We start from the raw sequence: 288,358 nt of genomic DNA, 5'->3' as shown, positions 1-288,358 counted from the left end.
GCAGCTTTCAGACCAAAGCGACACACAACACATGTCGCTTCGGAACTAGTCAATCAATATCAACGTTTCACACCTTAGCGGTAGCCCCAGAAGACTGAGTTCGACTGGTGAGATTCTCAAGCACCACATGTCTCTTCAATGTGAAATCTCTCAATGAGAGAAGAGCCCAGTTCGAGAGACATGTAAAAGCTCACTAAAGCAACACATACACCGCGCACAAGTGAACAGACCAAGTCAATTCGATGCACGGCCCGAGCGACATGGTGATTTCACACCCAAGCGACAAGCGACACGCAAAAGATTCATTGCGTATGCGGGAACAACAGAAACAGGTGACACTAGCACCGTATTGAGAACATAGTCCAGTCCAAGCTACAAATGCAGCTTGTGTCGCTTCAGTTCAAAATTTTGGTTTTCAAGAAGCACGTTACAGGGGGATTTCACACTGAAACGACACGACACACATGATTTTGATAAAGGTTTCGATTTCCTGTGGGGCATAGCACCTTGCACTGGCGTACGCAGGGGGGAGCTGATGGGGCTACTGCCCTCCAGAAATTTTAAGAAAATCCAAATTTTTAGATGAAAATTTGTTAAGAACTCAAAGAAAGGAAAGATGTAAACGCAAACCTCCCTTAAAGTTAAAATGACACCCGATAACCATTTCTGTCTTCGAGTACAATTTTAAGAGTGAAAAGTTCAAAATGTACGATAGCCTATATATTTTATTCGGTATCCCACAATTCTAGAACAAAGCTATATACTATACACCTTTACAATTTCAGCCCCTCCAGAACAAAAATCCTGCTTACGCCAGTGGCACCGTGAGAACAATTGGAGCAGACTATGATATCGAAAACCAGAAAACTACAGCGACTCAATTGTATTTAACTTAGTATATGGCACATGTTTTCCCTCTTCTCGAGTGGCAGCAACGAATCGTCCCCTACGTATGGTCAGTGCATCGCCCACTGGCATATACATGAGTGAGGGATGAAAGACAGGCCTGTGGCAAGGAGTAGCAAGTCTCCATTTTGACTTCACAGCCTAACAAAGAAAACTAAAGGTGGCCAGGAGGGAAATTTCCTTTGGGCTCAGGATCGTGGTGTGTGTTGCAAGGCGTGCTGTCGACAGTGGCGGCGATTGGGTTCCAAAACTGGGTTGGGCAAAGGAACTTTACTTTTCCTTTATAGATAAGCTTTAGCATAGTATCGGATCAAAAGTGGCTAAAAGTGGGGGGGGGGGGTAACTGCCGCCCTACGCTCCCTCAGTCAGTAATGATTATTCGACTGTGAAATCAGTTGAAATATTGGAATCAGATTCTTTTCTCATTCATCCATACACATTCTATTTCATTTCGCTTTGTAATAAAAATAAGCACTTGATAAATTTTAAAAAATATATATTTTTAAAATTGTTTTTAAAATCAACGAAATTAGACAGAAATATGACTGACACATTTTAAGAAAGAAGTTACAGTCCGTGAATTACTTTTTCACAGTGTTCAATAATTTTATTAAGAAGCGCTTTTCTGCCATTTTATTTAACCGCAACGGTGCGGATGTGTGGTGTTTAGAAGAAATTTAGGAAGGGACACGTCATGCCCAGGCCGGGATTCAAACCCGGAAACCCTGGCGTCGTATTACACTGAACTAACCTCTCCCCCAGATTTTGGGGGACAGAAAGTAAGTTATTAATATAATATACAAGATGTAATATATTATATATTACATATTATATAATATAATATTCGAACCAGTGTATAAAGCCTCCCCGATGGCGCAGTCGTTGCCTTGTAATCAAGGGGTCCCGGGTTCGATACCCGGTGGAGGCACATAGTGGTTCGGATCCCACTTTAAACTGTAGGTCCAGTCCCGATTAGCCTTACTGTGCATAAAGTGGACTTAAAACACCAAATCAAACCAAACCAGTGTATAGTGCACCTCCACTGCATATCGCCAGTTTACAAGGCGATTCTCATATTCTCTATACCCTGTACTATTCACAGTTATAATACAAGTGTTAACCCATTGAGAAACCTAGGTTTGCCATTTTGGAATCTCTCTCTCCAGGAAGTAGTGTAATCAAGGGGTCCAGAGTTCGTTACCCGGTTGACGCAATTGCATGGACGTCCGCAGGATTTTTTCCAGGGAGGGGCAAGGAAGGTATTTTTTTCCAGGGGGGGCAAACGAAGGCAAATTTTCCCCAAAAATTGTGTTGTTCCCTAAAAAACATTGCTTTAATTTGAATTTATGGTGTTCATACAATAATTAACACATATTATTGCGGCTAAAATGAAATTATATGTGTGAAATACATATTTTTAGTTGACTTTCATTTTCCAGGGGGGGCCACGGCCCTCCCTTGCCCCCCCCCTTCCGGACGCCCATGGGCAATTGTGGTTCCGATCCCACTTTAAACTGTAGGTTCAATCCCGATTACCCTTTCTAGGCATAAAGTGTACTTAAAAACAATCTTACATTGAACTCGATTGAAATTACATTTTTGCTTGCAAGTTTGAATATGTATATTAATATTAATAATATTAACAATAATTACTTTAATTAATAGAGTACGTAATGAAGTACGAAAACATTGAGATCTGATCAAATTGTCCTTTGCTTATAGAGATGTTACTGACGCAAGTATTGATGGAATGAACTGCAATGAGTTATTTGCTACCCTTGAAAAAAAAACGAACCAAACGAAAACGCCTCCCCCTCCCTGTCCTGTTTAAGGGGAGAGAGTGGTCAGACGTTCAGACCAGACGCTTGGCAACTCTGAACTACCCTTTCTTTGTCAGTGCCGGGGTTGGGGGTGCGAAGAAGTGTTTGCGCACCTTTTAATTTTCTTCCGCACACATTTTTCAACCAATAACACCAACTCTTAAGAGTGCCATCTCCGGTGGAGGCACACTTTAAACTGTAGCTCCAGTCCCGATTAGCGTTACTGTGCATAAAGTGGACTTAAAATACCAACTCAACAAGAACAACTCTTAGAGTGCCATGCTATCTCATGTCATATTCACCGCCGAATGTTACGTTCTAAAGTGAGACCGCTGTTATTGTTTACAACAGGTAAACACCGATCGCCGATTTCTTTCCTGTACTGTCGGCAGTTTATAAAGGCAAGCCGCCATTTTCTTTCTTTTGTCAGCATTGTTGTTAAGAATTGTTTCTTCTTATGTTTCACGTAGTCTGTGTTTGTCGATAAGTGCCTATAGCTCAGTGTCAGGTGCTTTGTGTTATCCTTTGCGTTGTTGATACACCGTTTTTGTTGTCTGCCTACTGTCGGATCAAAAATTATGTATACTCGAGTTTTGGACTCCAATTAAAAATTAATCAGTAGACCTACATAAAAACGAGTTACATCAAAATTTGACTGTTTCAATTCTGTATTAAGCTATAGTAACCAATTCTTTTTCGAGTATGATTCGATTTTTAGTCGTCTTGAGAATAAAAAAAAGTGCCTTTTTTGCGTTTTCCAAACAAGAAATCCAAAAAATTTAAAAAATCGTCCGATCGTGATCGGATTTAAATATGCAGGTAGAAAGGTTGTAAATAGAATTCTTAATTTTCAATTTTTTTTATTGGTTAAAAAGTCAAATGTGTCTTATCAATTTTCTGAAACATATTCCCTCCCATCCCGTGGGAAAATACCTTGCTTGCATTTCCTTGGGAAAAATCTTCCAATTTTTCATGTATGTCATTGGCCTCCCTTCAACAAGCTGTTCTTTTCAAATTTTTGGCCTCTCCGATGGCGCAGTGGTAGCATCGTCGCCTTGTAATGAAGGGGTTCCGGGTTCGATTCCCGGTGGAGGCATATAGTGGTTTGAATCCCACTTTAAACTGTAGATTCAGTCCCGATTAGCCTCACTGTGCACAAAGTGTACTTAAACACCAACTCAATCAATCAATCAATCAAATTTTTAAACATGTCTTGTACTAAAACCGAGCAAGAGTGAAGCAGTTGGAGTTTTAAAATCCACATTATGCACAGTAAGTCTGGACCTATAGTTTAAAGTGGGATCCGAACCACTGTGTGCCTCCATTGGGTATCGAACCCGGGACACCTTTCGCTAGTTTTATCCACTTTCATTGGCATATTATTGGAATTTCAATTAGTGGCTAAAACATGCATGCATGTTTCATGTTTTCTTTATTTTCAACACCGCGCCCCTTAAATTTCATTCCACACCCTCTCAGCACTTCTACAGAGCATTCATTCCCCGACATTCGCTACGATACTCGGCGGCTAGCGGCCCGCCGTCAGCGCTTGTCTTTCCCAGTGAACGGGTCCGCGACAGTCGCACGCTAGTCTGTTTTTTTCGCTCTCCCTGCCTTCGCTCTCTTTCCCTTTCTGTTGACGTTGCAGACTGACGCCAGTATAATCCTCCCTCGGAAGTTGTGTTGTGTCGTGTCCGTGTGTTGAAGATTGTGGCTTAATATGGCACAACAAAAGTTCACATTGCAACAAAGAATTTACGTTGTCGAGTGTTACTTCGGAAAGAGGAATTGTGGAGAAGTGCGACGACGTTTTGCAACGAAATTTCCTGGTGTTCCCGTTCCACATAGAACCACTATATTAAACCTCGTAAAAAAGTTTAGAGTAACAGGGTCAGTTACCCGGTTGAGGCAATTGCATGGACGTCCGCAGGATTTTTTCCAGGGAGGGGCAAGGAAGGTATTTTTTTCCAGGGGGGGCAAACGAAGGCAAATTTTCCCCAAAAATTGTGTTGTTCCCTAAAAAACATCAGTTCTGAATAAAAGTGGAAAGAAAAATGGGGAAATCTAAAAAATAAAGTATACAAAGACAATCCGCACACCATCAGTGAGTTAAAAGAGAGTATTGTACGAGAAATCGGGACAATTACAGTAGACGAACTTGCACGTGTAAATGCCAATTACCTTCGGAGATGCCAGGAATGTGTTGCACCAGAGGGACATCATTTTCAACACCTCTGTACTCAAGGTTAGTACACAATATGAAAACTGTAATTTTAATAGCCGATTCTAGCGACTCTCGCGGACCCCGTTCACAGGGAAAGACGAGCGCTGCTACCGGGCCGCTTGCCGCCGAGTCTCGTAGCGAATGTAAGGGAATGCTCTGTATATAATTAGTTCTGGCAACGCACCAAGATTTACTGTTGTGGTTTTCTCTCCGTTGGGGACAACGAGGACGTTTATGTAAGCAAATAAATAAAATAATAATAATAAACAGTTGTGTTTATATACGTATGTATACGTATATAATTTATATCCCCTCCTCCACATTCACCTGAAAGTGGCAACAGTTGTGATTCGTGGGACCGTCTGCTCAGTTGATATCTATGTTTTGGCTTTTTGAGTGTGTGCAGAATTCCCCAAGGCCCTCTTCTCTTGTTTTTGCTGTGCAGAAACACAATAATCCTGAAATCGCTTGTATAGCTAGGAATTAAGTACAATGTAAGTGACAGCGTTGAAGAGATTAGAGGGAAGAAATGGTATAGCAATGAGCGAAGTTGCCAAACGAAGAATGTGTGTATGAGAAATTACTATTGTTTTTGCATGCTTAGTTCGTCATTAATTTCTTTCCTTTTGTTGCAACATATGATTTTTACTTCGAGACTTATAATAGGTCTGTGTGGGCCTCCCTGATGGCTCAGTGGCAGCGTCGTCACCTTGTAATCGGGGGTCCATGGTTCGATACCCTGTGAAAACACATAGTTGTTCGGATTCCACTTTAAAATGTAGTTCCAGTCCCGATTAGTCTTTCTGTGCATAAAGTCGACTTAAAACAACAATTCAATTCAATTATAATGAATGCTTTCATTATACTTTAATAATCCTAATTATTATGCATTGAAATATATATTGATACAATCAACTCCATAAAATGCTGAAAATTGATATTGGAAATATTAATAGATTGAAGAAACAGGTGTATATAACTTTACTCTTCTTGTTTAAAGTAATCGAATTTTGAAGGAAAATGTAACTCACTTCCCCTTTTGTTATTTAGTGTCTAGTGGAGTGACCTACTAATTCTGACAGCAAATTCAATGAGTCATGATATTCATCCTGGTCAGGCAGGGTGTGGCTGCCTTTAGATTGTGTTTCATTTATCACATATTTAATAGTTCATCCTCATGCCGCAATTAACCTGGATACATATAATTTTGACCATAAATAGCAAAATGCAAGTAAAAACTTCTTGAAATTTACGATTTTCTTCGCATCAAAATTGTGGACATACGCCTAGTAGGCTCCTGTTGTCTGCAAGAAAAAATCTGGAATTTTATGAAATTTCTTGCCGCGTCTCATCGGGCTTGAAATGTATTACTTCACAAGAAAATTTTGAACAACTGTACTATCTTGCATTACGAGTTATAAAAGTAAGTAAATTCATCAAAAACTTTCACAAATCGTGTTTTAATACTGTCATAAACAGAATAGTGAATTGAAAGTGTCTGGGTATGGTTTGTGGAGGAGGTTTGTGTCTTTTTAAAGGTATCATTATCGTAAAATCTGATAATAGTCATTTAAATGTTTTTAGTGAAAGAATAGCCTCACAGTTTCCATACGTCTGAATTACTGGCTCTACAATGGCTTTTGTGATAGTTCAACGGTTTGAGAGCTTTGATAAGTATTGATTGTGCCAAGCTCGCACTGCCGTACCCATGTAGTTGATGGGAGTTATGGCCCCGTATTTGACCCAGGTTAAAACAAAATAGAAGTCGAATAAATGAGAAGATGGCAAAATTTTAGACTGTGTGCTAAGAAGAATAAGCCATAACCAGTGGCGTAAATGACACCCCCGCAACCCCATCGTGCGGGGGAAGGGGGCCGAGCTTCGGGGGTGCATTAATTTTTGTTGATTTGGAGTTTTTTTAAGTCCACTTTATGCACAGTAAGGCTAATCGGGACTGGACCTACAGTTTAAAGTGGAATCCGAACCACTATGTGCCTCCACCGGGTATCGAACCCCGAACCCCTTGATTACAAGGCGACGACGCTACCACTGCGCCATCGGGGAGGCCCTGGGGGCGCATTACGAATGACTGATAGTTCACAAGTTTTCTTTTTGGCGTTAAAATATATTTTCAACCAAACATGTATTTTTATGCACCTGCAACTGCAAACATAAAATGTTAATCACTAGAAAAGTAGAAAGCGAATTACCAGATTAGAAGAAAACCCTTCATTAGCTGTATATTTCAACCTCCGATTATTATACCCTAGTACTTAAACCGGACAGAAACGTCGTCGCCTTGTAATCAAGGGGTTCCGGGTTCGATACCCGGTGGAGGCACATAGTGGTTCGGATCCCACTTTAAACTGTAGGTCCAGTCCCGATTAGCCTTACTGTGCATAAAGTGGACTTAACACACCAAATCAATGAATTAAACCGGACAGAAAAGAGAGATTTTGGTTATGCTACTCCTCTATTTTAGACGCTGTTTATTGTGTTGGTTGGTTTCTTGTGTTTATTAGTTGTTTGCCAATAGGTTCGATAAACACTTTAATGGTGCATGGTGTAAAGGTAAAATTAATGATTGGATAGGTTTAAGTAAAAAAAGAAATCAAAGAACACCAAACCGATATCACATGATATATTTGATGTTGCGATATTTTTGCAACTATTAGTTACAAGTACGAAATTTGGTGATTTGAATTAACTGTGAATTATCAAGTTGATACAATATGATATGCCTATTCTAGATCAGCCTGTCTGTTTGCCTGTTTTACTCGGCCCAACAATCGAACCCAATCTGAACGTAGCTGTCACGATCTACGTAACTCAGTTCTGCGTAATTCGGTTTTATACGTAAATTACTGTAGGTCTCGGGAAAATATAATTTTAAAACGTGTTAATTAACCTTTACTTGTACGTAATGCATTTATAGGTAATTCTGTGTTATACCTATAACATCCACTTTAAACTGTAGGTCCAGTCCCGGTTAGCCTTACTGTGCATAAAGTGGACTTTAAACAACAAATCAATCAATCAATCAACCTATAACATAAAATACAGTTGATTTGTACGTAACCAAGCTACAACAATGTCACACAAAAACACAAATACGCAACAGGATAGGTGGATATGGCGGCGGTCGGTCTGGAATTGCGAGAAAGGGTAGTGCGGCGCGGCGGTGTCACAGAGAAGACAACAAACAGAGGCGGCTCGCGGCATGAAATCAGAGGAGATTTGACGCAGTTGTTGAGAACAAGATACGAATTTTTTTTGTACGTACACTAGGTTGGCCACGTTTTCTTAACAGAAAATTAGGACATTCATGGATGCTAACAGGGGGGGGGGGGTTGTAGCTATAACTAAAAGAGCACAGGGTCCAGTACACCCTGCCCCCCTCTTTGGCAAAGAAAATGTCATGCTGCTTATGTGTTTCCTGAAACATTACATAATTCTCTTTAATCTATTTTCCTCTTGATTTTATTTGATTTTTGTTATTTAACACGTCTTATTGTCACTTTTGGCTAATTGCAACAATGAATATGAGTTTAAATTCATGAGAGAGGAAAAGTTACCTGCTTGGTCAGAAAGTAAATTGTATACGGGAAGTCAACGCTAATCCACATAAAACTATTCAAGTGACAAATGTAATGCATTTAAGAATTAAACTTTTAACTTGTAAATTCGTTAATTTAGCACTTTATTACAGAAATGACCTGTATTATACTGTATGTTGTAACTCAAAATAGATGCAGTTATTTTAATAATGGCGTGTTAAGTAAATCTGATTTCTAAGTAATTCTCAGTTATACGTATTATTTTCTCTTCACCTTGACATACGTATAACTCAGGTTCAACTGCATAGCCATTGTGTTTTTCAACTCCCGTCAATAGTAGCATCATGTATCTGTTGGGATCAGATTCAATGGTAAACCATATTGCTCGAGGAGTGATGCCCAAAATAATCAATACCACCCTCTGTGAGGCAAAGGGTCATAAGATGGAGGGGGGCGCTAGTTGTCGTGGTGGATTCATTCTTGTGTAATATTCGCTTATTTCCAATTTCCAAAAAGTAACCTCAAGAAAGGTACCAAACTGGAATGTGTGATCTCACGTTTGGAAAGATGGCATTTCTTGCTTACAATTTAACTGTTCATTTTATTATAATTTTTACACTATAAGGCAGAAGTGTTTGAAATTTGCAACGGGAAGGTGAAGATTAGACTATGTACTTAAGTAAATAGTGGAGATGGGTCAGTGCTTCGAAGTAATTCGTTACTTATAATGCCGCCGTTTGCAACTAATACTTAAATTCATCGAGTACCTAACTGTAACGCAGTTACCTTCCAAAGGGAATAACTGCAACTCTGTTACTTTTTAGGTAAATGTAACAGGTTTTTTTAGTTACTTCTAAAGTTACTTTTCCCGGTAATTATATGCTAACTTTGCGAACAATAGGACGAAAGAGAAAACATGACAACTCTCTTTATGATTGCTTGTGTCTCCGGGAATCTGGAGTAACCAGATATCGACGAAAATACGATACAGTCAGTACCTTTTCATTTCTATGCTCAATTTAGAAGCATGACGTACGAGTATCGTAAGTAGTAATGTAGTATATAGATAATACAACAAAAATTGTGACATGCTTAATTATCTACATCTGAATCTAGAACTGTAGATTCGGATCTTGTATGAAAATAAAAATCGGGTATCCGGAACCGAAAATCAGAACCGGATATCAGGATCCAGTATCACCCGAGTTCCAGATCTAGCCATCCCAAACGCTAGTTCCTCTCCTTGCGATAGATCCAGCCTCAGGGTTGGCTGCGCCCTGTTCGAGGAAACAAGCTGGCGCCCACCTCTTCATTTTCAAGGATTATCTTGTGAATTACATGGGAGTACATTTTCGCTAAATTCATTCCTCTGATTCAGTGTCACGAAATCTGTTTTTGTGTCTTGAGAATATAAAGAAAAATGCATGTCTCATTTCAAAAACATGTAAGTTCATTTTGTAGGAATATTCATTCCTTTTTGAGGAAACCTAAACTTGAAGGAAAGTCTTAGCTAAATATATCTACATCCCGGCAGGGATGCCCATTCCCCAAGGCCTTTGACGCACTCCTTCCCCCATAAAGATATAATATTTCCCCCACCCCCATCTTTATACCGAATTATTTACTGAAATTATTTTGGTCACAAAAAATTTGCGGAACAATACAATATAAACAAATGTAAGCACTACATGTTTACTTTAGGTATTGTTTTCAATATATACATTTATATGTTTATTATATGTTACTTTGACATTGATTGGGGGTCCCGGGTTCGAATCCTGGCCTGGGAATGGATGTTTGTTAGTGTTCATTCATCAATTTCATCATGATCCCATCTTCACAAATTAGCCAAAAGTGGCACAAAATGCGAAGTAAGATAAAGCAAATCAATCAATCTATTTGACGTTGAGTGAAATAACAATTAGATAAATTATAATAACTTCTGACGTTACAAAGTTGTTGCAGCAAAACTATCGATAATTTCCTCATTTTGTACCACTTTGAAATATCGGACACACAGGATGGAATTATGGTAGACTTTAACCACTCATCAGCAATTCACGAACGTAGTCTGCTTTTAATGATTCTTATGACACTCCTTGTGCATTTTGCAGAGCAACTTGTCACTGGTATGGTGATCAGAATTTTATACAATACCTGCACATTTGGAAAGGTCGAAAACTGGACAACAACAACGTATGGTCTAAAAAAGCGATTCTTAAGGGTTAATGCATTTCTGCTGATCGTACATAATCTTCAGAACCCTTCATGTCGCCTGTGCCTGAACTGAACTTTCACTCTCTTTTAAGGAGTTGTGCATAGAGACAATGTTTGCCACTGGTCGAGATGCCAGCAATCGAAAGGCGCATGGCATTCGAAACCTTTCATTGCAGTTGAAATTAAAAGACACAAGATAGAAAAGGCACGGCTCACTTTCATGTTTGCTAATATAAAACGTACAAAACTGCTGAGTCTCACTGCCATTGTTAGTGTACTGAACCTTATTATTATCAGTTTGTTTGCTTGACTAACCTTGTATTAATGAGAACAGCATGTCCCCCACCCATCCAAACCGATTCTAAAGGCATGAGAGGGGGTGTTTCATTTCTATCCCATCGCCGTGATCAACCACAGGTAGGTAGATAAACTGTACATAATAACAATCATAACTAAAAATCAATAACAAGTGAATCAAACGAAACGATCCCCACATTTTTGTGTGAAGATATGTATAATTGGTAGCTAAACTATAAACTGTTGTCCCCCCTAAATATTCCCATGACTCAGGCACGCCATGAATCCCCCTTGTGAGCACTCCTGGGTCCCGATCAAGAAAAGAATTCGGCGCCACACATCAATTTTAGGAAGAAAAATCTTTTAGTTCTGTCGGAATTAGTTTTAAGAGAAGAAATATTTGATTGATTTATTGAGTTGGTGTTTTAAGTCCACTTTATGCCAATATGGCTAATCGGGACTGGACCTACAGCTTAAAGTGGGATTCGGGCCATTTTGCGCCTCCACCGCGTATCAAACACGAGACCCAAGGCAGAAACATTTGATGATGCCTAAAATGTTTTAGAGTGCGAGCAAGATTTTTTTTGGCAAATATGTTTATTTGCAAACCAAAAACAACATTAGTTTGATAATGCACCAATATTTTTAAAGTAATAGGCCTAAGTATAAACTTGGTATGACCCTTTTCAAAACATTTGTATTGCGAGTGTAGTGAGCAAAAAAAAAAAAAAATGATCTCTCAAACATTTCACACATTTTTATTTTTCGTTCATGGATTTGGGGATGCTGTAATCCCATCAGCCCCTTGCATCTGTCTCTTACAAATATGACATGCGAAATTAGGAAGTATTCCGTCATATCGCGAAATATATCAGAAAGGGTGGTTTTAGTGCAGAGGCAACACAACAATCAAATTAATCTTAACTGACGCGCCACCACAGCTATAGCGCCTTGATGCGGTGGCACCGTTTGCATCGCCCTAAAGCCGGCCCTGCCTTGCGATCTAGCTCAAATCGTATATCATAAGGAGAAAAAGTGTGCGAAGTTCAGCAGTCTGCCAGTGACGTAACCGATAATATGGCCCATTGATTTAGTTCGTTAGTTAGCAGGATCTTAGAAACTGCCTGGATAAATTTAACCCAACGCGTGCTCACACGTTTCAGTTTGGTGTTTCAACATGTTATTTTTTTCTCGTTTTTATCAATTGTGTGATTCCATTCAAATGTTCGAAATTAATAAAATTAAATTAATCAATAAAGGTATTACTAAGTACAAGCTTTAAAACAATTAAAATTACACAGCGTGCGTCCTGCCGGGTTAACAATTGCAAGAAAACAACTTGCAAGCAGAACAAATACGTCTCGATTCTCCATAGAGGCACACAGTGATTGGGATAGCACTTTAAACTGTAACCCCATCTCGAATAACCTATTTGAGCATATAGCGGACTCAAATATTGACGTGGAGATCGCCCACCTTGCAAATCAAATCCGTGTTCGCCGCGTGGCAGCGTAACACACTCCCGATAGATCCACCACGGGTACATAAGATTAAGCTATGATTTAAATACGCAATCATTATTTTTCCATAATTCACTCGTTTCATAACATGCAAATCGCATATAAATGGTACTGCGAATTTATTTTTATGAAGACACGTCAACTTTTCCAATAGTAGATTTACCGCTTCTGGTGGAGAAGTATTTTCAGTAATCAACTCACGACCTATTACACAGGAGTCTAGTACTAATTCCGGCATGCCTCATCATAAATTCCATCCAATCATCGCTATTAAACTAAAAAAGGGAAAATAGCAACTCAGAAGAATACAAATTACAACAATCAAGCATAGACCACCCAGCAATATACGTGTTTCTGTCTGAATATAAATAACTTCACTTTGGAATCGGATGTACATGTATCTCGATAACCCCCCCCCCCCAATTTTCTTTAAAGCAATTCACGGGTTTGCTTGTCCAAATTTTTCTGTACCCCATACAGTGGTATGTCAAGGATTTTCATAAGGGAGGCTGATGCCTTCACTTTAAAGGAATGCTGTGGCAAAGGGATGAGGGGTATGGCCCAACCAACACCTGCTTTGGCACTCTACTGACACTAGAAGATTAAAAGCATGCTTTCTTGTAGATGGGATTGGAAATAATATGTAAATGAGAAGATGAAGAGCATTGATCCGTGCAGTGCTTTTGTAAGGGGTCTGTGAGAGAAGCTACCTCTGGATAGGTGACCCCAGTGTCTTTGAAGTAACTACCCGTTAAATATGATATGAAATGATAGATGAAAAAAAAAGTTTTTATATTTTCCAGGACTTTTTACTACATTACCATGAATTTTGAGTAGCTGATTTTATTTCCTTTGAACGTACGTGTATGAAAATTCGTTTTGTACTGGAGTGTTCCACGTACATAAGAACATGAAATAGGTGAAAAATCTTCAACGGAATTGCCCAGGTACGATTTATCTCAGTGGCGCCAACTGTGGAGCTCAAGACCATTCAGCAATTTGTCTCTTATTGTTATTATATTTTAGAAATAAAGTCCCAGCATTTAACAAAACAAAAATTTTCATAATTACAGCATACCCTTAAAGAATTCTCACAACTTAATTACTGCTCATAATCATCCGTTAGATTTTCAGTTTGATACTTGTCAGTGTTCTATATTATTAACACTGTTCGTGGTCATATCGTCATCATGCAAATAAGGGAGAACAAGAGCTTAGGGCACGTATTATGTGTAGGGCCCAGGACTTTATGTCCTATAAAACTGTAAAATATGTGTTATTATGTCATAAAAGTTGAAAAATATGTCACACGAAATTAGAAATATGTCATAAAAAATGTAAAATGTCAGAAAATGCAGAAATATTCCCTGTAAAACTAAATATATGCACAACAGTACTTTCAAATTTCTCATTATTCGGGGAAGATGGATTAAGGTGGGGTATTAAATAAAGACAGAATTCCTTTAACCGAAGAATGTGCTGGAAAATATAGGAAATGTCGTGAGGTTCACTGCAATTATTCTAAGGAGGGACAGAGTATACACACTGGCTCCAACGACAAGATATCTTGAAACTCCTGTACTCGATTGCCGATAGAGTAGGGGCTGTAATGTACAGAATGCTATTTTTGCTTTTGACTGATTATTGTGAGAAGCGAAAAAGGTAAACAAACGAGAACAGTTGACACTTGTTTACTGTGAGTCTTGTGCATGCACAACAATGACAGAGTACATTCTTTCCTCAATAATGTTCGCACAGCTATCAACTGTTGCGGGATAAAAAAAATCGGGGGGATATTATTGTTCTGCATTAGTTGGTAAGAAAAGACGGCATCTTCTTTTAATTTCTTTGTCCTTAATTTAATTATACTGCCATCGATAATATAAACTATCCGTTGCGTTAAAGGTACGAAGAATAAATTATAAAATAGTGATGGGTCGTTCGTGAACGAACCGTTCCTTGTTCCAGGAGTCGTGAGCTTTGCGTGTATGTTCTCTGGTTTTCTTGTGGGAAGTCGAGTAGTATACCTGCCGCAAAATTAGTTTGGTATTGACGCTTGGGAAGCACGTGTTGAAATCGGGTCTACGGCACTGCGGGAGGGTGGGTTGCTGGCATGCGAGCCAATCAAAATCTTCCCAGTGCTTCACCCAGTGTTTTAGTTGTTATTTTTTGTACATAATTTTCTGTGTTCTTGAGTGTGTCGTGAGCTTGTGTGAAGAATGTCAAGCACAGGAGGCAATACTCGAGAAGACAATGTACCAAAGAGGCCATGCACTAAAAGAAAAAGGAATTCTTCTCAAAGGACAAACGCGGGAGATGGTTTGTTCTGAGCGCAAATAATTTGAGCAAGAGAAAAACAATGGGGCTCCAATCATTTCTGTAAATAAAGTTCTGAACAGGACTGCTGCTGCTTTCGGCGTGTCTAAGAACACTATTGTTACTATAGGGAAAGAAAAATATAATGTGGTAGAAATAAATAAATAAATGCGAGGCTTCAAAATTGGAAACCCCAGGAAAGAAGAGGAATATCAATAAACGCGTGACATATTTAGATACCTTTCAGCAAGATGCTATTCGTCGCCATATTTACTCTTATTATAGGAGGAAAGATTATCCCACTGTTGGGAAACTGCGAGTTTCGTTGAAAGATTCGGCATTTTTTCAAGGTGGGGAAACATCTTTAAGGACAGTCATAAAATATCTGGGATTCTCATACAAAAAAAAAATAATGGACGCAAAATAAAGTAAAGTATGTAGGCATATGGGGATGTGGAGGTAAAGCTCCACACATTCTCGACCTCGACCTAGGCCATATTATGGAGGTGATGTGGTTCACCAACCGCCTTTACCGCAGGTTTGCCCCAGGTACTCACTTGGGCTCAGTCGACCCCGGAGCCGCTCGGGATATTTGAAAAAGTTCCACAAACCACCGCGGGTCTCACACGTGAAAGTCAGACGCCCCACCAACTCAGTTGTGGTATAATTGAAAGATGGGCAGACTTTAACGGGGACTTCGGAAAGAAATGATTATTGAAAGTGTATATACAGAATGGATTGAAAAGGTAACCTGTAAACAATGCTCGTTTCGTTAATTCGTTCATGTTGTAAGGGAGATGGAAATGAAGAGAGAAAACAATAACACATTCATCATTGTTGTCATCATTGTTATTCCGTTTTCCTCGAAAAACAATAACACATTTCATCATTGTTCCTTTTCATAACACGTTTTCCTCGACACAGCGTCAGACGGCTGCACTGCGTACCGTACCGTACCGCATGATATGGCAACACCGTGACGCGTGTTCCTTCAGCTCTCAATACCAAACTAATTTTGCGGCAGGTTTAGTAAGCGCAGTTCCCTCTCCCCTAATCCTTTTCACTCAAGCTAACTCCAGAAAGTCCTCCCCCACCCCCTTCACTTCAGCTGCACGAAACCAACATCGGGAGGAGTTGGTCCTTCGTTCCTTTGAATGGCTGCTTGAGTGAGCGAGCTCCGGTGAAGTGCTTCCCGAAAAGGAACTGCCATGACCCGTGGTAGTTCCTCAGAAGTCGTGAGCTTTGCTTGTATGTTGCCAACGCTCCTATTGGATGACTCACTCCTACGAACCTGAGAGAGAGAGAGAGAGAGAGAGAGCGAGGTCCATTCTTTTGTTGCTGATTGTTGATAGTGGCGGTTTTCCGCGTAGCTATGCGTTCAACTCTGTTTACAGTAATGCTGCAGAAGCTCAACAATGAGGGAGGGATGGGCAACTAATTCACCTTTAATCCTTTTTGTGGCATGTTTTCGCAAGTCGCATTGCAAGGAACTTGATAGATATAAGATCATCATATCAAATGTTCCGTTTCCGTGCTCTTCCATTTTCTCAAAGTAAAAGTGGGGCCGGGAGGCGGAGAGAGCTTGAAAAATACGAATGCATTCTTCGTAGTCAAAGATTTAGCGTCCTCTCTTCCATTCTCTTACGGGTGTTTGTTTGACCGTGTATTCATTTAATTGCATGAAAGTCTGAAATGGTGGGGAGGGGCGACGGCCACCCTAGAAAATAAATTTCAACCTACAATTTGTACATATTACACATACGTATAATTTCATTTCAATCTCAATTTGTTAATTATTAGAAGGGCGTTACAGGTTCATGCTAACTTCAAACAGAACTCTTTTTTTAGGAGATTATACTATTTTGGAAGAAATTATGCCTCGTTTGACACCTTGGAAAAATACATTGTTTGCCCTTCCCTGGAGAAAATACAGCGGACGTCCATGTTTAAAATATTTACAATTATTTTTCCTAATCTATCACCAGGCGCTGTAATGCACTGCGACAACAAGGGGTAGGAATTCATTTTTGGAAAGGAAGAGAACTTGTCCAACTTTTCCTTTCCGATGAGGACTTTTTGTCTGCTAAAGTTCAATTATCCATTAAAATGTATTTTCATTCACCCCACCCTGAAAGCAGCTCCCGAACCTCGGTCGGTCAGTCGATACATTGTTTCCTATAGCTGTTTAATATGTGCACGAATACGGATTCCTCCCCTCTAATTCTTTTCACCCACTCCAGAAGCAGTCTCCCACATCCCCTCCTCCGCCCACGAAATCAACTTCGAGCTGTGTTGGTATGGCTGTGAACGACTCCTTCAACGAGCAAGTTCCAGTGAACTGCCTATCTAAAAGGAACTGCCTCGTCCGAGAGCATGCTCCGTGGCTTCGTAGTTCCTTTGAATGACTTCCGGTGAACGCTTCCTTTCGGTGAGCGAGCTCCGGTGAACTGCTTCCCGAAATGGAACTGCCATGACCCATCACTATTATAAAATAACCGATTATGTGCAAGACAATTACGAAATTATACAGAAATATGTCTTATTATGAGAACATTGAAGAAATACGTTGTATAGACGCGAAATTGGTAAAATATGTTAAAATATGCCTTGTCAAGTTTGTCTATTTCGGCTGATTTTCATCAGTTAAGTGTAGATAAGTATTCGATTCGATGCCAAATGAAAAACATGTTATAACAATAAAGGCCCTGGCCGTAGTTACGTGTTGTATAAATTTGTAAAACAAATCTCAAGAGTACAGCCCACCATAGGCGTGGGCAAGGGGGGCAGTTGTCCCTTAATACTGCCGATTAGAAATTTAGTGTAGAGGAATATTATCGACAATATTATACTACTAAAGAAAAATGAAATATCTTCATGTCAATGAGAGTTCCAAGCAATTACGTAGGGGATACATTATTTACTATGTAATTGGACTTTCCCACTTTATAATCTAACAAATTTATTGTCATTAACATTCCAGAAAATTTCTTGTTTTTAACACTCCCTCATACTTAGGTGGTTGAATGATTCTGATACTACGTCAAATGCGACATGTACATTTTTTTCTAAAATTCTGTCCACCTTAAATTATATGTATTTCACACAATTTCATTCAGACACACTAATTTTTGTTAATTATTATTAGGGCATTGAAGGAACATGATAATTTCAGACCAGGGGCGCCGACTTGTCAAAATTATTGGAGGGGGCTCTGATCACTGAAATAAATTAATGAATGACTCGCTCTCCCTTTTTTAAGTTTTGGCTTCATTGTTCGGAATCTCATAAAAGCCCATGAATTTCTAATAAATGTCAAAATTTTTATTCACAGTTCGAATGCAGAATATTAATTGTCCACGGATGTATATGGCACAAGTTTCGTCAACCATAATAGCAAAATATTCCCGACTTTTAATATCTGCTACCACGGAGCGCAAAACAGATCTCTCTAATATATCAATGATCTCGTTCTGAATGTCATGTGAGAGCCATTTGTAGCCCGAACTACCCTAGTTCATGCATATCGTCTTTTGAAACTCTTTTTAGTAAAAAAAATTAACAATACTCATAATTACATACTTAGTATATAGTAATAAGTCATGTGTTTTGCTGTCTCTGGTCATAGCCCCCTCAAAGTTGATGATTTTGCGGTCTCAGCCCCCCCCCCCCAAGTTGATGGTCTATAACATTTCAAATGTGTATTTAAAGTTCAGTTCATGTGGCACAATTCAGAGTAAACTTTACAAGAGAAGCAAAATAATACATTAGATCCTCTTAAGCAAAATTATTTGGAGGGCTCTGCCCCACATCTTTAACATTGGGGGGCTCGAGCCCCCCAAGCCCCATGGAGTCGGCGCCTATGTTTCAGACTGAAGCAGTGTTTTTGAGGGGTATCACTATTTTGGGGAAATATATGCCTCCTTTGCCCCCCCCCCGCTGGAAAAATTACCTTGCTCCTCCCTGCGGACGTCCATGACCGCCACTGCTGAAGATACTTTGTTTTTCCTGTGACAAAGTTGTTCGTGTGAATGGGTGTTCTCTAAGATGGTGCAATATCAGATACCCGTTTAAACAGCTTAAATTATCTGTTGTTGCCTTATGTTAAGCAACATTTTGTCGCACAGGATTGTGTCAGTGACATTGGAGGCGTTTGAAACTTCTACCAACTGTAAGAAGACTAACGTTGTAGTATAAGATATTCTCCTAAGACGGCAAAAGTTCATTCTAATCTTGGACGATCAGTGTTTACGTTATCCAATATTTGTAAATATATATGTAAAAATATGAGCCTTTAATTTGCAAACGTGTGCGTAGTGAAAGGTTTAGTTAAAGAAGGGTCGGGAATTTTGTTCAGATTCGGCCAGTCGTCTCCATCAGTGTCCCGACTTTCATTTTAACTGCAATGGTGCTGCGAAAATGCAAAAATGTTCTATTGGTTAACTCAGAAATAGACATTTTTTTACTAGAAGAATCATTGCTAATGCGCATCATTTAATTTATAAATATATTATTATCTAAACCTAGAATTATCATGGTTGTTCAATGGTGCTGGTGTAAGAAAATTAATGGAAAATTGAAAACACAATTTGCGGAGGAAAGTACTATTAGAATACTTCTGAGAATTGAGTGCAAAAATAATCACTCAGTTGTACGCTGTGTGACAGACTTTGTATGTGAGCGACTGTGCTGTTTATTGCCAGGTTTATTGTTATTTTTCTCGTTACTTTGGACCATAATTTCAACTCTACAATTATATATCTCCTTGCAATACCACCATAGCATTGATGGTGACATCTAATACTCCAACAGCATTTCGCCTAAAACCGTAGCAGAGTGGCTAGTGTATCACGCTCTGACGCCAGGTTGGAATCTCGGTCTGGACATGGGTGTTCTTTGTAAGTGTTTTTCATCAATTTCATCATATCATCACTCATCCGCATCGTCACGATTAGCCAAAAGTGACAGAAAAGTGACGTAAAGTAATTTAACTCAACTAATCCAACTGCATTTTCGGCCCTTCTCTTTGTTCCACATTTTAGGATCTCCCCCGCCCTAAAAAAATCTGGGTATGCGCCTTTGATATGGAATGAGGTTTTAATTTCCCGACAGGATTTTCATCAAGGCTTTTGCCCCCTCCCCCTAATCAGAGTGTCTGCGCACTCCTATGCAGCCCACAGACGAAGTACTCGTAACGAAAAACAAACACCGCTTCAAATTCCCTGGCTGTAGCTTGAGCAGATAAAAGAAGGGAGGGAGACTTTCAGGCGGCAAGGCTTTGATGAAAGGTGAGAAGCCGCGATGGAAACAACCAGCCAAACTCTCCAATAACACTAAAGGTGGGAGGTTATGTTACGATTGTTGTGTGGCAGCTAATGTCTCCGAGAAATTTAGTTACAAAGGAAGCCTGCCGATATACTTTGTCAGTAATCCATAAATCATTGTCACTGTAGTGCGGTGCATATGTTTGCGTCTTTCATTTCATTAAATATCTCAAAATCCAGAGTATTTGAGTAGTGCAAAAGGTGTGACGAAGTTTAGCATTAATATGGCTGTTAATTAATTAACGAGAGGACGTGTCACGTAAAAAGGCCTTGCGACGCCAAGGAGTTCACATTTCAGCTGATTTTATTCATCTGTTGGGAAGGGGGGGGGGGCTACTGTTGCATTCATAACTCTTACGAGTTTCACTCCATGAGTACATATAATTTGTTCACTTAATTTTCCTTCGATATTGTTTCTTTGTTTAAGTTTGATTTTAAGCCCACTTTATACACCGAAGCCCAGTAAAAACTATTGAATTATCAAGAAATTCATGTATCTTCACCAAAAGTGATTCTGATATTCACAAATTACTTATGTGCATTATTGTATATTTATTTTATTTTAAAAGAACACTGATTTTTGTTAATCACACAATTTAAATCAAACTGATTTAAACAACCTCGAAATTTTGTAAGCATATCATGCAATTTGTCATGTAAAGGCTTGCTCAAAATTGTAAATGACTATTTACGTTAATGGTTTTTATATTTTTCTTCACGAGTAACTTGGAGAGAGAAAAGGAAACATTGGGAACTTCTCTGTACTTACATTTAAATTTCGCACATAGGCATGAACATGAAAACTTGAAAGAGAGAATGTTTTCTTTACCAAGGAATCTTTCGATTTTTAAGCCAAGACCTCTCCCCGATGGCGCAGTGGTAATGTCATCGCCTTGTAATCAAGGGGTTCTGAGTTCGATACATGGTGTTTCGGATACCACTTTAAACTGTAAGACTAGACCTGATTAGACTTTCTGTGCATAAAGTGGACTCAAAACAAAAACTCAAACTCATTTTCAGCTGATAACCGCGATAATGGGAACACGAGCACTCAGATTTCATTCTTCCATTATTAATCACGGAACTCCGTAAATTGTTACTTAGAAAACAAACAACTGTTGCAAAAAGTGGAAAGTATAATTTTCCTTTGCATTATGAAAAATTTCCATTAATCCAAGGAAAAACTAAAACACGATCACAAAACTTTATCAAGAAAATACGGTTTTACCAAGTAAGAAGTTTGAAATATGTAATTATGAAAAACGGATAATTCATGCCTCCATCCAGCTTGATTTTAATATGCAACGACTGTATCTTCAAATATCTCTGCAGTTTCGATCTCTTTTCACCAACAGCGGCGCCAGAATTATTCATCTACGGGTGCTGAGGGGTTGCGGAAAGAAAGTTAGGGGGTGCGATATGTATTACAAGAAAGTGGTCATTCCATGCAGTGTAAACATTCAGATACACGTTGCAGTCTTATTGAACTATGTAGTGAAATACAAAATAAAACCATCCTGCCCTTAAAAAGACAATTTTTGAACCTTCTCAACGTAACCAATGAAGGCACCGTCTGCCACAAGACAAAACGTGAAGAGTACAGGAACTGTGTCATCTTTAAAATCCCTTCTGCCGCACTATCCCCAACAACGAACTGTAAAATTTCTTCGTGAACATTGGGCATCTTCCTAACAGTCTTGGAAAAAGTTTGAAATGGTACGTTTACTGGACATTAAACGTGGAACAAATATATAGAACGTATTAAGAAGAACAGTACCCTTCATGTTACAACTCGCATTAAATAATTTCCAGAGCACGACCTGATGAGGTGATACCTTAAAAGTGCCTGAATTTTTTGCTCCAGTGTAAGGAAGAACAAGTAGACGGAAAACAAACTGTTTATGAACAATGCAAGAAAGAAAAAAACATAACTCACAGTAATCTATAGCCAATTATCAAAAACCACGAACAGACCACTTGAAGAAACAAAAGAAGAAAAAATTGATAACGACAATGCTGACGAAAGAAGAAAAACGGCCGCTGATCTTTACAGAGGCTGCCGCAAGTACAGAAAAGTATTGGTACCTCTTTCAGTGCTTGCCTGTTGCATACAATAATAACCTATCATTCGGCCCTCAATATGACATGACATAATATTACATATTAATGTTTTCAGTTGAACGTAGGGTGTTCTGAAGGGATGCGGAAGAAAATTAAAGGGCGCGCAAGCACTCACTCACGCACCCCTGGCGCCGCCACTGCTTTTCGCCTAAAATTTTGTCTCAATTCTCCTGCCCTGAGGGAAGTTTACCTTCGCATAGCAACACTAAACTGCAACCATGATTTATACCAGTAGGATGGGTGAAAAAAAAACGAACATTGCTTGCCTGCTCATCTCTTTCCTGGCGACAGGAACGTACGTTTAAACGTGAAAGCTTAAACCCCCTCGCCGCACTGTAATGGACGAATCCTGAAAGGCTGGCCTTCGTGGTGGATGGTTAGCACAGCACGCTACGTCGCCAGGGGTCTCGGCGTTCGAATCCCGCGGCCTCGTCATGGGTGTGTGAGGAGTGTTCCTTCATCAATTTCATTGTATCGCCACTCATCCTCATCTTCGCGATTAGCCAAAAGTGGCACAAGAGCGAAGGGAAAGAAACAATATCACGAATCCTGAAAGTTCGAATTGCTTTGTAATTTTTGCGTGCATACTTCTTTCCAACGGTAAGGGACTCAGGGTATAAAATATATAGGATCACAGTTAATCCAGTGGCTAGTGAGAAAACTCTAGGAAGGAATCTCTTCACGACGACAACAGCAGTTCCAGCATATCATGACAGGTCGGACAACCCTAAGCCTGCGTTCGATTGGTTTTATATTTACAAAACAAGTGTTTTCAATGTTCAATGCATATTTTACAAGTATGTAAAAAAACAATTTAATCAGCGATCAGCAAAAACAAGGTAATGCACACAATTAACAGTATTGGTCTTTTTAGGTTGCACCGCGTCCTCAACGATTGTATAGGTCGAAACTTCTCGACACTCACTCTCTTTTTCTTCAGTTATTTTCGTTGTTTTTTATCTCTTGCGGTGACGATGAGAATGCATTTACGAGTGTACAATGGGACAAACACAACTATACACTCTCATGTCTCGCACAAAATAAAAAATAAAATTAAAAGGGATTCTTCTTTCGCGCCTTGATAGCTTTGTAACGACTGGGGCAGCCAAAGAGACTAACTTTCCATTTAAACTTACAGACCGTCAATTTAGGTTTTAATCTTGCAAAAATTGTGTGAATCTGAAAATTTGCACATCTGTTCTATTTGATGTCAAAACAACATATCAACAGCCCTTTCCGCATCCTGAAATTCCAGGCGGTGGTAAACTTTGAATGCTGGAGAAGTGCAAGTTATCACTGGAATGAATGTTACGTGCAAGCAGCTAAACCCACGGATTTGAAATAGGGCTCCACCGAAAGAGGAATAAGCGGGCTTTAACTATGACTACACATATTGTCTTCCAGGACCGCACAAAAGGAACAAAAACTACCAAAGTCGATTTTTTTTCTATTTATCATTCTTGACGCTTCCTTTAAACTTTCCGTTGACATCCTTGTAGACCATGTGCAGAACTGTTACGCCACGGAATTTATTAAGCTCGTGTATTATTCTGAAAAAAAAAAAATCATGAGGCTTCTTCTCTGATATAGCCTAAGCAGCAACAAAGCTAGTGAAATAAAAATCAAGTGCAGAGAAACAAGAGGGAATATTCTTTTCTGGATATTACGTCGCATTAAAACAGTGAAATTCATTTAATTAACATTTTTGTCGTGCCGATTTATGGCGAAGAGTTTTTGACAGCAGGGGATCTAAATTGTGAACACTTTTCATGCAAAATACAAATGGATTGTCAATAATTCAGACATTTATATACATCGATAATACAGCCTGTAAGTGTAATTTTTGTTTACAAAGAAAGTTACTTCATCATTCTTTGAACAATTAATTTTTAAGGTATTCATGAATTCTAAATTAATGATATTACATTTTACTAAAGCTGACGCCAAGCAGTGTTTTCAACTCTAGCGAGAAGTCGCTAAATCTGGCGGATCTGGCTAGCTGGCGACAAAAGACGTGAAAAAGTGACGAGCGACTTTTCTGGCTACTTCGTGTGCTCTTTAGCGACTAATTTGGAGAATTCACTAAAAATCTGCGTAGGTACGTCTAAATGCTTAAAAATGTCCGTTTTATAGTTATTAAATAAGGAAATACCCTCGTAATTCACTTCTGATGCACAAAGAGAAACTGAAGCAAAGCGTACCCCCTTTTCCAGTATGGTTTGTGATGTTTGTAAACATCACCCTTCGCAGCTCATTGTTATCAGACACTCCTCCTGGCGCCATTGCGGCTGCCTTATTATAAAACAGAACGTTCGACTTCGCGGTCGCGTCGTGCGTGGGTTCAGATTGGAGTTTTTTGGGTAGTGTGTGGTGACAAAGGAAGTGCTTGTAAATTATAAAGTTCGTGCGTGTTTGCGCGCAGGTCAGCCCAGGGCAGGGCAGTGTCCAGTGTGGGGAAAACCGCAATACAAGAAACATTATCGGAAGGAGTGGGAAAACTACAAATGGTTAACCCCTGTCGATAGTGACACGGCGAAAGCGTATTGTAAGTACTGCAAAGTAGAACTATCTGTATGCCCAAACTACCGATCTGAAAAAAACTTTCGAAACACAGAAACATAAAGTCAGATCTGGTTACTTCTGTTCTGCAAAACAGAAGAAAAACAGTTCAAACCGGAAAATTTAAATACTTCTAGTGCTGAAGCTATTTTAGCTTTATTCATTGCCGAACACTGTTCTTTGCTAACCGTGAATCACTTGTCCTAATTATGTATGAAAAGGTTTGGTGACTGACAGCTGCAGTGCACCATGCATTCGCCTGCATAAAACCAAGTGCACAGAAATAATAAACAACGTTCTTGCAGTGCATTTTCTCGATGATTTAGTATCTGACATCGTAATCAGTGTGAAGTGCAGTGTTCAGAGGAAGAGGAAAGTAACGAGGAAATGTAGCTTTTATAGGCAAGTACTCGATTTTTTCCACCTTTTTGCTATTTTTTAGAAGTACATTTGATGTAGCGACTTTTTCTAGAGCCTTTACATTTCATTTAGCGACATTCTAGCGGATTTTCTAAGGACTTTTCACGACGTTTACGTTCAAGTTATTGGCAATACTGACGCCAAGTATACTCCAGTCAAGGTCACTCGCTTTCGGAGTTTCCCCTTGCCTCCTCCACACCCCTGGCCCTCTAGGGTTGCCTCGCTTGTTCTAAGCTGTTAAGTTGACACTTTGCACGTTGTACAGTCAGGGACACTTCTGGATTATAACAATACCATTGACTTTCAATTAAATCATTACAACCGACAAGTGTCCGCGACCGTACGTTTGCGGTTGATTTAGTTTTCGATGTTGTTTTGTGAAAGGGCTATTTGGTTACGATTAGGAAGGAGGCGAGGGGGGCATTTGCCTCCACTTCTCGCCACTTTTGCCCTCACACTATGCTAAATCTTATCTACAAAGGGAAATATACTGTCTTTGCCCCCCCCACCCAGATTTGGTACCTTGACCCCTAGTTTTGGAACCCAATCGCCACCACTGAGTATCGAGGATTGAGGAGCAGCGTCCTACGTGTGGAACATTTGCCGGTGAAAGTGAAGCGAGTGCCTCCCGAAAGGACACTAGAAAGCAAAATTTATTTTACTTCGCTTCTTGTGCCACTTTTGGCTAATTTGCGAAGATGGGGATGAGTGATGATATGATGAAATTGATGAATAGACATCACAAACGTTCATGCCCAAGCCAGGATTCGAACCCGGGACCCCTGGCGTTGCAGCGCGATGTGCTAACCACTCCGCAACGGGGGCCGACCATCTTCTAGTTCAAAAGTGATGGTACACATATTTTATGTTAAATAAATAAATATAAGTAAATATCAACATGACTTAACGGCGTTCTAATGGAAGTTAAGAAAAAACAGTTTTATCTAGACATCCCAACTGACAATACTAACAGCGATCAGCCTCCAACGCATCACAATATCCATCGAAATAATATTATCTGATGCCATGCAATGGTGGTAGTAGATGCACATTGCACGGTGGTTTGGTTTCCACTTTAAACTGTAGGTCCAGTCCCGATTAGCTTTTCTGTGCATAAAGCGGTGTTAAGAACTAACCCAAACAAGTAACAATTCCATGTGATGAAAATTCAAATATATTCTTTTTATAAGAATAATTGTTCATTCTACCACAATTTAGTCTATCTCCCCATTTATGTCCTTTCACCTTACGTCGACTAATTCCGCGAGGTAGAAAATGGCCACCGTACGTACGTTCCTCGCCTGTCGTACCGCTTGCACCGTTACTAAGCCATCCGAAACCAGCTTGTTCCACCCCTTTTGGCGCGGAGACGCTCTCGCACATTGTTGCAACATTTATTCCCATATGATTTGGTATGGAGGGCGGTGCTTGGGTTGCCGCGTGATCGACGGCAGATTGCTGACAGGTAGCGCAGCCAATGGGGGCCGAGTTAGGAACGTCAAACAACAGCGCGCGCTTCGAATCACCCGTCACTCATCATAACGTGACACGTAGTTCCTCTCTATTCACGTTTTACGGACACTATTGTGTTTAGTTGGTTCCTCGCTTCGGGGTTTGGTGCTTGTGGCTTCCTCTTACATAACGTTTCGTCAACGCAGTGTGTGACCTAAGAAATAACAAATGAATAACGATTCCTCGCAATACTCTTAAGTTTGCACCTTCCTCTCTTGGGGGTGCTGTGCTTGTCCGCCCATTCATTGTCAATATCTCAACTTCCGTGGAGTGTATAGCAGCCACACCCAGATTCCCGCTATCCTCGGGAGTACCTCTATTACGTATAAAAATCTCAGTCCAATCAGAGCACTTTTAAAACTTCCTCGCTTTGGCGTGAAAAGTCCAGCTTCCTCTTAATGGAGGGTGGGAAAACAGGGGTGTGTGTGTGTGTGTGTGTGTGTGTGTGTGTGTGTGTGTGTTGTATATATATATGTATGTATGTATTTATATGTGTGTGTGTGGGGCGGGGGGAGGGGTGTGTATATATAAACACACCCATTAATGCAATAAAATTTAAACAAGTGAGATGAAATTACGTTATTCTTTTTCGGCCTGAAATATAATGAAGGCTATCCCCCACTAATCAGAGGGTCTGCGCACGCCTATGACGGGGACTGACACTTTACGTAGGTGTAGACACGCTTCGTACAATTTGATGATATCGCGATTACGTAATGGATGTGCAGCCACTTAACTGAAGCCCCCAAAATTCACATATTATTACTAAATTCTAAATTAGCATAACATCACATAGTTTACCTATTCATAATATGCGCCGCTTTGGTGCACTTTGTGGATTGTGCATTAATCAACATCAGTTTAATCATGGCAGGCAAAGTGGAGGGAAAATGACAATGAAGCACAACGAGGGGGCCCTTGGTTCCCGATTAATGAAACTTTGTCTACATGCAACTGAGTCGCTGCGTGAAATCGCTGAAAATGTCATTTATTAATTTCTTAATTTTGCTTATTTTATATTGCTTTTCTAGCACTAGGCGTCAACAAAGGCGATGAGGATGATTAATGAAGTTATGGAATGGATGATAGGACATGATGTTCCATGTCTTACACAAAATTCTAAGTTGGGACTAATGAATATCGATTCGTCTTATCATTTGTCAAGTAGTTGTTTTTAACTCCAATCTTTTTCATGGACTTCTGGGTTGACAGCATGTGTGTTGCGCGATGATGATTCGACGAAAACCACCATTTCAGTTAACTTTCTTGACAATGACTCTAATATCAGTAAAGAGAACATTTTCTTACGAATAGCTGTTGTTAAGAAACCAATTCCTGAAACTTTTTCTGGTGGTCTCACGGCACCCAGCTGTTGTTTGTTATGGCTGGGCCTGGGGGTATGACTCACGCTGCTGTCAATACTCAATCATTCCCGAGAATCCAGGTCCGCCAGGCAAACCCAAGCGACAATTTTGTTATTTGGGTTGCATAGACAACAGGATTTAAGATGTTACGATATCGTAGGTCTCGTGGCCCAAGAACTATTTTCCATGACTGTACACACATACACATCCTGGGCTTGCTTAAAAATTCAAGATCATCAGTATATTGTAGAGACTAAATAAATATAGGAGAAAATTACAATGTGTTTGTTTCTAAAATTAATTATTTTTAAATTAATGGAGATCTTGAGGAATATTCTCATAATACACTAACGCACCAGCACAGTAAATTCTTACAACACGCACTCTGAATGCAGAATAAGATTCGAAAGTCTAACTCGAGTCTCCTTTCAAGGTTGTATCACACATGCCAGGTCAAAATACCGATAATCTCAAAATACAATGTGCATGTAAACGACTGGACCATTTTCCAAAGAATATGCATCCCTTCGACTCCTGTTTTCCTTATATGGAAGAGCTTACTCAGCCAAACAGGCTGCTCTCATTTGACAGAGGCCCGAACAGTTTTCTTGTAATTACAAACTGCTTCATAACAGAATCATGCACTGTCATTTTAATATTAAATTCATAAACTGGCCGCATAAAACCTGTTTGCTCCTAAAATATGCCGTTCTTGAATACCCTACAGATAACACAGCTCAAGTTGCCGAACAAGCTTGGTATGTGTGGGCAATGTTTAATTTTATTTCGCGGATGTGCCTTAAAATTAGGTTATTTTCAAGATTTCCATGTTGGGGTTTCGAAGCTTTCGAGAAAATAATTCTTAAATCTGTGTTTTGAAGTCTCAGTAGCTACTATAAAAGTACTACATTTTTTTATTTTTTAAACACGTGTTTTTTTTATACAATTAAAAATGTACATATAGACAATTTGAATATCACTATACTTATAATTATCTCTTTGAATTATTGTGGATTTGTATCAGATGGAATTGAATTATGCGATTGTAAATGTTTCTCTAGATTATTTGTGTGTACCACTAAGGTTCTGGTAGAATAATATATCTGTTTATTGTCATTAATTCACAGAATGAGTACAATTTCTCATTTACGATTCATTTCCTGAAAATTTTGTTACAGCGTTTGAACTGTATATTTCGCAAAAGAAAAATACATAAAAATCTGAATGACAAATTACTTTCACATTCCTCTCTGGTAAATCTTATAAACAAGATGACCAATAAAAAATATAGTACACCAATGTCTGATATCAAAATGTAATACAATTTATTATTACTTTAAAAGATGAGAAACATGTCATAGTTTTAAAACTGTTATATTTTCTTGACTAGCTTTTTTTCTACAAAAGTATCTCAGTTCCACAGTCGGTTTTAGATGCTAAAGTTAAAGGATGAACAACATTATCAAAATAACGCCATGTTTGAATGCACCACCAACACTTGCTCAATAGTTATCCGGAAAACGAAAGTTGCAAGAACCACCTGACTCTTTCGTTTAATGTCTCATCTTAGTCATTTCCTGAGGTAGCTGATAAGAAACAATTATAGTCCCCACGAGTACAAAAGCTTCAATCGCTCATGGAACTCAACCTATAATTGATCAGACCGCATCTAACGTTCAAATACGGTGTATCAACACTGGTACAATTGGAGTGCACGTGAAGGAGAATACCCACTGTAGCTATTGCCAACTTTCGAAATTTATTGATCTTATTAAGCCTATCTCAGCTCATTAAAGTTCCCACTTTGCTTGAAAGTGTTTCTCTTGTAGTCAATCAACTACACCGTCATCACATCAACCCTTCACATAAATAACACATCTTAAAATGCATTTTCTTTTCTTGATATCCATCGAGATTGAGTTTTGCGTTAAGTCCACATTATGCACAGATAAGCTAATCGAGCCTGGACTTAACAGTTTAAAGTGGGATCCAAACCACTATGTGCCTCCATCGGATATTCAACCCGAGACCTCTTTATTACAACACGACAAGATTTCAAATGTAAGATCATATATGCATAAATATTGCCAAGCAAACTGTCCAGTCCATAGCCGTGCCCATTCACTTTCTTGTACGCAATGCAATGTTCAGGAATTGAAACAAAACGCTTACGAAACAGTTGACAACTTCTGCACCAGAGTGAATACCATTCAAATCCTTTAAAACGCACAGAATCCTATAAAACAATTTGAAATGTATTATTTTCTTTCCTACCACACTTCATTACGAGCGCAATTTTTAACTTTTGCAAGTCTTCACAAGTTCGTACAGATATGAATACTATATAGTCAAAGGAGGATATATTTTTCCTGACAAGGATGAAAATTAATCTTTCTTTGTCAAAGATACTTTTTGTGGTGGAGTGGTTAGTACAGCTCGCTGCGACGCCAGAGATCACGGGTTTGAATCCCGGCCTGGACATGGATGTTATTTGTGAGTGTTCCGTCATCAATTTAATCATATCATCACTCATCCTCATCTTCGCGATTAGCCAAAAGTGAAAGAAAAGCGAAGTAAAATGAACGAAATCAATCAATCAAAGATACTTTTTCTCGCGTATGAGTGGTGGCAGTCCTGACTAATAGTATATATTTTAATATCGGAATATATATGTTAAAATATGTTTCTTCATTCAACAAATACTCAGAGAGTAAAAAAGAGGAGTTTAAAATATCGTAATAAAAATTCACACGTAGCTTCAGTGGGTGGTCACGAAAGACTGAGCTTCTGCTAGTCATTTGACCATTGAAACATTCCATCCATCGTGTTCGTTCAGATATTTGAAGGCAATTTGCAGAACAGAGTCCGAAGTCAAGAAAAACATGACGGAAGTTCTCATTCGTGAAGCACGAAACCCTTATGTTTATCATAAGAAAGAGGGCCAATGGGACGGGATTTTAAATTCGCCGATTTTCTCCTAAACGCAAGAAACTATCGAGCTGTTCTTGCTCTAGGCTCCATACCAGCGCAAATGACCACAATGTCCATAGCACGCGTACCTTAAAGTGGCCAATTTGTGGCTCGAACCCAAAAATCAACTTCGAAAAGTGTCACCAATTCGTTTGGTATGTATGAAGCGACACGTATAGATATTTTTACTTTTTCAAATTTGCCGTCGCTTCTCTACCTCTTTATCTTAAGCGCGACGATGAGAATTCGATGATTAAATTAAATAAATGCAAGGACAAAGACAATGAAGCACCGAACTCTGTCCCTGGATTCCTGTAATTTTTAGATGGGAAATGGGGAGTCGAACACTTGACCTTTTCGGTGTGTTACCTGTCAAATCGATGTGAAATCTCTCTAACTGCAGAATTCGGACGGACCTCTATCGGAAAACATGAATCCTAACTACAGTACTGGGATTGACTGATTCTATCAGGAAATAGACGATTTTTAACTATACAATGTATGTAAAGAGGATGAACATTTATCTCAACCTACAACAACTTTTTATGCCAATTTGGCTTGCGAGGAATACGTTCTTGCACTATAAATAGTATTCGATCGTGACTTTTGTCCTCCGCTATACAGTAACCGGCAATAAAAATTGAACACTGACTTACAGGGAAGGGAATATTTCAAGACTTAGGATTCTAATTTTTAATTGCCGAGTAGTGCACGTCAAGTTAATTATGACAGCGAGACAGAATGCAATAAGATGGAACGAATGCCTTCCGCGAGGTTCGAACACATAGCCATCGGCATCTGAGGACTAAAAGTGGTAAACGTTGTAAGTGCCAGAAGCGAAAATGTTGGGAAATCGCATCGTTCCGCACATCAGCCCGTAAGAACATGCACACTAGTGACCTCTTTACACGCCCTTTGAACTACTTAGAGGGCTACCAGCCACATTTCACGTTTACCACATTATAAAGCATGGCACATTTCACAGTTTAACGTGGAAAACGGTGTTTGAATTATTGTGGCACTTACAGCATTTACCAATTTTAGTCTTCATCTACTTCCGCGGTCTAGCAGCTGCGTCGCTTGTCGCTTCGGTGTGAAACCCTCGTGTCCCGTCTGTCACTTGTCGTTTGTCACCAATCGCTTCAGACTGAAACCTGCTCTAGAGGTATACAAATGTCATAAGGTAAATAACATTTCAGAAAACACACACACGCTTGACACTATGCTTACCAGTTGGCGATACAACACGAGCATGAAAATGAAAAAAATCCTGAGTGCATTTGAAATTTTGGAGACATTTACAGCGAAGTTAATCAAAGCTTTATTCGTACGACGATTAAAGAGAGTAAAACCGACGAGTATGGAGAATATGCGTCGTTTCTCTCTACAATGCCCCTCAATGACTCACTGAGCACTGCTGTAAGCAGTGTGCGTTAACGGAGGGGGCGTGCCGGGGATTCCCCTCACACATAGCATTTGGTTCCCGGCAAAAGTAAATTATTTTTATCCCTGCCAGGGATGTTTTTATCCCCCTCAAAGAAAATGGAATTGAAAACATACAAACAACTGATAAATCATTCATGTTCATTAATTGTCTAGTCATCAAAGATTCCCATGCCGAAAAGTATCTTGTGGATTGAAGGAGGGCCATTCTGCAACTGACCAACCCTCACCGAATATGTATTCATGTGTTCACAAGAAACTTGTAGGTGGTTAAATTTACATTAAGTTTGAGCCTGGGAATGGGAATTTAGATTTCGGTTTTACTACTTCGATAGCTCTTTTTGTCTACTATTTTGGGTTTTCTTAGAATGTAAATACACTGTTTCTAAATTACGTCAGTAAGATTTAATAACCTAGGTTAGAACCAATGTTCCAAGGAACTTAGAACCTCAAGGTAATAGTTTAGTTTAATAACTGGTAATATACTGTACATACAAATTAATTCGCATACCCCCTAAAAAACTACTTCCAAAAATGAAATCTCAAATACGCCACTGAGTGGGTAAACGCCAGCAACAAGGGGAGGTGGGCATTTCCCCCTCCCCGAGATATCTGGAAAAAGTTCATGTAATTCGAATGGTGAAATTGTAGGAATATTTTATTACAAATAATATTTTTTCTGCGATTTACAGGCTGTCAGTTACAGCAATTAACTGCCACGTCCAACAAAATAATGAGAGAACGTTTTCACAAGAGAAATTAGAAACATGTTGAATGCCGTAACTAGGGGTCTGCAGGATGGAAAAATTTTGGTCGGGATGGGATTGGGAAAGAAATATTAATAATTCTGACTTTCGGGACTGAAAAGCTTCTCCATTTCCCGACCAGTTCGGGAAATTTTCGAAATTTCCCGATGCGGTGAATATCTCGAATTGTATACACACTATTTTCCCTTCAAGTTATTGTTTTTGTACTTATGGAATATAAACTGTTAATTTCAAGAAATTTCAGACACTTATAGTGCAGAAAATATCAAGAATTATCCTCTTTTAAATAAGATCCTTTGGAATTTCTCGGCTGTTCGGGATTACGAACAGTCGGGATCTGACTTTGTCTTTACAGTATCATTCCGCATGTAAAAAGATGGATCAGAGGTAGCATGAAGGACAGTAGATTAAGACAAAGTGACAAAGTGTTTATGGAAAGGAAGTAAGGAATTCAGTTTCTATCTAGATAGCAGACTGGAGTCTGAACTTGTATACAGCGCCAAAGTATTTAATATTCAATTTGAATTTTATGATTTCTAAAGTACAAGTAGTAGTAGTAGTAATAATAATAATAATAATAATAATAATAATAATGTAATAGTAATAGTAATAATAGCAAAAAGAACGACAATACAACTTTCTATGACTGAAGGGCAAGATAATCTTACTCCCCCCCGAGAAAAAATCCTGCGGGTGGCCTTAGAGTGGGCATCCCCCCCCCCCCAAAGCAAAACGTTTAATTCGCACAGTGATTGAAACCACCAGAAAGGCTTAGTTTATAGTGCAAAAATCCCAATACGCAACCCTCCAACTCATATTACATGTGTTACACTGCATGAGGTAATCTTGTTCGAAAGACTTCCAATAAAAAGACTACAATAAATAGCATATCAAACTCAATGGGTGCGTTCCGAAAGTCTTAACGAAACGAACGCATTCAACGAAAATAACTGGGCTCGTGAATCTGGTGAAACCAGTTATTTTACAGACTTACGGAACACTCTAGGCGAAAGCGCAGGCGCAGCGTTTTGTTTAGAGAAAGTTTCCACGTGGCGTCCAGCGGAAGGAATGTCCTTATGGCAAAAATAAACTCTACTGTGGGCGCGACTCATTTTAATCACATTGTAAGAACTGTTATAGACACACTCATCTTGTGCATGTTGCTTCATATCGCTATCTGTTAAAATTATAATACATTTTCCGAACTAGTACAGTTTGAATCCATCAGCACGTGCTTTGTCTGCAAGGAGCAGACGATTTTCACGGAACAAACCAGCCTCCTGGCCCGTGCGTTTGGTGAATCTCGTTGTTGCACGAAACGCACGGAATGCGACTTTTGGGACAGGATAATGAAACTCACGAAACGCACGGAAGCACTTATGGAACGGCCAGTTACCATAACTCGTTTAACGCGTTAAACTCGTGCGACTTTCGGAACGGGCCCATTGTTAATGCTGGAAAGACCGGTTAGGTGTTTATATGTGTGACACTGCGTGAATGTGGTGTGATCTGCACAATAGTTATTAGATGGGAGGGTAAGTATTCCTTCAAAACAGGTACCAGAACGTACATTTTCTACAAGGAAATTAAATTTTAACTAAAAAATATAATTTGGTGTAGAAAATACTGGAATCTAATATCATGTATTAAAACTAACATTTTTTAATTAATTAAATATTCGGACAACTCTAGTAAGAATTTTAGTTTCAATACATATTATTTCTATAAAAAACAATGGAGACGTTTTGATTTAAAAGAACGTTTAAGAAATTTAAATTTCGTTCCAGTCGCCTTCCTGACGTCAATGTAGCAGATGTAGTACATATTCAATTTATTTTTTAAAATCATTCTTTCCTGCAAAATGAAGAATAAAAATGAAAAATTACTATGTGATCATTAATTACTTAAAAATTTAATTGAAAATTAGGAACTCTATTAAGGAATCGAAGGTACATTGTGTCTTTATAATATACCCTATAATAATGAACATGAAAATAATTCAATGACGAAAACATCTTACAGTGCTATTTCAGTAAAAATTAGCATCATTAGTATCAATTTCACTCTCAAACTGGATTCTCAAAATATATTTCTGGGTTATTATAGAAGTCCAACCTCCCCCTCTACCACAGTTTCACTTCTGTGTTTTACCTAATATTTAACACATGGTATTGAATATTCACATTGAAGGGTTACACGACTTGAAACTACATAGTTTTTGCTTGATTACTTATTTATTTTTCATAATGTAGCTTTACTTTCCACCTAGATGAATAGCGCCCATTGATTGCCCAGGACTAGAACCTAATGTTTACTTAGAGAAACCAAGTGTGGATAATCGGAGACATTTCTCAGGTTGCATAGTAGCACATGAAACTGCGCCGGAACGTGGTAATGAGTGCACCCCATCCATCAGTACCAAGTTGGTGCCCTCTTAAACTTCACCTTTTACATGTTACGGTTGCCTAAGCCAAATTTTGGGTAAATATACGTTTTCTTTTCGTAAAATCCCCCATAAGACCTCACAAAGCAATCGTTCATGCGTAGAAAAATTCGAAAATTGTAGTAAAATGGTGTCCCTTGTGATATATTACATTTGCTATTAGGATGACTTCCCGGATATTGTAGGTTTTCAGGTTAGTTATTCATGGATAGAGGCACTACTTGGTTAAAATACCTATTTGTATCCTATGTGTTCATGCATACTCGTATATGCAGTGACATGAGAACTTTGATAGAATCACAAAGTCAAATACCTTTGTTCCAGTTCGCCTCCCCCATGGCGCAGTGGTAGCGTCATTGCCTTGTAATCAAGGGGTCCCGGGCATGGCATGCTTCTGTAGTAGTCCAGCTTGAGGCTGATAAACTCAGAATGACAATGACAAATTTATAAAATCATACGTGTGAATACATATCTATTATTTCATCTTAATATCGATTTAGCGTATTCTAAACATGAGAAGATAAGAAAATTAATGTTAAAAATAATTTGGAAGGGGATGTTATAATTAATAAATCAAACATGTCTACTGCGCATCAGCCGAGCCAAGCCAAGTTCGGTAAATTTTGAAACCTTGAAACTTGTCGACCGATTTCGTGCAAATCCAATACCAGACCAAAACTCCAGAGTGCCTAGCTTTTTCAAAAAATCAGATCAATGTTTATAAATTTACAGCAGTTATCTTAGTCAAAATGTTCTCGACTTTCTTCTTAATTCCCTTCTAAAATGCGAACCACATTTTAAAAGCTCTTGCTGAAGAGTTGTAGTCCAGAAAAATGTAAAACTTCTGTAAGTTTGCTGGGTTTGCTGGGTAGAATTGTTAATATGACCCATTTTGAACTAGGGTATGTCGTAAACAAACCCCAGCAGGCTGTTTCAAGCTCCGCCACTACGTTGCACGGTAAAATGGAAGTAAACATCATTGAGAATTTTTGTCTTCAATTCTACAGAAGAAAGTCGAAAAATAACCTCGGGAAGTGAATCACAACAAAGAAATGGATCCGGCATTTTCCATAATTACGACGGGTACGGAAAAAACTTGTCGCAATTCTTCTAGTACGTACTGAAAACAACTTGCGTTCGAAGTCAGTGCGAGGGAATATCCGTATTTTGACACGAACATGCTAAACGGAAACTTAGCTGATGCAGTTGCTTTGACGTCATCACACGCCATAAGCAATCTGCAAATAAAGTGTGTACCTTGCAGGTAAATAACATCCAGGCGTCAAACCGAGTCAGAAAGTGAACACTCATGCGGCTCTACGCCGGCTGATTATGGCGGAGGAAACAAAAAATTATATATTTTCCCTTTCATTTTTCAATACCTCCTTACAACATTCTTTAAGCTGAGTATATATCTTGTTTTGTTTCTTAATTCCTTTTTATTCACGGATAGGGCCTCCCTACCCGATGGTTTATTTATAAATCCGTCGCCTTGTAATCAAAAGTTCCGGGTTCGATCCCGGTGGTGACAATTGTTCAGATCCAACTTTGACCCGATTAGCCTATCTGAACATAAAGTGGACTTAAAACAAATTTTGACAGACTAGTTATTCACGGTGTATGTGTTTACATATTACTAACCGAACACTGGCGTACGGAGGATTATTTTTTTCGGGAGGGGCTGTAATTGTAAAGATGGATCGTCCTACGGTGGCGGGATACACAATCAAATATTTCGTATATTTGGAGCTTTTCTCTCCATTAAAATTGTACTCGGTTATTTTAAAGGAGGTTTGTATTTACACATGTCGTTTTTTCGAGTTGTTAACGGATTTTAATTTTAATTCTTTTTATTTAAAAATAAATTGGGAGGGGCTGTAGCTCCACCAGCCTCTCCCCCGAGTACGCCTGGTTGTCTTGGTTTGAACAGTGTACAAGTATTGGATAAAATAGCCTAAACAAAGTTCTACCACTATGATCGAAATCTCTAAATGAACCGAGTATGGACATACGATTAAGGCCGTACTAAAGGCAATTTTGTGGTAATTTTTCGATAACAGATAGCAGCATCGTTTGCCATGGCAACCGAGGGCCATGTTGCCAGATCTACGCATTATAATCTAAGTAGCTACATACAGGTTGGTCAATAAACGATAATGAAGCAACATTTACTGTCAATAAATGACGTCACGTTTGCGTTTTTATTTCTTAAGTTAAGAGAACTGAAACGAGGGATATTGGAAGAAAACAATGTGTTAAATATTTGATTGCAGTCGTCTTAATACATCCTAAACAGAAGAGTTATTTATTTCACCGTTGTAAAATGACATTGAAATATTAAATATATGTATGTAATATAATAATATTTGGAGTTGATGAAGTTGCAGTAATTTGCAACATACATTAAATTTGCAATTGATGCGTCAAAGCAAATATTTGAGATTTTCCTGACAGTGTTGCCTGTATTTGTTCGAAAGCAAATATAAAGCACATATTAAATTGTTCGTTCTCACGAAATTTTGCAACAAGCAATTATGGAAAAGACGGAACAAAATGCAATGGATTACAGAGAAAATAATAGTGAAATGACTCTAATGATTATACATGTGATGATCGCAATATTTGTGGCACATAGAAACGAAGAACGTAACTGTACCAAAAAACAGCCTCAAATATTGCGTTAGTCAATTGTAGTCAATGCATGAATCCATGTACAAAGTCATTTTGTACTGCTTTATTGCTTGAAAACAGAACAAAACAGATTGTGAGGTTTTAGTACCATCCGTGTAAATACGTAGGTTGTAGTACCTTATAGTGGGTTCCAAAAGTACGTACTCACACAATTTCTCAGATATACTTATCAGGCAGGCATGTATATTTACTGCGGCAAATTGCTGACTTGAGTAGCGTCGTCTTTACAGTTTCCAAGTTACAGAAAGCATTGGTGTTGTTTAGTAACGTTATGACGATTTGACATTGGCAAGTGTTGTATAAAACAGCAATGGTTTTACACAAAGGTTTGAAAAATATCTTCTATATGTGAACAAACAACTAATAAAATAAGATTTCCCAGCTTCCCAAGTCTGGATTTCAATTCTGGTGGGAATTTAAAGGCGATAAATCTGCTGCACAATGAATATTGAATCATAAAGCCATAGTTTCGGCAAGGAAATTTGACTTTCTGCTCTAATTGGGTCCTTTAAAAAATATACTCGTATGGAATTACATTTTAATAACTACGTTTAGAATGCAGTATCAAAAAGTAATTATCAAAATACATGTGAGATTATTAAGTGGCATGAATCATAAATAGGTGTAAAATTATTTAAATATGGCCCAAAAATTAATCATTAATTTCAACTTTTTCTAAGATGCCTGAAATCAAGAATAAATCAGAATGTTTTACAGAACGTAAGAAATATTTAGCAATCAAAATACAATATATGAGATATAGTAAAGAAATCCTTCTTATATGAACTGTAACAAACGAACATCGTAACATGTAATACACACACACACACACACACTCACGCACACCCCCCCACACACACAAATTCTCAGCAGGTACCGTCAAAGAAACAAGAATAATGAATACATGGGCAAGCAAATCGGAGCCTTATAAGCATATAGGCCTACATGATAGATATGAATAAATGCACTAAACGATTATTACATTTGAGTTGCTGTTTTAAGTCCACTTTATGCACAGTAAGGCTAACTGGGACTGGACCTACAGTTTAAAGTGGGATCCGAACCACTTGTGCCTCCACCGGGTCCCCTTGATTACAAGGCAATGACGCTACCACTGCGCCATGGGGGAGGCCGATTATTACATTTGTATGTCATAAACAAAACATGCTAAATATACTCAGATCGCTAGAAAAAATAAACTTGAATATATTTAACCTAAAAAAAAATAAAGCCTAACATGATAGTCTTGTCCATTAAAATTTTAACTAACTAAAAATCCACATACTCGGTACATACATAACTTTTTACAGCACAGCACTACCAAAATTATATATTTAATTTATGATACTCGAAGTTTTTGTAATTGAAAAGCCTATTTTACATTTTTCTCTTATCTTCTATAGCCTTTAACACATGATCAGGTTCTCTAAGGGGCATACCCCTTACTGCTCGTGAATCCACCAGTTCAGGTAGCACTGACTCGTAATAGAAATTGTAGAGTTTGGGATAAAGATTTTCCCAAAATGGCTTATTCCGAAGAATTGTTATTGTCTGGGTATCGTTCGGGGACCATACAAACAAATCACACCAGTCTCTGTCTGTTATTTCCAACTGAACTTGTATTTGATAATAATAGCGGTGTTCTTTTCTAAGGTACAACTTGCCGTTTTCGTTTACTTTAAACCCGATATTGCTACTTCTCGCAACGTCAACAAGTCTTATACATTCTCGGGCATTGTATGGACATTTTATCTCCAATAAGCCGTCACTGTTCACCAAACCATCTGGACTAGTACATAAAAAGGGGTGCATTTTATGTACAAATAATCCACATTGCTGTACATTATAATTTGGGTGGAAACTTGCATATTGCCTACGAGCTTCTGGTTCATTATCCCTTCCATAAACTAGTGACAGGGCACAGCTGCTATTTTCATGGAGATTCGTTATTCTTTTTACCAAACAAGAGTTCGTGTTGTTGGTCTTCGTGAAGCAACGTCTTTGAACAAAGAAGATGGTATTGTTTTACTTCTTTCTTCACGCCATCTCTCGCTATTGGCTTGGCCACGTGTTAGAACTTTAAGCTGATCTGCCGTTGATACACTCAATCTTTTTACATATCTTTCAGCTAGATCGTCAAATATTTCTTTTGAAAGATCTGGAACTCTTGGGTTAATTCCATAATGATTATCGCCGCCAGCAGGAATTTGTTTACTAAACTTGCGTTGTTCTGAAACTTGACCAAATTGTGTTCTATGGAATCTTCTTTTCTCGCTGCGTAGTTCCCGCCTCCTAATAAATGACGTTACAGAAGAAGGAGGACTGACACCTGAGAGTTCTCTGTGTACAGCATCATGCCACCCTTGACCTCGAGTTTGGTATGCCAATGAAGCTACACAAGCTCTACGTTGAATACTTCCAGCTCTAGAAAAATCCACCCTTTTATCTCCTACAGCTTTCGCAAACTGACTCATGTAGCTTACGGCCGGATTGTTGGTAGCATTCCACAATAATGTATTTGCAATGGCTATTATCGTCCTGTCAAATTCTTGCTCAACTGTTCCTAAAACACCACTCTCTTTCATTTGAATGTAACAGTCACCATCAGGATAAAATTCCTTTCTCTTGCAAAATTCCCCATACTTTTGATGACGGCCAAACACATGACAAATGACATTCCTCAATTGTTTTCTGAAATTCTGAAGTCTAGTCTCTGTAATTTCTTTTATGTTCTTTATTACACTGAATTTAATCACTGCCCGAACTCCAACAGCAAGTCGTGATGATCGTTTTTTCAAAGATTTCCTCGATTTGACACCTAAAGGGCCTGGAAAACGTTTCCTAGCAGAAGAAATTTTGTCCAGAGCACGACTAAATCTTCTGACGGCATGATTGGCACATTCAATTTTTAGTATACGCGAACCATACGATACACATTCACGCACTTTGGTCATCGTGCTTTCATCACCGTCACCAATCAGTCTTGTGCAGCGCAAGCGGTGCACTTCTTCAATATAATTTAGGCCATCCTCAATGATGTCTGCTTCCATGGCAGTAGATGGCCCTTGTCAGTTTTTTAAAAAATATGTGGATTCTTGGTTTCATTTTTTCTTCATCAATAGCGCGACATATCAGACACACTTTATTTCTCACGCCAACAAACAGCAAGCACTGTGTTTCGGCTCCAATAATAACTGCCTGAAATAGAAAATCAAATTCATAATTAGCAAATCGTCAACAACAAATTTCAACAACTACCTTTTTACATCAATTTTATGACATAGACAAAATTCTAAAGCACAACCATTAATTTGGTCAGTGAGACGCAATGCCCTTGGTAATTTTCTAACAGTTGTGATGTTTGCGTGCGCGTGTGTTTTTGGATGGGTGGATCTGTAAGTTGTTACGTGAATGTTGTTACTCAACTAGTAACTTATCTTCATTGAAATTTATCATAATCCTCGATATTAGTGCCCCTTTATGGCCAATTGCTTTACGTTTCGGCTGAAGTTTTTCTATTCTAGCTCTGGTACGCATTCTTTCTCTTTCTCCCACTCCCCTCTTTTTCTCGCCCTCTTTCTCAGTGTTTGAAACTTGTACGGAATCTGCTGTATTCTGAGAATGAGAATTATTACACTGAACAGTGCAACTTTAGATGTTCTCTGCACTGTAGTCATCACAAATAAAGCTAGTTATTTGTTACATTATTATTTTTACGAATATAAGTTGCTGTAACCCTACAGAATAGTTAAATATTTTCTTCTTCAGAAAAGCAAATTGCATTTTAGGCAGCTTACATCCCATTTTGCAGACGCCACTTTTTTAATGATCCAATAGTGTATAGAACATTGGCAGATCTTGTGAATCAGATATGAATTCTAGTCAGGAGGAAGGAATGATGTTTTTATTTCTATAATTCTTCCTCTTCACTTTCATCAGTGGCAGCGAATATGAGGGACGGGCCATTCTATTTCATTTTTTCACTAGAAAGAACACAAACACCTACTTCTCACCATTAGGTGTATCCACCTGATTTGGATATGTGCTGCACTTGCACAATGAGGATAAATGATCAACTTAAAATCACTAAACGAGCTAGACTAAATTTGAGTAGTTTGATTTGAGTTTACTTTATGCACAAAAAGGCTAATCGGTACTGGACCCACAGTTCCAAGTGGAATTCGAACCACTATGTTCCTCCACCGGGTACCGAACCCGGCACTCCTTGATTACAACGCGATGACGTTAACAATCGATTAACGAAATTGCTATTGAAACTATTAGTTTAGACACTTACTACCGGTAGAGCCGCTGTGGTCTAGTAGATGGGGCGTCTTGACTGTCACGCGGAAGTCCCGTGTTCGATTCCGGGGGTGGGTCATCTAAGTTGGAATTTTTCCGCCTTGTTCCCCGCATAAAGCGACTCTGGGGCTCACCCCAGCTCAAATCAATGGGTACCTGGGGGCTATCCTGGGGGATAAATGGGTCGTGAATGTGGAAGGCCTTACCTCCACACCCCCATTTGCTTTCATGGTACGGTGCAATGCTCATGGGATAGCTTTACCTTCTATATTTACCATATCTTCACTTACCACTCCTGACGATGCATTGTACCCATGACCGTAGCTTCTTTTGCACCAGCCGCCATCAACAATAGCTGTAATGTTATGGAAGTTTTCTGAATCGATGTCACCTCTGTTTTCTGCTAACTTCTTCTCTTCGGTAATTGCTTCATTTAATGCTTCATTTGTACACTTCTTTAATATGTCGCCAGAGATTTCTCATGATGAATAAACGTTGGTTGGCTCATATATTTAATATTCATGGACGAGAATTTCTCTTCTTCAAGAGAGTATGAACTGCCAGCTGATAGGGCTCCTAGAACGGTAACAATGTTTATAGAAATTGGATTATCCCCTGAAATGCTTGTAATTATATGCCTATGAGAACATCCACTTTTGTTACACTCATAGAAGCACTTACTCTCCAGTCCATTCTGTGATGTTTTAACTAGAATCATGGAGCCCCCAAAATTGCATTTATACGAATGCGCCTCCAGTAATCGTGCCTGTTCAATTACGTGACCCATGTCACATATGGTAAAATTGTCTCCATAATGCATTCCCTTTTTAAGTCTCTCAAATGTGGTTGTGATTGGCGATAATGAACTTGAGGAACTATCTTCACATGTATCGCTTTTACATGCATTGAGTGGAGGTGTTTCTTGTAGTGCGCGTAGATAAGAGGACAATGTAGTCCCTCTCACAGGCGAAGAATTCTGTGTAGAGGGTACACATTCTGACATCGAAGATGAATTATCACTATCATTCACATCCGAGTCCAAAACTGCGGTGTGCTCCTCATTGTTGTGCGATAAGGGTGCATTTGGATTGTCTACTGCATACCTGCGAAAGAAAGGCATGATTGAAATCAGGTATAGGACTTCAGACTTACAACACAAGACAAAATAATGCTCACGTGATTCTTTAAGAAACATAAGAAAAGCAAATAAATGCCAAATATGAATTGTGATTTTTACATTATTATAAGTAGCTATAAAAATAAGAGCAGCGTGTAATTGTGACGAAGCTCGACATTATCAAATCAGAGCTATTGGCACATGTTGTCACAAACATCTGATAAGCAAACAATGTCTGAAAAAGGTAAAGCCATAGACGACTTTACGTTTAATTTATTGGCATATTTGGAGAATATGCTATGGAATATCAAGATTATATGATTGATTTGCTTTATTTTACTTCGCCTTTTGTGCCACGTTCGGGTAATTTGCGAATATGGGGATGAATGATGATGTGATAAAATTGATGAATGGACACTCACAAACAACCATGCCGAGGCCTGGATTCGAACCCTAAGTGCTCGAACTCGAGTGCTAACCACTCCGCCACGGGGGCCAGCTCAAGTTTATATGTCCGTACCCTCTGCATACTGTGTGTGCGTGTATGTGTGTTTTTGCATATTAATTGGGAACATATTAGCTTGATTGGTTGATTGATTTGGTGTTCTAAGTCCACTTTATGCACAGTAAGGCTAATCAGGACTGGGCCTACAGTTTAAAGTGGGATTCGAACTACTATGTGCCTCCACCGGGTATCGAACCCGGGACCCCTTGATTACAAGGCGACGACGCTACCACTGCGCCATCGGGGAGGACGGAACATATTAGCTATTTTTATGATTAATTTGGGATATTTAAAATTATTTGTTGTAATTTTCTCTCTTCATGAAAAGCCTACAATTTGGAGCATATTCAAAACATTAAATACATGTAGCCTAACCTTTCTATAGTAGAAATATGCTGTGAAATGCTTAGACTTTAGAAGGATATCCTACATACGTACATGTTCATAGTTTTGCTATCCTACAGTTTAGCATATATATAAAATAATACAATGAAAAATAAATGATTTAGGTTCACAAAATGAGAAAAATGTAAATTGGAAGGTACGCCATTTAGGGTAATTTCACAACCTCCCTCAAGTATACAATATGTGTTTATGTAACAGTTAGTAGACCTATAACATACTCCCTCTGCCCCATAATTATTGTCCGGTACACTTTAGTTAGTTGTCACAAAATACTTGTCCGATATTCAAACTGTGACACTTGTGTATACAGAAGAAGAAAATGAAACACGGGAATGAGTCATACAATGTTATTACTCAAGGATCAGTATAAATTGGCCGATGAAGTATCGTAAAGAACATAAATAAAAGTTGGCATACCGGACTATATTTATGGGACAGAGGGAGTATCATTTTTGCATGTTGGCAGAGAAATGTATCATCCTCACAGCTATTTATTATTTGTATTGATCTTCAGACCTTGTTTTGTGAATCATTACAATATGATTCACACAATTATATCTCATATATCAATAAATCCTTTCAGTTTGGAACAAAGCAATTATGAATTGTACGAGTTATACAAAACAAATATAACTAAATTTGTAACGTGATCGTGCCTCTTATTCTTGACTAATTACTGCTGTAGTATGCATTTTATTTAACACAAAACATTTTTTTCTTCACAAACGAAGAAAACATTTGTACATGAGAGAGATATATTTATTGTAAATTCTATCCTGTCTACTGTTGAATTGCCCTTGCACATAACGCAGAACGCTTAAAATCTGGTTACTGTTATGCACAGTATCAGCCATGTAAGCTATTGACATCAAAGTTTCTTGGTTTCAGTCGAATTTTACAAATTTATTTATGTTAAATATATAAAGTATTACCGTTAGGAGGAAATGGGCCAGAGGAGAGGAGGTTGGAGTTAAAAGCGTTACAGGAATACTGTTTTTGTGCTAATTCGAAGCTCGAAGTAAACTGTAATATGTAGGGCGTTGTGGAGAAGTTACTCAATCTGACCAGTGCTAACCTAACCAGCTTATTTTAGCCAAATCTACCGTAATGTAATAGTGGATCATGAGCAACCTAACCAATAAATGATAACTTGTTCAAAGAATTACTATATCACATTGTATGGACAAAACAATAATCGATTTATTATTAGTCACAAATAATGGAACTCCGGAATTGAAGATGGTGCAAGGGCAAAGTGAATTCGTAATGTGACTGGCTACTAAGAGTTTGCAAGCAGATATCCGTGTACCTCAAATAATCAACAATTGTCCTTGACCTCGCGTTCTGTTTGTACGAAATAAGCGAACAGAAATCGTATGAATTGTGAATTTCAAAACTTCACTCACAAGGAAAACTGTAAACGTTTTTTTCTTGTGTATGTATCTTTTACACCTCGCATGCAGACAATACGTTCACTTTGATTGAAAAAAATGTGTAAAGAAACATAATAACAAATATGTATACTGTGTGAGAAATGTCCATCTGTATTATGCATACCGAATTTGTAGCACACTTGATATCTGGAACAGATACGAGCAAGCAATTAAATATAAACAAGACTTACCTTTTAGTTCTTTCTTGCTTTTCACGTTCACGACGTATTCTTTGGGACAGTGCTTTTCTAGAGCGAAATGGGTGTCTTTTACTTCCATAATTTTGTCTCACTTTCCCCATTTTCCACACACAATCATTCAAACATGACAATCAACGTATTGTAATAACATACGGAATGTAAACTTGGCAACAGCGTTTGATATAAATATCTTGAGGATGAAACGCCACTTAAAAAATTATTAATATAAGAACTAGTTTATGGACGCACAAACTGAGTTTAAATTTACACACAGTGCTCCTAATACTTGAGACAAGAAACATGTGAAGATCGTTTCGTAAAAATCATCCTTAATAGACTGGCAACTTTAAAAAAATGCACCGGTATTAACAAAACTACCACTTCAGCGCCATCTGTATGCAGCAGTTTGAACATGACGGAGACCTTTTATTTTCTGTTATTTATTTAAATCCCTTCAATCGTAACAAAATTATAAGGTTCACATGTTCTAGTGAATAAAACAATCTTTTATGTCGGAAAATTTCTTCCTTACCGAATCTATATTAGTTGTATGGCTATCATTAGAAATTTGGGTCTATGCTTTAACATGGCTTTAGAACCCCCTTAAGATTCAGCTTTTTCCCGATTTCTAGCGATCAGTCGCCTTACACACGGCCACGTTAGGCATATTCCAAATTACTGACAAAAATATTATTTCGGTTTTGGGTGTTCTCACAACTCCCCCCTCCCCCCCACTTCAATTCTCCGCATGTTAATTTCGTGTCTTTATCCATCAAGCACTCCTCGCTTCGCCTAAGGTAATAATGATAAGAAAATGCAGGGCTAATTTCATTTTATAATTCTTATGATACATTGACGTAGATTTTTCTCAAAGATAAGGTTCTTGGGTATGCGCAATAACAATTTAATTGCATTATGACTTGTACTTCAAGGTCAATAGGATGCTGCTTAATTATACAACATTCTTTCGTTTGCATTTGACGTTACCATACCATAGAACACACAAAATAAAATACCTACTATATGCAGAGAAAAAAGTAAATGGGCGTTTGGTTATGAGAAATTTACTAAGATTGGAACTTGCACTTTTATGTACGTACATTAATTTTCATGTAATCACTTATAATGAAAATAAATTAATAACATAATAATGCCTACGATGCTACAGGCTATTATTCTGCCAGTTTAATATAAAATAAGCACTGGACTTATTGCATGAGAAACAAACACATACACTTTGGCAACATACGCACATGCAAGAAAGAGAGGATTGAGTTTTTATTTCTCACCAATAATATTCTCTCTCCCTCTCTCTCTCTCTCTCTCTCTCTGTCTCTCTCTCTGTCTCTCTATCTCTCTCTCTCTCTAACACACACATATATTAAATGCATATGAGCATTTAATATGCACTAATGAATACACAAATTAATATACAATATTTCATATTTTACATTTCGCCAATGCCTGATTCTTTTAGAAGTACATCTATGATAACAATAGAAACATAAATTGAAATATAAACCTAGAAGAGAACGGAAATATAACTCACCATATTGATGAGTATGGCCCTTCGGAGATAGTCCTTTCAGCTTCACATTTTTAATTAAAAATTTGCCGCTAAAAAGTCGACCCTCTTTTCATCTGCTGAAGCCACTGCCAGGTCATTTAAACCGGTGTTCGTTATCCCCTGTTACGGAGTCTTTTGTAGCTGTGCAATTCTGTTAAAGGTTTTCGAGACATTTGATGAACGTACGTACTAGAATACTCCATGGGACCACTTTCGCTCGCTCGTAATCCCACCCTCAAGCGTTCTGCGCTGGAGAGTATACAATCAAATATTTTAATCTGACAATAATAATATATGTAAAATATCTGTCCTGGTAATATTAGCCCACAGACATTTCGTTTTCATATAACACTGTATTGGTAACATAGTTGATTAATTGAGTTGATGTTTTAAGTCCACTTTATGCACAGTAAGGCTAATCGGGACTGGGTCTACAGTTTAAACTGGGATCCGAACCACAGATATGCCTCCACTGGGTATCGAACCCGAGACCCCTTGATTACAAGGCGACGACGCAACCACTGCGCCATCGGGGAGGCCCTGTATTGGTAAGCTAGACTTAATTACATCTTAGCATGGAGATGATGACTATATTCACATAAGTTTCAATTTCACTGCGTATTTCACCTCGTGATCCATTATTTTAGCGCCCAATACCGCAGGCAAATGACGATTATACGTGTACTCGTTTTGCGTGGTCGAGCGTCATTCGCTTCCGGCGTCATGGCGAGCGAGATCTCAATTCCATACACTATCTAGCGTCGTCCGTGAGAACTATTGGGCGCTCGAGCGAAAAGCTCTTGCTGCAGCATCTATTATGTACTTTGGGTTGTAATAATAGCATTAACTTTCAATGGAATTGTTTGATTTGACTTGATTTGCTTTGTTTTACTTCGCTTTTTGTGCCACTTTCGACTAATTTGCGAAGATGGGGAAGGTTGAGTTGAGTTGAGTTGGTGTTTTAAGTCCACTTTATGCACAGTAAGGCTAATCGGGACTGGACCTACAGTTTAAAGTGGGATCCGAACCACTTGTGCCTCCACCGGGTATCGAACCCGGGACCCCTTGATTACAAGGCGGCGACGCTACCACTGCGCCATCGGGGAGGCCCTACAAAGATGGGGAAGGGTGATGACATGGTGAAACTGATAAATGGACACTCACAAACATCCATGCCCAGGCCGGGATTCGATCGAACCCGCGACCCCTGACGTCGTAGCGAGATGTGATAACCACTCCGCCACGGGGGCAATACTATTTCATAAATATAGCACAAACAAATAAAAGCGGCTACTTAGAATCCATAGGAATTTTGTAAAATATGCTGGGAAAATTTGATTTAATCGTATTCTCCATTTGCACTTTATTTTTTTTTCTATTATCGGGCGAAGAGTGCGGGTCCGATAGTTACGCCACTGAAGCTAAGCAATTATACTAAGCTAGTCTTAATTACTTATAAATGCGTAGGAAAGCTCGATGACGTAACCCAAATTCATATGCGGAAAGTGATAACACGTGGGACCTTTAACAGATGAAATGAATTAAGATATAAGCTAATCCTCCTTCGTATTTTAAATGTAATGTTCCCCGTGTTCAATCTCATTCCACAACGTCGTGATTAACCCAAGGAGTAGAAAAGCGACGTACAATAACCGAAATGGAAATAAAGGAAAAGTGATATAAAATCAGCTATATTAGCCACACTATGAGAAATGTAAACAAATAAAACGTTAGGGTAATAAGTAAATATTTTGCATGATTAGGATGAAAAATGAACTCGACATGCACAGAGACGATACAAGTTGGTAGAGAAAAGGGCAAGAGTTTCGTGGCTGTAATTCCAATGCCTTGTTAACCTGCAACGTTTGTTACTGTCTCCAAGATGTATTGCGATATAATGCGTTGAGAATGCCTTCAGAAGCGAAAGTTACTTCCTCATATTCCTATTGCAAGGTCACTGTAATTTACCATGTTTTGTGAGAGTTTCTCTTCAAATTTTCACAAATTCACAATAGTTAATGCTTTCTTGAGAAAAATGTATATAAATAAATCTTTGTGTGTTTTCCATAAACTTCATATCACCATGATTCAACCCATCATTGCAATTAGCAATCAGTAGCAGAAAAACGGCGGAAATTAAGAAAAGTTTAATAGATTATATTGGCTCCATGGATCTTGCGCCGGTGTAACATCCGCCGACAAGATAAACCGTGATGAATGGGGAAGTTGCGCCGAAGACGCATTGTTGCCAACCTGAAATCAAATACCCCAAATCATTGAAGATAATAAATAGACACATACCAATGCGGAATCATACTTGATGCTTATATTTCCAAGTTACATACATTAGAAATCATAATTGTTAACATAATTTCGTTACATAACATTGATCATTGGTCATTCTACAATTACAGAAAGTACATTACATTCTACATTCTACAGATAGTACATTATGAAAGACATGACAAACATTATCCAAGTCTTTGAACATACCCCATCTCCTCAAGTCCCCTGATTTTTCATAATCCTGTAGAATGTTCCTTATCCTTTGATCCAAACTAACGGCACACTTTCGTCGCTTTCCACGAACTCCTTCTAACTCAATGTCCTTCAGTACAGTCGTCTGATGGCATGCATCTTCTTTCAACTTACCGAGGAAAAGAAAGAAGTTAGTCTGTCTCCTACCAGTGGAAGAATTAACTTTCGATGCCATCCCTCAACACTGTTGTTAGTTCTGTGGCGTTGGTTGAGGCAATTCCACAGAGGAATTTTGTTTGTCAAGCCATGCTTCAACTAAATAATCGTTTGAATGTGTAATATTGTCGCTTTGCGGCGAATCATCCATGATTGCAAGGAACCCAGCTTCGACATCAGTAACTGGGAGATGTGCCAATGCAGCGCACATCTTGACATGTCGTCTAATATCTTCGTTCTCGGTGTACTCTTCACTTAGACCCACCCTCTGAACTGCCCTCCACAGCGCTTGGTTGAAGTGGAAATTACATCCCTTTATATGCACTTCAGGCCAAGCATCCTGTGCTGCGGAAAATGCTGCTGATTCGAAGTCCGTCGTTATGGTATTGGGATTAAACCCCGAACACCACCCTTTGACTAGATTAAAAAGTCGTAGATAAGTGCAACGTTTCTTATCTGGAAAAAGAGCGTACACTGCTGGTATAACACAAGTCACCTAATCAGTAGGGCCTTCCAGATGGCGTAGTGGTACCGTCGTCGCCTTGTAATCAAAGGGTTCCGAGAAAGAGATTATTATTACAATTTTTAAAGAAACTTACCCATAGCACTGATCCCTTGTTTCTCCTCTTGAGGCGAAATTGATGCCCTTGGCGAATGAGCAGTGGCTTCTTCCCCTTTGTAGTTTCCGTTACTTCGAACTCTATTTCTCACACGATACAAGTATTGAAGTACTTACTTACAGGTCTGGTCTTTATATATATTATTCTGTTCGTATTTCTATTCGTAGGAAAAGTGAATGGTGTATTTCTATTCGTATGGAAAAGTGACAGGTGTTTTTTTTATTCGCAGGGAAAGTGAAAGGTGTAGTTCTATTCTATTCATATGGAAAAGTGACAGGTGTTTTTCTATTGGCTTACCCTATTCTATTCGTAGAAAAAATGAGTAGAACAGGTAAAGGAGTGTAAGTGGGGTTGGCAACACTTAACGCAAAATCCATCCCGGCGCAAATTCTACGCGGTGCAAATTCTACACGGTGCAAATTCTACGCGGTGCAAATTCTACGCGGCGCAAATTCCACCGGCGCAAAAGCCCCGCACCCGATTATGGCTTATATATTATTTGATTTCAGTTATTGATTATTACTTATTCATCTCTATATTAGTTTTGCCGGACACTGTGGCCGAGTGGTTATCACATCGCGCTGCGACGCCAAGGGTTCCGGGTTCGAATCCCGCTCGGGCTTGGTTGTTTGTGAATGTCCTTCATCAATTTTATCATTTCATCACTTATCCCCATCTTCGCAAATTAGCCAAGAGGCACAAAACGCGAAGTAAAATAAACTAAATCAATCAATCAAATCTATATTAGTTTTGAATGAATGAATGAATTTCAAGAGAGTTTTCTTATGTGACGCCACACATTATGTGATTGGTACATATAGCCAATGTACTAATACTATTACAACAAACCAATAATTATCGTAATGAAGTATGAAACGGGGGACATTGGAGACAGTTGAAAATGGCCTTGCAGATTTTTCAAGTGCATCTTCCTGTGCCTGTTTCTAATTTCCTAGAACTCGGCCTGTCACGTGATAATTTTTTCCTCGCACGGGCAGACAAACGAACCGACCACACAACATTTTATATTTCCAGGTATGATATGTCCCGTGACTAAGAAAGAATTTTTGAACGGATAAAGTTACAAACAGCCGGAGCAAGACAGGGAAGAACGGACGAAAACATACAACATCAACCTTGTTGCTCTAAATAATTGTCGATTTTTTAATCATTGGTTGGATTGATTGATTGAGTTAGTTTATTTTACTTCCCTTTTGTGCCACTTTTGACTAATCGGGAAGATGAGGATGAATGGAGTGGTGATAAGATGAGATGGATGAAGGGACAATCACAAACACATATGGACAGTATAAAATACAAGGATTATACTGGCCATGAACTTGATCCAGACGGCAGAGCCTCGTTAGTCTGCAAAATGCAGTCCAGGGTGTACTACGTGGATGTGAGGTTGACATTTGGGTGTCTCGAAAAAGGGTCACCTCTTTAATCATTGGTTACTGTAGTCAACAATGATAACTTGTTAGTAATTATGCTCTATGTTGCCTGTTGACTTACTGTAATAGCAGAGGGAACAATCTTGTTGTATTTGCAAGTAGTTACTGAATGTGTGAACGTAATTAATAACTCACACACTCGTTCGCCGTACCTCTCTTCACAAAACTTTTTTTCCTCTTTTTGGCAGACCTACCATTTTATAAGCAGAAGCCCTATAAACTTCTGTGGAAAAGAAAAGTGAGCTTTGTAGTCCGAGACTGCGCAGACAACAATTGAATTCTAATTACCATCATCTTCAATAAGAAACGCTGTGAAATTACATTACTGTCTCACGAAGTTGACGGGCTATGATGCTTGCCTGAGAACTCATATATTTGCCGTCACGACTTCTTTTATAGCGTAGGTGGCGGTACAAGTCTTGAAACTCGCTCCTCTGTTTAACCCTCAGGCTACTTTGATTCTGTGTATGACAGGATGTTAGAAAAGCAGCCTGTTACCAAGGAAGAAGAAATTATATTGAAAATATTTTATGCTCAAGAAGATTTGCAGTTGCGAAGACATTATGCCAATGTGCTGGAAGAGGGTTCCAGGACCACCACGTTGTTCAATGCTGTGCTATGCTGCAGCTTCCTGTGCCATCATGGTTATATTTTACAGCAACTGAAAGTTAGGGATTCACAAAGTCAGCGAACAGGAGTTGTCAGCATAGACGCCAGAGGTCCCGGGCTAGAATCTCGGCCTGGGCATGGATGCTGATTGATTGATTGAATTTTAAATGTTGGTCCGTCAGCACTTAGGCTATTTTGCACCCATCACATTATGCGGGGTTCAGTCCCTTACAATAACTAAAACTAATATGACATAAATGTAATGTCGATGGACTAAAATATTCTTACTTCGGTTACAAGCTGAGGCTGTAAAGATGCACTCAGCACACATAAGGATAAATCACAGGACAACACACACATAGCCCTAGAGCTGATTATAGAATAGAATACAGTAGAAGAATAGAACAGTATTTTTATTTTCTACTGAGCGAGGTTCAGCCTAGGGTTGCTCTACCACCTAACTCAGGACTAGGTATTACATAGTAGGATTACATGTGAAAATCATTAAACAAAATGGTTTGGGGGTTTAGCCATATGAGGAGTGACTTAATCGTTGTTTTTTTCAGTAAGTATGGTATGATCATTTCTTTGAAGTGTTTGATTGAGGTAGCAGACGAAATATCACCCGGTAAGGCATTCCAAACAGTAGCGGACCAGAGAGAGAAAGAGCAATCTGACGTCTGGCCATAGGTCCAGACGCCAGAATATCGATAGTCTACAAAATGCATCATCGTCGGATTAGCCAAAAGTGGTAGAAAAGGGACGCAAAATAACCAAATCTAATCAATCAATCAATCAAAGTCCCCAAAAGTGTCCAGCAACTCATCGCCATCTACGGAGTCGGAAAGATTGTTACTGGAAAGTTTGCTTTGAAAGTGAGCAGAAGTATACCTGTGCAGCCGTAGTTTCCAGAGTGGAATCTCCCTTCCAGCGTTTACACCCGGCTAGTCTGGATCCAATACATATGCAGGGTGTTTCGTAAGTTCGTTTACAACGCTTCGGAGGTGATTGTACGAGTCAAAATAAGGTGGAAAGTTCATGTAGCGAAATTCCGGAAACGGCTTTGTTGCCGAGTTATTGACGTTTGAAAACGTGGGAAAATGATTTTCCGAAGTGAATAATGGCAAAACGGGTGGAGAGAAGTCGTCGGTGTTGGGCGGTCATCTAAGAAATTGGGTACGCTCTTGTCAAAAAATCACGCGGCAATGTTGTGCAATGTCGGCGCAAGGGATTCCCCATAGGACGCGAACGAAGATGTTGATGGGAGTGGGGTGGGTGTGCGTTCTGCGTGAGCTGGTATCGACGAAAATTGGCATGTTGTGAATGGCACCAAAAAACAGAAAATTTCCTGAGCGAAGGGCACCATGACGTAAAAACGAAAAAAAATGAACTGTCATAGGTTGCATACCCTGAAGGGCAGATGGGTTTCCGTGTGATCTGATTTTAAGTACCACATTTCCCGCTAGGGGCGCGCCAAAAGTGTAGGTTTCCTCATGAAGGAGCGCACGTGTCTGTGCCATTCGTGCTTCAGGTGCTGTGCCAGCAGCAGTTTGTTAAACATTCACGGTTGAATGGAAAGACGTGAGGTTCTTGGACAGTAGTGTTGGGCAAACATTTGACCTAGCAGTGTTACGTGTTAATTCTTAGCCACAGCCCATCGTGTTTTGTGAAGTGTGCCAGTGTTAACGGCCATAAACACTTGTAGCCCAGTGTAAGGGATGGCTGCATACACGTCCCAAGAGCTGGCGGAGATGCATCTGATTTATGGGGAGGCTGGACGTAATAGCCGTGCTGCTAGGCGTCTGTATGGGGCACGTTTTCCAAATAGGGTGTTACCATCGCACACCTTATTTCAAACTGTAGACACTCGACTTCGGGAAACAGGATCAGTGTTGCCACCTCGTCGAGAAGTTGGACGACCGCGAAGTGTGCGAACACGGCGGTTTGTGGAAGATGTGCTAACTGCAGTGATGGATCATCCAGGCACCAGTACGCGCGCACTAGTCCACGAACGAAACACCTCCCATGTGAATGTGTGGCGAGTCCTGGCAGAAGAGGCGATGCACCCGTACAAATTGAAGAAAGTGCAAGATCTTTTACCTCGGGACTTTGGCCCACGTGACGACTTTTGCCAATGGTTTGTTCATCAAATTGAAACTATCTCCAATTTTCAGAATACGGTACTATGGACTGATGAGGCTATCTTCACGAAAACTGGTGTGTTCAATAGTAAAAACAGTCATGTGTGGGAACATGAAAATCCACATGCACTGCTAGTGGCACATCATCAGCACAGATTTGCAGTGAATATGTGGTGCGGGATACTGCATGACCATTTGATTGGACCGTACATTCTCCCTGTTCGCCTATGTGGACGCACTTATCAAGCATTTCTCAGTGAGGTTTTGCCTGAACTACTAGAGGACGTGCCCTTGGCACTGAGACAAAGACTGTGGTTTCAACATGACGGTACACCCCCAAATTTCGATCGTAATGCGCGCCATTTCCTCAATACCGTATTCCACAACCAGTGCATTGGCAGGGGAGGGCCTGTGCCATGGCCACCTCGATCGCCTGATATTAGCCCCTGGATTTCTTCCTCTGGGGGGAGATATGAAGCGCCTCGTTTACGAAACACCTGTCGTGTCAGCCGAGGACCTCGTTGCCCGTATAAATGTAACTGCAGCATCGATAGCAAAAACGCCGGGGTTGTTGGGTCGCACTAGACAATCCTTGATTCGCCGTTGTCGCCTCTGCTTGGAAGTACATGGTGGACACTTTGAAAACCGTCTGTGATGAGGTTCCCTTCACATCTCCATTAAGCATACTGTGTGCCCTTCAGGGTATGCAACCTATGACAGTTCATTTTTTTCGTTTTTACGTCATGGTGCCCTTCGCTCAGGAAATTTTCTTTGTTTTTTGGTGCCATTCAACACATACCAATTTTCGTCCATACCAGCTCACGCAGAACGCACACCCACCCCACTCCCGTCAACATCTTCGTTCGCGTCCTTTGGGGAATCCCTTGCCCTGATATTGCACAACATTGCCGCGTGATTTTTTGACAAGAGCGTACCCAATTTCTTAGATGACCGCCCAACACCGACGACTTCTCTCCACCCGTTTTGCCATTATTCACTTCGGAAAATCATTTTCCCACGTTTTCAAACGTCAATAACTCGGCAACAAAGCCGTTTCCGGAATTTCGTTACATGAACTTTCCACCTTATTTTGACTCGTACAATCACCTCCCAAGCGTTGTAAACGAACTTACGAAACACCCTGTATACACGAACCATCATCAGAACCATAGTATGAACCAGCTTCGCAATATCAGGATCACTGTCGATATATCATATATGGCTCAAGAACACGTATTTCATGAATGGTGATCCTATGATATTGTGGAGCTGGTCCAGACCATAGTTATGATCAGCGGCGGCCATGAGGGGGGCGCGTGGGGCAGTTGCTCCCACTTTTCGCCCCCGCACTCTGTCCTCTTAATACTAAGCCTTGTCTACCAAGAAAAAGTAAACTGTCCTCCCCCTCCCTCCAAGCAGGTCAGTATCAGTGTTGCATCCCAAGCAAGTGTTTTCTGTCTTCGTCAATTATTTTCTCAACATTATTTTGTATTTGACACATGGAGGAAAAAATATCTTGCGTTTTATGCAAAGTGAGAATTCAATGTTTATTTTTTATTAATTTTGAGACTTACATTAATACAAGCTTAAAAGTTCACATTTCTGTGTTGAATTACTTCACAAATCCGACCCTGTAGAATGTATATACGACCTATATGAATACATGTAAAAATGAGACATGGTTGATGCAATTAATACAAAAGTTAAATTTCTGAGTTGAAACAACGCCATTGCTTTCAATTGGATCATTACAACCCTTCAAGATACGCTAACCCTGACTTTGATCGCTCATAACAAAACAACATGAAGAGATGCTTACACAGGGTTCCCTGAATTTTGAAACCTCATCTCTTCAGTTATTTTAATACTTTTAATTGACAGTTCATCCCACGGAGGAAATTCTAGAAATTAATGGCTCAAATCGAAGTGAAATTTGAATCATCATTCGCAGTTATGTCATTGCGCCGTGTTGTTCTGTGGTTTACACATCATAGTGGTCACATTCTACACTTTCTGAGCTGTTTTCGATGGTTCCGCACTTTCATTTACAGTATTTCCGACACCTCTTCCTTTGGCGTAGAAAATAAAATTTATAGAGTAGTGCAATGTATGTATTAAACTCACGCAGTTGGTATTTGTAGAGGGAGATGGGGGATTTCCCCCCTCTGGGTACTTGTGTCCTCCTCTTTGCTTGATGGGCCTCCCCGATGGCGCAGTGGTAGCGTCGTCGCCTTGTAATCAAGGGGTCCCGGGTTCGATACCCGGTGGAGGCACAAGTGGTTCGGATCCCACTTTAAACTGTAGGTCCAGTCCCAATTAGCCTTACTGTGCATAAAGTGGACTTAAAACAACAAATCAACCAACCAATCTTTGCTTGATAAATTTTATCCATGGGGGAAAATGTTATATGGCATAAAATCATTATTTCATGCTGTCCCTAGACAGTCAGTAGAATCCCCCCACCCACTGGAAATTTCTTAAATACCACACTGCACTCACGGCAACATTTTTACAACAATGCCTTTTTTGGACTGGCTCACTTTACTTCCTGTGCATTATTTTACTATGATCACTACTTTTATAAGTATACATATACATTTGAATTCAGTAACAATAGTAGCTGTTGTGCAAAATATTTCCGTTTATTAATTTAAGTCCATTTTCAATTCAGTAAATTAAAAAGAAAACTACAATGCCTTTATCTTTTGTCAACGGGACCCTTGCACCCGGACTGACAAATATGTACATACTACCTTTATGATGCAATACAGTGGAGGTATAGATTTTATAATATGTTTACAAGTCATCAATATTATGGTTGCCACGAAAAAATATTTTATCTAAAAATTTTAATTTTAATCAGACTTGATAAATTGCGTAGGTTATTTAATTATTCAATCTAGGATAGACTCTGATTTCTGGAAAGATTAATAACACCAAGTGGTAGTGTTCGAAAGCTTTTTATATTATAATTATTGATCTGCTTGACCATTTGACTTCAGGTTCCCCCAACAGACTTGTTGTTTTCTATGCATAGTGTATACTCGACATAAGCTACCTAGTAAACTTTAAGAAGTGATGACCTAAATTCACTGTAGAAACTTGCTGAATGTTACCTCTTGGTAACAAATACGTTTAGTCAGTTGTTTATTTTTCTACTCTTCTCTGTGAAGATTAAGCAACATGTAGTAATGTACCTATGCTTAAACCGTTAAAACCTTTCAACGGTGTTACTGCATGCTGAGGCATGCCGTTCCTTTCAAAACAAATGCATAAAACATCACGCAAGTCGTGAACTGATTTCAGATTTCAACTTGACTTGTTGCACCAACATATCGGTGGCGTATTGATGATCACGTACACTAGATGCAAACATGTCGGTCTCTATGTTTAAAACAGAAGGTCTACGGTCAAAAATTGCATCACTGTTCTTTTGCACAATTAATCCATCTAAGAAATGAAAAAAGCATAATAACCATCTAATTCATATCAAAATTATTGTTTGGATTACAGAAACTCATTTATGAAATAGTTTGTAATATATAATTGTAATACATTTATGGAACCATGTTGCATTATCGCAGTATCACATAACAACAATGGTGAACCCCGTCTTCCAAAGAACGGTGGATCCCGATGAAGTAGTGCCGGACCCTGTGGCCGAGTCAAGGGTCCCGGGTTCGAATCCCGATCGGGCTTAGTTGTTTGTGAATGTCCATTCATCAATTTCATCATTTCATCACTCATCCCCATCTTCGCAAATTAGCCAAGAGGCACAAAACGCGAAGTAAAATAAACTAAATCAATCAATCAATCAAACCCGATGGAGTAGTGATGAATTTGATTGATTTTTATAGTATGGTAAGATAGATATGGCATATAGGTTATTTTTTCCCGTCACGCAATACGGGGACAAGCCCTTAACTATAACAAAATTGAGGACAGACTCCTAGCAAGAAAAGAAAATATGTCTGTTAAAAAATTCCTTATTGAATTTTTAAAACTATTTTATTCATTTATTAATAAAACTGTGCTATCTCTGAGGATTAATATCTCCTTACCTAGTTAAAAGCTGAGCCTCTAAAGGGGCACTCAACACATAGGACAACACAACCTCTGTGGGCACAAGCGCCAGAGCCTCGTTGGCCTGCAAAAAGCAGTTACCGTGTTGTACTACTTTTCATAGTGCCTTACCAGAAGCTCGCCCCTCATACCCCCGATAGCGTAGTGGCAACGTCGCCGCCTTGTAATCAAGGAGTCCAGGGTTCGATACCCGGTGGAGGCACGTAGGGTAGTGGTTCGGATTCCACTTTAAACTGTACGTCCAGTTCCAATTAGTATATCTGTGCACAACGTGGAGTTTTCAACAAGAAATAAAAATAAGGACGGTGGATGGAGGCTAGAATTCACCCAGTCACCTACTCATCTTTCAAGTGTGAATAAACTGCGTCCCAGGAGTCTGTGGGGCAAGCAAACGAAAACAAGTCTTCTGCGCAAGTAGTGACTCGACAGTAGCGACTTTTGGCTAATTGCCAAGATGAGGATGAGTGGTGATATGATGAAATTGGTAAAGGGACACTCACGAAGAACACCCATACCCAGGCCAGGATTCAAACTCAGGACCCCTGGCGTCGTAGCGCCCTGTTCTAACCACTCCGAGATGGGTCTTTTTGGAACATAAGTCTAAATTATCTCTGAACGCCTATTAAAGATTTGCTGTCTGCGTGCAACACCACGCCTGCCCTTTCTCTTACACTAACTATTTGAGTTTTTAAAGTCTTGACCTACTGTTTAAAGTGGGATTCTAATCACTATATGCCTCCACCAGATATCGAACCTGGGATCCCTTGATTACAAGGCGACGACGTCACCACCATCGAAGAGGTCCACATGTTTAACTATTTGTATTGTATTTTTGATATTTTGCTTCTTTTTCTTCCACTTTTGGCTAATCGCGACCATGAGGACGAATGATGATTTGATGAAATTGAGACACACAAAGAACATCCATGTTCAGGTTGGGGCTCGAACACTGGAACTGCAGGGGTACGTATCTAGAACTATATTTAAGAAGGGGTAATAATAATAATAATTGTTATTATTACATAAACACGTAAAAAAATTACGTAAGAATAGAGATATAACAGCTCGTACTCATTACGTAGCTTATGTCTAGTTACGATCACTAAATTTGGTATAAGAACAGAGGTCTTAGCAAAGGAAAAAAAGAAAGATTATTTATTGAATACCAAAAAGGTTGTTAGGATCCGCTGATGAAAAGTAAATCCCCTGATTATTGATAGTGGTACGGATAAATTATAGTAGGCACTGTCAACGCAAAGCAGTATAATCACAATATTCTGCTTACCTTTGAGTTCTGTGGAAATAAATCAACTTCATATTATGCATTTTTTTTAAATTTTGGATTTGATAAGTGTTTCGTGGGGCGGGTCCGGACCCCCTGGACCCCTCTAATACGTCCTTGGGTGAGATCGAAAGCCGAGCACTTAATACGCTGGACCGCCGAGTCCACGCCATGTTTAATTACACCAGTACCAATAAGTAAGAACGAGTACAGGAAATGAAATTACTGATGAAACCTGACCATTTCGTTCCTACTAGAATACCACATCTGCAACAACTAGTAACGCTGTCGACTTGTTATCAACGGGTTCGATTTCCGTTATAAGTACAATGCATGTGGAATAAGACAGGGTTGTTCAAGGTGCAGGAACCCATAAATTCTAATGAGTTCTATTGGGTTCGCTTCAAAACCAGAACTTTTTTTCTCGCACAATTTAAATTCGGTCCAAGTTGCGTATTGTTTAATTGAAAAACGGTTCCTGGACCGTATTTAAATTGATCCGGAGAAAAGGTTCCTGGACCGAATTGAAATACTTTATAGGTAAAAAGGTTCTTTACGGTCCAGAACCCATTTAAGCTTGCTCATTTTCTCTCCTGGATCGCAATTGAATTTATTTAAAATTCCTGGATCTTTAACAACCCTGGAAAAAGATAAAGTGTAGAATATTCCTGTGGTGCAACTAGTACAGACAAGCTTATTTTGCGAGACAAGATAGATTAAAGGAATCCACGGATATTCGTGAAAGCTTCTTTGCAATATTCCACGTTCCGTTCGACCTTTGTTTGTTTCTTAGATGAAACTAGCAATCCATCGAATGAATAGAAGAGCGGGTAACGTGACCCTTATTTGTCGATTTAAAAGTGACAGAACAGCTCGAACATCAGCCGTTACCTATATCGTTTCTTACTACTCACCTCTTAAAGTCTACCTTTTACTTACCGACAAACGGGGTCGAATTTTGGAGCAATGTTTATGAAATGTGTCTTTGAGCATGTTTCGAAACGCAACTATTTTCGTAAGTTAAGTGGAAATTTAGCATTATTTCATACATTACCATTGATTCGTAATGGAAGTTATTGACACGGAACTCAATGATAATCCTTGAATTATATGCCTAACAACCATCATAAAATGGACGAATTGGCTGGTCTTCAAAACTACCCTCGCCTTTTTCAGAAAGCTCAGAGTCAAAACGTCAATATTTTATTTCCAATTTCAGGTGAGGGGACAAATATCGCACGGAGCGAGGTCAGGGCTGTACAAAGGGTGGGACACACATTCGATATTTTTCTTGGCCAAATATTTGGAAACGTGTGGTCTGGCGTTGTCATTATGGAGACGCCATCAAGATGGGCACAACTCTAGGCGTTTTTGGCGGATGTGTAACATTTCCGCCGGATTGTCAACTGTTTCACGGCGGTTCATTCATGTCCATACTATTCGCGCTCACACTATTTAATAGTGAGTACTGAGTTCATTCTTATTCTATGTTGACAGACCTCGTAAATATTTATTTTTGGAAGGAGTATGAAAACACTTGCAAGGGGGTTCACAGGAGACTAAAACCCCTGTTTGCACCAACCTCTCTAATAGAAAAGAACATGAAATTGTTTTGAAGAACCTTATGGTAGTCGAAATACTTTTCACATCTTCCGCGGACACTCGAAATACCGAGGTAATTGCTCCCTATAAAAATATTCTAATCAAAAAGCGAGCAAGTAGAAGTGCACTAATAGCAAGAAACTAATCGTGGCTACCGTACATACATAAATAACCACACAAAAAAATTACAACAGAGAAATTATCAAATTTGAGACGCAAATAATCCTCAACATGATATAATATGATAAACAAGAGACAAAATTATACTAGCATGCACCTACTTTTATCTGCTCACAAGACGGTTGCTCTCACTTCAACCCTCCTGCTCAAACGTTGTTTTTCCAAAGTGATTTGAAAGCTTCCAGTCTGTCAGCTGAAAAGGTAGATGCAGAAAGCAGTTAGTCTCGGTATATTCTGATTTACCACACCCTTAATTTTCTGGAAAGAAAAAGGCTCATTGATCTGGCAAAATTTGTCTTAAGTCCACTTTGTAAGCGAGTGAAATCTTCTTCTGTTTGTACCCTCACCTGGAAACGAAACCGGGACATCGTTAGCCACGGTGCTATCGGCAAGGCCCACTTATTGACTAAATCTATGAAAAACTATATATTGACAGTATAATTCTGCATCTCATCCAAACAACATTCCTAACAGAAAAAAAGGAGTCTGACAAGTAAAATATCAAAATGGTCCACTCACACTTTTGCAGTAACTCGTAGCGGTTTTTTTAGTTGCTACAAAAAATGCGTGGTGTTCTACTTAGTTGAAGATTTGTTCTTTGTGACATTTTTTAATTACTTTTGGGTCCATCATAAGGCAGGTATGCTACTTTTCTTCGCCTTTACTTGCGATGAGCGTGCACTCTTTGTCCCGTTGACGGGAGAGGAGGGGGAGGATGCTGCAATTAACTACTGTCACTAGTAATGATCTCGTGCAACTTTCATCAGCGCTATCGGACTTGAAGCACCTCTGAATCCTCGGAGCCAAAAAAAAGCCCACTGGAAACTCTTTCAAAAATATTCTATTAACTCGAAAAATAACGTTCAAGCAGCTCAAGGTTTCTCCATGTAGGAATCTGAAAATCATTTCTGAAGTACCTGCTGCATAAATTTAATTATGTGTGTGCGAAATGGGTGAACATTTTTTTTTCAAGGTTCCAAATTTTGGAATTTTGGGCTTCTTTAACTTTAATTTTGAAATAAATAGGTCTATCAATCTTTTTAATGCCTCCTTATATCGTCTCAGATTCCAATAATAAATAACTTTTGTGTTATTACCACAACACTTTTAAGCAATCTGACTGGTTGTGATGTCATGCATGGGTGGTCACAAAAAACTAATAGATTCGATCCCTCTCTCAAAATGAATGTCTTATTTCTTCTGTTGCTATATGTGAGATGGTGGTCAGCCTAAGCATCTCGTTGGATAGAAGAAATGATATAGCGACAGCAATCAAAACAATAAAAAAATGTCGTGCTGTGTTATAAATTCTCCGGTTCATTTTTGCATATGGTCCTAATGAAATAACATCCCGTAGTTTAGTTCTAATGTATTCTCTGATGTCTCGTTTTAAGTTTATTATAATGGCATCGTTGTGTGTGTGTGAGTGTGAAATGGTATGGGCTTATTCTCCTGTCCAGCAATGAATTTAAAAGAAAATATGTAGAAGAAGCATTTCGTTAACCCTTTTAATCCGTGGCTCGACAGCCCTGGAAGAGCCTTCCCGACTGCCAGTCTCCCTCCCACAATCCTACCTAAAGATGGTGGAGTTCTTCAACCGGTAATGGGGTGATGTGGGGTCAGCACGTCGAATCCTCAGCCGTTATAGGAGATTTCCGAGACCGGATTACGCTACTCACTGGTAGCTCCCCAATGTCCTCAACGATGGTGGATTGCTGCCGTTCCTATACACAGGTCGAGAACCCAGAGACTGAACCCAATGTATGTATGTATGTATGTATACATATACAGGGTGACTGGTAATTAGATGCATTTCCTGAAAGGGGTTAAAGTATAGACAATTTGCAATAAATTTGACCATATGATACCCCGTCCGAAAATTAGTAGTTTTCGAGATAATCGAATTTCTTTTGTTTCTTTAAAAAATGACAATTTTCCACATAAAAAGATGAATTGAGAAAAAAACTGCTCATTGTATGGAACTTATTTCAGCATTTTCTGATAGCTAATAAATAATAGGTTCGTTGAAAAAAAAAGTTTTTCCCAAATAACAATCACATGTAAGTACCGGGTGGGTCTAAACTTACAAGTGATGATTAAAAAAATGCACTCTTAGTTTACTTGGCAACGTATTAATAACAAAAATGGTATGACACGAAGCGTACAAATTACTTAAATTACTTCCTTGTGTCATCTGCTATCCAACAAGGTACAAATGTTGCTAACATTCACATTTGTGTACAAGAAATAATACTTCATTCATCTTCATGTGAATGGAATCATTGAACAATACAATTAAAGAACATTACACATCTTGCTCAAAGTGGGCACATCCATTACGAATGCAGGCACGCAGGTTTTTACGGACATTTGGTCTCTTAACTCATGTGATGGTGTCCTTGACGTGTTGACCAGCTGTTAAGATCCTCTCCATGAGCTCTTTTTTTCAACGAACCTATTATTTGTTAGCTATCAGAAAATGCTGAAATAAGTTCCATACAATGAGCAGTTTTTTTCTCAATTCATCTTTTTATGTGGAAAATTGTCATTTTTTAAAGAAACAAAAGAAATTCGATTATCTCGAAAACTACTAATTTTCGGACGGGGTATCATATGGTCAAATTAATTGCAAATTGTCTATACTTTAACCCCTTTCAGGACTTACTTGACTTGACTTAATTCCTTTTGCTCCATCAGGAGCATAGGGCTTCAGTGAAACGCCTCCATTTGGCTCTGTGACGTGCCAACTCCTTGAACTCTCTCCATGTTTTTCCTTTCTCGGCTGCTTCTTCTTCTACTGTTCTCTTCCATGTCTTCTTCGGACGTCCTATTTTCCGGGCTCCTTGGGGGTTCCAGTCTAAGGCTGCTTTCTCTATTGCTCCAGCTGGTTTTCTTAAGGTGTGTCCTAACCAACTCCATTTTCTTCTATTTATTTGGGTTGCAATTGGCTGTTGTTTAGTTTCTCTCCATAATTCTTCATTTGATATTATTTCTGGCCATTTTATATTGAGGATACGCCTGAGACAGCGATTAATAAATGATTGTATCCTTTTCGTGTTAGCTTGTGTGGTTTTCCATGTTTCACAAGCATACAGTAAAACTGACTTTACATTTGTATTGAAAATCCTTATTTTTGTCTTTCTAGAAACATTGCAGGTTTTCCAAATGGGATACAGTTGTATAAATGCCACATTGGCTTTCTTGATTCTATTTTGTATGTCTTCATCTGAACCTCCTTCTTTTGTTATGACACTTCCTAAGTATGTGAATGACTCTACTTGTTCAACCAGCTCATGACAAACATTCAATTTTTCTTTTCCTCTTGTATTGACTCTCATTTCTTTAGTCTTGTTCACATTAATAGTGAGTCCTGCCATCTTTGCTTCTTCCTGTAGTCTTTTTAGTTTCTCCTTCATGTCGCCAAGTCTTTGAGATAATAAGCAGATGTCATCCGCAAAATCTAGATCTTCTAGTCTATCTTTGAGTCCCCATTGTATTCCTCTTTTCCTGCAACCCATCGTTTTCTTCATAACTGCATCTAGTACTAACAGAAATGTTGTCGGAGATAGAATGCAGCCCTGTCTCACTCCATTTGTAACATCTATGTATTCTGTAAGCTGCCCTTCATGTAGGATTTTGCACCTGAAACCTTCGTACATATCTTTCATTAGGTTTAATATCTTCGTTGGAATGCCATATTCTGCTAGTGTCTGCCACATGACTCTTCTATTTAGTGAGTCAAAAGCCTTTTCAAAATCGATGAACGTAAGATATAAGGTGGCTTGCCATTCATTGTTTTGTTCCAGAATTATTCTTAGAGTATTTATTAAATCGACACAACTACGTTGTCTGAGGAAACCAGCTTGTTCTTTCCTCAATCTTGATTCTACAACATCCTTCACTCTATTTAAGATTATTCTCGATAGTATCTTGCTTGGTATACTTAGCAAAGTAATTCCCCTCCAGTTTTTACAGTTAGTTGTATCTCCCTTTTTTGGCAGCTTTACTATTAAACCTTCTCTCCATTCTAATGGAACTTTTTCTTCATTCCATATTTTCACTAACATAGATTGTAAGAGATCAATGGAAATTTCCACATTAGCTTTAATTAGTTCCGGATTTATGTTATCCATTCCAGGAGCCTTGCCATTCTTCATTTGCTTTATTGCTAGCCTAACTTCTGCTCTAGTTGGGGGCCCTAATTTAATTTTGGCATCTTTTCTATTTCCTTCTGTTCTTGTTCGATTACAGGTTTCTTCTTCTCTTTTCCCATCTCTATTCAATATGTCTGAAAAATATTCTCTCCATCTTTCCATTTGTTGTTCTTGGGTTAGCAATAGATTACCATTTCTATCTCTCACCGGTTTACTCTTCCTGAATGTTTTTCTGGATAATTTCTTAGTTATGTCATACAACTGTTTTAAGTCACCTCTCTTTTCTGCCTCTTCTGCATTTTGTGCTAAGTCCTCTACCCATTTCCTCTTATCTCTCCTCACACATTTCTTCACCTTTTTATCTATTTCCGAGTACTCTGTTTGGGCTGCTGCTTTCTGTAGTCTTGTTCTGCTTTGGTTTATTTTTTGTTTTGCTTCTTTCCTATTTCTTATTACTTCCCAAGTGTCTTCAGACATCCAGTCTTTTTGTAGTTGATTTCTAATTCCAAGTACCTTCTCTCCAGTTTCTAAGTAGATTCTCTTCACATTTTCCCAATTTGTTTCAATATCTGGTTCATGCTGTGTACTTTCCGAGAGAGCTTGGAATCTATTATTTATTTCTAATTTAAATTCCTTTTGTTTTTCTTTCTCTGTCAATCTTTGAACATTAATTTTCTTTTTTCTACCTTCAAACTTCTTGGATGTTGACATTATTTTTAGCTTAAATTTGGCTACCACAAGATGATGGTCGCTGGCTACATCTGCTCCTCTTTTATTTATTACATCCATTAGCGATCTCCTAAACTTCCTGCTTATTGTTATATGGTCTATTTGGTTTTCTGTAATGCTATCTGGTGAAACCCAAGTTACTTTGTGACAGTTTTTATGAGGGAAGATTGTTCCTCCAATGCCCAATTCGTGATATGCACATAGGTTTACCAATCTTTCTCCATTATCGTTTATGTCTCCCAAACCATGTTTCCCCATTATATGTTCCAATCCTTCATTTTGCGAACCTACCTTGGTATTCATGTCACCCATGAGGATCAAAATATCTCTCTTCCTCACATTTTTTATTGTGTCATTTAGTTGTTGGTAAAATTCATCTTTCCTCTCAATTTCTGTCGTCTCTGTGGGAGCATAACATTGTATTATAGTTACATTTCTAAAGCGGGTTCTAAACCTAGCTGTAATAATTCTGTCGGAGATAGGTTTCCATTCTATTAGGCTCTTCTTTGCCAGTCTGTTTAGGAGTATCCCTACGCCATTCCTGTGTTCTGCATTATCTCCTATTTGTCCTGAATACAACATTGTATTTCCTTCTTGCGTTGTTATTTCACCAAAGTCTACCCATCTCACCTCACTCAACCCAAGAATTTCTAGTTTGTATTTTTCATTTCTCTTTCCACTTGTTTTAGTTTTGAAGTTTCTTTCAGAGTTCTGGTATTCCAACATCCTATATTCGTTTTCCTTTTAACATCAAAGGTTGTCGTCAAAGCATCCGTCCGGTTTCGTTTCACTTTAGTTTCTTTAATAAAGCAATTTAAGGTGTGCAGGGAATACATCTAATTACCAGTCACCCTGTATATCCGGGAACTTTTCTAACGTTGGAATCAGCCCCGGCGCCCACCCAGCGTCGAATGACATGGGTACCTGGGGGAAACCCTGGGGGGTAAAGGCGGTCAGGGGCGTGGTGCTGATCACATCACCCTCACTCACGACCGGATGAAGAAAGTGTGGGGCGTTACCCCCACAGCCACTATACGCCTTCATGGCGTGGTGCTACGCACAGGGGAACACTTTACCTTTTTTTACCTTTTTATATATATATATATATATATATATATATATGTGTGTGTGGGGGGTGTATGTGTGTGTGTGTGAGTGTGTTTATGTGTGTGGGGGGTGTATAGGAGAGGGTGGATAGAGACATTTGCTCATTTTGTTACGAAATGTTGAAGAACAGCATTTTCTAACCTATATGTATGCAACCACGAGACAAATATTTGCAGTTGACACTGACATTTGTTTCTGTCAAAGAGCAAAAAAAGATTGTATGATATGGGTAGACTACATGTGTGCATAATGCAAACAATTCAAATAGCCTGCCTACGAAAAGCAACATATGTATGTCGGGTTGATAGATGAGGGTTCACACCAACGTTGCAAAGTCCCTGACTTTTCCAGGTATTTTACATAACTGTCTAATGATTTAACATTCTAGAAAATAAGAGTTACACGACAACTTTGTAAGTTAATAAAATGAATCACGTTTGTTGAACATTTTTGAAAATAAATGAAAAATAAAATGAAAGATCCTTTTTATAAGCAATATTACCCAAAAAAGAATATTGTTGGGAAGATAAAACGAGACGGTTACAAATTCTGCCAAGCAAAAATCATTTAATTCCCCTGACTTTTCCAGGTTTTGAAAGTTTTTTTAAAAATTATTTGTTTTCAGTGACCTCAGTCCTAGCCTTGTTTTCCTGATTCCTCCAGTTGTCCAGGATTTTGTAGTCAGTGCGAACCCTGTAAATAAATTATATGAAGGGAACGGCAGTGTGTCTGCTGGCGTAATATTGTTTCTATGGTGTATTTTCGCTTTTAGGATTTTATTCGACAGTAAAAATAAATGCCAGTGGCAACCAAGAAGCTATTAAATGGGGATCCATACATGTTGGATAGAAAATGCCATTATCAACGGCTCGTAGCATCAAAATTTTTGGCCTTGATATCATCTGCACACCGTGAAAGTTGTCTGTTGTACGGTCACACCACTGTGTATTTATGTTCAAGACAATTACAAGTAGAAAAGAAGAAAAGTTACAGTATAACATATTCCGATTGCAATGTCTGTAGTGCCGCAAGAGTCTTTCTTTCCTTAGGCCTATAGCAAGTAGTGTCCGAGCCGAGACGAAAAAGTCGGGCCATGGATTAAAAGGAATGGACTGTTCCGACTAAATAGGACCGTCTGATAGCCTTGCATCAATGGTTATAGAAATAAAATAGCCTAATATTGCAGACTGTAGACTTCTAGAGCCTGCCTCTGTCCAGAAACAACCTATTCATTTGTGCAAGGACAAAATCGAAATTCATGCAAAATTTGAAAAACCATCAACGTAATTTTTGTGTTTTTATACGTTCAAATTAAAAATTTTCATGGCTCGAGAACCCCCCCCCCTGGCCCCCCCCCCTTGGGTACGGGTCTGGCCTACTTCATGCATGTAGATGAAAAAGTTAATTTAGAACTATGAAATCCAGGATAATTATTTAATGAGTTAAATTTCTATAAAATACTAAATGTGTAAAAATGCCCGACAACCGAATGGAAGAGCTGAAGAGAATTTGAGTCTTAAGGCAGAAGTGGCCATAAGCAGAATATTTTATGAGCATTATTTTTAGTAACCTCTAGTAATTTTTTTCCTTTACGGGAAAACAGACACGTAGAGGGAACATGTGTGAGAGAAGATACCTATTCTCAACAACAGGTTGTGCTCCTTATTCGGAAACTTGCAGGAAAGGTCTTCGAGTGCATCGCCTAAGGTCAATGTCGAGATGTAGCCTAAATCAGAAAGAATGTGACTTCTTCTTTTCTACATGTATTTTCAATGCCATTCTCAATGACAATCGGAATAACGGGAGATTCAAAAGGTTCTTCGTTTGCAGGGGTTCACACAGGGAGGGTGTTATGGAGCAGACTGCTCCATCGAATTTTTTTGGGGCGGTTCTTCGTAATAATATATAAAATTCACATTTATATATTTTTCAAAAATATACGTAAGAAATTTTCCACCTTAAATGAACGTTATTAAATGCATTAGATGAAGAAAGTAAAGTATTTTGAGGAAGGGGTGCCCACAGACGGATTTGTGGACACAGGCTGCATCCACCAAATTTTGAGGTGGAATTTTTTGTGATGGAAATTTGACTGAGTTAACAGTACAGCATTGGACACAAGTTGAATTATGTTATCAATTAACCATCGCTGCTATAAAAATAGCAATTTGCAGACTTTCAAGGGAATTGCAACGGGTAATATTTAGTATTATCGGGAGGGGAGGCAATATCCAACTCTTAAATATTAGGTTTTAAATTGACACGTTAACTTTGGTGGGGGATTGAGAATTAAACGTTGGAGGAACAATATCCAACTCTTGAATATCAGTATTAAGTCTTAGACTATGAAAAGAACTGGATTGTAATGATCCCATTGAAAGTCAATGGGTTTCTTACAATCCAGAAATGCCCGTGACTGTACAAGAAGTAACCAAGTCAGCTGAATAAATGTAAAAATCAGAAATATATGTTTGTGATCCATGTAGTAAAAAAATATAATAGTTTGGCAATGAAAAACACACACAAGATGCAATGGGAAAGTTGCAGATATTCTTGGCATTATTTTTACATGGTCTACTGCATTGCTCACGGATAATTCTGGGTTGTTCTTCTCGTGGTTATCGCCTCTGAAAATCAATGGGACCTTTCAATCCAGAAGTGTTTTCTTAAGAAAGGGCATACAATTGAATGTAACAACTATATACAACAACGACTGGAGGTTAGTCGTGCTGACCACACGTCACCCCGTAACTGGTTGATCGCCCACCTTTGCTGAGGCATGTGGGATAGACCGACAGTCGGTAGGCCTTGGCCCTTAAGGGCTATTACTATTAACAACTATATCCTTGGTAAAAATACATTTAAAAGTAACCTCCAAAATATTTTCCGAAGATTAGAACATTAAGCTGGGAGATTATATGCTGTTTTCATCGATAGCAGCTACATGTCATATTTCCACAATGTTATGTTTGCTAGAGAAAAGCTACTACTTCATTATTAGTAGAGGTGGACATTTGCATGTTTATTTTCCTGGGGAAAATTCATATGCTTTTCACGGATTCGTTCATTAAACTTGATTGAGAATACTCTGGCACAGTGCATATTTGAGCTTAATGTGCAGATTATTGCATTCATTGGAAGCAATTTTCATGCAATAGTTTATTTCAAGTTGTCCTCTTCCATTTTTTGTCCTTTGTGTCAAGATTAACCTATATCCTCTAGTTGGCTCTAATTTGGTCAAGGACATCCAGGCACGGAAACTACTGCATTTTCGAAGATCAAGAAAAACACCCTCTCACCAACCAACGACATCAAAAAGAAATGAATCACATTCCAAGCGCCAGTGACATCAGCAGGGTGGCATTATTTCTTGATTAGCTGTTGATACGTTAGCTTCGTAAATCTCTGTGTGTGCCTATATCTGAATGGGGTAAGGATGTCGAATCGACCCTTCCTAATACAAATATGTATGATACATCGTTGGAAAGGGTATGAATCAAGGATTCCAGAAATGTAGAATTTATGGTGATGATCAATTGGAAGTGGAAATTGATTGATTGATTGATTTGGTGTTTTAAGTCCACTTTATGCACAGTAAGGCTAATCGGAACTGGACCTACAGTTTAAAGTGGGATCCGAACCACTATGTGCCTCAGAGGCAGGCTATCTACGAAGCCCAGACTCAGTGAATGTGCATACAATTGTTCATTTCAATAAGAAGATGAACCTGATTTCTTAGGAGTTGGAAACATTGCCCGCTTTCTTTGAATTCGCGAGGCGGCTGGCCAGCGCCGGCGGGCAACTCCACGGGGGTGATGGGCAAGTGTGACAGGGCTACCACAAAGATCACCCGATCAATGTTGCAAACCAATATTTCCCAGCATGTAATTTCCCCAGGATAGGGGAATTGTGGAGCCAAACTGTTACAGGAGAGGGAACAGGGTTGCATATGACAGGGGAAAAACCCTCTGAACTTCCTCAACAGTCTGGGTCAATGTTGCAAACCAATTTTTCCCAGCATGTAATTTTCCCAGGAACGGGGAATTTTGAAGCCAAATTATCGCAGGCAAGGGGAAAGTGTGGCATATAGCAGGGACAAGAATATCACTGAACGCTTGCAGAGGAGTTGAAAAGGAGGTAGTTGACCTTCAAACAACTAGAGATACAGTGGGGAGTAGAAAATTGTTGGCTGACCGGGAATGGTTTATGAGTGCATCTAAAAATTACGGAAATGACAAGGACCAGTTCTAGTCTAGATAAGCTCCAAATGGTTGTAGATTTTTCTTGTATGTCCACTTTATGAACAGATAAGCTAATGGCGATCGGACCTACAGTTAAAGTGGTATCTAATCCACCCTGTATCGAACCCGGGACCCCTTGGTTTCAAGACAACGACGTTACCACCGCGCCAAAAAGCAGTACCCGAACGCCAAATAGTGAAAATAGGTAGGTTGAAATGTTATATTTATTCTCGTATATAGGCCTACCTAATATTTCACAATATGGGCCTGTTATTTATGCAAATAAGAATGAAATTCTTGAAATCCTTTCCTTACTGACAGTGTACATTTCCATGTTTTATTTATGAGGTATATATTTTTAATCAGAGTCACATCATTTCAACCAGCCACCCCAAATTAGTTAGGAAACAAAAACACCCCACCAGCAAATTTTTGTCCATTCGAACACTATGATATGGTGCGATAGCCCAGGTTTTTAACCCAGTATACGCCACTGATGTGCCTCCACCGGGTTCGAACCCGAGGACCCCTTGATTACAAGGCCATGACGCTACCACTGCGCCATCGGGGAGGGCCCTATTGGAAGTGGAAAAAAACGTAGTATTAAGTTTGAGAAACCTCCATTATAAATGAAACATAGAGCCTAATTTACTTGCAGATGTAAGACTAAATTCCTAATGTGTTATGTTAGGCGTGCTGGGTTTAGTTTATGTTAAGAGAACCAAACCTAACAAACCTAACCTAACAAGGTAGGCATTCCCAAAATGACGTCACTCACAAGGCAAGGTTGTCCTAGCGTTGTGCGATAAGGGAGACCTGTGAAGTCAAACTCGCCAAGAAACAAGAGAACACCAAAAGTATAATTAGCAGACACACAACAGAAGCGGCAATATAACGAACACCCATATATTTTCCATGCAAATTGAAGAAAGACAACTTAAATTAACGAAAATAAATTGCAGTTATGAAGAATAGAAACCTCAATATCCAAAAGTAAATTGATTGATTGAGTTGCTGTTTTAAAGTCCAATTTATGCACGGTAAGGCTAATCGGTATTGAACCTACAGTTTAAAGTGGGATCCGAACCACTATGTGCCTTCACCGGGTATCGAATCTGGGACCCCTTGATTACAATGCGACGACGCTAGCACTTCGCCATCGGGGAGGCCTGAAAAAAATTAAATGGATGAAAACACGAAGTAATTGAATCCTAGAGGAAATTCGCATATATATCCACGTTGAAAACCTGGCAATTCTGTGTGTTTACAACATGGAGTTCGAGAAAAGAAAGCAGCTATGGCAAGTAATGTAGTAAAGTTTTTATTATTTCATAGAAATGGAACTTCTAATCGAAAAATGCACAGTGGCAAGTCGAAGTGTGAATTAAGTACTATGAGTGAACATATATTTATTTTACTTCGAAACGGTAAAACACAAGGCTCGTTTCTGCAGTATAGCCCTGAATGGTACTTGTTTAGGGATAACCTATCAGTAAAAAGCAACTTTCGAACCATTACAGGCAAGCCGACAATACACTGATGAACTCAGTGAAGATAAAAATATGTTGCAATAATTCAATATTAACAGATGTCTCCGGTAAAGATACACTATGATATCAAAAACCCTACAAAAACGTGTCGGTGTTCACACACACACACGTGTGTGTGTTTAGGATCCCTGATCATATAAAACGAGCCTCAAACCGGGATTAAGCCAAGAAGAACCTCTGGCAATCGAAGTGTTAAATTCGAAGTTGTCTTCTTTCTATGTAGGTAATTTTGCGTCCCTTTTCTACCTCTTGGGTAATCGTGACGATGAATGATAATGATACACCCAGTGTGCGAATTAACGGGTGGATGCCGAGGATTTACCCCAACAAGAAATTTTATCCCCGGCAAAAGAAAATTATTTTTATCCCTTGCAGGGATGCTTTACCCCCCTCAAAGAAAATGGATTTGAAAGCATGTAGTATACCATTTATTAACTATGGAACAAACACAATTGAAAAATCGTTCGTGTCTATTAATGATCCAGTCATCAAAGATTTCCCTGCAGAAAAGTATGCAGCCTTGTGAATTAAAGGACACCATTTTTCAACTGACCAACCTCACCGAGCCGAGACAACACCAGGCTGTTTTGCACTTAATTTTCCATGGTATAGTGTTGATATTTTACATGCATTAAAATTGTTTACAAGAAACTTGTAGGTAGGTTAGATGGACGTTAAGTTTGAAATTCGCAATTGAAATTTCGTCAAGTTTTTGTTGTTAATAGTTATAATAATAATAATAATATATCTCAATTGAGCGGGCAAGGTTCAGCGTACGCTGTTCTCCCACCTAACCTTTGTCAGAATACAGTCTACACTTACAAGCAGTATATATATATCCATTAAGAAAAAAAGAAAACAAAACAAAATAATAATAATAATAATAATAATAATATGGATACCGATAGTTCTTTTGGTATACGAGGTTGGGTTTTCTTACAATGTAAATATAGTAAGTGTTTCTAAATCACATATAAATGTTATAAGATGTAATGACCTAGGTTAAACCAACGTTCTAAGGTACTTAGAACCACAAAGCAATAGTTTAGTTTATTTATCTGTAAATACAAATTTGTATTAAAAAAAACTCCCTCCCAAAATGAAGTCACAAATACGCCACTGAGTTAAGAAAAAAGCTTAATTAGCACAGTGGATATACCCATGATTTAATCACGGTTCAAACATGGGACCTTTACCTTTGTAGCATCTATGCTTACCACCCTGCCACAGAAGCCGGTTCTAACGGTCGAGCGAAGGTGAACAGTCGGAGCCCACATTAAATAGGCCACGTGTTCAGAGAACGTGTAAAGTTGAATAAATTTAAGGGGCTGGTCTAAAATATTGTTCACAGAGAAGTCAGTTCTCATTTTGCCGTTTTTCTTGCCTTTGACGTTCTTTTTTTAGGAATTCTGGCCCAAAGGGGATGGTTATGACCTCAAACCAACCCCCCCCCCCAATCCTTGGGCACGCCACTGCGCTGATACCACACAGCAGAGTTGTGCAATTGCACTTGTGAAGACTCACGGGGGCCGCAAGCTTCGCTTTCTCCCTCTGCTCCTTTCTGACTCCTTGCAACGCTAGACGCTGCTCACTCTCAGTTCCACGCGTGCACACGACAGTGCTCTTTCACAAATCAGACCAGTTACCCATCCCTGCCTTACAGAAAGAACATGTGAGAGAGGAAAATATTTGGATCATTGTTTATTGATTTGGTTTATTTTACTCCGCTTTTCTTCCACGTTTGGCTAATCGCGAAGATGAGGATGCGCGATGATTTGATGAAGGGACACTCACCAAGAATACCCATGCCCAGCCGGGATTCGAACCAGGGACCTCTAGTAGGATCAGTACTGGCGAATTGCGAAGAGCAGAATCGAACAAAAACTGTTCAAAAAGTGTAATAAAGCCAGATGTGAAGATAGAAAATAAAATAAAGCATATACAATTAATTGATCATCTCATGAAGAAGGAGAAATGGAGCTTTCGCTTAAACAGAGAAGAAATGTACCAGGTTGCTAGACGATGCAGAGTGAAGTTCTGCAAAAGAGAACTTTATTCGTAAGTCATATCGCCCAATAAAAACAGGTTTCGTCTCATTATTTACAACTAATTTTACAGATTTGCTATAGTGTTAACAGCATGTTAACTTTTTGTTGTTAAATAAATTTGCCGATATAATAAGAAAAGATACATAGGAATATTCACTAAAAACACTGATTGGAAAACGATTTTATGCACATTTTTAAAGAATATATGATAATCACAAAATTATGTAATGATTGTATCGATAAAATCATGAGAGTTATCAATGTATCATTTTATGTCAATAGTGAACAAGAAAACAGATAACGATGAAGAATCTTTAAATGCAAATTTCCCGATAGCGTAGTGGCAACGTTGTCACCTTGTAATTACGGGGTCCCGAGTTTGATACTCTGCTATTTCACAATGGTTCGGATCCCGCTTTGACTGTAGGTCCAGTCCCGATTAGCCTATCTCAGCATAAAGTTGACTTAAACTTTGCTCAATTTTAAATACAAGCATTGTTAGTTCTCCTTTATTTTTAAGGTTTTCGATGGCTTGAACTTGGCAACTTCTGCAACACACGAGAACCCAGTGTGAAATCGTCCTCACTGACCCATTTTGAGATGAGGAGAGCCAGGTGATGGTGTCGTGATGCGCGTTATTATCGCTCCTCTGCGACCTCCTTTGGAGTTAGAACGTGAGCAGGTGCTTTAAGCAAGCAGATTCCAATCGACCTTCGACGAGGCACGAAGTCACAGACAGGCAATTTATCGCTTCTATCCTGGAACTTCCAACAAACGTTGGCTGTTGAATATACGGAAAAGGTTACAAAGCAAAATGAAGCAAACATTAGAGATTAAACGGATGCAATGCGGAAAGAAAATGTCGTCTGCATCTTAATTTCGAATTTTAATCTACACTGTTATTATTCCACTTAGGTTAATCGCAACGGGTCGGGACTCGAACCAGTGGCGACTCGTGTCTTTTTTGGGGTGTAGGAAGAAGTTATGGTAAACCGAGGAAGGTTTGAAAAATGTGTTCAATTACAGTCACATGTATCGCTTGTACAGTGGGCTATTAACGTGCAAATTGTCCATCACCATCTTCGTGCACTTTATTTGACCGAATAAGAGCTTCAACGGCTCAAAACAAACCGTTGACAACTTCTGCACCAGCATACATAAAAATCCCATAGCTTAAAAACACATAGGATGTAAGAGAAAAATTAATGAAAATCGTCATGGACAATTTGCACGGGCAAGGGGCCCTTGCTCCCCTTGATTTATGAAATATTTTAATGTGAAGCTGTAAAAACATACGAAAATAGCATTGACGATATTTTAGATTTTGCAAGAATTTCGATTTTGTCCTCCCTCCACTCTGTCGTTGTGTGGATTGAGGATAATAAAAAGTGCTGCTTAACTCTGAAATTATGCAAAATGCTTCTAAATTGTGCTAGGATTTATTATTAATTATTTTTTCCCGATAACGTAGTTTATATTCAATTATGCATCTACTTTTGGAATTTTGAACTTGCGTTACTTATTAGTCAATACAGTTATGTAATATTGTTAATTTTTCCACAAAATTGTGAACAATGGCTCAACAAACGAAATGGATTCAGTATAGAACTAGATAATGTTTGAGAAAATTGTTTGTTTACCCCCCCCCCCAATCTTCTACCGATTTCCTGACATAAAATTTCCTCACGAACAAAATCGGGCAGGATAAAGAAAAGAGGATGGATCGTGGCATGGTTGTAAAAATCTTGTCGCTGTGTACGCATACTCCCCTTTTGTTTGAAGCATTTCCTCTGGTGAAGTAGAAATAAGGTTTGGGCATAATTTTATTTTTATTTCATGAAAACATATTCCCTTGAATTAGATACCCCTGTCCCAGAGGCTGTGGGATTTGTGTTGTGTCGTTCATATGTGTTTGTGTCCATTCACTTCATATTATCGCTATCCATCTCCATCGTCGCGATTAGTCCAAAGTGGACGAAATTCAACGTTAACCAATCAATCAATCAAACTATGCTATGGAGGCGGGGCAGAACTTTGTTTCAAAGTCCACTTTGTGCTCAGATAGGTCAATCTGGACTGGACCTACAGTTCAAAGTGTGATGAGGACCGCTGTTCAAGGAACCTCCCAGAGGCGGCGCGAACCTAGTAATTACCTTTCCATTGCTCCCCGATGGCCAAGTGGTAACGCCGTCGGCTTGTAATCAAGATATACCGGGTTCGATACCCTGTGCCATTGGCGGGTTTAGCTGGAGGGGCACGTGCCCCTCCCAAAAGGAAAGACTAAATATTATTCAGTTACGATATCGTTACATCCAAACAAACAAAAATTGTTCGAACAACATATGACAGAATCCTTCAATAACGCTCTTCGGTTATATCCTTTTCCAGACAACCAAAGAATAAAACAAAGTTTAGCACAAACCAGCTAATCGAAATTGGATTTGCTGGATACTGGAAATCTCATCGAAGACGTCTTGATTACATAGAGATCACCTTAATACTGCGCCATTTTAGAGGCCCTCAAAGAATAAAGTATGGAAAGAGGTGATACGTAAATTGTCACTAATGGAGATAAAACAGACGTATCTAGAAGACAGCCCCTCTCCCCCCAACCCCTCTCTCTCTCACACATAGACAAAGGTCTTTCCGATATTTGTCACACTTTTGCCCTAGTACGTGAATTCTCAACCTTCATTCTTCGTTTCTAAAATCATTATTAAAACTACTTCACAAAACTGCTAACGCTGTTGCCGTAATCAAGATATCCCAGATTCGATTTCCAGTGAAGGTACAGTCACCAGCAATAAAAACGGGACACCTAGATCCTGAAACACACGCTTCTCTGCAAGGCGTTATGTGTGTTGCCGAACTCTACAGCGCTGGTAGAAGTTGCCATTGACAATTAGCTATTAAGATCCACTTATCGCCGTAGAGCTAGGCAACACACACAACGCCTTGCAGGTGCCCCATTTTTATTGCCGGTGACTGTACTGGAATGGATCCCACTCTAAACTGTAGGCCCAGTCTCGATTAGCTTACTTGGACTCAACGTGAACCTAAAAAAAAAACGTCGCGAAACTTTTTTTACACACACACAAAAACTCACGATAAAGCATTGTATGGCTGCATTTAATATACGAAAAATGCTGAACATTGCCCATTTTCAAATTCACATCCTACTACATACTTATTCTGAGATTATGCATAATCTGTGCCCCTTCCCAAAAATAATTCTGGATCCGCTTGTGCCCTGTGGAGACATGATTACATGACTGTGCCATCCAGGAAGCCCAATCCCACACAGCACACAAATGTCCAAAAGCTATCCACTGAATATATTTTGGATATTTGTGTCGGAAGTTCTGGATATCCAATAGATATCCAGGAATGTCCAAAAGACATCCAGTGGATATCTGTTGGATATCCATTTGACCGCATACGTGATATCCAGGAGACATCCAGAAATGGATATGTTTGGACATTTTGGATCACTTTTGGACATTATTTGGACATGAAGTGGGACGTAATCTGGACATTATGCTTTGATTTAGAGATTTTTTGTACATACTTTGGATATTGTATGGACACGAAAAGTACAATTTTTGGACTACATAGTACATTTCGATCTCATCTGGATTTTATTTCGATATGAAAGGGTACATGGAACAGTCAACCACCAATGTTTGTTGTTAATTTTCTTGTTATCCCTTAAAATAGGCACTAGTCAAATCGGATAGTTCAATGAACTAACCGATCCGTAATTACGCACTGGTAATGAACAATGAACTAACCGATCTCTGAGTAAGTGTGTCAGTTTTTTCTTCACAGCACATAGCTCCTGATTAATAGTCATGAATCAGAAGGGTTGGTCATGGGAGATTCACTTTTATTCACTGCATTAAATCTTCTTCTCATACTTGTAGCTTAATGTTCACACATCTTTCGAAGCGTGTTAAAACAATTTTTGATTATATTTGTAATCAAATATACCATTATTTGTGTTACGAAAACTTTAGTTTCTTTTATACATTTTGCCAGTGCCATCTAGCGACTGCAGCCTACACAGCACACAAATGTCCTAAAGACATCCATTGGATATCCCTTGGATATTTGGGTCGGAGTTCTGGATATCCAATATACATCCATTGGACGTCCCTTGGATATCCATTTGCCCGCATACGTGATATTCAGAAATGGATATGTTTTGGACATTTCCGGATCACTTCCAAAATAAAGTATGAGGAAGTATACACAACGGGAATACTATGACCATTTTCTAATATTCGAAACACATCTTATTTATGTCGATTGTTGGATAACAAGTTCTGGATCAGTTCTAGACATGTATTAGATATCCAGAATTGGATGTATTTTGTATATCCAGTTTTGGACAAGATCTGGATATGTTTTGGATATCCAGAATTGGATGTGTTTTGGATATCCAGTTTTGGAAGAGATCTGGCGACGTATCGGATATTCAGAATTGGACAAAGTTTCTGATAGCCAGATCCACACACGTTTAGGCTGTGTATTAGATATCAAGAATTTGTCGAGTTTTAGATGTCCAGTTCTGGATATCCTATAGACGTCCAATGGATAACCAGAATTGAATATCCAGAAATGGATATCTAATGGACATCTAATGGATATCCATAATATCCATGGATCTGATCTGGACATTGTGGATATCCAATGGATATCCCTGAGAGATTTGTGCTGTATGGGATAGTAGTAATACTACTACAACTAATAATAATATTAACAACAAGAATGATGATAATGCACGTAAGAAAATGAAAAAGAAAAGCAAAAGAAAATGAAATATAAATTCAGACGACGCAAACTTGCAAAGCGAACATTGCACACATTGATTGTGATGTGTCACTTTAGCTAGCAAAGGCGAAAAGCTGATGGTGTAGGAACTCGAGGAACATCCACCTACGTGGGAGTGGAACGACTTGCCTCACCTTAGATACGTCACCAATTCCAACTCGGTTACGTCACTAATTCCAGTCAGGCAATGATACTGCTGCATTGTTATAGTTAACGTAATGTTCAAAGCATTCTCTGTTCGTGTTCGGCGAGACACATACTAACTCCTGAGAGGAAATACGTCACCACTTCCGGCTTAAGACAGTCTTCAATTGCATAGCTGGAAGGGCTGCTTTGGAACCCAAGAGTGATGTAATTCGCTCAATTACTCTTGCCAGGTGAAAAAGGGAAGGTTCACGAGTTTTCCAATGGCGTTCAGCCCTTGAAGTGGAAAATTCTTGGATGGGGGCGGAGGTGATGTTTGGTCAAGCTGCGGGAATAGCTGCTGGGGATGCTCCTATGATGACAATGAGCCAGGCAAAGATGTTTTGTGCGTAAATAATTCTAGCTGAGGGATAACATTCCTCTTCATTTCGAGCACTGATGGCAACATATATTCTTGCGAACGATTCTTGAACAAAATTCGAAAAAAAAAATGATTGGACAGTACGATATTATTTAGCAGTGCCTCGTCTATATTTGTTTCGGTTTGTTTTTAAGTCTACTTTATGCACAATAAGGCTAATCGGGACCGGACCTACAGTTTAAAGTGAGATCTGAACCACTATGTGCCTCCACCGGGTATCAAACCCGGGAACCCTTATTATTTATAAGGCGACGGCGTTATCATTACGCCATCGGGGAGGCCCTCTCACCTAAATTTAAACGCCACGAAAATACATAATTTTATTTTTAAGAAGGACCGTAGGAAAGAAGTTGATTAATATTGAGAACTTCCCACCAGTGATACCCGCATCAACTTGGAACTTAGGCTAAAATTTTATAGGGGCTTTATATTATAAAGAGCATATTATTTCGATATAGTTATTAATCTACCTATCTGTATATACGTATAATTATATTATATATTAATGTACATAGTGCTCGAAGTGGGAGGAACACGGGGATGATACAACCTAGTTAAGTCATATCCCAGCTAGAATAATTTGGTTCAGCATCCACCACCTGCTTCATTGTCTCTATGTTAAACCACACAAACATCCCCCACCTAAGGATTTCAACTTGGTGCACTGTATTATGTATCTGTATGTATATAAACTATACCTGTGACCAGGCACGTATCTAGAAATATATTTCGGGGTTTCCGAACCAAGTGTCTCAAAATAATAATAATGATAATGTTTAAATTAAAATAATTACATTAAATTAATTCAAAATAATTATAATTAACAATATTTAAATTAATTAATATTATATTTTTATTGCACGAATAAGTAAAAAGATGGTATAAGGATAGTGATATAACAGCACGTATTCATTACCTAGCTTACATATAGTTAAGGTCGGCAAAATTTGTAAAAAAAAAAGCAACTGATCTGGCAAGGAAATTAATGTCAAATAAATAAAGAATTGAATATTTATTGAATATTAGAAAAATATATGTTAGAACCAGTTGACGAAAAGTTAAGTACTTAATAATATTTTATACATATTATTGTAAGCAGTAATAAATGTTGCATAAATCTTCTTTAGTATTGTCATTCGTCATTCATCCACTAAGTTCGGCGGAATGAAGCCGGCTCCGGGGCGGAATGGTTAGCACATCGCCCTACGACGCCAGGGGTCCTGGGTTCGAATCCCGGTCTTTGTGAGTGTCTATTAATCAATTTCATCATATTATCACTCATCCCCATCTTCGCAAATTAGCCAAAAGTGGCACAAAAAGCGAAGTAAAATAAAGCAAATCAATCGGAGGAAATAAATAATCCTCGATTAAACAAATATTCTTTTTTCATTAATTAATTTCAGTTCTTTTAGTATTTTATTATTTAATTTTAGTACTTAGTAAGTATTTCAGGGGGGGTCCGGACCGCCCCTAAATACGTCCTTACCTGTAACATAGACCCTTTCTCTTACACTTACCGTGTCGATTTCCGTGGTCTATCGCTTGCGTGGAGTAAAATATATTATGAAGAATTTGGGATGGTTTATTTGCAGCAATGATTAACCTTTTCTTTCGAGAAGGAAACCACGTTCTCAAGGAAGACTAAGCAAGCCCAACTGTCCATCCTCTGGAAAGAACAAGGAAAGAGATATTCCTTAAGCCCTTTTTCCTGTTCCTCACCAGTTATTTAAGCGGGGAAAGGAAATCAAAGGAAGCTACGCGACTAAGGGTTTTGTCAGTCAAGGAAATAATTTATCATATATTCCCTATTCAGACGTTCTTTTCTTTCTTAGAAAAGCTGGACCAAAGGAGGTGGTTTTAACAGCTGGAAATTGGATGGTTGGTTGATTTGATTTGTTTTACTTAACTTTACTGCCACTTTTGGTTAATTGCGAAGATGAGGACGAATGACGAAATTGATGAAGGGACACTCACAAAAAACACACATGTCCATTGCCTGGATTCGAAAAAAATATACTTGGGGCCGTATCGCGCTGTGCTAACCACTCTGCCACGAAGCGGTCGATTAATTGATTTGTTTTTTTTTTACTTCGATTCTCTGCCACTTTTGGCGAATCGCGAAGATGAGAATGAGTGGTGATATGATGACATTGATGAAGGGACACACCAAAGATCATACCTGTACAGGCAGGGATTCGAACCCGGGGTCCCTGGCTTAAAGCTCGGATTTGTTGGAGTGTTCATAACTAAACAGTGTTTATGTAACAAATAAACGTAATAACTACAGCACAGAACGAGTAAGAGATATATAATGAGCAATTGATGATTGGAAACAAATCAAATCTTAAGCGGCTGCATCGAAAAGGAGCCACTTTCTTGAAAATTAAAAAAAAGAAAAAAACATTGATTGATTGAGTTGGTGTTTTAAGTCCACTTTACACAGTAAGGTTAATCGGGACTGGACCTACAGTTTAAAATGGAATCCGAATCACTATGTGCCTCCACCGGATATCGAACGAGGGACCCCTCGATTACAAGGCGACAACGCTACCACTGTACCATCGGGGAGGCGCAAAAAAAAAGGAAAAAATCTATTGCAAAAGTTGCGCAATGGTACACTTTTGTTCACAAACAGTGGCACACTCGTTTGAGTTGAAGTCCAGCTTCGTAGGCGATCGTGTCTGGCAGTACAGCCAAAGAAAGTGTTCGGAAAGCAGCAGTGTTGATTACTATCATGGGCGTCCGGAAGGAGGGGGGGGGGGGCGTGGATCCCCCTGAAAAATTAAAGTCAACCAAACATTATATATTTCACACATATACATAACTTCATTTCAGCCACAATAATACGTGTTCGTTATTGCAGAAACATGGCAAATTCAAATTTAAGCAATGTTTTTTTGAGGGAACAACACTATCATTAGGGATAATGTACTTTGTTTGCCCCCCGGCAAAAAATAACTTCCTTGCCCCTCCCTGGAAAAAATCCTGCAGACGTCCATGCTTACTTCAAACATTTTAACAACATACAGGGAATTTTGAGTAATTCTATTTGTTTCTAATAATGACATCTACAATCTGGGCACGTCTTGACTAATTTGGACAAGGCTTTTTCCTTCCCATCTCAAAATTACTCTTATAGTGCGAGCGTTCATCAAGCGGGTGGGTCACTCACTATCTATACGTATATAAAACGAGGAGAGTGGCACGTGAATGACGGAGCACATTAAAATACATCTGCTGATGTTACTCACAACTTACACATTTCATTTCAGTGGTTTTCTCCTTGAGAATATTAAGAAAATTAACGGCGGTGTGATTTATCACCCTACAATTTTCAATTCTTGCACTTGTAAATATCGAGGCTTAGCAGCAACTAAAGGAATCTAAATTCCAAGTTGTCTCTAATAATAGTTTCAATACATATTTCCATATTGTCACGCGAACAATAACAAAGTTTCAGGCTGCAATTGGTGTGACGACAATAAATTACATTATGTAGTACCCAATTGGTAAGAAAAAAAATTGGCGGAAAATCGCACCTAGGATTTTAAATTTATTTTTAAAGGAAAGCCCCCTAAGCGGAAGCTTCCTCCATCACACTTCATTTACTCATATTTCTATTTCAGGACTTTCAGACAGACAATCACAAACATCCATGTCCAAGTCGGGATTCGAACCCGATCGAATCCCGCGCGTTACTCCGCCACGGGGGTCGACACTTGGGCACAAGCAGCGGTGCGGTAAACTTGTTTCTCGAGTAGTTTGTCTTTAAGGTTTCATCTTTAGCTGTTCACCTGCAAACTTATAAAGTCTCTTTTCACCCATTATATTCATTTGCAGCCAATATGCTTCATCACATGACTTCTCTTTCATGTGCATGTTTTTATTTGCATGAAATTTGAAGTTGTGAGCGATAATTGCCCCCTGCAGGTACACTTGGCCGTCAATGTTTGCCCACCTAGAACTTATTTCCGTCCAAAGTTGGGTTGGGGGGGGGGGCAATGCCCCCTGTGGTTGCGCCACTGCTGAAACGTACATCGAGGAAGTCAAGGAAGAGGCAAAGTGTTTGTACTTTGAATTCTTCCCTTTTTTATTTAAACTGGACTTAATTTTTGTTGCGTATCATTTATTTGGAGTAACTATTTTCTTTTGACTTGAGGAATTTCTATATCCAAGTCATTACATATTTCAACAGTGTTTGTCATGGGCGTATATATAGTTCACGTAAAGGGGGGGGGGGGGGTCGGCTTTTGGTATGATTAGGGTTGCTAAATTTCCATAAGTGATAATCCGGAACACTGCTGCCCGGAAGCTTGTTAGGGAGCGGAGGGGGTGCTGGACTCGACAAAGTTGTGTATATACATATCCATTATCATATTCTTTACATTTCTTTTAAAATAACAACAGAAATCCACTTCGAAGTAAGTATATCATTAATGGGGCTGAGCCGATACCGATACCGATGCCGACACTCTCACCGATGCCGATACCGATACTTGTATAATTCCAATTTAAAATAGCAAAGAGGCTATTATATATATATATATATATCTGTGTGTGTGCTCTGTTGCAACGATGCATCTCAAGTTTGCAGTCTGTTTGAGATCTGTGACAATCGATCAGATGTTTCAAATATGAGAGAAATATTATAAGAAGCTAAGAGCAAGATAATCGTCTCGTCGTCGTCCCCACCCCCAATGTTGAAAAATGAGATCATGTCTCTTCAACCTCCTCTAAAACTAAGGGATCAATCTTCCCAAACTAACCATGGTCCCGTTCCGAAAGTCGCACGAGTTTAACGCGTTAAACGAGTTATGGTAACTGGCTGTCCCATAAGTGCTTCCGTGCGTTTCATTATGCTGTCCCAAAAGTCGCATTCCGTGCGTTTCGTGCAACAACGAGATTCACCAAACGTACGGGCGAGGAGGCTGGTTTGTTACGTGAGAATCGTCTGCTGCTTTCAGACAACGCGCGTGCTGATGGATTCAAACTGCACTAGTTCGGAAAATGTATTATAATTTTAACAGATAGCGATATGAAGCAACATGCACAAGATGAGTGTGTCTATAACAGTTCTTACAATGTGATTAAAATGAGTCGCGCCCACAGTAGAGTTTATTTTTGCCATAAGGACATTCCTTCCGCTGGACGCCACGTGGAAACTTTCTCTAAACAAAACGCTGCGCCTGCGCTTTCGCCTAGAGTGTTCCCTAAGTCTGTAAAATAACTGGTTTCACCAGATTCACGAGCCCAGTTATTTTCGTTGAATGCGTTCGTTTCGTTAAGACTTTCGGAACGCACCCATTAAATCATCCGTGAACACAAGAATAATTGGCGATTTACCAGCCCCAACCGGACACGATAACTAACCAGTCTCTTGCTTCTATATCAGGCGTTTGACTTCAGTACAGTGATATTCCGACGTGACTTTGCTTTCGACATATATACTTTCGGCGAATGATTTCTATGAAAAAAAAAAAAAAAATTTGCTTGCAAAAAAATTTCAATGTATATCGATGGTCTCTGTGGGTATTTACTGAATTGATAAAAGAACGATACTTTTTTACACATTACAGATGATTTACGTGGTTAATTATGGTATATTCATTAAAAAAAAGTATGTTTTTTTTTAAATTACAAGGCATACTGGAAACATTGGACATGTCTGAGGGCAGTATCAGCAGGTGTGTGTGATGACTGTCTATGTTATTCAATCACTGTCCAAATGAAAGAAAATATTTGAAATGTATTGTATGAAAAACTGTTTTTACGATAAATTTCAAATCTTTTCTCTCATCTGGACACTGACTGAATAACATAACCAGATGTCAGGGACAGCCTCTCTGACAGAACCAATGTTGCCAGTACACCTTGTAAAAAAAATTTAAACAAACTTCTCTATGAATATCCCATAATTAACTCCATAACTTGTCTGTAATACTTAAAAATGTATCGCTTTTTTATCAATTAGGGAAATACCCACAAAGACTATCGATACACACTGAAAACTTTTTCAATCGACTCCACAGCTGTCTCTTATACATGTTTGTTTTAACTCCATACAAAAACTATTTTTTTTTTCCCACTAGAGTACTGCATGAGATCGCTTTTGATCACTGATACTCGTTCGAGTCTCCCACATTTGAGCATGCTACACTCAAGTGTATAGAATCAAATATCACATCAATATGACAATAATAGTAGAAAAATACATGTAAAAATATGCCCCGTTAGTTTCAACCCATAATCATCTATTTCATTATCATATTGGATTATCACTATGGATTAGTAAAGAGCCACAGTAGCTCAGTCATTAGGGCATCTGACTACCATGCGATAGACCCAGGTTCGATCTTTGGTGGTGGAGAACCAGGATTCTTTCTTCTTCAAGCAGCTCTGGGGGATAAAGGAAGCCAGGTGTGTGGTGCTGATCACATCACCCCCACATTCGGCCGTGATCAAGAAAGTGTGAAGCTCTAACTCCACAGCCTCTGTACGCCTTCATGGCATGGTGCAAAGCACAGTGGAGCACTTTCCTTTTTTTTTATTGGTAAGAAAGACTAAACTACAGAGTGTTTCACTTGCTCACCGCCCCTGATTTTCCCTTATAATAATCAAACTATTGATCATAATGTAATGAAATTTGTTACGGACATACCTTGGTATATGAGAAGCATGAAGATGGTGCCAAAGTGTGTCTAGTTGATTCTGCCATTAAATGCCAATCGTTGGATGTGTCATTTTTGTCCGAGTTCTTGGTCATGCTGCTGCAAAGCACCTGATAGTGGTTCGTGATTACAGTAGAGTAACAAAGCAGTACAGTTATGAGTCGGTACTCAGTGGAACAGTGTGTGTTTATTGTTCACATGTATTGGAAAATTGAATCCATAAAGGCATGCTAGCGACAATTTATTGCACAGCTTGGGGTCCGGAAACTGCCTACAAAGTCTTCCATTCAATATCTGCTGAAGAAACTGGAATCAATATGTGCACACATGCACACACTCGCTGTGATGCCACCATGCTTCTCATGCACCAAAGTATGTCCGTAGCAAATTTCATTACATTATGGCCAATAGTTTGATTTTTATAAGCGAAAATCAAGGGCAGAGAGTGAGTGAAAAATGGAGATGAAGATGGCTTTCACTTCACAATCCATATTTGTGGGCTCAATACCACAGACAAATTAAAGTTACGAGAGAAGTTCAAAAAGTTTCCATATTCACCTAGTTCAAAATGTCGGAGAAAATTGAAACTGGGCAGAAAGATCATGTCTTTTCTACATAGTCACCACCCAAAGTTACACATTTTCCCCACCATTGCAAACACTTGTGAATAACATCTTTGTAAAATGCTGGAGATTGGGCATTTAGCCATGCCTCTGTCGTGGATATGACATCATTGTCATCTTGAAAATGCTTGCCCTGCAAAAACTTCTTCATATTAGGGAAGAGGAAAAAATCTGAAGGTGCAATATCTGGGGAATATGGAGGATAAGGCAAAATATCATAGCCACACTCACGTGCTTTGATGAGAGCATGATGGGATGCATCGGCAGCTGCATTGTCATGCAGGATGAGCACACCTTTAGACAGCATTCCTTGCCTGCAAATTTTAATTTTCTCACGTAATTTGGCCAGAAGGTTTGCATAATAGTCCCCAGTTATTCTGTGGCCTTTCAGAAGGTAATCCACGAGGATAACACCACGTTCATCCCAAGAAAAAACAGATAACATCACCTTCTTGGCAGACACTTCGACCTTTGCCTTTTTAGGAGGGGGGAATCACAATGCTTTCATTGTTTTGAACTTTCTTTGCTTTCAGAAACATAACTATAGGATGGACATTCTGCACCATATACAGCAAACATTTCCTCATGGATTTGTCTGGGAGCTTTGCCTTGCCTGTTATCTTGTAATAGATGAGTACCATGTTTGATCCTCAGTGGAGACATGTTGCATAAAGATTTGGATTCCATTTTAAAACTGTAGGCCCAATCCTGTTTAGACTATATGACCATAAAATAAACTTAAAAAGAAATTTTCACTTTCGCAAACTTGTGCCGTTGATGTCACAAAAATGAAGCAAATGTTAATATTAAACAATTATGTTTCAAGGCAATTTAAAACTTTACCATTCATAGTATGTATGCAGAACTACATGCACATATAGTCCCCATTTAATATTTAGATCAGTATGCTACTACAAGGGTGATTTAGATCCCAAAGTAACTTACAAATTTGAATACTGTTGGAAAAAATGACCAGTCAGATATAAAAGAATGAACCTCCCGTATTGCATAAAATAATGATGTCCAAGGTTTCCAAGTTCAATCCTTAATGGAGGCACAGTGATTCAGGTCCCATTTTAAGCTGTAAGTCCAATCCCAATTAGCATATCTGAGCATAAAATGGACTTAAACAAAATTTTACTGAGAGAGTCAATTTTTTTTCCCCATTTGTGCCCAATCTATTTTAGTTTCTGCCTCATTTCTTTCTTTCTTTCTTCATTTTATTGCTTCATGTGCATGTTCACATGTCAAATTCAAACAATGAAAATTATCACACTTTTAGATTCTATTTACAAAATATGTACAAAAGTACTCTAGTTGTGTGTGTGTGTGTGTTTTCATTCTACATAGATATATTTAATAAGCCTACTGAAATATGAAGTTAACACTTGGGGAAAAACCACCCATTCAAAAAAGCCAGTATTTTTTGCAACTACTGCTTGTGTCTAGTTATGAATTCCATATCAAAAGTTGTTTTTTTCAATTTAGACATGTCATTTTACAGTCGAGAGATAAATGATAGCTATGAAACAAGAAAAATGCACCCAAGTAACATATTTTCATTGATTTGAACCACTTTGGGAAAAAAAAGGCCAACCAAAAAAGCCACAGAAAAAACCTGTCCCCCCCCCCCCAATGCAATTTTTTTCAACCACTTCCAACTCTACACCCAACAGACTAGAACATGGCAGTGACATGTTGGCCACCAAGAAGTCCAGATCTAACACCTTGTGATTTTTCTTCTGCTGTTATATCAAAGACTCAGCTGTTGTTCCTCCACTTCCCGTAAGTGTAAATGATCTAAAACAATGCATCACAACAGCTGCTGTGAATGCTAACAAGGGCATGCTCAGGTGTGTTTGGAACGATTTGAATAATCATGATATCTTCCATGTGACAAAGGGCTTGCACTTAGAACATCTCTAAGCTAGTCATATAAACTTAAAGACATGTACTATAAATTCTTGTATATTGACTAACATTGACAGTGTCTATTTCTTTCATAACAACCCTGTATATTTAATTTACATTTTGATTTGATATAATGCTGGTTTATATTTTCTAACTCGATGGAATGTGAGAGAGTGAAAATCTTTCAGTGCAGTGGTAAACTTGACCAGTGATACTAACCACCCACAAATCATATCTATTATATTGACAACATAATGTTATCTTTATAACAAATGCAATAGGGAGTATATGAATTTATAATGAAGTAAACATTCCACTAGAAATTTAACACTCAAATTTCAATGTGGACGGTGACAGGCTACTGAAATTATTAAAACAATGAAAAATTTCTTACACAAAATCATGTTCACCTGGATGAACAAGCACACCAAGTGCTGTACTCACTGTCTCACCACTGACAGTCGTAGGTTTGATTCCTGGTATGGGCATGTAAGTGCTCCTTTGTGAACCTCTCTGTCAATTTCATCTAATCAAAATACACCACAATATAATACAAGGAAGAAACTAACTAACTCTCTAGCCTTCTTAAACCCGAAGGTTCATGGCTGCAGCAACACAGGTCTTCCATCTGTCCCTATCTTGAGCAAGATCTATATACTCTTTCCCATCCCTACCGATTTCCTTTAGGTCTATCTCAACGTTGTCCCTCCATCTTCTACAAGGAAGCTATGAAAGAATAATAAATTCAACAGAATGGGTAGATGAACTGATATTATTTTTGGCAAATACTGATAAAGTACAAATACAAAACTGCAAATGCTCCATGATAAATGTTAACTCAATTTTGTTAAGTAATTGTATGGAACAGAACATACCTTTCTATTCGTAAAAATAAAAACAGATTACAAAATCTTTCTTTTGGACACACGTGCTATGTGCCACTGGAGTGAGTAAGAATGCATTTAGAATTTCCATTGGATCCTGTACAGTCGTGCTGGAGGTGGTGAAAACAATACAATATGGCGACTCCCCAGGGCTCCCGACATCACCCCCTGCAATTTTTATCTATGAGGGTACATAAAAGACACTGTTTGCATCGCACCTCTACCTGCAAATCTCAATGAGCTGAAGCATCTAATTGTTGTGACTCTGGAGTCCATAGTAGACCAGTTGAAGCATGAGTGGAATGAAATTGTTTCAATGCTTGTCACATCACCCAGGGTACCCATATTGAATGTATAAAACACTGATTCTTACTCTCTGTGGTGACACAGAGCACATGTTTGTATCTTGTACCCTATGTTCACAATAAAGATTTGTAAACTGCTCCTTAGTTTGGAATAGTATTAACAAGTCAACTATGACACAAATAATTGCAAAGAATCTTTGACAACTAAAGCAATACAAAGAACTAAACACTACAAAGAGATCCATTCTTCTGTGAATAAAATTTAACATTAAAAATTTATGAAGCAATTAGGTACATAAAAATTAAATTATTACAATGGTAACAGTACAAACTAAAAAAATCGTAAATTTTATACAATGAATGTGACACACTACAGTGGAATCACAAGCAAAAAAACCTGCGCAGAAGCACATCGCATCGGCGGGTTTGGGAAAGGGCAGGGGGAAGGAACGTTCAGAGCGGCTCTCGTCAGTGTTGCCAGAACTATTGATTTCTAGGGAGTATTCTTTAATAAACTATTGCTATGGAACCTCCAACGCCTGCTCAAAAACACATTTCCTGCTCATCTTACTTGAACATGGAGGGGAGAAGTAGAGTGGAACTCTACTCAGCTGTGAAAAGTGCTGTTTGAACTGTGAAATTATGCCAAACACTACTCAATTGTGCTAGGACAATCTGTATTTTATCCCACCCCAAAATCTATTTATATTTTAGTTATTTTATGTCGCTTTTGTGCCTCTACAGGCGAGTATGACAACAAGGATAAATGAACAACTGATGAAATGGATGAAGTGACACAAACACAGTAAAACTTCCATGCCTTACTAGGTAGAATCTCTGACTTCGTAGCATGGGCAAATTATTTTATACGTGTATATGTGTGTGTGAGGGGGGGGGGTGTATTTCTAGCAGATGGGGAGGATAGGTAGCATAAGCGTTGTTATCTTCAATTATATAGGAAGACATGGTGTATAATTCACCAATATATTTCACATACGTAATTCATTTTCTCATTATGGTGCAGGTCGCGTGCCAACCCCTAATGATACCTGTACACCAAACACCAGCAGAAGGCAAATTAATTTGTTATTGTTAGCATTCGACTTGAAAGCATTGAAAGATTGTGGAAAATTGCCGACAACGAAAGGCGGCACGTTAGCTTCATTTGTGAACACAACTTTCTACGATTTACTGTCATAAACATTCGTTGTGAAAATAGAGGCATGGCAGACCCTTTGTGTTGGTGTTGGAAAAGGGCAAACTTGAGGGTGTTTTCCATGCACCCTCTTAGATTTTACCATCCGAAGATGCGGAAGAGATGAAAGACGTTGGGCGGGTTCCTCGGACGGTTTACTTTCTTTTGTTTGAAACATGTCCACTCCTGAAATGGAGATGTTCAGTTTATTTTTGCCAAACACAGGGTGCTGGGTTTAGCACCATTGTTACAAAAGTATTTGTGACATTTACACCATAAACAAAGCGCCACTGCAGCAGGGGGCTTTTATTGTAACCCCTTGCTTGGCAACTATAGGTTATTCACAACCTATCTCATTCCCTTCCCTTCTGGAAAATGAATGTTGACATAAAAGTACCTATTATTTCAGACATATGAGTTGATTTCAGTCATCCATTATTATAATAGGAACGTGATAATTTCAAACTCAAGTAATGTTTTCTGAGAGGGCAACGCTATTACGGGTAAATATGCCTAGTTTACCCACCTGATAAAAAATACATTGTTTCCACCCTTGCTGGAAAAAAGATCTGCGGACGTCTCCATGTCCCCCAGTGCGCATGCCTATGCCACCCCCCTTAAAAAAACATCCTTCATCCGCTATTATTAGATCATTGTATTTTGTAGCAGATCTTCTGGTTTCCCAAGGAACAATCTCCCGATTTTTTCAAGTCTGACCTGGCAGGGAAGATGCGCGAACGCTTTTGATGGAAGGTTTTTTTCCTTGTGGTCGAACTATACAAAGAATCTTTGACACTGAGTGCATAAAACATTGATTCTTACTCTCTCTAGTGATGCACAGCATGTATTTGTACTTTGTTCCATGTGTTCACAGTAAACATTTGTAAACTGTTCCTTATTTTGGAACAGCCCTGTATTAATAAGTTGACTATGACACATACAATTGCAAATAATCTTCGACAACTAAGCAATACAAAGAACTAAAAACTACAAAGAGATCCATACTTCTGTGAATAAAATTTAACATTAAAAATTTATGAAGCAATTAGGTACATACAAATTAAATTATTACAATGGTAACAGTACAAACTAAAATAAATCGTAATTTTATACAATAAATGTGACACACTACAAAATCTTTGATAAACTTTACATAAAACTTTGATTCCTACTCTCTCTGGTGATGTACAGCAACTATTTGTATCTTGTGCCATGTGCTCACAATAAAGATTTATAAACAGTTTCCTTATTTTGGAATAACCCTGTATTAATAAATCGACACAAACAATTGCAAATAATCTTTGACAACTAAGCTATACAAAGAACTAAAAACTACAAAGAGATCCATACTTCTGTAAAGTAAATTTAACATATTATAATTTACAATGCAATTAGGTACATAATTATTACAATGGGAAGAGTAAAAATTAAAAAAAATCATAGATATTAATATGATAAATGTGACACATTACAAAGAATCTTTGACTAGCAAACAATCCATTATTATGCACAATATATCACAAAGACATTACACAAAATCATTCTTATTAATTAAATATAGGAAACTATACCAAACGGTAATATAAAAATATTTATCAATGGGATATGTATATATATATATATATATAAAAATTTTCTTTTAGTTTTAACCATCCCTGAGGTTTTCCTTATCACAAACAATGAGATAATACAGGGCATTTCATAATGTTCATTGGGGTTAAAGAGTATTGTACTTATGGCAAAGAAACCAGCTCCAGTCAAAACAGTAACCAAGTTTTTTCCACTCATGCTACAGTTTGCATGCCTGCTGCTGCATGCGTTAAGAGATCATTTTGCATGTTGAAATTCCATGCAAGGTGTATTTCATTTGAAATTTGGTAAGGACCAACCTAGTGACAATTCAATTTGTGCATGGTGTAAACAGTTTAGTGAAACAGGTTGCTTGGTCATTCATCTACTACCTCAGAAGAAGACATGGAATGCATTTTCACAAGTTTTCTGTGTAGTCCAAAGAAATCAGTCACACCTGCAGCTACAGAACAGGATATGTCACAAATAACCATGTGGAGGTTTCTTTCTAAACTTTTGTGCTTCAAACCATACTTCAACTGCTGCAACAGCTGTTCGAAGATGATCACAGGTGCAGTTTGACTTTTGTTGCGAGTTCTTGGAAAAGATGGACATGATAATTTTTAGTGATGATACCAGTGGCAAAGTAAACCACCACAATGTACACATATGGGGAAGTGAAAACCCATGTGCATTTGTGAAACGTGTGTGATTCAACAAAAGTGAATATGTTTTGGGCCATCTCCTGTGAATGTGTGTATAGGCCAGTCTGTTTTGCGGAAAGAATAGTAACAGGATTGACATATCTGGGTATGTTACAATTGTGGCCCATGCTTCATATTTCATAGGATTGCAGTTCTTCCCACTTCCACCACAAAGTCTGTTATTACCTGAACAAAAAGCTACCAGGATGTTGGATAGGATGTAGGCAGAACATGACTAACATGTGCTGTGGCCCACCACTCATCTTGTCACTTCTTTTTGTTGGATTATGTAAAAGACAAAGTGTCCAGCTCACTGTTGCCATGCGGTATCAACGAGTTAAAAGGGCACATCCGTACAATGGTAAACACTATCGACAGGCCCATGTTGAAAAGAGTGTGGCATGAACTGGAATATCATGTCAACATCTGCAGTTTCGCACAGGGTGCACATATTGAACATTTGTAGGTGAGAATGTAAACTGTTTAAGTTCCTGTTGTGACTGGTGCTGGTTGTCACTCTTCTCTAATAAATTATCCTAACTCCAAAGAACATCATTTTCTATACTATTTGATAAATCCTCTATTTCTTAAGAATGATACATGATTATTTACAAAAGTGTTGTATGATTCTACTTTAACAATATTTCCATTGGCCATTTTGGAATTATTGACTTGCTTGGAAGGCCTATTAATAACCAAACGAAACAAGAACCATAGGTATGGTGGTTTTTGTATAACCTTAAACTGTGTTTTCTACAAACATCATGAATAATTAGCCTTTTAAATGTAAATATGTGTATTAGATACAGAACATATTTATTTCATTACAAAAAAGCATTCAGGTATCTTAAAAATTGACATTTATAAATACATGCATACAATGAAACAGATACACTTTTCCAAATATTACTTGTGTGCAAAGTTGTAACACAGCTGAAATAATCCTACAGTAAGTATACAACTTAAAGATGGACACTTGTACTAGATGAAACACACTCAGATGAACAAATGCATTTGTGTATATATGTAAACATTATGCAATAATTTTGGAATTCAAGTAATTTCTTAACATATTGGGGTCTCACGATGGGCATAGCCCGCAGTGCACTTAAAGTCAATGTGGATGAACGACGGGGCATAGGCCATCCTGCGGTATGCAATCGCTTTGCCGATTGAACGACGGCTATGCTCGTACTTCGTCTCATGTGCGTGTTCATTCAAGCCCCTCTGTTGAAATTCCGACCGCTAGGTGACTTATGTGCTATTTTTATCTTGCACCTGCGACTGTTTGTTGTCAAAATAAATAACAGCACATGACAATTCACCATCCCCACTATTTCAATCTTCACGCCCGAACCTCCTGAAAAGAAAAAAACACCATCGTAATTTCCCTGGTATCCGAACATACAAGAAATGTACATAAAGGTTAGTCTCTATCTTGACATTATTGGTGATTGGACTGAACATTAAAGAAATCTACATATATCACAGAGACTAAGATTAATAACAATAAGAATTGGAACAAACGGAATGGTCATTAAGAAAACAAAACAGTCAAATTTGTACAAAGGGGAACGACGTGTCATACACATCATCACTTACTTCACAATAGGCAGGCTTCTCGATTTTCTGGTTCACCTTGACTGCCCACAGAAACATGCACACAGTTACAACCTCAATGCAACTTGCACGAAAGCTTACGAACAAATGATGTATGCTAAGTGAACTGGAATGCTGCCTGCATATCTTTCCGCAGCAGAACAGGATGACCTTGGGTGTGTCTACAAAACCCTGTCTTCAAACAATTGTTCCTACAATGCCAGAAAACATGTGGCAACGAATTATTGATGCTTGTGCCTCTATCACTCCTGACATTTTGGGATGAACAGTGTGGAGCTTCAGACACCATGTTTTGATGCAATGAAGAGAACAGTCATCATTTTGAACATTTATTTGTGTACCTCAAATGATAACTAATTTGTAGAAACATACTTAATTTTGTTGATCATATGTAATTGTTCCTTGAAACCAAAGAGTTGGAACAAATTAATATTATTTATTGTTACACAAAAACATAAATTGCAAACAAATTTCTTTTGCCGAATTCTTTGCACACATTTTTTGAATAAAATTTGTTTTTGCAATGTTCTCAAGGGAAACCAAAACTGTTATTACATAAAGGGAACAAAATGAAACTAAAGCTACCAAATGTTTATAAATGTTCGAAGGTTGCAATTTTTTTACAAAATTTTTCACACAAAAAATACTTCTTTTTCAACATGGAATCCAAATATGTAAAACGAATGGGGGTGTTCCATTTGAAATTTCACATTCACCCCCTGCCCCTCCCATAAGGGGTGGGTGGCAGTGACAAAATTTTTGGGGAATTGACTTACCCCTTCAATAGTATCAAACTTTTCTTCTGTGCAATTTTTCAATTGGATGCCTTCTGCATGCGATATTCCATACTATCATTATAAATGGACCACCCAGTATGTAAGGGAAGAGAGAATAAATTAAACATGGATGACGGGAATATTGACGAGATGTGGGGGAAGATGTTCAAGAAATGGGATGGGAAGGAATACATAAAATAGAATTTAACGTAACCCCGGAAGTAGTACGCAAAGCTCAAACGGAAGAGGAATTCACGCTGGACTTGGCGTGAACGGGAACATAGGAGGAGGAGAAGGGGAAAAAATGGAGGAGAAATAGAGGAGAAAGGGAGGGGAAGCACTTGACCTCACACTCTATGAGGAAACATTGGAGTATTGCAGCACACGTGGACTGTGGCTACTCACAGTTTTAAAGTTTTAACATTCCAAGGAGCAGTTTCTAATTGGGAAAACTGCATGGTACCTATAATGGGTTTTAGAATTTTACTGTTTTTTAACCATACACCTTTTACCAATCCTATATCCTGAACCTATGGAGAGTTCGACGTGGTTATGATTTGTACATAACCTAAACGTGAGCAGTCTGAGGAAGGGAGCAGTTGTGCCCGAAACGTCACAGGAGTTACCTCGATACTCGCAAAACGTAAGTTAATATTATATATACAAGAAACAGTCATATCACAAATTGCAACTGAGCAGCACCAAACTGTACATGACCCATCACAACTGAAATGAAAAAAGAAATAAGTTAATTACTGCATCAGAACAATTAATAACATTAAATTCAAACTATAATGTTCTTGAATGAGGCTGAGCTGGCACTGATGCACGTGTCAGTATCGGCTCGAATTTAATCACAATATCAACAAATACTTTTTTGGAGTTTGGGAATCTCGTAGTCTGCAAAAAATGCTATTAAACTAATTGCTAACATGATGGGTGCAGTGAATGACCTGATAGAGTTTATCAATGCTAACACTGCACAAAAGTATTGCAATGGGCAGACATCGACATGAAAGCTACTATTTTCCAGGAGCAAAATGAGTGGTCAGTTTATTTACACTCCACACAAATCACTGCACATTGTTTCATGAGAAAAAATAGTAACTCGCTTATGTCTAATTATTATGAAAGTTTTGTAATATTTCATTCATCTGCAACTTGATGGGAAAAAATTCTAGTCTAGCATTAAGGAATCCAGTGTGAGGGATGATATGGAAATATTCCGTTTTATATCAAGTTTAATCAGTGTTAAATCAAAAACTAAAACACTTGAACATGGTGAGTACAAGTATTGTAATAGTTTGTTGTCCATAATTAAGGTTTAGCACTCGATGTATCACATGAATCTTAATCTAGCCATGATATTTTGCCACATGTTCCCTTGTCAACACATCGTAGCATGGAGAAATATGGCAAGTTCAGTATAACAAAAATAAATTGTGGAGCTTTGGAGGAAGATGGAAGTTAAAATAAATTACATTTTTCTGCAATTAATACTTAAATAATAAAAATTGATATACAAAATATTTATTTATAAATGCATTAATTTAATTTAGAGTATAATGTGCATTTTATTGTAAAAAAATCACAAATTCATATAAAATAATTAAAATGCATTCACCACAGCTGAAGTACTGACAACAGACAATAAAAGGGAAGAAATGAGAAGGAAGAACTTCATTCCACCAAAACTAAAATGGGAGAAGGTTCTTCAGAAAAGGGAAGTGTAATCATCCTTCTCGTTCACTTCAGTTCAGAACAGCAGTTCCCAAAGTGTGCTCATCTTCTAGTGCTCCTTGAAGAAATTGGAAGAATAAAGAAATAACCAAGTCTTAAAATTTTGAATTTTGTGCGGCCATGAGTCGTGTGTCGGTAAAAATAGAGTAGAAATAATTGAGATGCATATTTGACCTTCCTTAGGTAACAATGGAAGTCGGACGTTGCCGCAAGATGATAAAGCCATTCGGTGTCTTCTTTTGTTGTGAACCTTTGCCCGCCGACAACTTCTCGGAACCGTCATAATCACAAAGCATATAAACAGCATGCGGCGAAATCAGATACAAAGACACAAATGGCACGCGTGAAGTTTCACTTCATGTTACTTCGGCCCTCCAATCAGTTGCAGTTCAGTCAGAATTCAGTCGAGAATCGAAACAAATCAGCGTTGTTTATTTATGAGTGCTTTTAGTGCGTCACTTTCAATTTAATATCATCGAGTTTCGTGCAATGGACCGGTGGCTGAAGACTGTGTCCTAAAGTTCACCTACTAAGTTTGCTTGATAGTTTCAAGTTATTTTCAGGAAGAACTCCATGAAAAAACGAAAGAAAACTTTTGAGTTGTAAACCCATTCTCTGCTGTGTCAGAAAAACCAGCCCTTCTGACAACACAGCAATATGAATGCTTGATTGATTTGACATCAGATTCTATGATAAAATATATTTTTTCAAATAAGAAGTCACTATCTGAATTCTGGTGTCAGTTAAAAGATGAATTTAAAGTTTTGTCTGATAAAGCTAAAATCATCCTTTTGCCCTTGGCAACCACTTATTTATGTGAATCTGGATTCTCTGCTTATGCAGGTACTAAAACAAAACACAGATCTAGTCTCGATGCGGAGCCAGGTATTCAGCCCTAGCTGTCCCAAATTCAACCAGATATAGCTAAGTTATGTATATCAATTCAGTCTCATCCCTCTGATTAGAATGGTCCGAAGTAGCTTTTTTTGTTTTGCAACATTAAAAATGGTTTTATGTACCAGATCTATGAGGATATAATTTACAATATTTGCTTTTAGTTCATTTTAAAATGTGTTGCCTTAATATGTTTTTTTTTTTTGTTGTTTTGTTTTGTAATGTATGTAGTGGAATTAGAGTTCAAATTATTATTATTATTATTATTATTTTGGTGTGTGTAATGAAATCAAAACCATGTTTCATGTGTCTAAAGCTCTAAATTAGGAATGCATACCTTATGTCCTCAAATAGTATGGTCATACAAGTGCTAGGTGAAAATTAGTGCTCCGTGATGAACTTTTCTACTGAAAAGTGCTCCATGACCTAAAAAATTTGGGAACCACTGGTTCAGAATATTGTGACAGACAGTAGTGATGACAATTACATTGAAGCAAATAATGACTTTGTGCTGAATGCAATACATTCGTGACCAAAATGTAATTGGATTCAATGCATTAAATGTAAGAAATGGTTACACGAAATTTGCAGCAAGAAAAATTCATATTCTAAAAAAAATGTTAAATGAGAGCATATTGTTTTCTTCAGTGCTCCATATCTTGCTATATGTTTGATTTACATTGTATAATGTATTTTATACATTGCAATACCAAGTGTATAATTTAATTTGATTTATTTGTAATATTGCAAACTTCATATGTTCATCTTGCGCTGTGTTAACTCCAATCTTCCCCTTGTGATGCAAGGGGAAGATTGAGTTTTGATGCATTTAGTTTAATTTTTTTACCTTTTCTATACAATTATTTATTACTTTTCCACTTGACAATTAACTAAACAAAGAATAAAACAATATATTGAGATAATTTTTATATCTGCATTTCACATTTTCATGTTAAACAAACATAACTCTTAATTGTAACATCTTCCCGTGAGTTATCTTAAGCATCTTGAAACGTCTTATTTTAGTCTCATTCTGGGGAAAAATTGGATTACTGATTAGTCTATTTCTATTTTGGTTATCTCATTACATTGCTTTGCTACCTCTTGGGTTAATCGTGACCATAAGGATGAATAACGAACTAACAAAATGGATGATGGGACAAACACAATGTGTAATCAAGGAGTTCCGGTGGAGGTACAAAGTGGTTTGGATCCTACTTTAAACTGTAGGTTCAGTCTTAATTAGCCTGGACTATGCCTGTGCATAAAGTGGACTTAATTCTTAAACACTGGATGTGACATGTGTGTTACATTTTGGTGAGGTCCCTAGAAGGGGGGAGGGATTTTTAAATGTCACACCAAAAACAAGCACATTTTTTACGTGAGTTAAGTCATAAGTCATGGCAACTATTTGTTTTCTTCCGAACAGGGCATAACACGAAAAATCTAAAAAAATATGTTTGAAAGTGTATGGAATGTATTTTCAAAAGAAGCCACCAGCTGGTGTATGTGAACAACGGTGGGGTAGTAAACATGCACACAAGCTCAGTAGGTGAGGGAGAGCATTCGAAAATGGAGGTCATGAAGCAGGAGCAACGTTCGTATGTTAAAAAGAAGTTCTCCGCAGCAGAAATGCATGGGAATGCTATACAGAGCTACGGGAAGCACTGGGTGTGCATGCCATGCCCTATGAAACAGTGGTGAGGTGGGTGGAGGCCTTCAAACGAGGCAGAGTGTCAACTGCCGATCTGCCTCGCAGTGGGCATCCTGTGTCCAAGGACAAAGATGTACGGGTGATGGCAATTGAACAGTGTTTATGTGAGGACAGGTGCCATGCCTTAATAAAACACAAGTGGATAACCTGGGTGAATACTTTGAAGGTTGTTAAACAGTGTAGTCTTGTGTACTTGTTGTTCATACCATAATAAAACACCTTTGTCCAATGTCCTGTGTTCTGCCTCTTCCCTACGAGAGTCTCCTGCATCCAGACTTCATCTGCTGGCTTCATTCGAAGGCATATTCCATACACTTTCAAATGTATATCTTAGATTTTTCGTGTTGTCCCCTGTTTGTGAGAAAAAAAAAATAGTTGCCATGACCTTTTTCGGTATCAATAGCAAGTGTGCAATCTTCCCATGAGAATGGAATACATATCAGACAATATGCAGGTACTGTTTTGAACCCTCATGTCCTGGTGTTGACTATGTAGGGGGCTGCTGAAGTTCAAACTTTATAATAAAATAAAGAAATAAAAATTTTTAAAAAAACTTTCTTCTTCTTCTTGAAGGAAAGCCATTTTTTTTACCATAAGCTTATAGTTATAGGCTATAATCGGTACTGAACAAAATGGCCTAAAATTTGTAACTATAGTATTCATATTCCCAGAGATATATTTTTTTATTTAAAACCTTGCAGAATTTTAAATTTCCAACTGAAAACAAGCCTGGTATTGGTGCCTACACATGGAAAATCAGCGCCAGCATTTAAGGGTTAAAACAAAAACCTTAAACATCCATGCCTTGTTCAGGGTTCGAACCTGGAACCTCTAGCTTTGTAGCACATTCTATGTCAAAGCATCCTAGTCCCCTACCCAACTCTCTCCAATAAATCAAAAATTTTCATACATAGGTTCACCATAATGAGTGTAATACAGATACCAAATTTTAGTTTCAAAATGCTCTAAGTTTGGGAATTATGGAGGGGAAAGTGTACTTTTTGGCCAGCACATTGTGAACTTCAAATAGTCATAACTCAGATACTATTGCAGTTAGAGATGTTATTTGTGGTTCATTGGAAAGCATTTAAAACAACCTTTAAAATTATATATAACATGTGTATTGTTAAGGTCAATGTCCTTGAATATTTGAAAAAGTTGTTGTTTTTTTAAATTTGAAAAAATGTATTTTGTGCATGTAAGAGTACTGTAATGTTATGCCAAGTTTCATTTTTGGACTGTCATTGGATCAAGATATGTGACTCTTCAAACATCACTGGCATTGTGCATTTTTACATACTATTATAGCTCTTGTCTAATCTTACGGTGGGTGGCCCTCATGCTGGCAAGGGAAGTGGGGAGCAGGGAAGCAACCAATCCAGCATGATGAGAATCGCAGCAGCCTGTAGAACAAGGTGAATGTAGCACTTCATCCCATGATGTCACCGCTGTTATCTGGTTGGTCTGCTGTGCATTCCCTACTGGCAAGCATGATGAGGGCTACCTGCCGTAAGACTAGATAAGAGCTATAGTGGTGTGTATTAAGAACACCATATCAGTAATTAGCACATGTCAGTATAGGAACACGAGGAAAAAATTAATGACCGAGTTGTGATTAGAAATATAAATTCTCAGTATACCTTACATACTTGAGAGACCTACATAATCAGAAATAGTCATGCAGAAAACCAAGAGTCCCTACATAGCAACTAAGTGCATAATCAGTTGTTTGCCAAGTTGGTTTCAGCATCAGTAAGCGTGTATATTCTGCCAGTTGTTGTAGATGGTGAAACATTTGTTAAGATGCTCACTCAAGGCACCTGCAGATGATTTGGTTGGGACAGATAGACAAATGAAGGTGATGTAAAAAACTCAATCTGACTTTGTTAGAAGCTTCGTCTAAAGGAAGAGCACATCCCAGCCACCAGGGGGTATCATAAACACACATAAACGTAAGCAGCAATCAGGATACAGGTTTTCTTGACTTGAAGAATATTAAAGAATTTTTGATGTGTATTTATACCTTGGAGTAAAGCACAACAAAAAACTTTGAGGATATGTAACCCCTGTCAACCATTTTTTTTTAAAGTCTTAATTTTCAGGAAATTTAAAATTGGGCCTTTGCTCCTGGACCCCAAATTGTTGGACATTGTTAGTGTTATTTGTTACATGTAAAAGTGAAATATATCAGAAAAAATGGGTGGTTGAGGAATTATAGCTCATTTTATAAAATCTATCCCACAATACTCCTGCTTGTTAACAATATATTACCTACATGAAGTTGTGTGTTTCCACAGTGCACAATTGGATAGTTTTTCCGATTAACTTCAAAGGCTCGCTGACTTCATTCACTAAGGGTATGGCATCTGGAGCAGAGATAGTAGTGCATCACTTAGTGAATGAAGGCAGTGAGCCTTTGAAATTAATTGGAAAAAACTATCCAATTGTGCAACGTAGAAATACGAAATCTCACATAGGTAATACCTAAACCAAGTTTACAGCATCCATTATGAATAGACATAGCTTTGTAATTCAAGTATGTCATACCTTCATGTGTACACTTATGAACAAAAAAAGACAGAACTGAAATATCCACAATGGGTGGATATATATATATATATATATATATATATATATATATATATATATATCTCCCAGCTGTCCACTAAAGGTTAAAGGGACTTTATGAATATAATTCGAAATTAAGCAATTGCCATTATTCCAATTTATCCTCACTGAAATACACTGACAATTCTCAAAGAAATAAACAAATCTTAATCGAATTCCTGTACAATTATCATCCACAGTTATCTCCCTCACCTAAGAAATATTCAATGTCTTCCAAGATTTAATGTTCATATTTGTTATTCAGCTAAAAATAGGGATGTGACGAAGCTGAAAATTTACCGATGCCGATGTAGTCACCGATAATTTTTGGAACCGATGCTGATATTTAACCGATTCCGATACATAAGATTAATCAACAGAAATTGGATGTTATTTTCAGCATGACAAAAATAAATTTGCTATGTACATTTCTATTGCATATCATATGTATATACGTATATATTCTCAAGACATGCAAATGCACATTTGCATCTACAAAAAGTGGTTATGTGAACCTTTAAGAAGAACATAGATTCTCAAGAGATTTAACATTAGGACACAAGCTGTTCTTTGAAATGCAAAATGAATTCCTGTTCTTAATGTTGAATATTTAATGTTGGCAGATTCAACTTCAGAAACAAGAATTTTAGAAGCACTTCTTGAAGTAACCTACTTCTTCTCTTATTGCAAATCTGTCCAGCAACACTGAATACTGATGCAGCAGGTATGCCCAAGTATTTTCTCACCACTTGCTTCAGGTTTGGATACTGACTTTTGAATTTCCAATACAACAGCGGATCCTGGTCACATGGAATAGTCAGTTCAGCAATGTACTGTTTTATTTCTGATTCTGAGGTAGGTTGAACCTCTGAATGAGAGTGCAATAATTTTATTACAAAAACTCTACAATGATGAAGGATCGTAACCTAATTTTCAATAAATTCTACAAAAAATATAAAACTTATAATAGGTAAAACTCTAGTATTATCTGTACCAGCTTAAATATTGGATTTTTGTCAATGTCAATATGTCAATTTCTGCCAATTTTCATACATCTGTAATCAGCTTCCGCACATCCCTAGCTAAAAACATAAGACCAGAATTTCACTGTACATTCAAAATAACTTACCTGATTTCTATGTTCATAACACACAAAAATGAAGGTAATCTTGTCTGGTGTTGCATGGATCTTACCGAAAGAATTGAGGCAGTAGTGGCATTGACACTGATGGTTGACTACCATAACACTGATGTAAGTTACACAGAAACTTGCCTGGAAATAGAGAAGTCAAAACATACACACATGGAGAACAAAATCTGTGAAAGATGATGATCATATAGGGGTTCACAAATCAAATTAAATATGGTGTACAAAAATTTAATTTAATTTAATAATAAACTCTAAAAAGTTACATGAACATCAGAATTATATTTTAGAAGAGTGCTTCTTGTACTTGATGAAATTATAACGCACAAAAAATGTTTTAAGCCAGTTTCCTAAATTTATATATTTTGATGTGCTTGCTAATAATTTTTTGAACCAATTACAATTCTGACAATACTGATATGCATGATTATTTAAGCAATGCATCTTTCAGCATGGTAAATGCTGTAAAAATTGTTTATGTATCATACATATCTTGTACTTTTTGCATTTTCTTTACTTCACTTCACTTTTCTGCTTCTTTAGGCTAATTGCAATGATGAAGATGAATGACAATCATGTGAAATTGATGAAGAGACAAACACAGAAAAAGGCACTCTAACATGCTAGGAACTTTTGTTAACAGAATTGGGAGTTGACCATTCAATGTGCTCGGCAGTTATTATGAATATCAATTAGATATTTTATAGTGGTACATAATCATATATCACATATTGAGAAAAAGGGATAAAGTAATGAATTTGAAACCATTAAATAAAAACAGACCCTCAAGACCACATTGATATTTTTTCTTGCAGAGGAACAGTAAACAGTATTGTATTAAACTGTAAAAGCTATATAAATATCTCCACTATGATCAAAATGTCAAAAGTGAGAGAGTGAATATCAGAATCAAATTAAATATAAGCATTTTACAAATTCTGGTATAGTGAAACCACACGCAAAAGAACCTGTGCAGACCAGCAAGTCCTGGGCATCATACTCCTGTGTGGAGGGGATGGATAGAGTGGAGCAGGTATTTTTTATGGCCAGAGTTAAATGGATGAAGCAGAAGGTGCATGAAGGATTTTGGCTGAAGGTTCTTTGTTTGTGGTCCCACTATACTGGTTCTGATTTGCCCCTTTTGGCTGATATTCATAAATCTTAAATCACCTTTGTCACATCCCTAATGTGACAGCTAAGGAGCCACGGTGGTCTAGTCGGTAGGATGCCCGACTGCCACATGGGAGACCCAGGTTCAATTCTCAGGGTGTGGAATAGGTCAGAATTTTTCAGGTCTTGTACCCTGCATGAAGCAGCTCTGGGCACACCCAGCCTCATATCAATGGGTACCTGGGGGGGGGGGTAAAGGCAGCTGATCACATCACCTCCAAAATGGCTGAGACTGACACATTCCTTAAATGAGCCTTCATGGCACGATGCAAAATGCACAGGAAACTTTACCTTTTATAACCTTTACCTAAAGTGATTCACACTCATTACTTAGGAAAGACGATGGAATAACAGGGTTCACAAATTTATTACTCACAGTGAGGCATAAGGACTTCAATAAAATATAGGGCATAAATTTTACAGGCAGGAAACAACAAAGTACAAAGATTATGAAGCACATACGGTTCACACTACAGGTTGAAAGTACCTGGCAACAGACTTGGATCATCTGAGTATTGAAACAAGTGTTCTCGGGTTACCAGCCAGGTTAAGTCAATGTTGGCTTCCAATGTTTTGAGTGCATACATTGCTCTCATCATCAGGGAATATGGAAATGGAGACCAGTGTAGGGTTATATATATATGAATATTATGGGGCGGCCTTTAGACTCTGTCTTCTTCTTGGCTCACTCTGGATCCTGATGTTCTTATTGGCTGGAGCTTTGTTTTTACAGAGGAGTGGGTTCCAGGTGTGACTGAGCTGGAGTCCCACGTCCCTGTTGAGATGCCTCTTTCCCGTGATGTGGCTATGGCTTCTTTTACTCGTTGATCCCAGTAACTGGCACATTTGGCTATTATTTTGATGTCAGCAAAGAAAATACTGTGTCCCTCTGTGATGTTGTGTTCTGCAAGTCCTGACATATCTGGTTGGAATAATCTGATGATGTGCTGATGTTCAGAATGTTCTGTTCAATGGTGCATCCTGTTTGGCCTTCTGACCTTATTACCCACCCTGGAAGAACCTGGGCCTCCCCTCACACGTGGCAGTCAGGCACCCTACTACTAGACCACCGCAGCTCCTTTCATCACCATTTCACACTATGTATGTAACAACTAACATTTAGATATGTGCATGCAAGTGAGGAACTAGAACTGAATATCAATATCAGAAAGGTATTGATTTGAATTTAATGATTCATACCAGTCAATTCTTTTCCAAAGCCTGGGAATTGCAGTCTGCAAAATGCTGTCCAACACTTTCAAATAGTCTTCATATCATGGATAGCATGCAAAATTCAAAATTCACATTAAATTTGCACCAACATTGTGTGGGAAAATACATTCTGTGTTCAAATGTAATTTTTTTAAATATCATGATTCTAATATTATGATTATTTCATATGATAACTGATGAATAATTTAAAGTAAAAATTCTGAAACATTGATATCGTTTAGGTTCTCTTGTTTTCATTTTAAGTTTACTTTATGCACAGATAGACTAATCGCAGCTGGACCTACAGTTTAAAAAGGGATCCAACCCTCTATGTGCCTCCACAGGGTATCGAACATGGGACCCCTTTGATTACAACCTACATATTTTGATTTAGAAAATAATCTGAACAACTGTAAATTGTTACAAATATCCAAATATTGATATCATTGGGAATTGGTAAGAGTACAAGAAACAGTTCTGATACTGGTTCAAAGTGCTAGTACAAAAATAGTCACGTGGAGGAATTCAAAATCACCTGAAAGAGAATATTATAGCCACTAGAGCAAGACAGATTCAGTCAATGTCAACTACCAATTGATTGTTTGTAAATCTACAAATGGTACTTACAATGAGATTAGTTAAAGCAAAAAAACTAAAGTGGCGATTTTCTCTGGTTTTTACCAAAAAACAGTTACTCTTTCCACTGAGTCAAAACTTATTTGACCAAAAAACCTGGACATCATTCTCAGTGATGCTTTGTAATTTTAATCTTCTTCATCCAAAGGAGAGCAGGGATGGTAATTTCAAATCAAATAGGTATTTATTGCTAGTAAATTATGACTAAATAGATACATAAGGCTCATCTTACGTGCATCTTTTCTATTCTGCTTCTGGCAGCGTAAATGAAATTTCCTGTCACACAAGTTTACTTTGCAGGAAACTAATTTGCCACCTTCATCACACTGGTAACAACTCTCATGAGATGCTTTTGGAATCCTTTTCTTATTATTATTGCAGTTGCTCTTATCTTTCAGAATCTGAAAGTACTACAAGTACAAATAAAGTTAAAAGCTGTAAGCTGATTTAATTCTACAGTGCAAAGAAGTAACATTTCATCAAAAATATTTGCTTAAACACACTGGTATTTTTTTACTATACACACTCCTCACAAAAAGTTTGGAATATTGTTATATTAGGCACAACAAGTTTGGAATATTGTAATATTATGCAATAGCTGATAGGTATGGTAGCATATGTCAGTGAAAAAATGAGAACATCTACCAGACAGATACCATGTGTGGTTGCATTCCAAGGCTGTGTGTATCACCTATTGTCTAACATGACAATATACTAAAATTTTTGGGAGGAGTGTATTAGGGATGTGATAGATTTACTGAAACTTTATCAGTATCAGCTGATGTAGGCATTTTTGTATAGATAAAATTACCAGTAATTTTACTGATCTTACTAAATAGCCTGTAAAATTCTGTCATTTTATAGTTATTTTTGTAAATATAAATATAATTCATGTGTTGCAGTTTTGTAAAGTAAATGTATAAATTCACAAGTTATTTTACAAAGCAGCATCTATTGCAGTAAAATAGTTACATACTTTATTAGTATTGGCAAAACATTATGTACAAATTCCTCCACCCTACCCCTTCTATATATTTAAAGAAATGTTAAATAATAAAAATAAAAATAAAATAAAAAACTTGTGCACTGAGTAAAATAGCACCACAAAATTTAACAAAAATTATTTTTAACCATGTGTGTGTAATGTCATTACAGTGGAACCCTGATTTTATGTTCCTACATTTTACATTTTCCCACTTTATACATTCAGCCAGCCAGGTCCCTGCAAAAACCAACGTTTCAAGGGTGTTTACCTCGAGGCTACGTTTGCAGTAATTCCAGTTTCCCATTTTATATGTTTTCCAAAGCTGTGTCAGCATCATAAAATTTGCAAGGACATTGTCCTGTCAGCTGTTCAATTTCTCCTTTTCTTTTCCCTCCCACTTTCAGCACACTTTTGCTGAAAACCCAGATGAAATATTTCATTTAGCTTGTTATTGCTGTATTCTTGAGTCTCTTGATGTCATGGAAGCACCGAATAGGTATTATGGGGTCAGAAACCCACTTTGAACTTCATTTCACTATAGAAAATAGAGCAGCAAAATAATTTCACTCCAATTTTCTATTCATAATTGAGCTCAAAAGGAATTTTCAGCACTTGCAAACCTCCTCAAAAATTCTGTGGGTGCACATATGATTGACGTATCCAACTTTACTTTCATGGTATAACTCCATTCAAACCAACTCATTTGCAAACCCAGGACGAGACACCCACCACAACGTTCACTTTCGTGTGAGTGAAAATAATAACAAATGTCTTCTCTCAAATACCCAAGGCCATACACATTTTACTACAACTGCTCTCTGTAAGAGCCAATATAACACAACAGCTGCACATCCTTGCTTCCCACACAATACCAATGGTGTACAGTGTTGCAAACTTTTGGTATACCGTCAAACGGGGTTACTTTGCACCTTCAGGGGTTACTTTGCACCAAAGTTTAAAAGAGTTGCAGAGTCCTCTGGCAGGGAAAGCATGAACATAAAGCAGAAAGTTTCAACTGCTACCGCTAGATGGGACATGTAACTGTACTTTGATAATGATGTTGGTGTTTGAAATCAGTTCTAGTTTCCCGCCAGGGTGTTGTTGGTGTGGATGTGTGGAAAGCAGCTGCTGTGAAGGTCCGAAAATTTGGAAGATATCATGTACATGAATTTCTAGCAAAGGTAAGTCAGTTCCGTAAAATACATGTTTGCATTATGGAACTTGGAAGCAACATTGGAAATTGAAGTGTGAAACTTTGTAAAGTCATAGGAAAAATAAAATGAGGAGACCGTGGTTTCAGCCTGAAATCAGGGTTACTTTGCACCATAGAAAATTGGTACCTCCTGCCTTCTAATTTTTGAAAATAAATTACGAAAATAAGCATACTGGTACATGATTGAATCCTATTGACATGGCATTTATATATATATACCGGTGTATATCAAGATTATTGATTTTCCGTTTGTTTTCTTCTTTCAGATGCCGAGATACTACAAGAGGCCTCCAGGAGCAAGACGCTATGCTGATTATACAGAAGGTGCCTTACGTGAGTGTTTGGAAGCTGTATCAGCTGGGACACTGACGCAACGGCAGGCTGCAAGTAAGTACAATATTTCGCGGTGAACAATCAACTATAAATTGAAAAAGAAGCACATGTTGCGTCCCGGCAAACAACCAGTTTTTTCAAAAGAAGAGGAATCACAGTTCTTGCAGTGCCTACTTGACACATGCAATTTTGGTTTTCCCTTAGATGAGAGTGATTTAAAGCACATTGTTCAAGATTATCTCTTGAAAACGGGAAGGGTTGTCAAGAACTTCAAGAATGGGAACTTTCCAGGGACCGACTGGGTAAAAGGTTTCCTGAAGCGCAATCCAGCTTTGACTGTCAGATTTGTTGCCAATATGAAGAAAAGTCGTGCCGATGTTACCGAAACTGTGCTTAAGGAATACATACAAAATCTCTCTGAAGAAATTAAAGATGTTCCTCCTGACAACATATGGAACTTTGACGAAACTAATCTGACAGACGACCCTGGATATAAAAAGTGTCTTGTGAAAAGGGGATGCAAATATCCAAGTAAGATTTGTAATACATCGAAGACAAGCATCTCTGTCATGCTTGCAGGAAATGCAGGTGGCAAATTATTGCCACCTTTCGTGGTGTATAAATCTAATAAAATGTGGTCGACATGGTGCGAGGGTGGTCCCACCGGAGCACGTTATACAAACACAACAAGTGGTTGGTTTGATGGGTTAGCATTTGAAGAGTGGTTCTGTTCTCTGATGCTTCCTTGTCTCAAGAAAATGCAAGGAACCAAAGTCATCATTGGGGACAATTTGTCTTCACATCTGTCGTCTAAGGTGTTGCAATTGTGCGAGCAAAATGGAATTCGGTTCATCTGTTTACCACCGAACAGCACGCATCTCACGCAGCCTCTTGATGTAACATTCTTTCATCCCATGAAGGTTGCATGGAGAAAGATTTTGCGTGCATACAAGGAGACACCGCGTGGTACGCATTCTGGAGTTCTGCAGAAGCAACATTTTCCTGCCCTACTGAAAGAATTGATGCAAGCAATTGAACCACATCAGGAAGCGAACTTGAAAGCAGGATTCAAGAAGTGCAGAATATGCCCAACAAGTGTTGATGAACTCCTGAAGAGTTTTAACGGAAGGAGATCATCAAGTGGTAGTGATACGTCAGTAGTAGAGGCAAGTTTTAAAGACTTTTTGGAAAAAAATGAGGAATGAAGTCATAGGAGAAAAGGCCCCAATCAAGAGAAGAAAGAAGATGAATGTGCCTCCTGGAAAGAGCATTGCATCCATAGATCTTGCCACTGGCCAATGCGAACAGATTGCCTCGTCATCTGCTACCGGTAGCCATCCTGGTACATCAAGGAAAACCAGTATCGATTCAGAATCCAGTAATGGTGATGAAGTTCTTCCTTCTTGTGATTTCTCGTCCACAGAAATGCAGTTCAGTGACCATGAACTTCCCATTGGAGAAAATAACATCACTGTGAACCGTGAACTGAATGGGCATGAACCACCACCAGAATGGGATACTGTGAACCGAGAAGTGGGTGAATATGTTATTTTCAGATATAAGAATGAACTTTTCCCAGGGAAAATTGTAGCAGTCACACAGGATGGAGCAGTTGTTCAATCAATGCAGAGGAGTGGACGATATTGGAAGTGGCCACATAAAGTCGATGAACTGGAGTACAGTTGGGATGATATTCTTGGACATATAGAGCAGCCAAACCAAATCAGTTCAAGGGAGATATTTTCTGTTTCTGAGTTGGCATTTTTGTGGGATAGTATGTGCTAAACTATCAGCAAGTGGTTCCTGTGACAGTACCAGCATTTTATACAACATTTTCTATAAAAGTATCAGTGATTCATACTAAGTACCGGTACTGGTACCTTAATTCTAATATCAGTATTTGCAAACGACATACAGCTTTCTGTGTCGTTATGCAGGAAGTGCAATTTATACATGCTGGTGGGTTAACATTGCACAGAAGCATTATTTTCGTGTGTTGAACCTACTTTTTTGTATCTGGTGCAAAGTATCCTCACCCTATGAGGATACTTTGCACCAAATTTCATTTTTCAATAACCATTGTCATACTCCTCGATTACTAATGCACTTGTAGGAATGTTTTCTTTATGTATTCAGCTATTATATGTTTAAAATACAATGTTTTCCATCTTTGCGTTTGTAAAATACATGCAGTTTTCTTTGACATTCCTTAACTCTGGTGCAAAGTAACCCCGTTTGACGGTACTTTATTCGTGGCCATACTGTACTTTTGATTTCCAAGACGATGTGACAATGCCATAAAAAAATTACAACAAATAAATAAAATAGATACCAAATATTTAAGAAATTAAATTATTAATTAAATTGTATTATTGCTATTGCAATTATAGTCATCCCTTTTACCAAGAACATCTCCCTCAGAAATTGGTAGCTCAGAAATAACATTGTGATAATGGGAGAGACAAAAAAAAGTGAATTATTAATTATGTCAAACATTATTCCATGGGTAGACTAACAGTGTCTTAAGGTAATGATAATTCTTCTCCATTCGTTTGAAATGCTGAATTTGTATTAGAGCTGTGTTTTGAAGAATTAAGCATTAAAACTTTGATCTACATCTCCGGATTCAGAATTTGAACCAGATATCCAGATCAATGACACTGAAATTCTGATCTGGAGCCTTGTATTCGGAACTTCAGGGTCCAGATTCATTTGACCACCCCATTTGGCCCTGTTCTTTTGTCACAACTAACTAACTAACTCTCTAGCCTTCCTAAACCCGAAGGTTCATGGCTGCAGCAACACAGGCCTTCCATCTTTCCCTATCTTGAGCAAGATCTATATACTCTTTTCCATCCCTACCGATTTCCCTTAGGTCCATCTCAATGTTGTCCCTCCATCTTCATCTTGGCCTTCCTACAGGTCTCTTACCATCAGGTTTCCCAACAAGAATTCTGTAAACTCCTCTTTCCTCTCCCATTCGTGCCACATGGCCTGCCCACCTAAGTCTTCTTGATTTAATTATTCTAATAATATCTGGACATGAATACAAATTATGTAGTTCTAAATTATGTAACCTTCTCCACTCACCTGTCTCCTCATCCCTTTTAGGTCCAAATATTTTCCTAAGGATCTTATTTTCAAATACTCTCACTTTATGTTCCTCTTTCAATGTAAGGGACCAAGTTTCACACCCATATAATACTACAGGCAAAATTACGGTTTTGTATATTTTAACTGTTAGTTTCTTAGATATTAAACGAGAAGATAAAAGTTTATGAAGAGAGAAGTAACATGCATTTCCTGAATTAAGCCTACTTTTTATTTCCTCTTTAATATAATTTTCATTTGTTAATATTACTCCTAAGTATTTGAATTTGGAAACTGGTTCAAACGAGTTGTTATCAATAAATAGATTTTGATTATTACCTAACACTTGGTTTCGGCCTGTAAGCATATATTTAGTTTTCTCTTTGTTAACTTCCAAACCTATCTCTTTAGCAGTTTTGAAAAATATTTTAGCATTATTCTTAATTGTATTCACATCATCCCCCAATAAGTCTACATCATCTGCATATGCTAACAACTGAGTTACACCATTTAATTTTAGTCCTTCTTTAGTTTCTTTTACCTTCCTAACAGCATATTCTAAGGCAAAATTAAAGAGCAATGGAGATAATGCATCTCCTTGTTTTAACCCATCATGAATTGTAAATTTGTCAGACCCGAACGAATTTTACTTTCTGTTTCACTGGTGCATATTTTTATCATACTAACAAGCTTCTTAGGTATTCCAAACTCTACTAATATATTATATAATTTATCTCTTTTGACCGAATCATATGCTTTTTTGAAATCAATGAATAGCTGATGGACATTTTGATTATATTCCCACTTTTTTTCAAGGGTCTGTCTGATGTGAAAAATTTGATCTGTAGTTGATCTGTTACGTTTAAATCCACATTGATAATCACCTATAATTTCATTAGCATATGGGGTTAGTCTTGTTAAAATAATGTTAGACAATATTTTGTATGTTGTTGAGAGTAGAGAAATTCCACGGTAATTATTGCAGTTCGTTTCATCACCTTTTTTAAACACAGGAACAATTATGGATTCTTTCCACTGTTGAGGGATTTCTTCTTTATTCCATATTAAACAAATTAATTTATTCAAATTTATGAATTTCCACCATATTTAATTAACTCAGCTGGTATTAAATCAATGCCAAGTGCTTTGTTATTCCTTAGCCTTTTAATAGTATCTTTAACTTCAGTCAAGTTAGGTTTTGGAACCAAAGGTTCTGCTGTGTGCACTTCATTTACTTCTGATTTATCTCCTACATGGACATTTAAAAGGTCATTAAAGTAGTTCTTCCATCTATTTACAATATCGCTTGGGTCAGCTAGAAAATCACCGTCTTTATCTTTTATCAAGTTTACTTTAGGTTGCCACCCCTTTCTAAACTCATTTACACCTTTATATAAATCTCTGATATTTTTATTTTTGCTTTTGTCACAAATTGAAGAGAATAGTAAAAAAAAGAAGAATATTCATGTATCATCAGAATGAAGCTAAAAGTGTTCACACAAAGTAGTTTTCTTTCTTTCTACATGTTCCTGTAATTAGAAATCACTTCGTTTTTGACAAAAACACAAAATGTGAAAAAACACATTGTAACATTAATTTTTCATGTTTTTGAAAGGTGTGAGGTGCATTTTGATACCATATTTTGTCACGAAATGATGCGAATTAACTGCAAAATGAGAAATAAACTTTCAAACATGAAATTTAGAGTTTATTTACCAACACGACACTTTCTGTGATCTGAATTATCCTGCGAGTTATGCAAATCACGGAAAATTTATTAATTCTGCTGTAAATATTTGAGAAACAAAAAAATTTGACTCCTTTACATAGGAATAAACTTGGTAATCTGATAACTATATAAATGTGCTATTAGAAGTGAAATGTTAATTTTGTGTAATAAGTAAAGTCTTAATATCAAATTTAGGTTTTTATTCACCATTTTACGAGGGTCACTATTTATATTTTGAGCCTAACAATGAAAAAACAGGAATTTGGCATTGAAAACTGATTTATTGTTTTTCGAAGTATTCTCCTTTATGGTCAATACACTTTTGCATTCGTTCGAACCATTTGTCAAAGCAGTTTTTCCAATCTTCTTGAGACACCTCCATAATATGGTTTTTGAACGCATCAACGGCGTCTTCCGCCGACGAAAATCGTTGTCCACGCAATTTATTCTTGACATTCGGGAACAAGAAGAAGTCATTGGGTGCCAAATCAGGACTGTACGGCGGATGACCCATCAATTCGATTTTTTGACTGTTCATAAAGTCGGTTGTTAGACGAGATGTGTGACAGCTGGCATTGTCTTGATGAAGAATGATCCGACGGTGTTTGTTTGTTTTCCGTATTTGACCGAAGACCTCTGGCAAACAAATAAACAAATTGTTGTGTACCATTCAGAGTTGACCATTCTACGTTCCTCTAAAGGCACAGTTGCCACAGGACCAGTTTTCCCGAAAAAACAGGCGACCATTTGTTTCGATGTGCTTCGAGCACGAACAACTTTTGTTGGATTGGGTTCATCTTGAAACACCCATACAGTCGACTGCTGTTTACATTCCGGCTCATATGCATATATCCATGATTCGTCACCTGTTACAATCTTATATACATCTTTTGAAGCACCACGATTGTATTTATTGAGCATTTGTTTGCACCAATTGACGCGAGCGTCTTTTTGAGTTTTTGCCAAATTGTGTGGGATCCAACGAGAACATACTTTTCTCACAGCTAAATGATCATGTAATATTTTATATATGCTGGTGGAACTAATGCCTATGGTTGCCTCAATCTCACAGTATATCACATGACGATCTTGCAGTATTAGGTTTTGCACAGCATCAATGTTTTCTTGAACAACAACTGATTTTGGACGACCTTCACGAATCTCGTCGGTGAGCGAATGGCGGCCATGATTAAATTCGTTATACCAGCGTTTCACAGTGGCAAAGGATGGGGCTTCATTGCCAAATGTGGAAGTAAGTTGATCGATGCACTCTTGTCTTGATAATCCACGTCGAAAATCGTAAAAAAACATCGCACGAAAATGTTCACGAATTAATTCCATTTTATTGTTGTCGCGCAATCTCCAAGGCAACATAAACCACACAAATGAAGCTATTGACAAAAGATTTGAAGTACGTTATGGTCAATAATGCCAGACGATTCTGTGCAAACGTCAAATTGCGCCTAACTTCAATCAGTGTTGCCAAGGCTCAAAATATAAATAGTAGCCCTCGTAACACTGAAATGCCATTTTATATACTGCTTTTGATTCCAAAATAAGCCCACTTTTGTGTCGATATTGTGATCTTTTATTTACCATAAATATGTGGCTCTAGAAATCACAAAAATTGAATAGCAGTACTCTGCCCATAGACTGATTACTCACTGCATAGTGATCTTGAACATGGATGTAAGGTCGCATGAGCATTTTACTGTGCAGATCATGTGACTCATTGTTATTGTATCATTCATTACTAAAGATTGCTGAGTGTTTTCATTCATCTCATTAAAAGAGAAGGTAATCGCCCCTTCCCCTCCTTTCTTTAGAGGTCCAATTTTATGCAATCACTCATTTTGAGGACGGTTAAAACTAACTAATCTTAAAATCACATAATGGATGACAATTAAAAAGGAAAGTCTTCTATCTTCCCCCATGATATCTTGTTAATCCACCACTGGTGTGTAATCATGGCAAGATGTTAAGAGACCTGCATTTCTATTTGCATCCCGAGCATCTCGATCGAGATCCTACATGTAACTGCTTTCATCCAGAGAGTCTCGATCGAGATCCTCTAGCATGCTTGTAGTTTTTACATTATAATGTCGCTATTTTTGGCTGGATTTGCGATTTTCTTCTTTTACATTATTGTTAACACATCTTGTTCTTCCATAAAAAGGGGAGGAAATGGTGGGAAAATGGCAGCTTCCTTTGAAACTGAGTCAGTGGTGCATAGACATGTCGTTTGGGGGGTACAAGTCGTGTTCTATTGCTCGTATGATAATAGTGAAATTATTTTCTTGTTTCAGACATGCCAGCTGTATGTGTATTTTGACAATGTCCTGTACTTTGTTATCGAGGGGCGAAGGGCAGCAGCCTCTTCAGTACTGGCCTAGAGTCGATGAGGACATCAGTCCAAAAGAGTCTAGAACCAGACAATCACAGGCAGAGTTGGAGCAACAGAATGGCTGTGACACTGCGAGGGAGTAAACCCTCCAAACTGGCAGGCTGGAAAGCCATAAGAAGGCAGCCCCTTCATTCGGCTAGACTCACCATGTGGTTAATAACCTACGTGGCATCGAAATTCATTTTATTCAGAGAAGATATAAGGTAGATGCCAGACAGATCAAATGGAAATGACAAGGCAAGAAAAGGAAACTGATTATTGGAACATAGAATATAACCTCTCTGACAGGAAAAGAATGTGAGATAATAGAAGAAATGGAAAAGTACAAGATTAAAATCTTAGGCATAAGTGAGACTAAAAGGAAAGGATCAGGAGAGATGCTGATGAATAAGGGATATACCTTAATACTCTCAGGAGTAGATAAGAAAGCAAGAGCAAAAGAAGGTGTAGGTATAATATTTGAAGAAGAATGTATGAAGAAAATAGTAAATTGGGAACACATTACATCAAGAATATTAAGAGTAGATATGGAAATGGAGGAGAAGATATCACTTATTCACATCAGAGGATGCAAATGAATGTGAAAAATATGTTTTCTATGTCAACCTACAGGATACTATGAATAAGGTTAAAGACTTTGCGAGACATGTGATCATCATGGGAGACTGGAATGCCAGAATTGGAAATGAACCAGAAAAGGGGAACGAGTGTATGGGAAAGCATACAGCAGAAACAGTGAAAAATAGCAACGGAGTAAGAATGATTGAATATTGTATAGACAATAATTTACTTATAGGAAATACATTTTTTCCACATAAAACAATACATAAAATAACATCTATAGCAGAAAAGAGAAGAGCAAGAAGTGCAACAGATTATTTCACTTACACAGAAAATACAAGGTATGCAATACAAGATGTCAGAGTGCAGAACTAAGCACTGAGCATAAATTACTAATAATGAAAACAAGATTTCAGGAACCTAAACAAATACAAAAAGTAAAGTACACAAAAATTAAAATAGGAGAACTAAGAACAGAATGCAAGCAAGAGGAATTAAAAAGGCAAGTGAAGAGAACAAGAGAGAGAGAGAGAGAGAGCTAAGTATCCAGAACCAAGATAAAGAAGAATTAGAAGAAAGATGGAATATTCTAAAAAGAGTATTGATTAAGACAGCTACAGAAGTTTGTGGCTTAACAACCGTAGATCAAAAGAAAAGATCAAGTTGGTGGAATAACTTGGTTAAAGAAATAGTTAAAAGGAAGAAACAAGCATGGAAGAGGTACATGGAAAATCAGATAGAGGAGAAATGGAATGAGTATGTTCAGAGGAGAAATGAAGCAAAAGAAGCAAAGAAAGAATCATGGGAAGAGTTTGGGTTAGAAATAGAGAAAAAGTATCAAGGGAATAGTTGAAAGTTCTGGCAGACAGTAAAAGCAATGAAAGGAAAACATGGGAAGAGAATAAGAAACATAGAAGATGAATCAGGAAAGATCCAAACAGAAACTGATGATATATTGAAGACCTGGACGAAAACACATTTAGAGATGAAAATGGGAAGATGAATGAAGAAGATGCAATTTACTTTACTTACTTATTCCGATCCTCTTCTACCGATTGGTGTTGAGGTTTTGTAGAGAGCTCGCCATCTGTCACGATCTTCTGCCAACTTCCTTCCTTCACTCCACAAGACGTTCCTCCTGCTCAGGATATCCTTCATTCCCTCATTCCATGTCCTGCATGGTCTACCTTTTGGTCTCTTTGCACCCAATCCTCCCATTCTTGCTTCCCATACCTCTTTAGGTATTCGATGTTCAGGCATTCTGCTGATGTGTCCAAACCATCTGAGTTGTGCTAGCTCAACATCCTGACATATTGGTTTTGTGTTTAATGTTATTCTGATTGTTTAATTTCTGATTTTGTTCCTTCTGGTCTTTCCCACTGTTCTCCTCAAATGTTTTATTTCTACTGTTTGTAAGTTTTGTTTTTCATTAATTATCCAGGATTTACTTCCATATATCAATGTTGGTACATAAGTTGATTTGTACACAATCATTTTTGTTTTTTGGCTTATTTCCTTTTTCCCTAAAAATCCTTTGTTTATGGCATAATATAATCTGTTTGTATTCTTTATTCGAGTGTTTAATTCTTCATCTATTTTTCCATTACTATTGATTGTCACACCTAGATACTTAAAACTTTGTACTTGTTTTGGCTCTGAATCTTCAAGGCTTATTATGCAGGGTTTTTCTATTCTCCCTATCCTTAACACAGTTGTTTTATCTTTGTTTATTTTCATATATTTCTTTGACATATTACCATTTATTATTTCTAAATTCCTTTGTAGGTTTGCTTGTGAATTTGCAAACAATACAATATCATCTGTATATAAAAGTTCACATACAGTTACAGTTTTCAGTTTCCAATTTCCTACTTTGAATTTTCTCATCTTTGGTTTTATTTCTTTCAGAACATCATCCATTAGAATGATAAACAAGTATGGGGATAAAATATCACCTTGTTTTACTTTTGTTGATGTTATGAATTCCTCTGATCTGTTATTGCCAGTTCTGACATAGCATCTATTTGTTCTGTAGAAACTTTGTATTGCTTCTACTAATTGTTTGTTTACTTTGTTTTTCTTTAGAGTTTTCCATAGCTCTTGCCATGGCACCCTATTGAAAGCCTTTTTCAAATCTATAAAGCATAGGTATAATTCTCTATTGTATTCTATAACTTTCTCTATTATTTGCCTTATTGTAAATATGTGATCTTGGACACCTCTACCTGGTCTGAATCCACTTTGTGTCTCCTCTAATATATTCTCGATTTCTTGTCTTAGTCTAGTTTCCAAAATTCTTGAATAGACTTTGCCAGGCACACTGAGTAGTGAAATACCTCTGTGATTTCCGCATTCCCTGATATCTCCTTTCTTATAATTGGTATTAGTATTGATATTTCCCAATCCTTCACTATCTTCTTTTCCTTCCATGCCACATTTATTATTCTGAGCAACAGATCTTCTCCTTCCTTTAACATATACTTGATCATTTCTGGTGCAATGCCATCATGACCAGCTGTTTTTCCTAGTTTCATTCTACTAATAGCTTTCTTTAACTCTTCCCATGTAATTACTTCTTGTTCTACATCTAGTATATCTGGTTCTTCAGGCCTTCTCTCCTCCTCCTCCTCCTCTTCATTTGGTACATTTCTTTTGTTTTCACTTAATAATTTTTGGAAGTAGTTTTTCCATCTTTTCATTATTTCTTCAGAATTTGTTAATAATTTCTTATTTTCATCATATATAAATTTTAAAGGGCAATCTTTTTGTTTCCTCATTTTCTTCAAAACTTTGTAAAAAAGTTTTTGATTTTCCTTACGATTTTGCTCCATATTTCTTCCAAATTGCTCCCACATTTCTTTCTTTGCCTCTTGAACCACTTTCTTCACTTTATACCTCTGCTTTCTATATTCTTCAAATGCCTCCAGAGTACCCACTGACAGGTATTTATTCCATTTTTCTTTCCTATCTTTTACCTCTGCTTCTATTTCTGGATTCCACCAATTTGTTATCTTCTTCTTGCTTCCTACTCTAGATGTTCCACATACTTGTTCAGCTGCAGATATTATTGCCCCTTTCAATTTACTCCAGAGTTTTTCTAAGTCCTCTTCTCTTTCTTCTACTTGCTCATTCGCTAGTTCTTCTTTCACTTTGTTTCTAAATTCTTCTTGAACATTTTTCTCTTTCAACTTGTATACCTTTATATTCTCTCTTATGTTGTAATTTATCGTTTTCTTCCTTCTATTCATCCTTGATGTCTTACTTTTAACCCCTATGGTCATATCTAATATGAGAAGTTTATGATCAGTGTTTAGTTCTGGCCCTCTTTTAGCTCTTGCATCTCTTATGAACTTTTTCATATCTCTCCACACAATGATGTAATATATTATAGATTTTTCATTTCTACTTGGTTCTTCTCTAGTATATTTGTGTATGTCTTTATGTATATACATAGTGTAGAGTTCCAATAGTCTCTCTCCATTGTTATTTTAACTTCTTCTCCATACTTTCCTATTACTTTTCCCCATCGATCAGGTTTATTTCCCACTTTGGCATTCATATCTCCTAGGACAATAACTTCTTTATCTATGTCTGCAATAGTTCTTTGTAGTATTTCATAAAACTGATCTTTGTTGTTTGAAGTTTCATTCTCGTTAGGGGCATATACAATCACTAGAGTTAATTCTTTCTGCTCTAAAATGTCTACTGTCATTATTCTCTCATTTATAAATTTCCATCCCTTGATATTTTCCTTTCTATCTTTATGTATCATACATGCCACTCCTGATCTTGCTCTTTCTTGTTTTGGTACTCCACTGTAGAATAGAAGAAAGTTTTCATCAAGTTCTTTAATTCCATTATCTTTCTTCCTTGTTTCTGTAACTGCAAGGTATTTCACTTTTGTTTCCTTTATCTCTCTTAATAATTCACATTCTTTCCCATTTAGACCCCTTACATTCCATGTTCCAACATTCACTGAGCCATATCCTCACCAAATTCGTAATCGTCGTGATCTGTCCGACTTGCTCTCTTGTTCTTCTTTTAATCATTGTAGGTTCAAATGTGCAGGGGATTGGCCTACAGCATTTTAGCCCAGTGGAGGGGCTGCCTCCTTTCTGCGTCTGGGCTTGCAGTGAGCATAGCTTAGCTGTTCTGCTCTACGTTTTACGGGTAGAGTTAAAGTCTCTCACTCCAACCCCCAACCTGGAGGACCAGGATTTTCTTTCGTGGTTTACTCCCTTAGCCTTTGAAGTTGAGTTGAGTTGAAGTTGAGGTCTTCACCGTAACCCTGGCAAGGGGCCCTTACAAGGTGCTACCATCCGGAGCCAGATGGACCAAGGTTTTTTATAGAGGTATTACTCCTCTAGGTTCCTCCGCCTCCTCAGCCGTTGAGATGACCATCCATCTTCTTCCGCCTTTGGAGCCGTTGACCGTTAGGTTGCTTCTTAGTCTGGCTCTTTACTCGCTAGCCTGCCTGGCATGGGAGACCCTGCCAGTAGCTATGCTACCGCCGGTATAGCCTAGGGGATCATCAGAACACGCAAGCCCCACCACCAACTACAAGGTCCTGCAACCACTAGGTGGGGAAGAAGATGCAATGGAGAGTGCAAATGTAGAAGAGGATGGAAGAGATGAAATAAAAATGCAAGAAGTGGAGGATGCAATAAAGAGAGTGAAATTAGGAAAAGCAACAGGAGCAGACGGAGTATACCCAGAAATAATAAAAAAGAAAGTTGTACAATGGTTGTGGAAGATTTGTAATGAAGCATGAACAGAATTAAAATACCCAACAATTGGGAAAGAAACATGATCATACCAATCCACAAAAAGGGTAGCACTGTAAAATGTGAAAATTATAGAGCAATCTGTCTATCTTCAGTAGCTCTAAAAATATACACAAGAATCTTAGAAAGAAGGCTAAAAGATGAAGTAGAGGAGGAGTTAGAACAAGCAGCTTTCAGAAGAGGAAGGCAAACGCAAGATCACATTTTCACGCTACGACAAGTCATAGATACATCTCTTAGCAGAGAAAAAAAAAAACCTTTTTGGACTTAAAGGCAGCTTTTGATACAGTACCACAACAACAACTATGGTCAGCGTTACAGAAAATAGGAGCCTCAGAAAAACTAGTAAGAAGAATACAAAGTGTCTGCAAGACAGTTAAAGGAATAGTGAGAATAGGAGGTGAGAAATCAAAAGAATTTAACATGAACAAAGGAGTTAAACAAGGAGATAGCGTCAGCCCCTTACTATTTATAATACTAAAGGATCAAATACATAAACAATGTAGAAGAACAACTCGAAAATGTAAGGTTGGAAATAGGAAACTAAAACCAGTTTATGTACAGTCACTTCTGTATGTTGATGACATAGCATTAATAACATCAACTAAACAGGAACTACAAAATACAGTAACAGAAAGGGCCAGCTCAATACAAGATAGAGAAATGATAGTGAACCCAAAGAAGAGTAAAGTAATGCATATATCAAAGCATGGAAATGAAGAGAGATTGGAAATAAAATGGCAAGGAGAACAGCTAGAACAAGTGAATAGATATGAATATTTGGGAAAAATAATAACAGCCGATGGAAAAGTAGAAGACGAAATAAATAGCAGGGTTCAAAACACAAATAAAATATATTACCAAATAAGTAATACAATAGTAGGAAAAAAGGAGGTACAAGAAAATACTAAATTAAGGATTTATAAAACCATAATTTTACCAACAATGCTCTATGGCATAGAAAGCTTAATACCCCAAAATAAGCATAAAAGTAGATTAAGAGCAACAGAGATGAACTACCTCAGAAGAGTCGTAGGAAAAACCAGACGAGATAGAATCAGGAACACTAAAATCAGGGAACAGCTACAAGTAGAATCCATTGAAGAGATAATAGAGAGAAGAACACTGGGCTGGTATGGCCATGTCATGAGAATGGGAGAAAAAAGAAAACCGAAACAAGTAATGGAAGCGAGACCAGAAGGAAGGAGAGGAAGACCTCGGATAGAATGGGAAAATACCTGTCAGAGATGATTACTAAAAGAGGGAAGACACTAATGGAAGTTAAGAGAATAGCACAAGATAGGAAGAGTTTTAGCAGATGGCTGAAGGACCCCGACACCTAACAGCACCAAGGGGAAGAAGAAGTAAGTAAGAATATGTTGATTTGTGGGGTTTCGGTCTGACCTCACACCTTCCGACCTCTTCTTGTGAGGCTATGTGAAAGATAAAGTGTACGTACCACCGCTACCTGCCAGACTTGAGAAACAGGATTGTTGCAGCTGTTCAATCTATCACTCCAGACATGCTGACCTGTGTCTGGGAAGAATTGGACTACCGAATGGATGTGTGTCGTGTCACTAAAGGTGCTCACATTGAACATTCATATGGTACACTACGTAAACTTGTTCAGTTCTTGTTTACTTCCATATAAGCTTTGTCCTTGTACATGATTGATTGATTGAGTTGGTGTTTTAAGTCCACTTTATGCACAATAAGGCTAACTGGTACTGGACCTAAAGTTTAAACTGGGATCCGAACCACTATGTGCCTCCACCAGAAATCGAACCCGGGAGCCCCTTGATTACAAGGCTACGACGCTACCACTGCGTCATAGGAGAGGTCCTTGTCCTTGTACAGTGGGATGAATACATATTACGGAATAAATTGTCCATCACCATGTTCATGCAAATTGTTTTACTGAATGAGAACCTCAAGAATTGAAACAAAATGCTGAACAATGCTGCTCTGCTCCAGTATAAGTAAAAATTCATTGCTTAGAAACATGTAGGATGTAAGAGGTAAACTTATAAAAATAGTCATGGATAATTTGCCAAGCAATACTTGTGCATCCCACTGTACCCCACATATAAGGGAAATTAAAAGACTATGAAACTCCGAGAATCATTTTAGGACACACTGATAAACAAAATATTCATCATTTGTATTTATCCGCCCTTCTGGCACCTTTTCTGATCCTATTCCTGTGTTTTTTTTCCTATTTGGATATGAACCCTTTTGTGTACACCTCACGCCAACTCTCCCGACTCCGGTCACTCATTATTTCCTTCAACGAATCTGTTTGTCACACACGTTTCTTACATTCATGCCTGGTATTAGGCCTAGCTCCTAAAAGCTTGATGCCCAAACTCCCTTTCTCGGCCATGCCCTCCAAACATCCAACCTAATATTCGCCCCCTAGCGAGAAATTTTGCTGCCGAACTAACCCTAACCATGTACAAATCACAGCTCCACCGGGCTCGAGAACTCTTGATTTCCATCCAGTCCCTCACTAAAATCCTCCTACTGACCCCAGGCAACAACAACAACAACCAAATAAACATACTCTGGAACCTTTCCCAGTCCATTGCCCACAACCTCCACCAGAAACACCTGCAAGAACTTTCCATTATCTGCCGACAAGCCCTGAATGCAGGATGCACCCTTCCCCTCCTTCCACAACACCAACACAAAACTACTTGTCCCTTACCTCCAGACCCACCCTTGCTGCTACCCACTCCACCCCAACCTACCATGTCCTACTGTGCCCCTCCCTCCCACCACACCACAGAAGAGCACCAGTCCTCAGACAAAAGATGCCCCCAGCATATTGACATTCCTCACACCCAACCACACCACACCCAACCACCTCTGACTGCACCTCCCTCTTGAACCTCTCCAATCACAACCTCACAACCACCGAAAATTGACGTTCTTTCCAAAAGTCTCACCTTCTCCCCAGCCTCCACCCCTAACAATTTCCGGCTACTATTTGACATACAAACTTTTGCCTGCACACTCAGGTGGATATATTTTTGGGCCTAGAATCCCCCCTCCAATGCTAATCCCTCAGACATACACCCCAGTCTCCTTCAATTCTGCCCCCCTCCCCCCATGATCAACCCTCCCTTCCCAACAACCACCCCCTCGAAAGATACATCACCTCTGTTGTCAACAATGTTTCCGACAGTACATACCTCCAAAACTCCTCTTCGCACCACAATCTAACCCCAGCCCAGCACCAAGCCCTCCGCAACAAACCGGACATCAAAATCCTCCCCACCGATAAAGGATCCACCACAGTAGTCATGAACTCCTCCGACTATGTGGCGGAAACCTCCCGCCAACTCTCTGATTCATCGACCTACAAGCCCACCACGGTTGATTCATCTACCACACACCTAGATAAAATTCGGGATTTTGTCCTCTCCCGAGGACCCCCTGAAGGCCTATCCAATTCCACCAGCTCCTCACTCATACCTGACAACCCCTGCACCCCCACTTTCTACCTCATCCCAACAATTCACAAACCGAACAACCCCGGGAGACCCATTGTGTCCAGCTACAATTCACACACTGAACGCATATCAGCCTTTCTAGACTCTCACCTCCAACCCCTCGTCCAAGCCCTGCCCTCCTACCTCTGTGACACCAATCACTTCCTTAACATCATCCAAAACTTACCATCCCTACCATCAAACACCATCCTCACAACAGTTGATGTCACATCCCTCTAAACCAATATTCCCTAACATTCCTTAACAGCCGACCCAAACCCCACAATCCCAGCACTCACTTCTTGATACTATAACCAACCAAAAGTTGGCTATACATCCCCAATACATAGTACAAGCACCACTCCACTCCAACAAAAGTACAAGGCTATTTCACTCCATGTAAAATTAACAGGAGTAGCCATTTCCCTACATACTAAAATTAGCAGGAATTAGGCCTAAGTGGTAAAATCATGCTAAAACACCAAAATATCAAGTAAATAATAGGTCCCTGACCCAAAATCATTGGTTATCAAAATGCTAACATTTTGTAAGTAGGCCTAATCCCATGAGCACATGTTGCATTTCAAGCAAATTTTTTATTAGTAAATAGATTTTCAGGATAACATTTGTGCAGGCACAAAATAACTTGCCTTCCCTGAGAATAACCCCAATTCACATTTATTAGCACAAATAAACCCCACATACAAAAATAAAAAATCGATGTTTTTGACAAAAAACAATCGATATCACAGCACCAGTGCCACCTGTTGAGAGCAAGTGGAACTAGCCCTGCCTAGACTGCCACCTTGTGGATTTTTTGAGGTACTTGGTTGAAGCAAGACAACCAAAGGTGCTGTGGACCAATCAGATGGCCTCCTGGGCATGGCCTCCAGACAGGAGAGCTGAAATGATACATATCATGAGAGGACGCCATCTTGATCCCACTTGTTGTTAGGTTTTGAACCAGTAAACATCGCTCCAGCAGTTTGGGCCATAGTAGGCCATTGGAGAGGGAAATGATGGTGCGGCCATTGTTTCTAAAGTGCGGAAAACCCATAATGTGCATAGAACTAAGCTAATAGTGCATGAAAGGGACAAAGTAACTGTTTTGAAGTGTCCTACAGTGTAAGGAACCTGAAACCAGGAAAAAACGGAACAATTGCAAACCACATGGTATGGACAAAGGGCCTTCAAAAGACCAATGTGGTATGCATCCAAAGGCATCCAAGTTTACTCAGCACATCCTTTGTTATATACCTCCATGGAACAATGCATTCTTATTTTAAGAACCATCTACCTTATGACCCAGTTATATTTCAAGTGTAGATTCTCTGAAATCCCCCCGTTTAAAGTTGGAGTGGTAGTGCGAAAGTGCCAAGTGCCCAGATATGATGAAGTGGAACCGGACTATGTAAGTACCATGCTCTTGTTTACCTATTTGTTGGTTACCTATGTAAAAACACCCCTGTAAGTTTGTTCAGTGCTTGTTTTTATTTAAATGTGAGAGACCCAAGAAAATTAAATGTGTCATTCCAACGTCTTGGTTTTTAATTCATATTTGGGCGGATAAGGCCAGGGATTCTCCTCTCGTTCTGACTTAGATAGGCTAAAAGTCCCTATGATAAACCAGCAATCATTCCTAGGAATGGATGCTGGTCAGCTGGGGACATCCTCCATGCATATGGTCATAGGAGGACAGCGTAAAGCTGCAAGGGGATAAGTACGTCCAGGTTGCGTAGCCAGGTACACTTGCAAATTCAGTCAAGCCCAAAGTTGGTGAGTAGGTTAGGTTCACCTATCCTAAAGGCAACGTAACCTGGAGCCACGAATCCCCGGACCATCTCGTTAAAATACAACTAGCCAACCTTGTACTTACCTGCAACAACTTCTGCTTCGGTGACCAACATTACCTGCAGATACGTGGCACAGCTATGGGTACCTGCATGGGCCCCTCTTATGCCAACCTGTTCATGGGCAGGCTGAAACAGGAATTCTTTGACTCCCAGCAACTGAAACCACTCCTCTGGCTAAGATTCTTAGATGACATTTTCCTCCTCTGGACACATGGCGAACCCTCCCTCACTACATTCCTAAACCAACTGAGTGACATCACTACCCTCAAATTCACCTGGTTCCACTCCAAAGACCAAGTGACCTTCCTAGATGTGGACATCCTCATTGCGGGAGACCACTTGGAAACTTCCATACACATCAAACCGACCAACCACCTCCAGTATCTCCACTACTCCAGCTCACACCCCTACCACACCAAAAAAGCCATCCCATTTTCCCTTGCTCTCAGAGGCCAGCGCCTCAACTCATCCCCCTCATCCCGCCAAAACTACAACCTACGCCTGCACCAAGCCCTAACCAACCGTGGCTACCCATCCACCCTCATCAACAAACAAATCACTAGAGCCACCTCCCACAACCGCACCAAACAACCCAAAACCAACCCTCCAGCTCTGATCACCCAATACCACCCCCACATTACGAAAATCAGACATACCCTCCACACCCTCCTACCCATCCTGCACAGTGATCCTGACACCAGGGACATCTTTCGGGATAAACTGAGGGTCGTCTTCCGTCTCACCCCCCCAACCTCCAAAACATCTTGGTCCGAAACACTCCCACCCCTTCCACACCACTCCCCCCAGCTCACAGGTGCAACAAACCCAGATGCAAGACCTGCCCCATACTTATCACCTCCCCCAGCCTCCTGATCCCCACAGCAGTAGGTGAGTTCACCCTTCACCCTAAGGGCACCTGCGATTCATCCAACCTGATTTACACCCTTAACTGTCAAATCTGCAGCAACTTCTACTTAGGCGATACCTCCACCCCCTTGAACCTAAGGATCAATAATCACCGTTCCTCCACCCAAAACTCAGATTTCACAGTTGCCATCCACACCAACAGCCATAACACCACCTTCAATAACTCTTTCCGTGTTGCCATCATCCATCTTTTACCACCCCACTCTGACACATCTTTCCGCAGGCGATGAAAAAGGGCCTATATAGCAGGCATGCACGTCACTATACCCCCCGGACTCAACTAGCCAACCAGTAACACTTTCCTCTCCTCCCGAAACTACCCGCCCACCTTACAGTAAACACTGGTTAAAGTACTTTTGGTTCTCTATCAACTGTTTCTGGAAACACTGACCATAGAGACGCTACGGTCAGTATTCTGTGCCTCTACTCTACATGCCACCGATCTATCTATCTTCTACTTTGAAAATGCGATATATATTATTGCGAAATATAGAACTATTTCTCTTCGTGTGGTAAGTGTTTACTGTCTCCTCCATCATTTGTATATATATATACAGGGTGACTGGTAATTAGATGTATTCCCTAAAAGGGGTTAAAGTAGAGACAATTTGCAATAAATTTGACCATATGATACCCCGTCCGAAAATTAGTAGTTTTCGAGATAATCGAATTTCTTTTGTTTCTTTAAAAAATGAAAATTTTCCACATAAAAAGATGAATTGAGAAAAAACTACTCATTGTATGGAACTTATTTCAGCGTTTTCTGATAGCTAACAAGTAAGTGGTTCGTTAAAAAAAAAAGTTTTTCCCAAATAACAATCACATGTAAGTAACGGGTGGGTCTAAACTTACAAGTGATGATAAAAAAATGCACTCTTAGTTTACTTGGCAACGTATTAATAACAAAAATGGTATGACACGAAGCGTACAAATTACTTAAATTACTTCCTTGTGTCATCTGCTATCCAACAAGGTACAAATGTTGCTAACATTCACATTTGTGTACAAGAAATAAAACTTCATTCATCTTCATGTGAATGGAATCAATGAACAATACAATTAATGAACATTACACGTCTTGCTCAAAGTGGGCAAATCCATTACGAATGCAGGCACGCAGGTTTTTACGGACATTTGGTCTCTTAACTCGTGATGTGATGGTGTCCTTGATGTGTTGGTCAGCTGTTAAGATCCTCTCCCTGAGCTCTTCTTGCGAGTTTACCGGTGTCTTGTCATGTGGCTCCAAATGTAAAAGTCGCAAGGCGAAAAATCGGGGGATCGAGCCGGCCAGGGAATCGGGCCACCTCGGCCAATCCATTTCTTTGGGTAATTTTCATCCAGCCACTGCCGCACGCCCAGGCAGAAGTATGGATGGGCGTAATCAACAATCATTTGATCGAGCCATTTTTCCTGCCCCAAATCTTAAATGGCATCACTTATGAACATTTTTTGAGGAACGGGATGGCAATGTTGTTGGAGGATGTGCCTCTAGCTACAAGACGTGACATGATTTATCAGCATGATGACTGCCCAGCTCGATTCCCCGATCGATTTGACGCCTTGCGACTTTTATATTTGGAGCCACATGAAAAAATTAGTTTACAAGACACTGGTAAACTCGCAAGAAGAGCTCAGGGAGAGGATCTTAACAGCTGGTCAACACATCAAGGACACCATCACATCACGAGTTAAGAGACCAAATGTCTGTAAAAACCTGCGTGCCTGCATTCGTAACGGAGGTGCCCACTTTGAGCAAGACGTGTAATGTTCATTAATTGTATTGTTCATTGATTCCATTCACATGAAGATGAATGAAGTTTTATTTCTTGTACACAAATGTGAATGTTAGCAACATTTGTACCTTGTTGGATAGCAGATGTCACAAGGAAGTAATTTAAGTAATTTGTACGCTTCGTGTCATACCATTTTTGTTATTAATACATTGCCAAGTAAACTAAGAGTGCATTTTTTTATCATCACTTGTAAGTTTAGACCCACCCGTTACTTACATGTGATTGTTACTTGGGGAAAACTTTTTTTTCAACGAACCACTTACTTGTTAGCTATCAGAAAACGCTGAAATAAGTTCCATACAATGAGCAGTTTTTTCTCAATTCATCTTTTTATGTGGAAAATTGTCATTTTTTAAAGAAACAAAAGATATTCGATTATCTCAAAAACTACTAATTTTCGGACGGGGTATCATATGGTCAAATTTATTGCAAATTGTCTCTACTTTAACCCCTTTTAGGGAATACATCTAATTACCAGTCACCCTGTATATATATAAAAATCAAAGAAGGTAAAAGGAAACACTCACCGGACAGTAGAAAAATTCAAAATTTTCGCTAATTTCATAGCATCATCGGTGTGAGGAGAAATAGATGGATAAAAGGAAGGAGGGCCACAAGGGCTAAATAAAAAGTGAAAGAGGAGAGAGGAAACACTCACCGGACAAAGAAAAAAAATCAAATTTTCGTGATTGTATGTCACATCGTCAGGAGTAGAGAGACGTTGTAGAACTAAGTGTTTCCTCTCTCCTCTTTCACTTTATATATATATATATATATATATATATATATATATATATATATATATATATAAATGGATAAAAGCAAGGAGGGCCAAAAGGGCTAAGTAAAAATCAAATAAGGTAAAAGGAAACGCTCACCGGACAGTAGGAAAATTCAAAATTTTCGCTAATTTATAGCATCATCGGTGTGAGAAGAAACAGAAGACGGAACCGGAAGAACTTCCGGTTCCGTCTTCTGTTTCTTCTCACACCGATGATGCTATAAATTAGCGAAAATTTTGAATTTTCCTACTGTCCGGTGAGTGTTTCCTTTTACCTTATTTGATTTATATATATATACACACACACACACATTAATGTTTTTCTTGTTTTTATGTCTTTTTAATTATTATTATTGTGATTATGAAATGATTATGAGAGGTGCGCTGGTGCTGCTTACTTATATTACTGTTGTTCGAGCCTTAGCAAGCGCGAATTCTTCGATTGGCTGAGATCTGCTTCGTTTGCAGCTCCTTCTTCAGGCATTCAGTTTCGCTTGCAGCCTCGATGCTGCTCATCTTTGCATTTGCCATGTTGAACCTTTTCGGTCGCCATCTGCTCATACAAGTCAAATCTATCCTGTGCAAACTGAACCGTGTCGACCAGTGAAACCATCAAGCCAATTGCCGAATTCATTCTGACTGTAGGATCTTGGAGGCTAATGCTTGTACTGTTGAGACTGCCAAGGATATCGTTCCAGGCAGTCACCATAACTGGTGTCTCAAGTTTATAGGATGCTGGTGCTTTCAATTAAGTAACTAATCTGATATAGCCTGCATGCGTGTATTATTTTGACATACTTAAATATATCCAAAATTACTGAAATCATAAACATATAGGCTATTGTTTGCTTACTTATAGAATGAAATAAGATATGAAAATATTATTTTATGGAAGCAATGCAAATTCACTACAGTGTCAAAATTCAATGAAAAGTAAAGAAAACAATTATGTTATTGGATATGATTAAATATTGCTACTTTTTAGTTAAAGTAAAAACATGATATTAAACATTCCCGTTTTTGCAATTAAATATAATGAACATCAGATTGATTGATTTTATGTTGTAAGTCCACTTTATGCCCAGAGAGGCTAATCAATACTGAACCTACAGTGGATCTGAACGACTGTGCCATGTTCCTCCACCTGGTAACGATGTACATCAGAATGAAAACTAAATGAAAATGTAATAATGTTTACATTATGATTTTGTAGGACACCTGTACTTCAGACTAAGGAAGAAAAATTGAAATATATATAGTACGTCCCGCGAATATTTTATGCCCCAGGCCCTGTAATGCAAGATCATGCACTGCCAAATACTTAATGACATATAGGCCTAGTATTCTTCATTTCAAGGCCTCATGCTAATGCTGCTTTTCCTGTGAAATTCACAGTCCCTGTTGCTCATCAATAGTTATGTTTTTCTGCAGTCTAAATTCACATTCGGTTAATTTCTTAATGCATTGAATTTGACTTTCTGATATTTCATGGTTTTGTAGTCGATAGCTTAAATGCCTCCAGGGCCGGATTAAGACGAAATTGGGCCTGATGGTGCATACTGTCGATTTTTTTGTATACAACTAACTTTCAAGTTAAAAATTTTTACTACCTGTGTCTAGGCGTCCGAAATTGGGGCTCCAAATTTCATTCTAAGATTTATTTTCAGGTTAATATAGCAAAAGAAAACTGTTCAGCTTTCGGAAAATTCTCATCTGTTTTCATCTGGGCCTAATGATACAGCATCAATAGCACCCACCTTAATCCGACCCTATATGCAATAATATTAAATCACAAGGTCCAGCTACTTCACTTCTTTGTCCTCAAGTTACTGCACTATAGGTACAGCCAATAAGTTCAATCATGTCATTCGGACAGTCTAAATAGCATACTAACGTCATCTGTTGAATTAACCTTGTGACTACTTGGAAACAATAAATAGGTTGACCATATTGGGTATTAGGTCATTTTGGGTTCAGGTACCTTAATATAAATTGTACAATTCAGGACTATTCATTTTCATTGGTTAAAAAAAAATTGTATGCTACAATGTATTTAAGAAAATAGTCTGAATTTACCTTTGTTTTGGCACCAATAAAGCCACTGCAATTAGCAGCTCCACACAAACAGGGCTTCTTACTATTTCCAAGGTTGATTAGGTTGTAATTTATTGTAACCTCCATTCCTTTAGGGATATCCTGAATACAAAACAATCCAATGCGGGTCTCATTATTTACTGTCCATTTCCTAGTTTCACAGTTAGGATCACAGGAATGATTTACAAATCTGTAATAAAATACAAAATTATGTCAAAGTTGAAGTACTTTTAATTTAAGAAATTGAATTCAGTTTATCACTGTGATCAGAGTTGGCATGGTGCAGCTGGTGGCAACTATATTAGTAGGCAAATTGTCAATTGCTATTTTCATTCCTTCTGTTTCATATCCTGCACTTCTGAGAGAAGTTATCGTATTGATTAAAGTTGAGCTTATGACACACTGAACAGAAACTGATACTGATGCTTGAGCTCTTACCAATTTCTAGTGATACCACCAACCTTAGTGGCAGAGTGGTTACACCCAATGCTACAACACCAGGGGTGTCAGGTTTCGAATCCTAGCCTGGGCATGGCTGTTCTTTGTAAGTGTCCCTTCATCAATTTCACCATCTCATCACTCATCCTCATCTTTGCGACACTCACAAAAACACCCATGCCAGAATTCGAACTGGGACCTGAGTCATCATAACATACTTTGCTAACCACTAGCTGTGTGAAGACACCAGTGGGAAGAACGGAATGGTTCAGTATAAGCAGAGTGGAATAATCAGCCATTAAAATTAATCAATGTTTTGAACAAATTTTAATTGTTACAATTTTCAAGTATCAGTATCAGGATTGGTGGGAATCAATATGAGTATCAGTCAGCCCTACAAATTACTGTGTGTTCAAATAATGAAGCTTGAACTGTACAATTTGATCCTGTATATTTCAGCATCATCAGCTAGTTCACAGGATTTTTGAAACAATTTCATAGCTACACATCATTCATAATTTTAAGGTATGATTCATTTCTTCTTTTACTGATATTTCTACCAATAATACAACTTCACAAACTTGTTTATATTTTTCCCCCAACATTTTTCTGTTGCTTCTATCTGGCACTTGAGGAGAATATTATTACATATATGCTACATATACTTGATACTTCAAGAGAATCTATTGGAATCTCCCACACACATTTTTCTTTTCATATCAAGTGCATATTTTTGATTGATTGATTGAATTGCTTTATTTTACTTCGCTTTTTGTGCCACTTTTGGCTAATTTGCGAAGATGGTGATGAGTGATGATGTGATGAATAGACACCCACAAACATTCATGCCGGGATTCAAACCTGGGACCCCTGGCATCGTAGCGCAATGTGCTAACCACTTCGTCATGGGGGCCGGCGCATACTTTTGAGAATTTGACAGAATTCTTAATTATTTTAGCCAAATATAAGAGTTTCACACTGGAATCTAGTTTGTGTAACTATTCAAATACATGTCTCTGTAATTTATCTGTAGCAACTAACCACCATGCAGATGATATCACAGTTATGGAGTCATCTTTGCTGTACATGATGAGTCAGAAAAAGCAATGTATCTTGATGAATGATGCAACATGGTTGGAACTCTTTTTATTTATCGATTCTGTTATTAAGTAGTGGTGTTCCCAGATGACTAAAGAGAAGTGTCTTGTAGTTCAAATATGCATGGGTTGGAGATTTAATAGTGGCAACTATTTATTTACAAATGATCATGGCCGTAGGCAGGAAAAGATTTTGGGGTGGTGGGGGTTCACTCATAATTGTTCCCATGCGCATCGCAAGAAATTTGAATAATAGAAATAATAACAATAATCATTATTAATTAATAATAATTAAAATTTCATTATAAATAACTAATTGATACAAACGTATTATTATTATTATTATTATTATTATTATTATTATTATTATTATTGCTGTCCTTGTATCCTTGAGGAGACTTTTGTACTCTATCCATCCGAAGTGTGAATATGCAGCACAACGGTTTTTATTTATTTATTTTGCGTTTCATGCAGTGTATTCCGAAATGCACAGTTATTATATTTTGTTATTAAGTTTTAGGTACCTCAAGAAAAAGCTTTAAAAGTAAGAGAAATTTTAGTCATAAAGTTTATGTTGTTTGACCATTCACATAAAACTTAATTTTTGGATTTTTGAAAACTGTGGAACCAGTTATTCTTTGGATTAAATGGTAAAACATAACATGGTGCCTGTATTGTAACCTCAATTTTTCGATCTAACGTCATTTTTCTTTGGTTATTCTGTTCGAGTACTAACTGGACATTATTTTCGTTATTAACAATAAAACTAACAAACGTTCTGCTATTTTGTAACTTGCAATAAACGATGTCAATTCGGGGTGAGGGGGTTCTATGGACCAGTTCGATCCCACTTTCCGACGCTCATATTGTTCCTATATTTACCAAACAACATTATATACAACCACTACACACTATACAAGTATGTCCTTTATAGGACCGCATATAGGTTAAATGTATGTACTATATCGACTGCTGGGTGAAGAGTAGTGAATGTAATGCGCTACGAAGCTGGATATCCTAGGTTTGAACTCTTATAAAGGGGTTTTTAAACCCTTATCGAACAGGGAATTTAAAAGTTGGAACGGGAATTTTGGGACAATCACAAGGGAACTTTCAGTCTGATATAGGAACAGCACTGGAAAGAGGACAACAGAAGTGAAAATGAAGGGGTCGCGGGTGGGCTGCGATTCTGAGAATTAAACCCGTTTCGCTCAAATTGAAGAATTCAAAATGTTTGCAAATTCTAGCTCGATTTTTTCAGAATTGTCTCGCTGTTGTATTTTTGTGAAACTGCAAATAATTTTTTGAAAATGTGTCAAATTTTGGTTTCTAAGCTTCCATTAATCCAATATGCCAGAAGTTTCGGGGGGGGGGGGGGGTTGAACCCTAAAAAAAAACCCTCTAAATACGGCCATGCAAATGATACAAAAAGAGATAACACTGTGAAACGTTTACAGCCCTTCGACGAAGTCAGCAGCATTGTGTACAACCTGTTACCAGTGATGTGGAAGTCATAGTGTACCAGTAGCAGTGCCTGTTCTGTTGATGGTTCAAATGGAGCAGTCTATTGCCTGAAAAATTTCTGGAGCAGTTTGGAAGCAAATGCCCTTCATCAAATCAAAGTCACAGGGGATTCAGTCGGGGAAGCACGGAGGATGGTAGAGCACCTGCCAGCCCCATTGAGCTAACAAATCAGCCAGCGGTTGCACTACATGCATCCGAGCATTGTCCTGCAAAATGATGGGAGGTATCAGCAGTGTGTCACCTCCTATTTTACAATGCAGGTCACAGGCAACGCAGATTCCCCTCGTGCCTCACGAAGACCGCACTGTTGTGCTGTGGGCGCATTCAATCTTTATCCAACTCCACTGTTCCTACTTTAAAACACTGTTGTGACTACATAACTTTAGACTGCCAACTCCAATGATACTCTATTCTTCTCATCACTATGCATGTGCCTAGTGTTGGAAGGAAGAGTCAATTTACTGGGAGAAGCATTGGCTCTGTTTCATGGCCTATATGCAGCAGTGTTGTCACTATTACATCTCCAACCCACGTATTAAAGTGTATCTACTGCAAGTAAGGACTCCAGAATAATATGCAAGCAGAGAATGGGGTGGGCACAAGAATATTTTGTGAGGACAATCCCATTTAAGAAAAATTACTAAATATTTTGCATCAGCATGGTTTCTTTTAAAAAATTAATACATTTTGCTACACTGCTGGACAAAAAAAAACCGGACACTTGCATTTTTTGTGATTCGAAGGCTAACTAAATGTTGCAGAAATTATTGGAAATAAGAAAACCTGAATATATTCAACAGAAAGCAAATTAAAATTTATTGTTAATAAGTTAAATTAGAACATAAACAAAAGTTACAGAAAACTACCAAAAAAAATAATAAAAAAAAATCTTAGCAATATTTTTTTTAAATATTGTTAACTGGTACTGGTGGGGTATATACGCTGTCTAGTTGCGGGTGTTACCTCCCCTGCCATCAATTACAGCTTGTAATTGCCGTGGCATACTTCGAATAAGGTTGGCAATCACTTCTTGGTCCAATTGCTCCCATTCTTCTTGAATAGCACGTCTTAGCTCTTCAATTGTTTCTGGAACTATTGCGCAGTTTCTGATATGTTGTTTCAGTTGATCCCAGACGTGCTCTATTGGATTTAGGTTCGGACTTTGTGGTGGCCATTCTAATCGCGTAATCCCAACTTCGTCCAGGTACTTCGTGACAATATTTGCAATGTGAGGATATGCATTGTCATGCATAAAAACAAAATCTGGGCTTATGAATGGTGCATATGGTACTACATGATCTGCCAAACATTCTGTAATATACCTGCGAGCTGTCATTGCCCCATCCTCTACAAGAACCAACTCTGTACGTCCTTGTAAAGAAATACCTCCCCAGACCATGACACCACTGCCTCCAAAGGGTGTTATTTCAACGAAACAACATTGTGCCTAATGCTCATTAGGTCTTCTATACACATGTTCACGCCCGTCTGATGAACGTAGGTTGAATTTTGACTCTTCGGAGAATAAAACCTACATCCAAATAAGTAAATACGAGTAAATAAGTAAATAAATAGATAAATAATAAATGGAAAAACTATGGAAAATGTTCAATAATGAATGTTCAATTGTTCAATACTTAATTGAGAGCGTAATTCATAAGTAATTGCAATTCAGATGTAAAATATTAAGGTGTCCGTTTTTTTTTTGTCCAGCAGTATAGTTTCTAGTGCATGTAAATCCTGTCTAATAATTACATATGCTGTACATACTTCACTACTAAAGGGTGTTCCAGTTAAAAGTAGCCCAGTTCTGATCAATAGTTACATGAAAAGAAATTAAGATTGTATACTGATGACCTTGAATAAATACCATGGTTCACATTACAATAGGCTATTCCATTTTACTGGTGGATATAGCAGTCATTTGCACCATAGACAAATGTCGTTGAGCCATGCAACTTTTAACTGGGACACCCAGTATAATATGTTTTATCTCAACTAAAACCTTTCAGTCACATCTGGAACTAACATTTTGTTGGGACCAAGTGTATTGTGAGGGAATACGTGCAAATATCAGATTGAGTCACCCCGGATATTTTATAATTGCAAATCAAAATTTGAGCTGAACATCCTCCCCTTAAAATTTCTTCCAGTCTGAAAAAAGCTGCTTGTTCAAAAACCAGTAAAAATGTACTAAAAACTTACCGTGCTAAATTGCCCTTGTGTTCTGAATCCAAGGTATAGCCCTTTGAAATGGTGAGAAAATAGTAATTCTCCTCTTTCAACAGCTGCTTTTTCTCCATTCTTCTATGAAATTCTTTATCATCTATCAACTCTCCCACATATTCAATTACAAAATCATCTGTAATGAAATATTTGACAGTAAGAGAAAACAAAAAATAATGTCTTACAAACTTGGCTCCTACTCTAGACAATTAACACTTAGTGAACTGACCTAAAAATATTGTCTTTTTCCATGTAAACTGGGCTTTCTGATGTTTTTGAAAAATCATAGAAAACATATTGCTAAGTTGTTGTTATTAACCAAACATTTCTGAAAACTGCAAAATGTCCTCTTTCCTCAGATATATAATGTGTTACAATACATATATATGCATATTTCCTCAAATTTATAAATGTTTCTGTAAAATTTTTGGGAAGAATAAATACGACACTGTAATAAAAGTTACTGAAAACATATTTTCAATATGTAACATAATAACATCAATGAAACATAACCACTGACTACACCATTTCTTCTTCAGAATAGAAATACAAAGTGGAATCCTCAACAACAATGTATCTAAATTGCTTAATGCCCTACTCAAGAGCATATGAGCATACCCAAAAGAAACTGGAATTTTCTAATAAAAAAAGTGTATTTATTTTTAGGTGTTACAGATTTAATCTCCTTCAAAGCACTGTCCATTTGATGGAATGCACCCATATAAACAAGTTTTCCACATTTTGAAGCAGTCCTGAAACTCTTGCAACAAAGATGTCTTTTAATGCCTCCGTGGTCTCTTACTTCACCTCTTCCACATCTGCAAAACGTTTTTCTTTGAGGGAAAATAAGTTGCACGGAGAGATGGCAGGTGAATAAGCTGGTTCATGCTGTTTTGTTTAAAAAGTGCGACAATCAGTGCATTGTGCACTGGTAAGTTGTCCTGGTGAAGCCACCCCTCCCCACTGCGCTATAACTCGGGGAGTTTACATCTCATCATGTCAAGCAAACATTTCAGAACTTGCAGGTAAAACGCCCGATTAACAGTTTGACTGTTAGGAACGAATTCTGTGTGAACAATGCCATTTGCATTAAAAAAAAAAATCAACATCTTGACATGTCACCCTGAGCAAAGTTGATCTGCAAGTGACAATTCACCATTCCTGAAGTGGGAAAACCACTCGTAAACTTGTGTCCTTCCCAGAGAAGCTTCCTTGAAAGGTGTTTCAAGCATTACAACTGTTCCCCCTGCCCTTTTCCCCAACAGAAAACAGAATTTCACAGCCGCACATTGTGCAAACTTTTCAGACATCACAAAAATCAACGAACAAGCGAGAGGCACTTAACAAAAAAATGTACATGGCACCATGACTTCACTCGATGATGACAGTCGACAGACTGATGCAGAAGGGTCTCCGCAAAAGAAATCTAGTGGTAGATGCATGTACTACAATTGGCCTGCAAACCAGAGAATGATTCCGGTTTCTTTTGGGTCCCCTCACGTAAACAAAAGCTCAAAGTAATTAGACATGATAACAAGTAGAATTCCTAGCAGTTGGAATTCGGAAATTTCTGGGAAATTTCTCCTCTCTCGTACTGAAACGACACCGGCGTGCCCCTCTTGGTGCAGGCCTCCCCCCCCTACAGGCACCTGTCTTCATGGCGGAGATATTCTTTTCTCCCTCGCTCCAGATGTTTTTCGCGTCGTTTGTATTCAGTGTTGCCAGTTGCTAATCTGCGGCCTTTCAATGCCGAAGACATCGGCTTCGGACTTTGGAGCGCAATGCGCCTGAAAAAGTCACATTCGCTTGGGGTCTTCAGGAATTCCGGACTCATATTACGATCGACAGAACCAAGTATTCTGCTTGACAGCCTGTATTCCATACCCTCCTAGGCCAGGTTCGTAATAATTGATGGCCACAAACAAGGGCACAATTTTCTGTCCGTTCACTTTCTTTGCACAGATTTTTCTTTTTAACTTAAATAAAAATTCATGGAAGCGGATATTCCATTTTGGGGTTTCTTTTTAAATTTCGTCTCGTGGATGATACTGTACTTCGGGTATCCAAATGTATTGCTTCCGGCCACCTATGGATGCTACCCCTTGACATTTGAAAGCAGTTTTATTCACTTGATAAGGGTCCTTTTTTTTAAAGGGTTATTACTATAAACGGACTGGGCCCTACAGTGCTCAGCCATTTTCCATCCAAAATTTTATTACGTAATCCCAAGGGAATTTGCATTTGGGATAATCTTTTCAGCGGCAGTCAGAAAATGGTTACCTTGGCTAACCACAACGAAAATACCCACCTTTCGGCGGTACCGTTTAAATTATGCTTCAGTCATTTATAACTTCCACCCTACCTTCTCGTGGCTGGCAGCCAATTATTTTACTTATTTTAATTCTTGGCACATTAAATTTAATACCTGTAATTTATACATTCAACTTATCCTTTCAAGTCAGCCATAATAAATTCTTGCTTTTTAAAACAACGTTAAAACAAAATATTCCCTCATAGTTTTTTAAAGGGACGTCCCTTATGAACTTAATGGAAAACTGTCGCTTGAAATGGTACCCCTTCAGTTAACTGCGACATATGTTAATAATAAGGACATTTTACAAGACCTATCTTTATCTAATGCAAAGCAGTAGAAGTAATGCATTTACGAAACCCACGAGTGATTCTTACTAGTTTAATTTTAAATACGTCATTATACGCTTCACTATCTTCATCGTAAATTGTTGTTCTCCTTTTTCAATGCAATTAGAATGAAATAAAATGGATGTTTTTCACTGTTTTCCTATTTCCCCACTAAAATATGTTTAATTTTTACGCCATCTCTGAATGTGGTTTTCAAATGTGCGGCGAGTATCAGAGATCCTAATTTAAATCTTCCCAGTTTATTATAGGAAAGCATATAACTTAAGTCTGATGCACAAATAGCACTTTTTGCACAGTGGGTAATTTATTGGCAATTTATTGCCAGAATTTTTCGATTCTTTGGTTCATTTTTTTTTATATAAGTAGATTATCTGCTTCTCCCATGAAAAGCAGGCACTTATATTTAACTATTTTGATTCTTAGCAAATTAAAGTTAATACCTGTAAATTAAATATTTAACTTATGTTTTTAAGTCAGCCACGATAAAGTCTCGCGTGTTGGGACAATGTTCTTGGAATGTACTTATTCTCGCCATAAATAGTCACTTGAACCGAGACCTTTGCCTAATGGCAACGAATCTTACTCCTCATAGCGTTTATGCAGTTGTGAGGGAACATCATATATTCCCTTCTTGCTCTTGTATTCTTGATTAATTTTTACATTCATCCTCCTTTCTTTTTTGTTCATTCGTATTTACGCCCCCAGTTTTTTTTTATTAGTTCATTTATTCCCCTTGTGTTTTTTATATTATTAATCCTTTAGTTCCTCCCTCTTTTTCTTATCCGTATTAACATTTATTTTGAGTACATTTATTTCCCCTCTACTGAAAACAGGTGACAGTGACCTCTTCTTCGAATCACTCTGTCTTTATTACGAAAAACAGGCATTAATGATCCACGTGTATGAAAACGTGTACACGATAGTCAATGTACACATCAATATAAATATCCAAACTCAAAACCTTCAGAATTGTTCTCGCTGGCCTCAGATTCAAAACAACTCGCGGGAGAAGATTGAGGCATACCTGCATGACATCTCTCAGTATTTTCCATGTAGATTCACCGTCTGAGATTACAAGCTGAACTGCGGCATGCCCTCGTCGAACTCATCGGTCCAGTCCAGGGGAAAGCATTAAATTATTTTTAACCTTTTAAACCATTTTAGCACCACTTTGAGTGTTTCTAATGCATTCTCAATCCACCATCTGCAAGCTTCCGTCCAGACTCTGGCAGACAATCAATACGCGATTGCTGAGGAAATAAAGTTTATGAAACACGTTGAAGTCAAAGCCTTTAGTAAAGTACATGACATTTTGCTAATTTTGAAATGTTCCGTTATGGAACTAAAAGACGAACTTATCAATCAATTCTGTGATATTTATACTGAAGAAAGGCACATTTTAGCTATGCTTCAGGCATCCCACCTGTTCGAATGACTAGACTTCTTAATTATGGAACTGTTCTTAAATAAATTATCCTACCATATTCTTACACCGACTTCGCTTCGTATTTTTATTCAAGTGCACCGCCTATTTAAAAACACACTGTACACCATTGATGTTGGTTTGTTTTACATGCTGACCAATGTCTTCTTGATCACCTATGATGTAGATTCAAATTCATTTCATCTTCTGCTGGAGACTCTCTTGCTCCCTTTGGACGCGATTTCTACCGTGTACCGCGCAATCAATTTGGGTTCCTATCAGCAGGGTCACTGGTCCCGTATTCGAATTCCAAAATTGACATACCGGGTTATGCAAAATGCCGCCCCCCGTTTTGTGGAAATTATCGCCAGTGCTTGTAAATTTACTAACTACCTGTACGTGTGTCACCATACGGAGCTGTCGATACATCCCCACGTCACGTGTTTACAAAATTTAGTAGATAACAATTCCACCAAAGGATGTTCCATGGAAATAAAGTTCCACTCTGCACCCGAGCTCCGTAAAACTAGGTCAAGCCACGGCATACTTATATAAGGTGTTGGTAAATTCATTTCATCTCAGCTCCTTAATGGTAAAATCCATACATGTCGCACTATTGACGTACTTCTTGGTCACACTGTTTTCTTGAATTACAGTCAATTTGACCAACTTATTTTTGACGATGAAATAATGCACACTCGACCTATGGTCGACGCATAGATCAAACCCCGAGTGGTTAAAATGTTTACGGACGGGTCTGTTAACTTTATGGGTCTAGTATTTCCAGACTGGACGGACTTGACGTTGGCGCTACAGTAATTGAACAATTCACTTCTCCGTGACATTCCACTCCATGACGTGTTAGTGACCAAACTCCCGGTAACTATTTTCATCCTAATTTTTTGGAATGCAGTGCTTACAGGATATTTCCTGTATCACTTATAGAACCCGGAACCAACCATCCTCATCAGATTAAATTCCGTAGTAACCGTCGACGTGCGGGTCACGATAAATATTTTGACATTTGCTTCCAAATTCTGGTTTGAAACCCCCTCCCGCATGTCTCTGTTGAGTATTTTCACAAAACGTTATATGCCATCCTTATTAATATGACTGCCCGTTGGGGCCTCATGTATACGTTTTTGCCTCCCTTCATCAGAATGCTCAATTGTTTTTCTCTCCCTCCTCCCGTCGACTAATTGTTTTCCTTATCCGATAAAACAACCTTTTATATTTCTAAAGTTTATAGACCCCGCCCCCCCCCCCCCCAATGACTGGATGGGTTTCACTTTTTTTTACTACTACTACTAACTTCTCTCTCTCATAAACCCTAACCTATGTTTGTGTCATCCTGGAACCACCGGAGGCCAGCATTTCTTCCCGAACCTCAACCGAGGAATCCAGCACCCTGGAAGGACAATGTTCTGGATTTCAAGCTTCGAGACTCAAGAGTTCTAGCAAGTGTTCCAAGAATAATTTACGACAGGCATAGCAGTGCAGTTTCTTTCAGACTGGCAGAAAGACTTAAATGATTGATTTTCGCTCTCAATTTCTGCCACATGTTGTTATTTTTTATTTTTTTATTTCAAATTATGTGTATCAAATCAAAAGACAATGGTTTTTTGGGGAGCAAATCACCCCATGTACATATATTAAATATTTCAAGTTTACTTTCTTTGTGTAGGATATTTAAAGATTTCATTGCTTGTGAACCCTTCAGGTCTCTACTTTTGAATTATTGCATGATTTTTCCTTGGGTCTTGATACCAAGTTTTTTTTATGTGATATAGACATCACTCCCCTTTAAAGGTGTATAAACAATCTCCGTATTTTCCGAACGATGCACAATGGAACCACCCTTGTCCAGGAAGCGAGGATACCTTCTATCTTCAGTGTTACAGTCCTTTCGTGTGCTCTGCGTGCCGAGTGACATGTGATAAATAAGTTCGTCATCAGCGCTGACACGAGAGATTGCTCTGTCAGCGTCACCGGAGATTTGTTAGACACATGCCATCAGTATCGCGAACTGAAAATCGGTTGTCTGTAACCAAGCAGGTTTACATTTAGGCTCTCCATGATTTTGTTTTATTTTTGGTTGTATACCTATTATTGCCTTTTTGTTTGTTCTCTGGGTTTTGTTCAAATATACTTTCTTCTATCCTTGACTGGACAGAATGGGTAACCACAACATTTTTTAGGCAGCAGGTTTACAAAAAATTAACTTCCCCATAGGATTGGTAACCATGACAATTTTTAGGCAGCAGGTTTACAAAAAAACTTCCCTCCAGTATGGGCAAGGATGACAATAATTTTAAGGCAGCAGGTTTACAAAAAAATTAACTTCCCTCCATGAATCTAATTTTTTGCCACAGACCAGTGTGCCATATCATGCCACAGGCATGAGTCAAACCTAGGACCCGGGCATCATAAATAAATAAGCTAATCATGTTATAAAAAGGGTCCCGCTGAAGCATTGAAAAAGAGCTTCTTAAAAGCTCATTACGACAGTGACCTTCAGCGAAGTTGGAAAAACTCCGCTGACATTGCATTAGAAAATGAAATCAGGAATCAGCGTTTTCGCTCAGAATTCGCATTGCCAAAAGACGCGATCGAGGCAACCATCGTAACAGCCAATAGTTCAAATTTCATTTAAATAGGTCGCGTGAGAAAATACCTTTCTTAGTTTCGAACAAGTGTTCTCGGGTTACCAGCCAGGTTAAAATGGAATTGGCTTCCAGCGTTTTGAGGGCATACATTGCTCTCATCTTCAAGGAATGTAGAAATGGAGACCAGTGTGGGTTAATATACATGACTATAATGTGGTCGAGTTTGGATTCTGTCTTCCTATTGGCTTCCTCTGAATCCTGGTGTTCTCATTGGCTGGTGTCTTGTTTTTATGGAGGAGTGGGTTCCAGGTGTGACTGAGCTGGAGTCCCACGTCCCTGTTGAGATTGGTCTTTTCCTGTGATATGCCTATGGCTTCCTTTACCCGTCGGTCCCAGTAACCGACACATTTGGCTATGATTTTGGTGTCGGATAATAAAATTCTGTGTCCCTCGGTGATGCTATGTTCCGCAAGTCCTAATTTTTCAGGGCGGAATAATCGGATATTACGTTGATGTTCATTCCACCGCTGCTCAATGGTGCATCCTGTTTGGTCTATGTATGGTGTCCCACACTCGCAGGGTATTCGGTATACTAGTGGAATATGGAGTTCCAGGTCATCTTTGACTGAACGGAGCAGGGCCTTGGTTTTCAGTGGCTGCCTGTGAATGGTTTTCACCCTGTGCCTGGCTAGATTTCTGCTTAACTTTCCGGAGGTGTGTCTTATGAATGGTAAAACTCTTACAGTAGGGCATTTCTGTCCTGTGTTGCTACTGGTAGAGGGGCTGGGAGGTGCAGTATCGGTCGTTGTAAGGGCCTCGTCCTCATGTTCGGCTTCTCTTGGCTGTGAAGAATCGGCCCTTCTAAGGGCCACACTGTTGTCCATGCTTGGTCTCTGCTGGAATGAAACTGCCTTGTTGATTGCCCTCTTGATATCTCTGATGTGGTATCCATTTTGCTGTAAACTGGTTCTGAGGTGAGTGAATTCTGATTGTAGATTCTCCTGGTCAGAAACGGTTACTGCCCTGTGGGCTAGTGTGTTCAGAATGGTGAAGCATTGTGCTTTGTGATGGAAGCTATTGGCATTTAGGTACAGGTCAGTGTGGGTGGGTTTCCTGTACACACTATGTCCGAGGGTGCCATCTGGTTTGCGGTGGATTAGGATGTCCAGGAATGGGAGGCAGCCATCTTCTTCTATCTCCATGGTGAACTGGCATTCAAATATCCAGGAGTATACTGAATACCCTGCGAGTGTGGGACACCATACATAGGCCAAATAGGACACACCATTGAGCAGCGGTGGAATGAACATCAACGTAATATTCGATTATTCCACCCGGAAAAGTCAGGACTTGTGGAACATAGCATCAGCGAGGGACACATAATTTTATTTTCAGACACGAAAATCATAGCCAAATGTGTCGGTTACTGGGACCGACGGGTAAAGGAAACCATAGCCATATCACGGGAAAATACCAATCTCAGGGACGTGGGACTCCAGCTCAGTTACGCCTGGAACCCACTCCTCCATAAAAATAAGACACCAGCCAATGAGAACACCAGGATCCAGAGAGAGCCAATAGGAAGACAGAATCCAAACTTGGCCACATTATAGTCATGTATATTAACTCACACTGGTCTCCATTTCTACATTCCCTGAAGATGAGAGCAATGTATGCCCTCGAAACGTTGGAAGCCAACTACAATTTAACCTGGCTGGTAACCCAAGAACACTTATTTGAATCACGTCGCCAGGAAAGCTGCAATTCCTATCTTTCTTAGTTGTCTTCCATTTTCTGTCAGATGAAGTCGTTACAAAAGAACTCAGTTTCTAGTTGTTTTCAGTTTACGTTGAATCCGGTTATTGCGAGAGAGCTTCACAGGCATCATAAGTTTAGAAAAAGGAGCAAACGAACAATTGGGAAGTTAAAGTTATCGTCTAGAATATCAGTCTACGAAAGTACAGAGTTTGGAGCCTGGAGTTGCTCCCTTGTCCGTCTTCTTACAGAGTAGGGCCACATCGCAACGAGGACCAGCAGAGAAGAGATCACCGCAGAACTTCAGGTAAACAAACATGTCTTTCCTCACCCTGCCTGTTCAGTCAAAGATAGTGTTTTTAAATATATGTCCGTGTGTTCTTATTTCACGGGGCTAGTCCCCTTGCAGTTTGAGTGTCAACGTTGCTCTTCAGAGCTACACCCTTTCTCTTACAACATTCGTGAGGCCAAAGGCTGTCATAGCCTATCTTCGATCACCAAATATTTGGTCATTAGACAGAATATAGCCCATTATTCATTCACAATATGAATGGGTAAGCAATGCCTGTTGCACATCTGAAATGCATTAAATTATCACAACTTTCCAAAGTTGCATGAGTTAATTACATGTATACATGTTCAAATTGTTTATGCAGAGGGTATGTATTACATCTCATGTACAAGTTTCATATAATGGCATGTATAGATAAGGAAACAGAGAACATGTTGTTAAGTTTACATGCTTCCTTATAGCTTTATGAGGCATGCCTATATATCATGTTTTTCTCTTTTAGGAGTAGCTGGGGTGAATCCCACCTTACATCCTCTTATGTATTCTTTGGGATTTACCAACCTTGCCTTTTTGGTTTGTTCTATTATGTAAATTTTACTGCAAAGATTTGCTAATTTTGCAAAAGACTAGGGTGAGTAAAAAATGGGAGTTTCCCCCTTCTTTCAAAATAAAAAAAGTCATATAGGGCTAAAGTTGCATTGTGTGATCCTGTAACAGTCCTCTATAAAATATTTCTGACTTAAAATAATTTATAGCCAAAGTGTGTTGATGAATGTTGACGTGTTCTAAAATTTTACACACACCTTTATGAGGTGTGTGTAAAAACTCTTTTTCTTTTGTGAAATTCAGAAGAAAACTTACAGGTCCAAAAAAAGGAGAGTACAATTTTCTTAAAATTAATTTTATCAAATGCATATCAACTCTGAATATTTGTTAGTTTTAATCAATTTTACCCAAATAATCCACTGATATGGAGTGCATAACTTGATGGAATGTGTGATTGTGACAAAATAGGATACAAGTTTGCACCTAATGTAAATATGATGAAAAATAGCTTAGGAGAGTATGAAGTGTGTACATTTCTTGGCTATACTACACCCAAAGCTCACCCTGGTGATGTGGCTGCTATTGACTTCCATCTCACCCAGCTCATTTCCCATGACAACAGATTTCATTCACATTATGTGAGCGGCTCAAACTTTATTACCCACACTGTTCAAAATTGAGTTAACATTGGATTGAGTTGCTGCACAGTCTCTAGTTGCTGTACAATAGTTAATGCATGTGTAGCCGTGATGGTTAGGAACACATGGGAACATCTGGGTATAGTAGCATAGCAAGGGGTGGGTGAAGTGGATGATCACCTTGGGTCTCGCGTCTCATGGGATTGATAAGAAAAATGGAAAAAATGGACATGAGAAAAAAATATGGAACAGGCTATTTTTTGTTGGCAATAAAATTAAAACATTCTGTTCTTATCTGGTTTTAAATTGTAGCTAAGCATTATAATTTGAATGAATATATCAAATCAGGGGCATAATATACAGGCAGGAAGGCCCTAAGCCTAAGGGGGCCCAAAAAAAGTACAAATTATTGTCATATTTCTCATGTGAAACATTTATGCAAAAATTCATGATAACTTTCTTGAACATTTTTACCCATTTAATATTTTCTTAAATAAAAAGCCCTTGGACTTGAATGTTATTCTATTTATTGATCTTGCACTCTCAATTTTAATAAGTTAACAATAAAGCACCTCCAACTACCATGAAGCAAATTTGAGGCATTTAGATGCTTGTGTTGAAGGATAAAGGAACACTCACAAAGAATACCCCATGCGCAGCCTGGGATTCAAACCTGGGACCCATGGTGTCATAGTGCACTGTGATAACCACTCCATCATGGTTGGCAAAATGCTGTTGGAGTATTAGATGTGACCACCAATGTTATGGTAGTATTGCAGCTAGTGCTACGTGTAAACCCAATGGAAAAATTAACGTGTCCATTACTATTTTCATTCAGTGTGATGATAATGGGCTGAAATAAAAAGGCCACTAAGCAGATGTCAACTTCAGCTTTGCATCAACAGAACAACACAAGATGTACAGTAAAAACACATAATGAAAATAGTGATGAACAATTTGCCTACCATTATCTTTGCTATGGGCTGTACAATGGTAGAGTTGCAATGTTATGGTCCAAAGTAACGGAAAAAATGAACTCGCCAATGGAACCCCACCAGATCTGACAATCAGCTGTGCTTACTGTTTACATTCATTCTCAAAGTATTCGAATTGTACTGTCTCTTGCAAACAAACATTGTTTTCATTTCTTAAAAGTTTTCTTGTGCCAGCATCTAAATGCCTTACACTTGCTTCGTGGTAGTTGGAGGTGCTTTATTGTTAACTTATTAAAATCGAGAGTGCAAGGTCAATAAATAGAATAACATTCAAGTCCAAGGGCTTTTTATTTAAGAAAATATTAAATGAGTAAAAATGTTCAAGAAAGTTAGAAAATAATATATTTGTAAATTAAATTATACATATTAGCAATGATTATTAAAATGAAGAACATGTGTAAATTTGAGTTAACCAAAATAATGAAACATTTTCACAACACAACTGCAGTTTGAAAAAAGTAAAGTCAAGGACAGGGATTAAAAAGAATGTACTGTCCCAACTAAATTGGGATGTCTTGTAGACTTGCATGAATGGTAATGAAACAAAAATTACTCAATGTTGCACATTGCAGACTTCTGGAGCTTGCCTCTCTTCCCAAATAACCCATTCATATATGAAAGGACGAAATATAAATTCATGCACAATGTGAAAATATAGTCAATGTTGTTTTCATAGGTTTTAATATCTTCACATTATAATATTTCATGGCCACCATGGCCTCTTCCCTGGGTACAGGTCTGTCCTACAGTTTCAGACTTCAGCTCCCGGAAAACCGACAAAGGCATTTTTAGGGTGAGTGAAATTATTAAATATCATTCTTGTCAGTAATTAATTATTATTATTATTTAAATATGACAAATTGTTGACATATCCATGAGAATTTTGTATCGATCACATTGAGATATCAAATTTAAAGATAGGATGGGGGTATCACATTATATTCTTGACCAGGGCCTCACGATATGTTGCTATGCCACTGTCTGGGTAACCCATATGCCACAATGTAATGGATGAACTTTCACCTGCATTTTTCTCAGTTTCATACTATTGTGGGTTATTAATAGACCTCGGATTTTTAGGTTCTAAAAAGTATGCCTTTAGGTTCCTAAAATAGTCTCTAAAAATCATAAAATAGGTTCTAAAAATCTTAAATTAGGCTTGAAAAATCCTGATTTACGTTCCAGAAAACTTAAAATGGTTCAAAATTCCTGAAAAATACTGATCAGGTACAATCGTTTTAAAAACGGTAAGAAATTTTAATAGATATGTACAACAAATCAAATATTAATTTTCTAACCAAATTTTCAAAACTATCCACAAATTATTGTAATACTATACTTGTGCTGTTAGCAAAAGTTACTTGTTGATGTGAAGAGCTGCACAATACCAGGGTGGCTACTCATCGGGTATTTCTTGAATTCTGGGAATTCTGCATGACTAATTAATTGGCTCCAGGAATTCTGCACGAATTTTTCTCCGTAGATGTGAAAAGTTTTATTAATTCTTAATTACCCTTGAAAACTGGAAATTATATTTGAATTTTATCATAGCCCACAGTGGTCACCATGAATACATAACAATCTTTTTCATATTATCCAAAGTCAAACTCTGCCTCTGGTCTGTGAGGATCATCTTATATGCTCAAAATGATCATTCAACAAAAACATAGTCAGTGGTGTAAACTTGAATACTGAAATGTTAGTTTCCAAGATGTAAATGCCACAAAGCACCAAAGTAACACAAAAGTGAGCAAAACCACGCAGATCAGAAGTTTACACTTTAGATCATACAGGTAAAAGTGGCACCAGACATTTTGCTTTGTTTAGAGCTTTGAAGAAAACATCATGGACATTAAAGGCAGGAAAATCCACAGAATGTATGTTTCAAACACGTTAATCATTGAATTTGTTCGGTACCAAACTGAGTAAATAAATACCTCTGTGTGAGGTAAAAATCCTGAAAAACCTTGAAAAATATATAAAGACCTAAAAAAAGGTTTGTTTTAGGCTCTCAAATGTAAAATAGGTTGTACCAAGCAAAATATGTTATTTTAGGCACTATAAAATGTCACAAGTTGTTGCCTTTTTTAATAAAATGCTGACATAACTTATTTTGTATTTACCTGCAAAGGAAAAAAAACAAAAATCTGAGGCCTAGTTATCAAGTATTTCTCATGAGCCACTATGGAAGTTTAAATATTAAAAATTTGAAACAAAATCCTGTTTTAGCTAGGGCTGCAAGAAATAGTAAAGAAGTGAAGATATCACTTTCTTCAAACTTTGGGGGCTAATGCATCCCAGTAAAAAATATATTTTAGAGCACTCAAATTTGTTATGTGTTGTTTGAAAACCATGTGAAAAGTGGTAACCATTGATAAAAAAAATTCAAATGCTTGATCCCAGTATTATGGCATTCCTAGATATAGAAAAGGCATACAATATCATGGACAGAAAGATTTGGAAGGCTCTAAGAGAGAAAGGAGTCGAGGAAGAGTGCAGAGCACATACAAGGCCGACCACAGCTGTGTGAAGACACCAGTGGGAAGAAAGGAGTGGTTCAGTATAAGTAATGGACTAAAACAGGGAAGTGCTCTTTCCCAACTGCTCTTCATAATTACAATGGATGCAATTAACGAAGACGTGGGGAAGAAGATAGGGGAGGAAGAAATGAAGGCCCTGTTGTTCGCTGATGACTGAGTATGGGGAAACAGGTAAGAAGAAGTACAGAGACAGCTTGATAGTTGGAATGAGGAAATCAGAAGAGCAGGAATGAAATTCAGTGCAGAAAAGAGCGAGGTACTAATAACAACAACAAACAGAGCCAGAAATTAACCAAGAATAAAGTTTGACTCAGAAGAGTTGAGGGTAGTGGATAGCTTCAAATATCTAGGAAGCATAATTGAGATTAGTGGAAGAATAGATGAGAAGGTAAACAGAAGAGGAAAAATGTGTGGTGGACTATATCAAAGCATTCGAAGATTAATATCGAACAGGGATGTACCTATGAAATCCAAGAAGGTAATGTACAACACATACTATGTGCCAATAATTACGTATGGAGCAGAGACTTGGACAGTGACAGAGAGAAACAAAAGAAAGATGCAGGGAGTGGAGATGATACTTTTAAGGAGTATATTGGGGAAGACTAGAAGAGATAGAATAAGGAATGAGGAGATCCAACAGACAGTGGGGGTGGTGAAGCTTCAGGGCAGGATAGATCAGCCACAGATGAGATGGTTCGGACACATGAAGAGGATGGATGCAGAAAGACTACCAGTAAGAGCTTACCATGCACAAGGAGTGGGAATAAGGTCAAGGGGGAGACCAAGATGTCGGTGGAAAGAGCAGATACAGGAGAGTGTTAGGAGAAGAGGACAAGATTGGAAAGAGAGGAGTGGTGGAAAACCAGGAAAAAATGGAGAGGTTTGACTTCTATGCTGACCCAGCCAGATGGCAGGAAACTGCGAAGGATGATGATGATTCCAGTATAATTTACTAGTGTTATTTTCATTGCCTGAAACTTGTGTAAATACTATAATGAAAAAACAACAAAAATAATGATTATGATGGTTTGATTTTTTTTATTTGCTTTATTTTACTTCGGTTTTTATGCCACTTTTGGCTAATTTGCAAAGATGGAGATGAGTAATAACATGATGAAATTGATCAATGGACACACACACATTCCACGCCCATGCCAGGATTTGAACCCGACACCCCTAGCATCGTAGAATGTGCTAATCACTCCACCACGGAAGCTGGCGATTATGATGGTGCACCAATATGAACCTATTCTGTGCAAACAATGAAATTTCAGTCTATTTCTTGTATAGCCAGTAACAAAGTTGTAGTTAAAATTTAAAAAAAGAAACAGACCATTAACCATATATCTGGAATTTTCATACTTATACGATACGAAAACTGATATATTTGCAATGTAATTAATATAATTTAGTTATCTGCCCTTTAAAAAACCAAGTTTCATGCTCACTGCATTTTGACTGCAATAGTTTGTAGTTCCAGTAAAAAATACAAGTTTAAATACATGCATGCACACGCACACACACACACACATACCTTGCTTAACATCTGTCCGAGTCCTGAGACCCCAACCTCTTCCTTCCGTTCTGTAAGGTTCAAGAGTAGCATATTCACGTTTCTGAAAACGTTGATTGCAACACTTCTGTTTGGCTTCACAAATAGATGAATGGCACTCAATCAACAAATTTCTGCCAATAAAAAAAAATGTTACAATGCTTAGGCAGCAATAAAAAGCTCTTCTGATCCTATGTGATAAAGCAATTAAATCAAACAGTTTGTGGAAAAAAACATTTTCACTGATTGTGTATATTTTGAAATCAAAATTGGATTTTCATGCAAAAAATATCTTGGATATTACTTGATTTGCACACATTTATCTATTTATCTGGTTTGACATGAACATTGCAGATTATGTAAACAAAAAATAAATTAGTGAAATATATTTTACTTATTTTACATTTATTCTGTATTGGTTTCTAAGAACAACATCTGGGCAACATCTTGGAAAAAAATAATGAAATATATGAAACTCAAGCTCAGGACCTTCAACATTCTACATTGTTTGAACACGAGAAAGGAGTTTAATGAAAGTAGGACTGATCGAAACCTGATATAAGTATTGGACCAAATTTTATTATCGGAGTATCAAATTATTATACTAAATTAAAGCCGAGCTGATAATGATATTGATGTCCTTAGTGTAAAAAACAAAGCACACTAAAGCCAAGTGTCAGACAGGTACTGTAAGTGCCTGAAATTAACCCACTGTTTTTGACGGTAAAACACAATGTTCAAAAGCATGAACATGGTGAAAAACATGTGTTATACAAATATATTGCTGGTGTTTGTAGTATGGAGGGTGTAACAATTGGGTGAATTGCTCATGAACATCTGTAAAACACATTTTACAGAGGTTGTTAGCTTTATATCCGACCATTGTCGATTCGGTGCTGCCACCTGGCGTATCATGCTGGAACTATGGGTCTGCTGGTGGGAGCAGTGTTGTGTCTGATCTTGTAGGTGCGCAAGTGTTGGTAGTGAATGTTATCAAACAGCGCCAAAAATCAACCGGTATTGGGAGGGTTACGTAATGGCCCTTTTTCATGCTAAGTTTTCATATGTACACATTGTGAAACAGTGTCGGGAGAATGGGTTAACACTTGGGGTGACTACTGCAAAAGCTACTGTGGCCCGTTACACACAACAGGCTCTCCTTGCGAAACATTCACCCACGAAAACCACCAGGAGAAGGGCTGCAAGCACCCGTAGTGCTAAGGGGGGTCTGTTAATTGGCATGCCAAGAAAATCCCCCGACTCAATGTGATATGGCCCACAGAATTCACCTCGCACCGTCAACTGTGAACAAAACAATTCGCAAGCACCTCAGGTTGAAGTGTGTGTGGAAGGCCCGTGTACACCACCTTCTACCGTGTCACATTGCTGAACGTAAGACGAACTGCAGGAAACTGTATGAAAAGTACCTGGCGGGTTCCAAATGGAAGAAAGTTGTCACAATGGATGAATCATATGTCCATCTCACTGCTGGTGGTCACATTCGGGCGATCACATACCGTGACATTGACGGCAAGGGGTGCAGCAACTTTGTTCGTCAGTGCAGGGAAAGTTTCCCTCATGGCTATATGGTTGTGACGGGATTCGGATATGAGGGTAAGTTGATGATATGCAAGGTGGACAAAAACGTGAAAGTGAATGCCAGATACTTCCAAGACTCCATTCTGACACCTATCGGAGAGACATCCCACAATTGTATGGAATGGACGAGAACCAGGTGATGATCCATATGGACAAGGCTTCGAGTCATACCACCAGAACATCACTACGTTTTTATCAGAAAATGGCAGAGGAATTAGGAATTCGTGTCATTTCGTTTGAAGACATTCCTGTGAAGTTGCCAGTCCAATGGATTTTTGCGCATTTGGACTGTTGAAACGAGGTCTTCAACATCACCGCCCACGCACCCTGGATGGTCTATGGAAAGCTTGCAGGGAGGAGTGGGACAGAATTCTCATGCGTGTCCTGCGCTGGAGTTTGCTGCAATGGAAACTGCGATGCCGGGCAATAGTCCACAATGCTGGGGGTCCAAAAGAACATGATCGGTGGTGGCAGCATAGTATCTCTTAAGGTGAGTTCCCGTCAAACATGGTCGGATATAAAGTGAACAACCTTCTGACAAAACTTGTTCTAAGGAAGCAAATACAGTGCAGCCCTGATTTTACATTCCCGGATTTTACATTTTCCCGCATCATACACTCAATCTTGATGTCAAGAACATGCCAACATTTTCCTCGATTTTACATTTTCCAGCATTTTAAGTAGGGCTGAGCCGATACTGATGTATTGGTATCGGTTGATATTTTTGCTCTGATACTAGCCGATACCATTGTTATTGAGTCGGTAGAAGCTCTGTCAAAATAAAAATTTGTTCCTTTTCAAAGGTTCGTTCAGCTTTCCAACTTACCTTTGGTTTTGAAAAAAAAAAAAAAGAAGAAGAAAATATTGTGCATTTTGTTTAATGAACCTGTGCTCAAGTTTCCATGAACAGCAAGTACGTGACATAAAGATCCATACGCAGTTAAGACTCATGGTCAAGTAATCTTGCAAATGAAGGGTAAAGTGAAATTATCCCCATAGGAGTTCCTTTGAAGTCTACCAGGCTTTGTTCCCACAGATGTCGTCGTGTAACAATAATCCCAATGAGGTTCTGGTAGCCAACGAGGCACCTGGTGTATTGTGGACATCTCTCTCTTTAGAGACCTCCCGCAGTCAAAACAGTCATCGCCCATGTGAGTGGTTGACGTGTCTCAGACATAGTAAGTAGCATTTTCCTGGAAATGCAAACACCTGTGCTAATCCCCCTTTTCGTTTCCAACTTTAGACTTTTGTTTGTCTCGACCTGGATAACTGGGTTTCAACAGGCGTGTCTTGGCAGCACAGGGAACACGACAAGGGAATAATTTTCTTTGAAGGACAGTTGATGGCACTTACTTTCTGGAAAGTGTAGTGATGGGTTTGGATTTCCTTCCACGCCAAGTGATAAAACTATACATTTATTTTTTTAGAAATCATTTGCAGGTACAGGGTGACAATTAATGAACTATATGAAATAAAACGGAAATTAGTGACAAACCACGTAGTACACAAACTGTATTGCACATGTAAACAGCACTACAGACATTCGGATTTAGGTTATGACATGTTCGATATGTCTGCCATCTCTGGCGATGATGTGGGGCAGACGAACAGCAAAATTCTGCATGACCCACTGAAGTGACGAAACATTGATGACCTCCTGAATGGCAGTTTTCAGCTTGGCAATGGTTTTGGGGTTATTTCTGTACACCTTGTCCTTAACATAGCCCCTTCCAGTGGCCTCTGGGTACCCCAGAGCCAGAATGCGGTCCCCAAAATACTCCTGCAGGACATTTTCACTTGCAAATGGCCGACATCAACACGTTGCATGTGCTTACGCATACGAATTCCCATCATGCCCTGTGGCCAGCCACGCAATTCTGCATGACCCACTGAAGTGTCGAAACATTGATGACCTCCTGAATGGCAGTTTTCAGCTTGGCAATGGTTTTGGGGTTATTTCTGTACACCTTGTCCTTAACATAGCCCCCTTCCAGTGGCCTCTGGGTATCCCAGAGCCAGAATGCGGTCCCCAAAATACTCCTGCAGAACATTTTCACTTGCAAATGGCCGACATCAACACGTTGCGTGTGCTTACGCATACGAATTCCCATCATGCCCTGTGGCCAGCCACGCAGTTTGGACGTCATCATGCGAACCGTTCAGAAATTATGACGGTTTTATTTCATATAGTTCATTAATTGTCACCCTGTAGTATGTTATATTAAAAGCAAAGTCACGTCGGGATATCACTGTACTGAAGTCGATCGCCTGATATAGAAGCAAGAGACTGGTAAGTTTTCATTCTCTCCTTAAATTAAGTTTACTAATTCACATAACTAGCCTTTTATATTTTAAATTGAAATTATACAAGTATCAGTATCAGTGGGTATCGGTATCGGTTCAAAGTGGTATTGGTTCAGCCCTAATTTTAAGTTCTTTCAGCTTGTTCCCCTGAAAAACGTAAAATTGAGGTTCCACTGTATTGGTCATGCAGACAAATGTCCTAGATGTAATAAATATATTATTAGGATTGCAATATGTGACATTCAAGCAATAACCCGGGACCCCTTGTTTACAAGGTGGTGGGTGTACCACAATGCCATTGGACAGACCCTCAGGAAACACGAGCACAAATACTACCATGAAGATGAAATTTGTGATGGGACACTCACAAAGATCACCCATGTCCACCTCAGGGCTCAAATCTGTGACCACCAGTGGTGAGATTGTAAGGCTAGGACTCCCTAATGTGCCCAGCCACCAAGGAGATAAAAGAGCAAAAGGTAACGGACATAACTGCTTTGCAGCTGGCTTAAGAGTGAACATCCTGAATAGTAGCATTTCTTATTCATGATTCTTCTGTTCACTTCCATTTCAACCCAGCAGAAAAGCAGAAAATTTCTCAGCAAATGAAAATTCATTACATTATCTCTGTGCATGCTTACCACACCACCAAGTTTACTAATGGAGGAGAAAGTTTGACAATGGACTCAGTTCACAGTGACTGCATGTGGACCCTAAATACATATTCTTCTTAAGAAATACAGGCACTAACTCAAAGTTGAAAATATATGTAGATCAGCAATAGGTCTCTGCTAAAATGCAGCAAACTTGTGCAACCTTACATACAGGAATCTACTAGATAAGAAACAAAAACAAATTACAGTTTTTATTTGACTCTCCATTGTATTAAGCTGGAAAGGTAAAATGCAGAACATATAATTGGGATTCCACTGTATTTTGAACTTTAAATTGTTACAGTGAACGAGTATTGGTACTGATAATGGTAGGAAATTGGAACAGTACTGACATAAGAGTAATTCAGTTAAGCCATACTATATAATGCATGCTCTTTTGAATTAAATACATTGCAATTAAGAGTTATAAATGGAGGGAAGAAATTAGGTGCAGTTTACCTGTTCACACATCCACTATCAGGTCCACATGGGTTTTCAGAATCTGGATCACATTCACATGCAGAAGGTAGTGACACTTTACACAGACGAACTGGTGGAACTGGTTTATTTGTCTTTATCTTCACATATGGTGGTGGTTTCTGAAAATAATGAAATAGACATTAATTTAAAAATACTTAATAGATTCTAGGTAACTTCTTCTTCTTCTTCTCCTTCGTGTTGTTAGGCATCAGGGTCCTTCAGCCATCTGCTAAAACTCTTCTTATCTTGTGCCAATCTCTTAACTTCCATTAGTGTCTTCCCTCTTTTAGTAATCATCTCTGACAGGTATTGTTCCCATTCTATCCGAGGTCTTCCTCTTCCTCTCCTTCCTTCTGGTCTTGCTTCGGTTTTCTTTCTTCTCCCATTCTGATGACATGACCATTCCAGCCTAATGTCCTCTCTATTACCTCTTTAATTGATTCTACTTGAAGCTGTTCCCTAATCTTGTCTGGTTTCCCCTACCACTCTTCTGAGGTATTTCATCTCTGTTGCTGTTAATCTAATTTTATGCTTATTTTGGAGTGTTAAGCTTTCTATGCCATAGAGCAGGGTTTCTCAACCTGGGGGTCGCAACCCCTAGGGGGGTCATGAGAGGATTTCATGGGGGTCGCGAAGGGAGGTGAAAAGATAAATGTAATTAGGGTCTAGTAGCGGAAAAAATATTATTTTAAATTATTTTGAATTTATTTTGATAGATATAATTTTATTTCTATACTTATGGTTAAATATAGAAAAAAATATTAAATATTTTTTTAACAGATGAAGATTCGTTTAAAAAATGATTCAAATAAAAGAGGTATGAAACTAGTGAAATACAAGAAAAATACAAATACAACAAAAACTGCATATTGAAATACAATGCAAAATGAAGGCTAGTGTGAAACCTGAGCCTGGTGTGATTTCACTAGTGCGGCAATGTCTGGTTCAATTTTCGTGACGCACATTATCAAGTCATTCTCAACTGACAAGCGGTTTCTGTTCTGGGTCAATCCATATCAAGTGCTACAAGATGGTTGCTTGACAATTTTTTAAAAAAGTATATATTTTGCGTGGTGCGAGCCTCATATGTTGACAGTTCAGAACCACTGTTATTTTATTTTTAGTATCACCGATTTGAAGATGGCAGTCATTTTTTTATCATGGCGTGCGTCATTTTCTTCATTTGTAAGCATCAGCGGCAACTTTTCTTTCTCAGCTCTGGTAAGTCCTAGGACAATGATTGATTGATTGATTTAGTGTTTTAAGTCCACTTTATGCACAGTAAGGCTAATCGGTACTGGACCTACAGTTTAAAGGGGGATCTGAACCACTATGTGCCTCCACGGGGTATCAAACCCAAGACCCCTTGATTACAAGGTGACCCTAGGACAATGAGACAAAATCTGTGATGTTAAGCACATTATAGGCTACAATATCCTCAATATTATTCCTTCACAATACATTTTAAGGTCAAAATTATGTATCCTAATCACTCAAAATGTCATTTTTGGACATTTTTTTAGGGGGAAGGCAGTTTGTTTAAAACTTGATTTTTTTTTGTGCAAGTACCTGTGTACCAATAGTGTGTGTCAAAATTATTTGAAGCTTCGAGACTTTAATCCTTTTTTTCTACAGGGCCATAAACATGTACTTTTTGTTAAAAATTTAAAGTACAGGGTTAAATATCTCTGGTGGGCAGTTGTTTAAAAATCTGAAATTTGTACACAATACAGTACTCTGTGATAAGTAACTTCAGTAAAAATTTTGAGTTTGACATTCAATTGGTTTAAGAGATACAAAACTCGTGAAAAATTCAATATTTTGCATTAAATATGGTATGCCTAATTTCATTTCTTACTAATATTTTGTGTTAAAATTCTGCAAACTGTAATTTGGAATGTCAATCAACAACACTAAAATCCTGAAATACCTCTGCAATACAGTATATATACGACGGCATGCTAAAAAGTAAAGCTTCCTATGTTTTTCTCTTGTTACCTTCTAAACACATTTTGGATTTTGAGCAACCATACATTGCACTTCTAAGACTATCCCACTTCTCCATTGAAGGTTTCAAACTTCTATCTCCAGGGGGTGCTGAACTATGGATTGACCTGTCTTTGTTTTAATGCTTACCATGGGAGAGAAACCACTTTCGCACAGATACGATGTAGGAAAGGGAATTATGATTTTTAAAGCAGCAGATACCAGACCAGGATATTCTTCTCTTCCCTTCAGCCAGAACTTGTCCAGGTCTTCATTACAGAATGCCAGTTGCAAAGATTTGTCGCACGATAATTTGTTCAGTTCATCAAGAAGTTGTGGGCTTAGATTGGCTATTTTGATGGCCTCTTCAACGAAGGGATTTAATATGAGGTGCATGTAAAAAAAAAAAAGGGCCGATATTTTTTAAAAAACAAGAAAATGATAAAATAAATTTATTCTGATTGATAAACAAGTACATACCTTGGCTATTTTTTGACGTAGTCACCATTAACCTCCAGACATTTCTGATAGCGTGGCACAAGCTTCCATATACCCTCTGCGTAAAAATCTGCCACCTGAGAGTGCAGCCAGTCCAGAACTGATGTCTTGAGCATGTCACTGTCATTGAAACGCTTCGATGCAAGCCACTTTTTCAGATGAAGAAAAAGAAAGAAATCGCTCAGGGCAATGTCGGGGCTGTAAGGGGGATGATTGAATAGTTCCATCGAAATCTCTGAATTGTCTCAACAGTAAGAGCAGCTGTGTGTGGGCAGGCGTTGTCATGGATCAAAAAAATTCCAAAGAGTAGCATTCCTCTCTGCCGATTTTGGATGGCACGTCACAGATTATTCAGTGTTTTGCAATACACCTCTGCTGTAATTGTTCATCCTAGTTCCAAGAATTCCACAAAAATCACACCCTTTTGGTCCCAAAACATGGTTGCCATGATTTTGTGAACTGATGGTGTTTGTTTGAATTTCTTCGCTTTAGGAGAACCAGAGTGCTGCCATTGCATTGACTGCTGCTTCAACTCCTCAGTGGCGTACAATATCTAAGTTTTATCCCCCATCACTTTGTGCGAAAAGAGGTCATCCCCATCCTCCACACAGCGGGCCAAAAAATCATGTGCAGCTGTCCTTCTTTGCTCTTTGTGAGCATCTGTCAACATTTTTGGTACCCACCTCGCACACACTTTGTGATACCCCAGGTTGTCAGTCACAATTTGATGCACTAAGTTCGCAGACACTTCTGGAAACTCTTTGGCGAGTTCCGATATTGTGAACTGGCGACTGGAATGCACTTTCTCGTTAACGCGTTCCACCAGATGGACCGTCTGAACACTAGGCCTTCCTCTATGCTCATCATCATGGACATGACCGTCTCGAAACTCTCTGCACCATTGCCTGACCTTCCCCCTTCACTCATCACTGTCGGTCCATAAATGGCACACAATTCCTGATGGATGTCAGCTGCATTCTGTCCATTGGCATCCAGAAATCATATGACAGATCTCACTTCACATTTGGCGGGATTTTGTATTACGGCAGCCATTTCACCTTACTGCTACTCGCACATACGCAACCCCATTCTGACGATTCTATCTCTATATGCAAGGACGAAATATAAATTCATGCACAATGTGAAAATATAGTCAATGTTGTTTTCATAGGTTTTAATATCTTCACATTATAATATTTCATGGCCACCATGGCCTCTTCCCTGGGTACAGGTCTGTCCTACAGTTTTAGACTTCAGCTCCCGGAAAACCGACAAAGGCATTTTTAGGGTGAGTGAAATTATTAAATATCATTCTTGTCAGTAATTAATTATTATTATTATTTAAATATGACAAATTGTTGACATATCCCTGAGAATTTTGTATCGATCACATTGAGATATCAAATTTAATGATAGGATGGGGGTATCACATTATATTCTTGACCAGGGCCTCACGATATGTTGCTATGCCACTGTCTGGGTAACCCATATGCCACAATGTAATGGATGAACTTTCACCTGCATTTTTCTCAGTTTCATACTATTGTGGGTTATTAATAGACCTCGGATTTTTAGGTTCTAAAAAGTATGCCTTTAGGTTCCTAAAATAGTCTCTAAAAATCATAAAATAGGTTCTAAAAATCTTAAATTAGGCTTGAAAAATCCTGATTTACGTTCCAGAAAACTTAAAATGGTTCAAAATTCCTGAAAAATACTGATCAGGTACAATCATTTTAAAAACGGTAAGAAATTTTAATAGATATGTACAACAAATCAAATATTAATTTTCTAACCAAATTTTCAAAACTATCCACAAATTATTGTAATACTATACTTGTGCTGTTAGCAAAAGTTACTTGTTGATGTGAAGAGCTGCACAATACCAGGGTGGCTACTCATCGGGTATTTCTTGAATTCTGGGAATTCTGCATGACTAATTAATTGGCTCCAGGAATTCTGCACGAATTTTTCTCCGTAGATGTGAAAAGTTTTATTAATTCTTAATTACCCTTGAAAACTGGAAATTATATTTGAATTTTATCATAGCCCACAGTGGTCACCATGAATACATAACAATCTTTTTCATATTATCCAAAGTCAAACTCTGCCTCTGGTCTGTGAGGATCATCTTATATGCTCAAAATGATCATTCAACAAAAACATAGTCAGTGGTGTAAACTTGAATACTGAAATGTTAGTTTCCAAGACGTAAATGCCACAAAGCACCAAAGTAACACAAAAGTGAGCAAAACCACGCAGATCAGAAGTTTACACTTTAGATCATACAGGTAAAAGTGGCACCAGACATTTTGCTTTGTTTAGAGCTTTGAAGAAAACATCATGGACATTAAAGGCAGGAAAATCCACAGAATGTATGTTTCAAACACGTTAATCATTGAATTTGTTCGGTACCAAACTGAGTAAATAAATACCTCTGTGTGAGGTAAAAATCCTGAAAAACCTTGAAAAATATATAAAGACCTAAAAAAAAGGTTTGTTTTAGGCTCTTAAATGTAAAATAGGTTGTACCAAGCAAAATATGTTATTTTAGGCACTATAAAATGTCACAAGTTGTTGCCTTTTTTAATAAAATGCTGACATAACTTATTTTGTATTTACCTGCAAAGGAAAAAAAACAAAAATCTGAGGCCTAGTTATCAAGTATTTCTCATGAGCCACTATGGAAGTTTAAATATTAAAAATGTCAAACAAAATCCTGTTTTAGCTAGGGCTGCAAGAAATAGTAAAGAAGTGAAGATATCACTTTCTTCAAACTTTGGGGGCTAATGCATCCCAGTAAAAAATATATTTTAGAGCACTCAAATTTGTTATGTGTTGTATGAAAACCATGTGAAAAGTGGTAACCATTGATAAAAAAAATTCAAATGCTTGATCCCAGTATTATGGCATTCCTAGATATAGAAAAGGCATACAATATCATGGACAGAAAGATTTGGAAGGCTCTAAGAGAGAAAGGAGTCGAGGAAGAGTGAAGAGCACATACAAGGCCGACCACAGCTGTGTGAAGACACCAGTGGGAAGAAAGGAGTGGTGGTTCAGTATAAGTAATGGACTAAAACAGGGAAGTGCTCTTTCCCAACTGCTCTTCATAATTACAATGGATGCAATTAACGAAGACGTGGGGAAGAAGGTAGGGGAGGAAGAAATGAAGGCCCTGTTGTTCGCTGATGACTGAGTATGGGGAAACAGGTAAGAAGAAGTACAGAGACAGCTTGATAGTTGGAATGAGGAAATCAGAAGAGCAGGAATGAAATTCAGTGCAGAAAAGAGCGAGGTACTAATAACAACAACAAACAGAGCCAGAAATTAACCAAGAATAAAGATTGACACAGAAGAGTTGAGGGTAGTGGATAGCTTCAAATATCCAGAGAGTAGCATTCCTCTCTGCCGATTTTGGATGGCACGTCACAGATTATTCAGTGTTTTGCAATACACCTCTGCTGTAATTGTTCATCCTAGTTCCAAGAATTCCACAAAAATCACACCCTTTTGGTCCCAAAACATGGTTGCCATGATTTTGTGAACTGATGGTGTTTGTTTGAATTTCTTCGCTTTAGGAGAACCAGAGTGCTGCCATTGCATTGACTGCTGCTTCAACTCCTCAGTGGCGTACAATATCTAAGTTTTATCCCCCATCACTTTGTGCGAAAAGAGGTCATCCCCATCCTCCACACAGCGGGCCAAAAAATCATGTGCAGCTGTCCTTCTTTGCTCTTTGTGAGCATCTGTCAACATTTTTGGTACCCACCTCGCACACACTTTGTGATACCCCAGGTTGTCAGTCACAATTTGATGCACTAAGTTCGCAGACACTTCTGGAAACTCTTTGGCGAGTTCCGATATTGTGAACTGGCGACTGGAATGCACTTTCTCGTTAACGCGTTCCACCAGATGGACCGTCTGAACACTAGGCCTTCCTCTATGCTCATCATCATGGACATGACCGTCTCGAAACTCTCTGCACCATTGCCTGACCTTCCCCCTTCACTCATCACTGTCGGTCCATAAATGGCACACAATTCCTGATGGATGTCAGCTGCATTCTGTCCATTGGCATCCAGAAATCATATGACAGATCTCACTTCACATTTGGCGGGATTTTGTATTACGGCAGCCATTTCACCTTACTGCTACTCGCACATACGCAACCCCATTCTGACGATTCTATCTCTATATGCAAGGACGAAATATAAATTCATGCACAATGTGAAAATATAGTCAATGTTGTTTTCATAGGTTTTAATATCTTCACATTATAATATTTCATGGCCACCATGGCCTCTTCCCTGGGTACAGGTCTGTCCTACAGTTTTAGACTTCAGCTCCCGGAAAACCGACAAAGGCATTTTTAGGGTGAGTGAAATTATTAAATATCATTCTTGTCAGTAATTAATTATTATTATTATTTAAATATGACAAATTGTTGACATATCCCTGAGAATTTTGTATCGATCACATTGAGATATCAAATTTAATGATAGGATGGGGGTATCACATTATATTCTTGACCAGGGCCTCACGATATGTTGCTATGCCACTGTCTGGGTAACCCATATGCCACAATGTAATGGATGAACTTTCACCTGCATTTTTCTCAGTTTCATACTATTGTGGGTTATTAATAGACCTCGGATTTTTAGGTTCTAAAAAGTATGCCTTTAGGTTCCTAAAATAGTCTCTAAAAATCATAAAATAGGTTCTAAAAATCTTAAATTAGGCTTGAAAAATCCTGATTTACGTTCCAGAAAACTTAAAATGGTTCAAAATTCCTGAAAAATACTGATCAGGTACAATCATTTTAAAAACGGTAAGAAATTTTAATAGATATGTACAACAAATCAAATATTAATTTTCTAACCAAATTTTCAAAACTATCCACAAATTATTGTAATACTATACTTGTGCTGTTAGCAAAAGTTACTTGTTGATGTGAAGAGCTGCACAATACCAGGGTGGCTACTCATCGGGTATTTCTTGAATTCTGGGAATTCTGCATGACTAATTAATTGGCTCCAGGAATTCTGCACGAATTTTTCTCCGTAGATGTGAAAAGTTTTATTAATTCTTAATTACCCTTGAAAACTGGAAATTATATTTGAATTTTATCATAGCCCACAGTGGTCACCATGAATACATAACAATCTTTTTCATATTATCCAAAGTCAAACTCTGCCTCTGGTCTGTGAGGATCATCTTATATGCTCAAAATGATCATTCAACAAAAACATAGTCAGTGGTGTAAACTTGAATACTGAAATGTTAGTTTCCAAGACGTAAATGCCACAAAGCACCAAAGTAACACAAAAGTGAGCAAAACCACGCAGATCAGAAGTTTACACTTTAGATCATACAGGTAAAAGTGGCACCAGACATTTTGCTTTGTTTAGAGCTTTGAAGAAAACATCATGGACATTAAAGGCAGGAAAATCCACAGAATGTATGTTTCAAACACGTTAATCATTGAATTTGTTCGGTACCAAACTGAGTAAATAAATACCTCTGTGTGAGGTAAAAATCCTGAAAAACCTTGAAAAATATATAAAGACCTAAAAAAAAGGTTTGTTTTAGGCTCTTAAATGTAAAATAGGTTGTACCAAGCAAAATATGTTATTTTAGGCACTATAAAATGTCACAAGTTGTTGCCTTTTTTAATAAAATGCTGACATAACTTATTTTGTATTTACCTGCAAAGGAAAAAAAACAAAAATCTGAGGCCTAGTTATCAAGTATTTCTCATGAGCCACTATGGAAGTTTAAATATTAAAAATGTCAAACAAAATCCTGTTTTAGCTAGGGCTGCAAGAAATAGTAAAGAAGTGAAGATATCACTTTCTTCAAACTTTGGGGGCTAATGCATCCCAGTAAAAAATATATTTTAGAGCACTCAAATTTGTTATGTGTTGTATGAAAACCATGTGAAAAGTGGTAACCATTGATAAAAAAAATTCAAATGCTTGATCCCAGTATTATGGCATTCCTAGATATAGAAAAGGCATACAATATCATGGACAGAAAGATTTGGAAGGCTCTAAGAGAGAAAGGAGTCGAGGAAGAGTGAAGAGCACATACAAGGCCGACCACAGCTGTGTGAAGACACCAGTGGGAAGAAAGGAGTGGTGGTTCAGTATAAGTAATGGACTAAAACAGGGAAGTGCTCTTTCCCAACTGCTCTTCATAATTACAATGGATGCAATTAACGAAGACGTGGGGAAGAAGGTAGGGGAGGAAGAAATGAAGGCCCTGTTGTTCGCTGATGACTGAGTATGGGGAAACAGGTAAGAAGAAGTACAGAGACAGCTTGATAGTTGGAATGAGGAAATCAGAAGAGCAGGAATGAAATTCAGTGCAGAAAAGAGCGAGGTACTAATAACAACAACAAACAGAGCCAGAAATTAACCAAGAATAAAGATTGACACAGAAGAGTTGAGGGTAGTGGATAGCTTCAAATATCCAGAGAGTAGCATTCCTCTCTGCCGATTTTGGATGGCACGTCACAGATTATTCAGTGTTTTGCAATACACCTCTGCTGTAATTGTTCATCCTAGTTCCAAGAATTCCACAAAAATCACACCCTTTTGGTCCCAAAACATGGTTGCCATGATTTTGTGAACTGATGGTGTTTGTTTGAATTTCTTCGCTTTAAGAGAACCAGAGTGCCGCCATTGCATTGACTGCTGGTTCAACTCCTCAGTGGCGTACAATATCTAAGTTTTATCCCCCATCACTTTGTGCGAAAAGAGGTCATCCCCATCCTCCACACAGCGGGCCAAAAAATCATGTGCAGCTGTCCTTCTTTGCTCTTTGTGAGCATCTGTCAACATTTTTGGTACCCACCTCGCACACACTTTGTGATACCCCAGGTTGTCAGTCACAATTTGATGCACTAAGTTCGCAGACACTTCTGGAAACTCTTTGGCGAGTTCCGATATTGTGAACTGGCGACTGGAATGCACTTTCTCGTTAACGCGTTCCACCAGATGGACCGTCTGAACACTAGGCCTTCCTCTATGCTCATCATCATGGACATGACCGTCCCGAAACTCTCTGCACCATTGCCTGACCTTCCCCCTTCACTCATCACTGTCGGTCCATAAATGGCACACAATTCCTGATGGATGTCAGCTGCATTCTGTCCATTGGCATCCAGAAATCATATGACAGATCTCACTTCACATTTGGCGGGATTTTGTATTACGGCAGCCATTTCACCTTACTGCAACCCCATTCTGACGATTCTATCTCTGTTGCAAGCACAGAATACTAGCAACTTCATCAGTATTGCCAACCCCACGTAAAAAATTATCAGCCATTTTTCTTGACATGCGCCTCGTATCCATCTTGAACAAGCATTTTCATCAAAGGGAATATTTTCTACCAACTGTTCTTGAAGCCCTTCTTGATGTTTGCACATTAATCTGGACAGAGTCTGTATGTCAAAAGAATAATCGCAAGTTGAAATAAAGTCTTAAGTCAGAGGAAAATTTTCAAAATTGTGGGTTTCGACTCTGGATGCCCAAACTCCTAATTTCTTCTGAAAAGCATTTACTATGTCTTGAACAAATAAAATGGTTTTGTCCCATCCTTGCAAGGTCAAATTTAAGTCATTTAGATGAGTGAAGATGTCAGCCAGATAAGCCAGCTGAAGCAGCCATGTTTCAGAGGTAAAAAATTCAGCTAGTTGGGGATTGGATTCCTGTAAAAACGGTAACAATTCCGAGCACAGTTCAAACAATATATTCAACACCTTTCCGCATGATAACCACCTTACCTCGGTGTGCAGTATAGTTTTTTTTGTGGATGGAACCCATTTCCTCGCACAATTTTTCTAACAGTCGACACTGCAATGGGCGGCTCTTCACATAATTAACAATTCTGACAGCATCATGCAGAACCTGAAGAAGCTCATCTGGCATTCTCTTCGCGGCTAGGGCTTGCTGATGTAGGAAACAATGCACCTATTTCACATTTGGCATGATAGATCTCAGTCTTTCCACAAGCCCAATCTTCTTACCAGTTAAGTAAGGCCTTGACACCATTGCTGCAGATTGAAATACACTTTTCCCATTCTATTTCAAATGGACTTGTAGCCTCAAGAAAAATCTGATATAAAGATCCACCAGTTGTATGTTGAAGCAACTGTTTGCAGAACAACAATATATCCTCTTCCACATATTCAGTCAATTGGAATCGGATGAAACACAAGAACTGAGCACAATTTGTTACATCTGTCGACTCGTCCAGTTGAATAGAAATAAATTCACTTTTTTCTATCTTCTCCTTCAGCTGGTCACAAACATTTTGGGCCAGATCAGAAATACGCCTTGCCACTGTATCATTCGACAATGGAATCTTTGATATTTTCATAGCCTCTTCGGGGTTGATCATTGTTGACACTATATCAAGTGCACAAGGAAGAATCAAATCTTCTGCAATAGTATGTCGTTTGCCTTTTTTGGCAATTCTCAGAGACACTTGATATGATGCTTGAAGTGATTTTTGACTAACATTGGTCATGTGGGTGATGGTTAACTTCTGATTATGAAGTACAGAGAGTTTGCGTTGGAAAAATTTGAGCGGTTTATCTTTCACCGAAGGATGTTTAGATTGCAAGTGCCGTAACATCTTGGAAGACTTCATACTTTCAGCAGACAACAGTTCATTACACAGCACACACTGCAGCTGATTTCCAAGTACCATGAAACCAAACCTCAAATACGATTCATCGTATCTTCTGACCTACTGTCTTTTTGATGGTTCATCATCTGCGGAACAAGACTTCCAGGTCTTTGAAGGAACTTATCCATTTTGATTTTTCATTAATAGCACAGAATTCAAATCATGACGCTACAGTACACAATATCACAAGTCAACCGACAACACTGCAACACCTGTGTATTAGCTGTGTTTGTGCCCACAAAACTGGCGACGCAGACAGAAGAACTGACTGAACTCAATGATAGATGTCATTATATTTCAACTACAGTTGAAGAAACTTGCTTGAACAATAAAGAACCCAGAATGGGAAGGTAAAAGTCTGCAATCTTTAACAATGGGAAATCTTGACATTGTTTTGGAGGAGAAGCATTGAGGTTGCAGCAGCTATATTTGTAAACAATTGATTATTTTATCGGCAGTGCCGAGGTAATTACAAAGGCTAAGCACCAATTCGCAATAGCTGCCCTGTATTTGTTAATAAATCAACAATGGAGAAATGATTTTGTCGACAATTGGAAAGGGATTGGTTTCGTTTGGGATCTTTTGTTCTTCTTCACAGAGTTGTATACGCGTATATGCTTACACACATAAACACTTATTACAAACCAGAAATTACATATGGGGGTCGCTGGCAAGAGGATGTGATAAAAGGGGGTCGTGATAGGAAATAGGTTGAGAACCACTGCCATAGAGTTGGTGCAATTATAGTTTTATAAATAATTAATTTGTTATTCTCTTGTACCTCCTATTTTCCCACTATTGTATTGTTTATTTGGTAATATATTTTGTCTGTTTTTAGAACTCTGATATTTATTTCATCTTGTACTTTTCCATCGACTGTTATTATTGTTCCCAAATATTCATATCTATTCACTTGTTCTAGCTGTTCACCTTGCCATTTAATTTCCAATCTCTCTTCACATCCTTGCTTTGATACATGCATTAATTTACTCTTCTTTGGGTTCACTATCATTCTTCTATCATTAGAAGCACATATTTTTGGTAAATAAGAAGCAAAAGTTTGTACAAAAACCAAGTCAATTTCGGGTTCAATAGCGGTAAATAAATAAAATTTCGCTGTTATAGCAGTGAAAATGCAGTATATAAAAATTACATTTTAGTTTTAAAAAATGTGAATATAATCCCAAATTTGATTTAAAAACTGCACTTACTACACAAAATAAACATATCCATTCTAATAGCACATTTCTGTCATTACCAGAATATTAAGTTTATTCCTGTATAAAGGGGTCCATTTTTGCCTCTCAAATATTTACAGCAGAATTAATCAATCACAGGATAACTGTAACTTCAGAATGTGTCACATTGGTAAATAAACTCTAAATTTCATGTTTAAGAGTCTATTTTGCATTTTGCCATTCATTTCGCATTATTTTGTGACAAAACAGGGTAGGAAAATGCACCTCACACCTTTCAGAAACATGAAAAAATTTCACATTTCGTGTTTTAGTCAAAAACTAAATATGCATGCCTCTATCATTATTGAGCTAGCCCATTCTATTACTGTATGTTGTAGTTCATGTTTGGTTGATGTGCCTTGAAAGAGAAAGCGTTCGATTTTTGAAACACTGAGAACAACTGAGGAAGGAAGCTCTAAATTGACTGATTAACTGATTTATTATTATTTATTTTTTTACTTTGCTCTTCTGCCACTTTCGGTTAATCGTGAAAATGAGTATGGGGTAATGATATGATGAAATTGATGAAGGGACACTCACAAAGAACACCCACGCCCAGGCAGGGATTCAAACATGGGACTTCTGGAGGTGTAGCCAGCTGTGATAAACCACTCCACCATGGAGATAAGCTGGAAGCTCTAAATTGTAAGTACGATTATATTCTTCTTTGGCATACATAAACAATGGAGCAGAGTGCATATTCAGAAAATTCTAGTGTGAATTTTGACAAAATAACTTCTCCTCTGAGTGAACCCATGGAAAACCACATACTGTTAACATTGCCTCAGTTTATCTTGTGTTGCCCTGAATTCCACAATTTCTTCCCTTTATTTTTTGAGAATATTTCTTGCAAAAATATTTTGTCACTAAAAAACATTGGTAGTAAATTTTATGTGACACTTCTTATACTGTACTTGAGCAATTAATTAGTACAGTTTGAGAATTAAACTGCACATGAAATAACAACTTAGAAATCCCTAATGATCATCACAAGTTCTTATGTTTGATATGAAAGATCAGGATATCCTCAAAAATAAAGAATACAAAAAATATATATTAATTTTGTTTACTATGGAAAAAAGTGTGTTTCAATCATAGCAGGCATTCATGAACAAAATTAATGCAGAATTCACATTGACTCCCGGTGGAAATAATTACTACATTATTCCTGGAATTCATACTAGCTAGAAAACCATAAAATTGGGGTTCCACTGTATTACTTTTTGTATGATTGTTTGATTGATTTGTTGTTTTAAGTCCACTTCATGCACAGTAAGGCTAATCAGGACTGGACCTACAGTTTAAAGTGGGATCCGAACCACTGTGCCAAGTGCCTCCACCGGGTTTCGAACCTGGGACTCCTTGATTACAAGGCGACAACGCTACCACTTCACCATCGAGGAGGCCCTACTTTTTGTATGAATATGAATCATAAAATATAAGGTACCTGAACCCAAGATGGCCTACCTAAGGTTTGTGATTGTTTCTAATGGTGTACAAAGTCGGAAAGTAAACTAATCGTGAGATTCAAAAGAGGGAACATATCTGTATGTTTACTGAATATTGGAACAGGTTCCAAATAATAACATGGGTGCAGTGAAGAGTTTGTTAAAAAGTAACAATTAGGCCATATTGGGTACATGGCCTAGTAATATATTTTGTTCTTTCACATCAAAAAATGCAACAGAAATTGTAAAGAGGGCCTCTCCAATGGCGCAGTGGTAGCGTCATCGCCTTGTAATCAAGGGGACATTGGTTCGATACCCGGTGGAGGCACATAGTGGTTCAAATCCCACTTTAAACTGTAGGTTTAGTTCCAATTAGCTTTACTGTGGATGAAGTGGACTTAAAAAACCAACTCAATCAATCATACTAGCTAATACATTGGAACCTTGATTATATATTTTTCAGGGAACCAGGCTGAAAAAAACTTCAAAAATGCGGGCTAATTTAAAATCGAGGAATATTTTCTTACATTTTGCTATGTTGGGATCATCAAGATTGAATGTATAATGTGAGAAAATGTAAATTCTCAGTTCCACTGTATTGATATTTTGAACATTGTTCAAACCTCTTCTTGATTTATTTCTTGACAAATATATTTGACTGCAGTTATGCAAACTCACCTCCTTGGACTTCGAAGCCCCTGCAGATGCCTTCTTCTTCTTCCATTGTTCTAATGCTACTTCAGCCTGTTGCAAGGCAATGCCAAAACGAGATTCCTTATGTACATGTTGGCTCTTTGCATCCTGCAAAAGAACCTAACATTGTATACAATGTTTATTATAATGGATGTTTAAACTGAAAAGCATGTAAAAGTTTATACCTTCTAAGTTTCTCTAACATTTAACTTAGTTTGACATGCAAAAAACAAATGTTACAATTAGAGATGAGTGGATACCACTTTGAACTAATACTATACAGAGCCTATACTTATACAGATTCTCACTCATGCCAAAACAGATGCTTGAAAATTGTAACAAATGAAAATATTGTAACAAAAGTTGTTCAAATATTGATTGATATTAGAGTGAAGATAATTCACTCCAGTTATATGCATAAATTTACCAGTCTTCCTTTAAAATATTCAAGAATTACATCAGAATATTACCAGTTGGGCTATCGACCAGGTAAGTTTGTGAGAATTCATCATTTGTCAGCAGGAAAGTTTTAGGACTTAATTCAAATACCTCTTATGTGTAGTGATAATGTGATTGCCATGTAATCAAGGGGTCCCGGGTGTGATACTCGGTGGAAGAACATAGTGGTTCAGATCCCACTTTAAACTGTAGGTCCAGTCACAATTAGCTTATCTGTGCATAAAGTGGACTGAAAACCAAAACCCAAATATTTGTTATGCAATCACAAACTCCAAATACAAATAAATAGAAACTTCATATTTCATATACCTGATATCCAGCATAATTAAACTCAACAAAAGTGTGTGACATTTTTATGTACCCTGCTAGAGACCAGAATGGCAGAAAAGTATTCACTGGTATCCATAAATAAATTGCAGTCAATTCTTTCTGACACCCACACTTCGCGGCATTGGTATCAGTTCAGCCATAGTTACAACAAAAACATAAACCACACTTGCTTCACAAATCACATCCACTGGAACAGATCCTAGGAGTAAGTACAGATGCAAGTCTGAATGGTAACACAGGTTGTCTGTACTTGCTAGTGATGATTATTTGTTTCATAGTACAATGGTCTGTCTTCTCCCAGCATGTTTCCCTCCTCATAATTTTCAAATCCTCTTTGTCTAGTAGGATGGCATCTGACTGCCTGGGGCTCACCCAGCCTCAAATCAGTGGGTACCTAGGGGAAACTCTGGGGAGTAAAGGTGGCCAGACCATGGTACTGATCACATCACCTCCAAAATGTCCGAGATTCGAGAATGCGTGTGGGGCCTAGCCCCACATCCTCTAAATGTGCCTTCATGGCACAGTGCTACATGCATGGGGAACTTTACATTACCTTACCTTCCAAACCTTGCACTATATTTTCCTTGGCCTAAAGCTTTTACTTTTGCCCCAAGCAAGAGGATCATTATGGTGACTTCTGGAACCAGGTCATATATTTTCATATTTTACCGAGATGTGTAAAAAATAAAAACAGTTGTACCTGGAATTCACTCTTTTGATGTACCAAATAGAAGTGTCTCCCCATGAAAGAAAGGGTTATAAGAGAAAATTGAGAAAACAGGTTGAGAGTATGAGATTCAATGTGAGACAAAAACACCACAGAATATAGAGAAATATTTTACTGAATATAAAAAAGGAGGAAAAGGGAAAGGAAACCCTGAGGAAGCCAAAGGCGTATATAGATTAAATGTGAATGTGACAAAGAGTACATAGGACAAACAGGAAGAAGTATGCGTGTAAGATGGGGGGAATACAAGGCAGACATCAGGGAGGGAGTCCCCAAAACTGGATTGTCTGAACACACAATCGTAAGCGGACATAAGATCATAAAGAAAGAGGTTATTAGAAAAGAAGGCAACAAATTGAATAGAAATGTCTACAAGACCGCGAATATTTGCATGGGGAGAAGTAAAAAATTGAACAGAGATGATGGAAATTTAGAGGAGGGATGGGTGAAATTTTTAAAACAATGGGATAGAACAAAGAAAGGAAATCGTAAGACGGGATTCCATGTTACTCCGGAAGTGGTTCATGCGACCAAGGTGGAACGAGAGTTTGAGTTGGATTGGTGACGCACGTAGGGGAAGGTAGAGTGGTGAAAGGGGGGGATAACCTTTACGACTTCTTGGTCAGGAGTAAACTTTCAGAGCAAGCTGAACAACATGAGGTGTCTAGTCAGTTTAATAGGATCCCGGGAGAAGAGGTTTTACAGAAAATGGGGTACATCTTGAAGCCAGATATTTAGCTGGGGGTTTTAATGGAATTGTGACCTGGTTTTTAACAAGTGTTTTTAACCAAATCTTTTAACCTAATCCTTCTAACACTCTTGACACAGCATAAAATGATTTGTGCCTAGAAGAAAAGGAACCTGAAGAACATAGTTTCAAAATTCAATACTCGCTCACGTAAGTAAAACAATTTTATACAAATTTTGTATTGATTGTATTATACAGTGAGTAACTCGCAGAACACAAACATTTTCTAAAACCATGTCTAGACTAACAAATAAGTGTCATTTCAGTGAAAATATTGGAAAGTTTTGCAGCACCACTGTAAGCCAGTCACAGCACCCCATGGTGACACAGTACACACTTTTGGAACCACTGACACAGGCCAAATGTACTGATAACTTCCTAATATATGCAAAACTAGTTATTTTGGGAGTGATTCTTGAAACTTGACAACACCCACCACCCACTTTCAGTTTCTTCTCCAGCTGTTGGAAATTGTCAGCTGTGAGTGGAAGCAACCTCAAGGGAAACATGTTAATCTATCTTTACTTTAGCAATGAAAGCTACATGTTACATAAATAGAGAGAATCTAAAAAAAAAACTAAAAAAAAAAACTAACTAACTAACTTACACCTTGCTGATAGAGATACACTGTCCCTTGATTTACCCAACCATAGGTTCCATCACCGAAGAAATAAACTACAAAGTCACCTTGGGAATGTACAGAATTTTTAAGGTTTTGTGGAACTTCACTTGGAAATATTATTTTAGCTGGCCACCACCTGTAGTAAATGAAACACACAAAAATTATGAGAAACCAATACACCCATAATTACGATGACATTTAGAAGAAAGTCACGTATGCATTACCAAATAAATACACCCATAAAACTCTGCTCTATGTTTAAGTGGGTTCAACAATTATTTTTCCATGGGAGCAAATAGCCTGATGAGGGGCCAAGGCATGCCAGGTAGCTATTCATTGGGTGATGCATTGTGTCCCATTGATGCTGCTTTATGGCTGTTGAGACAAGAGCTAACTAGTACTGCTTTCAAGCAGATCCTCAATTGTCATCATAATGTTGGTCAACACTGAATTTTTTGAAGAACCTACCAAGAATCAAACCCATAACTGCTTGCACCAAAGGCATTGCAAATTTTTGTATTCCATATTTTTATTATTCAGTGTCACTTTCCTGCCACTTTTGGCTAATTGTGACACCAAGGATGAGTGATGATTAGACAAAATTGATGATTGATGAAGGGACTTGCAAAAAATAGCCATGTCCAGGTCATGATTTGAACCCAGAAATTTATGTGATAAGATCGAAAGTCAACATGTAATGTGCTTATCTACCAAGCCAGCTTGCACCAAAGGTGAGAGCTCCAACCATCAGGCTATGTAGGAGCATCCAACAATAATTAACTGTTGAAAATGAAAATAAAAATTTGCAACATCTAAACACCTAAGACATTTCACATGTGGGCATCATACATACTTGGCTCTTTGTTTTATTATTATACTAATTGTGATACTGTTCAGTAAGTAATTTGAAGTAACTGTAAAGTATTAATATAATTTGTTCCATGGTTAACAAAATAAGCATGAAGAATTTATATAACTATGCATTTTTCTCATTTTGTTCCTCAATAGTTTTTGCACTGCTTCTGCAACCATTTTTTACATTCTCCTCTTCCACTGCTTTCTCCACTCCATCTAGCAGAATGAGTTGTGCCATTTTGGCTACAATCACGTTACACAGGGTTAGTAAAAAAAAGGAGCAGATTTCAAAATGTTATTTCCAACAAACAAAACACGACAGAAACGTAACCCACACATCTTTGGATATATTAAGGTTCAAAGTTTCGTTGCATGACAATTGGTTTCATTTGTGCACTAACAATGATGTTTTTGTTTTTTTTGTTGTGGGTAAATGATGACACCACAGGAAAAGGTGTGCTAAAATTTGCGAAGTGTGAATTCATTGTACAAGTGCAATGAAAATTCTGCCTTAGATTCAGCAAACAGCTGCCTAGTCATAAGGAAATTTGAAATTTGGAAACTTCCTCTATCCAATGATGTGCGGATTATGTTCATGTTGAGTATGGTATGTTGGAAACAACATTCTAAAATTTATTCCTTCCTTTTGACTATGTATATTATATGCAACCATGAATTGCAGTCAGATACATGGGCATCTGGAAGGGGGGCAGTGCCCGCCCCCCTGGAAAATGAAAGTCAACCAAAAATTATATATTTCACACACATAATTTCATTTCAGCCACAATAATATGATAAATTCAAAATTAAGCAATGTTTTTTGAGGGAACAACACTATTATTGGGTAAATGTGCCTAGTTTGCCCAACTGAAAAAAAAATACCTTCCTTGCCCCTCCCTGGAAAAAATCCTGCGGACGTCCATGGTCAGATAATATCTCTGGAAAGGAATTGAAAGCTCAGGATCTATATTAGTGCCTTTTCTATTGTGCTGTTTTTGTGTTGTGCATTGTTCTGAACAAAATTATGTTAAATTCCTCAGGAGGCTATCTGATTAAAGCAAAAACTCAAACAAACAAAAACCAAATTTCATAGTATTTGGATTACTAGGTGTAGCACTTTTTCAAGCTTGTGAAGAATATTCATGCAGAATTCTTGGTTGATACACACTCGATCAATATAAGGTAAAATGATAAAATGGATTTTTGAAACTACCGGTAACTTTTAAATTCATAACACTTACCTGTGTGTTCTAAATTTAGCCCACACTATTTCACCATACAGAGGAAATCTCCCAGAAGCACAATCATCACAATAGAAATTTCCTTCTGGAGCACTTATTTTTAAACATTCCAAATGAAAGGTGGCGGGACAATTATCACAAATAATTAAGGAGCCACCTAAAAAAAACAGAAACAAATACAAATACAAAACAACTTCTACACTGATTTTGTGCATTATTTTCACATAAATATCTATGCTGCTTTCAGTATTTCCATAATACCATGTCTCTGATTTCTAGACAATGTAGATAATAATTATTTAACCCAAAGGCAGTTTAAAAAATTATCTGAGTGTGTGAGCACACAAGTACAGAGCATACATATACACTTCTAAACAGTCTTCTAAAATTAAAGTTGAGATATTATATATAATATTTTACCTCAAGAAAGTGCTTAAAGGAATTACAGTGAAATAGCAATTATAAATTTTATGAGGGACAGAAGCGGAAAACCTTTAACTGAGAAAAACGCATTATTGAAAGATAATTAAAATGGTGAAATTAGGTACACACAGAAAGAAAAAGAGTTCTATATACAGTACTTACAATTGTGTAATGTGCACCCTGATTTTCATGGGAAAAAGAGACAAAAAATTTATATCTTGAATATAAGGTAGAGCACAATTAAGGTTCAAGAGAAGTCTTTTCTTAGTTGTAGATCAGAAAGCTGTTTCTATGTCCATCAAGAATGAAATGCATGCCAATGCAATGTGTCACCTGTTGCTATGGGGACCAAGATGGAATATAGTTTCTGTATACAATGAGTCACCAATTCTAGCAAGTCCCCGTTTCTCTTTTCTATGTCAAGCCTTCCAAACTGGCTTGGGAAGTTACTTTCCATTACTTCTGACAAGACAAATACTGATAATATGGCTCCTATACGCAATCTATCACTACTGCCATTGTGGCACAAAACACTCTGTTAGAAGGTGAAACATCATGAGAAGCAGTCATTTCACTTCTATGTGTTATTTTTTTTAATTATTATTGCTAAAGAAATCCAACCTGGAGGCAGCAACCTAACATACATGTACAAGAATAAAAAAGAAGGTAGAAGAATAACTGGAAAATGGAAATCATGCATTTTTAAACAAATTCCAGCCATTATGCTTCCAAACCACTTCTGAGCACAGCCGAGCTCTACTTCTAGCTAGAGTGATGCTGCGGCTAGAAATTCAGAAGCCTCACATGACTGCAGTGGTGCTGCCTATTGGTTGTTGTTTCGTATCGGAAGTGGGTAGGATTCATATTGATGCAGGTGCGACTTACTCACATAGCATAAATTACAGTACAATATAAAAGAAAAAAATCTTTTATAAAATACCTAAAAGTACTTACGTTGGTGAGTACATGATTTCCGTGAAACTACGTTTCGGGATGTAACTACTCCCTTCATCAGGTAGATAGGCTATGCCAATTTAATTATACCATTGGCTGCATCAAGATGTATGGTAAAAATGGATAAAAAGGTTAAAATGTGATTTAAGGCAGCTGAACATTTGTAGGTGCCATATTCCTACCTTCTCTGTAATATGTAATATATCGACGTATTCTCCAAAATCTCATCTATACATTGATGTACGCAGAGAGCTGCACATTGGCCAGAATTGCTTACTAGGCCCGTCTGGCTGGTCGGGTGGGCGAGTAAAACTATAAACCTGGGTTTTGACCCGTCAAGCATCGAAAGCCCACGGGTAACTGGAAGGCCTTGCAAGGCGAAGCTCGCTTATCTTCAGCGAATGCTCATTCCTGTTTTGCACAGTCTCCAGATACATGAGTCACAAACAAAAATACGTTAAAAGTATTAAATTTTGTCTACTTACGTAAGTGAGTATATATTCATTGTAAACTACGTTTCCGAAGCTTTACTGCTTCCTTCTTCACGTGGTCATATTTTAGGCTCGGAACATCAAGCCATGTCGGAGAAGTGTCATACGAGGATACTAGGTAAAAGGTTGGGGTTAAAAACACTTCATGGTGCTCAACACATACAAATTTAAAACTACCTTTGTTAAAAACCCTTTAAACTCATGAAAAAACATGTTAAAATAACCAACACGGTATACGGGCTTCCCCGATGGTGCAGTGGTAGTGTCGTCGTCTTGTTATCAAGACGACCCGGTGGAGGCACATAGTGGTTCGGATCCCACTTTAAACTGTAGGTCTAGTCCCGATTAGCCTTACTGTGCATAAAGTGGACTTAAAACACCAATTCAATCAATCAATCAACCAACACGGTATGCTTGAGTGGCCGTTGAAAGCCCTAGTTCTCTGCCAAGGTGAAGCATGCGAGCAGCTGGCTCTGCGCTACGGAGTTGTGGGGAACTTCCTCCCCTAAGAGTGATCCCTCCCCCTCCCCCCATTTGCATTCCACTTTGGCTGATTTCTTTACCTTCGCGGTGACATGGAAGCCTATCGAGGCATTTTTGTCATACATATTGTCCCACTTTTTAAAAAAGCTAATCCATACATCATTAAAATTGCAGTCGTCTCAGTTCAGTTTATTTCTGTTTCCTGCACAAATAAGTGCCATTTCGTATACATTCCTATCCAATTTACTGTTACTCCTTTTGATAACCTCCCTTTTTATGATTCTATGCCCACGGTTTATTACGTGCTCTGCAAGCCCAATTTTCGGATCCCTTTCCCTAATATTCTTATCGTGTTCCCCCATCTAACATGCATGTTCCTGCCTGTCTGTCCAATATATTCCATACCGCAATCTCACTCAATCTTATAAACCCCTTTTTGTTCATCTGGGTTACTTCGGATTTTTACTCCCCTCTTATAATCTGTCAAATGCTTTTCAATATTTCTAGGGGCTTTCGTCCCGCATTTCACAACATATTTTTTCATTCTTTTCAATTTTCTCCGTGAATCCTTTCCAGTATGGGTTCCCAACAAAAAATTAGAATTTTAGGACTTAGATGATAATAATAATTGTGAATCTCATTTTGTTGTTACGTCTTAATATTCTTGTAATCTTAAATATTTGATGCAGTGCTGTAACAAAATCGTAAAGTACGCATCAGCAAGAAATACATTTGGGTCTCTCAAGTACAGTCGGATTCTTCCAGGAAATTTATGTAATTACTTAGAATGGCTGGTTGTGGCTACACTTACATTAATAATTATACAAATCGATGCTCTACCTCTGAATTTTCTCATATTACAACATATCTTTCTTTGACATTTATGTATTCAAAAGAAGAAAATACAAATACTTACTTATCCCTTCCTCCCAAAACAGAAGGTGGTACAGGATACAGGAACACTGAAGCTAGTGTAGAGCTATCAAAGAGAAGAAACTTTGCCAAAGCACTTGATTTCAGATTTAAGCACATTCCTGAAACGTAGAACTTGATCAGGAAATTTGGAAGATAAATCATCTTCGTACCCGTTACAGAGGGCAATAGCTGCATCTGAAGTTGTAGGAATGAAGGAAGAACTGCTAATATTATCTATACCCTCCTTCAGTTTAAAACACAGCAAGCATTTAAATGCCCCATGCTTTGCTCCGTGGCAGTTTGAGGTGCTTTAACATTAACATATTAAAATCGGGTAGGCTATGCAAGGTCACGAGACAGAAGAAAAGCCAAGATAAAGCGCTTCTTATTCAAGAAAATAATAAATGGATAAAAATGTCCAAGCAATTTTTGCATTGATGTTTCACATGAGAATTATTTTGACTTTTTCGGGGCCCTTTAGGCTTAGAGCTCCCACCCGCCTCTGATTTGATGTATTTATTCAAATTATAATGCTAAACTAGAATAAAAAGCCAGATAAAAAAGGTTTTAATTTTATTGCCCACAAACATTAGCCTTTTCAATCTTTCTCACATCCATTTATTACGTTTTTCATATCAACCTCATGGGACTCAAGGCTCCTACATGTGCAAGGCCCAAGGTGGTCGCCCACTTCACCCACCCCTTGCTTCGCCAATGGTTATATAACCTCAAGGCACCTGCGCCTAGCAGAAATTAAAATATTTCCCTGCGTAGTGAAATATAATGGCCATTGGCAACACTGATAGTAGTGCTCGCATCTACTTGCAAGAACTACATCGAGTCTCACAGGTCTTCTTAAGACCTGGGTAATAGAAAAACCTGGCAGGCTTCGATGCCTGTGCACAACTATGACGTGAAGTTTGCTTGTGCAATGTCGAACACCTGGGCTTGACATGCGTGTTGCATATTCTTGTAGGCACGCCTCCTTGCAGACTGGTTTTATCCATGTCTTGTGCAGGTCTCTGGATGTATGATACACATCACAACTGCTGTCACGATTCTTAAAGCAGCAGAACTCTTTCTCTTGTTGGAACTAGACTCGTTCAATGTATAACTCAAAAAATCATATAACTGAAATCTAATAGAACACAACCTTAGGGAAATTGACAGGGACCACCACAAATAAATGTACAAATGAGATAAACGTACTATCGCAAAATGTATAATTGCGATTTCACTGTATTTCTAGTTTTGTGATGTAACATACTAAACTGGGAAATTATATGATGTGAAAAATTCGGATACAAATTAATTTAAAAACAGATCATCTTAGACAAGTTTATACTTAGTCTTTAAATAATTCAATTCAATTGGTATTTTTACAATTCATTTAATATATATGCATATATATTTCTCTTACCGTTTCCGCAAAGAAAGCACCAAGATACAGAAGGGTGCTGCTTTACTTTTGCAGGTTTGAAATGCTTAGGACAGATTATTTGGCTACTACTGAGCATAAGAGAACCTGCTGGCAGACAATGATCACCTGGGGAAAAAAGAGAATAAAAACAAAAGGTAATTGTTTAAAAGTGAAATCAATTATAAATACATATATACGACAATTCATCCTGTAAAAATATGCAACTTGCAATGGTTACACCCTAACCTGAATAAACTGCAAGATAATAGCACAAACACAGGAAGAGCATAAAATGGCTTACCTAAAGGCAGTAAAGAAGGAATGGCCCTCAGGCTTATAATGGCTAGATATTCTTATACACAATATAATGTGCTAGGTTCTACTACACAAATTAACTGCATTGATTTTTTTGTTGCATGAAACAACTTTCATATAACTGAATGATATGGATTCATTACAGTTCCTTAGAGTACAAGAAGAATCTGTTTGTCTGAGAGAGGAGCTACTCTCTCAAAGTGAAGTGTTCAAGTGGGTAAAAGTAAAAGCACTACACAATGAATAATCTCAAATTAACACTGTATGCTAATAAAGAACTACTGTCGCTAACATTCAGAGAAGTTACTATGTACATACAATGTACTTAAGTATCCATGAAACAGTTTCTTTTATAAATTGTCTTGCAGATACATAAGTACATTTTGTGTACATATTAGTAGCTTACATCTCAAGTTTCCTGTGACACAACAATTCAGAGAAGTATTAGCCCTTACCACTACACCATTGGAGGGGACCTGTAACCTTGGGATTCCCATTATAATCAGATAACAAAGTTTACTCAAGTAGACATTCTGTACTGTCAACAAACTTATTTACAAAAGCATCTCTTATTCAGTCACTTGTATTCAGTACAATTACAACCATTTCATAATAAAATACTGAAAAACTATTTTCTAAATAAACAAGAGGAGATCAAGAGCACATAATGGTCAATTGAACATATTATGAGAGCTATTTTTTTTCGACCTCCGCCAGGTAGCCCGTGAAGCGCTAGAAAGCCGGGTGTCATGCAGCGTGATTGGCATCCCTCCTGCCACTACCACCACCACTGCCAAAGACAACGCTTCAGTTGAAGCTGAGAGACGGGCACATAGAGATGTCTGCTACAATCAACTCTCCCGCTAAGTGCGAGGTGCATAGTGTGATACAATTTCTACAGGTGGAGGAGCACAATGCAGCGGAAATTCACCGCCGAATGAGCCGTGTGAACAGTGAAAACTTTATGATGGTGTGGTTCGTGAATGGTGCAGGAAATTTCAAAATGGCCGAACAGACATTCATGATGAAGGTGGTCAGGGATGGAAGTCTGTGGTGAGCTCAGATGAACTCGTGCAGCATGTGGATCAAGTGGTTCGGACGAGGCGTCGGTTTACGATTTCGAAACTGTCCACTGGGAAGTGTTTGATCACCCTCCCTACATCCTAGACCTGGCACCGAGTGACTTTCACCGGCGATGAAGAAGCGGTTGGGAGGACAGCGCTTCCACACCAATGAGGAGCTTCGGGACACCGTGCAGACCTAGCTCAATCAACAGACAGGCGGCACCTTTTTTTGCAGAGGGTATTGGAAAGCTTGTGCATCAGTACGATAAATGTCTGGATCTTCTTGCTGATTATGTTGAAAAGTAGATTATACGTGTACATAACTTTTGTCAATAAACCCATTTTGCCATTCACTGTGGTTTTGATTTCATGCCCTATCAGAGGTTGAAAAAAAATAGCCCTCGTATTATGATTATTATAGAAAATGGAAATCACACATTTTTAAAGTCTTAAGCTTCAAATCTAATTTGGTGTATATTTCTCACTCCACCCACATTGAATTGTAAGAGGTTTAAAATTAATAACATTCAGGTATACTGAATTTTTAAGTAACAATCCAAGATCATTAATAAATAAGTAGGGGAAAATACAAAAGAAGACAGCTCTCTCAATATTTTCCCACTCTATTGCAAACCCAGTATTTACACATCTTGAACAAAAACCTCACTGCTAAAAGTTTTGGGTTCAACTCCCCATAAGTTCATCTACTTTAGGGATGTCAAATTGGTGGATTGTTGACTGCATACAAAGCGCTAACAACTTGCATTTATTTGACAAGATACATGTGTGACTTCATAATCCTATATTACAATAATACTTTTACATAATACGAGAGATGATCGAAAAAAAAGAATACAAAGCCTGCACATTCCAGTGTATATTAGACGAATACAAATGGACTTGCATGAAAGGATACTTCATACAGTTCTTCCCAACATAGTCTCCTCCCCAGTTTAGGCATTTATCCCAATGCTTCACAAGATTCATGATGCTTGTCTCATAGAACTCGAGGTCCTCTTGTCGGGGCCAAGCTCTTACTTTGTGACTGACATCATCATCAGAGTGAAACTGCCATACTCTGAGGCCAATTTCACTTGGATGATCTTGGGCTCCGACAACAGGACCCCGATTTCTATGATACATGTATAAAGAATAGTGGCATGCATATTTAGTTTTTGACGAAAACATGAAATGTGAAATAATACACTGTAATGATAATTTTTCATGTTTCTAAAAGGTGCGAGTTGTTTTCCCACGCTGTTTTGTCACGAAATAATACAAAATGAACTGCAAAATAAGAAATAGACTCTTAAACACGAAATTTATAGTTCATTTACTGATACGACACTTTCTAAGGTCAGAATTATCCTGCGAGTTATGCAATTCATGGAACATTGATGAATTCTGCTGTAAATATTTGAGAAGCAAAAATAGACCCCTTTATACAGGAATAAACTTAGTATTCTGGTAACAACATAAATGTGCTATTAGAAGGGATATGTTTATTTTGTGTAGTAAGTGCAGTTTTTGAATCAAAGTTGGGATTATATTCACATTTTTAAAACCAAAATGTCATTTTATATACTGCTTTTTCACCGCTATAATAGCAAAATCTTATGTTATTTTCCACTTTTGAACCCGAAATTGGCTTGGTTTTTGTAATGAAATGCTGCTTTTAGTGTGTGAAGTATTCTTTCACGCGAGTCTGTCTGTATTTGTCTATTAAATACTTACTGAAATTTACAGGCTTTGTATTCTTTTTTTCTGATCATCACTCGTAGCTATGTATATAGTATGCTGACTTAACAGTTACACTCAGAACATTCACCGGGAAAATTCGTAAGAAATATCTATAATCAATCCAACACAATAGTGTAACTTTTCAACAATATGGCTCTATTCATACGCTTGTAATTAAAATAAACAATACATGAGTACTGAAGATATGCCATTCAAAATTTCAACTTGAAAAGTTAGATTGCAACTAGACAGACAGAAACAGCAGCACTAAAATGAATGTATTTCTTTTAAATGAAAAAATCATCTTGTCCAACAACAATTACTCTAGAGCTGATCAAGAAATACAAAATTGTTTATGTTTATGGTTACATGGAAAAAAAACCCACTAATTGACAGGGAACGGATTTATATGTATATACATATTTATGTAAGAATCTGAAATGAGTTATATTTTGCATTACTTTGTGCATCATGGCATGTAAACTCTAAAAAAACAGTTTTCATTTTCCATATTTCTACATATATTAGTAGAGGCATGCATATTTAGTTTTTGACGAAAACACAAAATGTGAAATAACACATTGTAATGTTAATTTTTCATGTTTCTGAAAGGTGTGAGGTGCATTTTCCTACCCTGTTTTGTCACGAAATGATGCAAAATGAACTGCAAAATGTGAAATTGACTCAAACACGAAATTTAGACTCTATTTACCAACTCAACACTTTCTGAAGTTTGAATTATCCCGTGAGTTATGCAATTCATGGAAGATTGATTAATTCTGCTGTTAATACTTAAGAAGCAAAAATGGACCCCTATGTACTGGAATAAAGTAAATATTCTGGTAATGACATATGGGATATGTTTATTTTGTGTAGTAAGTGCAGTTTTTAAATCAAATTTGGGTTATATAACATTTTTAAAACCAAAATATCATTTTATATACTGCTTTTTCACCACTATAACAGCAAAATGTTATTTTATTTACAGCTTTTGAACCCGAAATTGACTCTGCTTTGGTAACGAAATTTTGCTTTTTTTATTTACCGAAAATATGTGGCTCGTCTATTACATGTTTTAATTATTTTTACATATTATTTCCATATTTCAAAACATTTCTCAACATATACTCCACATTTGCACAATAACTACATGTCCCCGTGTGACCAAAAGAGTTGGGTTATATTCTTGTGAATAACTGACAAATTTGAAATACACTCCCATTAATTCTTGTGATATTGAATGAAGTTTTAGTCAATACAAATCCATATTAACACAACAGAAGGAAATTGACATTTGAACACTTACAAGAAAAATTTTTAACTCATTGTTTTGGACAATGACAGAGAGAGACAAAAGAATAATGCACGCAGTGGAGATTATATGTTTAAGGAATATATTGGGGAAGACTAGAAGGGACAGAATAAGGAATGAGGAGATCCGACAGACAGTGGGTGTGGTGAAGCTTCAGAACAGGATAGATCAGCCACAGATGAGATTGTTCGGACATATGAAGAGGATGGATGCAGAAAGACTACCAGTAAGAGCTTACAATGCACAAGGAGGGGGAATAAGGCCAAGGGAGAGACCAAGATGTTGGTGGAAAGAGCAGATAGTGGAGAGTGTTAGGAGAAGAGGACAAGATTAGAAAGAGAGGAGTGGTGGAAAACCAGGAAAAATGGAGAAGTTTGACTTCTATGCTGACCCAGCCAGAGGTAGGAAATGGCGAAGGATGATGATGATGATAGTGATATTTTGGAAACAGAAAAATAGTTGTTTTACAATTAATGTCAATGTAAGCATACTGTATTTTATGTAGATTGTGTATTATCTTATATTATTAAAAATATAATTTTTATAATTGAAGGGCTCGAGTGTAAAACATGGTAAGTGGCATTTTGGTAATTTTTGAGTTACAAAGTTAAATGTGCCATCCTTCAATTTTCGAGTGAAATTGCCATGTCATACAATTTGCATTGGACTCTGTGAAGCTTGTGAAATTGGTAAACACAACACGAAAACAATTTGCCTACAGTATAGCTTAAAATAACATTTCTTAATGATTTCTGAAATGACCAAAATGTCAGTTACCATGTTTTACACCCGAGCCCTTCAATTGTAAGTCCATATTTAATACCATATTTTGGTGTAAATAACTAAATATGTATTTACATATTTAGCACATTTTTATTACATATATCCGTTCCCTGCTTATTAAATTCAAAAGAGGTTGGCCAATGAAAATTTCACATGAAATTTCACAGCATCAAAATTAAAATTTCCTTACCAGTATGATACGAGGTTGGACACTGAATGCACTTCACAAGATGCTTAGCCATTCTCATCCTGGCTTCCCTTGGATCATCAGAGGTACATGTATGACACACATGCAGGGAGCATGTAAACGAGCCTTCATCAAACCATGCTTGGGGCACAGTCTTTATACAATACTCATGATAGTATTTGCCACAGTCCTGTACACTGCAACACTGTACAGTTCCATCATACTTGTTACAAATGAAACAGGGATGCTTGCCAGAAATGCATTGGCTGCATTTGAAATCACCTTCAGGATGATCTTTAAGTCTAAGACACTCCAAGTGATATACTGAGTGGCAGATACCTTCACACTGTATATATTCATGCCTCTTGCATGGCTGCATGCAAACTTGACATGCTCTTCCAGATTTAAATCCCTTTAAGCTATTTCTCATCTGACTCGCACAGGAATTAGTCTGTTGTTTCTTAGCAGGGCGCTCTTGGGAATTACTTCTCATTGATGAAGATGACACATTTTTCTGCATCCTATACTCCATAACAGGATACTCCTGATTGAACAGATCAACACGTTCATATCTGAAACACAATATATATATATATTTATTAGTGATGTAATGAAGCAGAAAATCTACCAATTTCGATATACTCACTGATAAATTTTGAAATGATACCAATATTTAACTGATTCCAATACATGTGATTATTTAATAGTAATAGAAATGATTCATTGAAAATAAAATTGTGGGTTTATTCAATAGAAATGGAGTGTTATTTCCAGTATGACAAAATAAATGTTATAAAAAATTATATTTGCATGTTCTCAGAGGCTTAACACTAGTACAAAAGCAGTTATTTGCATATTTGAGAAGCACATGAATTCAATTAGCAAAATGGATTCATGTTCTCAATACTACTGATATTTAACTGATTCCAATACATGTGATTATTTAATAGAAATAGAAATGATTAATTGAAAATAAAATTGTGGGTTTATTCAATAGAAATGGAGTTATTTTCAGTATGACAAAATAAATTTGTTATAAAAATTTATATTCGCATGTTCTCAGAGGCTTAACACTAGTACAAAAGCAGTTATTTGCATATTTGAGAAGCACATGAATTCAATTAGCAAAATGGATTCACGTTCTCAATACTACCGATATTTAACTGATTCCAATACATGTGATTATTTAATAGTAATAGAAATGATCAATTGAAAATAAAATTGTGGGTTTATTCAATAGAAATGGAGTTATGTTCAGTATGACAAAATAAATTTGTTATAAAAATTTATATTCGCATGTTCTCAGAGGCTTAACACTAGTACAAAAGCAGTTATTTGCATATTTGAGAAGCACATGAATTCAATTAGCAAAATGGATTCACGTTCTCAATACTATCGATATTTAACTGATTCCAATACATGTGATTATTTAATAGTAATAGAAATGATTAATTGAAAATAAAATTGTGGGTTTATTCAATAGAAATGGAGTGTTATTTTCAGTATGACAAAATAATTTGTTATAAAAATTTATATTTGCATGTTCTCAGAGGCTTAACAATAGTACAAAAGCAGTTATTTGCATATTTGAGAAGCACATGAATTCAATTAGCAAAATTGGTTTCATGTTTTCAATACTAAAAATTTAAAACTGGCAGATTTAACTTCAGAAAATAAGTTTTTGAAGCACTTCTAGATAAAATTTACTGCTTCTTTTGTGACAAATCTGTCCAGCAATGCTGAATAATCTTTCACTAAATACTGAAGCAGCAGGTATGCCCAAGTAGCCATTATTTGCAGGTTTGGGTATTAATTTTTCAATTTCCAGTACAGCAACAGATTCTGATCATCTGAATGAGAGTGGGCAATGATTTTGTCCCAAAAAACCCACAAAGATGGAGATCCATTTGGTACACTCTCATTTGTATGGGTTCTCTTCTTTATGTGCACATTACATTCCCATTCATGGATTTACTTCACTTTGACTAATTTTCGATAAATCTGAGAAAAATTAAAATACGTAGAAACTTTTTAGAAGGCATTTAGTATTGGCATTAGTTTAAATATCAGATTTTTATCAATGCCAATACCAATTCCGATATGCCAATTTCAGTCAATATTCATATATCAGTAATCAGCTTGTTCACATCCCTAATTTATGTCAAGTTCTCTCCAAGAAAAAATAACAAAAAAAAATTTATTCAAAATAAAATCAAAACTGTACCTAGTTTATGATAATTTAAGCTCTGAGTCAAGAAAGGATAGAATATATATAAAAAAGTTGAAAATTCAATATTTAGAAACTAAACCCCATGGTGAAATGGACCATGTTAGTGTGACGTCACATTTGAAGACTTGAGTCCAAACAAATCAGACACGTGGTTTTAGCCTATTTAAAACCATTGAGTTTACCTTTGCAAAAAGGAATCTTTATGAATCGTGACAGCAGTTATAAAACAAAATTGTGATGTGTATCATACATCAATGTAAAGACGAGATTTCGAATAATACATTGATACATTACACATACCTTACAGACGAGAATAAAAGGATTGAAGGAATTAGGAAATCGAGTAAAGTGAATGATCCTATTGGCTTCCGATCCAAAACGCCAGCCAATAGGTGGCGTAGCAGTCATGCGAGGCTACTGGATTCCCATCATCCCTAGCAGCAGCGTTACTCGTGCTGACCATGAGTCAGCCTCAGCTGTGTTCGAAAGTGGTTTGGAAGCAGAATGGCTGGATTTTCTTTAAAAATGCATGATTTCCATTTTCCAGTTATTCCTTACCTTATGCTCTGTAAGGTTATGTAATATATTGACATATTCTCTGAAATCTCATCTTTACATGTGTATGATATACATCACAATTTTGTTTCATAACTGCTGTCCCAATACTTAAAGCTACCCCTCCTGATGGAAAATTCAATGATTTTGAACAGCAGAAATCCACATGTCTCTTTTGTTTGGACTCAAATCATGATGAATCGTCTTACTGTCATGTCGCCACTAATATGGTCCATAGCACTTTGAGGGGACTGTCAAGTACCATCACCACTGTCTTCTGGATTTTGAGATTGAAGTCTGCTGCTATTTCTTTCAAGTAGCTACCACATTTTCTTTGCAATACTGGCTGAACACTGAAATTTTGGAGCTCCCACCAAGGATTGAACCCAGGACCACTTACTTGCACCACTAACCATTCAGATACCCAGAAGCTCAAAAATTAATACCACCTACAATTATGAACAAGTGTAACATCTGGATGAATTGACCTTTGCAGAGGTGTAAAGGCCTCCCCCCTCAAAAAGAAAAAAAAGAGGGAAGGAAGGAGCACAAGTAACCTTACTTAAGAGGTTAATAGTTTAGGAAGTCATGGATAAACCTCAAGATATATATATATTATAACCTCAACAATATCTGAATTTTATTTATCTGCAAGATACTGTTGTAATACTGTATCCCTGTACTATTGGCATTTTATTGGGTTTTAAGAGTTAATACAACATGTTGCAAAACATAGGTTCTGCAATTGAATCTCACGTCAACTGTTGATGTTTCTGGCAATCCCATCATTTTTTTCATTGCTTTTTAACGTGCTTGCTGTTATTTGCCAACATTATGTCTAAGATCCTACACCAAATATTCCTAAAATGTTTTTGACTTTATAATTCAGAAACCAGTACATAAAAAGGATAAAATTATGTGTCTCTTGATCCACACAAATGGTCCAGTAGAGTCTATAATGAAAACAAGTCAAAACCAACCCTTTTTATGTAACAATTGCATTATACAGTCAATTCTTTTCAATTTGAACTTGGATAATTCAAAATTTTTCGTGTCCTCTTGGGGTTCGAATTCACTGCACAACAAATTTGAAGACATTTTCTGTCCTTTAGATGAAATCATGTGATCTGGACTAAACACAGGATACAGAATTGAAGTGTGAAAACCATATGCTTCTATCACGTATCATTTTCATTGGACAGCCACCTGATGCATGTGTGAAAGGTATATTACAATACACTGTACAGTAAGAAAGCACAGTAACAATACCTACAAACATGACATGGAGCATTTACGCTTGTACATATCTGTAGGGGTTTCCCTCATGATAGACCAACCTTTGCCCATGTTCATCACTGACTGCTCCCAGGTTTTTCAGGAAGGAGCCCACATGTGAGTCTAGAAATTGTAATTTCAGGTACATGTGGCATCCCATAAAATGGAATCAGTGCATCATGTCATGAACAGTGATTCATATTTGTGTGCTTTGACATTACCCAGGAAATTAGAACACACCAACTTGAATGCCTGCCATGCTGCATTTGCTGGGTCAGAAAGTGTAGAATCAAACGGCTCTAATATGTGTGCCAAAAAACACACCTTCCTTAACCTTTGCCTCACTTAAGTGTGGGAATTTTGTTCAGAGGTACCTGAAAGCTTGGCCTAGTGCTTTGACGAAAATTCTCATCAAATCAAGCTTGATGTGTAATGTGGCAGAAATACATTCTGATTGATTGATTATATTAAGATAACTTCTCTCTCATTGCCACATCCCACATTTTGGGGCTTCTCAATTAGATCTTGTGATATGTTTTTGATGCCTGTAGTAGCGGCCAGTGTTTACGGAGATAATGATTATCTCTGTCCCGACTGTCCCACTCACAGAGGAAGCAACAGTATTTCACGTAACCTTCTTGCATAATTTCGAGCATTCATTCTTTGTAACACAGGAGAAACACACTTTCGGCTATTGTACCTTACGTTTCTTATGCAACTTTCAAATTTTGTGTTTTTGGCTAAATTATACGTGATACACGGAAACAAATTGCAGATTCGTTTTTGTCATGCACAAATACATTACAATCACACATTTTCATCTAAAGGACAAATTTCGTGTTGTGCAGTGAATTATCAAGAGTCCACTGGATTCAACAGGATGGCTACAGATAAGCAGAAATGAAATTCCATGGCATTTCCAGGTTTTTTCCAAGACTAAAATTTTTCCCCTGACAATTTTAAACTAAATCCCCATACTTGTACATGGAAACAATTAACTCATACAGCTTCCAGGTATGGATTGTATTAGGTATCTATGTGTATATTGACTTACAAGAAACTGACTTAATTTCTCTTATGATTTATATTCAAACTGGAAAATAGTTAATTTGGAAAATTATTACAATTCACAAGCAAGGGTGGGATTTTATCATGGGTTTTTCATTTTCAAGCAGGTTCAAATAAAATATATTTGATTATTTTTAAAGTATAATCTAAATCAGATTAGAGTGAATTACTCTTCTTTAGTAAGAAATTTTGTAATTTCTCATTCACCGGCAATTGCAAGAGGTGTAAGAACTGGACGTCATAAGTGGAAGTATAGTCAGATGATGGTGCAGACAATGCACAGAAGGCCAATCAAATGTGCATGACTGCATACAGCTGAGCACATGTGGTCTTCTCTTGCATCACTTCAAGTGGGAGCCCCAACCTCATCTCTTCTTTCAGCTGAAGGGGTTTCTGGCAAAACATATGTTTTGACAGTGACACTGCTGTTCAGAAGGTTCCACTTTTTGGAGACAGATACATGACATGTGCATCCAAATTTAGTGCCATGCCACAACAAATACCTGAACAATAGTGGTGAATATGTCAAGAAAGTAAGTTATGGACCACTGTAACTAATACAATAAATGTCAATTACTACCGATGTTATTGTTCTATTTTGTGGCTAATTAAAACTTACTTTCTGGATGCTCCTCATATAATGCTCCAGCCTAATAAATTCAATAACAATAGATTAATATTAAATTCAATAACAATATATTAATATTAAATTCAATAACAATAGATGAAAAGTAAAAAATTCAGTAGAGCTGGCAGAGAACATCGATAACTGAGGAAAGTGATATGGTTTTAGGATTGAATGATTACAGTAATTACATATTAGTCAATTAAAATATTTACTTATTTATTATTACTTCATTTCATAACACTGGGCACTAACTGTACTCAGTTGTAGATTAAAAATCATCTCTCGTGAAGTTAAATGGACAGGGGAGAAGAGGATGACTTGCAATGTGAGTATCAGAAAGCTGAGGGTGTCAAATTTTTATAATGTTTACTCATACAGATATCTGTTTCACTTTGTCGTGATACGTATTTTTCACTACAAAGATCCCAATTTGTTTGATTCCTGATTTCTAATAACATGTCAGTGTTAATGCAATTGTTGTGTTAGCCTGGGCAAACCCAGTATTATGCTGGGGGATACCCAGTCCCGTAGCCAGAATTGATCTCCAGGGGGGCTGACGGCTTATAAGGGGGGGTTTGTAAATGAAGTCCTTTTTTCAAAAGTTTAACAGTGTTAAATGAAGGTAAATTATGTGTGTGGGAGGAGGGGTCATTAAGTTACATAAAGTTTAGAAATATCACAAATACTACATTTTCTATATCATTTAAAGTATCACTTGAAGTGTTAATTGGCTGCTACTGAAATCATCCCTTACTACACATTCCATACTACGTTTGATGATACAGATATTTATATTACACAAGAAAAGATGGACAATATTCAATCATAGGGCCTACCATACATTCCACTCCCTGGCCGAACCAATAAAACTCCCCTTCGTTCCCAAAACTTGGTAGCTGTTAACCTTTGACGCAGATGCAGAGGGAATCTGCATAATGACATCAAAGTCACAGATACTCTAGGTGATCAAAAGTATCCTGACACACTGTGAAACGTGTGTTTATCATAGAGGGCGACACAGTACTGCCATCTACCACGTGGAACACATAGTCAGCGAACTCAGTAGTCTGCAGACAGTGGGAGGCAGCAGTATGGGATGGTCTGAGGAACTCACAGACTTTCAACATGGTCAGTTGGTTTGGTGTCACTTGTGTAGGAAGTCTGTGTGTGAGATTTCCACCCTCCTAAACATCCCTCTGTCAACTGTTTCCGATGTTATAGTGAAGGGATGTGTACAACCCAAAAGCGTGCAGGCCAACCTCCCATGTTGACCTCCAGAGACCATCAAGTGTTGAAGAGGGTCATACAGCATTATCGTCAACCATCCATCGCCACTATCACACAGGAATTCCGAACTGCATCAGGATCTACTCCAAGCATCATGACTGTTTGGTGCAAGGTGCTGCAACTTGGTTTCCATGGCCGAGCAGCTGCCCATAAGTCAAACATCACACAGACAAACGCCACCTCGTGTCGTGCAAGCAGCGTCGAAACTGGACCATAAAACAGTGGAAAACTGTTGTGTGGAGTGATGAATCACAGTACACAATGTGGCGATCTGATGGTAGGGTGTGCATGTGGTGAATGCCTGGTGAACGACATCTACCAGCCTATATAGTGCAGACAGTGAAATTCAGAGGTGGCGGGGTTACAGTGTGGTCATGTTTCTCCTGGAGGGGGCTTGGCTCCCTTGTTGCTTTACATGGTAATGTCATGGCACAAGCTTCCATTGACATTTTAACAGCTTTCATGCTGCCTACCGTCGAAGACCAGTTCGGGGATGACCATTGTGTCTTTCAACATGACCGAGCACCCATCCATACTGCAGGGCTTGTGGGGGAGTGGTTTGACGACAACAACGTCCCACTAATGGATTGGCCTGCGCAGAGTCCAGATTTGAATCCCATAGAACATCTCTGGGATGTTTTGGAATGCCGACTTCGTGCTAGACCACACAGATCCACATCAATCGCTCTTTTCATTTTGGCGCTCTGCGAAGAATGGGCTGCCATTCCTCAGGAAACCTTCCGGCACCTGCTTCAAAGTATCCCTGTGAGAGTAAACGCTGTCATCAAGGCTAAGTGTGGGCCAACACCATATTGACTGCCAGTGTTCCCGATGGAGGGTTGCCCAAACTTGTACTTTATTTTCAGGTGGGTGTCCCGATACTTCTGATCACATAGAGTATCTGTATAAATGGGAGGTTGCAACAGGGACAATGAAGGTACAGATAAAGAAGCTCCTCCGTGAAGAAACTTTCTTAAGTCTAGAGAAGAGAATCTCCTAAATACAATACTTTCCGCTACTTAAGACTTCTTCTTATAAATAAGATGAATGAATGTAATAGCTGCTGTTCATGCTCCCTGAATTTAACCTTCATCAAAGTTGTGAGAAACATAATATCTGCTGTCTACATTTTCACTTTTCAATGAAAACAAATTACACAAATTACACATAATAGTTTTGCCTAATGTCAAGGGGGCTGACCTCAATGCCAGGGGGGCTGACGGTAGTTCCAGGGGGGCTCAGCCCCCTGGCTCCTGCCTGGCTACGGGCCTGTGGATACCTTCATGTGCATTGCTAGATTAAATAAGGTAAAGTTAGATAAAATATTAATAAAATTACAGTGACATCCTTGCAGTAGCCCAGCATTATAAGGTTCCATTTATGCATGTGATTTTTGTCTGATGTTGCACAATGGCAAATGTCAACTGCCACGTCCAACAAAAATTGCATGCATAAATTCAGCCTGGAAGTTTGTCCAGTGAAATGTCATACCACAATCGACAACAAATCAGATGCATAAGAGTGCCTGCCATGCATTCGTTTTTATGCATGTGAGAATTTTGTTGCAATTCGACATTAGTAGAGGGTGGCTACTCTAAGACCATGATAAAATGCAAGTACTTATAAATCCTGGTTTTCAAGGAGAACTTTCCAAAAATTCATGTCTAAAAATTGAAAGGTACAATCAAATATTTCCTATATTTAAACCTTGCTTATTACCATGTGTAATCATAAGCATATTAGGGAAAAGCTTATGATTACACAGAACAATATTTAAGAAAATTAAAACACTTTCGTCTGCAAGAACATGCATGCAAGTGAACAACAGACAACAAACTGATGCTAACACAGTCGAATTTCAGTCATAAAGGAACTCGTAGCTCACAAGCTCCAAAAAGGTTAGATTTGGCACCTTCCCGTGACTCTCTATGTCTGTCAGATAGATTATTCTGCAAGGAACATTAACAAAGTATAGTGAATGAGAGATTTCTGTTTAGTTTCTCACTGCACCTTTATTATTTTCCTTCCTCGATAAAAATAAAAGCTAAACTATGAAAATATGCCACAGGGCATTTATAAATATCTATGGATTCAATGCGGTTTGGATTAATAAAAGCTGGAAATGTTCATGTCTACGGAAAAAAAATCACGCAGAATTCATGTATAATTCCCGGAGCCAATAATTCACAAATAAATCCCAGAATTCAAGGAATTCCCAATGAGTAGCCACTCTGTAGTACTACAGTGTTGGATGATGTCAGAGTGGACCCCTTCTGGCTGACAGCTTTGCCCCCTTACATTGATTGATTGATTGATTAGGTGTTATAAGTCCACTTTGTGCACAGTGAGGCTCATCGGGACTGGACCTACAGTTTAAAGTGGGATCCGAACCACTATGTGCCTCCAACATTTGACCCCTTACAGACAAGAAAAAATGATAAGTCAATACATTTTACATGTGATATTTAGAGGTCATCAAATTTGTCTCCTCCCCTCAGGAAATTTCTCCTGCCACACCTTCCATCACTTGTTTCTGGCACCTTAGTTGTGTCGGGTGCACAATAGGGACCTAAAAGTTGATGCCGAGGGCTGGCAAGAATATTTCCCATTAATTACAGCACTTCATCACAACCTCTTTAAAGGCAAATGCATGGCATATTCATTGCACCCCACAGTTCAACAAAGAAATATTTGTCAATCAAGGCAAAATTCCATGACATTTCCCTGACTTCTTTGGCCCCTCAAATTTCCCGACTTTTCCTGGTCTGTCGCCATCCTGATTTAAGTAACATGCAAATGTGTCCAATGAGCTTCACCTCTAGCAAGTAAGGAGGAAAGAAGTGTAAAAGACCCACACCTGTGTACTGTCGGACACAACTGGGTTGTAATGATTGCATTGGAAGTTCATGGAGCTGTTACAATCCAGAAGTGTCCGTGACTGTGCAATGGATGGGGAAGCTATTGTTGCTGGCTTTTTCTCAATGCCAGTATTAGCAAACATTGAAATTTAGTAGGAAAAAATGAGTGTTAAATAACTAGAATAAAAAAAAATACCTAGTTTTAGTCACAGAAGCTTCAGCCTGCTTTACTGCCATCTCCCATTTGCCAAGAATGCCTTGTTGAACCTTGTATCTTGAAATATATTTGGGATCTCTTTTCTTGGACTAAAAAGAGAGATCATTAATTACTTTCAAGTTTAATTTCACTCTTCAACCAAATAAACAAAAATAGTAATGTAAACAATATTTGATGATAACAATAAAAACTATTCAATAATAACAATAACTGTGTAGAAAAAGAAACCGGCTAAAAAAGGTTGTTCTAGTAAACATACCTCCCATGAGCATGTTCCAAAAATCATGACTAAGTGTGTTTCTTTGATTTGTTGTTTTAAGTCCACTTTAGGTCCAGAAAGGATAATCAAGACTGCAACCGAAGTTTAAAGTGGGATCCAAACCACTGTGCCATGTGCCTCCAGCCTCCCCTGGGTATTGAAACTGGGACGCCTTTATTACAAGGCAGCAATGTTATCACTATGCCATCGGGGAGGCCCTGAAAGTCATGACTAAATGTGTGATTCACACAAAAATAAATAATTGCTTTAATTTTGGTCTAAATATTTTAGTATAGAAACACATATGAAAAGTATCAGTTGGAGTGCTTCTTTCACAGAAAGACTGCACACAGTTCTTCTGGTAGAAATAAACCACTCTGTTAAAATAATATACACTTGCATGCAAAGAAATAGACCCACCTCACACTTTGACATAAAATGTTTACTTGTTCTTACTTTTTCTTCCAACTGTTTGGAGTCACATAAAATGTTTATCCAAATTAAAGAGTCTAATCCTACTTATATGTAGATAAAGTTCAGTAATAATTATGTATGATGTTAATAAATTTAATAACATTTTATGTCAAAAGTGTTAGGTGGGTCTATTTCTTTGCACGCAAGTGTATAATAAAAAAGTTCCCCATGCAAATTGCACCGTACCATGAAGGTAAATATGAGGATATGGAGGTATAACCCCACACATTCTCGATCTCACCCATTTCTGGAAGTTATGTGATCAGAACCATCCTCCAAGCACCTTTACCCACTTATCTGAGGCTGGGTGAACTCCAGGGCTACTTCATGTTGGGACAAGGCTGGAAAAAATCCTACCTTAGATTACCCACCTCAGGTCTCCCATGTGACAGTTAGATGACCTAGTGACTAGACCACTGTGGCTACTATTAAACTAGGCAGAGTACAGTATATTTAAATTATTGTTAATAAATGTAATTCAACTCCAATGTATTTCTTACTATTGACATTTTTAATCTAGGTGAATTCTTCTTCAACTTTTCTTCTTACTATGTGCTTTGTGCAGTTATATTAGGTAACATGTTTCCTGAGTACTTACAAAATAATACTTCCATAACTGTCCATAAAAAATTTAACACAGGCCACATAATGGTGGTTAGAATTAAAGTTATCCTACTGAGAACCCTCTGTAGTCTGTTTGAAGCATGGGCATATATATAGCTCGTGTAAGGGGGGGGTGGTCAACTTTTGGTTCAATTAGGGTCCCTATATTTCATAAGTAAAAATCTGGGACACTACTGATCGATAGCTTGTTAGGTTGATTGATTGATTTGGTGTTTTAAGTCCACTTTATGCACAGTAAGGCTAATTGGGACTGGACCTACAGTTTAAAGTGGGATCTGAACCACTTGTGCCACCACCAGGTATCAAACCCAGGACCTCTTGATTAGAAGGCAAAGATACTACCGCTGCAGCACTGGGGAGGCCCGATAGCTTGTTAGGAAGTGGGGGGGGGGGACTGGACCCGATAAAGTTGTATGTATATACAACATAATTGTCATTTACATCACACATTGTGTGGGAACTTTATTTGAAAACTGCGGACTGAACAGATAGGCACCCAAGCACTGACTCTTTATAGTAAGCGGGTTACTATACAATGGAAGAGAATCATAACCGAAATTCAGCACTGCTAGCAGACGGCAGCACCATCGTGAAGTCAAAGATGTTTGCAGTACCGTCTGTATCTCGTTAACTCTTGTATTATGGAGAGGGAGTGGTTCAATGTAGAATTACATTGTTTTGTAAAATGAGCATTTTAAAATTACGTCCACACATTTAAAATTAAAGAAAAGTTGAGGAAAGTAAGCATCTTAATCATTTCTTTCTTCCCACCCGATTCCAGGACATTTGTGCATCCCAAAGAAACTATTCAGAACATAGGGACAAATGATACCATTCCAGGATTGTCCCTGAAAACCCGGGACATATAGCGTATAGCATCCCTAGGTATTATCTGGCTATCAAAATCCACTCTGCCACCACATGAGAGATCAAACATTTATTAAATTAAGTCCATCTACGAACTTCTAACTTTTCTACATAAAATGAGCAGAAAATGCTTTTGAAAAAGCTAATCCCAGCTTCTCTTTAAAAAAGAATTACAATGTTAGAATTAGACTTTTCCTCCTTGCTACAAAATTGAAAATAACAACATCGGTGTTATGTTAATATTCATATATATGTACACTTAACAGTGCAGGGTCCATTAGTCAAGGATCTCACATTGAATTGCGAGGACATTATTCCAACCTCCTTAATGTTAAACACATCCTCTCGGGTGTTGAAGATGAAGATCACACACCAACACCCTCAGAGTGCATGACTCCTGGTCGCCATTTAGTTGTGTTTGGTATGCTGTGCAGTCAAAATGGAGACTTTTTTCCTGATCCCCATTGTCCCCAGCCCTGCAAGTGCACCCCTCCTCCTGCTACCACCAAGTTAAGCATATGATCATGGTCTGTGATATTTACATCCTATAAATTTTGAAATGAGGAAACAAAGAGGAACTCATAAAAAATAATAAAGGATGTATTTAAAGATTTGTATTTCCGATTTAAAAGTTTAGCATATTTAAGAATATTTCGGTTATGTCTTAGTCTCTGAAGAAGATCTTTAAAAACTTACTATTACTACTAATTTGGGAAACAACATTTTAGCAGTGTGTAACCAAAATATACCTCTCATACTTGTAAATATTTCCGTCACATAATCTAACTTTGCTGTCATTAAAAAAAAAATGCTTTCTATGGTGCTCTTTGTGCCAGCTCCCTATCATACTCGCTATGGGCCTGTCTTCATCCCTCCCCCAACATGTTGCTGTGCGATGCAGTGACCATACCCAGACAAGGGCTGGCTGCTGACACCCGAGAAAAGGGAAAAGATGTGGCAACATTTCAACTGTCAACAGAACCACACATTGAGGTTTTGGCAAGATGAGGGGTGAGGTAAGGTCGCAAAGCCATGGCAAACAGAATATGCAGGGTCCAGCCTACCATAACTGTAATGTCGGACTAAAATATTCTCTATTGATTGATTCGTATATGATGGGCACTTCAGCAAATAAGCTATTTCGGCCCATCACATTATACGGGGATAAACCCTTTAACTAAAATAAAAATAAGTGCAGGTCAATTTTTAATTAATTCATTCACAACTAAACACAAACTAAAACTTTACTGTCTGCAATGACTAAAATATCCTTACCTAGGTTAAAAGCTGAGGCTGTAAAAGGGCACTCGGCACACACAAGGAAAAAACACATTACAACACACACAGAGTCCTATGAAGATTATACTTGCTGTAGGTCCAAATGCCAGAGCCCCGTTTGCCTGCAAGAAGCAGTTATTGGGGTGTACTGCATGGAAGTGAGATTGACTTTTGGGTGCCTTACTAGAAGGTCACCCCTTACACCCCTCACATCAAATGAACCAAAGACATTTTTCAGTTAATATTCCCCCATAAGTGGTTCTGGAACTTACCCAGCCTCAAATCAATGGCTATCTGATCACATCACAACCACTATGAAGCTACATGACTTTGTGACATGATTCAATGGAGAGAGGACAATACAAATTTAGTACAAGAATGTGAGTGGAGGAAAGAATGATTGATTGATTTGCTTTATTTTACTTTGCTTTTTGTGCCACGTTTGGCTAAATTGCAAAGATGGGGATGAGTGATGATATGATGAAATTGATGAATGGACACTCACAAACATCCATGCCCATGCCAGGATTCGAACCTGGGACCCCTGGCATCATAGCGCGATGTGCTAACCACTGGAGGAAAGAATGAAAGTAGTTCTTATGCAGATATAGTAACTGCTTTCCACATCATTGAATTGAATTGAATTGAAAAGTCTTTTTATTTACTACAGAGCGAGATTCAGCCTTGGGCTGCTCTACCACCTAACTCTGGTGAATAAAAGTTACAATACATACATTTATAATACTGAATAATACTGAAATCAAATAACATAACATGAATGAATTTGACATAAATGAAAAATAATAAAATTATAAGAGAATACAATGACCGATACATTAACACACACACACACACATACACACGTGTACATACGCAATTTCCAAATCGATACTAAAATAGCATGCATACAGGATGAAATAAATATTCATTGTGTCAGATAAGTGTTTGCAAAATACATGGTTTTACTTTACTTGATTCCTGTTGCTTAGCCGTACGAGCTAATGCTCAATTGTTGTCCTTGCAATAAAAATAATACGACTTGTTCTTTGAAGTTTTTGGGTGTTGTAGCAAAAGAAACATAATCAGGAAGAGCATTCCAAACCTTTGCAGACCAGAGGGAGAAGGAGCCTTCAAAACTGACAGCAGAGTGGCGGGGAATGTCGATTTTTCGCCGACCTCTAGTATTGTATGGATGTATGGAATTTTTAAATGCCAGTTTCTCGTGGAGATAGCTAGGTGTTTACAATTTTAATACTTTATATATTGTAGAACACTGATGCAGAAGGCGTCGCCTAGACATGTTAAGGATTTTGTATGTATTGAGCAAGGGTAGGATGTGCTGATTTCTCCTGATCGAGAGAACGTAACGAATGCAAGAATTCTGTATTTTTTGTATTCTGTTCGATATTTTACGTTGTAAATTCGTGCCGTACACCACATCACAGTAATCGAAAATAGGATATATTAGAGTTTCGATGAGATATAATTTTGTTTCTTTAGTGAAAAAGTCTCTCCTCCTGTAGAGTGATCTCATTATTGTTAGCGCTTTTGTGCATTGCGCTGAAATATGCCCTGCCCAGGAAAGTTTGGGATCAAAAGTAAGGCCTAGATTTTTAACGGTTGGTGCATAAATTATGTTTTGGTTTTTAATTTTGATGTTAATTGTATCATAATTTACTTTTTCAAGATAATAGTTAGAGCCTAAAATTGTGTATACGCATTTATTCTGGTTAATTGTGAGCCCATTTGCAGTGAGCCACTTGTTAAGGGTATGTAAATCATTATTTAGATTATCTATCTTGTTTAACAAATCCGATGGTGATGACGATATCATCAACTGCGTATCATCCACGTAACAATGTATATTATAATGGCTGATGGTCTCTGATATATCGGCGACGTATAAGGTGTATAAAAGGGGGGCCAGAATGGAACCTTGTGGGACTCCTCCATTTAATGTTATTGGTGATGATCCGGTGTCGGCAGGGTTAAAAACCTTTTGTCTTCTTTCGTGTAGATATGATTGGAACCAGTTTATTACAGGCTTCGAAAAACTGTAGTATTTCATTTTTGCTAGGAGAAGGTTATGATTGACAAGATCGAAAGCTTTAGAAAGGTCTAGTAATACTAGTATAGTTAGTTTTTTATCGTTAATCGAACGTAAAATATTGTCCGTGACAGATAACAATGCCGTGGTTGTACTATGAGAAGTACAGAAACCTGATTGAGAATCAGGTAAGATTTTATATTTTGCAATGTACTCTTTTAATTGTATAGATACTATCTTTTCTGTGACTTTTGAAAATATTGATAGAATGCTGATTGGTCTTAAATCACTTAGAGAGGTTAACGTCTGCTTTTTTGGGAGCGGAATAACTCGAGCTTCTTTCCATGCATTTGGAAATTGGCTGGTTTTCAGAGAAAAATTTATGGTATGCGTGAGTGCCGTAAGTATGAAGGGAAGGGCCAGTTTAAGCATTTTGCGCGTAATGTTGTCCACTCCTGCAGCATTTGATCGAATACTGTACACTGCCTTTTCAACCTCAGAATCTTGAACCTGGCGAAAGGATAATTCTTTTGCATCGTTTTGAAAGCGGTTCTCTAAGAAATACTTGCACTCCTTTGCAATAATGGCGTTGTCTCGAGGAACACTGTCATAGACATTTGCGAAATGTTTATTAATTTCAGAGGGACTGCTCAGGTGAGGCGGAAGTTCTCCCGCGTTCAGTTTGCTACCAATACCGATTGTTTTCAGGCTATTCCACATATTCTTTGAATTTCTCTTATTGTTATTTACAATAAAAGAAAAATAAGCTTTCTTCTCTTGCCTCGTAACAGAGGTGGTAAAATTTCTTAATCTTTTATATTCTTTTATATTCGTCCCAATGTAAAATTAATTTGCTTCGCTTGTATTTACGCAGCGCACCATCCCTCAGTTTCATGAGAAGCTTAAGATTATCCGTTAGCCACGGCGCTGGCTCTTTCATCACCCTAACCGTTCGTAATGGGGCGTGAATGTTAAACAGGTCGACGAGATGTTTCTCAAAAAATTCTATTTTAGAATCGATGTTTCCAAGTTTAAACGTTTCATTCCAATTGATGTTTACAGCATCTAGACAAAAATTTTCATATTCAAATTTCTTAAAATCTCGGTACGTAACGTACTTGGCTTTATCCCTGGGTTTTGCGCAATGCAGTGACACGCTCGTCAAGCAGTGGTCTGAAGTTCCGATTGGACTCGCGATTTCGAAAGAAGATACAACGTTGGGGTTGTCAACAATTATTAAATCTAACAATGTTTCGGAAGATTCCGTTATTCTAGTGGGTTTATCAATCAATTGTGTTAAACTATACGATTTTATAATATCTTTAAGAAACAGGGTCTCCGCTTTTTGTGTGTTGAGCATGTCGCAATTAAAATCACCTAGCATAAGGAAAGCGTCTACACTGGCATAGTTATCTGAAATAATTTCTTCTATGATGGCGAGATTTGTATAGGGTACATTTGGTGGACGGTAAAACGCGCAAATGCCAACTTTTAAGTCACTTACACTAACTATCATGCTAATATATTCAATATCATTGGCTTCGGATGGTCGGAAGTCTACGAATTTTACTGCCAGCGCCGAGCGGATAAATATGGCAATGGCCCCGCCTTCTTTCTTTGTTTCTGTCGTTACGGAAAACCGAGTAACCGGGGATGTTGATTTCGTTCATCCCGTCTTCGCTACAGAGCCACGTTTCCGTTATTATTACGATATCGTAAGCACGTTGGCGTACCACGAACCTCAGTTCGTCTATTTTCGGGATTAAAGAACGAACGTTTGCGTGTGCTATGCCGAGGTCGGATAAATTTGGCAACCTCTGCTTCCGAACCAGGGTGTCGTGGGTCTTTGACCGAGTAACGGGGGTTGAGACTGTTTGATGGTCAGGCGGGTAGGGGTCGATCTCTCTCATGACGTTTTCACCCATTCTTGAAAGAAAAAGGCGCTACTGTTTCTCCTTCCCTCCCCTCTCTCTGCGGCCGATCGGAATACGTAGCTGTGGGGACATTCTTTTATCGAAAAAAGCGAACGATATATCAAGGCAAGCACTTACCTGACTTACACGAAAATTTCTAAGACACACATCCAGGTTATTTCTTCTCTTCATCGGGTGGAAACAAGTACACAAACAACGACACACAATCACACACAAATTTACACACACTATTGCTTGAGACGAAGACACAAACACATAATATTTTAATGGCACAATAGAATTAAACATATTTAGATTATTAGTTTTCATGGCTCTTGTAGAATAATACACTTCCTACGAGCGACTTGCTGCTGTCCCAGAGTTTTTTCTTGTTTTTTTTCGCGTATTACAGCTAGATTGTTCTACAGGTTTGATAGTTGTCTACACGATGTGACATAGTGTTTTGTGTTACCTTTCCTGACCACTATTTTCCCATCTTCCGTGTACACCTGTTTGAGACCGAACTTCTCGATGGCCTTCCTGAGAAGCTGCAGCCGTGCACTGCAGAGATCTTCTCTTATGGAGATTCCAGAGTTTTTGAGTTTCCTTTGGTTCCTGAAAACTAGCGACCTTGCCCTGTAATTAGTAAATTTCACGATGATGCCTCTGTGCGACCCGGGAGACTTCGGACCTACCCTGTGCGTTCGGCACAAATCACCGTTGCTTACGTGAACCCCTAAATGCTCCTCAAAAAGAGACAGGGCGATGTTGTCGGTACTTTCCGAATTCCGAAGATACGTATGCTATTTCTTCTTTGGTATTGTTCCAGATCCTCTGTTTTTTCTTGCAAATTTCGGATATTTTCGTCTCTGTCCGCGAGTTCCGCGCGAAGGGAGTTGACTTCTTCCGAATTGAACTTCATCGTTTCTGTCAAACGATCCACCACAGCTTTTGTGATCGATTCAATTATGGAATCTGTGATCAGTTTTAGCACTTCTGGGGTTTGCACCGCTGATTTCACTTGCTCGCATATCTCCCACATCATGAATATTACTGGCAATGTATACATAATCTATGGAAAATATATAGCAAATAAACTAAATTTACAGCCTTGAGAACAAGATCAAAACAGAATTAAGAGAGATGAATGAGACAACAAATTACTTACCTGTTTCAAAACAGTTGTACATAACTTCAAGAAATGATCCCTTCCATTGAACTCCATTAGGGACTGAGAATTTAACCAAGCTCTTTTCCCACTATCCCCAAAGAAATGGACATGATATTTTCGGGAAATTTGAGCATTTCGAAAAACTAGAAGTAGAGAAAAAAACAGTACTACATAGAAAAATATTATATCATCTCACAAATAATAATCCTGCAACAAAATTCCAGTATTCAGAAAACTGTTAAAAAAGAACTTTCCGTAACTCCCTGTTTTGTACATACTGAAACAATTTCCCATTTTTCATATTAACATTTAGCAGATGGATGGGATGTTTATGTCCCATGGCAGGTATACCAGTTGCAGATGGATGGGATATGCAATATATCAGCACCACATTGCAGCAATGAATGTACATTTCTTAAAAACTACACACAATATTTCAATTTCTGTCCATTTTGTTTATTAGTATATGTATGAAGGTATGACATACTTGAATTACAAAACAATATATCCATTGTTACTATCAATAACAAACAAAGTTTGAAAAAGTCCTAGTTTCTCCTCTCACTATTATGACATAGGTTTTATAAAAAGAGCTATAACTCCTCAACCACCATTTTTTTAATTATATACATATCCTCAGTAGTCTATTGCCATGCTTCCCCCCAAATTTGGTCGATCTAGCATCCACTGGGCCAACGATAGAAGCTAAATTGGCAACACTGCCACCGTTATACATTGTTGTGATTTTTACCCCCATTATGTATCAGCCTATTTTCAACGAAACTTTGCATGATTGTAGGAATGTACCATTGCTACATACTTTTTCTTTTCATTCACTTTGATCTATTGTGGGGGGCCACAGGGGTATGCTGAATGCCAATTTTTTTTAAAAGTTTCAACTTTCTTCTTCTTCCTTTAACTTTCATTATTGGAAGGCACAATGCATAAATTTCACCTCTGCTAAAAACCATATCATTCCAAAACAAAAAAAAGATTTAATCTCTGTATGACAATTAGTTCTCAGGCAATATTTTTTTTGTACTTTGCGGAAGGTTTGAAAAGTACACGCTTGAAAAGGTCCTGTCCACAGAAGCCAGACTTGGAAGAGGTTAAGTCACAGTTGTTCGAAACGCAAAACATTTTTGAAGTCTAGCATATGTTTGCATTATCCTACAGGTAAAAGTATCACCAAACAAGAAACACTTCTTGATAGGGACACAAATGCTTCATCAGCACTATGTAACAGTGGTGGAAAAGTATTTCTGGCATTATTCTACATGATAAATGAAAACAACATGCAAAAATGGTTGTAAATTCATAAGCTACTTAATTGTGTGAAACAGGAAGGAGGAATGAGACACAACTTGCTTCCCATTGGAACTGTTAGCTGTAAAATTAAAATATTACAACTGTAATTGTTTAAATTTTAATTGGACTTCATTTATTTAGGGCACATGTGTAACCCCCACACCGTTTTCTTTCTCCCATAACCTACCTTTAAGCATAATAATTATAATTTCTAAGAAAGTGACTTCCAATTAATGAGGTTGGATACAACTGAGAAAAACAAAACTCTTCCCCATGATTTCCAAGCCAAAATTGATACAGTGACGAAAACGTCTGGGTTGTTAAGAACTCCATTGACTTTCAATTGAATCGTTACAACCCAGAAGTGCCCATGACTGTACAACCAAGACACTGTGGTGCACGTTTTCTGGCATTGTGTTGTCTGCTCAGGTGATCTGTTAGAGGAAGAGCTGCAAACTCTGCTTATGTTTTGCACTTGTGATTCATTCTTCATATTTATCCTGTTGTGCAGGTGCATGTTGAGTACTGAAAAAAAAAATTAGCAGAGCATCAATAAACACACGACAGCACAAGAAAAATACAAAACAAATTACTTACCTGAGGTTTTATTAAACTTTCCATCTTCAGGATCATACATTATCATAGCAGGCCAAAAAGGGTATCTTCCTAGATGCCCCCATACCAAGTCGCCAACACACCAATCAACAGCAGGTTGTGCATCAAGCCCATTGCAGCCAACTGGCCTGGAAGCTTCCACAGCTGAAGCTTGGATTTTTCTCTTGCCATTAACAAACTTTCCATTTTTTTCACTTGGACACTCTTTTCTCACACCTGAAGTTCTATCATTGCTATGTTCACTGTTGGCTGTGGAAATTCGGCACTCAGTGGCCATCTTTACATGACATTTGGTTTCAATGCTTCGCTTTCTGGTAATCATTCTTACTACAGACTAGTTTTTCTGGGATACCTGCCCATCAGAAAAAAAATCTTCAATTAATTATGAGCACATTGTTAGCATATTTACTTGTAAACAAACTGTTCTATGTTTGCTTAACTATCAATTCTTGAGTGAGTACTGCCCTTTTATGCATATTTTATGGCTAATATATAACATCTTTGCTGCCTTGTCACCTCACCCTTATCTATGAAGCATATGTGGATAATTAGAACAAAGAAATACAGAAAAGGACCATTCAAACTGTTCAAAAGGCAGTACATGACAGCTCAAATTGTCCATTTGAACCTCAAATCAGTCATCAAGCATGACTGACAGTGTTCTAATCTACACTTCTTCTTACAGTATCTTTGCTATGTATGATCTTATATAAAGCTACAGTGTAGAATGTGAAAAGGAACAGTCATAAAATTGAATCATGAATGTTACCCTGCGCCAGGGTCAGGTAAACAGTGTTTTCCTTGTAGAGGAAAAGGTCTAAATATGGGCTACTAGTGGCAATATCACAAAGAGCAATTAAAATTTAAAAAACAGTAATTTATCACTAAAACGTTATAAAATTCATATTTATGAATAATCTGTTGTTTTGAAAATCACGCTGAATGAGAAAAATCGAAATTAAGAAAAACATCCAAATATTTGTTGAAAATGTGATCTCAACATTAGACCTCATGTCATAGCCCATATTTAGACCATCACACTATTTTTTTCTTCAATTTATTTTCGCTCTCTGTGGTACATATTTTACAAACAAATCATGGCATTATAAAAACCCACATTTGTTTTAAGTACCGCTAATATCATAACCTATACAAAGCAGATGAGAATTCAGAAAACACCGAGTTAAAACATACCTACTAAAAGTTTTCGGAGGTAGATTTTTTTCTTAAAACAGCATCCAAGCGAATTATTGCCACAACCTTTGTCCTTGACAGATAACCAGTTCCAATAGCTTCTGCCAGGCTGCAGCACCCGGGAGCACTGATAACTCCAAAACCCATATTTAAACCTTCTCTTCTAATATTTTATTGATATTCTTATGAGTTAGGTACCTGTATACAGATGTGTATGTGGGAATGGTCACATAAAAATTCAGCAATTAGTATACATCAATTTATTGTGTAAACCCGGACCCCTCAGACAACCAAGAGGAGAAGATGCATACACTGGAAACTTCTCTGCAGTCATCAGCTGCATTCTTTCACAACACATCATTAAGACTATCCAAAAACACCACCAAAAGTCAGAAGCAGACTTTGAAATCCTAAAGACAACCTAGGACAGAAGACAACCGGGGTTTATCAAATCATTTGTTCCTGCAGTAAAGCCTACATTGGACAAACGGGGAAGACAATCGAACAACGTTGCATAGAACATGCGAGCATCTTGAGAAATCTGTGTTTCAGAACATTTCATCCATGAGGATCACAGAACTGACTTCACAACTACCAAGATCATCAATAAGTCATCCAATTACTAGGACTGAATCATCAAAGAACCAATAGCCATCCACGAGGGAAAGGAAAACCCCAACAGGAACATGGGATTCAAACTGGACCCAGCCTGGTTAGCAATAGTTGACTGGGAGTGCAAACATTGGAGAGACGGCACCTGATTAGCCCGGCATGTACACCAGACCCCTTCCACATCAAATACATAAAACCTTACCCTGACACATCTCTGCACTTCAATCCCTGAAGATGAGAGTGACATTAGCTCTTGGAAGCTTATCCGGAAATCACTTGGTTGCAGACATGTAGCCAGGGGGAGGGCTAAGGGGGCTGAACCCCCAAAAATTTGTAATATACTGAGAAATTCATTTCAGGGCTTCTACCCCACCCCCCACTTTTTGGCCATTAGATGGTGGCTGCTGATAAGGAATGATGCCCCCCCCAAATAAAATCCTGGTTACGGGTCTGCCTGGTTTATATCCCGAGAAAACTTCTTCGGCATTTGTATGGTTAATGCATTGAGTGAATACTGAGATGATGTCAATGGATGTCCACAACATTGTTAAAATATTCTGCAGTGAATTAAGAAAGACATGGGACATATGTACAGAAGGAGGAATGTCTTCTTAAAAGTGAACAAACAGTGACAATAGGAAACTTTCTTTTCTACCTGGAATCGCACATGACATACAGCAGGAAAATGAAGATTCTGTTTCCTAATATAGTAAGGGGAGACCACAGAAGCTGTTTGAAAAATACTGTGAGAGAAGCAAACTGAGAACTGAATATTAATGCAAAACTTCATTTGCTATGATATCACAAAATCACCAAAGCAGCAGCTCTGACAACACCTACAAGAGCAAGTAAAATTCAAGGAACATGGGTAGCAACTCGGCACATGATTTCAGCAGTGCCAAGCACTTCAGATAAAGCCTTTTTCCCTGTTCATTTAAGCAGAAATAACCAAGTACCAATATAAACTCATTTAATCATAGGAAGACAACTTGATAATGATTTATATTAGGGATGGCCAAATGGATCCGGATCCATTTGGATCCAGATCAGATCCAAAAGTTACGGATCTGGATCCAGATCCAAAAATTCTGGATCCGGACCCGGGTCCGAAAGTTTTGGATCTGGATCCGGATCCAAAAGTTCCGGATCCGAAAATTCCAGATCCAGATTCGGATCTGGGTCCGAAAAATCTGGATCCAGGTCTGAAAGTTTTGGATCTGGATCCAGATCTGAAAATCCGGATCCGAGAGTTTCGTATCTCAATCCCATTATAATATTACCACACCTTAAAAGTATTATGATCTTCGATTACAAAGACATTTTTCATTAGTTAGTCCTACAAGAATTTTTTTCAAGTGTTGTTCCTAAAATACTTTGCTACGCATCGGCTAACACACTCGTGCACAAAAATAATCTTACTTGTTTAACATAAAATGTCAGAGGTGATTTTGTAAATGCCATTGAAACGAATATGTATTCATTCGAATGTATTGGAAATGAAAACACACATAAATGTGAGACATTTCATTACAGGATGAAACCTTTAACACATATAACAAGTTAGAAATGTTACACAAAAATTATACAATTGTTCCACAGTTACAGTTTTAAAAATTAAAATAAAACATTATAATATAAGCAGTGTTATATAATTACAAAGCGTAAGACTAACAAGGGAGGTTATCTAAGTGTCCCCCTCCGATTTCCATGAAACTTCGCAGGTGTATAGTGTGGCCCAATGGAAGAAATACGTGTTTTTTTTTGTTTCAGCTAAAAAACTGTTTTAGGGGGCAACCCCCCCTCAAATGTCAAGATGAGGACAATTTTAAGTGAGGATCTGACCCCTGTGTCCCCCTCCGATTTCCATGATACTTGGCAGGTGTGTGTATAAACGAGCCCAAAGGAAGAAATTCGTGTTATTTTGTTTCAGCTAAAAAACTGTTTTAGGGGGCAACCCCCCTCAAATGTCGATATGAGGACAAATTTAAGTGGGCATTTGACCTATGTGTCCCCCTCCGATTTCCATGAAACTTGGCAGGTGTATAGTGGGGGCCAAAGGAAGAAATACATGTTTTTTTTTTGTTTCAGCTAAAAAATGGTTTTACGGGGCAAAACCCAATCAAATGTCAAGATGAGGACAAATTGAAGTGGGGATCTGACCCCTGTGTCCCCCTCCGATTTCCATTAAACTTGGCAGGTGTGTGTATAAATGGGCCCAAATGATGAAATATGTGTTTTTTTGTTTCGGCTAAAAAACTGTTTTAGGGGGCAACCCCCCCTCAAATGTCAAGATTTGGACAAATTTAAGTGGGCATTTGACCCCTGTGTTCCCCTCCGATATCCACGAAACTTGGCAGATTTATAGAGAGGCACAAAGGAAGAAATACATGTTTTTTTTTGTTTCGGCTAAAAATCTGTTCTAGGGAGAAACCTCCCCTCAAATGTCAAGATGAGGACAAATTGAAGTGGGGATCTGACCCCTGTGTCCCCCTCCGATTTCCATTAAACTTGGCAGGTGTGTGTATAAATGGGCCCAAATGATGAAATACGTGTTTTCTTGTTTCGGCTAAAAAACTGTTTTAGGGGGCAACCCCCCCTCAAATGTCAAGATTAGGACAAATTGAAGTGGGGATCTGACCCCTGTGTTCCCCTCTGATTTCCATGAAACGTGGCAGGTGTATAGATGGGCCCAAAGGAAGAAATACGTGTTTTTCTGTTTCGGCTAAAAACTGTTTTAGGGGGCAAAATTCCCTGAAATGTTAAGATGAGGACAAATTGACCTGGGGATCATCTGACCACTGTGTCCCTCTCCAATTTCCATGAAATTTGGCAGGTGTATAGAGAGGCCCTATGCCCCCTGTTTCTTCATATGCCATATTTACATGGATTTGGGGTCAGATCCCACTTCAATTTCTCCTCATCTTGACATTTGAGGGGGGGGGGTTCCCTAAAACCGTTTTTTAGCTGAAACACAAAAACACGTATTTCTTCCTTTGGGCCCCTCTATACACCTGCCAAGTTTCATGCAAATAGGAGGGGGAGACTTAGACCTCCCTTGTAAGTGTATTAATTAATTACAAATTGCACGTGCGCGCACACACTATATATATATATATGTGTGTGTATGTATGTATATTACATATATATGTATATTAGCAGGTAACAATATGTTATAAACGCATTCTTACTTTCCAAAGAAGCGCATGTGGGATGGCAAAACGGATCCGGATGCGAAAATTCTGGATTTCGATCCAAAAGTACCAGATCCGAAAGTTCTGGATCCAGATCCGAAAGTACTGGATCTGAAAATTTCGGATCCGTGGATCCGGATCCGGAACCAACCAGATCCAGATTTTGGATCCGCTAGGATCCAGATCTGGCCATCCCTAATTTATATCCTGCCTATAATCTTGTTCAACAAAGCAGGGAGAGTTATTATCCTTCAAACATTACCATTTCGGAATCGTTCATACAATGTCTTCTTAACCCTCCGTTGGTATACGTGTAAGTGCGGTGCTCAGCCTGGGATATAATTGTAAGTTTAAGTTTAATGATATCACTTTCTGGTCTTGTGTAGCTGTATTTTGGAATGTCTATGACCAGATGACACTGGTTATATATTGTGGCACTGTTCTCTGTCTGCGCAGACATGTCTATTTCATGAGAGTCAGTGTTTTGTGAGTGCTGCGCTCACACGTATACCAACCACATCAACCATTTTCTTCAAGCATATTTTATTTCTGTGTGTGCTAAATTCATGTTGTATCACTGTTTTCTCTTTTGATTCTTCATTAATTATTTTATTTGACTTAATTCACTTATTACTCTCATTATTTCTGGCTAAATGAAGTTTGAAACCTGATTTTCCTTACGAATGAACAACAGCAGTTCCGAGCATTGCATGCTGAACCAAGTGATGACAAAAATAGAAGACCTGAGTAGGGTGTTTGATTCTCATGGCACACATGTTGAGGAGTTATTGAAAAACGAAAATGATAGCAACAACGATCAAACTCCTTGTGAAGATGAGCCAATTTTTACTTGTTCTTTTCCCTCAATATATTGGGCGGGATGAAACTACAAAGTAGAATGTACATCTCTCTCATCAACATGCAATAAATTATTGAATTTGAATTTAAAATTTTGGGTGCGTCAGCACTAAGGCTATTTTGCACCCGTCACATTATACGGGGCCAGCTCCTTATCGTTACACATAACAACTCTAACGTTGCATAACTAAAATCATAAAATATTAAAATCTTCTGACTTTCATTAAAAGCTGAGGTTGTAAAGGAGCACTCAGCACGAAAAAGGACAAAACACAGGAGAACACAAACAAAATTATACTGGCCATGGGGCCAGTCGCCAGAGCCTCGTTAGTCTGCAGTCCAGGGTGTACTATGTGGAGGTTGACTATTGGGTGCACTACGTGGAACGAGCACCCCTTACACCACAAATTATTGAATTTATTACTAACGTTGTGCAATTTAGTTAACATCAAAAGTAAATTCCAAATAAAATCATAAAAATTGTTGTGTTTTCCATGATAAATTGTCTCTCATATTAGGTAATCAGTAATATTGTAATAAAATATAATTTTGTTATTACATAACACTAAGCAACAAATTTTAGGCAACTTTTTGTTTATTTGATTTGTATGGTGTTTATTATTTCATTTGGTGTTACTAATATAAATTTTCCTGTAATGTCGAAATTTCCCACTTGAGGGATTTTTTCATGAAATAGTGGATTTTTACATAACTCTCCATGAAAAACTCAATATGCTGACCAAGGCAGAAATTTATTTTATTATAAAACATAAACTCAATGCAACGTTTCAACCTTCTAGCAAGGCCTTCTTCAGACTGCACCAAGTACAAAGTACATACGTTTAGTTTATGTTTTATAATAAAATAAATTTCTGCCTTGATCAGCATATTGAGTTTTTCATATCATGGAAACAAGGCTTAATGGTGTTATAACTCTTTAGTAAATTAGCAGATGATAATGCCACAGTGAAAAAAAACAGCCCGGATGACCTAAGCAAGTATGGGAAGTGATATTCATATTTGCACTTGTGCGAATTACTCACTTATGGAAACAATAAGTATTTTTAAAAAATAACAATCGTTTACTTACGTGATGTGTCAGAATCCCTTATTATAAAAGGGTATCAGAAAAAATAGAAAAAACTGTAAGAGAATATGGTATAAAATGTGGTATGAAGGCCCCCCACAACATGCATGCCAAGGATATCAGGGAGGGAGTACCTAAACCATATTATTTAAAGTGGGCATAAGATTGTAAATAGAGAAGTCATTAGGAAAGATAATACTCCCTCTGTCCCATAATTATAGTCCGGAATGCCAGTATTTATGTTATTTTGGATACTTGATCGGCCAATTTGTACTGATCCTTGAGTAATAACGTTGTATGACTCATTCCCTTGTTTCATTTTCTTCTTCTGTATACACCAATGTCACAGTTTGCATATCGGACAATTATTATCGGACACCAAAAAAAAGTGTACCGGACAATAATTATGGGACAGAGGGAGTAATAAATTAAATAGAAATGTCTATGAAGCCGTGTATATTTGCACAGGAAATACGAATAAACTCAGAGATGACGGTAATTTAGTTTTCTTAAAAAATGGGATAAGGCAGTGAAAGAAAACTGATGCTAAGATACGTTTCCATGTTGCTTCAGAGGTCATCAGGGCAGTGGAAAAAGAACGAGAATTCACTTTAGATTAGTGACATGAGAGATAAAGGAGGAACAGTTTATAAGAGGAGAGGTAGCTTTCACCTTTATGTTGAGGTGGGAGCTGCTCACTAATGTAGACCTCACAACCAGCCTTGGCTTATAACAGCCACTTGGCATCTTTTTTAGTGCTTTTAATATAAGGTTGGGTTGTTTTTACGAAGTTTTTAACATGCTGAGTTTTTAAGTTGGGATATGGCAGATCTTTTTTAAGTGTTTTTATCCTTAACCGAATCCTCATTCAACACTTCTTTTACGTGGCACTATGCTCCATGCCTAGAAACATTCACGACCTGATGAAGGAGGCAGTTTGACCTCCGAAACATTGTCCTAATAAAGACTCCATACTCACTCACGTAAGTAGTTAAATTTATTAATACTATTGAATGTATTGATTTACTTTAATAGTGAGTAATACACACCAATCTACAATATGTAAGTATACTCAGTTTATGAAAGCTACGTATCGAGTATCATACCGCCCCCTTCTTCAGGCTTTTTCTTGGCATGTATCAGTACTCCATGCCAAGTCAATTTACATCGAACAAGGAATAGGGTAAAAGGATTCACTTGGTAAAAAAGTAGTTAAAAACTTGGGAAGTGATGAACTCTGCTCTCAGCTGGCACTCATTTTATACAATAATTGCCACTTCAATTATGTGCTTCTTATGTGCAATCTTTCTCCTTTAAATAATTCCACTTTCTCTCATATTATCTTCTCTCATTCATTTTATTAACCATGATATTAGTTTTCCTGAAAGCAAAAAGGCAAGAGGTCAATGCTGTGTGGTGTCAGTGTCATATAAATTGTTGGACACCCCTGGCAGATGTTTGATATTTGCAGGAATGGCCCTCTCTCCCTGCCCCCAAAGTTAAGGTAGAGACAACAATGCTGGGGCTTAAAATAGCTTTTCTCTTCCTCTGTGTGCCAATAACATGTCACCTCCTCTCCTCTGTAATGTTGCACTGCCTGTGCATGGCAAATTATCCACAGAAAATAATAGAAACATGTTGACAATGTTAGAATAAGTAAATCAAATATACAAGCGAGTGAGTGTCTAAAATATCAAGATAGGAATTTAGAAATCTAGATAAGAAGTTATCTTTTTCTGAACATGTGAAAATAGGTATATGTGCATGTGCAGCACCTAGAATCAAGCAGTTTCAATTTGTCTGAAAATATATACATATTGTCCACAAATTAGCATTTGAACAAAGGGATTAACTAGAATGTTGTAATTCTCTACTTTACGAGATTAACAGATATAAAATAACAAAACAAGAGAAAATGTTTCATAATAAAAGAAATACTTCTCTTACAATCAGGCAGAAATATGTCTCTTCTGCGAACAATTCATCAAGCAATTCACACAAACCACCACTTACTAAGTGACAAAGTAATTATCTCTGATAACATACATTATCCCAGTCTGTTCTTCATATTATGGGAATGACTACAACACCAGGGGTCCCGAGTTTGAATCCTGGCCTGGGCATGGATATTTGTGAGTGTCCATTCATCAATTTCATCACATTATTACTCATACCCATCTTCGCAAATTAGCCAAAAGTGGCACAAAAAGCAAAGTAAAATAAAGCAAATCAATCATATTATGGGAATGAGAGAAGCGGTAGTAAATAACAAGAGAAAATTGGTACTCGCAGTTTCCACAAAGCTGTTTTTTGGTTTGTTCTATTAATTTCAGTGACCACTGACATCATCCTCATTGGAACTTCTTGTTGTTGCTTGGTGCGTTGTCGCCTGTCTGTCTGTGTGCAACCAGTGCAATACTCAGACAAGACAACCACAAATTTCTCCTCAACCCCCTCACCTGCCATTGCTTATGGCATTCCCAAAACACACAAACCAGGAATTCCCATGCACCTCATAATAGCATGTTGACAATGTTAGAATAAGTAAATCAAATATACAAGCGACCACCCTACAGTACACCATACCAACTAGCTCAAAAACAAAATATCTGAATTCAACCACAAACTCACATTTCGCAACAGTGCCGATGCCAAAAACCTGGTAACATCCACAATACAAGCAGACAGCTCTAAAATGCTAAAACATAATGGACATGTACAATTCAATCCCCATAAACCTAGCCCTAACTTCAGTTGAAAGGTGGCTTAACTATAAACAAAGTCCCCACACTAGAAGACCACCAAATTACTGGAAATTTGCTTAGGATACAATTATTTTCAATTCAAGAAGGATTTCTACCAACAATCAGTAGGCCTCGCCATGGGAAACCCACTATCAGCTCCCATAGCAAACATACTTACACACATAGCAGAATAAAACATACTCAGAGATCCAGAACTCAAATACATCAGGTATGGAAGGTATGTTGATGACACTATAGTCATGTACAAAAAAACAGATAAAATCAATCTTTAAATGGAAACACTGGACAACATTCACCCCAGATTGAACTTCACAATAGAACATGAAAAGCATGAAAAATCAACTTCCTAGAGCTCACCATCAGCCACAGACTTAACAAATTTATAACCACAGTTTTTAGAAAAGTGGACACAGGCAACCAATGTATACATACACCCAAGCAAAAGGCTAACGTGTGGTTAAACTTCTACCAGATAGCCTTCTCCTACTGTTCCAGTGAAGGAGATCTAAGGGACGAGATAGCATGTCACTGAAGTAGCCTTAAAACATGGATACACTGAATCTCCACTCTCCACGTGGTGAAGTAGAGCAGAAATTCAGGGCAGACAACCCTCACCACCACAACAAACTGCTAGCAGCAAACATAAGTGACTTGCCTCCCCTTTGCCTACCACATCCAACTGCCTTTTCAAAACCCTCCACTCCTACAACACCCGCAGTAGCTCAGTCGTTAGGGCATCTGACTACCATGGGAAGGACCCAGGTTCGATCCCTAGTGTGGGAGAAGCGGGAATTTTTCCACCTGTTCAAACAGCTCCGGAGTCCACCCAGAGTTGTATAAAGTGGGTACCTGGAGGAAACTCTGGGGGGTAAAGGCAGCCAGGGGCGTGGTGCTGATCACATCACCCTCAACTTCGGCCATGATCAAGAAAGTGTGGGGCCCTAACTCCACACGCCCTATACGCCTTCATGGTGTGGTGCAAAGCACAGGGGAGCACTTTACTTCTTTTACCACCCCTACAACATCCAAGTAGTGCACAAACTAATTGTCAAAATAACTGACAAACTAAACAAACATAAACAATACTTCCTCTACCCCCCGTGTAACCCCAGGTGTCTATGATGCAGAGTGTGAGTGCAAGGCTCATTACATTGGCAGATCCACAGCACCTAATAGATGCAAGAACAGCCCAACCCATCTCAGGACTTGCAAAACATATCAAATAAAACAGCCATAAAATCGAAAAAGTACATATCAAATTCAAAGGGCACACACTAATAGACACAATTCAAGGAACAAACCAAAAAACAGCTTCGTGGAAACCGTGAGTACCAATTTTCTTTGCAATTATCCCAGTCTGTGATCTAATAATAGGAATAGTATCCATGTATCAAAATGTAACAAGGCAAGAAATGGATAAAAATCGCTATCATCTCTTGCAAGTGAAGCATGGATCCAACTGCTTGTAAACTTTATAAAGGATGTGGCCAAATTCAAATAACAAATTAATACTGACAACATGCCTCACTTATCACATTGGCTCCATCCCTTTTCTGTCTTGTTTGTCAATTTGTATTTCTCCATATTCTGTATACAGGGTGCTCGGAAATTCCCCTTACAAACTCCTAGGGCTAGTCGAGGGGACTGAGTAGACAATATTTGGAATAGGAACCCATGTCCGGAAACGTACTGTTTCCGTGCTACAACCATGACAATGTGTTGGATGTGCCTGTGTTGGTATGCAACCGGGTAGGCAGTACATGACGTCAGAAGATCACCTGATGGCCTAAAGTGTAATTATTTATTACAACCATGTCAATTGAGGTGTTATGTAACGTACAGAAGTGAATGACGTGTGTGTCAGTCCATAATACAAGCAAATTTATTGGGTAACAATACCAAGGGACCAAAAAAGAAACGTACTATTCATTGATCAACACCTGTGTCGACAGTGAAACGCAACAATTTGTTTCTGTCTTCTGCACTGGATGTCTCGCACTGCTAAACTAGAACAGTGGCTCGATGTGACGACCACCAACGTCATTGCACACATTGTACAGAGGAATCATGTTCCGGTACACTCGATCCATCACACCTGGTGTCCTGTCAATCTCTTGTGCAGCGACCATAACTCGTGCCAGCAGTTCGTCCTCGGTCTCTACCTACCCGGTTGCATACCAACACAGGCACATCCGACACATTGTCATGGTTGCAGCATGGAAACGGTACGTTTCTGGGCATGGGTTCCTATTCCAAATATTGTCTACTATCCCCTCTACTAGCCCTAGGAGTTTGTAAAGGGAATTTCCGAGCACCCTGTATTTATAAACAAACTATAGCATAACTGCATAGCATAACACATTAATGTATGTAGGCAGGAACGGCACCAGAAATTTTCGACTGGGTGGGCAGAAGCGCCATATTGATAGATTAGGGTGGGCAGTATAAATGTAAGACCATATATACTATGTATATATGTGTATGTAAGACGTATGTATCCCCCTCTTACTTCTTTTCCCTTTCCTTATCTTGTTTTCCTCTTTATTCTTTTCTAATCTATCCTCTCATCTTGTTCCATTTCCTTTCCCTTTGTCTCTGATGGACATAATTATTTCAAGGAAGTGTTTAGCATGTGTAGCCATACATTCTAACCACATTATTTCATGCATGTCAATACAGTGAAATAAATGTGAATTTGGTTAAAGCTTGTGTTGCAAATACAAGGCACATACTTGATTTTATGTATTCGGCGACAGTGATAGATTGATTTGATTGGTTGATTGATTTGCTTTATTTTACTTTGCTTTTCGTGCCACTTTTGGCTAATTTGCGAAGATGGGGATGAGTGATGACATGATGAAATTGATGAATGGACACTCACTCACAAACATCCATGCCCAGGCCGGGATTCGAACCCAGGACCCCTGGCATCGTAGCATGATGTGCTAACCCCTCCACCACGGGAGCCAGAGCAACAGTGATAGAAAGTGCGATGGTAGACAATTGTGAAGTTTCTCGTAATTGAAGGCATGTTCCTGAGCATAGTATTTTCATTGTATGAGTTTTTGACTCAAAGAGTTTTCTTACTCCTTTGGCGATCACTTTTCTTAGCTTACAAGGTTTGCACAACTGACAAATCTATCTGAATGTTTGTAGTACCGGCGATTGGGTGCGAACATTTGAGGGGCAAGGACAATATACTTTTTCTTGGTAGAAAAGGCTTACCATAAAGAGTCCATACTGCAGGTGCAAAAAGTGGCAAAATGTGACGGGGGAACTGCATCCCCCACTTCCCGCTCCTCCTAATCGCCGCCACTGCATGTTTGGATTAAAATGAACGTCTTATTAGGAATGATTTAAAACACACACAGAAAACCAATTCTTTGTTTATTGTCCATGAAATATTCCTAGGCTAATGAAAGGCTATTCTGACAAAATATCACTCATATGCAATAAACAAGTAAGATTGAAAAATCTGTTCAGAATTGAAGAGATTATTACCTAAGTTCCTATTCATTTTCTGAACTCTCATGTTACTAATGCGGGAGAAGCATCACACGTATGGTTACATGTACATACTTTTTGAAGTAACAAAATGATTTAGAACACAAGGAATTCATCGAAGTTGATCACCGTGCCAGTAATAATTCATCTATTTTTTATAGATGACTTGGGTTGTATGGCGTGACCATTTCGAATACACTAGAATGTTAACCTGTGCACCATACCCTGGAAACTTAATTCTTTCGGGGCAACGAGTCCCTGGAGCCTGGAACCACTGTCAAAGTAATAATTTATGAGGGTTTGTATTTTGAGTGTCAGAATGTATTTGTTTTCGCCCTTTGTTACTTTCATCTAATCACAATTGGACCTTATCGTCATCATTATCAAAATTAGCAGAAAAATGACTTAAAATAAAGCAAATCAACCACAACTTACTCTTCCAAAAATGGAGTTTCATTAGCTCGTACCTCTTAGAAAGTTGAGGTGGTAGTTTCAATTGCACAGCATTTCATTAGTGGATCAAGGCAGCTAATTCCGTGAACAATGACGTTGTTTTCCGAAAGTCTCAATTTTTCTCAGGCAATCACCCTCTTAAAATGGACGCATCTTCTGTGCTGATAAAATGACACGTTTGGTGCGAGTTCTTTCTGCATATTTTTTTCCCCAATGGCATAACGCTGTCGCATTACAATGAAGAGGTCATGTGTTGGACTCCCCACTCTTCTGGTGGAAGCACAATGCACACCGGTTTGGACTACACGTTAAACTGTAGGTTTAGTCCCGATTAGCCTATCTGAGCACGAAAGTGGGCTTAAAAACAAACTAACAAAATAGTCTTCTGGATACTTCATGACATAACTTTTTTCTTTACTTCAGCTGCATCTACAGATTCTGTCAATATTTTCGGCTGATTCGTGTGGCAAAATTTGTGTGTCGAAAGATTGATTGACTGATTTAAAATTTATGGGTGCATCGGCACTTAAGGTCATTTTGCACCCTTCTATGTATACGGGGAAATATCCCCTTATCTAAAATTCTGACTGAAAACTAAAAAAGGGGGGTAAATAGCCCCTTGGGAAAAACTAAAAGTGCAAGGTTGTAAAAAGACCTGCACGAGACAAACACAACACATTAAAAATTCAGAACAAACAAACTAAAAAATTCCTCCTTACAGATGGTGGAAGAGTCCAGCTCTTCGCAGAAAACTAAAAACATTTGATAAAATACTGCTGTCAATCACCCAAGAGGGATGACAAACAGCCGGAAAGGTTAAAAGTCTGCCGGAGGTAAGAAAGATCGACACATTCAACGAGAATGTGTCGAATGCTTAAAATAACATTACAAACACGACACAACGGAGGGTCCAGCCCTTGTAGCAAGTGATTATGCATAAGACGGCTGTGTCCTAGACGCATGCGGGTAAGAATAACTTCTTCTCGCCGAGAGGGGCGGGACGAGGAACGCCAAGCACCTATGGTGAGCTTAACAGCGTGAAGCTAGTTCCCCTGGATGCCCACGTGGCTAGGGACCCAACAGAAGTGTACATCCGGACTGGCAGATAAGGACACAAGCCATCGGAATATGCGTTGCGCTACCGGATGCCGGGAATATGGCAAATCCAGAGTCTGCAACACGCTGGTCGAATCACTGCACACAAGGACTTTCTTCAGAACATTGATGTCTGCAAAGTCCAGTGCCTTTAGAATGGTGTACAACTCAGCCGTATAGATGAAACAGGCATGATTTAGCTAGTAACTGGAACTTTGAGAGTCTAGGACGAAGGCGCAACCAACTGATTCGACTGTCTTGGACCCATCCGTGTAAAACACATTAAAATTGGGGTGCTTCGCACGAAGTTCTAAACACCGTTGCTGGTATACAACCATTGGTGTTTCTGCTTTTGGAAGGGCAGTCAGAGAAAAATCGATGGAAGGTGCAGGAAACTCCCAGGTAGGGAGAGGCGGAATGAGTGGAGACACACCAGGAAGATCACTGTCAACACCAAGTGCTGACAGGATCTCGTCTGCACGAACACCAAATGGTCTAGTGACACTAGGGTGGAGCCGATACCTTGCCAGCCTACCCTCGTCTGACACGCATGATAGAATGAATGTGAGCGCATCGAGCGAAGATGGAGGAAGTAGTTCACTACCAGCCGCTGTCTTCGCAGAGACAGTGATGGCTCAGATGCCTCTACTTATAAACTGGCAACTGGACTGGTACGAACGGCACCAGAGCACAGACGTATACCAGCATGGTGGACGGTGTCTAGGATGCGAAGTCTAGATGGGCGGGCAGAAGAATACACAACACATCCATAATCAAGCTTCGACCTGATGAGTGCACGGTACAGCGAAGCAGTACCGTCCTATCAGCACTCCAAGTAGTATGAGATAAAATGCGTAAAAGGTTGAGAACTCGAAGACAAGAGAACTTTAACTGGCAAAGGTGAGGTAGCCATGTTAATTTCTTATCGAAAATGAGGCCCAGGAAGCGGACCTCATTCACGAAGCACAGGGGAGATTTCCCCATGTACAGGTCAGGATCTACATGACATGTATGCTGACGACAAAAGTGGACACACATGGATTTCTCGGATGAGAAGGTGAAACCTGTTTTGGAGGACCACTCAACCAAACGGTTTATCGTCAGTTGGAGTTGACGAGAAGCTGACGCGAGATTCCGTGAGCGACAAAAGATCGTGAGGTCGTCTACATACAGAATACCATGTACAGGGGCAACAATGCTTGCCATAACACTGTTCACTGCTATGGCAAACAGAGTCACACTAAGTACGCTGCCCTGCGGGACACCATTCTCTTGTTCGTGAAGATCCGAAAAGGAGTTCCCAACACGTACTCGGAAAAAACGATCAGATAAAAAGTTTCGAATAAAGTACGCCATATGGCCACGGACGCCCCAAGAATGGAGTCCCTTTATGATGCCAAAGCGACACGTTGTGTCATATGCTTTTTGGAGGTCAAAGACAACTACAACTAAATGTTCCTTGTTGAGGAATGCATCCTGAATGTGTGTTCCCAGCTGAACCAGAAGTCCAGTGTGGAACGGTTGGAGCAAAAACCACATAGAAAATTACTTATCAAACAATTTTCCTCCAAAAACCAGGTGAAATGCTTGTTGATCATGCGTTCCATCAACTTGCACACACAGCTAGTTAAGGCAATAGGCCTATAACTCGAGGCTGTGGTGAGTTGTTTACCTGGTTTCAGGATGGGAACGATAATTGCTTCCTTCCAGGAGGTAGAGAAAGAGTCCTCCAACAAAAGCCTGTTGAATACCGCCAGAAGGAAATGTTTTGCTCCAATGGGCAGATGACGAAGCATCTCATAGTGGATTTTGTCCACTCCAGGAGTTGTATTCTTAGAATCTCGAAGCGCCTGATCGAACTCCCATTCAGTGAAAGGAGAGTTGTATGGCTCGGTGTTATGACTTCGATAAACTAGAGGGCGTCGTTCCTGACGGTCCTTCTCGCGGCGGAAACGTGGTTCATAATTTTCCGATATAGACGCATCAGAAAACTGTGTGGCCAAGATATTAGCTATGTCTCTGGAATCTGTGTACAATGTCCCATCGTGCTCCAGAGCACTCAGAGGAGTAGATGCACCCCCCTGGATGCGACGTACTTTGGTCAAACGGCTTTCGACGAAGACTGCTTCGTCAGAGAAGACACGTATTGGACCCAGCATGCCTTCTTACTGGCTCGAATGAGCCGACGGGCACGTTTAATGCAGAACTGCTCGAGTTTTGTGGCAGTGTGGTTCCTCTTAAATCGATCTAGGGCATGATTGCAGTCCTTGATGGCTGCACTGATCTCCGCAGTCCACCAGGGGACTGGGCGTCGCCTCACAGGTCCACTGGGATGCGGAATGGAGGTGCATGCAGCAACATGCACTTGTGACACAAATATATCTAAGGCATCGATGGCTGGCAAAGTTGACGCAAGATCGACTTCAAGGTCCACTGCACGCTCGAAGGCACCCCAGTTGGCCCGACTGAGATGCCAGTGAGGGTGTTGTTCACGTGAGTGTTGAAGATGTTCGAACGTTAGAAAGAGTGGGAAGTGATCACTCCCACAGAGATCAGGGTGAAGGCTCCAAGATGTGGTAGGAGCAAGGCTGGGACTGCAGAAGGACAAGTCCAACGCAGAGTATGTGCCTGAGGAAGGACTGAAATATGTGGGAGTCCCATCATTCAGCAACGTTAAAGCTGATGCCTCATGGAATTGATCTACAATTTGACCCCGGGGCTCTGTATGAACGGAGCCCCACAAATGGTGGTAGGAATTAAAATCGCCCAAAAGAACAACAGGAGACGGAAGTTGTTCGAATATAGAAAGGAGGTCCTCAAGGGAGAATCACTCCTCCCTTGTGATGTACACACAGCACACAGATATTGGCTGTGGTAGATGGACCCGCACGGCGACAGCTTGGAGGGGTGGTGGTGAGAAAGACTGGCATTGATTGGATGGTATCTCGAACACCGATTGCAACACCACCGTGTGCACGACAACCCTCAGGAAGCTTGTCGGTGCAGTAAAGCGTGTATCCGTTCAGAATCACTGATTCGTTTGGACGAAAATGTGTCTCTTGGAGATATGATGGCAGGGTCAAATTCAGGTATTAAGATTTGCAGTTCCTCGAGATGTGTACGGAAACCATTAAGGTTCCAGTGGAGACAATAAGCCATGGCTGTAGGTATGATAGTTACCTTTTAAGGCGTACTCTATTTCTAGGCCCTGTCATCTTGATAAATTCTTCATCCACGGCTTCGTCCTCTATCATGTCCTTGGGTAAGGACACAGAGGGTGAAAGGGATGAAGGAGGAGTGGGGGCGGGTGCTTTGAGCACCCGCCGGGCAGCATTCAGCTGCGCTTTAAGTCTCAGGGTGATCGATGCTGCCCTGACTGGAGAGCTACTGGACTTCAGAAAATATTCCTTCGTGTGCACCTGCTTGATCTTCTCTGTGGAGTGAGGCGTGGTTGCTGGTTTCCTCAAAGCGGGGTGGGCTACTACGGGAAGCGTTGTTGTTTGAGTGGACACGTCGTTGGTTTGTACACCTACACTGCAATGGGTAAGAGCAGCTGCAGCAACTGTAGCGAATGGCACAGGTAAAGTGGTGTGTATACTTTCACGGAGACGTTGTTTTGCTTCACCAGCGGAGATTTTCTCTGTGACGACCAACTCTCTGATTTTCTTCTCTTGTTGGAAAGAGGGGCAGTCATGATGCCAGACTGGGTGCTCGTCTTGGCAATTAATGCATTTGGGACCAGAAGAACAAGGTTCGGTCCCATGAGAAGGCTGACTACACTTGCCACAAAGGGCGGTAGTGGCCTTGCAGGAAGGCTGAGTGTGACCAACATGCTGGCATTTGAAACACCGCATCGGGTTAGGGATGTACGGCCGGACTTTCAGTCTCAAATATCCAGCCCGTACCCTATCTGGGAGAGTGGTTGATTGAAACGTCAGTATAAGTTAAGCAGTTGGCACAAGTTCTCCAGACTTTCGCATATTTATTCGCTGCACTGCGGTGACATGTTGGTCTGAGAGTGCTTCAAGAATATCTTCCTCCTCAGCATTTAGCAGATCCCAGGGGCGAATCACACCTTTACTACTGTTAAGTTGACAATGCGGTTCAACATTAACAGGTAAGTCGCCCAAAGATCTTAGCTTTAAAAGGTTGTAAGTCTGGCGATCTGTGCTGGTCTGGATAAGAAGACTCCCATTTCTCAGCTTTTTTATTTCTGGTACATCGGAACCAGCGGTGTAGTCTAGCTGTTTCTTGATAACAAACGGTGACAAGTCCTTCAATGTAACAGCTCCATGTTTCTTTGTTGTTGCAGAATCATTGTTAATATCGGACTTCTGAACAATACTGATAACAAGGTAACGTGGCACGTTACTTGTCTTTTCCACCAAATGAAGCGGGCTTGAAGGCCGCGCTCGTTTTGGAGGTTTCCCCCCGTTTGTGTTGTTTTTTGTACCCATATACAAAATTTTATTATTGTGGAGGGTCCATAAATTGTCGCCTCGACATGCTCTCTATGCCGAGGAAGGCCTACCCCCAAAATGGAGGTTACTCGAGGACCAAACCGAAATCCCTGAGGCCACGTTCGCGACTGCACCTACCCCTGCAGCCAACACTGTCCCATCGGCACATGCAACTCACACCTTGGGATAGGGTTTTTATATCGAGGTTGTCTCCTCTAGCAGGACCCTTAGTTATAGGGAGGTCAAAGATATGGAGATGAATGACGTGATGGAATGGTGAAAACGTGAGATATGGATGTGAAGAATGAGTGAAATGATGAGATGAAAATGGCCTCCCTGCTAAGCCCCCTCGTCCCGTTAAGGCAGTCCTACATGGAAGGGGTGTGTGTCGAAAGAGGATTTCTAAATATGATAAGCCAGTCATTAGCAATTGAATAATTCTGTAGCTTTTTCCATACATAACTGGTTTATTAAAATGTGTTCACTTCGGTATTGTAGTGATTATTGTGATTCCTTCTTATTAGTAGAATGAATATAAAGTTGATATTTCGCATAGCATATTGATATTTGAAGATAACAGGTATATAAAAATTGTAATGAAATAAAAAAAGGACACTTCTGGAATTTCAATGCAGAGCTAATTAAAACTATACTATACTCTTTAGCATACTTAAACACGAAGGTTTATCGCTGCAGAAACACAAGCCTTCCATATATTTCTATCCGGGGCAAGATCAATCCAATCTTTCCTATCCTTACCGATTTCTATTAGGTCCATCTCAACGTTATCCCTCCATCTTCGTCTTGGCCTTCCTACTGGTCTCTTACCATCAGGTTTCCCAACAAGAATCCTGTAAACTCTTCTTTCCTCTGCCATTCGTGTCACATGGCCTGTCCATCTAATTCTTCTTGATTAAATTATTCTAATAATAATAATAATTTAAAAAGTTGAAATAATTTATTGTGTTGCTGGAGAAGTAACGCTAAGATGATGTTTTTATTTGTTTATTTGGAGATTATTTTAACCATACCCAGACTGAGATTTATATACGTATGTGGAGGCCCGGAGCTTACAGCACCAAGACCTAATTCCAATCCCCTCTACACATTTTCAGTTACAACTTCTTGCCAAGTTACATGATGCAGTTTGTTATTATATTTTTTACCACATCCGAAGTACCTAATTTTTTCATTATGTAGTACTTTTCAAAGAAGTCTTTCCCAGTGAAACCCGGAGCTGCAATCCTCAAGTTTACCCTAAATTCTCATCTAATCTTGATCATACCCTGCATAATTTTGAGCCTCCTAATCCTACTAGCTGCTTTTAATCATGGAAGTACTAATTTGAGCACAGTTTTTGTTTCAATAGCCCGAGTAATTACTTTCACTTCCTAATGAGAAATTTGGCTTCATATGGGATGATAATATGTGAACATTTCTAGCATAGATAATATTCACAAGTAAAATGTACATGTTATGAACACCAGAATACACTTATTTATTGAATCATTCCTATATCCCCAACTATATGTACTTATTGAATTTGATTGGGTGGGCACAGGAATTTTTGGGTGGGCACTTGCCCACCCGTGCCCACCCCTGTATGTAGGGCAAAAAGCTATCTTTTATATTTACAGAATCAGTACAAAGTAAATTGTAAACTTAACTATAACTCAAGTGCAAAAAATAAAAATAATTTGTTTGGAACATCTTTACTTGTACTCAAAGATGCAAACTATGGGCAATAAGTCAGTGTTGTAGCAAAACCCACATGCTTCAACAAGGTACTGTGGATAAATAAGAATTCAGCTGAGAAAAGAAACAACCTCCCAAAGTTAAAGAGCATCAGGATTAGAGCTGAGCCGACACCGATACCATGACCAATTCCTACCGATACCGATGCCAATACCGATACTTGTATAATTCCAGTATAAATTAACAAAGACTAATTTCCGAGTCATATACTAACGTGCCACATCACTAGGCACATATCTAGAAATATAACTTCAGGAGCCAGTCTGAGCCAAGTACTATCTCAGAAATATAATACAGTGTTTCTATTTAATATGTTAATATAATTATAGGTCGATTCATAATAATATGTAAATTAATTAATTAGTACCTAATTTCTCCAATGCATATGGAGTAATGTTGTATGTAATCCGACTAAGAAATAGAGGAAAGACAACGTTAATACCTATTTTGTTCTTTGTTTCTTGGCTAGAAAATATTGTTATTACATGAATAGACACTATAAAATCAGAGATAACACAGCAAATATTCATCATGTAGCTTACATGTGGTTAAGAACACTAAAATTTGTGTAAAAACAACTGGCATAGCAAGGCAATTAATGTCAAAGAAGTAAAAAATTGAATATTTATTGAATAACAAAAAGAATGATGGTACGTCTATATGATGAAAAGTAAAGTTCCTGATAAATATTTTATGTACATTAGTAATGGTGTACATAAATCTTTAGAGGGGCCTCACCGATGGTGTAGTTGTAACACCGTCGCCTTGTAATCAATAGATTCCGGGCTCGATACTCAGTGGAGGCACATAGTGGTTAGAGTCCCACTTTAAAATGTATGTCCAGTCCCTATTAGCTTATTTGTGCATAAAGTGGAATTGAAACAAACACTCAATTTTCCATAGTACTGTCATTCAAAGTTGTATGTTCCCAATCTAATCTCGGCGGAAATAAATAACCCTTACTGGCCAATACCGGCAGTCACACTAAATACTGACACAGAAGGTAAGAGGATAAGAAGAAATGGCCAATTCCCTTTCCCGCTTGAATGTAGATAAAACAAAGCTAATTTCACAGTCCTTCATCCCTCCTTTTTCAAGAACTCCGCAACTACCTGACCCGGCATTAGCATGGCATGTGGTTTAAATACATCCACCTATCTTACGACCACGAGCTTGAAGCAAGAATTGGCAATGAGTGGATTATTTCCCACAGCGTTAACTAAGCAGTTACATGTTTTCATGGTCATGTTGGGTTCAGCTTTCACTTACCCATGCCTTTGATCTTGCCATTTGCTTCCTAGGAAGGTGAGGTTTTATCCAGAGTTTCTAGGAAAATCTATGGAACTTCCTGTGCTGGTCTCCCTATCTGTCACAAGGAAGAGTGAACAAACTTTTAAAAAGAACAAATGTTGAGATGAGCTGTTGCCCTTGCTCACTGTTCCAGTCACTGAAAATCTTTGGTATTGCTAAAAGAAAATCAACCGATACTCACCGATCCCGATGGTATCGGTATTGGCTCAGCCCTAATCAGGATACATTGAAGACCAGATACAGCATCTCAGTTCTACACACCTCTACTCATCTGACATTAGGAAAGTTCTGACAGTTTTCCACAAATTAGTGTTGACTATGGCAGACTGAAAAGTTTGCAGTGCAGTAAGCAGTACATCCTCTGCTCAGGTGTGCTACATTTGAGGCACTTTGTCAACAGAGATGAACAAAACTAGAGTTACAAAAAAGCCGGCTTTTTTGAATGGATGGTTTTCTTTTCCGATAAAAATCCCACCTTTTTTATTAAAAAAATGGAAATTTTGGCTTTTTACCAATTACAGCTAACCTAATTCACTTGAAGTTACTGTTATGAGTTTACAGGTTTGTAGTGACATATTTTACAACTAGCTAAAATAATTTACATCATGTAGAAACCAAGAGACAGATATTGGCCAATTCCATTGGACACATATTGTATAGTGGTTCAGATACAATTTTAACACTAGCTTACTGAGGGAGGGGACTTGCAGGCCCACCACCTCTATTTTTTAGATTTTTCAACTGAAAAGTTTTATAAAAAATTGAAAATATATTATGTTGTTCCCTGGAATGTTCCCAATATTTCTGTATTACTTTTGTTCATAAAAACATAAATGTAATATAATTAGGAGGCAAAATGCACTTGGTGGGTATATCAGGCACCATATTTGAATGTGTCTCATTCATGACACTCATGTCAGTGTACATACAATTGGTTGGTAACAGGAGTGCCCATCCCCCCCACCCAAGGCCTATGATGCACTCCCCCCCCAAAAAGGTAGAACTTTCACCCCATTACCACAGGCTTTTTTTATAACTAGAACCACGATGGCGCTCAAATTGACCACCATGGAGAAATTGGGTTATATTTATAGTTTTGTTTGTTAATATTTTTTTAATTGTTTCAGTACACATCTTTAATTTCACAGAAATGAATACATGACCCCGTTCTTGTTTTCACAAACATGAACACAAATAAAAATTAAATTTCTTTCATGCAATAACAATAAATTTACTTATTTGGCATCATCTTTAATGCAATTGGTGCAGTATTTTTTAACAATTTTTACACATTTTCCACACTGCTCACATACGTCTCCTGCCTTGTTTGTGCATTTGGAGGTTTAGCACTGTCGACGCTGTCGTTTTTCTGCAGGCTCATAGGAGACAATCTGTAGATTGGGCTGTGGGATTCTGTTGCTTCCTTCTTGGAGTTCTTCAGAAAGTTTCATCAGAAACAAGTGACGACCAAAATTTTCGCCAGTTGTACTCTTGTACAAAATATATGCATTGGGAGTGGCTAGGTCCAAAATGTTGTAGAATACATGAACTGGCCATCTTCGCGATGCGGCTTTAACGGAAAATTTACGAGCCATCTGATCGACTACATCTACACCAAACTTTGTGCTGTTGTAAAAGCTGACAGTTTCAGGGAGTTTCTTTACACCACCACCAATACACATGTTTGAATGTATGGAACTGAGAATTAGAACGTTTTTTTTCCTTGGTACACAGTGAGTGTGCTGTTGAATTTCAGGTGTGTTTAATTTCTCGTACGGCACGAGTAAGCTAGGGTTAAAAATAAACGCGAAGTCCTGACGAGCACATCTGACCATGATATGGACTTAAAACAAGCTTTTACATGTTTGAGTCTCAATTTAAATGTTGATGTCATAAAATATGAAACAAATGTTAATATCAAAATATTTCATGTTTTGGGACAATTGAAAATCTTTACTGTTCACAACACACATGCAGAAGTATACATATTATGTGAATGTGTGTATACAACCTCTGACAATAAAGTTCGGTGAATGATCCTGAATATCGAAAGTAGACGAATTCTTAATGAAACCTACCTTACTGTCCTTCGAAGTAGTCCCCTCCCATGACTATGCACTGTTGAGAACGGCTGTACATGTCCTGGAAACTTTTAGAAAAGTATTCTTTCGGGATGGTGTTCAAGACCCTCTTCACGTTCCGTTGGATGTCCGGAATATCCTCAAATCTCTGACCTTTCAAAGCGATTTTGAGGCGTGGGAAGAGAAAGAAATCTGAAGGATTCAGATCCAAATTTCTTGCAATGGATTGCTACAGAGGATGAGAGCTGGTGTGCGAGGTACGGCCCTGAAACAAAATGCCAAAGCATGGAATGGCGTTCTCCTGCATCACCCCTTCGGAAGAAGGCCAAGGTGGAAAAATTGTTGTTCCCTCCGGCAAGAATTCCTTGTGGATCATGCCATCACTGTCAAAGAAAGTGATAAGCATCGTCTTGATGCGTGATTTTTACGCCTTGACCTTCTTCCGACGGGGTGATGCAGGAGAACGCCATTCCATGCTTTGTGACTATTGCTACCCCCTTGCAATCAAATGATCCAAAATTCGATTCCCTGTAGAGGGAATTTAAAAACAAACTTTGTCTCGTGAAAATTATTATTTATAGAAATTTTCCGAAGTACAGGCTGTAACTTATCATTGTCACTTTTTGCTTGTGTATTGAGACAGTCATAGAAGATATGCTGAAAAGTATACATATATACACATACTGCGAATGCATGCTCTGATTGATAAGCAGCATTTCATTTTATTTTCTTTGTGAATGTTGTTAGAGATCGTACAGCAACCACACACGTTGCAAAGCATGTGGATGTAAAGAGTAGCATAAAACTCAAAGAGTATCATAAAAGTCATAATGCTAGCCATAAACACAGTACTTGCCTTTAAAATGTGATTCATATTTCACCCCGGATTGGAAAAATCATGCCATTTTAACCACAGAAGAAACTGTATGAAGGTAAGATGTTCTCTCACAATTAATACATAAACAATGGCATATACACAACACAAACACACAAAACTCATTAACTCACAAAAAAGAAACTTTATTTGAAAATCCACAAAAATACAATTAAAAATGTTAAACATCGTGTAATTTTCATGCACGCAGCATATGCTTCGCTTCATGCTTGCTATGGTTCGCCGGACTGAACTGGAGCACGTGCGGATTTGGCTAGATTTCCCATCATGCTCTGTGTCACTGACATCACATTGAATATCATCCATTGAGACAAAAACACATAAAAGGTTGTTTTAAGTCCATGTCATGGTCACATGTGATCATCAGGCCTTCAAAATTAGTTTTAACCCTAACTTACTCGTGCTGTACAAGAAAATTACATACCGGGGGCAACTCACAGGCCCACACTTTATTTTTAGCACTAGAATTCAAGAAACTATTTCATTATTGAATTACTGCTTCCTTTGCTGATTATGTATGTGCAGTTATTTATTAATTATAATGATTACAAAAATTACTATCATTAATAAAAAAATAATAACCAATTATTGCATGAGTGTCGCAGTTTATCATTCACTAAAACTCACAAAATCCATAATATTTATTTATTAATTCTTTGTCTGTCGAAGTGCAATTGTTTATTAAATATAATAAGTACAATATTTACCATCATTCCCAACCAATTGTACACAGTCATTCGCATGAGTGTCTCGAATGAGACGCATTTATAGATGGTGCCTGATAAGCCCACCAAGTGAATTTTGCCTCCTATTTACATTAAATTTATGTTTTTATGAGCGAAAGAAATACAGAAATATTGGGAACATTCTAGAGAACAATGTAATTTATTTCCAACAGTTTGAAAAATCTAAAAAATAGATGTGGTGGGTAACCCTTGGTAAACTAGGGTTAACATTACATCTAAACCACTAATCCTATGCAATATGTGCCCACTGGGATTGGCCAATATCTGTCTCTTGGTTGCTACATCATGTAATTTTTTTAGCTAGTTGTAAAATATGTCACTAGAAACCTGTAAATTCATAAGTAGGAAACGGAACTTTAGGTAAATAAATGTTTTTTTCTGCCATAAGATAGAGACCCTCAATTTTGCCAAAATTCTGATCATAACCTTAGATGCCAACTCAGCAAATTTTATTTTACATAAAAACACTTATTTTCCAGTTTTTCGTATGTAAATACATATTTTGCGACTTTTCATTTTAAATGCATAAAATGACTTTAGCTTCCTCGAAATCCTCGAAGGAAAAATGTTTATGCTCCGCACCTATTTCATATATTATGCCCAGAACTTTAAAAAATTTGTATCAGTTGCAAATGATCTTGACAAAGAAGATGCATATAGAAGTCTATAGACATCCTGCAAGAACTGTTGAAGGATCCCTCCTTAAAAGTTGAATTGGCATACAGCTCAACAAACCTGTCCTTTCTCTCTAATTCCATACAAAAGCTTGAATCGTCTGCGAACACTTTTGCAGCTTCAGTTGGTGAAGTCCGTATAGTAGAAATGAAACTGAAAGGACTCACTGGATCTAACGCACAAGTGCTAATGTTTAAATGTACAGACATTTTTGGGGAAAAACAAGGTTTTCAAAGTTTGTGCTAAATTACATGTGTTTTGGAAGGTAAAGTAGAGGAAGAGGAAGCTTTGGAAATCTTCAGCGTTAGTGACATTTCGTGCTTCAAATATACAAGAATTGTTTTTGTGACGTGGAACGATCTTTCTCACAATATAACATGCTTTTTAGAGATAATCGTCACAGATTTACAATGGAGAATTTGGAAAGAAAACTATGGTGATCCACTGCAACTCTCCCAAAAAATAGCTTGCTAAGAGGTAAGCATTTAGAAACAGATTTCAGGTGTTTAAAATGGATGTAATATTTCGTTTTTGTTACCAAATGTTTTTTTTTTATTTTTTGTCACATATTTTCCTGTTTTTATCACATATTTTCAACATTTTTGACACAAAAAACAAATATTTCTGAGTTTTTTAGCACATAAAGTTCCGTTTCCTACTCATAACAGTAACTTCAAGTGAAATAGGTTAGCTGTAATTGGTAAAAAGACAAAATTTCCATTGTTTTTTACATCAGAAAAAATGTCCATTCAAAAACCTCGGATTTTTATCGACAAAAAATTTCCATTCTAATAATAGGTCAGGTTTAGTACTGTTAACTGTTCAGTTACACTCCTACATGTATTGAGTATGTTAGGACTGTAATCGAGCTTTCAGTCCAAAGTTACAAGTGACATGGGCCCCTTCAGTGTAAAGTAAAACCATTCACCACGCATGCATGAACAACAGACCGAGGCAACATGATGCATGTTGTTGAGAGAGTGGACCAGGCTGAGCAACATGTGTAGCTGTTAGCAATTCGACATGCAGCTGTATTTAACTTATGTTAGTTTTACACCCGGTGCCTCATGAAGTGAATTTAACAAACATGTTTCTTTACCTTGGGAGCCTAGTGGTGCACAGGTAACTCACGCTATAACATACATGTTATGTGAAGAGTAGCCCCATGGACAAACTTTTGCAGATGGTTCATTAAAATCTTGTTCAGTGATGCTGTTATTGTTACAATTAATACAAACAATTTTAAAGGTGTGGAACAAATGAAGAGATGTACATTGACTTGTTATATTTATTTTTGCCTTCAAATTTCACAACTACAAAAAAAAATATTTTCACTCGAACTTTTTTCAAATTTTTCCGATTGTGCATTTGACCTTGAATTTTTGCTGGCTAGCTCCTCGAACAATAACAGGACAATAGTATATGGCAGTGGTTCCACCGTGAGATGATCTAATATTTTCAATTAAATGACACTTATTCCAATGTACGTCCTTATTTAGTACTTTTAACGTGGGGTAAATGTTTCCGGATTTGAAAAATGTGTTTATTTTTTAGCTTAAAGCAAGCAACCTTACTACAATAACTGAGCATTGCAAGTGTTAGATAAACCAACATTCTGACTTGGGTGACTTGGGAACTGCAGAAAAATTCTTGAAACACTAAGGGCACCGTGAAACAAAAAAGTTTGGGAACCGCTGGTATATGGCAAAGTGATGTTACAAATAACAAAAGATTCAATGCTCAGGAAAAAAACAATACCAATGCTTGAAAGAACAATAAATATGCTGTGAGCCAAATATAACTCACGATGCATGGACCGTAATAATGGATTCTAGCGCCCCATTACTTGCATATGACTCAGACACATAAAACAGTTACAAATAACAATTTTCCATCGAATGATCAAGAAACGTAGGTAATGGTTCAGATTTTTTTTTTTTTCAAATTCCCCTAGCAGGAAAGCTAATTATCGAAGAATTTGGCAATCATCGAGACACAAAATTTGAACCTTCCTTAAAGTAATGAGCACTGTTTGGATTTCGATTAAAGTTATTTATGTTGAAAAAACAACTTAAAAATTACCTTATGCATTTAAGTGCGCTTCCCATGGACAATGTATTTTCCATTGACAAGCGAGTAAGTACCGTAGACTAATGGGAATTAATGTAGAAGTAAATCGGAACTTTAGTAGAATGCATTTAGGGACTATACTTTAATGCTAAGAGAACCAAACCTGGTCTGCCTAACCTAACTACAAAAGCATATATTGAACAAAATATTAAGTAATAGCTAAAACTTTGCAGTATGTGTTAACAGAAGTAAACCATGTTAAAACTGATTTTGTAGCACGATGAAATCGCAATAAAACAAAAGGAACTTTGGCTGAAACATATTGCTTTCAACATTTTTTTATTTTATTCTCATAACAAAACATCGTGTCCACTGGGAATTTTCTTTTTCCACTGTGGCAGTCAACATGGTAAGTTGACATTGGTGTTAGTAATTTGAGGTTCATGTTGTTATATTGACGTTTTTCTTATGCTGTGTGTGTTTGGTTTTATGCTAATGGCATTTAACTGTGTTCTTTCACTTCGCTTGTGTTTAACAAATTAAATTTTGACAGAAAAAATGGTACCCTTGACTAGAGCTGCAATGCAAGAAAGCCAGCTTCTTTTGGAAAGAAAAAAACAAATTTTGGCTTTTTACCAATTACAGCTAACCTATCTCACTTGAAGTTACTGTTATGAGGTTACAGGTTTCTAGTGACATATTTTACAAGTAGCTAAAAAATTTACATCATGTAGCAGCCAAAAGACAGATATTGGCCAATCCCAGTGGACACATATTGCATAGTGGTTCAGATACAATTTTAACCCTAGTTAACTGGGGAGTTGGGTTGGAGCCTTCGCAAGCCCACCACCTATACTTTTTAGATTTTTCAACTGTTTGAAAATAATAAATTACATTGTTTCTTAGGATGTTCCCAATATTTCTTTAGACTTTTGTTCATAAAAACATAAATGTAACGTAATTAGGAGGCAAAATGCACTTGGTGGGCATATCAGGCACAATCTTTGAATGTGTCTCATTCGAGAAACTCATGCCAGTGACAGTGTATCACTGGAACAGGTGTTCTCAGGTTACCAACCAGGTTAGATTGGAGTTAGCTTTCACTGGCCATTGCGAATTTCTACATGCAGCATTTTGAACATGAAGACCTGAAGGAAGCACCACATCTGCCATCCTACTTCTACAGATATGTGGATGACACATTCGTCATTTGGCCACATGGACGACCGGCATTACATAGCTTCCTTGAATTCCTTAACAACTGCCAGTCAAGCATCAAGTTTACTATGGAGATATAAGAAAATGGCTGCCTCCCTTTCCTGGACATTCTAATCTGCCGCAAACCAGATGGGACACTCTGGCATGGTGTATACAGAAAGCCCACGCACACCAACCTCTACCTTAATGCCCATAGTTTCCACCACAAGGCTCAACGTCTTGCAGTTCTCAACACACTAGCCCACAGAGCAGTAACCATTTCAGACGAAGATAACCTACAATCAGAACTCAATCATTTTGATTGATTTGATTTGATGTTAAAATTTTGGGTGCGTCAGCACTTAGGCTATTTTGCACCCGTCACATTATATGGGGTCCAGCCCCTTATCTTGACAAAGAACAACTCTAATGTTGCATAAGTAAAATCTTAAAATGTTCTGACTTCCGTTAAAAGCTGAGGCTGTAAAGGGCCCTCAGCACACACAAGGACAAAAAAACAGGACAACACACACAAAATTATACTGGCCAGAGTGCCAGTCGCCAGAGCCTCGTTCGTCTGCAAAACGCAGTCCAGGGTGTACTAATGTGGAAGTGAGGTTGACAGTTGGTTGTACTCAGAGACCTGCACAAGACCCGGAAAAAACCCGTCTGCAAGGAGGCACGCCTACAATAATATGCAACACGCACGTCAAGCCCAGGTGTTCGACATCGCGCAAGCGAGCTTCACGTCACACTTGTGCACAGGCATCGATGCCTGCCAGGCTTTTCTATTACCCGGGTCTTAAGAAGACCCGTTAGACTCGATGTAGTTCTTGCAGCTAGACGGCGAGCACTACTGTCAGTGTTGCCAACGGCCATTATATTTCACTACGCATGGAAATATTTGAATTTCTGCTAGGCGCAGGTGCCTTGAGGTTGTATAACCATTGGCGTAGCAAGGGGTGAGCGAAGTGGGCGACCACCTTGGGCCTCACGCATATGGGGGCTTCGCGTGACGGTGACTGCGTGACTCATGTATCTGGATACGGTGCAAAACCTGAATGCGCGTTCGCTGAAGATAAGCGAGCTTCGTCTTGCAAGGCCTTCCAGTTACCCGTGGGCTTTCGGTGCTTGACGGGTAAAAACTCGGGTTTATAGTTTTACTCGCCCGCCCGACCAGCCAGGCGGGCCTAGTAAGCGATTCTGACTGATATGCAGCCCTCTGGGTGTACTACGTGGAAAATCACCCCTTACACCCCTCAATCATCTTGAAACCACACTACAACAGAATGGATACATCAGGGACATCAACAGGGCAATCAACAAGGCAGTGACATCTCAGTGGGAACCAACCCTGGATAACAGTATGGTCCTAAAAAAAGGGCCGATACTTCACCACCCGGACAACCAAACATGGGGATGTGGTCCCTTCACCACACAGGGCCCCTGCTAGCAGCAATACAGGAGAACGTCTCACTGCAACAGTTTTTACCTTTTATTGGGTACACCTCTGGGAAATTAAGCAGAATTCTCACAAGACACTGAGTGAAGACCATCCGTAGACCACCACGCAAGACCAAGGTTTTTCTCCGCTCAGTCAAGGATAACCTGGAGCTATGGATTCCAGGAGTATATCATATTCCTTGCGAGTGTGGGACACCATATATAGGCCAAACAGGACTCACCATTGAACGACGACACAATGAACATCAACACATCAGATTAATCCAACCGGAAAAGTCAGGACTTGCATAACACAGCATTACAAAGGGACACAGGGTTTTATTTTCTGACATAAAAATAATAGCCAAATGTACCGGGTACTGGGACTGACGAGCAAAATAAGCCATAGCCATATGATGGGAAAGCACCAATCTCAACAGAGACATGGGACTCCAGTTCAGTCACGCCTGGAATTCGCTCCTCTGTAAAAGCAATGCTGCAGTCAATAAGAACAAAGAAGCCAAATTTCAGCACCATAACTGTCATATATTTAACTCCACACTGGTCTCCATTTCTATATTCCCCTGATGATGACAGAAATGTATGCACTCGAAACGTAGGAAGCTAACTCCAATCTAACCTGGTTGATAACCCAAGAACACCTTTTCAAATCACGTCACCAGGAAAGCTAAAATTCCTAGTGTATAATTGGTTGGTGATGATAGTAATTATTATATTTAATAAACAAATACACTTCTGCAAACTAAAAAGCATTAATAAAAATTATTATGGATTTTGTGATTTTTAGTGAATGATAAAATATAGCCTATGTGAGAGACATGCAATAATTGGTTATTAGTTTGTATTAACACGTTAACTGCCGTGCGGATCCCATGGGCCCGACATCAAGATTTCTTATGAGGCCGCGTTGGTCCCATGGGACCGACGTTGTAACATCTAATTCGAATCACTCTGGCAGGCCAATGGTCCTTCGCGCAAGCATGTTTCATATTGGAAAGGCCCGGCACGGCACCCTAGAATACAACGGCACATGCATTTTTGGCAACTTATAAGCAGCAAGGTCATTTTTTTAATATATTTATTATTATTGTTGATATGAAGCATGTATATTCTTTAGAACGTCTTATGGGCAAGTAAAATTATTTTGCTCATTATTTAAATAAAGCATTTTAATATAATTATTTATTTTTAATTTATTTGTGGTATTTGTATATATAATAAGACAGTGGTATTGGTGCATCAACACTGAGGCTATTTGCACCTATGTAACTGTATGGCGAGGCGTCCCTATAAGAATGGGAACAATATTTGCATTTGTTGCCTTTACGCTATTTTCACCAATTATGTGAAATACATGTTTAATTTTATTTTTTTAATATTTTATTTATATTTTTGTATTATTTTATATTTTTATAATATGCGCCAACTTAAGAGATAATCTTTAACATACATTTTAAATATGTATTCATACAATGGCATATATTTTGGGAACATAGAAAAAAATATAATACAGCACATACAGTACATAATATTCATATTTTTCAGTCAGCACTTGAAAACTGTGATCACTCCACGAGAACTTTATTGAAGCAAGGAATGTAAATACGTGATTTACCTGCACACCCTTCACAAAAAGTAACAACCTTCTTCACTTTATTCGCTGCTGTTTTTCGGCCTTCTTTTTCAGAGACCAATTTGTTTAGAATACTTCTAACTAAGCAGGTCAAACATAAAGCTCAAAGTAAAGAATGCATTTTCGCGAAATTGATTGTTGCTTTTCAATCACCAGTGGAGCACTCACTGTTCCTGTTGGCGCCGCGTTGGTTCCATGGGACCGACACACTTTAATTTTGATTTATCGATATAATTAAAACCAAATTCGAAACTTGATAACATGAAGTTATTTTACAACAGAAACACTACCCAATGGCATTAACGGTGCTGTCAGTGAATATTGTAAATTTCGTCCGGCAGTTAATGTGTTAATGATAGTATTTTTTTATATTGTTATAATTAATAAATAACTGCTTATGTAATCAGCAAAGGAAGCATTGATTCAATAATAAAATGGTTTCTTGAATTTTAGTGATAAAAAAAGTGGGGGCCTGCGAGTCACCCCCGGTATGTAAGTTTCTCGTATGGCATGGGTAAGCTAATTGTGAAGGCCTGAAGGCAAGATTGTTAGCTACTTCAGAGATTAAGATTTAATTTACCCTGTAAATTATAGAAAACAAATTGCAAGTACTGTCGGAAAAAAAAGCTGCCGTTTTGATAGAAGGTTCCTTTCATAATCATGAATGGGCCACTGGAGTGGCATAAAGTAATGCTGTTGCCTTGTAATAAGAAAGGGTCTGAGGTTCAATCCTCAGTGGAGGCATAATGCTTCCGATCTCATTTCAAACTGTAGTCCAGTCCAGATTTCTTAAATAGATTTACTTTTGACATTTGCGGCCAGTCTTATTTGCTTCTGCTTCAGTTTTAGTGCCAGTGGCTTTCAACCGCCGTTTTGCAAAAGGTCCGGTGCATCCAGGGGTTGAAGACTAATTTAAATCTAATTTTATATTTGACAGCAAGTCTATACATAACTGAACTATGATTATGCCATAGTTGATATATTAATATTAACTAAGGGTGCATATTAATTTCCATATAAACTTGAAATGTATTGATGAGTGAAATTGTTGGGATCAGGGCTTTAACTTGTAAGAAATAAATTTACTGGGCTGTGGTTGAGAACCACTGCAACAAGCAGCCAAAATACATCACTAGTTGCTCCGTGCCCAGGTTTAGCGGCCATTTAACAAAATTATACATGATGTACTGGAAAGCCAGAATACAAATGTATTTTAACTGAACATAAAATTTAATGTAAAGAGATTTGATACTAGATTTTCAAAAGGCATAGCAGTATTTTATTTTTTGCTTCATGTACGTGTTCATAAAACAAATTCAAACATTGAAAATCATATCATACTATTAGGTTCCATTAAAAACTCATACAAAACTAGTTATGTAAATATGTTTATACTTCATAGATATATTTAATAAGCCTACCGAAATATGGAGATAACACTGAAAGAATGGCCCATTCAAAAAAGCCAGCTTTCTTGAAAACACTGTTTATGTCTAGCTATGAATTTCATATTGTAAATTGCATTTTATATTTAGAAATGAGTGTCTATTTTACAGTAGGGAGATGGACTGAAACCATGCAACAGGAAAAATACTGCCAACTCCTGTATTTTCATTGATTTGAGACACTTTTGTGAAAAAAGCCCAACCAAAAAAGCCATGGAAAAAACTTCTTTCTTTCTGACCACTTCCAACTCTACCCTTGACCCTCTGTACCCCCTGGAGAAAGTGAAATATTATGGTTTATGAAGATTTTGTAGTTATGAACGTTTTCAGCTGATTTCAGGTCTCGGAAACATGTTATTGTGAAGTAAAGTGCATCTGTTACCTTAGCATGTTACTTTACAGTGTAGCGGAACAGCCCGAAGGCTTTGCGCAAGTGATTATATCACCCAAAACGAGTTTCCACAACAGCAGATATAATTTTACATAGTTAGATTAAGATTGTTAGGTTTGGTACTGACAGTTATTTTCGACGTGTTCTTTTGCTATTTTAGTGTGCATACAAACTAACAAAAAAAGCTCCAAAAATACTCCAAAATTGCAGGTTTTAACTTAACTGGGCCATTCTTTGGGATCGAATATCTCCGTTGCATGCTTTCCTAATGCTGGAACCACTTTTACATAAAGTAAAACACTGAAATCTGTCAATACTCGAGGAAGTACAGTGGGTAAACTGCCCCAAAAAAATGAGTGGCGGTGGTCCGGAATAAGGTTGTTTTTTGTCCACGTAGATAAGCAATAGTTTTGAATCAAGTATCTCGCTTATTTGTGGTTTCCACACAATAAAACCAATTTCATGTTACGTAAAACATAGTAATCTGTGGATTGAAATAAATAGACATAATTCTGGAGATGGGCACACTCGGTTGAGGGTTTCGGTAACGGTTCAGATTGTTTTATGATTTCTCCTAGCACAAGGACTAATTATCGTAGAATTTTGGAAATCATTGTCACACGAAATTTGAACCTTCCTTAAAGTAATAAGCATTGTTTGGACTCTGAAAAATGTTATTTATGTTGAAAAAAACAACTTGAAAATTATCTTACGCACTTCTCATGGACAAGATATTCTCCATCGACAACGACAGTAAATATCGTAGAAGCGTGGGAATGAATGTAAAGTAAATCGGAACCTTAGTAGAATGCATTTCTTCTATATACGAGTAATTTCCCAACCATGTCAGCACACCCACAAAATATTTACAAAATTACAGAAGCATGGGGATGGATGGGTCCATGCACCAGACATGATCAAACCTTGTTGCCTTATCTGACAGAAATCTGAAAGTCACAAATTCATAAAGAGTATCATTATTCAAAATTATGTCATCATTAATGCAGCAGCCATTAATTGAGGGCATTGGATAGCAATATAGGATATAGCATCCTACTGAAAACAGCAAGAGCAAAGATATATCAAAGTAAATTCTTATGGTTTAATATACTTTTGTCCCTCCCTCTGAATATCGTGGTAATTTCGGGACAAATATTCATCATAGTAACGATGAAACAAAATAAGTTTCGGTACTAATATGATATACCCCAGACAGATTTCTTCATTTTTACAGAAGAAACTACTTACGGTAATAAGTTCCTGTAGCATTGTTTAACATCTGGAAGGTATTTTGTGTAATGTAACGGATTTCTTCAAATTTAAAAATTTGGTGTCATTTGCAGGCAGGTGACTCCGGCCAATTTCTAACATGCCTTTAACAGGGACTCTATAGATAAAGCCGGGGAACCAGAGTGGAGCGGAGGCGGGGTCACGTTAGCGGTTGGGGGTGGTAGGTCAATTACCCCAGGGGTGGAGACCGGAATCGGTGGGAAATTTGGACTCAAAAATTTCAAAAAAAATATTTTTTTTGGTTTAAATTTCCCACCGATTCCGGGACGAAAAATGTGAATACACCTTAAAGAATGTTCCGCGAAGCAGATATGTAAGTACAAATGTCAAAAATTGACAAAACGAAGAACTTATAGGTGTCCGGGGTATATCAGATTTTTACCTAAGTTTCCTTAAATGTTGGTTCCCTTTGGTTTTCAGCATTTTGAATGAGTGTCCTGGCAGCGATTTTAAATGGTACAATTAGGTATCAGAGAGCATACATTTAACTAGATGCACCTTATCTTTGAACTATCTCACCCACTCGCTTCTGCTTTTGTCAAGGCAACAAAGGATTCAGCCACAAGTTGCACAAAGTCGTCTTAACAAGTTGTTTGTAAAAAGTCGTTGTAATAACACACAAATACTTTTCTTACATGTAAAAAAGTAAGAAATATGTTCAACAATATATCCTTTACTGGTTGACATTTTGAACAACTATTGCAACTGACTGACATACCTGTTGGATATCAGCTGGTGGTAAAAATTTTAAAAAAAAAATATACGTACTTAAAATCTGGAGACAAATATCGTATTTCAATTACTGTTGCATTATATGCGTACATAACAAGGCCATGCAAACTTATATTATGCCAGGAAACGTATTCACTTCAGCATCACTTAAATTTCAGAAACTGCGTTGTTTTGTTTTTACAATGAGAATCTTACACTTGTTGAGGATTGCGTAAATTTACGCCTTCCTTAAATGCTAGGAACTATACTATCAAAAACCCCTGCCAAATCTCATGAGAATGTCCTATATCTTACACAAAGATGGAGTTTCATGATGTAACACTCAGTTTGTTTTACACAAAAAAAAACACCTAATACAAATCCTAGCCTGACTTGACTACAAGCATCACTTGTACCGCCATGCGTTGTTTTGGTTCGAACGTCACCAATGAGACGTTACAATAATGAGAAATTACACATTGGGTCTCCTTTATCACGCAACGCGCGAGAATAAAGTTTCAAAATCCACTTTATGCTCATGATAGGCTGATCTGAATTGGACCTACAACAGGGGTGCCCACAGGGGGGAGATTATGGCGCAGACTGCGCTATCGAAATTTTTGGGGGGATTCTTTCCTTAATGTAATATAAAATTTAACATTTATATATTATTTCCAAAATAAATGTAAAGACGTTTACACCTTAGGTACACCATATTTAATCCATTAGATGAATAAATGGTAAAACTTCGACACGGTCCCAACACCTCCCAGTCAACACACTAACGTTGCCACAACGTTGTATGTATGTTGTATTTATGATGAATGTTGTATGTAGGGGAACAACGTTGTGATAACGTTGCATCAACGTTACAAAAAAAACATTCCACTGAATACGCTTTAGTTTGGATGGTCACCACCATGAGCTCCACAAGCGTCAGATAGGAGTGTTTTGTTTAATCTGAATTTGTATGTGCACTGACCACCAAACCTTATATTTCCTACAGCGTACACTAGATGGCAGTGCGACTCAAATGCAAAACAAACATAACTTTTAGTGACACAAATAAGGATAACTTCAATTGTAATTAGTGAAAAAAAATGTGTTTTATTATCCATCAAAAGATGTGTGAATATTGAAGTTGTAAGAAAGATCAGAAAATGAAATATGCTGAATACAAGTGAAACTCTCATGATAAATATTTTTATCCCAGACTATATAATCAGGAGCTAAGTGCTGAAAAAAAAAAAAAAAAAAAAACATCAGGTATAGGTAATCGTAAGTCGGTCGAGTTGATGCAACTCTTGTGTCACGCATCGTGGGCCAATTATTCCAGGTGGAAGCCGTAAGTCTGGAACGGACAAACGGTACCAATTGTGCCTATACAGTGGTTAGGTGATTGCGAGGAACCTTTGGGTTGAACACGTTGAGTGGAGCAGACATACGACTTGCACTATTTTTTGAAACTGTTTTCCCTTACTACCTTCATCCTTCCTCTTCTTTTGTCTTGGGCTCTACAATTAGTTTGGAATTTGGATTCGCTTCATTGGATTGAGTTGTCAGTTGGTTTCAGTTTGTGCCTCTTTTCCCATAGGATTTGCGTTTGTTCTATTGGATCATATAAACAACTCACGGTTGTGGTCTTCTGATATGCATCATGGTCTTCCTGCAACGCTGCTACGACAGCGAGAAGGGGTGAAAACCTTCACCGGAGGTACTAAACGGACGGACGGTCCAAACTCCGAGACGATGCTAGATTCACGAAGTACCAATGATCCAGGGTTGGCAAAATTTGTGTTTTTTTTAAAAAGAACAAAACAAACTGTTTTTTTTGTTTAAAACATGTTTTTTTTGTTTTAAACATAGTTTTGAACATGAGTTAAAAAAAACATGTTTTAAACATGTTTTAAACAAAACAAATTCAGCCTTTTCCCAGTAAATTATAGTTAAAGTCGTTAAAGAGAAAAAAATACTAATTTTTGTGAGTACAGTGGCGACAAGGACAGTTTATTTACCTTTGGAGATAAGGTTTACCATACTGCAGGGAAGGGGTGTGCGGGACAGAAGTTTTTTGGTCGGGACGGGAAATTCTTTAAATCCCGACATTCGGGACGGGACAAATTCTCAATTTCCCGAAAAAGTCGGAAACTTTTCTGGACGGGATGTGTTCGAAATTTCCCAAAGCTCTTGAAATCTCGAATTATATTCGTAATTTCCATCTTAAGAGCTTGTCTTTGCACTTCTGGTACAAATACTAACAATTTCCGATACGTTCCAGACATTTACAATGAAGAGAACGTTAGAACGTCTACAATTGACAACGTTTTAAAATGACCATTCGGAATTTCCAGACTGCTTGGGATCCCAAAAAGTCGGGAAGTCATTTCCGGAAGTCGGGATCGGGACGGAAATTTTCTTTCCCGATGCCGGTCCCGATTTTTCGGGATCCCGCACACCTCTACTGCAGGGACAAAAGTTGTGGGTAATAGCCCCACTTTTTCCGCCACTACTGAAGTAGGTTATGATTTATATTCATCTAAATTTCAAGAAACTAAATATTATAGAATTACTATCCTCGTCCTGTAAAAAATCACGGTGAAATATTTCATGCTGTCTGAACAGTTTATATAGCAGAAAACAACCTGCAGTGTCATAATAGATTCTCCAGATCAATTTATCTTTCAAAGTACAAAATTATGTTACCAAAAGTAAGCATCTGCGCTTCATTCAGTTATACAGACCAATGAATCGTATCGCAAAAGAAAAAAAAATCACGTCATGATCAAAATCAGGCATTGTGTATTCAGATATTAGTTTCCATTTCCAGCTTCCACCAGTCTCAAACTTACAGGACGATACGAAACAAGAAACTGAGAGGTTCCGATTTCTACAGTAAAGCACGGGTCTTTCTTGTCGCACAACAATTTTGCTACCTTGTGCATACATAGCTAGCCTGCCTAACCTAACAACATAGGCATTTAGCCTAAAATTAAAAAGCTTTCTCCCGTGACGTCAGAACATAAGGTTGCTCAAGTGTTGTGCGATAAGTGAGACCTGTAAAGCCCGGATTAATTGACACAGATTCAATTAAAAACAGGGTTTCCTAACAAAAAAATTATCACAAACTACGAAATATATACAACCAAAATGTGTTTTAAACACTTGCAAAAAAAACATGTTTAAAACACATTGTTTTAAACGTTTAAAACATTTGTAAAAAAAACAAAGCCGTGTGTTTTAAACGTTTAAAACAAAGTGTTTTAAACACTTTTGTTTTAAACATGCCAACCCTGCAATGATCCAATGCAAACGTCCAGCTATTCCACAAAACACCGACGTCGCAATTCCTACGAAGGATTACCTCTACCTCAACGTCAACGATCTAGATCACCAATTAAACGAGATACAGGAAATACAGCTCATGCAACCCAACTAAAATCCAAACAACAGGATACCAGCTTATATAACTTCCTGCTCACCAACTATGACACCAAATTCAACACAGCAAAACATGTGTTCCAACAAACATCTAAGTATGTGCCAAGGGCACAAATTGCACAAATACTGTTCACCCGTAATGGCATCATATTGAAATCACCAGATCCAGACTTTGCAAAACTAATTAGAAACAAAGCTTCTTTTGAAATCTATGGAGCCAAGGCAAACATCCGAACACTAAATGCTTCCATTCAAAAACAACCACCACCACCACATAAATCCCCACTACTATCAGTTGTCATCAGGGGTGTAGAACCTAGTCTAACAGACGAAGAGATTTTTGAGGAACTGGAATGCGAAGGTGTACAAATCCGCAAATGTATCCGTATTCGCAATAACAACGGACCCACATACATGGTGCGGGTCCTAACAGACTCACAAAATGCTGTAGACACCCTACTACACAGTGGAGCATACATATACAGACGCAGGTACAAAGTTGAACCATCCCGTTCTCAACAACCTCTTCCATTGCGGTGCGAAAAATGCCAACAGTATAACAAGCATACTACTGCTGCATGTCCAAATCGAGATAAATGCGGATACTGTTCAGGACCCCATTCAACCAGAGAATGTCAAAACCAAACTGCTGCACCAAAATGTGTCACATGCACGGAAAACCATCCTACATACAGTTACAAATGCAAAGCCAAGCCAGATGCAATACCTGAACACCCTGATCTAACAGTTCCCCTGCGCACCAATGACACTGCTACAGAACCTGACAATTCACTACGACATCCAGTAACAGTGGAAGATCTAATACGTTTCTTCACCCTGACTCTCCAAAATGTGCACCCATTTTTAAGAACGCACATATTAACCCAAGTAACAGCATCTGCAAAAACAATTTTCAACTTGCAACTCCATGCAACATACTCTGGTCCTCATGTGCATTTCCACATATCCCACTTGGAAACTGAGGTTTAAGGTTTTGAATATGGCAGTACGGAATATGTATAATTTTCTATTTTTAAATATCCGATCTGTTTCTAAACGAAAAGCTTTATTGCAACACCTGCTTTTGGAAGAATCTGTTCACTGCTTTGCGCTAAACGAAACCTATCTTGCTCCAAAAATGATCTGTCATATTCCAGCATACAACATCTTACGCCACGATGGTCCGCCGGGATTAAGAGTAAACGGCGGCACAGCAATTGGAGTAGATAGAAAATTACCATATCGAACAGTTACCTTCCCACCAAACTTCCACTTGCCAGAACATACTGCTAGTACCATCTATTTTCCATCCCGGGTCGTTACTTTTGCTACCATCTATGTAAGACCAGGGGAGACTATAAAGGTAAAAAAAGGTAAAGTGTTCCCCTGTGCATAGCACCACGCCATGAAGGCGTATAGGGGGTGTGGGGGTAACGCCCCACACTTTCTTGATCCGGTCGTGAGTGGGGGTGATGTGATCAGCATCACGCCCCTGACCGCCTTTACCCCCCAGGGTTTCCCCCAGGTACCCATGTTATTCGACGCTGGGTGGGCGCCGGGGCCGCTTTCACCGTTAGAAAAGTTCCCGGATTTGAACCGGCCGGGGATCGAACCCGGGACCTTGAGCATGGTAGTCAGACGCGTTACCGACTGAGCCACCGCGGCCACAGGTGCAATACCTGAACAGGGGAGACTATTCCATACCAATTCTTTCAACATATCCAAACCCTTAGCAAACATTATATCATAGCAGCGGACATCAATTATCATAGCCGAACCATGCAAGACAAAACAAACTTTTTACAATTTCTGGACCAAAACACTACAGCAGAATTCCATGTACTGCCCAGAGCCACACGTCCCATAAGTAACACTACCCGTGACGTTGTTATAACATCAACATCTCTAAGTGCCTGCTTGAACATATCTGTGCTGGATTCCATCGGAAGTGACCATGACCCAGTGAAAATTACCTTAAATCTTGGTAACCGCAATACGAGCAGTACAATACAACCTCGAAAAATCTGGTGTTACAACAAAGCGAACTGGGAGGCATATAGTGAAAAGCTACAGAATGCTTTTTCTCACCCGCATCCACCACCAAACAATTCAGAGGAACTCGATACGGCGGTGGAACATCTTACTGCTCAGATTACCAGTGCGGCAACCACTAACATACCTACGACCACTCTGAATAGTTACAAACCCAAGCTACCTCCGCAATATCTTCACCTAATCACAGCATCACGACGAGCATACAGGGACTACCTCCAGACCAAAAATCCTGAATCCCTTAACTTACACCGTCAATGGCTGCGTACCGTACAAAACTATATAAAAGCTTATAAACAACGTCGATGGATTGAAACGTGCAACCAATTGAGTGATGAAAGCCATCCCACCAAATACTGGAAACGTTTCAAGGTGCTCACTGGACAATCCAGTAGTACTCCTTATCCAATAACAATCAAGGACGCAGCCCTAAACACCGACACTGAAAAAGCTTATGCCTTCGCAAATGTCTTGCAAGACACTTTCACTCCAACACCACAATTAGCTCCAAATCTCCGCCTCCAGACCAAAATTGACAGAGTCACCAACCCCAATAACAGGCAACTGCAACCCAGCAATACGCACGATATTGATCCTAATAATGCTCTAACTGTTCCTATTACAACAGAAGATATTATCAATACTGTGCGTAGGAAGAGAAACACCGCTCCCGGCTTGGACAATATCACATATGTATTGATCAAACAGGCCCCGCTTGCATTGCTGTCCTTTCTGGCTATTATCTACAATTTTATCCTCCGCACAGGACACTACCCGACAGACTGGAAGATTTCGAAAGTTCTAATGTTTCCAAAGCCACACAAAGATAGTACCAACCCCACAAACTATCGACCTATTCAGCTCACATCAACATTTAGCAAAATATTCGAACGCATCATTGTTCGACGCATACACATGCACTTACAAGCACACAGTCTACTTCCGTCGCACCAAGCAGGCTTTAGACCTCAACACAGTGTCCTTGATAATTTGTTAAAACTAACGACTCGCATCACAAATCACTTCAACACTTCCAAACCATCCTGTCTAGTACTATTCGACCTGGAGAAAGCATTTGACAAAGTATGGCATACTGGACTCATTTACAAGCTCCATAAATTCCAACTACCGCTTTGCTATGTCAGATTAGTACACAGCTTTCTAACAAATAGGGTCGCTTATGTCACTGTAAATGGAACGATGTCATACCCCATTTTCCCTTACTCTGGCGTTCCACAGGGTGCTGCTTTATCACCATTACTCTACATACTATACGTTGCCGATATGCCAAAACCCCCACAAGTTTCTATCTACCAATTCGCTGACGACACCGCATTTCTCGCCTGTTGTTCAACCATCCAAGCTATAAACAAAACTCTCCAACCAGCTATAAACTCCTTCCAAAGATGGTGTGACACATGGCGTCTCACAATAAATGCTCTCAAAACACAAGCATTGGTGTTTCTACAGACAGGCTGTCGCTCGAAGATCCAAAGGAACCCAACATTATTAAACATCAAAATACGGGGAACGCCAATTCTGCCTGCCACCACTGCAAAATACCTAGGAGTCATATTTGACTCCAAGCTAACATGGAAACCTCAATTGCTCAACATCGTCCAAAAAGCTACAAATCGTCTGAACTTGCTCAAACGGCTAATTGGAACATCCTGGGGACTCAACTCCCAGGTTGTCCTACATACCTACAAGGCTTTCCTTCGACCAGCAATAATTTACGGCCACACTGCATGGATATCAGCGCCAGACTCATTCTATCACAAACTACAAGTTCTGGAAAGACATGCTCTTCGTTTGGCCTTCAGAGTAGTCCTACCAAGTCCTACACGACTACTGTATGAGCGAATAACCTTCCCGGAAATCACAACCCACATCGAAGCCATCCGTCACAAATATATAACTGGTCGAATGAACTCGCACCATCCACAACTTCTCAGCACAATGTACGAAGATGCTCTACACGACTGCCTTCCCACTTATCACTGCACACCATTACAGCATCTCTTAACCATGTCTTCCTGATAGATCCACAGCATCCTGATTATCAGCTGTACATAATCCATCATCCTCCGGAACTACGGCACGTGATATATCCAACACATGCCGCACCATAGCAAATTATTACTTTCCTAAGAACTAAATTTCCCACTACTGAATAAATAACATCTAAGTGAACTACCCCCAGAATAAGTAAATCTGTACCACTTCAATACTGAAAACACACTTAGACCATCACCTTGCAAGAGAAAACATTTATGAAAACAATTCACTTACCAAAGAGAAGGTGTAGCCTTCTAAATGGAAAACGAGGACAAAAAAAAAACTGAAAAAAAAAACAAAAAAAAACACGTCAGTGCGTCGAGAGAAAACCCCCTTGGAACATTCGCTGTGACTGTAATTTCAGTACGTTTGGAACGGACGACTGGAGTAGTGATGGGTTCAAGACGTTCATTTGTGCGAGTCGACTCATGAGCGCTCGCTCACTGAGAAGAGTCGCCAAGCTTCTTTTTCTCGAAACACATGCCTGAAGAGGGGGAAGGGGGTAGGAGGTGTTGAAGCAGATGATTGTATTTAAGTAAACGAACACAACGTACGTCCTTCAAGATTAATAAATTGTATTGCATTTTTGTGCATGTGTGTGTGCGTGTAGCCGACTAGATGGCCAAGATTCTGAAGTAATCGACATTTGATCTTGCCACAGAAGTTCCCGGGTTCTAGTCCCGGTCTGGGCAAGGATATTCTTTACGAGTGTCCCTTCATCTATATCATCACGCATCATCCTCATCGTCGCGATTACTTAAAATTTGAAGAAAAGCGGCATAAAATAATAAAAATACAAATACGATTCTGTATGTGTGTGGATATACATATATGTGTAAACAATAAACACACACACACAAACAAAATTTATTGCACATACTTGTTTTCATTACTCTGTCTCATGAGTGAGATTTTCTATATTTGTATCTTGTTTCAGTTTACATTTCATACTGCGGATAATGCAAATTATGCAGTACGATAGCATACACAGAAATGCTATATAATTATATCAACCTTTTATTAGTAATAACGTGCATTACATATTCTTCCTTTTTTGCATTCGATCACTGGTTTTAATATCGCAACAAAATGCACTCCAGATCTGCGCTGCGACACATGCTTGCATTTCCACGAGCATCGCTCGTTCACGACTCTTGAAACAGCACGAAGAGTCACAGCACAGTCCCACGACTCTTTCCCCATCATTCGTTCACGACTCGCGAGTCGGCACGAAGAGTCATTAAGCACCTTAACGACTCGCTCGCCTTAGCGACTCTTCTCCTCCCTCATCGTTCACGACTCGCGAGTCGGCACGAAGAGTCATTAAGCACCTTAACGACTCGCTCGCCTTAGCGACTCTTCTCCTCACTCATCGTTCGCTCGCGAGTCGCGAGCTCTCTTACACAAGGCGCGGGTGCTGCAGTCTCGCCAGCAGACTGGATCTACAGTTTAAAGTAGGATCCACCCGCTCGCTCTCCGCGGATGGCTAACAGCTGTGTTTAAGAAATATATATCGCTCTTGAACATTATCCATGTCCATAGCTTTTTGTTGTTCTACAGTCATTCAATATAAGTTTCTGCCAATATCATAATGTATGATCGAATTTCTATAAAGCGGGCCAAATTATACGTATGTATTTTTTTTAATGTTGCTTTCTACTAGTAAAACACCTTAACACGTAGGCTCACCGCAGATGGCCAACAGCTGTTTATATCACTCGTGAACATGACCCATGTCCATCTTACGTAGTTGTTCCTAATTCTGCAGTCATTCAATAAAAGCTTTTTTGCAGTATCATGTACGATGAGATTTATGATTAAACTTCTATATTTATTCTTTAATGCTGTTTTCATTAGTAAAATATTTACACGTTAATGTTAATGAAATATTTCACGTCATATGAAAACGATTTTGTCAGACAATGTTTAAAGTTCACTTTATGCTCAGATAGTCTAATCGGGATTGAAGCTACATTTTAAACTGGGGTCTAAATCACTGGGCAAGGTGCATCCACCGAGGATCGAATCCGAGACAGGAAGCGATTTCCTTACCAGGTTTTAACAAGGAATGAAAGGATGGCTGAATAACATAAATAAAACATACTCCATGGTGCATGTTCTTTGTTTCTTGGTTTCTATGTTGGCCAGCTTGAAATAATCTTGGAGTGACAGGTAAGTGGTGTCGCCCTCCTCAAAGTAAGCCTATTGACACCGAAAGTTCCGGGTTCGAACCCCAGCCCAGAGATGAGTGGTAATCTGTATTTAACCTCTTGTCAATTACTCTAATCACCATCCATCCTCCGTCGTTGCCTTGTAACGATACCTGGTGGATCCCACTTTAAACTGTAGATCCAGTCCCGATTAGCTTATCTGTACGTAAAATTCATTCATCCTCGCTGTCAATACTAAGTAATTAGGTATAAAAGATGCATAAAATACAACAAAGCGTGTTAGGCAGTTAAAATATTAAAATTGAATTAATAAATTATAAAATATAATTACTCCATGATAATTTATAAGAAATTATAGCATTTTAAAATTTGTTTGTTTCTTAATGGGAAAATAACTAGTAGCTTATTTCTTCTGTTCATTCTCATGTTAACAGATTTGTTTTCTTGGATAAATAAAATTGAACGTGTAACTTAAAAGGTTTACATGTGCACGAAGCGGAAGAGCAACTCGATCGAGTATCGTGGTGAGACAAGATGACTTGGCACATCGTTTCAACTCGTGAATGAGAATGCATATCTTGTTCGCGATTTGATTTCAAGTTAAAAACACCTGTCTGGACTTGTTCGCTCATCGATTTCAAAGCATAAATCGGTATCGTTACTCCAATGAGACGAGATTCTCGGACAGTACATTTTACACAGAGTGTCTCTCATCATCTCACCAACTTTGGAAGGGTTGGCCCTGTTTTCATTGCGATTTTGTAATGTCCTGCTACTTGTGAAACTGATTCACTTCCAACAATTTCAGTCGCCTCTGTGGAGGAGTGGTTAGAACAGTGCGCTAAGAGGAATCTCGGAATTGAGTGTCACTTCATCAATTTCATTATATCATCACTGATTTTCATGTTCGCGATTAGCCAAAGTGGCAGAAGAGCAAAGCCTGGGCAAAAGTGGTATCCCGAGCCGCTATGTGTTTCCACCGAATATCGGCCTCAGGACTCCCTGCCCTCGTGCCGCGATGTGCTAACCACTCCGCCACGGGGGCCGGCCCTCCCCATCACATCTCTGTTTTATACTAAAGGCTATGATTGAATATGAATTTAAAATTTTGTGTGCGTCACTTAGGCTATTTTGCACCCTTCACTTTATACGGGATCCAGTCCCTTACCAGAACTAAAATAACATAACTGTAATGTCCTGTAGTAACTAAAATATTAAAATAATCTGACCGGTTAAAAGCTGAGGCTGTAAAGGCACTCAGCACACATAAGGACAAAACACAGGACAACACACACACACATTCCTACGAAAATTATACTGGCCGTAGGTATAGACGCCAGAGCCTCGTTAGTCTGCAAAATGCAGTCCAGGGTGTACTATGTGGAAGTGAGGTTGACAATTGGGTGTACTACGTGGAAGGATCATCCCTTACATCCCTTAAACTATATTTCTCGAGATCCTTGATGTGCTAACCACGCCGGCATACATTATAGAATACTTGAGTTAGTTTTGTCAATATTAATTTTATTGATTGCATTTTTGTTTTGCAATGATTTTGCGCACTTAATTTTCATATTTATCTTTGCTTTTCATTTGTGTTTTACTTTTATTTTGTATATAATGCTGTGTTTCTATTGGTGTAAATTTGTGATTCGTCTCTAATAACGTTATCATTCCAATGTGATTTAAATTTTAATCTTCTAATCTCACGTGTATAATATGTAAGTATATGTATGTACACATACATACAGAGAGAAAGAGAGAGCGATTGTATTGGGAAATTGCATGATATGATCGTTAGAGGGGAAATCCCCACCGTTCCCCGCATAATTTCAAATTTGTTCCTTGTATTACACAAAATATATTAAATTAATGTTATAACAAATTGAATATCCATTATAGATCGGATTATAAGAAATTGTGTATAACTGCGTGTGTGAGCGTGTGTTTGTCTCTCAGGTTCTTTATTAAAAAAATCAGAAAAACAGAACATAATGTAGTATTCAAATATAAAAAGACCTTCATTTCACGAGTCCACTTATAATTAATTCATTATCATGTGGTTTGTTCTATTAGGTAATTCTTAACTGAATATAAAAAATTGTAAGTTATAATTTTTGTTTTAATACATGTTTGTTATTTTCACTAAAGGTTTATCATTTGAACTTGTGCTTGCTGCTTGCATTACGTCATTTTTGGATTTGGAGTAACAGAAAACAAAAGGTGTTTATTGTCTTTGATCTTGCTTTAGAAAATAATGATTGGTTGATTGATTTGGTTTATTTTACTTCGCTTTTCTGTCACTTTTTTGGGTAATCGCGAAGATCAGGATCAGTAATGAGGTGTACTAACCACTCCACCATGGAGGCCGGCGCTTTAGAAAATAATTAAAAGTAACAATCGCTTTCCACACTAAGTATTTTGTGTTGCAAATTATAAATTACTGCCCCCCTTTTCTGATTCACCCGAATAGCATAGTGGTTAACGCTGTCATGTATTAAAATGGTCTGCTTGGCAAAAATTGTTGTAAGTCCACTTTTATGCTCCAATAGGCTAATCTGGTCTCCCCGATGGCGTAGTGATAACGTCGCCGGTAATCAAGGGGTACCGTGTTCAATACAAAGTGGAGGTTCGGATCCCACTTTAAACTGTAGGTCCAGTCCCGACTATCCTATCTGCACATAAAGTGGACTTAAACAATAACAACTCAAAATATGCTAATCGGAATATTGTAATCAAAAGGTCTGCGCCTAACATCTTCCCAAAATTTTTACAAGACTCCCCTAATATTTTTACTAACATTTAATTTCTTGTAATTTTAGCGCTAATGGTTTGGCCGAACTTGAAACTACAGGACAAATTTGTTGGCTGTTCTTCGCTGCCCGTCATGGGCTGAGGTTGCGCGCTCTCTCTCTGCAAACAACACTCGCGAGTCGCGAACTCGCGAGTCGACTCTTTCCTTCGTTCAAAGAGTCGCTAAAGTGTGCCACGACTCTTTGAACGAAGGAAAGAGTCGACTCGCGAGCATGCTCCTTCCCCTCTCATCGTACACGGCACGTTTCAGCCAGATTTACTCAACTAGGGGTAGGGAAAAGGAACAGAGAGGACCCCCTTCCTCTCCTCTCCAGTCCTCATTTGCTGCCCGCAGAATCGACATGCTTTCTTTAAAAAATTCCGGCCGGCAGGCGAGTATACACTTGCGCATGCGCCTTCCTCGCAAAATTCGTGGAAAGGAGAGGGAATAATGGAATAATAGTTGCTTGGCGGGCGGAGGAGTCGTGGCACACATACGACTCTTTGAACGTGTCGTTCAATTCTGGTGAACGAGTCGTTCACCGCTCACAAGAGAGAGTCGTTACTTTTGAACGACTCGTTCACGAACGACCCATCACTAGACTGGAGGTAATTGCAGTCTACACAGTGGTTTGGTGTTCCCGAGGTACTTTGTTGAACGCCTAGCTGCGAAGGGATATCTAGCTCGAACGACACTTTTCAGGTGGCCGCAACTAGGTTGTAGCCCCAAACATTCCCCGTTGGAGCTCTGGTCACAGTAGCTAGAGATACCAATCCTTTCTTTCTTTCGTTGGCTCTGGTTTCTTTCCTCGTTTCTCATTGGCTGTTTGGTAAGTGTCTGTTCCGAGACTTTGACTCTCTCCATCACGTGCAAAGTGCAGCTTCCACACTCACTCGCCGATTGCAAAGTAGTGCAAGGGAAGCGATGCATAAAGGGCTCCCCCAACAAGTTGGGGGTACTGTCCCTAGAGATGTCAGAGCCAGAGGCCGGAACAAGCTAGAAAACCCAAATTCCCGAAGCTCTTCCATGGATTCCCGCGATCGATCTAGGTCACCACTTGCCAACAAAAAGCAGAAACTTCCAGAGAGAACAGATTCCAGACAGAACAAGACCGAAGTAAACACACAGACACCAGAGCTGTACAATTTCCTTCTTTCGAACTACGACACCAAATACAAGACGCCAAAACATATCCTAAATCAAATCCTAAAATATGTGCCAAGAGCTTCAGTTAATGAAATAGTCTTCACCAGGAACGGAATACTTATAAAATCTACTGACCCACATTTCTCCACCATTTACAGAGACAAGGCCTCCTACCAAATTTTTGGTACAAATGCCAATATGAAGCCACTAACCTCTACACGTCCAAAGCAACCTCCTCCGCCTAAACGAGTACCAATGCTATCAGTGGTGATTCGGGGTGTTCCCCCTGAATACACCGACACAGAAATCGCTGAAGAAATTCAGGCAGAAGGTCACACCATCCACAAGTGCATGAGAATCCGAAATGACAACGGACCAACCTATATGGTTCGAATACTGACAGTAGATAAAGATACCGTGGACGAACTATTGCACAATGGAGCCTATATATATTGTCGAAAGCACAGAGTCGAACCTTCCAGGACGTCAACACCACTGCCAGTGCGTTGTGAACGTTGTCAAACATACAATCAGCACACTACAACCAACTGTCCAAATTCAGCCATCTGTGGATACTGTTCTGGGCCACATTCTACCAACACTTGTACAAACATCCAGAACCCGCCTAAATGCAACACATGCTCTGAAGGACATCCTACTTACAGCTATAAATGCCAAGCCAGACCTAACCCAGAACCAAATCACCCTGAGCTTGTTGTTCCCATCCGAACTATAGATAGCTCAACCAAACCGGCAAATTCACTAATGGACCCAATCACTGTGGAAGATCTGCTACGATTCTTTACTATTACAACTCAAAACATCCAGCCATTTCTACGCACACATATTCTGGACCAAGTCATACTCGCTGCAAAAACACTTTTCAAACTGCAGTTACACGCTACGTATACGGGACCACATGTCAATTTCAATATCAACCCTCTTGAAAACACAAGTACATCCTAAAACAGTTTTCAGACTCTTCATAACAATCATGGGTTATTCTTTTCTCTTCTTAAATATTCGCTCTTTAACAAAACACAAAAGCTTATTTGAGACTGTCTTGCAGGAAAAGAATATATCAGCTTTTGCCCTCAACGAAACATTCCTAACGCCAAAATTCAAACCCAAGATCAGCGGATATAATATGATTCGACATGATGGGCCAACGGAAGCTCAACGTGCAAATGGAGGGACCGCAATTGGCTTTCGAAAATCATATCCGCACAGAGAACACACATTACCACCGCATTTCAACCTGCCGGAATACAGCATAGCAACAATATATCTGAGACACAGAAGCATTACCCTAGCAACCATCTATGTTCGGCCTGGACATCCTATACCATACAACTTTATCAATTACATTGAAAACAGCTACAAGCATTACATAATCATGGCCGACATAAATCTCCATAGTCGACCACAAGCCGAAAAGCGACAATTTCACCAAACTATAGTCAACTGCCAAAATTGCCATTTCCACCAACTTCCGAAACCATCTAGACCAATCAGCAGTACCTCTCCAGATGTTGTACTTACATCGACTTCCCTCCTTACAAATAGCAACGTGGATATACTTGAACCCATTGGTAGCGATCACGCACCTTTAATCTTTACAGTTGACGCACCTGCACCAACTCCTCACAAACCCTTTCTCATAACAAGGTACTCCTACGATCAAGCAGACTGGGAAAAATATCGTAATGCAATCGAAAACTCCGTGCAAAACACAGATACGCCAACAAACGATAGGGATCTGGATGATGTAGTCCCAATACTCACTTCTGCCTTAACTGAAGCTGCTAAAAGTACCATCCCACTTCAAACCATCAATCTATATAAACCAAAATTACCGCCGAACTATCTAAAACTCATTTCAGCCTCCAGGCGTGCCTTCCGAGAGTATGTTGTAACAAGAAATCCTGAAGCGTTACGGCATCATAGAAAACTCCTCCGCACGGTACAAAACTATATCATTGCATATAAAAGAAGGAATTGGATAAAAACGTGCAATACACTGGCTGATACATCCCACCCATCAAAATACTGGCAGCAATTTAACAAACTCACAGGGAAAAGGTAAAGAACTACATATCCCATTATAGTCGATGGGAAATCCGTAGACGACGACCAAGAGAAAGCAAACGCCTTTGCGCACTACTTCCAAGGTATCTTCACACCACAAACTGAACCATTACACAAAACAACCCAATCACGTACAGTACAACGTGTCTCAAACCCACATAACCGAGCTCTCAAACCTAACAATGACCATAGTATGGATGAAAACGAACCTCTAACCTCACCTATAACACCAGAAGACATCGCATGCGACATATCTCGGAAAAGAAACACTGCTCCAGGCTTCGACTCGGTAACCTACCGACTCGTCAAAGAGGCTCCACGAACCTTTCTGCTAATCCTAGCCACCATATATACATATATACTACGAACAGGCTACTTCCCGACAGAATGGAAAGTTTCCAAAATGCTGCTGTTCGCCAAACCCGGGAAACCTGTTCGCGAAGTATCCTCTTACAGACCAATACAGCTCACATCGACCCTCAGCAAAATCTTTGAAAAAGTACTTGTACGCAGATTGCACCAACACCTTTCATCCAAGAAGCTCCTACCTGCACATCAAGCAGGCTTCCGACCATCCATCAGCCTCAACGACCAACTTCTGAGATTGATAACAACTATAACAAACCACTATAACAAGTCCTTGCCATCGTGTCTTCTTTTATTCGATCTCGAAAAGGCGTTTGACAAAGTATGACATTCGGGATTAATATATAAACTCCACAAATTCCAACTTCCTCAATGCTACATTCGCCTTATCCATTCGTTCCTGGCAGGCCGCATGGCATACATCTCTCTGAACTCGGCAACATCCTATCCCATCTTCTTGCACACAGGAGTCCCGCAGGGGTCTGTTTTGTCACCGCTGTTATATTTAATGTATGTAACAGATATGCCGACCATGGATACCAGCACACACATATTCCAATTTGCAGATGACACTGCTATCCTAACTCTTGGGAAAACAGTTCAATCCATTAATAAAACACTCCAAAAGCCCGTAGACTCATTTAATCGCTGTTGCAATCAATGGAAACTATCAATAAACTCTTCAAAAACTCAGGCAGTAGTTTTCCTACCTCCCCACTGTCGCTCTAAAGTACACCGAAACCCCAAACTCTTGGAGATTAAAGTAGAGGGGAGACGCATCTTACCTTCAAATCACGTAACATACCTTGGGGTTACCATAGATGAAAAACTGACCTGGCGTCCACACTTAGAAAGGATAAAGAAGAAGGTAAAGAACCGCCTAAACCTATTATGGAAACTGGTGGGTACATCTTGGGGATTACACCCGACAACAGTCCTAACCACCTACAAAATGTTCTTGCGCCCAGCCATCACTCACGGGCATATTGCTTGGATTGACGCTTCTGCCTCCTTCCACGACCAACTGGAAATCTTTGAACGGCACGCATTTAGATTGGCTTTCCGGATTAAATTACCTTATCTCACAGCACTACTGTATGACAGAATTTCCTTCCCGACCATTTTGTATCACGTCGAGAGCCTTCGCCAACGATACATAAACAAAGCCATGATATCCGAAAACCCAGTATTCTGGAATACCATTCATCTTGATATCCGACATGATGCAGCACCTACACATATTTATACGCCATTACAACACCTGCTCACCATGTATTCATGTTATCTAGATGATCTAGACCCACAGAAACACGAATACGATATATATCATCCATCGCAGTTATCACGCCATATTTATCCCACCACTACAGCCTAAGCAGTACCAACAATACTCCGACTCCAAATATCGAAATCCATATTTATAATCTTCTCAACCATGCTCAAAAGTAAGATAACACATACGAATCACCAATCTTAATAAGAAAAATATTCTGCAATATAAAAAAGCACTTAGACCATCCAAAATGATGAAAGACACATAACTTACAATGAAATCACTTACCGAAGTGAGGGCATAACCCTCTCAACGGGTTAAAAAAAAAAAAAAAAAAAAAAACTGATTACCAGGTGTAGTTAGAGATTTGTTAATTCATGAAAATCTCCAGACTACCTGCCGCAAAATTAGTTTGGTATTGAGAGCTGAAGGAACACGCGTCACGGTGTTGCCATATCATGCGGTACGGTACGCAGTGCAGCCGTCTGACGCTGTGTTGAGGAAAACGTGTTATGAAAAGGAACAACAATGATGAAATGTGTTATTGTTTTTCGAGGAAAACGTAATAACAATGATGACAACAATGATGAATGTGTTATTGTTTTCTCTCTTCATTTCCATCTCCCTTACAACGAACGAATTAACGAAACGAGCATTGTTTACAGGTTACCTTTTCAATCCATTCTGAAAATATTGAATATATACACTTTCAATAATAATTTATTTCCCAAGTCGCCGTTAAAGTCTGCCCATCTTTCAATTATACCGCAACTGAATTGCACAAAGTCCAGTTGGTGACTTTTACGCGGGAGACCCGCGGTGGTTTGGGGAACTCTTTCAAGAAATATCCTTAGCAGGCCTCCCCGATGGCGTAGTGGTAACGTCGTCGCCTTGTAATCAAGGAGTCCCTGGTTCGATACCCGGTGGAGGCACATGACACAGTGGTTCGGATCCCACTTTAAACTGTAGGTCCAGTTCCGATTTGCCTTCCCGTGCATAAAGTGGACTTAAAACAACAAATCAATCAATCAAATATCCCTAGCGGCTCCGGAGTCGACTCAGCCCAAATGAGTACCTGGGGTAAAGGCGGTTGGTGAACCACATCACCGCATCACCTCCATAATATGGTCGAGGTCGAGAATGTGTGAAGCCCTACCTCCACATCCCCCATATGCCTCCATACTTTGTTTTGCGTCCATTAATTTTCTTGTATGAGAATCCCAGAGATTTTATGACTGTCCTTAAAGATGTTTTCCCACCTTGAAAAAGTCCCGAATCTTTCAACGAAACGCGCAGTTTCCCTACAGTGGGATGAACTTTCCTCCTATAATAAGAGTAAATATGGCGACGAATAGCGTCTTGCTGAAAGGTATCTAAATTTGTCACGCGTTTACCGATATTCCTCTTCTTTGCTGGGGTTTCCAGTTTTGAAGCCTCGCATTGATTTATTTCTACCACATTATATTCTTTCCCTATGGTAACAATAGTGTTCTTAGACACGCTGACAGCAGCAGCAGTCCTGTCCAGAACTTTATTTACAGAAATGATTGGACCTCCATTGTTTCTCTCTTGCTCAAAATATTTGCGCACAGAACAAACGATCCCCCGCGTTTGGCCTTTGAGAGGAATTTCTCGAGTATTGCCTCCTGTGCTTGACATTCTTCACACAAGCACAGGACATACTCAAGCAGAATACAGAAAATTATGTACAAAAAAATAACACACTAAAACAACAGTCTCTATACAACAAAGAATACTCTAAATTCAATAAACACCGAACAAACAACACGTCCTCTCCCAACAACATGAAAACTGATCGCAAGAACAATCGCCCGATAAGCGGCAACACCGAGATAAACGTTTTCTGGTGCTAGGTAACCAGGGCTTGAGTGAAGCACTGGGACGATTTTGATTGGCTCGCATGCCAGCAACCCACCCTCCCGCAGTAACATAGACCCGCTTTCTCCACGTTCTTCCCAAGCGTCAATACCAAACTAATTTTGCGGCAGGTATAACAATTACAGTTATTATCCGAACGTCGGTCAACCGAACGACCGCTTAACCGAACTGTGTACTCGCTCACTTTCAGATATCTGTAATGAAAAAAGTACGTGACTTAGCTGCTCGTAAGCGTGTAGGCTTGCTTAGACAGACCAAAATAAAGGATTTTTTTAAACGTTAATTTTGTGTACTGTGTGTATTGTTCATGCAAAATGCGTATGTAATATGTACATATTTTTGTTTAATAAACTGTACCACATACTATATATTCCTACTAAAGTTGGCTTTGTACGTTACTTTGTAATACATACTTAAAGAGATGCCTGTTTTTATGAATAAATTTACTGTACAGTACTTCTTTTTGGCAAATAAACATGTACAGTTCGATTATCCGAACAAACCAGTTTTCCGAACACCCATGTCCCCCAATTACTTCGGATAATCGACGCTCTACTGTATCTATTTTGGTGGAGCAGGAAAAGTTTCTATAATATGTAGTATATACAAAAATGGCGTGGCAAGATTGCTAATAGCTTACCATGTGAAATAACCATATTTTAAATGTGCATTGCTTTATTCGTAAATTAAAGTTACACAGGAAGCAAGGTAATGTTGCAAAAAAGTTGTGGCAACGTTGCTACATAATGTTCAGTATATGTTGCGACAACGTTGTCAACCAACGTTGCAGCAACGTTGAAATAAATGACCCTTAAGTTGGTTAAGCTAATATAGGTTAGATTGGAATAGATTTAATGTGAGATCCCCGAATTTTGTGCAAGTTGTGGACAACGTTCTGCTATCTTCATTCACAGAATCAGATTAGAAAACCGGTTTTGTAAGCTGTATAAAACTCTTGGGTTTTCTCGTTCTTTCATAGGGCCTCCCCGATGGCGCAGTGGTAGCGTCGTTGCCTTGTAATCAATGGGTCCCGGGTTCGATACCCGGTGGAAGCACATAGTGGTTCGGATCCCACTTTAAACTGTAGGTTCAGTCTCGATTAGCCTTACTGTGCATAAAGTGGACTTAAAACGCCAAATCAATCCAAAAAAAATCGTTATTTCATAATTTTGAACGCCTTGTAATGGTAGTGCAGCATTTCCAATAAGTTCATGCTTTATGTATTTAAAGTGTGAAAGTACACCCTAACAGCTAAAAGGGTAAAGTCCTAACCGTCTACCAAGCAATAGTTTGCGTGTTTACTGAGAATTTACAAATTAGTATAGATTAGAAAATATTACTAGTTCACATATTTTACAAGTGCAAGGCAAATCATTTATTTGTGGATAAGATTGATTGATTTTCAGAGAAATCATAATTTGTTCTGATTATGTTCCGAATATTTTATTCAATAACCTAGTGAAGTCCAAGTCATATTTCACATGCACTGTAAAGATAGATCTGAGTCACTGAAGTGAGCTCATACCGTGAATCAAACCTTTAATAATTCTGTTATAACAGGACCACTCGTTAACTATTATGGGACAGTTTAGATCAATTATATTCACATCCAATTACACAACATCTCTAAGTTGTTTTTATTTTATTATTAACTTAACTTGTCTGAGTTTGTAAAAATGTAATGTAAATTATTATTTTTTTTCATCTTTGTTCAGTTCATAGTCTCATACACCATATTAACAAAATTTTTATTTGTTCCTTTTGCAGATGAACATTTGAGAATCTATTTGACGCGTCTTCTAAGAAAACCTTGAAATTTGTAAAAAAATACAACAGATTTGACTAACAATGGCAACCCAATAGCATGGAAGTTTGTGGATATGCTTCTATGGAATCAAAATCGTCTGTGTGGATTGTTTGAACTGTACACAATTTGAAGATACATGGTTGAATGGTGATGGTTTATAAGAAATCAAGAGACCATAATATACCCAAGAAATGATGTTCCAAGACTTCTTAATATCTGGTTGCAAGTTGTCAGCAATTTTGCCCAAAATCTTAGGATGTTCATTGCTTTCTGAATGGGATGATGATTCCAAGACAGGAAGAAGGATACGTATCTATGAGAGAACGACATAATGTTTTGCAGGATGAGTAAGAAGGAGAATGAAGTTACATTGAAACAAAATTGTTAATGTGAATTTATACGTATATTCCAAATATATAGTTTTAGTAGTCCCTTCATGCAATGATTTTTGAATGATTTGAATTTTATTCTAATGGTAATTATTACCATATTGTATCTTATAAAACTTCTCTCACAATTCTTATCCGAGTAATGCTAAACTCTAAGATATCAACAGTGTTTGAAAAGTTACTTTTCAAAAGTAATTCAAAGCTAATCACTTGAGAAATTAATTCGGTTATAATTGCTGTTGCTTTAAAATGTATCTAATTTAGTTACTATTACAATTACTTTATTCTAGATTAGTTATTTCTCGTAAGACGTGGTTCAGAACATGAAATGCAAGCGCGCTATTAATTTCATCACAGATGACCACCAACAACTTAGCATTAGTTTCATATATAATTATAACTGCTGGCCATGTTGGAGTGGTTAGAACAGCGCGTTACGACGCTAGGAGTCTCTGGTTCGAATCCCGGCATGGGTATTCTTTGTATATGATCCTTCTTAAGTTTCTTCATATTATTACTCATTCTCATCTTTGCGATTAGACAAAAATGGCAGAAAAGCGTAGGAAAATAAACTAAATCAATCAACCATATAATCATAACTAAGTTAATATATTTTATATGTAAATACAGAGGCAATAAAATCCACATCTTTTACTTAAAGATGAAAAAATAGTATTTTATTGAATTTTGTTGCGCAAACAATATATTATTCACTGTTGAACTGTGGTATACCAATGAGGATTGTTGGAGATTGCATGGCTTTATGTCGAAATTATTCTAATTAAAATACGCTTGGAATAGATACATTCTGGTTCTTGGCAATAAATAAGATTGTTCTCATGGTCTCACGATTTTAATAATCACTAATTCATCAGACGAGCATATGATTCAACAAATTGTAAAAACGGAACAGAAGAAAATTCCTTTCTATGCGAAAAAATAGTAATTGTACACTTCTATTCAGATCAAGTGGAACATACTTCAACTGTTCGACCCTATAAAGAGTGACACTTTATGTGAACAGGAGTGTACAACTAACTTTTAATTTAGTTACTAGTTAGGTGGAAAAATAACTGAATTTCAGGTACTAATTTCATAACGTAAGTAGTTAACAGTTACTGTTACTCGAAAATGTTACTGTTACTTCCAAAGACAGCTACAGAACAAACCAGTATAATTCGTGAAGAACTGTGAAACAGGACTTTGGGCATTGTGCGGAAATGTTGATACCTGTGTTTGTTGTGGCGTTAGTGTTTGTATTGGTTGTAGGAGGTTTACGTAGTGGAAGAAGTATACGGTCAGATGCGAGGGAATTGGTGGTGATTGTGTATACTTTTTTCAGTCAGAATTTGATGCGTGCAGAAAAAACGAACCATTTATTTCAGTACGTTTGGTGATGGCCAAAGCGTGTAAAGCTACAGCTCTTTCGAAAACTTGCATTCGGCTCATTTTGAAAGAAAAGGAGGCTGCAGATGCCAGGGGGTCCCCTCTGAAAACTCCAGGTAAGAAGAGGAGAACGAAAGCCACGAGGTCAAATATTGACAATTTTGATAGAAATCTCTTGCGTAGAAGCATTTTAGATATGTACAATGACAAGTGCATTCCGAGCCTGCGTGATATGTACAACAAAGCAAAGGAGGATATTTCGTTTCAAGGTTCTATGTGGGCTTTCACAAAAGTGATTAAGGCACTTGGATTTGTCTATAAAGAATATGATTTGGGAAGAAAGTACTTGATAGAGAGAAACGATGTGGTTTCCAAACGAAGCGAGTATCTTCGGAAAATGAAAAGGTTTAGGGAGGCTAAACGATTTATCGTATTCCTTGACGAAACGTGGGTTAACGCAAACCACACCAAAGGCAAATTGTGGATGGAGAATGAAAGCTCAACACCTTTGAAAACACCACTAGGAAAGGGACAGCGAATAATTGTTGTTCATGCGGGAAGTTCCAAGTAGTGCAGGTTGGGGAGTTCACCAACATCAATTGGGGCTCGGTGGGGCTCGCCTTAATGGATTTCTCTCGTAAGGCATGAGCCCTCTATTTTCTGGCAGTGTTGCCAGCTCCTTACTCGAAAAAATCACCAAGTTTTTTTTTGGGTCTAACCTAGCCTAAAGCAAGGAGCTGGCAATCTTGCTTGAGGCTCGCCTTAATGGATTTCTCTCGTAAGGCATGAGCCCTATTTTCTCGCAGTGTTACCAACATCTTACTCGAAAAAATCACCAAGGTTTTTTTTGGGTCTAACCTAGCCTAAAGCAAGGAGCTGGCAACCTTGCTTGAGGCTTGCCTTACAGTGCATAAAGCAAGAAGCTGGCAACCTTGCTTGAGGCTTGCTTTACAGTGCATAAAGCAAAGTTGCCAACCTACTGGTACTTTTGCCATAGCCTTTTACAAAAAAAGAGAGAGGAGAGAGAGAGGGAAGAGTTAAACAACCGACAGCTGCCAATACTTACCTACAGCTTTTTTTTTCTTGGTCTAACCTAACCTAAAGCAAGGAGCTGGCAATTTTACTTAAGACTTGCCTTACAGTGCATAAAGCAATTTTTGCCAACCTACTGGTATTTTTGCCATAATCTTTTACAAAAAAGAGAGAAAAGAGAGAGAGGGAAGAGTTAAACAACCGACAGCTGCCAACACTCACCTACAGCTTTTTTTTTTCTTGGTCTAACCTAGCCTCAAGCAAGGAGCTGGCAATTTTGCTTGAGGCTTGCGTTACAGTGCATAAAGCAATTTTTGCCAACCTACACACACTAAACAAGGAGAGCCGGCAACAAACACGCACTGCCGTAAAAGAGAGAGAGATATGGGTGGATGGTAATATAGTATGTGTGTGCGTGTGCGCGTATAATATGTAGCATTATTAACTAGAGTGTGTTGGCAATTTACTTACAACTAAAAAAAAAATAGAGATGCCAACTTTGCTGTAAGATGAAGAGAGAGAGAGATTTATGGCTGGCAACAGTGGTGAGCGATGTCCTCCCTCTTCTGTGCAATATGATATTATGATGTTACTGTAGTTTTTGACGGGGGTTACGAGTTAACTAAAAAAAACCTGCAACTAGAGAGAGTTGCCAACACACACACGCTATTGTAAGAGAGATGGATGACTGGGAGGGGCAGCATTTCTGGCTATTCACAGTGGCGGATGTACTTCCTGTTTTTTTAAAAGCTAACAATAATGATGGAATTTCATGCTGACAGAGCGGATTTCTACTAGTCCACGTTGTTAACCTACATATTACTCCTCGACTAATAAAACTAGAAGCTCGAGGGCATTAACATTAGACCGTCACAGACTTTCACATTACCCATCACTGTTGCCACCAGAACCAAGTTTCCTGCTTCTATTCATAAACCAAAAAAAAAGACGGGGAGAAGAGAGACATGTACACGCTTCCGACGCCATTTTATAACAACTAGGGGGAGTGGGGCGGGAGGCGGACATGTAACGGGAGATCACACAAGCGAGCTTCCTCTATTCTGACTAATAAAGCATCATTCTACTCTGTGAGCTGCAAGGAGAATATTGTGAGCTGCAAGAAGAACATTGTGATTGTGATTGAAATTAACTAACGTGAGTAAATTTGTTTGTTAGCTTGCATAAGTTGGCTTTGTGTTATATAAATAGGTAGTGTTGCTTCTGTGAGTTGATTCTGTAATAGCCAAACAAATGTAAAGGAATTGTAGATAAAAGGTAAAACTCTCTACAAAAGCCAAACAATTCTTAAGCATATTGTGGAAGGAATATATACTCGCAAAGCAAGAAAAAAAGAAGAGAGAGAAAGTATACAAGTTTTAAGTGTGTTGCATGTATCTCTCTTCTTTTTTTCTTGCTTTTTTATATATATATTTATTACATATTACTATATACACCAAGCATATGCAAAATAGCAATATGCGGGGTGTAAGAGGACGATTTTCTGGTAAGACGCCCAACAGTTAACCTCACTTCCACGTAGTACACCCTGGACTGTAGAGTAACGAGGCTCTGGCGTCTGGCAGACCAGTATAATTTTGCGTGTGTTAGCCTGTTTTTTTTTTGTGCGTTTGATATTTAGTGGAGGTACATAGTGTTTCGAATTTTATTATTATTTAGTTTTATACACAGAAAAGATATTAAACATAAAATTAAATAAAATATATCTAATTATGTTTTTTATCACAACAAGCATTCACAAAAAAATAACAATAATGTGGTTTAAAGTTTTTTAACGTAATTGCTACGTAAACATAATAGCCGACTTGCAATGAGTGTGTCAAAGTTTTTTTAAGCCTAATTGCTACGTAAACAAAATGGCCGACTTGCAATGACTGTGTCAAATATGAATAGATTGAGAGATGGAAAGAGAAGTTAAATATGCTTAAATAAAGTGCTCCTCTGTGCATAGCACCATACCATAAAAGCATATAGGAAAACTGCCATGTTTATGCTGTCACGAACCCTGACTCGAACCATAGACTTCCAAGTCTACCACTAGGCTACCCTCAAGGTCCGTGGGACATATGTTTGCCGGGGCTCACCAGGGATCTCACAGCCACTGCGCTCACCTGACACAGAACTAGGTTCTTGGGCTGTACACTCTTTTCTCATCTGTACTCCCGGCAGAAGAGTACAAGATACAAAGAGAAAAGGGCAATTATGGGGGTTCCACCACTTAACTTCTAAGAGTTAAGAAATCAACGTAATTAGGCATTCACCATAGCTATTTAATAAAGACTGGACACTATATCTATGACTATGACGTCTATGACTATTGGAAAGGTACTCGTATGCATTACCTTCTGAAATCAAGATGAATAAAAGAGAAACACAAAGATAAACTTAATAAACATATATTCTTTGGTTAGTATAAGTTACAATATGATCGTATACATGCACGCTGAATATATCTTCAAGCGCGTTTCTTGACAATATCTTATAGACATCTTTAAGAGAATCTTCCTTCTCTTCCTTTGAAGATTTGAATCTTTCGGTTACATGGGCTCTTTTAGCCTACTGTTACATAGAAATATACAAAAGCACATACATTACCTCTGCAGCTATACTTCAAGTGAATTTGGCTTCATAACTCAAGCGTCAAGCTTGAATTCGAACTAAGAACTCTTTCTCGGACTGAGAACTGAGAGAACTCTAAGAACTGTCTGAACTGAACTGTACGAACTTGTCATTTGAGGTAAAAACCTAAGCTTTTATACAACTACAAAAAGGCTTGTCACTGGGTGGGGTCGCTTATTAGCGCCCTCTGGCTGACGTATTATTCTTTGAACTCTGACTTATGTTAAATCCTAAGAAATAGCAATTTTCTAAAGAATGGGGAAATTTCCTATTACCATATATGAAAGGTTAATAAGTTTGGCTTTTCGGGTTTGGAAGGTGGATGAGGAAATTATGGAAATCAATCATTCTGTCTGACACATGAATGGTGTAACCTTATCAACTCTGCAAACAAACAGGAAGCTCTTTCTGTCTATCTGCGGCTGGGGTGGGATAACCCTTGACAGCGTGTGTTTTCCCTCCGGAAGACAAACAATGCCAATCATCAACCACAGCGGGCAGACCTCTGACATATGCGGTAAACTCGTATCCTGTTATGGCTTCGTGCCAAGTTGATAAGCAAGCGTTTTCCTTGTCGAAGCAACTCTTCTAAGCCTCTTAAAAACTTACCATTGCCGGCTGGGCAATGCAAAATATAAAGGAAAGATATGGTTAAAGGAATATGGTAGTCGGAATAAAGTACTGAGTTCGATTCTGGTGGGCGACTGAAATTCTGGGTGTGACAATACCCTCCACCTGAGATTGAAATATCTCCTGATGTTTCATTTTCTCGGGGTTTACGTGTTAACGTTTGGCTAAGGAAAAATCTGTCTCGTTGACATTTACAAGGCTTTATGCTTTGCAGCTATTTCAGTCTAAACAAATGGACGATTAATGTCATTATTTATGCAGATTGTATTGGATTAGATTGTCGAATAGTGTATCTTCGATAGACTTAAATCAACTATTGGTTTTTCAATAGCAAAGCCAACTTCACTGGGAGTTTACACATAAAGTGCTGCATATTGAAAAGTATAAACACTTATGAATAACCTGAACAAAAGTTGATTAAAATTTACATGGTTAATTCAACTTATAGGTTGGCATGATAATTATACATATATAGAAATATTCTGTTACCTTTATAACTTAAAACCTAAAACATATAATTAATGATACTAAGAAAAATGAAATTAATTAAAATACTAAACATTAAGTTTTCATTGATCATTCATTTTCAGGAGTACAACCTGACTAAGAAACTAAGTGATACTAATTCCATAGCATCATACATGTTTTTCCGTGAATGAAACGGATCAAAGGGATCTAATGAGATCCTTACACTATTGTCTGTAAGAAGAGCTCTAAGCAAACTGGGCTTAGGTTCTGTTTCTGTTACATGAGAATAGGCTATCAATGTAGGGAAGGGTTTTTCTTCCGTACATAACAATGTAAAAGTGTTAAACACACTAGATTCTTTTGGTACAATAATTTCATGATACTCTTCTATTACTCTGAATATACATTTAAGAACATGTTGATGTAACAAATTCTGTTCTCGTATCCTTTTACATTTACTTAAAGCGAAGCACATGAACTCCTTTAAATTTGTCGTACAAGGTTGACAAATTGGTTCGATTTCTCCAGATCTATAGGACATATTGGCTTTATCATAGGCATATTTAATGAATTGGTCCAATATGAAAGTTGGATGTTGTATAGTGTATGCTGTGAACAATTTGTGTTCTCTTTGATTCTTAGCGTTTCTCACTTGTTTATTGATATGCCACTTGACATATGGATCATTTTCAGCTAACATGAGCTGTATAAGAGCTTGAGAATCTATGCCTGGAAGACTCATGATTTTCGTTATTCCTTTTTCTTTTGACGAGAAATAACTATCATCTCACAACCTTACCAATTGCATAATTGCGAAAATCTGAATAGAAACATAAAGTAATTAAACTTAATTACTTAAAAGTATATGACAACATAACATACTGTTTGCTAACAATAGAAAGATAACACATATATAATATGATATAAATAGTTGATTAGTATGTAGTTAAGTGATTATACTGGGTATATTGGATTACATGAATATGTAAGTATGTATATATATATATATATCTTTTGACAATTTGTTTGATTATCATACGTAAGATATTCGTAACATTATTTTCATATGAGTTCATGTGTGCACTATGTTCTTTCTTTACCACATAGTTCATGTTTCATCATTACTTTCACTATAAGTTCACTTATGTCTGTAGTTAACACCTTGAGGTATTGTTTGTGTTAGAACGATTAAATCGTAGCACTACACTGCAAATAAACTGTGCAGAGTCCTTGTGAAATTTCACTAGTTAGTTTATATAGTGACATGTCCCATTCCTCTATAAAGGAATATACACACAACATATTAATATATATATTTTCTATAACTGTATAACATAGTATTATGATATTACACACTTGACAATATAATGTCTTTAGGAATTACACGTTATGTAACCTATTGGCTTGTTCAACAGTGATGTACTCAGGTTCGTTTGAATCGGCGGGATTTACTACATGAATTGGCTCTTCATAATTTCTGTCAGTTTCATAACGAATGACAGGTGGGGAAGGTACTGGTCTTGAAATATTCATACTTCGTACTCTTAACCTTCTATTATAAGACCGTGGTCTCTTACACTCACATGTGTTTATATATACTTTCCATATTATGTAGAATATGAGAAAATATGTCTGTATAGTTAATATTGTTAACCATAAAATAATAGATATTTCATATTTTGTATGTTTTAAGCTTATATGACATTCTTCTTTATGACATAAGTAAGGTATAGTTATGTTCTTGTTCTTCATGTCTACCCACGTCAGTGGAATTAAATGACTTATACTCGCGGTAGTATCTGTAGGTAATATACAAGGGAAAGTACTTCGTATATGAAGTCTTTCATCATACTTAATGTAACATGAACAACCTAAATGAATTAAGGTAACACCATATTTAAATTCTACTTGAAAATTTATCTCTATATCTTTACATACAATACGTAAAGTACGATTATATTCTTTGTTTCCAACAAAAGCTTGGGTAGAAACGTTAAATTTATAGAACTCTAGATCATTGTTATTCGTAGTGCATGTCATATTGCAATAGTTATACATCTCATGCACATTCTTGGTTATAGTAGCTATAATACATCTTTCAAAATTACTCAAAAATCCATGTTTCGGGTGAACGAAACATAAAGTATCTTTAACAATATCACATTCAGTTGTTAATAGATTTTTAGAATTATCATCGTATGCTATATTCATATCTTCATTATACACACTACAAATTTCTGTTTGTTTTCTGAAGTATATTTGTTTTACTGAGAAACTACGTAAATATCTCTGGTTTGAAATGATTGGAACTTTTATAGCAAACAATACTTTGCTTTTTGATATTACACATTCGACTAAAGGTACATTGTAGAATTGTCCTAAATTCGTAATGTCTATACTAATAGAATGATTAGTCTTTACAAACTTTTGTCGTACATTTAACAAATCTTGCTGAAGTTTAGCAAAGGATATCAATTTTGGATTTATGACTTTCTGTTGGCATGAATTTATTAATAACATCAAATTTTCAGTCGTACATACTGATAAGTTTTCAAAGTTTAGCCATGATAAGGCTGGTGAATCATAAATTTTACTCCTTATAATATCATAACCTTTTCTATCTACAAAAAGTGTTTTAACATGCACTTTTTCAATTCTAAAATATTGCCAACCATATGTAAGAGGATCAGCGTTAAAGGTATGATTACCAACGCGTGAAACTATATTCTCCCAATCAATTACATGTGGTTGTGGTATTGAAACTGTTATTTCATATATAATAGGCAAAGATGTTTCATAATATATAGGAGAGCTTAACTCTTCTATTTGCAATCCTGAACTTATATAAGTAGGTATTTGTAAGGCTGACAATAATGAAACATTTATAAGAAGTACAAATATAGATAGTCAAGATGAAGGTGTTCTAGTTAATGTAGCATATTGTGGTTCCTTAGTAGGATCGGCACTAGTTTCAAATGAAACACAACTAGGCCTCCCTTCAAAATTTGGACTATGAAATTTTATTCTTGTTTCATCAAGACTTGATCTTACATTTGCTCTTCTTAATGCACTATCTCTGAATTCTCGAATTTCTTTACAAGTTGTCATCCATATCAAATAAACTGTAACTACTATGACTAAAAATGCAATTACTACACATATGTAAACAGCAATTTCTTCGATAGTTGTTAATTCACAAGCATGAGCTTCTACTTGACTTAATGGTATAGCACTCATAGGTATAGCAACATTTTGTACTAATCGATTTGTGCGGTTTAATTTAAAAATACACCATAATAATAGAATGCTAATTATTCCATTCCAAAGATAAAATACTAAATTATCTGTAGTATCGGAAGGTATTAATTCACTTCCTATATCTGTAACCATATTTTCAACTTCATCTAACAAGTCTTTCCTATCGGTAAATGATTGATTTTCAGTTGTGGGTTTAATATAGATATGAGGTAGTTTCTGTGTCCAATTATTATCTAAACAATCTTGAAATGATTTAAACTCTAACATTTCTTGCTTTGTCTTCATATCTGTGACCTTTAAGGTAGGTATGTGAGACCAACTGGCAGGGATAACTCTAGATATCTGAAAGTTCGTTTCAGCATTGTCTGAACAGGGAAAAGTTTGAGGGATGAATACATCATCACTAATTTTAGCAGAACATGTGCAAGGTAAACTTAATTCACTAGCTCCTGGCTGATTACCATGAGTAGGAAATTTACGCTTGTTTCCATTACATTCGACTTCAATTTCATCTAAAGCGTTTGTGATTACATATTTGTCTGGCGATATTTCAGTGATAACTATAGGATTTCCCTGAGTACATTGAAATGTACAAACTTTTGCTAACTCTTCTATAGTAGCTCCTTCTCTAATCTTCTGTGGGCAACCGGTGCCTATTACAGCATCGTGTCCATAGCGTGGTAAGTAACATAATTTATCTGTGTGAGGATTACATGTTGAAAGGAAGGTTCCTGACAACATTCTAACACTCGTACTTGTAGTGGCAGCGTAACTTGTGGAATGTAATAATATACATGTCGAATTATGCCATCTAAATGGTACAGTCTGAAATCGTTCTAATAACACTCTTTCTCCTATCCTGATTATAGGGATTTTAATATGAAAAACTACGTTCGTATCTGAGAAAATACACTGCGTTATGGGTAAACTATAATATTGACTTAATTTATTTAGTGAAATGGCTAAGGTAAAGCCTTTCTTAGAAATTTTCTCGACTATACTCAGTAAGTCATCTCTTAAAGTTGGTGGTCTAATAGAAGTCATGGGTAAAGTATTATGAAAACATGCATTCTGAATTTCTCTATATTCCTGTTCTATTACCTGATTTAACATTATCTTATGGAATAACATATTTCGCATTTGTTCCAGTAACCCTTTATACTGTAAATTCTGGGACATATTCTTTAATTCAGCGAAATGAAAGTTCTCTAATGATCGAATTTGTTCAAATTTTCCTTCTACTGCATCAAGTGATTTGTTTATCTGTTTAGCCATATCTTTTAATCCATACCTAATGGTGATTATATCTCTATCAAAATGTTTTAGACTTCTAGTGATCTTTACAATTGCTTGCTTTAATTTACGATTTTCTACCTTAGAACTTTGAACTTCTTTATCGGTTGCTACTGAGCAACACCATCCAAGAAAATCTCCTAAAAATGGCAGAAGTCCTCTTTTCTTTCTAGCTGATTCATACTCAAAATATTCCTCTGTCGGAAATTCTAATGATGATTTATTCAAATGTGCAAGAAAAGCTTCTTGTAATTGTCCTATGGCTTCATCTATAAAACAAAATAGTGAATCGGTTTCCTCATGTTCATTACATAAATGACTTCTCTCTGAATTTGATATTTTCCATAAACTGGGTTCTATAACTGGAGGTTTGACTAATACATTTTCATATACTAAAGGGATTGTGGCCTCATACATGGTTAGTCCACTAATGATATTCCAGTATCCTCCTGATACTAAACGTATTGGTGGTAATGGATTTCCATAAACCTGAAAAGAGATAGTTACCAGTATACCGAAGTAGATTTCCAACAACAATAGGCGAGTCATCTTCTGGCTCGGTCTCGTCTGGATCTATCCGGTTGATTGGTATTTCCAAAAACGTACTGAGATTTCTGAAACTGGTTAGAAAACTAAAAATACAATTTAGTGGTTATTACAAAGTTAGAAATTTAGTACATCATGTATGAAATTCAGTTATTCTTAAAAATTTTCACTGGACACCTTGAATAGGATGTGGTTCTATAGGTAGGCTAACAAGTCTTAGCTTAGCTACAGTTGGATCAAAATGGCCACTAAATTTCCACTGATCACCATACATCCATATACTTCGTTGTACATAAACGTCTAATTGATAGGCATTCTGCTTAAGCCATATCTCTCTATCTACCTTATTTGGTCTCAAACTTAAACCAAAACGAATATAATTCGTAAAATGTCTTTCAATTGTAGATTTTCCTTGAATCGGACTAGATGCTACCAAAGGTAAAACATTGGTTCCATACGGAATGTGTTTATTTTCTTTGGCTATGAAACATTTCTTAAAAGAACCTTTCATAAATTTATGCGCAAGGCTAGCTATTTCTAGCATATCTTTCATTTTTATGGTTTGGGCTGTTGATAACTTTTGGTTTTCTACTACTTTTGAAGTTACGTTATTTCCACTTGTACTTGCGCCTTCATTTACCTTGTTAACATTCTCCTTACTTTCTTTACTCTCTAATTGGGTTTGTCTTAGTTCAATTGAACTGTGGGCTCTTCCTAAGTCAAAATAATCAGAAAATGTGCTGATGGACATGGTCGAACATCTAGACGTGACGTCGACAATATCACTTTCTTCTTCAGAAGAAATTGTAATTGTCTCTTTGGAAGAAGGGTCATCACTGCTTATAGTGATAGTCCCTCTCCCTACTGATTTCTCAATGCATGATGAATCTAAAATATCTATAATGGTATCATGATCTGACATAGTTATCGTTTCCTTACTCACTGTCTTTGGGCTAGAAGTTGCTAGTGGTGAATCCTTACATACTGTAAGTAACACTTGAGGGTAAGGTTTCATTAACTGTAATACTTTCGTCAGAACCTGAACTAGAATCACTAAGAGTTATAGTGTCTGGGTTTAATTTCTCTAATTCTTTCAGGGCGTACTGTTTCAATAGTTGTTCGATGGAATCATCCTTACTACTTTCAGCCATTTTCTTATATAATTCTACAATGCTATGCTTACTTTGAGGTTGCAATGTTCTTCTCTGGGTTGATATACGCGATCAATTTGATAGTATTTGTCTCTCTATCAAAGGCAGACGTGAATAACCATTTACTACCGTATTTCTGGAAATTTTCTAGTACAAACTTCTTTGTATCCCTTGCAACTTTCTGAAGAAAAACATTTATGTCCATATTATGTGTAAGGGCAAATTCTACGTTGGTATCTAAAAATTGTTTCCATTCAAACAATGTCCCTTCTTTGATCATATAATTTCCTCGAAATAATAAATGTTGTACGTCAAACAAAGAGTATACATTCTTTAGAATCCAAGTCCATAAGTAGGGTCTGGTAAGATCCAAAGCCATCAAAATCTTGTGGGTTCCTTGGTTTGTGTCTGGGGAGGAAGAAAGTATAACATTACCTGGTATACTTAAGTTCTCCATTTACTTTACTAAAAGGAAAAAGTTTTACTTTTGGGATCCTATCATTATAGTTCCTTATAAACAAGCAAATATCATCAACATGGTTTCCAGGTTGGTGCAATACCAAGGTAGGATGGTGTTCAGATAAAACATCATGGACAAGATCTTTAAAGCACTGGACTACATGAACTTCGTCCTCATGTCGTAAGTTTCGCAATTCATAAACATACATTGATTTATGTGGGTTTTCTCCATATTCTTGTATGACTTTTGTGGCTCTAATGAGAGGTTCATAAGGGAAAGTGAAATGTCGTCTCGTCGTATAAATTATTGACTGATGGGTCGGTGGATAACAGAAATATGGTAGAGAAAATCTACCTACATGTGTTATCAAAGTACTGCATTTGTTTGTCCAATATCGAGGAGGTATTATGTTCCTCATAACTTCAATCATATCACTGGGCACTGAATCCATCATTTTTCAAAAACACAAGGTCTTTCTTCATAAAACCTTAAGCATGTTGTATATTGTTGGACACTTTTGTGACAAAATTCTTTACAATATCTACAAAAATAGCTTCTAGGTAGTCTTAATGTGTATGGTGCTTTGAACAAGTACTCCTTTTCTTGTCTTAAAACATAATACCTATAATATTTACAAAGCATATTAATGCAATACAGTCGATTATATCCGAAATCATGGAATTCGGCTAATTCTTGTCTCTCACAACAAGGACAATATATCTTACTTCTATCGTGTACAATAGCTAACGGTTGAAGATTCATTGATTTAACTTCCTCTTTTTAAATGGTTTCGCCAAAGTATCTAATAGGTTTGGATCTGTTCCCTGTACTGTTTGTATAGTTACTAACGGCGGTGGACCGTATGGCGCACACAATTCAAACAATCTTCTTATCAAGACGTAATACACGTCGGCGAAGTTTACTGCGGTAACCTTGGCAAGTATATCATTTAACACATACTCAAATCTGGCTATGCTCTGGTTTGCTAAAACTTGATCTACTGTATACCGTTTCGTATCAAAGAAATAGAGCAAAAATTCTGTATACTTAACCTTTCTATCTTCCAATTCCAATGGAATATGAGGATATTTCTTTATATAATGTAATGACATTGACTCTCAATGATTTGAGTTTTTCTTAGCAGGATTTGGTATGCGAGCAAGTTTTATATGTCCTGTTGAATCGGTGGTAACCTTTAGTTTCCAATTCAATCCGTATTTCTTTCTCCACTCTGAGAAAATTATTACTGTATTTTTCTTTACATTAAACAATAATCTGCTCCACTCTAAATATGGGATCTCCTGAACTCCTCCGCTAATCTCGGGATTTATTTGATAATTTGCAAATGGGACGTAATATGAACAAAGGCTCTGTGCAAAGAAAACAAGAGCGCTTGGTCCTATACTCTTCTTAACTTCAATCAAAGAGCAACCAATGAATGTTTCAATTAAAATCTCATCTATCGTTTCCTGTACTCGTCTTCTGACGGCGTTGGGTACTAATAATACTTCAAAAATATCTAATGAAGTAATTCCCTCTCAGATTCAGACATTAAATCACAAAACACTTTTGGACAAATAAAATGAGGTTATGTTAACTCTCTATTCCTTGTGAGATAACTCAAAAGATTTCTTAACTCACCTAACGGCTAACTGCTCTTCTCGCGGAGAATAAGCGGTTGATTCTATTCTTAACTGAAGATATCCCTTACGTCAATCTTTCAATCTTTAAGTAGAACCTGTTAAAGATAAATCCTGATGTAGGAATGTTTTCGCTATATAAATAGACGAAGTAATAAATGAAAAAGATGATTCCGAAATGATTGTCTTTTAAATGAATGGCCAGTTCATTCAATTGACGAGAAGATGATAATGATAATGAAATACATATTGAAAGAAAATGTATATACATTCTTCTTTTATATATATATAACTAAAATATTAGTTTCCTGGATTATCTTTTCTTTTAAACACTAGTTCGATCCTTCTTTAAACAAAGGAACAAGATTACGTGTGATTAAGATGAGTTTCTTCCCTTTCTGAGTTATTTGTGATTTTGGTCCTTACTGATTTTCCATTTCAAAACAAATGTAATTACCATTGGTTCGGCGAATAATATCTCTTCAAACGCCTGACGTTGACGTTCATTTCCTTTCGCCCTACTAATTTCCTTACATGGAATACATTATTTCCCAAATATCTTATAATTTCCCATGGTCCATTCCATTTTCGTCTTAACTTCTCTGTTAATCCAATTTTGTGTGCAGGTTGGTATACCAAAACCAAGTCTCCTGCGACAAATTGTACGTCTTTAACTTTTTCATCATATCTCTTCTTATCATATACCCGTCTTTGTTCATGTCTTTTTCTTGCTATTTGGCGTATGTCTTCCAAATGTTGAGATAGGTGCGTCGTATGCACTGTGGGCTCTTGTGTCTTAAGTGACTCAATTCCCATTGTTTCCAAAGGGAATACCGGCTTTCTACCGTACACTAATTCAAAAGGCGAAAAACCAATCTGATCTACCTTTGAACAATTGTACGCAAAAACACACAATCTCAAATAATCACTCCAATCCTTTTGATGATGTTCTACGTATTTACTTAGCATTTGGGCTAACGTAGCGTTGAATCTCTCTACCTTACCATTCGTCTGAGGGTGGTAAGCTGTGGTACATACATGTTTTACCTTCATAAGTTCCAATAATTCTTCTGTGTCCCTTGGCTTATATACAGATCCTCTATCGGAGAGTATCTCTCGAGGACATCCATGTCTACATATAACATCTTCTAGAAGAAATTTGGCTACTGTTTTTGCGGTTGTTGTTCTTAGACATCTTGCTTCTATCCAATTTGTAAGATAGCATGTTGCAGTAATAACATACTGAAATCCATTAGAATTTGGCAATGGTCCTAGTATATCCGTAGATACACGAGCGAATGGTTCTCCAATAGGTATCGGGTGTAATAAACCTTGAGGTTTACCAACATTACGATTTCTTTGCTGGCAAGTCGGGCATCCTTGGACATATGCAATAATTTCCTTTTTCATATTAGGCCAATAATAACGTTCCGTGATTTTTCCACGCGTTTTACTTATTCCTAAATGGGCTCCGGTGAGAGGAGAATCGTGAGCTTCTCTCAAAATTTATCCTTTCAATTCTTCGGGTACGACTAATACGTATTGGTCTCCAAACTTTCGATACAATATGCCATCTTTCATCTCAAAATATCGTACATTTAGTTGATCTGGGTCAATTTCTTTGTCTGCTATTAATTGTGTTACCACTGGATCTTCTCTCTGCATTTGTCTGATATCCTTGATTTCTTTCTCCGTGTTATCTACCTCTTTATGAACCTGGGCAACGGCGACGATGGCTCCTTCTTCTATGATCTCTCTTTCTTTCGCTGATAATGAAGTAGATGGAATACGGCTAAGACAATCTGGTGCGCAATGCAACTTTCCTGATTTGTGAACAATGTCGTAACTATATTCTTGCAATCTTATCGCCCATCGAGCTAATCTTCCTACAAGATCTTTACATCGTTTTAACCAACATAAGGCATGACTGTCTGTTACTACTGTGAACTTTTGATCTATTAAGTACGTTCGGAAGTGTGTGATTCCAAACACTACGGCTAATGTTTCTTTTTCCGCAATGGAATAATTTTTCTCTGGCCCGTTCATGGTCCTACTAGCATAAGCTATCGGATTTACAATCCTCTTCTTTGATGACGGGTCCTTTGGATTTGGTCTACTCTGACATAGTACGACACCTATGCCGGATTCTGAGGCGTCGGTATGCAATTCTATAGGAATACCTGGTTCAAAATGTCGTAATACAGGAGCATTCATCAAACATTCTTTTAGCCTTTCAAACGATTTTCTTTGCTCTTCTCCAAAGATAAATTCTTGATCTTTTCTCGTAAGCTTTGTAAGCGGTTGTGCAAGTTGACTAAAGTCTTTGACGAATCGTCGGTAATATCCGCACATTCCTAGGAATCTACGAATCTCTGTGACATTCCGAGGTTCCGGAATTTCTCTGATTGCTTGTACTTTCTTGGGGTCGGTTTTAACTCCGTCTCTCCCTATTATGAATCCTAATACTTCTGTTTCAAAGTATCCAAAATGGCATTTTGTTGGTGATAGTCGTAAATTAGCACTTCTTAGTCTTTTTAACACTTCTGACAAGCGATATACCATTGTTTTCCAGTCTTCTGCGAAGACTATTAAATCATCTAGGTAAACTGCAAGGCTGTTCCACTTCATAGAAGCAAAAATTTGGTCCATGCATCGCTGATACGCTGCTGGAGCTCTGTGTAAACCAAATGGTATTCTTTTCCAATGGAAAAGTCCGTCTCCCGTGATAAACGCGGTTTTTGGGCGATCTTCCTTCTTGATCGGTATTGACCAATATCCTGAACGACAATCTAAAGATGTTATATACTTGATGTTTCCCAAAAAGTGTATGATATCATCTATACGAGGTAAAGGATAACAATCTTCTTCTGCAATGGCGTTTAATTTTCGGTAGTCTACGCAAAAACGAATCTCGTTATTCTTCTTTGGTACTAACACTACAGGTGAAGCATAAGGTGATTTACTAGGTTCTATGACTCCTATGTCAAGCATCTGTTGAACTTCTTGCTTTATAAACTCACGCTGCTTCGGACTCGTCCTATAAGGCGGTTGACTTACAGGAGTTTCCGTCTTCAATGGCAGGGTAAATTCATAAACGTCTGTTTCTCCTAACTGATCGGCAGTCCACGCTAAACAGTCTTTATAACTTGTCACTAAATCTAGAACTTCGTTCCTTTGAGCTGGTGTCAATTCGGGATTGATGTCTAACTCTTTTGCCAGGTCATGTTCATCTTCTTTCCCTGGAGTGGTTCCACTGTGTAACACATCTAGATCCACTGCATAACAAGATTTCACTTGGGGTTGCGTTAGTGGTGAAAGACATTCCAATTTTCCTATCACTGTTCCGGATGGAATATTAATACTGGTATAACCCATATTAATTATCGGTACAGCTTTTAGATCGGAAGGTTTCACTAACATTCGTGGCACTAAACACCTAAACTGATTGTATAGACCATCAGAAGGTTCCAATAAATATTCATTATCACTGTCCTTTAAAGTTGTACACGGATAAGTTACGGCGATTTGCGTATGCTGACGAGATGGAAGAAACGTATTGACCATCACTTTAAACACTTTCTTTTCCTTTCTCCTCTTTCTTTTCTCTTTTCTGGCTTCTAAACTGGTTTCAAAATTATCATCAAAACCTGAACATTGCAAAGAAGTTATATTTACCTGATCATCTGGTAAAGAAGTTGGATAATTCAAAATCTCTGTAGCTGGTGGCTTTCCAATAGGTGCTGGATCACAATCACAACGTGAAGACTCACTAAGTTCAGACTCACTGTTGATTTGCGTTGATTTACTCGAAGCTTTATGTTCGACGTTATCTTGCGTTACTATTTGCTTACGCACTTGGGTGCGGTCGGCGTTCCTTGAGATAGCCTCTGGTTGGTTGACTCGATCATGTGTTCCGTTGCCAAGAGGGAAACGTGAAGGCGTCATATGCGCGCGCAACTGGGTGCGGTCGCAAGACTCGTCGGTGTTTCCTGAGTGGCTAAGTCCTGATCGCTGATGTGGCGTCACTGCGTCGCTACCGGACGTTATCACGTGCTTGCTGCATAGTGGCGTGATATTTTGGCGTCGTTTCGACATCACGTGGGCATCAAAAGTTGGCGTTAGGACGCTTGGATTGATACGAAAAGCGTTGGCTTGCTTTAGCTTCTTGATAACATTAATGAGCTTAGTTAGCATTATCTGACTTGGTCTTTCTTTATTTAGACCGTCACTATCACTCCTCATTAGGGATCCGTACTCCTTATCTACACATGGTGATTCTTGGTTAAAACTTTCTTTTAGCTGGGAATGAAAACTAACAACTTTTATAAGACCAGAGTATGAAGGAATATTGCCATTACTGTCCATTTTTACCAACGGAATTCTTCTTTCCATTTGCTGGAATTCTCCTGGGCGTTTTAAGCATATTTCCTTTGGACTGATCCATTTCACATACTTATTAAAGAAATCACTACCGAGTAATACAGGGGAGAACCTCTCTCCTCTTTTTGGTTCCATCAAAACGAAGTTTATCCACATTTTTAAGCCGTTTGCTC

The 288,358-nt window shown here is 38.3% G+C and overlaps 1 protein-coding gene across 1 annotated transcript; it reads right to left on the bottom strand.

The window, feature by feature from the left end:
• Nucleotides 1-128,603: 128,603 nt before the first annotated feature.
• LOC145983721 (histone-lysine N-methyltransferase NSD2-like) lies at nt 128,604-211,217 on the bottom strand. Its single transcript, XM_083116773.1, has 13 exons — nt 210,923-211,217; nt 209,015-209,160; nt 200,364-200,473; nt 190,270-190,838; nt 184,866-184,991; nt 180,180-180,336; nt 178,069-178,219; nt 175,183-175,305; nt 160,617-160,756; nt 155,584-155,735; nt 140,570-140,726; nt 135,288-135,495; nt 128,604-128,759 (listed from the first exon to the last, which is right to left on the bottom strand). The coding sequence occupies exons 1-13, from the start codon at nt 211,215-211,217 to the stop codon at nt 128,604-128,606; spliced, it is 2,490 nt and encodes an 829-aa protein (XP_082972899.1).
• Nucleotides 211,218-288,358: the final 77,141 nt, after the last annotated feature.

The sequence above is a fragment of the Lepisma saccharinum genome, chromosome 2 (genome assembly GCF_977018435.1).
Source record: "Lepisma saccharinum chromosome 2, izLepSacc3.1, whole genome shotgun sequence".
NCBI classification, from domain to species: domain Eukaryota; kingdom Metazoa; phylum Arthropoda; class Insecta; order Zygentoma; family Lepismatidae; genus Lepisma; species Lepisma saccharinum.
This window is presented reverse-complemented; position numbering and strand designations above follow the sequence as displayed.

Coding starts and splice junctions, on each gene's coding strand:
- LOC145983721 (XM_083116773.1), bottom strand. CDS start 211,217: ATGGCCACTGAGTGCCGAATTTCCACAGCCAACAGTGAACATAGCAAT. Junction 175,306..178,068: donor TGTATCTCTATCAGCAAGGT/GTAAGTTAGTTA, acceptor GTTCTTTTGCAG/GATGCAAAGAGCCAACATGT. Junction 140,727..155,583: donor TCGGACAGATGTTAAGCAAG/GTATGTGTGTGT, acceptor ATTTCATTACAG/ATGATTTTGTAATTGAATAT.